This window comes from Netta rufina (assembly GCF_964035555.1).
Source record: "Netta rufina genome assembly, chromosome: 1".
NCBI lineage: Eukaryota > Metazoa > Chordata > Aves > Anseriformes > Anatidae > Netta > Netta rufina.
Genome location: NC_140123.1, coordinates 143915593 through 144125559, shown reverse-complemented (window position 1 = coordinate 144125559; position 209967 = coordinate 143915593). Strand labels below are relative to the sequence as shown.

The following is a 209967-nucleotide window of genomic DNA, read 5'->3' as shown; positions in this document are numbered from 1 at the left end:
ACTCCAAATCTCTGCAGCTGTGCTGGTGTAGCTACTACTCACCTCTTAACACCCCCCCTGGTCTTACTTATCAGACCAGTGCTCATGGATATGTGCACAATAACATAAGCACATAGCCTGTGTGGTAAATCCTTCCACCATGTAAAACAATGATTTGTTGAGGACAGCTACGGTTAGCTGTGGGAGGCTGTCAAACTTTTGTTTATTATGTTAAAATTACAACTCTGAAAGATACTGCTCAACCGTCACTACCTCTAAACATTTCTAAACTCAGACAGGCATTATTTATGGTTAAGGCAGAGTCCCCCCTATCCCCTCTTTTCTTCTTCTTAGGGCTTTGGAAATTTGTGAAGTAGACAAGAGAGATAATGTAACAGCTTTGTACAGCACAGTTTGTTCTGAGAAAGGAAAAACAAAAGGTGTTTTTGATTGTTTACTAAGGCACACAGTGAGCATAGTGCAAAAGGTATATATATATTCTCTTAATGAACCATTGTTTTATAGATTAAGTTTTTAATGAACTTTGGACAGGAATAAATTCACAACCTATTCACTGACCCCAGAACGAGAATACATGCCATGCATGAGTACTATCTGCCACATCTAGAAAACACCATGTATGTTATCAGAAAAGTGTATCTTGAAGGATGTTGCAGAAAAAAAGGAGCTACCTGTTGGAAATCAGCCGACCACTGTACAAAAGTTGCATAACTTTTGAACATGAATAATTGTATAAAAACCTACTGAAACAGAATGCTCTTTCAATTATGTGCAGGGCTACAACAAAATTAGCTGTATGTGGGTGCCATTGTTTTGGAACCAGTTATGCAGCATGAATCACTCTGGCATTCATTAATGCTTCATTTGCAAGTAACGCCTTGCTGTAATTAACAAAAACAAACCACAAAAGTTTGTGTAGGATCTAGTATCCTGCTCTTGAGGCCCTGCTGCAATGTGGGTACAACACTGGGTTATGATACATTGGGATTGTTGTCTAGCTCCACAATGGATCAAAATATTCTCTTACAGCACCAGTTCTGATCTCTTCTGTTTTGCCTAAAAATCCTTCAGAATCATGACTTGTCTTCTAAACGAAATGCAGCTATTATTTTGGAAACCAGGTTTTAATTAAATACAGTTGATCTCACACACATCTCTGAGAGGAGGAGGGAAGCTTGGTAACTGTTGATAATTGACAAAAACAAACAAACAAACAACTACGGAGGTCCTCATTGTCACAGGGAAGAAAGGAAAACCAAACAACGTGACTGCCAAGTTCAATTTATTCAGCAGACCAAGTGATGGGTAGGCTGTGCTGAGGAAAGCTTCTCACTCACACACACGCACAAACACATCCCCATTTACCTGCCCCATCCACCACTTTAACCAGATGGTGCAGTCGAGCTCTGGGGACCTGACACTTGTTCTGTCCAACCTGGCTCGGTGTCAGGCTCTTGGGCAGCAGCTTTGTCTGGCGTGTACCCAGACATTACCTTGCACCTTCTGCCTCCTAACAGTGTCAGACATCCCGCTAAGGATCTCTACTGCTAAGGGGTTTTGTACCCTGATATCAGCACAGGCTGCCAGCCAGTATACTGTGATAGACTTTTCCAGCAGTTTCAGGTGCTGCTCTGTAAGAGGAAATTTAAAGGCAGCAGGAGGTCACAGACTCATGGTATGGGAACTAACGCACTGAGATTGTACACTAACCTGACTGTCAACCCAGAACAAATATAGAGAATTTGTGTGATCATAAAATAACTGAGTCACAGACTTAGCATAAATGGATTGTTGATTTAGCAAAAATAAATCCAATATTTGGCAAGCTATATGGTAAATAATGTATCGGTTAAGTCAGCTGCATGGTAAGGGAGACAGTATTGGATACAAAGGGATTGGCTATCTCCAGATTAGTTTCACAGACTCACCATAGAACATCGCTCTGAGGGGGAAAAAAAAAAAAAAAAAAAAAAAAAAAAAAAAAAAAAAAGACAGAAGATGACAGGTCAGAGATTCAAGGGGATAAAAAGTAAATTCACAAACTATGGGGTGGCAGCTGCAGAAGAAAAATAGCATTGAAGACTTCAGTATGTTAGGACCAACTGCAGTGGAAGCAGATATCATGTCATATAGCAAACCGTGGATCTGCTCTGCAATAGACATGGACCCCATGGGCAACACTGGGGGTCCTGCATACCTTAATAGCTTAGGAGAACCTGAGAATTTGTCATAATTATATGTTGCTACACTTTGAATATTTTATAGTAATTAAATTTTCTAAAGCTGTTGCTATTAAAGGATCATGCCATACATGTCTGCATATTCACGGCCATTATTCTTCTGTGGGTAATACTGTTTTACATTGGAGGAGGTATAAGGTACTTTTCAGATCTCAATAAAAGTCAGCTCATGGGTATAGATAATTAAATGTCGTGTATTGAATATTTAGGAAACAAGAATAATGGGGCAATGTTATGTCTCTTCTGATACTGGGACACCAAATGCATGTCAGCTCTGGACAGACCTCTTCAAGGTGACCATTGCACACTGTGCAGAATTGCCAGCTATGATGAGGTTCAGTGTGCCTCACCACTTGCACTGCTTTTAAAAGCTTTTTCCTCAAAAAAACAACCACTGACTTGTCCAAAGAATGCAAAATGTCCATGAAGGACAGATGCATGTGTCAAAACTTCAGACAGGACCATATGTACAACCTCTTGTAACATCTTCAAGCTTGTTTAACAGAACATAAATTGGGGCATGGCCCAAAGCAGCTTGGGGCATTCAGCACGCACTTAGGCAGAGTGGGATACTCAGCAGATACTAAGCATGAACAACAGGTAGGAAGGCACACTTGTAGCTGCATGTACCTCAGGATCTCTAACTCCTCACTCCAACATCTTCTGATGTGGTTCCCACTACACACTCATATATTTTGTTCCTGCTAACATTCTCCTGTCAGTTGTCATCCCAGGGCCACTCAGTTCTTGTTGCATGGTCCTGTTTGTCATGACTTGCCTCTCTCAGCCCGTTTTTATATTGTACTCAACTCTTGGTCAAGATTAGGCTATAGTACTCCTTTTATTAACTTAAAAGCTCCAGGCCTTCCCACTACTATGGTGTCAGCTGGCAAGATGGGCTAGGTGGGACCCGTACACAGAGTTCAAAATAAAAACTGGGACTGCTGAAATGGATTGCTAGATGTGGTCTTGCTCTTCAACAGACTGGTTTAAAAAAGTATATTTATGCATATATGTTCCAGCATGAATTCTGGAAACTTGTTCCTTGCCTACTTAACTCTCTGTCATGTCACTGAGCAATAACAAGATTTAAGACCATTGCTAATAAAATTTAATAGCCACAACATCTTCATTGGAAAGTACAGCTAGAAGTGGCAGTCAATAGTGGTGCAGCAGTTTCTGAGCTCTTGCTTCTAGATGTTCTGGGATCTTCTGGAATCATTGCCAAATGACCTCTGGGAACATTTTTGGGAAGTGTTTTAGATGCTTGATGGTGCCTGCTACTGTTGGGAACAGATAGGTGGAGGAGGCCTTGGTTTCTATCAAGATGTAGCAAGGCTGAAGAGCTCTGTCAGCTGTCTTTGATCGTAGGGTTCTTGGACCCTTTGTTCCAGCTGATGATGATCAGGGAGGGTCTGACACCCTTTCAGCCACTCCTTGGGAAAGGTCTATATATAAGAGCTGGGCCTAAAAGGGAGGTTTTAGGGTGCAGTGAGCTGGTAGAAAGGTTGATGTAGGAGATGCTAGTGCCTTTTCTAGTAGTAGTGCATACTTCATTAATGGTGGGGATGTGCTGCAGGGCACTGATCTTAGCAGACATTGGAAAAATTTCTACTGTAATGTTAGAAGCTTCAACTCAGATGGAGCTTCAGAAGGAGGATATTGGTTGGGGGCAGTGATACTTGTCTTCTCTTAAAGGCTAGTAGGAAATCCTTTCAGTTGAAGGAGGTATGCATTTTTTTTAAGGAGTTATATGGACTGGATTCTGTGATACTATAGCTTCCAGAGCCCCTGGAGGTATGTGCTAAGGGAAAAAACAGGCTGAATTTGCCTATTTAGGTGGAAAAAAGATGGCAAAGGTTAGAAGCTGCAGACTTCTGGCACTAAGAGTTTATGCTCTGACTGAAGTCTTACAACTACAGAATAGCTTCAGTGCCTTAAAGAGAAGAGGCTGGATGCTCTGTCAAATGAAACCTTTGAGCTGGTTTTGATGGAGCTTCACAGGAGCACCATTGGAAGTTAGTGAAGGGTGACTCTTCTGCTATAGGGAACGGGCTTATCTGCTGGCCTGTTGCCTTTATTGTTTGCAAAGGACTTGCTCTTCAGACATTATGGAGAGCCTGCAAGTTTTCACGGCTCTCAGGTTATTGTCACTACGCTGATTTTTTTTTTTTAATGGGGCATCAGTGGTATTGCCAGAGGAAACCTGGAAAGTATGAAGTGTCACACACTTGGTTCTAAGCTGATGGTTAAGGATGTAAGGGTCCATGTAATGTTTACTCAGTTCTGGTAGTCATTAACAGGGTTTTGGTTTGTGTGATTGTGGCATATTCTTTAAGGACTGAATACTGCTTGACAGACATGGGATCAACTGTGCCAAGTTTAGGTTGGGGGGGGAAGAAGCCAACAAGATGGCCAATCTCATAAGAGCTTTTAACTAAGAGTGATAGCGGAAAAAATGACAATCAGGTGAGAAATTCTAAATCAGATTAGCAAGCAAATAATGTTGTTTGATGTGAACCAAGGGGAGTCTAATCAATAAAACAGGGCTCAAGTGGTGTTAACCCAAATACATGCATGTAATGCTGTCCTGTTGACCCTTGTTTGTAGGGGAAGGCCTTACCCTCTTTGTAGGAAATCAGTATGATTGGGTGCCTCTCTGAAGCATCTGTACACTTAATGCATGCATCATGGGGAACAAACAGAACCAATGAGAGTCCTGTGAACCACTGTGGGGCTACAGTATCACTCCAATAATGGAGACAAGGTGGGATATTTCATCAAATTGGAGTATTACAGTGAATGGATACAGGCTTTTTAAGGACAGGTTAGGAAGGTAAGCAGGGCAAGTTCTCTCATGTGAGAGGGTAGTGGGGACTGCATGGAGTTCTGACTAGGGGCAGACGGTTTGATAAGAGCTTATGGCTCAGGATTAGTGGGTAGACCAACACTGGTAATGGTTTGGTGTGTGTCTGCTACAGCTTGTGTTTTTAGGATGGAGTTCTAGATGAGGTTTTCAGGCACCTAGAAGCCCCGTGTTTGCATGCTCTAGTCTCAGAGAAGTCTTCAGCTCCCCCAATGTCCCCTGCAAGGTCAATGGTGCAGGGCACAAGCAATCCAGGATAGTTCTGTAGTGCCCTGACAAGTTTTTGTCACATAAATCTGAGGAATTGATCCTTGCCTCCAAGATAGAACTGGGAGGCATAGGTCAGGGCAGCCTTGGCAGCAGTTGTAATGAGATGGAGTTCAGGATCATGAAAGGAGGAAATGAGGTGAAAAGCAGGGTCATAGCTCTGGACTTCAAGAGGTCAGTCTTTGTCCTGTTCATGTGTCTACTTGGATGAATCCCATGTGATATTCCAAAGAGAAGAGATACAGGAAAGCTGGTTAACTTTTTCCTTTTTTTCCAAGGACAACCTCCTCCGTGATAGTGTCTATCTGAACATGCAGGGAATTTCACAAAGGTGGCAGAGGGGCTTGTATGGGTGACCTAGGAGCTTCTGGCTATAGTCAAACATGAAAGGAAGCATACAAGAGGAGGAAGCATGAACAAGTAGCCCAGAAATCACAGAGGTGCTGTTGAGTGTGAAGGGTTAGGCTAGGGATTGGGCTCAGTTGGATCTTGTGAAGGATGTGGAGGGCAATGAGAAGGGCTTCTGTAAGTACATTGGTGACAGAAGAAAAGCTAAAGAATGTGGACTGAAGCCTGAATGGGACTGGAAACCAGAAGGAAAAAGTATTCAGTGAGTTAACACAAGGCATTATGAAGAATGACTTCAGGCAAAACCTAGGTGGAGTTCAACTGTAGGTTTTGTGTGTAGACACTTGTATTTTAGCATGAGTGACTGCTAAATAACCTGAGCACATAGTGTGATGACAGTGCGTGCTGTTTCTTAACACAACCTGTATGTACTGTTTGCGAGAGCTTGATCCCATGGAATGTGTGAAAGCGTAACACTCTTGGCAAACTTCAGTGTACCATCTAGAACACTGAGTATTGTGTAAGTAAAAGACTGATAACTCTATCCAAAAGAATACTAGTAAGATGTGAAGAGCAGTGAAGTCATTGAACCTTATTGCAAAATGCGGTTCTGCACTGAATGCTGTGGGTCTACCAGAGAGGACCATCTAATGCTGTATCTTTGCATGACTTCCAGCAGTATAAGGGATGTGTAAGAGCTCCTGAGAACTCCTAACAGGCTTTTTCTCTTAAACATCCTGTGCTTTTTGCCCTGAGATTCAAAAGAACCAGCACTTCACACTGCAAGACAGATATGAAGGCTGAGGTCCTCAGTGCTTTTTTCACCTTGGTCTTTACTGGTAAGACCTGCATTCAGGATTCCCAGGTCCCTGAGATGAAGGGGGAATGTTGGGGTAATTAGGTGGTAAGGTACACTAGAAGCAGCCAACTGTCAGGTTATAAGGGTTGTAATCAGCAGCACAAATAAAAGATGCAGGCCAGTCCCTTGAGGTTAATACCAGGGTCATACCATTTAAATCTTCAGCAGTGACTGGCAATGTGTCAGAGTGCATACTCACTTTCTTCCAGATCTGCAGCTGGGAACAGTGGTTAACCTCTCAGAGTAGAGACAGCTGACAGTCTGGAGGAATGGGCAAAGTGGAACTTCATGAAGTTCAGCAAAGGGAAGTGCTGCCTGCTGCACCTGAGAAGTAAAAAAAAAAAAAAAAAAAAAGCATGCACTGATACAGGCTGGGGCCCAACTTAATAATAGCATCTTTGCAGAATTTGTTCTTGTGCACTTCTTGAATCACATTACAGCCTGGTGGGAAATTGTGCTGGTAAAATACCATGTTTAGTCTGATGTGACTGAAGCTCTTTCTGCAGCTGCCTGTGGTTGAATCTGGTTAAGATCAGCATGTGTAACTGCTGAGGTACCCTGGTGCCAGTTTCGGTTTGACATACAGTGCTGCTCTGTGAATCTTGGTAGACCATGAGCTGCTTCAGAAGTAGCTCCTGAGGATGTTAGCCTCATTGAAGCAAACTGTGACCTGAATCTCTTGAAAAAGACCAAGAAAAATAGCTGTTTGTAAACCAAGGGTATTTGTTCACTAGGTATCACAGGCACACAGTTTGTTGTAACACAGTGAGAGCACTGGTTTGGGAACAAGTAGCTAGTGGCAGGGGTGCTTTTAATCTGATTTAAATTAGCATTGTCAGAGATGGTGCCTGAAAGCTCTTGCTGCCCATGAGTCTGCTGGACTTCTTAGCCTTGCTCCTTGAGCGGCAGCCTACCATGATTATGCTGTATTTCCCGTGTAAAAGGTATGACATGGGAGGCCTGCTGGTACCTGTGGCCTGGGAGTTTCTGCCCTCAAGGCTGAAATAAATTCTAAAATGTATTTACTCAACTGTCCTAAAAATAACAACAGCAAAACTTAAGTCCATAAAAGGTTTTGATGCAACTGAACAAAAAGCCATAGTCTACATGCACTTCATGAAATGTTTTTCCTCTTGTCCTCTTCAGAGACATCACATTTTGCTTTTACCTGCAGCCATGTTGTGCCTTGCTGGCCCTCCAAGCTGCCAGGCACAGGAGAAGGCGCAGCTCTCTCCTGTGCTCCCTGACACGAACACCCCTTCCTTCACAGCAGCTAAAGCTGAAGGACTCCTGTGGCCTCCCTGGAGCTAGGGCCTCTCTGCTCCTTGGAGGTGTCCCGTACTGTTACGGGGAGTGTTATAAGTTTGAACAAAAGAGGCAACTGAGATGCAGAAGAAAAGAAGGGGAGGGGGTTCTCTTTTTTGTTACATTAAGCAAAAGAATTTTCATAGTGTCTAGCCAAGTATTATACAGCTCCTTACTTCAGCAGGGAGTTTTCGCAACTCCCACTCCTCAAACGGAACTCCTTGTTTTTATAATACAAAGGACAATGAACAAACATTTATTGTGTATTACAGGGGGGACCAAGAACAGCCCCTTTGAGCTTGCTCTGATGGTTTCATGTGCTTCCTGTCTATGCAGGCAGAAATGTAATAAGGCAGGGGAAAAAAAGACTGTGAGACATGGGATTAGAAATTAGAGGGTGATTGATTAAGAATGGATATGTAGACAACACTCATTGCTTGATGTGTGTTATGTTTGTGATGTACTCTGCTTGTGCTGCGCTTGCAGAAGACATGATGTATGTGCGAAGACAGCATGAAATAATGCCAAACTTGCAAGGCCTCAAAGGAACAGGAGCCCCTCGGACCCCAAGAACCAGATCAAACTAACCTTATGGTTCACACTGTGACCAAGGGCTCAGAGATAAGGGGGACTGTTTGTAAAAGGACAGGATGAGGGATGCCGAAGTTGCAAGACCTTGAGATAACAGGAGCCCCTGGGGCCCCGAGAACCAGATCAAACCAACCTTATGTTCTGGACTGTGACCTAGGGCTCAGAGAGCATGCACAAGGAGATGAGGTGAAAAATTCAGCTCTGATGAAGATGTCTTACTTCATCCCGATGACCACCAGAAAGTACTATGCAAGTGCAGCAGAAGGACTGGTAAGATAATTAGCGTATGAAGTGGGGCTAGGCAGAGCAAGGAAATGAATATGCATAGATGTGCTGTGAAACTTAATGCATATGTAATATTTAGGGGATAAAAGAATGCGATTGAGTGAATTGTGTGTGCCTTTGGGAGCTATCCCACATGCGCCTAGCGCCGAAATAAACCACATACCTACTTTATAACTCATTTGCTTTGAGTTGTAGAGTTCTTCCGCGAATCACCTGCAGCTACAAGGATTCTGCAGGTCAGTGAGGGTTAGGAATGCTGTTGCTGTGTTTCAGTGCCATGACTTCACCAAGCGTAAAAATGAGGGAAATGTGTTTGTAAAGAACGCGGTTACAAAAGCTGTGACACCTCGCCCAAAGCCTTCTAACCTACCCAAGGTCCCCCATACTTCATGTAGGCTGGGGAAAACACTGCGTGCTTAAAAATTAAACGCTCCCCTCGCTGTTTGGGGGTTTTCACAGTCTCTCAGCCGGCTCCGTGTGGCGAAGCCGAGCCGCCCGCAGCGGGACTACATCTCCCATCATGCCCGCCTCCCCCAGGCAGCCGCCGCCATTTCGGCACCGTTCCCCGGAGCCGCTGGGCCGCCGCGGCTCCCCGTGCCCCGCCGCCGCCATGAGCCGCCTCAGCGGCGGCTGGGACGGTGCCGGCGGGGACGTCCAGCTCCTCCTGGACCTGTGAGTGCCGGGGGAGGCCGGCGGGACGAGGACCGGTCCTCTGGCCGCTGCCCTCCCTCGGGGCGGGCGTGGAGATAAAGGGGTGACAGGGCTCTTGGCAAGGCTCTGGGGGCTGGGAGGTGGGCAGGGAGGGTGACTGGCAGGAGGTGAGGAAGAGGTGACAGGCAGGATGGTCCTACACAAGTCTGTGTGTGGAGGGCTGGCAGAGCACCCCTGCGCTCTGCTGAGACCCCTGCACGGTGGTTTGCTTTGGGTTTTTGTTCCATCAGGCTCCTTGGTGTTGAGGAGGGAGTTAGAGAAAGGATGGGGCTCAAATGCTTGGTTTGACAGATGAAGCAAATAGATAGTAAATGAGAGACTTACTCTTCTTTAAGGACACTGGAGATAAGATTATAATTGCCCTGGTATAGCCAGTAAATGATTTATGGTATCATGCAGGGTGCAACAATAGTGAAAACATAACATAAATGGTTCATTCTTTATGTTTCAAATCAGTAATGCACTCTGAAAACATCTGCCATTTTTTTAAATAAGAATGCAATTAATATGCTTTTCACTCAAGTTGAACTTCAAACTCAGTGGCAAGAGACAGTTAAAAGTAATTGGAGGTTTGACATAGCTCGATTTCCATATATGTACATTGGTTTTGGAGTATTTTCTGCAAATTTGAAGTAAGTAGTCAGTCTAAAATTGCAGGTCCCTATTCAAATGCAGCTGGGTTAGTCCCTTAACATGCACAAGGGACACAAAAATTAAGCTTGTATTTTCTTTTTAGATGCAATTATTTCTATGTACTACAATATACGGTCACAGTGTGCTTCCATCTGGATGACTCTAGCTTTCCAGAAATTGTTCGTTTACTCTGTGGCTAAAATGTACATGTAGTATGATAAGTATGTGTTTAGCACATACCAGATGTGCACTTTGTGACAAAGGACTGCTTGCCCATTCTTTTATGCAACTCAATTGACAGCCATCACAAGAAAAGGGCTGTTAGCATGGTAGGTGCACACACAGCTCAGTAGAAAGACTCAGGAAGGTTATTTGACTCACCCTAGCCAAAGGTAGGGTGCTGTTTTGCACCAAGGAGGTGCCGGTTCTTTTGAGATCTCAGTAGGTGTGGACACTCAAGTCTAGTTAACTGGTTTATTGTTTAAAGTAGTAGAAGACAAGATAGTAACCCTACAAGCTGTGAGGTGCTGGGAACACTGGCTGCTGTCACAGTGTCAGACAAGCCCCTTCACATTGATCAGCATGCTGCACAGACCACATCAGTGGTGAGGTTCACAGTTGTTGTGGTCTTTTGAGCTTTGATAAGATTTTCTAAGAAGCAAGCAGCTATTCATTGTATCTGCTGATAAGTAAAGGAATGTTGCATTGAGTCGGATTTTCGTTCAGATCAGTTGCTGAACAGCTTGCTGTGCAACTGTGGGTTTTAGAGTCAGCATGAGGAAGGCACAGTTAAAGGTTGGATGGACAAGAGGGCTGGGGTTAGACTTTTCACCTGCTGTTTGGACTTCACATTCTGTTTGAGTGATGTGTAATAATAGCTGATCTGCTGATAAAAATCAGTTATCTTACTTGTTTCAAAGCTTGAACAGCCACAGTTCTCTTGTTCCTTATTCTTTGTATAATGTATTACATTACATGCTTATGTTCTCGTGATTAGCTTTGTACCTTAGACCTAGTAATTTCTCTTTACAGGTACTGTGAAGCTTGATACTCTCAACGATTTCTACTTCTGACTGGATACTAACCTTTTTTTATGCTCCTTTATTAGTAGTGCTGTAGCAATTTCCTCTATTAATATTACAACTATTATACCAGTAAGATCAGTACTTGAAACTAATACACAGATTTGTTTTTAAAAATGTAATTAATTTTAGTGTATTGTTTAGTGTCTTACACTAATGAGGTGATGGCTATCTTCACTTTAAGCTTCTTGCTTTAAGGCTAACCTTTAAGCTTGTTGTTTTAACTAGCAGAAACGAAGAACTGAAACAGACCTGTGTGTGGTAGTCCTTTCAATAAGGGCATTATTGTTAACATCTCCAAACCTGAAAGTGCACTTACACAGGTGTTTCTTCTGATTCTTGGTACCTGCTGCTTGCTGCCCTATTCCACCCACCCCAAAAGAGCATTTAGGACTCCAGAGCTCACTTGCACAAGGGGAAATACTTAGAAACTTTTTTCTTGCCCCTCAAGTTATAGTAGCTTCTATAGTAGCTTCTGCTTTTTGGAGTTACTGTTCCCAAGGTGAGAAATGCCCGGCTAACATGTGCGCTCCTAGCCGATGCAGTCTAAAGGCCGGCACATTGATGTGAACCAAAATTGTGGTCGGTGTACGTGGTTATGCTTGGCTGAAAACTGACAGCGTAGGAGTTTCAGGGCCTGGCAAGGAGGGAGGATGCCTGGCAGCAACAACGCTTACAAGAGAAGTGAAGGCAGCTGGGGCAGATAACAGCTCTGGTTCTCATACTTCTAGGAGGATGTTACAAGGCTCTCAGAGCCCTGGCAGGTGTTAAGAGATGACTTGTTAATGCCCAGACATGAACTCAGAACCAAGAGAGTTTCTACAATCAAAAACGAGCCTCAGAGCAATGCAGATCAAACAACAGATTTAAAGGTGTTTTAATTAAGATTGTCACTGCGTGATAAAGAAGTGCTCTGCACATGAAGTTAAGTACTGCTCAGATGTGACTGTTTCCCTGTGTCATTTGTAGATAGCTCCTGTGTAACAGATGTCAGTAGCAGGTGGCCAGCCTATTGCAGGTTAGTGCTTTGCCCAACCTGTCAGGGGTTTTGAAGATTAAGACCTGAAGGAAGGTATCGGAACAGTTGCAGCTGGGTACAGCTGCGTGAATGAAAACTGAGTGCAGGAGCAGAGCTTCAGTTTCAGAATAAAGCTTGCTTTATGGTCTTGCTACGTATATAAATTACCTGATCCAAAACAGTGCAGGACAGATACATCTATTTTGTCATCTATTTTAGTGTCCATTCTCCTGGTTTGTTTCTTCTGATGCATCCCACTTCTGTCATCAATTCTGCTATTCTTTTCCGTATGATATAACTTAGTGTAAGGTGTACCTTGATGTAAGCTAAACTGTTTGTAGAATAATTAGCTATAAAGATTGAATTTCTGTTTTATATATTGGAAATACACATTTACCCCGGTAAGTTTAAAGTTCATGGACCTTTTCTGTTTTGCACCCCTTGACGTTTTTGGAAAAATATGTTTTTGACACTTTGTACACAAGTTGCCTTTTATGGGGTCATTGCAGGAGTAATGCACTGCTCAGTTCTCCTTGCCCATGGAAAACAGGATCAATGGTTTTTGGTTTTACTTTTAATTCAGACTGGGAACAGTCTGTCTGCCAGGTGAATATGTTATACTATTTACTTACCGATCTTTGTTGTTGCTGCTTGCACCCAGGTGACAAAGCCCAGGCTGAGAGAGTTTCTGTGCAGTTACAGGAGCTGCTCCACATTGCTCCAAGTAAGGGGGGGTTAATAGGAAAGTGCTCATTCTACAAACGCAGAACAGTTTGTAGGGCAGTAATGTTTCCTTTCAAAATTTGTGCATTGGATTTAAAAATAAAAGTCAGGGTAGGGAATTTAATTCAGGTATCTATCATCAGTAGATAACAGAACTGTCAATTCAAAGCACACCATTGCTTATGTGGACTAATGTTTCGAAGCAACAGGGCATGGTGGGGTGCTGGCCTTCCTCAATTTTCATTTTGCTCTCCTGTAATGCTTTTTAAAGTCTTGGCACTACCAAGTCAAAATGTTACCTTTCCCTTTCTCTCTGGATGTTGGTTAGATTCATGCTAGTTTATGTTCCTCACTTACCTAGGGACTTTGGTTTTGAAAATAAACTCTTCCTTCAGAGAGCTGTGATTGCTTCTCTAAGGACTAGCAGTTGTTTTGGAGCATACAAGTGAGTGGTGATGGTTCTAAGTGCTTAGAAGCATTCATAAGCTCTTCCCGGGATTGTCTCCGGTGTTTCAGTGAGCCTGTGATTGTCATTTGCAGTCCCAGAACTTGGGACACTACCATTTTATGTATCCTATGATACATGACAGTGCCTTAGGAGTCTTAAAAAGACAGGATTGTGTGATTGGTGTCCCTCTGTAGTACTCAGTGTTGTGTAAGAGATTACACCTCTGTGTATCGGACCTTGAAAATCATTATTTCAGATGTGCCACATAGGTGCTGTTCCATGCATATCTGGATAATACTGGGCTCTGTTTTATTACGCCTAAGTGAAGTTCTCCATGTTTTCTCCAAAAAGCTCTGTTCCAGATGGAGTCTCTTAATATTGTATAGTGACTGAAACGATCCCTTTTGCATTCACGCAGATAAAGTTCTAGGGGCAGTAGAGGATTTCAAACCGAATCTTAAAGCATTATCCAGCATTCTGCAGAGCTAGTAGGCCAGTTAAAACATTTTTCTATTCAGTCTTTCTGTTTCAGGTAAGTGCTTCAGCCCTGTGTGTCTTTGAGATTAGTTTGCAATGTCTGATGGAGCAGTATGTCCTGGTGGAAACTTTGTGTAAGTTTTGGTATATGGCCAGGGGCCATATGATTGCTCAGAACAGAGAAATAGTTGGGGCCCTTGAGTGCAAAAAGTGCAGGCAGAGCAGGATGTCATGGGTACAGAAAGTGCAGATGGAGGAGTGTGTATTGTTACTTTTTGTTCAAAATCTTTAGCCTGGTGAGCATGATTCAGGTTGATAAATCATTCTGAAGAACAAGCATATTGGAGGAGGGGGAAAGAGGCCAAAAAAAAAGAGGCTGTACTGAGTCAAACCAACTAATCTTTCTGATTGCAATAGGATTTCAACCAGCTGTTCCTCTGTGCAAGAACCTTCCTTCTCATCCCAGGGCAGCTTAGTTTCTTAAAGAAATGTTGCTGAGGCTTTTTGAATGCCTTGTAAAACTCCTTGTGGATTCATTTTCCCCTATACATTATATTTTCTGTGTGCCCACTAGGTTTTTATCTGACTAACCCACTTTGTAGACCACAGGCTCGTTGATCTGTAACTTTCTGGCCCCTACGAAGACTGAAAAATGCATGCCTCAGGTGACAGTTTCCAGTCCTCTGCTGTCAGATTTAGTTTTAAGCAGAAGGTTAGAAGGGTTAAGCATTGGGCTACACAGCACCATTCATGTTAAGAGATTACTGTGAACTAGGGTGAACAAAATATTACAGCTGAGAATGTAATCTCCTTAATCTTTGCTTTTGTAACTGAGGTGAAAGATGTCCCTTCCCTGGAAGCAGCTCTATGAACTAAAGCTTTTATTGCCCCCTCTCTGGAGGTTCACCTGGTGAAAGGACTTTTCTTAGGGCTCACAAATGTGCTACCAGCAAACTCGTTTTGGTGAGCATTGTTGGTGAGGGAAGCGAATGAGGCTGAATTTTGCCTGCAGTTGTTTGGGAGCGGAGCACTTGGGTGGAAGGACGAGCTGCTTGACCCAAAAGGGCAATAACTGAATTGGTGGTAGCAGGGAACAGCTCGACCTGATAAGGTTTGGAAGCAGCACAGTTGGATGCAAAATTCGACATATTAAGGCTTGATTGCTATAATATGTAATGCCTTGTCTGACTGTACTGTATCTTTCCTTTATTTCAGGTGCATTCAGTGTTTGACAAAGAACGTTTCCAGATACATTGCAGATATCAAGCCGTTGCCACCCAACATAAAAGATAAACTAATTAAATTAATGAGCATGCAAGGGCAAATAACAGATTCAAATATCGTCGAGGTAAGAATCCATTCAGAACTGTAGTCTGGTAGTAAATACATGAGGATAAACTAAATACAATTCTTTATGTGAGGCAATGGATAAATTCAGGGCTCCTTACACTGTCCATATCTTCACCTTTTCTGTTCCTTTTTCCTACACCCTGTAATGCTAATAGTTCTGTATTAGAAATAATGATTTTAGTGACAAGTAAATGCAAAACGTTCTCCCACCCTCCAGTAAGAGGTAACTGACTTCTGTGTAATCAGCAAACTTACGTCACCCCTGTTTAGTACTAGAAACTAGACTGTTGTAAACCAGTTTGTTATTGAGAATAGTATGTTTCAAAAAGCCAGTGCGTAATTTTATAATTAAAGGATTTCAGGAAGTTGTTAGGGTTCTGTTACGTTCTTGACATTAAGCACGTGATCTCAATATAATTTATTTAAATCTTGATTCTTTGAAATAAAATTGTGCTAGGGCTAGAAATAAATGGTTCACATTCTCTCATTCCTTTTGCTCACTGATGTCTGTCAGTGTTTCAAAATGAAACTAGTTAATGACTTTTCTTCAGCTGTAAATTGAGGGACACATCTGTTGTGGTATCTGTCTTGTTATCTCGTTTAGTTTCATAGGGAGTTGTGAGAAATGAGGCGAGCTAAAGGTTGACCTTGGTGAAAAAGGAAATGAACAACTCCCTGTTCATTCCTGCATTTACCCGTAACCTGTAAGCAGCAAACAGTATCAGTTTCTCAGAGTCAAAATAGTGAAACCGAGATTGGACAGAATCTTAAGTAGTGTGGGAAAACTTGCAACAAAACATTGTATCTTTAGGATGCACCATTTTTAATTGGGGGGGGGGGGGGGGGGGGGAAAAGCAAGTTCTTCAACAGAGTCATTGCATTCTTTATCATATTTTGTCAAGTTTGTGTTGACAAAATTTGATTGTGGCTACATTTTTAGCAAGTTTTCCTTTCTAAGCATCCTAAGATATGCGTATAATTATAACCATATGACTGTGTATACATACACAAAAAAAGTTAAACCATCCAGTTATTTCCCAGACTGAGGATATCTTAAGTTACTTTTTTTTTTTTTTTGTCTGGCTCTGCAAAATCTCATCTGTCTTTGTCTTCATTTAGCTGTTGATCACTGCCTTCTCTAGGAACCCTATTTTCCATCTGCTACTTGGATATTCTATTTTGGTTCTTTTTCTCATATGTTTTTCCTTTCTCTGTTCCTGCAGTTTCCTGCAATTCTCTCCTCTCCTTACCTGTAATAACTTTTCTTGAACACGGCATATACTAGCCTTCTTTCCTAACAGTTTCCAGGTTTATTTTTCTCATTTGGACTCTTCTTTAAATGCTAGCCACCTTTATGATTCTGATTTCCTACTGTTTTTCCACACTGTTTTGTTCTTCAGCTTTCCTGTTCTTTCATCTTGCAGATATTGTTCTTGTTCAGTGTAGCAAAACCACCCTATGTTTAGCTCTTACTGTTCCTTGCTTGCATCATACATAACCTAGGCATTTCATGTTCTGTACATTTGCAACGTCACAATTTGGCCTCCATATGGATAAGGAATGTTCTGTTTCTGCTACTGCTTTTCTCCTGCACTTTTGTTTTATAATTTCCACAGTATTATGGATAGATCTGTTCTCTTGGATTTTTCCAAGCTATGTTGTCTCATTTCCTTTACATGCATCCTTTCTTTTGTGTTGTCCAGCATTTTATTTAAGGTTTAAACTTCTTGCAGTTGAAATTCTGTTCGCCTGCACTTATTTATAAGGTTCTGTTCATCTCTTACCTTGCTGCTCTTGCACAGTTTGGTGCTATCATCTTTTTTTTCTTCACTCTGCTTTTTGCTTGCAGCAGCTTTCCATGGCGTGTATGCTTAAACTCCTTATTACAGCTCAATTTTACCATAAAGATACATAAAACACTTCAGCATTTGTCCACGAGAAGTGTCTGTACTTTAATCTCCTGTGCATCAAAGCAATCCTTAACTCTATCTTAATTCCACCTCTTTGGGACAAATTAGATTTTAGTATATGTGTTCAATGAATATGAATCTGTGCATAACAAAAGTAAGCAAACCTTTAAGTAATAACTGAACATGTGAAAAATCATTGGATAGGGAAACTCATACTCTAGCTACTCTAAAAAGACGATGTTAGAGTAATGTTGCTTTTCATTTAGAATTTAGAATTGATCTAATGGTTCTTTTTCCCCTTTTGCAGTCTTAATCTCTTACAAGATTTCTCACATGAGAACCAGTGGTTTGCTTACTTTTATTGTGTCTTAGGCAATTTGGAACTGTGAAAGAAAGCCAACAGTCAGAGAAAGTACCTTGAATAAATTTTTGGGATCACTTAGGCTTCAAGCACGTCTTTTCTGGTTTTGGCTGTATTTGTTCATTAAATACAAATCCAGAAAAATGAATGAGATAGGAATTGTTACTCTTGTGAAAACTACTCAGAAGCCTATTATGGGATATGTGGGAGGTTTTATGGCATAAAGAAACATGTTTGGGGCTTCTGGCATTTGAGGAAAAAAGTTGTCAACCCTCCCTTATGTCTGCCTTTCATTTTGCAATTACAGTGTACTGAAAGTTTTTTGCTTTTTTCAGCAGGCTTGCTTGACTTTAGCACCTTGTATATTTGTACAACAGAAGAGCAGTATTCCTTATAATATCTTTGTAGTATCTGTTCAGAATGGTGAAGCTGAGAAAGGAGTAGGCCTTTAGCAAGCTAGTCAGCTGTGCTCTTACCTTTCCTTGCATATGGAGATTTACCATATGCTTTTATCTTTGTGAGATAAGGAAGGGAATGACAAGCTGAAGGGAGTAACACAAGGTGATGTCAAAACTTGACCTAACATTTACCTTTAGGTCAGAAAAGATACAGACTGTTTGCACGGTGACACGTGGCATGGAAAAGGGGGGCTGTTAATATTATGTAATAAAAAAATAGTGAGAATCCTCAAAACTGAAATTAAAGGTAAGATATGTGGCTATTACTAAAATCTGAAGGCTTCCATCACTTCAGGTGTAAGCTCTATAAATGCACTCTTGGGGAAGAGAAGAAGACCTGTGGTCTTGTGGGATTTGAAGAGCCTATTTTATGAGTATTTGAAACATCCTCATGGTATCGTAACGAGTTTGCTTGTTTATAAGAAAGAGTGTGTGTGTAGTTGAGAAAAATACTCTGGAGTAAAATAGCTTTGAAGCTTGCCCTTATCTCTTAGGCAGATTTAAGATTTGATTGCAATTAGTATTTACACTTCAGTTTTCTGCCATCAGAGTTCTGCTAGTAAGTCTGAGGATATTATCTTTGGTAAACGTATCTGTGCTGGCTGAAGTACCAATGTTAACAATTGTACCATCAGAATAGTACTTAACGCTGCTTAAATAGTTGTGTTAGTGGGTCCCTACTCTAGATGTGATCACAAGCTGAACATTCATACTGTTGTGGCAAATGTAGCATATTTTCTCTAGAGATTTAGTTGTCAGGACTGGTAACCCCATGCTCTAGTGAGTATTTTAAGAGTTCTGTGTGATGTCTAACAGTACAGCTATTTCAGCTTTAAAATATGCATGGTGTATGACACAGCAGAATTTGACTGAAATGGTAGGTTTCTGTTCCAGGTACTGCATCCTGCTGTGGAGTCCCTAGACCTCCGAGACTGTGATATTTCAGATAACGCATTGTTGCAGCTTTATAACTGCAAGCAATTGAAAAAAATCAACTTAAATTCTTGCAAAGAAAACAGATTGGGAATCACTTCAGAAGGTATGTTATCTCTGCCAGATAAGTGGGATCCTGTTTCTGTTTTATTTTTCTTGTTAGATTGGAGAAAATTGCAGAAACGTCTAGGGTAAATATTGCTTTAAGAACTCCCCAATGTCACACCAATACTAATTAAAAGTACCTTCAACTGTGTAAATTATAGGCCTCGAGCACGGATTATTTTACAAAAGAGAGCTATCAGGTTACTGCAACTCTGGTTTTCTGATAAAAACTATGTGCTTTGGATCATATTTGCCGCTTCATCTTAATTATTCCTTCCTCAAAATTTGTTCCAGAGCCCTTCCAGTACCACTGGGGTTGAAGTTTCAGGCTTGTGAATTCCTAGATTACTTTTTTCCCCCACGTTAATTAAATATATTTGTTCTTTAGTAAGCAAGCTTACAGCATCTCCCCTGACGTGAAAGACTGAACTTGCTTTAAGATTTGGGATTTCAGTCTGAAGTTGTGTCAGGAGCTATTGGCTTGAAAGAATACAGTTTGCTGAGTTTTATTTCCCACAAGTTTAGTTCTGTCTTTTCATTATACTTACTCTTTTGTTCCATCATTAACTGAACCTTATTGAAAATAGAAGCAAAGTATTAATTTATTTTTGAGTTAATATATTCCTTGCTTTAGATCAGCCTTGTCTGTATTTTCTTACCACTGCATGCTGATATGCTTATCTTTCTACTTAAATATTAGGTTAAACTTTTTTTTTTAGTTAATTTTGTTGACTGAATTTAATGTCACCTCATTGTTAATGCTTTTTGACCATGAAGATATAGTTTGTGATGGTCTTCCAACCATGCTTTCATCTGTCTGCTGCTACCTAGTAAATTTCTTAAGGTACCAGCTAAGCATAGAGCTCTTTGTGTGTGTTTTTCCTCTATTTGGAGATTCCTGATTACTTTGTAAATAATACTGGGAAGACTAGTTCTTTATTCACAAGCTTCTAGTCCATTCAACTTTACCAACTTTCCTGCTTACAAACTGAGCTCTTTCTTAACTGCAAATCAGAGTTACAAAGATTTTAATTTAAGCTGAAACAATTCTTATTCAAATGTGCATGCAAACAGTTTAAAGTGTTACCTCTTAATAATTTGGTAACTTTTTTTTCTTAAGAAACCTGTCTACCACATCCATGAATATCTGAGCACTGTCGTTACTAGCAAACATTTGCTCTGTAGGTTGCATGTGGAGCATGTTTCTTTTAATATAGTATTCACTAGTTCTTGTTTCTCTATCTAAATTCATCTCCCCTTACTGTCTTTTCTACCATTCTCTGCAAAGTAATTCTGACTCAAATACTATTTCATCCGCCTTTTTTTAAAGTTATGCAGTAAAATATCTTAATCGTGTTCAACTTTAATTTCTATCCAGAAATTAGGTAATTTTTTTGTAGAGCTGGAATCATCATGTTTCCATGATCTCTGAAATAAATTCCTTTCATGAATTGCATCTGTATTTCATGTATTTTTATGTTGTTGGCTACCTCCTGACACTTCTGTGTAAATGTTCTGTGTGTTGCCAGCCCTCAGGCTCCTGAGGGCACCAACAGACCTTAGTGGCCATGCCCAGTCTCAGCTGCAACAACCAGCTGCCCATGGGCCCTCAGTCCTGGCCAGAGCTCTGCCGTAGGTGTACATGGTTCCTGTCCTGCTTCTCAACTATTGTTTGGATTTCTTAAAATCGCCTTGGACATGACCTGTTACCTTGCTTTTTCTGCCTAATGCTTGCTGGACTGTCAGTGAGACGAAGTACTACCATCAGTCTGCTCTGCTCGCTCAGCTCAGGTGCTGTTGTGCTGTGCCCTGTGGGGCAGTCACTCTACAGTGCACAGTTCTGTTTTTTTTTTTTTGTCTGATGCAGCGCCCCCAGTTATTCAAGCAGATTCCGTTTAAGTTAAAACACTTTACTGATGAATGTGTCCCAGCGTCCAGACCTTCCAGAAAGTAGAGTCCTTCAGGAGCCAGCAGAGTATCACCTCAGTTCCCCTGAGTCTGTGCACCTTTCTGTGTCTGCCACCAGTCTGGCGTAGTTGTCTGTGATTTTTCCCAGTAAGGATTTAGTAGTTATGTTCATCCCAGCTTGACCAGTGATTTTTTCCCTCCTACCTGTAAGAGTTGTTTTCTTCTTAGCATCTTAGTTGTTTTCTTCTCTGCGTCTTAGTTTCTTACCTCGTTACAGACTGTATATCATATCGTGTTCTGGATTTGCTCTCGTGGCCATATGCCATATTTTTAGTACTTCTTATCAAGGACTTTCCATGCACATAGACCTGCCAAAATATTTCAGAAAAAGTCCAAAAATATCTATCCTTTTTTTCTGCTTCATCTATAAAATTATCCTTTTTTTTTTTTTTTTTTTACAGTTTATTCTACTTTCTTGTTCTTCCTCAGTTTTCCTAATCTCAACCCATCCTATTGTCTCCTTTCTCTTCTAAAGCAGTTTACTCCACCACCATCCTAGCTGTCCCAACATGCTACTCGATCTCCTGTTTCTGCAAGCTTCATGTGCTCATTTTCCAGCACAGCATAATGTTCTTTAACTTGATTTTTTCCCCGTCTTCTAGCCTTTCTGTGACTTGCCTTTATGATCACATGCTTCCATTCATCATGTTGGACCTACTGCCTGTGGAACCATACTGACCAGGTGACTGAAATACTTCGGTTGTATGCAGGGACGTTGTTCCTCGAAAGACCTGCCGTATCATCAGAACTATGATGCAACTGCACCATCATTTCCAGAGGCATCTCAAACCTGTGGCTTTTTTTCATGTGCTCGCTGAGATAATACTTCCTGTATATAAATAACATCCCTCAGGCATCCTTCTGCACTATGCAAGGGAATTCAGCATTTAGAAATCTCCATCAGCTTTGGCATTCTTCTGCAGTGCCACTTAGCAGGTCTCCACTTATGTTTGGTATTATTTTCTTTCTCCTTGTACGGAATTTTGCTGGCATGGCATGAGATGAAAGTTGAGCAGTCAGTGACCAGAGGACAGTACATTGATTTCAGCAAGGTAATTATGCTTTAAAAAAAAATAAAAAAAATTTAAAAAGACTAATTCTTTAAATTGCTATTCCTTTGATAGGTATCATAGCTCTGGCCTTATCCTGTCCCTACCTGCGTGAAGCGTCTTTCAAAAGGTGCTGCGACATAACTGACAGTGGAGTTCTCGCTCTTGCACTCAACTGCCAGTTCTTACAAATAGTGAATTTGGGCAGCTGCTCAGGCATCATGGACGCTTCTCTGCAGGCACTAGGAGAAAACTGCAAGTTTCTACACAGTGTGGATTTCTCATCTACTCAGGTAACTATGGGGACGGTTGGCTGGTTAACTTTTGTTTTTTTTATTTATTTATGGTAAACTTGAAACAGGATCTTTTTAGATCTATTCCTAAGAAGGTTTAAGACCACAGTTCGTTTCCACTTTCCTCCTCTTAAAGAAAAAGACAGATGCATTTTGCATGTCAGTAACCAGAAAAATACCACCTTTCGGTATTACAGTATATAATGTGAGCTAACCATACGTATGTTTTATTAGAATCCACTGCATACTGGAGACTTTTCTTCTGTGTCTTTATTTATTACAATCATTGTGTTCAAATTATAAAATACTTCTTAAAAAGAAAGTAAAACCTTGGAAAAATTATCATCATCTTTTAGGTAAGACAAACTGACCTGAATAATAATAATAATGTAGAATATTGAGTAATATAACCCCGGAGTAGGAGTAAAGACTCCATAACTAGTTCTGGCTCAGGAGCAACTCTGCTTTCTGAATGGCTTGTCAGAGTTATGTTATGGAGTCAACAGGGAAAGAATGACATTAAAAATGTTGGAAAGGACAGATAAGAGGATTTAACAGCAGTTAGTATTTAGCATGAGAAGGAAGGAATCAGCTGCAACAGCAATACTAATACGGGCTTTATAATTATCGTCAGATAATGAAGTGGATGAAAGGAATTGTTGAGATAATGGAGTGTAGCGTGCAGTTGGCTGTGGTAGTGAGTGATTACTTGAATGTGAGTCATACATGGAGCATTCCTAATGAAGTGCAGATTTGGAAAATACGGAACAGGTTCATATTTTAGAGGCTATTCTTCTCCTTTAAGTTTTTCCAGAGGTAGGACATCAAAAGTCTTTTTTTTCCTATTCATTGGTAATATTTATTAGTATCATTTAACTCTCTTCAAACTTATTTGATGGCTTTTGTTCCCTTTCCTACCTCCTCAGTTCCTTTACATGAAATAGAGAAGTTTCCCAGTATATGTTTTACTTGAGATGAAAGGTTCTTGAATAACTAGATGTTTCAGCATCTTTTGTTCCTTCCTGATCATCAGTGATAAAACACTATAATACTGAATTTCATTTTACTGAAATATGTGAAACAAATATCGATGAAGTAAGCTTAAAATATTTCCCTGTGATATTGCTTGTTACAGATAAGCAGCCTGAGGGGGAGAACCTGGGTGACTCATGCCTGTAGAAATTCCAAGACCTCACCATATTCTTGTGTTTGAGTGCCAGAAGGAACAGTAAAAATAAGTGGAACTGGCAAACCTGCGTGAAACAGTAAAGCAGTGAGAAAGTTGGAAGTAAATGAGCAGTCAAAGAAGGGCACAACTCACTACAAGCTTAAGGAAACAGATGTAAGCTAGACTACAAAGGGGCCAAATGCCACAGAGTGGTGTAACTATTCCTAAAAGTAGTTGTCTGATGACTGCAGAGAGATGAAACACAATAAGCAGAAGTTACAAGGACTGGTACAAAAATAACACGACATAGGGTGGGAAAGGCAAGGGAAAGATTGAATTTAGGAGGAGGTGTAGCTCTGTATCCCCTGCATATGAACAAGGTATAAATGGAAGCTTGGCCTGAAGAATTCTGCTACTCTAGCCTGGGACTGCATAAAGAATCTGTTTATGCTTATGTGTAAGTGTGCTTGTTACCATTCTGATGAGTTAGGGTTTTTACACAAGCCTTGTGCCTTCCACTGTACTCCTACTCTGCTCCAAATCCCAGAAGTGTTAACAGGTAGGAATACAGGCTCAAAAGCCCAATCCCTGCGCTAATTAAGCAGTACATTTCCTCTGTAAAGTTCATTGATTCAGTATATGGCAAACAATTGCAGAAAGAATCTTACCTGAAGGTGCTGTGCAAACTACAATTCTGTGCAAGATTGTTTAATTCTCTGCAAAATGTGTTGGCAAAAGCAGGAATGTTGCTGGCTAGCTATTTTACCTGTCCAGACATTTCTCATATAGAACACAACTGGGTTGCTTATATTCTTAACTGCTGGTACCTGAATATGTAAGCCATTGTTAGTTGTGCAGGAGGTTGGTGACAACTGGTCTGTACCAAGAAGCTGATGTATTTGTGGCTTGATACTAACTGTAAGTGGTTTATCCTCAGTATGGGATGAGGATGGGTAGTTGTAGGATTGCAGACAATTCAGCTGGATGCTGTCATAGTGTAGGAATCAGTACTGCAACGCCGCAGGAGTAGTAGAGCACTGCTTAATTCCCTTTACAGGGAAGTGAGGGGACTTTGTTTTTAATGAGAAGTGGTTTGATGCCCTCATGCTGTCATAACCATATACTCAAAGTCATCAAGAGAGCATTCAGATGATCTGTCCAGTGTTCAGGCACCAACCACTAAGTGTGGTCAAGGTTTGTTTTGATGTTGAGGAGAAGGGATACAGGCTATCAAAGCTTCATCACTTAACTCAAGTTGCTCTTAAGCTGGTGAGGATGTGCTGGTTTTGGATGTGCCATTTTATAGCCTTTAAGAAATGACAGGGATTAGTCTCTCCATTCTGTCCCACATATGGGATTTATTAGAATTTACTCATTTACTGTGCGTTGTGCCCTGGTGTGGGTGTCTTGAGAAGCTAAATGTGCTGTCACCTTGATGACCTGCTAAGCTACTGACAATACCTGCTATTCTTACAGCCCTTTGTGTACCTTCACACTAGGATGTTCCTGTTCATTCTCCACTTGCACTGGTTTGACCCCTGCTATTACAGTTCTGTACAGCAGACTTGCAATAGGTGGCCAGTAGGCAGGGAGACAATTTGTGCAATGGAAGTACTGAAGTCTTAAACAGAAATGGAGCTCATGCTCTCTGGATTCTAGCTGTCAAATTTGGCCAAGCCTCACTATGTATATTTGATGACTGTTATTCCAGTCATCTAATACAAGGTTTGTGGGAAATGGGGAGCAAGTTTAATGAATTTGGAAGAGAACATGTAAACTGTTCTTTCCGAGGAAAAGAAAGTCTGTTGTGTTTCTCTTCTCTCTTGCAGGTAATTGCCGTTTTGTGACTTTCAGTAGCCAATCACTTCAATAAACCTTTCAGTGCAAGCGTATGATGAGTGCTTTAAGACTGCTTGTTTGAGGGAATTTTGTCTTAAATAGCTGGTTTGATTCAGGTTGAGTAAAAGTAAGACTGCAGATAAAAGGCTGCTGTGATTACTTTTGTTTTCCTAAAGGAGGAACTTCTTTCAAGAACATTTCTAACAGTCATGAAAACCGCAGGGAAATTGGTCTAGCAGAAGAGCAGAAGTGCCTTATAAATAAAAATGTCATGGCCAGACCATAGTAGTACACCCACTGTTAAATGAGCCAGTGAAGCTAAAAAATAATTACACAGTTGGAAACATCCCAATAGAAAAGCTGGGGTGGATCACATGGCAGTATAATGCGAGTACTTAATAGACAAGAAAAAGCATACTTGGATAATTTTCTCCACAAACTTAGTTGGGAAGAAAATAGTAATGTTAAATGTATCCAGTGACTTCAGGGAGTGAATAAATTAATATACAAACGTTTCCCAAATTGCCATGTTTGAAAAATTGAGCTTTAATCCATTGTGTTAATCACTTTTTTCTAGGTAACAGATGATGGTGTTATAGCACTAGTGAGTGGAGTGTGTTCAAAGAATTTAAAGGTAAGCTATTTAACCAAACAAGGAAATTAAAAAAGCAAATACTTGCATTTCTACTATTAGTAGCATTATTATTATTATTATTTCTTCTGACGTAAGTTTGTTATTCAGTTTTAACCTTTGTGTACACACTTGCCCTGGTTTTGATTATGAATTAAATACTCATTTTCTGTCTCTTTGATACCACTGCCTCAGATCAGTTTTTTGATAACCACAGTTTCTTTTCAAGATGAGTTATCTTCTACTAAATGTAGTTTGCTTATTTTAACTGGTGGTGTTTTTAGAGTTTTTAATTATTTTCTAACAACATTAGTGCAATTGCTCTGTCAGTATTCCCTTAACACTTCTGTAATACTACTGTACAAAATTTACAGAGAATTATATTCTTATGTATAAGCCCTTTTTCTTCAAACAACAGAAAATCAGTTCACATTGTACTTTTCATTAAAATTGCCAAGTTATGAAATGTGGCCTCTGGTATTTCCTGCTCATGTTGCTGTTGCTACTATTTCTTTGAAAGCGTACAGGTTTTCTTTCAGATGTGGTGTGCATGGATGCCTGTGGAAGCAGTACTAGATCAAAAAGAATAACTTAGGTAGCTTATATAAGACATGCTTCATCTATAAGTATTAAAAAAAGGTTGAGGTGGCGGGCACAAATAAGTCCAGAAGCTTCTAGGAACTCCAGGGATGGGGAAAATACTTCTAATGCATGCAGAAGGGAGGAGAGAGAGAGAAGACATGATAGAAAATAGAGCTAAAGAGTTTGAGACAATCCCTCAGACTATTAAGGTCTTTAAACCTTCCCAGTGGAGAAGACAGCTGCATGACAAACTTAAAGCCTTTTGGCATTAAGTTTGCATATCTTAGTCACCTTTCCTAGAAATTCCGAAGTATTCCCTGGACTGCCATGAATCTGTAACTTGGCAGATTGGCAAAGAGAAGCAATGCTGAGGTAAAGAAGGTAAAAGATCTTATACAATCAATCATCGAATGGCTTGGGTTGGAAGGGACCTTAAATATCATCTAGTTGCAACTCCTCTGCCAGGGGCAGGGACACCTCCCACCAGCCCAGGTTGCCCAGGGCCTCATCCAACCTGGCCTTGAGCACCTCCAGGGATGGGGCAGCCACAGCCTCTCTGGGCAGCCTGTGCCAGTGCTTCACCACCCTCATAGGAAAGAATTTCCTCCTAACATCTAGTCTAAATCTCCCATCTTTTAGTTTAAAACCATAGCAGAACTTTGGAAGAGAAAGTATTTTAAAATGAAAAGCGTCTGATTATCATGTTTACTATCGAGACATAAAGTGAGATCATAAATAGAACTAATAATGTGAAAACTCTCAGTTTGTCTAATAAAATTGTTTACATCTGCTAGAGCCTAAGGATTCTTGCATCAATTGTTCTACCTTTGATTTCTAACTTAAATGAGGCTTTGTTAAAAAGTGGCTAATTGTACAGCCCTTACAAGTGTGTTTGTACAAAAAATACACTTTCTTGTCCCTTATTGTATAATGATACAGTTCCATAATGCTGGCTTTGAAATTTTCCATTAGTTCTTCTGAAATCAGTCATGCCATTTTGTCTCTTGACAAAACTTCCCTGTATGTAAGACTGGGATGTACCTGCTCGATGACATTTTTAAAAGTCCTTTAGGATAGACATGATACAGAGGGAGATAGACTTAACAAAGAATATTATCTCTGATATTCCCTTTTTTGCATTTCTTCTTGAATGTTGTCTTTAGGAATCCATAAAGTAGTCTAAAGAACAACCATTTTAACAAGACCAAGAAAATGATAATAACCTCTTAAAGCCATACGGGTAAACACTACCAGAAAGGAGGATGACTTCAGATACGGAGACTGCCAAAGAGTGATTGCTGCAAATGTGATGCTGGAAGAAAACGTTCTCTCAAAGGAGAGAGAATGATAACAAAGGGAATGAGTGTCTAGCCTTAGAAGAAGCACTTTTAGGAACTTTTTACTGTATAGAACTTTTTCCAGTGGAGACTGAATCGTGCCTGTTCTGGGAAAACCCAGAAATCAGTCTGGAATCTGTTCTCCTGGGCAGGAAATTGGCAGGAGAATGTGTGTCATAGGAAAACTAATGAATCTCTAACTCTGTAGAATCTCATTGAAGAGTTTTTTCAGTTGTCTTGAATGATATATACATTTGACATATATTGAGATATATGTGGAGAAAAATCAGCTTTATGTTTTTCGTTTTGACACTTGATAGAAAAGCTGTCATAATTTTCTTGAGCATCTCCTGGTCTCTACAGGACCATATAAGGGTTCAATGCACTGAGGAACAGGAGGTCATAATTTCTTCTGGGTGGGGATCTCAGAAGATGTTTGGGCAGATGAAAGCTCTACCTCCAAAACTAAGGGTTCTCTGATAGTGTTTGTTTTTTTTTTAAACTGTCTTCATAATAGGAGATCCACATGGAGCGCTGCGTAAATCTGACTGATGTTGCTGTGGAAGCAGTCCTGACTTGTTGTCCAAAGATACACATTTTTCTCTTCCATGGATGTCCACTAATAACAGGTGGGTCAAATCATGCAGGGAGTGGGAAGAGTAACGACTTCCTAACAGTATATTCTCTGGGAAATCATACTATGCTTTGCAAATTATGCAATACATCTAATAACTTGCTAGATAACATAGTAAATGCACACTGAAGTTTTCAAAGCAAAATGAGAGTTTTTGCTTTGAAACCTGACAGCCTCCAGAGAGGGAGTTTTCCTGTTGCTGTTCTTTTCCTCTCAGCATGGTGATGCGGTCCCAAAGTGGATGAGAAGACTTCAGGAAAATATTTTACCATATTTAAAAATTACAACCTAATATATCTTTACTATTATCTTAGACTGTGCTCACGTTTTTGTCACTAACATAGTGTCATTACAGCGCTATTAGGAAAGACTGATCAATTGCAGATCCAGGTGCAGAATGGCTTTTTCTGAAGGTTCCTGGCTGCTCTCTCTTCCATCCTTAGTTTTCCAAATATGTTACATACTTTCCCATTCTTTCTTGCCTGACAACAGACGTCATAGATTGATAAATACTCTATATGAAACTAATTTTTTTACTTTCATATCAAACATTTTGTATCAAAACAATCTAAAACAAAGTCCTATGAAGTCATAAAAAGATTAAGCTATTGGCATTACACACTGTTAAATATGCTCAAGAAAGTTGAAATAAAACCATAGTTTTTCTTTTCCTGAGTCTTATGTGATTGAAATGGTTGGTTTTAAATTTTAATTTACATTAATGCAACAGTTGTGTATTTATTGAAACTTGTACAAAGAGTAAGCCACTTAAGCAGATATGAATAAGAAATGCTTTCTTTGCTGTCTTGTGTGGTTTTGCTGTCTAGCTAACTGAAGTTTCCTCTACTTTAACCCTCTGAAAGATGTATTGCTTCTATGAAACCTACTAAATGTAGCACAGCAGAAAAGCAGGACACAGAAGTTAATCACACTTGAGTGTATTCATTAAATTCTAAAAGGAAAAAAGAGACTTTACTCTCCCAATACCAATCTACATTTTTTATGTTTGGCTGTTTGGTGATGCTTTACAGTTACTTGAGTGGAGAAAGAGCAGAATGGTTTGAAATTACTACTGCTATACATCAAGTGTAATTGTGATCGAACCATCAATATATTTTCTGAATAAATAACAAGAAATTCCTTTTTTCTTTTGTAGATCGTTCCCGAGATGTTTTAGAGCAGCTAGTCATATCAAACAAAATCAAGCAAGTGACGTGGACCATTTACTGATTATTTTTTGTCTGTGTATGTATGAGTGTAAAGTTTACAGATGGAAGAGCTGCTTCAGAAAACAAGCACCTCCAGAGAAATAGCTGGTGACTTTTGTACTTCCAGATTGCTTCTCTCCTTCTTCCCACCAGAGGTCTCCGTCACTATTCCTGTCCTTGCATGTGAGCCTGGACTCTGCTAAGAGTCCTGCCTTTGCATCACTGGTCATACACCATTAAGAGGAAAGTTAAAATGATAATCAGTATTACACTGTCATCTTTCAGCCTCTTTGAATGATCAGATTTGGCCACTGTTTAGCATCTTTCAGCATCTTAGCTACCTACATGAATCCAGTATTAATAAGTATCTGTTCCGAGTTTGTAATCTGAGAGGGTAGTTGCAATTAAAAATACCAAGCCCACACATAATACTAATACTTACACAGAAGTGTCTGCAAAGTTGGGACTTCCCTTTGACAAAAGTCAGCAGAGAGAACTGGTAAATGGAAGTGTCATTAATAGCAGTGCAAATATATGTTATATAATAACAATCTCCTTTTACTGTGTAGTACTTTTTCTCAGCCTGGAGGGAAAACTGTAGGTGCTTTTCTTTTGATGTTACTCATGCTAAAGCTTTCTGTCTTTATTTACTATCAAATGTTTACAGAAGCTTTACACATCCAAAAATACAGTCTGTAAACATAAAGTAGCTTTGAAATTATTGTGGTGATTTAACACATTTCAGAACAGTGCTTATGACCAATAAAATAATCTTGTACATGGGCAAATACTCATTTGCTCTGGCTCTATGTGAAAATCACTAGAAGGAACAAAATGTCAGTCCTCATAAGCCTATCTGTGACTGAAGTGGGATCAGACAGTGTCTGAGTACATGAATCTCAGGATGGCAGAGTTCAACAAAGTTTATGTTCTGGTGTATGCAGTTCATTACACTTCCAGCAGCCTCCAGAAGATGAAAATATGTTTGTTTATGTGTTGTGCAATTGTAGTCATTTTTAAATTAAATTTTAGAAATGTAGAATGAGTTTATTATTACATGAGGGAGCAGTGTTCTTATCACAATTATAAGTTATGCTCATTGGCTTTGTTGAAGCAGTAGAATTTCTAGTGAGACCTGTATGATTTCAGCATTAAACTTTCTAAAACACTAGTAATTCTAGCCATGCAGAGAGCAGACAGCATGCTGTGTTGCTATTCTGTATTTGGACATAGCAGGGTTTAGCTAGGGAGGTCTCACAGATCTGATGACGCTTTCAAACCCATGAGTTTAGGCAAGCAGAAGGACTATGTTTATAACTTAATACTTGTTATAGCCAACGTTTATTTAAGATGTTATAGAAATAAAACGGTCTTCTAGTCTATTTCAAGTTCTGGTCAAATTGCATGAAAGATAATATATGTTGCATCCAGTAATGTTAAAAGATATAATATCTGACAATCATCTCTGTTCTTCTCTTGATTATATGGCTTGTGGAAGAGCAGATCCATTTAGAAATCTTGTTCATGTGTAGTTGAAAGAGTAATTCTCATATTTAGGTGCCTAAAACCCTAATGCCTGTATGCAGTAATTTATCTGCTTGGCCACGAAGCGTGCCACAAAAAGATGAAGTAGAATCATAAGCTAGCTCAAGTGGGAAGGGACCCCAGGAAGTTTCCAGCCTAGCCTCTTGCCCAAAGCAGTGTCAGCTCTGACCAGCTTAATCAGGACTTTACCTGGCAAGTCTTGAAAAGCTGAAGAGGAGAAAGCCTTCACAAGCTCAGATAACTTGTTCCTCTGTTTAACTGCTCTTGTAATGGGGGAAAAAAAATATCCTTCTATCCTGTTTGGCCCTATTCTGTTTCATCCTGTGGCCTTTCTCTCTTGGAAGAGCCTGGCTGTCTTCCTGGTAGCCCCCTAATAGGTATGGGCAGGCTGCTGCTAGATGCCCTGGAGCCTTCACTTCCCCAAGCTGAACAAGCCTGTTCCCCCTGTCTCTTACTGCAGGACATGTAACAGTGTGCAGAGATGGTTGCCAGACTCATTTCAAGTGCTGCATCAAAAAGAAAATTGTACATGGGGACATGTAAAGCAGCTAAATGGGGAAGACCGCTGAAGCCTGTAACGGTAAAGGGTACTTAAACAGTGCTGACCCCACTGGCAAAGCTGTTGCCTTGTTAATGTAACCCTGGATTTGTCATGTCAGTGGCAAATGCAGCTTACATTGTCCCCAAACATGCGTGCAGATTTACTGTCTTCTCCTGTTAATCTCTTCTAGATGTGTAACTTAGTGCTGTATCCTTACCTTGTGCTTTAAAAAAAAACAAACTTCAAACACTGCAATATGTAACACTACATTCTTAGATTTGAAAGTTTAATGTGTATGTCTTGCTAAATCTTTCACTTCCAGAGCTTAAGACTGCTGTCTTACGGGTTTGTTACTAGCATAATTCTACTGGAATTGGTTTCGATTCAGGTTAAGTCAGTTGTTTTTAATAAATGTTTAAGAGTGCTGGGGTGAAGTGGGAGATAAACATCATGTATGCACTTACCACTTCATATTCTATATTGTACTTGGGTGTTGTAAATTCTTGGGTGAACATGCAGAATATTTATGTATTGTTTTGAATATTGAGGTTTGTAAGTCTTCTGTTTGGATATTTCTGAAAACTTGTTAAATTATATTTTATAACAGCTGAATGTTATGTACAGATGATTGTTCATTAACTTCCTATTTTATAAACATTGGTTTTATGAGTGAGAGCTACATACTTCTTCAGTTAAAAGCTTTTACCCTTGTCATCTGGTATTTGGATAGTTGTAGGGGCATTGCGATCCATTCTTTGGTTTTTAGTTCCGCATCACTGCTTATTAAGTAGTAAACTGCTAAAAATTATAGTTCCTGCAAGGCTGCTCTGAAAACATTGGTTTTTGCTTCACGTTGCTAAACTTAGAGTCTCTCGCAGCCTCTAGGTGTCCCTGCTTGAGAAGGGGGTTGGACCAGACAGCCTCCAGAGGTCTCTTCCAACCTCCAGCATTCTGTGGTTCTGTTCAGAAAAATGGCAGAAGGAAAGACAACTTCGACCCCCATCCTTTTCCCCTCGTGATAAGTGTCTTTTTTTACCCTTGCGAAGTTAGGGAATGTAGCCATTTGAATGTTCTCTCTAAAGGAGAACATATATCCTATGGCTATATAATCATGCCAGGTATTTAGAAATTTTACTGTGGCTATAAGTCAAGAAACATGTTTTAGGCTCCTAAATAACCACTCCAACAGCTTCAAGGAATAGATTTATTTTAGAGGGAAGGGGGAGACACAAATTAGTTACTTGGACATTCAGAAGAGATATCCAGAAACAGAGCAAGGCACTTAGAATTGAGTATACTGTAAGCTAATAGTCTAGCAGAGAGTTATACAAAGGACAACAACCAATTTTTCTGTAAAGTGTGTTAAAGCAGTGCAGTAATCTTTCAGCTGCCATCTTCCTCTCTCCCCACAGTGGTATACTGAACACCTAAAACATTGCACAGTAGTGTCAAGGAGTGAGATTACCACATGAATTAGACAAAAAACATCAAGCATGCAAACTCTGAAGTGCAATCTCTTTGGATTTGCACTTCAGCAGGTCTCACTGAAGAAAGTTTGCATGTAGCTGTTACCTCAGATAGATCCAAAGCCTCAGTGAACATGACTGAAATCACTACAGTGAAGGAACAGCAACCTACTTGGCATTAACAGGTATGTTCCATGTTTAATTTCCATTTCTGTTTTATATAGTTACAAAAAAAAAAAATAGCCACCCAAGTGAGACAACATTGATTAGGAAGCCAGCTTTAACAGCTTTCTAAGCTATTTGATGAGGGCTGATAACTCCAGACGATACTTGATGTTAATCCATGGTTTTCCTGTCTGGTATACTCAGGAAGGGAATATTCTATCACTTTGTGGAGCTGGTTGTGAATGCTGTGGCTTAAAAACTGATACCTGCCAGGGTCACCAATCAGCACTTCAGTTTGATGCATCCTGATGCACTTCCTCAGCCAGCGATGGAGACCGTCAGCAAGTTGTTCATCATAAAACATATCGCCCAGAACAATGAGGTCCCACTTGCCAGCGTCCGAGTTAATGATATTCTTAATGGCGATGGGGAAGGGATCCAGGTGGTTCAGTTCACAGTTCAACCTCATTGCCATGCCTGCAACTGAAGAAAAGTCACAGAGTAAAAAAAAGTTTTAGGATTCTGCCGTTCAGCCCCCTTGCAAATTTCGTTGATGTATTTTTCAATTTAATCTCTTAAATATTTTTGTTTATCCAATTGAAGGACTTCCACAGCTTTCATTATGGGTCAAAATCTAGCACGAAGTGATAAAATTTTATCACCACACTACAACCTAGGGAAGTACTATCCATACTGGAAACCAAGGGCAGTCCAGGGATCAAACTACATGTAGAAGAGCCCTCTTGTCTCAACCTACGAATATACTTCCTCCCTAATCGATGAGTAATCAAGCTATGAACAAACTGAATTCACAAGTCAGTTAAGGGAAAACAAAACCTGGAGGGAAAGAAAGGCAAAATTCAGGCCCTAACATATGAAACTGCAGGAAAAATGCTACGGTCCTACAGAGAAAGCAGCTTGCCACCTACACTTGGGATTCTCTTCCAAAACAGCTGTGATGGTGTATAGCACATGTTTGACAGAGACTTTGTTCACTGCTATGCAGACACTTGGTGCAACCCAGCTTCTAACACTGGCAAAATCCATTCATCTTTCTAGCGCTCACAGAACTCTGTTTGGAAACTGAATTTCTGCCAAGTGAATCAAAGAAAAGTCAGTGTTAAACATGCTTTAATAAAAACAATAAAGGTCTTTACAGAGAGGTGGGAAAAGAAGGCCTTACTAGGGTCGATGTCATTAGCAAGGACTTGGGATGCACCACTCATCACAGCAGCTATCGCTGTTGCTCCACATCCACTTCCAAGATCCAAAACTGATCGCCCTTTAACAACGCGTGGATTATCTAGAATGTACCTGGATTTAAAAGGAAGGCTGTTAGTGCAATACACAAGTTACGCAGGTTACTCGGGTTTGCATTATGCTGCACAAGAGTTTACTTCATACAGGTAATGAAGCGTGGTATCTTAAAGGATGCTTGTCCCACATACACCTTGTGGTACAGAGCTCCTTATTTGCCTCTGCTGATAGAAAAATCAAGTACCACTGCCCTTCGTTACCCCTCTCCCCACAACAGCTCAGTGCTTGAGCTGGGGATATGAGACCAGTGAGTGAAACTGATTTCGTTTTAAGGAAAATAACCTCCTGCTAGGTCTGACATACAGCTTTGTCACTCTGTTCCCACAGCTTTGCCCCGTTATTTGCTACTTTTCAAATGTTCTCTGTTTATGAGGGCACCCAGGAAAGACCTTTGTGCAGAGAGGCTCAGCAGTCTGGCAACTGCCCCCCGCCACATAATCCCTCCTCCTCCTCTGCGACCAGCCGATAGTTTGCAAACAGGGCAAAGGACGGGGTGGGACCTCCATGGAAGCCCTGTTTCCTTTGTCTAGGGGCTGTGCTTGGATTTGCAGTGATGTTCCTGCAGTAATGTGCACAGCACGGGCTGGCCCAAGCACGACAAGTGCTGTGTTTCCAGCTGAGGGCTTCTCAGGTTTCCCCTAATGACCACAGTGACTTAGGGCATGCGTCCCCTGGCAGGGACACGCCACGGCCGTGCTGGGATAATGAGGCATCTTACGATACAGAGAGGAGTAGCTCGGAACAGGAGACTTCTGGTGTGGAAACGCCAACTGTGAAACAAGCACGGTTAAAGAAAAAGCACATTTTCAGGTTCCCGGTTTTGTTTTACTTTTTCAGATTACATGGCTGATTTCTGACATGCCCAATGCATCAAGACAAGGGCATAAACAGTACGACAATCAAGTGGTGAAATGCCAGACCATTAGTATTGCTACCCAAATATCAGGGCACATAAATCGTATAGTAAAAAGATAGAGATTACCTTATATTATTCAATCTTGCACTGTTTAGAAGCATCCTAATTCGTCTAAATGGCAGGCTAATCAGCAATTTAACTGCACAACCCATCTTTTTCCTGGCTGAAAGTGCCTTCCTATTTACACTTCCCGGGAGAAAAACAGCAAAGCCCCAGTCCAGATCCTCCCATTTCATCTACGTAAGAATGCCTGACAGTTACTTTATTATAATTATTATTTTTTTTTCTGCTATTCAAAGACATTTCATTTTACAGAAGAACAGAACTCTAACTAGTTCCTGGGCATCAGGAATAGCAACAACATTCAAACACGTTTCTACAGTAGGTGGCAAAAATAAAAGTGTGGCTTCTGATGTGACTGGAAGGCAGTCAGTAAGGCTTGATAAAAAGGCTGCTGAAATCCTAAAGGAAGAGACTGACTCAGGCTAGCCAGCATTCCAAGAGCATCAGCACAAACCTACTTTTCTCAGCTGACTAGACACACATCCACTGCCTGTCTGTCTCCAACAACAGCAGCAAGAGCAACGTGTCACCACAAAACAGCCATCCTTCTGTTAGGAGTGACAATGGGTGATGGAACTAACCGCCCTGCGAGGTTTTGATGGCAAATGCACAGCTCTTCCACAGATCCAAATTCAGCCCTGTGGTCAATGCATGCAACTCCACAGAAGACAACAGATTTCAAAGAGCTCTTAGCTACTCTACATATAGCAGGTGCTGAAGTTTCACAGCCAACCAGAAGAGATTGCTTCTACCCTGTATAAGCAGAAAGGAGCATGGATGATGTGCTCTCATACAAGGCAACTACATGTCACCATAAATCACTACAGCCAGAGCCAGACCTGACCTCCTGGCCAGCAGCAGACTGGACTGAGCGTTTTCAGTGATGTGTGCTGCATACCTGGACAGGGCTTGGCCTCCTGGCCAGTAAATTGCCCAGAATGGGTCCCCGTAAGGCCACAGGTCAGGCTTTTCCCTCCAGAACCTGCAGCGAGGGGTGAGGAGGCGTAGTCGTATCTCTGGCGTGAGGTGCCCGCTGCTGGTGACCTCCGTGTTCTCCTCCAAAAATGCCCTCACCTCAGGGTCCAAAGTCCTGCCAGCGCTCCAGTGGCGGCAGCGCTTCCAGCGCAGAGAGGGAGCTCCTCTCCTGCTCCTCCAAGCCCTGGCCAGGGCGTTCTGCCTGCCCAGCAGGAGCCGCCTCCAGCCGCGGAAGGCCATCTCTCCCCAGGACAGCTTGGAGCACGGCTTATCTGAGACGGGCGACGAGGCGGCTGGAAGGAAACTCACAGGATGCTGTTTTTCATAGTGACAGATGATGATTCCTGAAAGGGAAATAACACTATGTAAGCGATTTTTCTGTGACTGCAGGGCTAAGCACCACCAGGGCTTTAGGGAGCAGAGGTTCCTGTGCTGTTGTATTGTCACGATCGTGTGTCTTGCCCCTGTCCCAGACAGCCTTCGAAGCCTGCAGGAAGTGGTACGTACGAAGGAGCTGTCACAAGACCCACTGGGAAGAATGCTATCAACATATTTAATGAGAATAAACCAGTTAGGGGGAAAGCCAACAGCAAAAAATTAAACGAATAAATTAACCCGAGCTAATGCAAGAAAAACAGAACCAGCACATTCCCCAAAACTGTCTTTAGAAGATGAAGTGTTCAGGCTGGACGAGCTCACACTTGGGGGCCTGCTGACTGCTCAAGGCTGGTTTTCGAGGCACAAGCAGAGAGGCAAAGGAGCAGAAGCACGGCCTCTGCTAGCAAACAGGGCCATAGGCAGAGGCTGAGCGGGTGAAGAGCACTTTGTGTTTCAGGGCTTCACTTGTCCTTTCCTTGTCCACATCTTCAGCAGAAGCTCCTGTGTTTTCTGCTGTGCGAGCACGGCCTTTGCTTTAGTGTTAGTCTGACTGCTTGCTGACACCCAACACCTGCTATTTAGGATGCCAGCCCAGTCAAACCCTGGCTTTAATCGCTGGCTGAAGGCTCCGTATTTTCATTACAAACAAACCCCTGTGACAACGCTTTGCTCCTCCACGCCTGAGAACGCCACTGGGCAGAGCCCAGGCAATTACCGCGGGTAATTAACCCACGCGACATTCCCCGGCCAGGCCGAGCCGCGTAATCCCCCGCTAATTGCTGCACGTTAATTTGATGTACGGCACGCTGCCGCGCCCGACAGGCCGAGGTTCAGTCGCGACAGGGCCGCGACAGGGCCGCCCCCCCGCGGCGGGGCGAGGCGGGGCCGGGGCCTGTCGCGGGGCGCTGCCGGCCGCCACCTACCTGCTGCCGCCGCGCCGCGCCGCGCCGCTCTGCCCCGCTGCGCCGCGCCGGGGCCGGGCCGGGCCGTGCTGGGCTGTGCTGTGCTGTGCCGCCCGTCCTTAAAGCGGCAGCACGGGGAGAGGGCTCGGCGCTGGGGGACTCGGCTCTAGGGATGCCGGTGTCCTGTGTCGCGATACGTGCCGACACGAGCAGCCGCTGTCCCTCAAGTCGGCAACATGGCTGCTGCGCTGAGGGCGCCCTCGCTTCTCTTCCACCCCAAACGCCACAGCAGGGGCGTGAGGGAGGGCGGCTTAAATCGCTCCTGTCCCAGTGCCCGAGCACCCTCTGGGTGCAGAACCTTTCCCTAACCCCCAGCCTGACCCTCCCCTGTCCCAGCTCCATGCCGTTCCCTCGGGTCCTGTCGCTGTCCCCAGAGAGCAGAGCTCAGCGCCTGACCCTCCGCTCCCCTCCTGAGGGAGCTGCAGGTGCCGTGAGGCCTCCCCTCAGCCTGCTCTGCTCTGGACAAGCACCCGATAACTTATGAATGGTTCTGTTTCCTTCATTCCCTTATATATATATATATATATTTATTTAGGCAATAAAGCGTGTTTTCACCAGGCAGTGACTACAGCATGCAATCAAACCCTCACATCTCATCTTTCTCCTCCTTCCCCAGTCACATTCCCCTACACACCAGGAGAATTTCTGGGTTCCCCACGGGGTGGTTGGGTGCCACAACACCACAAAAGCCTTCCCACAGGGGCTGCCTTTGCTTCGTTGATGTCCTGGCTGGATCCAGCTAAGGGACACAAGAGGCCACAGTGGGGAATAGAAGCAGCTTCTGACAAGAACAGCAAACAAGGCTTTCCCTAGCTTCCCCGTGGCACAAAGCGTCCCAAAATTCACATGCTGCGTTCTGTAAAAGGCTCCTGATCCGTGCCTGAGGTGATGCCGCCAGCCCTGCAGCTCTGCAGGTGCCAGGTTCAGAGCAGATCACACAGGCAAAACCTGGATCTGCCCGATCGCCTGGGTTACGAGGCCATCTAGTGACCTGCTGGCTCCATACACATGAAATGTGCTCTCCAGGGTGCAAAGCAAGGCCTTAAAATTATTTTGTCTTCCATGAGTGCCTAAGGAAGGTGGCCCCACCGTGCTGGGCTGCCAAGAGGCCAGGATGCAGCCAGAGAAGGCCAGGGCCCAGCCAGAGGCTGGTGTCTGCTCACCACATGAAGGGGGCTGAAGTCCACCAGCGTGTTGAGCTGTAGGAATATTTGCGTGTCTTTTACTTGTCTGCATGTGGCTGTAAAGCACGAGTCACCCCTCATCTTCTTAGGCTTTGATATCAAAGTGTGGCCTAGGTGCAGGAAGGACATTATTTCTTGGAGGCCTTAGGGTGAACTGTGAGATTTCAAAGGTATTGAATCTTTCAGCAGCTTTTGCTGGTCCACCCCAGGGAGGGAAATACTGAAAGCACTCGTGATACCCAAAGCTGTGCAGAAAATGTACAATTCAGGACAGGTCCTTGTGCCCTCTAGGCACTCACCACTATGCTAGAAATAAAGAGCTCAGTACTGTAATAGAAGAATCACTACCAACATCAGCTCAGGATGCCTTATTAAGGTGCGATAATGACTTTATCACATAATACACCTATGCCTTGTACGTTTTATTTTATGGCTGAGGAGAGACTTGCAAAATACTGCTGATGCTCTCAGAAGGTTCTCAGAGAAACCTCACAGGAAAAAGCCTGTTCACTTTGATCTTCTGTCTCCAGGCATTTTAAGAAGTAACTTCTCAGGCCTAGTTCTTCTGAACTCCCAGTACATGGTATTGCTCAGTAGCTATTTGAACCTCAGTGAGGTCACTGCTCTCTAATACAGAGCAGCACCCCACCGAGGCAGTTAAAAAAACCCTTACAGACTCCAAGCGTGACATTAAAAGGCTCTGATACCGATGATAGCTGCCAGCCCTCTTGCAAAAGTCTGGGTAAACCACTTAGACTTTCAGGACGTGCTCGTGTTGATTATGTCAGGAAAGGATCACCACCCATCCCTGTGAGAAAAAAAGTGTTTCATTCCCTAAAGCTTTTTGCTTTAGTTTAGATAGTAGCATCTTGAGAATTTCTGCTGATCAAACGCATGATGCAGTTTGCAGCCAGCTAACATAACTGCGCTGGAATTTGCTCTGAGGACAAGGACAACTTTAATCACAACAAAACATTGATCTTATAGATGGTGGAGGAGCGCAACTCGTTCAAAGAGGCAGTTGTAGCATAACACAAAAGGGACTCCTGTGCGTCCAAGGGAATTAGTGGATTACTGGCTGATGATAAAACTGCCTAGGACCCTGGGGAAATCTTGTCTGAACCAATCAACAACAAAAACAAGTGGAACTGTCTGAGAATGGGGAAAAAGGGAAGACAGAGAAGAGCTGCCTTCATGTTAAGGAACCCATGACTCATGAGACGTTGTAGATACAAAGGTTAAACCCAAGGGAAGAAAGACCTGCAGGGCAGCAGCCAGTAGATAACCTCACCTTATTCCTTCTCTCCTACCTTTTAAAACTGAATCTACAGCTCCATTTCCCAGAGCTCTTCCTGCAAGGCCAACTGCTATCGTTCACTTCAACAGAAGGACCTCAGTGGAAATTCACAGAATATGGATTCATTTGGAGTGCTGTTGATTTATAAAAAGCCTCCCAACAACTCAATATCAACAGTCAGGGGTTTTGCACATCAGGATCAATTTGTGGTTAGCTAGAGGCTGCAGAAACAAGTCATTATCAAAATACAGCTGGCACATTAGCTAGTGGCTAAGGGAAAATTGAAGTTGAGAGCACTAGCAAGGTAAGGGAGAGGCAATTCAATTATTCTGTTGTGCCTTCAGGTACAATCCACACCTACTCATTTCAGAATCACTGCATCTTTTGCATTTGAGAAATAGCTAACCTGACAAAACAAATCATACATTATATGCAGTATGTCCTGAAAGCATTGTGTGTTTTTCATAGGTTTACTTGTCCCTATACCTTCCAGCTGCATTGGGTTAGGAGAAGAAACGAGCAACAGCTGGCAAAGATAAAGGTATCAGGTGCAGCCTGGCATAGGATGGAAGCAGGGGAGCATGCAAGGTATAGTTTTCTATGGGGTGAAATAAGCAAAAGCTAAATTAATCTGTCTCTCATGCTTATGTAGGCTTAGTCTTTCTGAGATGAAGTGTTCTTGCAAGAGTCACAGAGGTAAGACCAAGAAGATGAAAACTCTCATTTCTAACATCACCCCTAGTTTTGTCTTTGCCCGTATACACAGTTAAAATGCAATTGGTCTCAGTTGTTTGCTCATGTTCATGCACAGCCAAGCATGGGAGTGTTTATGTAGCATAGGCAAAGCCTCAAAAGACACATGGAGTCAGAGGGTTTCTGCTTTTCTTTGTGTTCACTGCTCTTCAGAGAGTGCTGTACCTTGCCGATGCAGCTGTGTGCTGGTCCAGATTTGGCTAACTGCTCATGCAAGAGTGTTGTGGGGCTACTTATTTTGATATTAAAACTAGAGGATGCATATTTTTAAGGGTGCTTATGCTCTGTTTTTTAACAGCTGAAGTCTCCTTGAAATACTGAGACCTTGACTCAGGTGGGGTATCTTGTGACAATCGGCTAGCCCGAGTGAAACCTCACTGTGTGGGAAACTTGGGCAGAAACCAGCTGAACCTGATGAGCATATCTGCAGTTAATGAATGTGTCCAGAGCTGTGTTGTGTACACACAAGTGTGCTGGTGGTTCTGGTTGCACAGCAAGAAGGTTTCCACACAGGCAGCATCTAAGAAGGAGCTACCATGATGCTGGCACAGCCATTTGGGGGTGACTATGTTAGTACTCCCAAAGAATGGCTGGTGGGGGATAGTTAGCAGTGGGTTTCTTCACAGCTCCCTTTTGTCATCCACTCACTGAATGGTCCCCGTTGTACTTCTTGCACCGCTGTGATGCTACTATGTAAAATCTGTAAAAGCTTTTTGGATGCCTGTGCTATCTCTTGGGTGGTTAGAGCTTTAGTGTTACAGCAATCTACTGGAAGCTGTTGGGTATCTCAACTTGGGAGCTGGGTATCTCATCTCTGGAGCTAGCCTATGGTGGGACAGAGCTCCTGGAGGAAGAAGGAAGGGCTGCAAGTGGAGCTGATGAATGGCTGACTGCTGTCACATCATTTATCTGTTTGTTTATTTGTTTTCTTTTTTCTTTTCTTTTTTTTTTTCTTTTTTTTTTTTCTGTACCATCACATCAGTCTGCACTTCCCTGCAAAGCCCTGAGAGAGGAAGGAGATGACAGCTGAGAAGGGGCTGCTTGTGCGCTAGGGAGCCTCTCCAGCTGGTCTCAAGGCAATCTGTATTTGTCTAAGCCTGCCTGGGTGAAATGAAGATGTTTTCCATGTCCTCATCCTTCCTGACTTCCTGCAACAGGAAAATCCATCCTGCCTGCCTCTTCCTTGGGGCTCTGCCTCGCATCCCCTCAATATTTAATGTTCCACGGGTGATCTGTAGGTCTCATGGTTTCAGACCTTAGCTTTCCCCAAAGATGCCAAACGACAGTGCTAAGCCAACATCTCATCTGGAGCAAGAGAACACAACTGCAGCCTGGATCGTAATGCAGCCAATGTTTCCTAAGCTTAGCTCTCCTTCTTGTCAGGTGGGCTCTGTTCAGTAGTGTGTTCAAACCCACGGCTAATTCCTTCTCTCTTCTCCAGGCAGTGCTCCAGCATGCTCCAGAAATCAACCAGAAATCAAAATCAAATGTAGAAGTACATTTGATTGTCTGATTTTTAAGGACCCTGCTAACAGGGATAAGGTAAGGTAAACAAAGATTTCAAGGAGCTGCATCAGTTCCCGGGAGTCGGTTGATTCAGTATTTCCCCAGTGCCGGAGAACTTCACAGAATATTTTAGTTTCCCACTGGTGTTAGAGCCTGGCATCAGCTGAACTCTTCCTTTCACCTTCCACACGGTAGTCTGCCAAACATTTGGATTCTCGCAGGGATCTGGGGACAGAGGAAGTGATGGAGGTCTGAAGCAGATGCAAGACAGCTAGCATTTATTCACTAGAGAGTTCCTAGGGGAAACTGCTCACGTTCGATATGCCTCCTCTTCTGGTTGATGCTTGCTATAATGTTTTGGGGGAGTTTCAGGTTCCTGAAGCAACTTAGCTGTGAGTCAGGGTCAAGCTGTGTCAGGACCTCTGCTCTTTGGTGTTTTGCACTGGTGTCTAAAGTGTCTAAACAAATGACCCCACTGCGGGGATGCCCAGAGGAATGGAAATACAGCTGCCCTGCAGCCCCAACCAGCTCATTCTCATGATGAATATGTTGGAGCTTAAGTTCAACATGACCAAGTAGAGAAGAGCTACTACTTGTGCACATGGAGGTATCGGAAGGTCTCGAGGGATTGGAAAAGGTCTCAGCATTTGGACCTGTTGTCAATTTTCAGTGATACCCTACAAAGAGTTACTTCCCCTGGCTTTCCCCTCCATGCTTACTCATGCAGGGTTAACCTCCAAAATGTGTTTTACACCCTTCTCCTTAGAATAAAGGCAGTTGTCATTTTTGTATCGGCAGGTTTGAAATGCACACCAGGCCAGATCCATGGAGGTGGTTTTTTTTGTTTGTTTGTTTGTTTGTTTGTTTTTTTACAGAATAGTTTAAACTGACTTTACTGACATTAGTCTGTATAAAATGGCATTGTGCTTCAGACCTCTCCGGGCTGACTCAGGCAACATGCTGCAGCTTCCTTCATAGAGTAATAGAATGGTTTTGTTTGGAAGGGACATTAAAGACCACCCAGTGCCATCCTCTGCCATGGGCAGAGACACCTCCCAGCACCCCAGGCTGCCCAAAGCCCCGTCCAGCCTGGCGTTGAGCACCTCCAGGGATGGGGCATCCACAGCTTCTCTGGGCAGCCTGTGCCAGGGCCTCACCACCCTCTGAGGGAAGAATTTATTCTGAATATCTAATCTAAATCTCCTCTCTTTTAGCTTAAAGCCATTCCCCTTTGTCCTATCACTACACTCCCTGACCAAGAGTCCCTCCCCAGCTTTCCTGCAGGCCCCTTTAGGCACCGGCAGGCCGCTGTAAGGTCTCCCCAGAGCCTTCCCTTTTCCAGGCTGAACATCCCCAGCTCCCCCAGCCTGTTTCCAGATGAGATGTGCTCCAGCCCTTGATCAGCCTCGTGGCCTCCTCTGGACCCTCCAACAGGTTGATGTCCTTGTGCTGGGGGCCCAGAGCTGAACGCAGGGCTCCGGTGGCGGGGTCTTATGAGATACCTTTGTGGCAGCAGAGGACACTGTGCAGAGATGCCTGGATGGGCTTAGGGACTGGCTCCCAGCAGGGCTGGACTCGCCAGCTACACGCAGAACTGCTCAACTGCCTCCTGTCACAGCACACCCAGCCTGGGATCCCCCTGTCTTGCTCTGCCTCATCTCACAGCTCTGTTTCTAACAGGTGAAGAGTCAGGTCTCGTGCAAGCAGCTGCACCCAGCTCTGATGGAAGCAGCAGTGTTGCTGTGACTGTGCCTGGCACCAAAGACTGCTGCTGCTGTCTTGCTCTCACCCCTGCCAGGCAATGCTGAGCACTGGGAAGCCAATGCCTCTGGTTTAGCTTGGGAAAAACTCCTGGGATTGCCCCCTAAGTCTTGCATTTTGGCCTGCAGGGAGGCACTGAGCCTACTGCCACATCAGAGGGTGTTAAATGCTCCCACCCGCAAAGGATGTGCCTGACAGGAACTGCTGGAATTGCTCAGCATGGATCCGGTTTTCAGTATGTTGTGGCTATTGGCTTGCAAGGAAGTCACCCAGAAACATGATCCTCAAGGAGAAGCAAACTGCTTTGATCTCTCTCCTGCTGTTAGATGTGAGCTCAGAGCTGCACTCCAGTGTTTCTGAGCAAAAGCATGAGTGTTGTAAGGCAGAACGGCAGAGCTGTCATTGGTAGAAAGAATCCTAAGCAGCAAAGTACTTCCAGGCAAAATATTGTTATCTGCCATGAAGAACAAGTGGTGGAGAGATGGCTGAACCTATGGGTAGCAGAAGTCTAAACATTTATAAAAACACAGGCTGTAATAGGAAGATTGAAACAGCCCCTTCCGTGCTTTGATTTGCAAGAACTGCTTTTAGATTGATAACATAACATCACTCCAACGACATAAATGTTTATTATAACTGCACGCAGCAAAGCAGCAGTCCTTGCTAAACGGTGAAACAATTCAAAATGCATATTCATTCAAGGAAATACTTTTCATCTGCCCTTGATCTCATGTTGTATATTGGCTATGGATTCAGTGGATTTGGATTTCTTTAGCACGCCCTTGGGCTTTCAAGTGTGCTAGGATGCATTGTAATGTAGATGTGGGGTGTCTGGCACTTCTTGCTGAATAGGGCTTCAAAGGGAAGTTGGGAAATTGAAATCAGGGAAGTTGAAATCAGACTCTAATTACATTTGTACGGGGGCCAAAGGCAATTTGACAAAGAGCTTACATGCTCTCTGTGAACAGATTTTTGTCAGGAGTGCATGAAAATACACGGTTGGTTCACACTCCCCCTGATAGCAGCAGACGTGGGACTGGAAGCAAAGATAAAGGAAAAGCCACGATGTTGGCCAGGTGTATGTGATAGCCTGAATGCCTCTGCTCTGCAAGCTTTCACAGCGCTTCCCATGGGCAGAAACTCACGTGGGTACATTTAGTGGCAAGACTCCTTGCCCAAGCAAACGCGTGCTGAGGTCCTGGGGCGCTGATATCAGGGGAATACGAGTTTAGAGCCGGGAAAACAACTCCCCAGCGGAAAGCAACCCTGAGCCCAAAACACGCGGCCCCTTCCCAAACAAAGAGCAGAGCTTTGCTCCGCACGCCCGGCTCAGGGCTGCAGGAAAGGCATCTGCCAGCACAGCGCGGCACGGCGCTGGGACGCCGGGGCTGCCCACAGGTGCATCCCCCAGCAGGGCCGCCCTGGGGAACAACGGGGCTTTGTCCTGGCAGATGTTAGGGCAGGGGAGAAGCAGCGTTTGCTCTATGCTCCTGGGGGCTGTTGAAGCTGGGGAGCTCACTGACCCGATTACTGGGAGCTGGTGCTTCTCAGCGGCTACAGGGATTTGGCCAAGGTCAAGCGGCGAGGGAGTGATGCTGGGATGGAAAGCTGCGTGGGGGCTTTAGCTGGACGCTTACAGCACAACGCCTCCATTAGCGCGTGACGTGCCAGTGATTGATGCAAGCAGCGTACTTTGCTGATTGGGTTTGATCTCGGCGTGTGCGTCTTGAGTGAGCAAAGAGCAGCAGGCGTACCTCGCAGGGCAAAGCGCGGTCTTTGACCTCTGGGTCTTGGCACTGAATCATCCGAATTGCAGCGGCTGCACGTGAGCCTGCTCCTGACTTGATCAGGGGGGATAAGGGAAGGCCGCCTAATCGGGTGCTTGGCAGGAGGAGGTGCCTCTTGCAATCTCAGTGCAAAAATCAAAGGAAAAGAAGTGGAGCAAAACGGCAGGCAGGAATCATGGATTTTCACCATTCTGGCACAAAACGTGTGTGGAGGAAAAGGAGGTCCCAAACCGGGGAGCCCTGCCCAGCCCAGAAAGGAGGTGCCCCTTTGGCAGAGGGCTGAGTTGTGAAGCCAGGCTTGCAGAATGAAGACAGGCTGCGTATCCCCATCATTGCCTGTGCTGTAGGATCAGCTTTCTGAAATCGGGCTAGGTGCACTTGCCAAGGAGTTGGAAAATACTGCGGGTTTTTTGAGAAGAAAGCACGTAGGGCCAGTAGTGGGATGGAGGGAGAGAGAAGGTGCAATCAGGTATTAAATCATTTTGGTTGTCTTGTGAAACCTCTCCCTCGGGGATCCTCTCCAAAAGCAAATAAGAGTGGAATGTATCTAGATGTGTTTGCAGTGGAAGGGCACGTGTGATGGATGTACGTAAAATGAACAAAATGGAATCGGCTACAACAGAGAATTAAAGATTTAAGATCTTTAAGTTGTAAATCACAGGAGCTTCGGAGTTCCTGTGGCAGAGATGCAGGGAAGTCGTCATCTTTTCCTTCGTTATCTATAATTCTGCTATATGAATAATAATTACGCAGTGTGACAGAGGAAAGCCGTGTGCTTTTATTCCGGCTTAATCTTTACAGATATGAGGCCAGTATAGAAGACGAGCTACTTGCTTTAATGGTATTATAATTTGATTTAATATTAGAATATGTGCCTGCAGTATCTGCTCTCTGAGCAACAACAAATTGTGCTGGAGGAAATGTTCTTTGCTCTGTGTCTTCTGGCTAGTGATCTGGTGTGTTTGGTTTTGAAGCCTCAGGCAGCAAATACCTTTCCAAGGTTTTAAGCAGTCTTCTTGCATAAGCTAAAAGAATAAAAACTGCTTTATGAACCTCGCTGTAAGATCTGCTGCTGCTGCTGTTGTTTTTCTCCCTGCTTCTGCTGTGTGCTCTTGTCTGCTTTGAGCCTAGGATGGTTTTAGTGTCAGTCTTAAAGTCCATTCTTATAAGCTGCCTGTCAGCTAACTATTTGCACTCTGCTTCTTGTGAGGTAGCTCACAGTGCTGCAAACAGCTCAAATCAAAGTCAGCCAAAAGTAGAAAACTGTTCTTCTGAGCATCGCAAACATTCGTTTTCATCTAATTTGTTTTCCCTCTCTTCCACCCTACCAGATCTCGTGACTGCATAGCTATTAGAGGAAAATAAGAAAGGCTTTCAATGGAAAATCAATGTGGCTTGGCAGCTGGTAAGGGATCGTATGCAGGAAGCTGTAGAGCTGCCTTAAGTAGTTGAGCAATCCATCATCAGCAAGCGCGATTTTCATTTCATTGAAGAATGCTGAAGAAAATAAAATGTGAAGCAAGAGTCCCAGCAAGGAGAAGTGATACAGCCTTCAAATAGCAGGGTTTGCCACCTCTCCGAAACGTTGGGCATTGCTTCCTTGCAGAAGTAGGACAAGGAGCTTGACAGACCTGCAGTCTGATCTTTTCTGGCAGATCCTAAGGGCAGGGGGGGCTGACACGCTTGTTAGCATTTGACCCAGTTTAAACTAACAGATCCTGAAAAACAAAGACTTGCTGAGAGATTAAGGAGCAGGAGGGCTGAAACAACTTGATACTGGGAGAAATCTTCCCTCCAGCTGAAGACACAAGTACCAAAGGAGGAAGAACAAACCCCCCAAGACAAAAATCTCCCCCTGCTGACACGCTGCTGGTGATGGAACGAAGCTGTTGCCACGGGAGAGCAGATTAAAGTAAAAAGGTCCTGGGCAGGTCTGGTCTATGCTATGAAGTTTTTTATGTTCACCCCAACCTGCACTTCAGTCCTACTGTATCCTTTCCCCATCTGCTCTGGCACTGCTCTGTATTCTGCAGTCCCAGGGACAAGCCCCATCTCCCCAGTATTATTGTCAACGTGCTTTGAAAAGGGGACATCCAGCCCACCCATTGTCCCTTGCAGAGAGCCAACTCCCTTTGCTGCTGAAAGGAAAAAAATCCTCATAATCCCACTGTTAGCTCCGATCATCCCAGATGTGCCTCACAGCACAGCCCTACCAGTCACCGCCTCTTCCCTGGCTGCAGAAAAGCTTCTCCACGGCATGTGCCTGACTGGTGAGCGTACACCACAGATTTTGATGCTTTGGGGCCTCATTCCCATTATCCACTCTCTCTACAAGAAGTTCCACAGCCCTTTTGTGAACCTGCCTGTGGCTGCTGTGAAATGTAGGTAGTCAGTGTGGCAAATACAGAGGAGGTGTTTGGCTGGTCTCTGAAGCAGGGCAGCCCCTCTAGAGAGGCCTTGGTGACCTGCGCAGGGTGGGTTCGGATAGAAAAAGACTAGATTCTGGGAAAATAGTGCAAAAAAAAAAAAATCTAATTAAAGAGGAAAGGGAATTGTGGACCTGGAGGGAAGACCTGTGTGCTTTCCTGTGCTGTACAATGTAAGGCACTGTGCATCAGGCAGTGGCGTGTTACGTGCAGGTGCCAGTGCATTTTGCTCACATGCCCTGTGTGAGCAGGGCCTTTTAAGAAAAAACCCTGCATGGCACAGCTGAGCACGGGGTGGGCACAAAGCGTGGGGTAGGGTAGGTGCTACGAGCCAAGGAAGCAGCCTGAAAGAAAACAAATGGAAAAAGTAGCTGTAAATGGGTGTCCAGTCTGCCTCCTGCAATGGAGGAGAGCAGTGCCACTGGGCAGGAAGGCAGAGGGCCCTCATGTAACTAAGGTTGTGCGGGTGAGTTCTGAAATTTTAATATTGTCCGAAGAGACTACTGTCAAGCTTACTTTAATTGTTAAAATCTCTTAAAAGTTACCAATTCTTTGAGATGAGAGCCAGGGTAAAAGGAAAAAAAATAAGATGAAAGTGAAGAAGGGGAGCTACCCAAAAGTGGTATGTGGCATCTGAGGCTAGGCTGGCTTGGAGGGTAACACTGAACAGCTCAGATGGAAGGGTTGAGATGACAAAAATCCAGGCCCAGGGACATAAAGTGGTGCACCACAGGTAGGAATATTTGGTGCTGCCATGTCTGCTGGCACTGAGAAGGAGCTGGGTGGCCTCATTGGGATGACATGCCCAGAAGATCCATCTTATAAGAAGAAATCATCATTGCCCGTGTGAAACTCCTGCAAGAGCGTCTGTGGGAGCTGTGTATATAGGAGCAGGAGCTGAACGTTACAGCTGCTCCAGGAAGAGGAGCGGATTTTTGGACCCCGTTTGTTGGATTTTAAACCTGTAACCTCACATGCTGTAGTTCATGCCCATGTTTAATGCTGTATGTGTCATTGATGTTTGGGATTAAAATATCTACTCAACTATTTGAACCAAAAAATGTTGTCCCGTGCAGAAGACAGCTAAACAAAGCCATCTAGAACCAGCTGCTGCCCAAGAACAGGTCAGGATTGTTGTGTTAAATGTTGGGTTACTCTTAGAGGGTGTCCTAACTCGTACATCTTTTACAGAGGCTGGTGAAGCCACTTTTCTTGGACTTCCCGGAGACACCCATGCAGTCAGGCCTCCAAAGAGACACCTACAGCACGAACGAAAGCAATTAGGCTTGAATGAGAGTCAGAGACCGACTGAGCTCTTATCCTCTGACCTACAGCCAACTGAGCAGGCACATACAAGTTAATAAACAAACCAAATTAAATAAAATAACCCGGCTCTCAGTGCAAAGTCGAGAAAATGACTGGACTCACGGAAAACTCCTGCGTGGATCCAGCAGCGTCTAGCTTGTTTCACTGAGCACTGCAGCCACCAGAGGCTGTGACGTGACAGAGGGCTCCGATCTTCTTTTTCCTTGGATATTTTAGTGGGGAAATTGGTTGAGTCCTTGTCTGCTTTCAGTAGGCAGGAAGGTGAGATGTGAAAGGGCATCTAACATGTTGGTTCAAGGGGAAGGAGACCGTGAGAGATGCTGCTGAGGGTTGCCAGCGGGTGGGAGGGAGCAGTTCTTCCCCCTGCCTCTGCGTTATGGCCTGTGTTGAAGGTAAAATAATGAGTTCTGTGCAGGCATTTCCTACACCAACAGCATCCTCAAAGGGGTTTGTTGAACAAGGACAATATAGATGAGAGCGTGTGGCTCATGGTGCTGAGAGGTAACTGAGGGAGATCCTAAGAGTCCATGCTAAGCAAGGGATGGGGCTGAATATTGCACTCTGCATATACCAAGGGTAGTACGTGAATTTAGGGAAGAATGAAACTGCACATTGAGTGATTTTGTGATTCACAACCCTACCCTTTTAAAAACAGATCAGCTAGTGCTTCAGCGTGGGGTGACGATAACCAGAGGGCTCACAGGAACGGGGCTAAAATCACGCCGATTCCTTCCTGGATATGCCAGAAGGGCTGTCAAACCCCAGTCCGTCAGGCCATGAAGAGATGCTTTAGGACCCCCTCACACCCCCGGAGCCCCTCAGCTCCCCTCGGGGCCGGGCAGCAGCAGCAGGGGGGGGCCGGGCAGGCTTTAAAAGCCCCGCGGGGGCGGTGCGCCCGCTCCTCCCGCCCCCCTCAGCTGACGGCGGGGCCGGGGCCGCTCGGTGCCCGCCCGCCGCGGCCTGCGAGCCGCCGGGGACGGGGATTTGGGGACGGGGACAGGGACGGGGGGCTCCGTGAGCGCTGCGGCACCCACACGGAGCCGCCACCCCCGGTGGGATGAGCGGGAGCGGCGCCCCCGGGCCCGGCGCGGCGCCCTGCCGCTTCGCCCACTACTTCGTGCTCTGCGGCATCGACGCGGAGAGCGGGCTGGAGCCCGACGAGCTGGCAGGTGAGGGGGGCTGCGGGGCTCTTTGGGGTCGGGGGGCTGCTGCAAAATGTCCCTGCACTACCCCCCCCCCCCCCCCCCCCAAAGCCGGCACCGCCCCGGGGGGAGGCAGCCGGGGGGGCTCCGCGCCGCAGCGCGGCCGGGAGACGGCGTCTTCGGCCCTGGTTCGGGTATGGGGGGAGCTGAGGAAATGAATGGGATCGCGTCTTTTTGCTTTTTTTTTTTTTAATTTTATTGCGTTTGGTGGTTAGCTGTTCAAAAATAGCCGGCCTCCGCCCCCGGAGGTGTCACGGAGCCAAGGCAAATTGTGGCGATGGGGTCGTGGCGGTGCTAACTCATCCGCTCGGATGGTCATTGCCCACCGCCGGATTTGGGCAGGCTTGTGCGGGGAGAAGGCGGCATCCCCCCCCCAGACGGCGCTGTGCTCAGAAGGAAGCGTTTAAGCCATTTTTTTTTTTTTTTAACAGGTAAAATCAGATTGACGAGAAGCTCGGTAACGGGACTTCAGTGCTTGGATGCTAAACGCTTCCTCCTGGAGTCGGGATTTGCGCTTTGCTGCCCATTTGTACCCATGCTGTGGGTATGGGGGGCACCCCACAGCCGTGCCCACCCGAGGGTCCCGGCGAGGCGTGCGCTGGGCTGCGGCAGGAGCGCGGCGCCTCCCGGTTGTGTAAGAGCAGGAGTCGCCATCTGCGTCGCCCATCAGTGCGCCCCGGTTGAAGTTCATCTGTCTGTGGGCTGCAAAAGGGGGGCAGATCAGGGCACCCGACTTCCTCGGACCCGTAGCCTTCCCCACGGTCTTTGCATGGAGCATGCGTTCGAGGGAGTCGGGGTCTCAGACTTGATGCCTGAGCCAAGTGGTCTTTGAGCCGTGTGGTTTTTAACATGTGCCCGTGACTGCGATCACGGTTTGGCTTTAGTGCTCTTAATAGAGATCTCCTGGCTCATGAGCCTTCTCCCAGCTGATGGCACGCAGGGTTGGATTTGCATAACACGACCTATTGGGGTTTCAGGAACTTGAATTTTGAGTCATCTCTAACTCGTTGTTCTGAAAAGAGGCTATTTTTAAAGCAGTGGTGGCTAGCAGGCTGTGCCTTCCCTGGTGACTACCTGTATTTTTAAAAACCTGTCTTTTGCTCATTTCTGCTCCGTTTCACAGTAGGGTAAACCAACGTGCTCTTGGGGAGCACTGTTCAAGGGCAGATGAACGCTTTTGGTCCATACAGTGTCATGGCTCTGTGTCTTCCACGGCAATTTAGGAGGTTTAGCCAAACTTCCAGCAACGCGTATCTGATTTTAAAGCTAAAGATATGGTTTAAGCATGCAAAAACTTTTGGGTAATGCCAATTTTGGAGGCATCTTCAGTGCTTAAGGAGGTTGGGATATGGTAGAGGAAGAACTGGAGTAACAGGAACAATGGTGGGACTTCATATTACCACTGAGCAGTGTTATATTTTTAGGGACTCGTGACAAGAGCTCTCTGCTATCAGCTGGGAGCTCAGCACTTGAAACGTCGGAGAAGAACAGGCAGTGCTGGGAGCCACAAATATAATGCAGCCATGGAGAAATTAACTCTGGTTTTAGATGCAGCTGAGAAGACATTTCTGTTAAACCTTGGGGAGTATTAATGCCACCATAGGCAGGCACCAGCGAGATCTCATCTGTCTGTTACAGGTTTCAAAAATTGAGCTACCAGGATTGAAATCATAATCGGAATATGCAGGGAGAGAGATGCTTGAGGAACAGAAAGGCTGTTGTGTCACAGGACACCCACAAATGAGGCTGTTGCTTTCTAAAAATGCTTTTACAATGCTTTCTGGAAAGAAACAAGCCTGTTATCTTGGTGTTGAATTATGTAGCTGTGATAGCTTTCCATCTTACTAGCCTTGTGCTTAAAGAAGCTGTTGAGGGAAGTCATGCCTTTGGTGAAGAGCTGCCATCGCTTAAGCCGTCACGCAGATCATCCCTAATTTAGCAAAAAAGTAATTAAGAACCTGCTTATCTCAAACCGTGCAAGTCCCTTAGCAGCCGCAGTACACAAAGCACCTTGCTGGAATAAGGCTCGAGCACATCGAACCGCGCCAGACCTGAGCACTGAGCAGAGGAGCGAGACGAGACGGAGTCCCCGGGGCCTGTTCTGTGAGCGGAGAAGCAGAAGTTACAAAATCCTCATGGGGTTTTTGGTTTCCAGATGGACTGGCTGCTGATCAGCAAAGGCGCGGAGGAGCTGCGGGTGAGGCAGCCCTGGTGTCAGCTGGAGCTGCCTGACCTGTGCTGGGGGCAGCTCGAGGTGCACAGGAAGGCTTTCCTTGCCCGACGATTTAAACCCAAATTCTCCCTTCGCACAAAGACTTCGCAGTTAAAAAAATAATAGAAACACATCTGTAAATTTATGCGTCAGGTGTGAAGCAAAATGTTCGACATCTCTCTTGGAGGCAGCACAAATAACTGCCCTTGTGAGGCTTTCAAATTCTTTTTGTAGGGTTGCTATGTTTAATCACAAAATGAAGTACAATCAAGGTTTTAAAGGTTGACAAGGTCTCTACATGCTTTTAGGGAAGAGCGACTTGCTCTATAGGTGCTCCTGCAGATGCTAAGTGCTTAATATACATTTGGTAGATGAGAATTTTCCACCATGCAAATGATTCATTTTGCTTAGATTTTTTTCTCACTTTTGCATGTGTATTATTTTGCGGTGTAGTTTGTTTTCTTTTTTAATATAGGAAACTACTCCACAGCTGACTTTTCAAATGACGTCATTTTGGTTTTCAGGTCAGTTTGTTTGAAAGCTTTCCACCTATTGCTTGACTTGGTGGTATATCCAGGCATGCAGCACAGTAGCGTATGGGTTATAATGCTGGCAAACACTTGTGGCACTAGCACAGAGCTCTCGGTCAAGGATGGAAGAAAAAAATCTAGGGACTTGAGGGAAGAAAGGAAACTATCTAAGGATTTCTTGGCACTTAATATTTGGAGAGGTCGGGAAAGAAAAGCAGTTTATTTGACATGAAATATCTTGAAAAGCATGAAAATTTCAGTGTTAGTTTCTGCTTCCTGTTGAGCTCCACTAAAATAGGATGAAGGAAGTTTCTCTCTTGTGTTCAGGGCTGATGGAAAATATGTTTCAGTTTGCTTTCATATTCATACCTCCTTCTCCAGGTAAAGTCATCTTGAGACCATCAACGCTGGAATTGCATGTGCTTAAACAAACGCATTGTAGTAAATATTTTGTTGCCTCAAAGAAAAGCAGTTTATTAAAAGAAAAACAGTTTATTAATAGTTTGTCATATTATATAAAATTTAAGCACGTGTGCAAGGCATAAGATTTTTCTGCCTGTAGCCGCCATTATGTTTTGCTTTGATAACATATTAAACTTTGTAGTACCTTGTTAAAGAGTCGCATACAAATTCTAAATACTGTAACGTAGGGAAAAAATCCCAAGTACTTGAGAGTCAGTTAAAGACAATGAGATGTCTTTTAGTGAGGGAAATAATTTCGGGTTCTGGAAGAAAGTAGAGAGGCAATTACAGGTGGGTATTTTGTTCCCAATTAGAGGAAGAGGTCTGAGCTCTGCAGAGGATGCTACGGAGTGGATGCTAATGGAGCAGTTTGGAGGGAGAGAAGATGTGGTTAAAGGTGAGGGTGTAGTAAGCCAGCATAGAAGTGAGGCCTGAAGGGCTGCGTTGGATGATGTCTTCTGTGTTTAGGAATGTGAATATTGCTGAAGTTGTAGTAGCTGTGTAAAATGTGATGTTTTGTAGCTTTTTCCATGCGTAAACCTCAAGCATGGAGCATGGTATCGAGGTAATACTTTGTAATTAGGAGAATTTCGAGTTATTGTACCTTGTCTAGCACTATACTTCGCATTGTCTAGTTTTGGATTCAGTGTCGTAGCATCCTGGGTCAATTTATACTATAAAGCTGTAGGGAGCTTCACTGTTTTTAAGACCAGCTATTTATTTTCTTGCTGTGACCAGCCAAGCAGTTGCTGGGAGGGCTCACTGGCCCTGCTAACGGGGCATGTCGAGTGTCTTGGGGAAAATAAACAATACTTCTGCCTCTTGCTATAAATATCCAGACGTTGATAATTAATTTCCTCCATCAGTGAAACATTATCTGAGCCCATAATGATGAAAAACAAACAGTGTGCCTTGCAGTCTGGCTAACTGTGCTTCTTGTCTAGCAGGCTCTTATTTTTAGAAAGGTAAAAGCCTTTTTATTTCTTGTGTGCACTTGGCACCTGCATGCTCCTGCGGTGCACAGCCTGACGCAGCTCGCGCGGCTCTCCCTCCATCTGACTTCCTTCGTGCCAGGTCACAGCGGAGTGCCAGGCTTCGAAGGGGAAAATGTAGTGGCGTTGCTTCAGTGATGCAACTTCTCGTGTACGTGACCTTTCTCAAAATAAGTGATTGGGTTTTTTCCTAGTTTACTGGAAATACAGATAAATTTCCCTTGACCAAGGAATGTCTAAACAGTTGCAGTTCCTGTTCATGACTTACTTGGTTGTGACAAATGAAAAGCAGGCTACGGGAGTTTTGCTTTTCATTTTTTAAGTACAGTCCAGAGTGATGTAAAACACGCATTGTCCTGGTTAAGTAACCTGGATAAGGATGAAACTAGTACTGGTTGAGGAGAAGATGTCTCATGTACAACTAAACATACCTGAACAGGCACCTCAGAAGCAATTGTAGTAGGTTGCTCAGGATTTCTGATCATTACAGTGCTGGTGGATGCGATGGAAATCTAGTGTTCCTCCCACCCCACTTCTCTAAGAGGAGATGCTCAGATGCAGCACTACATCTTCTGGCTTTGTGGCTGGAACATGAAACTTCTGTGGATGAGGGATTGGATGGAGTAGCTGGCTTATCAAACTAACTTTCTTGGTAGTTTGTAAGAATAAATGAGGAAACACAGGCAGTACATTTAGGAAACCTGTTTGATAGAAAACTAAGTTGTGTTAGTATTTTGTTAACATAAAATCAAATATTTTGATTTTGATCTGCGTAAGAAAACTGTTGTTGTTCTAGTTAAAGGGAGTGTGGAGATAGCTCTGCTGCTACACAGCCTTGGCTCAGCTCAGAAATTAATGTTTCTGCTCTCTTCTGCATCTTCAGAGAATTTTTTGGATTTGGGTTGGGTTTGGATTGGATTTTTTGCTACTGGGGAAAAACAGAATTCCGTTGTAACACCACATACTGATTTCTATAGATTTCTGAATTATACAATGCAGACTTAACTACTGTAGGATAATTTCTGCAGCCAAAGGAAACAGTGTCCTTATAAAGAGTTGCCGATATTATTGACAAGCATCACTGCCAGTTACAGTAACCTTCAACAAGGAGTGACTCTCCTGTTTCGTCGGATAACAGACCATTTGTGGAATTGCTAACGGCTGTGATGTGTTAATATGCTTTAGTAATAAAGCCTTCATTCTCTATCTTCATATATGCCAGAGAGACACTGGATTTAAGTGCTTCTCTCCCCATGGTGTAACCCTTCTATTATACGTTTGCTGTCTTTGAGTTTTTATCTTGTATTCCTTCGAAAATAAGGAGCCAACAAATTGATTGGGTTGGAAAAGTATCTGTATTGATAGCACCAACTCACTAATGCTAAACCAAAAAGAGTTTCGTGTTCTTCCCTTGCCCGATAAGCTGCTGTTTTAATTTCCACTTCAGCTAAGCTCTCTCGTACTCTCAGAAGGCTTTTTCACTGCCAGGGGCTGCCGCAGTAGCACAGTAGAAGGTATGCCACTGTAAGTGAGGGTGTTTTTTTTTGTGCAAAGTGAAAACTGTAGTAACAGGTCTGTTAATATTGCGGCATGGAGCCTTTTTCCTTCACATAGTGTAAACCGCAGTGCCACCAAAGTGCTTACAGGCGCAGCATTTGAGCTGCTGTCCCTTAAAGGAATGGCCTGAATCCAGTCGGTATCATGTCATGTCGTGCTTGGGGTCACCCATCCCCACCCTGGCAGCTCTGCAGGGTGTCACTTGGTGAGGGCTGGTGTCCCTGGGGCTGGCAGAGCCCAGGACCTGCCCCAGGAGAAGAGTGTGGAAAGGCGATGGTGCTGGCACCCGACTGGGCCTTGCGGGGCCTCGTTGCAGTTGGATGTTGGTGGGATGTGGGGAAAGATGGTGTTTTCAAGCCTGTGCAGGAGTTAAAGGTGCCTTTGGCAGTAGAGAAGGCTCCTGGGTTAATGTCCACCTCCGTGGTGCTCCTCACAGTGCCCGAGGGTGGTGGCACCTGAGGAAAGCGACATACGCCTCTCTGACGGCGAGGCCTGCTGGAGCAGAGACAGGGCATACACCAGAACTGCTAAGGGCGGTGCGTGACTGTAGTATTGATTTCTTTGCTCAGCTGTTTGCCCGAGAAGCCTTTCTGTACTCGCCAGCGACGCGCCAGTGCTGCAGGAGCCGTGCCAGCGCCCTGACATCGTGCCCAGGCCTCTGCTGTGCAGGCGCAGAGCTCGCCGCAGAAACGCCTCCGAAACAACTGGCACCGGGAAATGTGGTGGTGCACGCAAGCCAGTAACGTGAGGATGTTGCAGCTCTCTTGCCTGCCGTTTTTCACCTGTTTGTCATGGACTAATCAAGCTGTCCTGAATGCCAGCTAGTCCCCGGAGCTTGCTGGCAAACGTGTGGCTCTTGCAGGTGATGCTGGATGCACAGCTGGCACGCTGCTCCCTGCTGCAGCTGCTGGTCTGGTGCAACGAGCACTGGAGTGAAGGAGAAATGTGAACGGAAGAACAAATAAACACCGTCTGCACTTTGATCCAGTTAATGCTATGGCACTTCTTGCTATTTGTGGTCATGTATGACCACTTAGATATGTGGAAAGGTGATTTTAAGTAGCTTGTTCAGCCAGATCTCCTGTGTATGGAGAAGAACAGTAGCAGTTAAAATAAATAAAGCTCGTGGGTGTTAATAGCATTCAATTCCTACTCTCTCCCTCTTTCCCCCCCTTCATTATCTACCTCTTGACCAGAGAACAGCAAAAAAATTCTTATGGTAGGAAAAGCTACATGGAGGAAAAACAATTTTGGTCAGGAAAGAGTGGGTCTTAGTCACATTAGCCGTATAGATAATCTCAGAAATAATTAGGGAAGAAATGGTGATGGGTCATCACAATAAGACATACTTGGGAGATGACTAATGTGCCTCAGACTGCTGAGGTGTCAGATATTGGGATGCCTGGAAGAAGCTTCTGTTACATTACCAGTATGAAAATATAAACAGCTTAATTGATGCTCTGTGTTTGGAGTCAAACAGTTTTGCTCAGCTGTCTGATCAATGTATCTAAACGGGGAGCTTTTTTGTTGGGGTATACTAGGCTTGATGAACATGTCTTGCTGGAAGTGTCAAGCCATGTTCCTTCAGGGTGTGGGGTTTTGCTTCTTCCTCATTTCTCTACATAGCAACCAAATCCATTAAAAATAACTCAAAACATCAAAACAGATGCTTAAAGAGTGAAATGGAAATTGCCTTGGTAATACGTATGTTCTGTAGAGTAGGCTGAAGGGTTTTGCTAGACGTCCGTGGCCTGCTTTGAGTGACAGTGCAAGAATTAACTCTTGGCAAAATAGAATACGGGGCGGGGGGGGGAGTTATGTTTGGGTTTTGTGGATCTGCATCAAAAACTTTTTCTGAGTGAAGAATAAACGTAAATTACATACAAAACCATCATCAATTCTTGTTTTGTGTTCGGGGCAACATCACTCTTGGAGAATGAGCTTGTTCTCCCTTCTCAGAGCATGAACTTGGCTTTGCTTTACAGTAATATTATTCATCAAATTGCAATAGTTCTTGGAGCTGGTAGCGATTTTTTGTTGTTGTTTAAACAAGCTGTATGTCAAATGGGGCTTTGAAGCTGTGTGAGCGGTAGGTTGCACAGCATGAAGGCCAGAATCCTTTTTCCACCCCCTCCTTGGTATTCTCTTGTCATGTTAAAGACTAACATGTGGAAGGGTGAGGGGGCCTAATCCGAAATACCATTCTGTGTAAACAATGACAGGGTTTTAAAAAAATGAAATAAAAAGCTCAACTGTTGTGGGTGTGTAGTGGCTGCAGCTTTTCATGGATGGTTGAAATTATTTGTATAAATTTGCATTTTTTTTCTTTAGCTTCTATATATATGCTCATTTCTATGCACAGCTATCTTCATGTGCAAAGTGATAGGCATGCAGTGCAATGTTACCGGTATTAGCAGTAACTATAGTTACAAGGTACAAGCAAGTGTCACTGGATGCTTCTTACATTGGGCTGCCCAGGTGCAAAATGCGCTTCTGATGCCTTGTGACTGAAAGACAAGAGGGCAGAGCTGTTTGTAATGACACGATGAAACCAAGCGCTCACTGAACTTGTAATTTTTCAGTGAAACGGTCATCAAATGGGCTGAGCAGCCTGCTTTTGACTGACTGGTGTCCTGGATGTGGCTGGAGCCTGCTGGGAGAGGAAGACACTGCCACGGTCCAAATATGTATTGCTTATGCTGGTGGGAGATGCCTGGCAGGATCCAGAGGCCAGGTTCTTGCTGCCCTGGAGGCTGATGCCCCAGCCCTGGTGCAGGATCCCACCTCCCTGGCTTTGTGTCCAGGTTGCTGCTGAGAGGAATCTGTTCCAATGGTGTGAATACCTTCTGTGCCCTCTGCACTCCCGTGAGACATTCTGGAAAGAGAAAAGAGAAAGCTTTTGTTTATTTATTTATTTATTTAATTCAAACTATGAAGTATTTGAGTAAAGAATGCAATATACAATTGGGTAAATATTTGGCTTTTCATTGAGGGAGGGGATGCTTTGTTGATTAGTTAGTTATTCACACAGTACTGTTTTTCCATCAGTATTCCCACTTGATATTCTTGTTTGCTTTATGCTAAGCAATACTCTGACATGAATTTGAAATTAAGTATAATTTTATGCTGAAAGACAAAGCAACAGCTCTGTTAACGTAGACCTTGACACCGCTGTGATTCTGTCTGGTGTAGGAGAGCGAGAGGGCCGTGTCACAGGTTCTTGGATGGGACCTCTTGTCATGTGGATGTTGTGCATTCTCATGTGGTTTATTCTTCCAGTTTAATAATTTGTAGGTACACTGCACGGAGTATTTGGGGCAGAATCCTCACATTCCATTAACAAATAAATAAATAAATAAATAAAGAGAGAGAGAGAGAAAAGAAAACCACCACCTTTGTGTAATAAATGAATATGAGATGCCAGGTCATGACTTACAATGCTTAAGAGCTGTCAGGTTCTTTGTAAAACTACTGATCACGGATGTATGCCTCGTTGCAGAGCTTTGAATGGTGCATTCTCCTGTACATTTTGCCTTGTAAACACTTCAAGAATGTCAAAGCTCAGAAGAATGGTATTAAAGCATCTTCAGTGCACCCCTTTGCAGGTTGTCAACCTTTGTCTCTAATGACTACTGCTATGAATCTGCCAAGGGAGAATATTTTCTCTGGAAATCAACATAGCAGCTCTTCAGCACAGATGGATCACGTGTCTAGCCTTTTCCCAAGATGATGCTACTCTGGGTAGGCTTGTCTTACTAGCATTTGCAAATATGTTGACTCTTTCTGGCTTTAGCAAGTGTGATAACAGATGTTGTTTGACTGTCATAATTCAAGCAGGGATATGTGGTCTAATGTTGCTATCTTAAATTGAGGACTGACTAAGAACTAAAGAATCCCAGTGTAAGGAATTAAGCAAGCATTTTTTCCTGTATGAATATGAACATCTGCATAGGGTGAGGCAGCTGTAGCTGTCGTTTTATGTCATCCTTAGAGAAAGGGGAATGAACGGTGGTGCAAGATGTTAACTTTAACAATAGCCGTTCTGGTTAATAACTTCTATAGTTCCTATGCCTGTGTCTTTGTTTCCTTTCTTCTTGGAGCTGCCTGCAGGGTTGGGAGTTGGGAGAGGAAAGAAAGAGCTCAGTCTAACACACTGCTTTAAAAAAAAAAAAATCACCACCAACAAAAAAAAAAAAAAAACTCTAGCTTAATGCTTGCTGAACTTTCCATGAAAACCATGCCTTAATGAGCACAGACCCCTCAGCCATGCTTTGTCCCGGTCAGCAGGTGAGGAAGAGCCGAGGTCCCTGGCGCGCCTGCCCTGGCTGTGACCCGGGGCTCAGGGCCCCTGTTAGTTCAGCTCCTGTGCTTTCGGCAGGAATAAGAATGAGCAAACGTCTTGTCTTGTGGCCGGGATGCATTCATGCTCCTTGCCTGCAGGTCTGTGCTAGTGTTGTAAGGCATCTGTCCAGGTGCTGGGGAGAAAATGCACAAATTCAGGTCTTGTCTAGAGCTGAGAATGAATTACTCGCAGCAACTGCTGCAGTGGAGTGCCCAAGATCTATTGTATTTGATAGCGTTTTAGATCTGAAAACTATTTGCAATTCAAAACCCGTCTTGGGTTTCAGTCATCGGCTAATATTTTGTCAGCACTTCATGACAATGACTTCTGTCCTAGCACTTGCTTGCAGTGTACTGAATAGCTAAAAAGGGAAGTTTACACTCGGCAGCAGACCATCTGTGTTGGTGATGTTGTGGTAGTCTCACACTCAAAACTAAGGCTTGTGTGATTGATAATGTGATCACACTAGCCTGTTTTTTGTTTTGTTTTGTTTTGTTTTCTTCTTTAATACAGAAACCACAAAGCCCCAAAGAAATCTGTATCCTTATCTACCAGTTACTGAACCCACATTTTAACTTTGTCAGAGGTAAAATTGAAATGAGAGGGAGATTTTTGATTTATTTTTGGGCTAATGGCAGCCACATAGTCAGGCCCCGAGCACAGGGTATGTGTGTTGCCCCCTGCCCGTCTGCTGGCCTTGGGGTCCGGAACCACTCAAGGTATGGAAAGGGAAGCAGGAGCAAGATGAGGTAACAGGCTGGTGTGAATAAAAGGAGCTAATGGTAAATGGTAAGAGGACCCAAATTTCTGCCCTGGCGTACACTTAGTGCCTTCACCCAGATCTGTGAAAACATGCTGCTGCGTGTAATGCCCTCTTTCTTGGTCTTTCCCTCTCAGTCCCACTGCTCATGTGGGTTTGTTAGGGGAGCAACACAGCACCTACAGCGTGATAATGGGCAGTGGGAGCAAAGCCAAGTTTGCCAACTAATGGCAGTGCGAGGGTGGTTGTCTGCTGGGTCCGAGGCCTTCCCCAAATTCAGTGAAAAGTTGTAGGTACTCGGCTCTGTTGGTGCTATTGCATCCAATAAATATGTCTATGGAAAACTGTTTTTTTTTTTCTCAAAATGCAGTGGAAGGGAGATACAGAAGCAGAAAGTGCTGGGGAAGAGGGCTCTGTACTTTTTTAACTTCCCAATCTTCCTTCTTCCCACATTTGAAAACAAACCAGCTCTTCCTTACGCTTTGCTGTTGTTTAAAAAAACCTATTGTGTCCCCTCTGATAATATTGTTAACTACCAAGATCTGAATTCTTAGTGATGCGTAAGGGGTCATAAAACCGTGTTGAGTACATTGAGTTTTGAGTGCGTAACTCCAGTAAAAGGCAGTGCAAGACGTACGGCTAATTGCTCCACGTTTATGAGTTGTCTTTGAACTAAATGTCCGTATTCAGCTGAGGCCGGCCACTGAAGCGGCCTGAAAGGACGTAGCGCTGCTCTGCAGTGCGGCGGGCGGCTGGCAGGCCGCGCCTGATTAACCTGCTCATCCCAAAGTGGCACCGCTCCACGCACTCAGCAGGCTTTTAATAGGTGAGTGCCGGCAGCTGAGGGTGCCTCTGGGTTGCTGCAGAGCCAGGGCTAACATAGGGACTTGGTTTGAAAACCATAGCTTGGGCCTGTTAGGTGTCTCCTGAAAATACCTTATCGCTGAGCCTCCTGGTAGCAGAGTGAGGAAATAGCTGTAGGGTTTCTGGCAGAGCAGGCCGGGGTTGCATTGGTAGTGTCCGTGTGGAAAGGATAAACGTGGCTGACTCGGTTTCTTTCTTATATTACCTTCATATATTTTTTTCTAAGTAATCACTTAAGTGATTCCCTGCTAAAGTGAGCACTTTAAAACACATCTCCACATCACTCATAGCAGCAGAACTGTTCTGTGTGGGCTATTTAAGTCTTCAGGTTTTGTTGCCCTGAACTCTCTCCATCTGAAAAACTTTGTGAACCTCATCAGCTGTGAGGGGCTGACTCTTGGTTACTCGCTGCTAGACTGTGTTGAGTCTTAGTTTCTCTGAGGGCTGGTGTGGCCAAACCTCCCTCAGGGAGACGAGTGGTCTGCCGAGTATTTGGCTCTTTTTTCGTGGGTTCAGTTAAGTGCTTGGTAAAAGCACACAGAAGTCTCTGAGAGTCAACAATAATTTGTGGTCCAGAAAGTTTGAAAATTATCCCAGCCTTCAGAGAAACCCTATCAGAAGGCTACTTAGAGACAAGCAGCCCTGGAAAAGCTTACTGTCATTTCCTAAATATGTTTAATAAGAAGGGGATTCTAGCTGAATTTAAGCAAGCTCCTGCAGTCACGACTTAAATTTGTTTTGCTTTTTTTTTTTTTTTTTTTTTTTTGTAGTGGCTTACTGATAATTGTCCTTCCTACACATTTAAATTCTACTCCTTAAAAATGTATTATCTGGTTTATTTTGGATGAGGTCATGGGTTTCACAATATTGCATAAAACCGAAACCAAATCCTCCTGTCTGCAGCTGCAGTGTTAAATAGAGCATCATTGTCATGGGGTGAGCATGGCTGTCAAAACACTTCGGGCAAAGTGGGTAACATGAACAGTTCTTGTATGTTAAATATTTATAGAAGAAAATGCAAACTCAGAAGAATGCTGCCAGCAGACAGACTGCTTAAACGCATCGCTGTGTTGGTCATGGCACGCATCTTCACACGAACTTTAGGAAGGGTGCAGCGAGTCGTTTATGCTCATGCAGAGGCTCGGTGGCATACCTTTTCTCCACATAAAACACAAAAAGGAACTGGAAGTTTAAAACTTAAGAAAAATAACAGCTTTACATGAATAATCTGCGCACCAGCTGCCCCCGAAGCAGCCCCTCCTCATGGCTCAGTGGTGTTCTGCTGGAGCAGTCACAGCACAAGCACCAGCCTCCAGGGCCAGCACATCTTTGGTTCAGGTCCTCTGGTGCAAACAGGTGGCAAACCACAAGCAGAAAGATACCAAGGAGAAAACCGTGTCATTAGCTCTGGCACTGTAGGATAATAAATCTCAGCTGCATTCTTTAGCTTTCTAGGCGTCTTCCAAGCAATGCACAATGGCTGTGATTAATATGACTGTTGTATTGTCTTAAAGAATAAGCTTGAGCCCGCAGATAGATGACATAATTTAGCTGTAATGAGCATCAGCTTCATGTGTTTGATCTCAGCACTTTGAATTTCGGCGTCATTGTTGCCATGTCCTTGAGAGATTGTTTTATGCCCAAGAAAACTGGTAAAGGGGGGTGGGGGGCAATTTCTATGAGTGTGTGAAAAATCCAACCGATGAGTTGCCCTGAGGACACTGCCTTTTTTGTTGTATCTTGTTTTTAAATATGCAGGATGAAAGCAGCTGGATCATTTGTAATCCGCACCCACTGTTTTTCAGCAAGATTTTCTCTTTGACAGAAGTATTTCTTGCTGGGAGGTGTCTGCCCATGGTGCCGGCGATGGGTATTTCCCTTTGTGCATCAAGCTGTACCAAAAACCCACAGCGAGGCAAAGGCTTTTCTCTCCTTTACCAACCATCGCCCCGTCCGTCACCTCCTCAGCAGGCTTCTGCCTCGTTTCCTCCCTCAACTGAAGGCAGCATCTCCTTTGATATGCGCTCCTGTCACTTCACATTTTCCTTTCCATTGCCTGGGCTCAGCTGACGCAGGAGAAACGGGAGAGAAACAGTTGTGTTCTCTTCCCTGCAGCTACCTGTAAAGGGCTCTTCCCGTCTGTGTGCTTTGGCAGCACTGGAAAGGGAGGGCTGGGAAACTACAAAGCACCTCAGCCCTAATTATTCACCTACTGTAAGGGCCTTGCTTTCCTGCTCTGGATATTCACTCTTGACTGTGTGGGTAGTTGGGCTGGCGGAGGCTGCTGACTTCAAAGCCATTGCATTGAGCTGCATAAATGCTTCAAACCCAAACCCGTCCTCCTCAGAGCTGCCTGGCCCAAACGGGGGCACTGCCCCTCAGTGAAGGGGCGGCAGGGGCTCTCCCCAGTGGCATTACTTCTGTGGGGAGGAGGGGGAAAGGGATTTAAAATCCTTCACCCCTTCCTATTAAGTCTGACTCATTTTTGTCTGGTTTAGCATTGTGGTAGAAAGAAACACAATGGATTTGTTAGGGTCAGTGCTTCACAATGCGGTGGTTGACTTTGATGGGCAATAGGGCCTAGTTTGCCACTCCAGACAAAGGATTTGTAGGTCTTGCAGGCTGCCATCTGTTTCTAAAAGCAAGGTTTTTTGTAAAGAAGTGATGCAGCTTGCATGCTGAAAAAGTTGTGTGTGTTTTTTTTTTTTTATTATTTTTTATTTCTAGAGAACTGCTGACCCTTTGTGTTTGAGCTTGTAATTTCAAACAGAAGCAGTTTATTAATAGCAGGACTCCCCTTCCCCCCTCCCCTGTGCAAGCTGGACATCCAAATCTCATTAGTGACTGGCTGATGTCTTCTGAACTACTTGTGTTTTAGAGTGCATGTATTCATCCCCCAATTGTTCTCTTCTTCTGTCCACCCCCCACCCAAGCTATCTGAAATGCCAAGTCTGACTGCAGTCAAGTGGTTTGCATTTATTTTATCGTGTAAGCGTGTAAGGGACAGATGGGAGAAGAAATAACGCTCAGCAGTCATCAGTCTTTTCACTCAGGATGAAGTTGCACCTTGTGCTCTCAGTACAGAAAACTGTTGGTCACCCTCTGCCCTTTAACCCAAACTAGAAAGTCTTATTTTCCTGCAATGATTCCACTGCAGAGTCTCTTAAATAAAGGGCAGGCCTACCTGTAGGGCTTAAGCATGCTGCTAAATACAATCTATTTATGTACCATGCATTACCCTGCCTGTTAGCTGATTGTTTCTATGTATAGCAACTGGGGGGGGCACCGCGCTGTGCAATCCAGGTCTGGAGGGCAGGAAACCTGCTGCAGGACTTAGCAAAAATAATGAGCAGAGCCTCTGTGGTTTTCCTCTTTCCAGCTGCAGACAAACGGGGCCGTGAGCATTGATGAAGAGGCCCTGGCTCCCAACCTGCTCGACTCATTCATTGAGCTGCTTGCTCTCCTGATGCAATGGCACGGCCAAGGGCTGGCTTCAGTGCCTGTTCCTCTGCAGTGCTGCCAGGTCACTTTGGGACAGGGAGAAGCTCAGCTGCAGCAGTGCACAGTGTAACTGCAGCTTAATGGGAGTCCAGCTACGTGGGAGAGGGAGAGCAGGGCAACTTTTCCTGCCCCTAGGCTAACAGCTGGAAAAAGTTCTCCTGTTCCTTCCTTCGAATTAGTGCTTTCCCCTTCTGTTTCTTGGCTGACGCTCTTACTGCCCCTCTGCACAGGGTGAAACACTGCTGAGCCACACAGGGGCTGCCCCTTGCTCTGCTGCGAGATGGGAGCGTGCCCCGGGGTAGGAGGCAGCTTGTGGAGGAAAACACTGCAGGAGCAAAGGGGCAGTGAGAATGGGGGGTTGTTCCAGTCCTTAACGCTGTTTGGATGCGCTTTTCTGTTTTTTGGAGGAGTGCACTCAATATACATGTGTGTTATACACGCACATTGCTGAAAACAGGGCAGGCAGTGCAGTGCTCCTCTCCTTGTGGCAATTAATACGCTGTTGATGAATGTCACACTAAGACTGGTGACAGCCAAAAGAAGCCAGCACCTTCCGCTCACCCCAGACACAAAATCCCATGTGCTGTGCCAGTTACACCCCCTGTATGGCCATCCTGGGCACTTGGGCACCCGCCTGCACGACGCTGCTTGCCACTGAGCAAGCTTCTTTGTTCCTGCCGGCTGCCAGCCGCTAGCAGGAGGCTGGCAAGCTGTGCAGGGGCTCTTGTCCTCGTTGCCAAAGTGCTGTATGTCTGGCCATTCCTTCAGTCACCTTTTCTTTGTCCCACAAGTAGGGTGCAGGATTGCCTGCCCTGCCTCCGGCCCGCTGTTGGCTGGCGAGCAGCATGACAAGCTCCAATTCCCTGCCCTGGCTCTCCTCAGAGCTCTGCGCTGAGCCTCCACTGCTGCTTGTGCGAGGAGGGCTTTTCTTTTGTGTAGGCAGCTGATGAATAGAGGAAGATTATTTTTTTTTTCCTCTTTGAGAAAACTAAATGAATAAAATGACTGCCTCTGATGTAGTGGCCTGGTTCTCTCTGCCAAATGTTGCCTTAAGGCTTCTGAGAAGTAGCCCCTGGCAGCTCGGGGAAGTCAGGCCAGTTCTTATGTCTCTTCCTAGCCTCCATGCTCATTCCCCTCCACATTTATTCTCCAAAAGTGGCTTCATCTTGAGAGGTGAAGAGTGCATCCATAGCCCTTGGAGGTCCCATCCTCAATAGTATTAGGAAATCTTTTTTGTCAGGGTGATTTTTGAGCCAATTTGTGGTGCCTGTGCTGAGGGAAGGCCACCTTCAGTAGCAGTCCGTATCTCACATCTGAGGAGCTGAGATCTTCCAAACCCAAGGAGCACGACAAGCCTGGAGACATTCCAGGTAGATACCCAAGGCCTGGAGAAACAGCATTCCTGGTCAGTGGGGTCAGCTTAAATGAGAGAACAAGTCCTACGAGGAGCGGCTGAGGGAGCTGGGCTTGTTCAGCCTGGAGAAAAGGAGGCTCAGGGGCGACCTTATCGCTCTCTACAGGTACCTCAAAGGAGGCTGTAGCGAGGTGGGGGTTGGTCTGTTCTCCCACGTGCCTTGTGACAGGATGAGGGGGAATGGGCTAAAGTTGCGCCAGGGGAGTTTTAGGTTAGATGTTAGGAAGAACTTCTTCACTGAAAGGGTTGTGAGGCACTGGAACAGGCTGCCCAGGGAAGTGGTGGAGTCACCATCCCTGGAAGTCTTCAAAAGACGTTTAGATGTAGAGCTTAGGGATATGGTTTAGTGGGGACTGTTAGCGTTAGGTCAGAGGTTGGACTCGATGATCTTGAGGTCTCTTCCAACCCAGAAATTCTGTGATTCTGTGAGAGAGTACCCAGCTCTTACGTAAAGACCAGAGCTCGTATGTAGTAAGCAGTCTGATTGCAGGCTACTTCTACTAATACAAGCCAGGTGTGTGTCTCAGAAATCAGCCCACTCGTCTCCCCCCAACTCCTTTCAAGCAGCAGGAAAACCTCCTGTCTCCTTTCAGGTGTGAGAGTGCCCTGGTGTGAAGTCCTAACACCTACATGGCACCCCTGGAAATATGCTTGAGGAAGCCCCCCATATTCAGGCAGTTAACTTTAAAGTACCAAAGCTGAGAGTCTTTGTTCTTTTCTACTAAAATACATGGTGACACAAGCTCCACAGAAGTGTCTTTGTTAGCATAACAGGAGCAGAAGAAAATTGAAAGGGCTTCCTTTAAGGAAAAAAAAAATCAGAATGGGATACAGTAGTCAGTGGTGGTGCATCAAGTACTTCCTGGTGGTTGTTTTATCACCGGATTTAAAATGAGTGTTTAGTTTAAGAGCCAATGTGCTATTTATCATCTGTTTGTGGTCTCCAGGCTTCTGGCAAAGTGTTTGTATGCAGCTCCTTGGGAGCCATCGAACTTGCTGCAGTGGTAGCTGTATGATCCTCTGCGTGTTTTCTTTCTGTGTGGTCATTTTACCTTCTACAACATGTACTTAAAAATAAAAAAAATAAATAAATAAAAAGGGACAAAAATGCTGGAAACATCATTCTTAGAAACAAAACTTGATTTAGTTGGTTTAGGGGAAAAAAAAAAAAAAAAAGCTTTTCCACTGTCAGAGGAAAACTTCTCTGCTTTGCTTAATTGAATTTGCCAAACTGGAATGAGCCCTGGCATAGCAGTTTGAAGCCCTGCTCCGCTAGTCAGCAGCGTTCAAAGCTGCAGAGAGGTGAAGGAAAACGCTGAGCAAATGCTGTGTGAACTGGGGAGTCAGCACTGGGCTGCCTCCTTGACCTGGCGGTGCCGGTGGGTCATTTCCTTCTTCTGAGTCAGTTTGGGATGTTTGGGCAGCTGTCCAATGCACAAAAGAGAGCCGCAGGGATTTTCTCCCTCGTGGAGGGCTGTGCTTGTGCTCAGTGCCGCCCCGCCGGGTGCCTGCACCAGCTGCCCTCCAGAGTGCATCTGATCTGATGCAAGCCTTCATGGAGAAGGAAAACCAAGATCCATCAGGGGAAGCCAAGAGTGTTCCCAGCCAGTTTCATAGGAGAGTTACTTGTGTCAGGAGGAATAAGTGTACAGTAGGGGAGTCTAAATGCGGGATTTTAATCCTGAGGTGCCGTTGACTTTAGGTCTCGGGGAGCTTTATGTTCAGTCTCTCCAGCAGTGCAGTCTACTAGAAAAACTGTGTTATTTTTGTACAGGGCATTGAAGGCGTTTGCTGTGAAAGCCATAGTTATGTGCACATACGGTGGGATGGTTCTGAATTATTTCAGTGCTGAAATTTCAGCTGTCCTAGCAGGGTGGCAGGGGACTAACATCCTACCAACTTGGTTATTGTTTTAATTGGGAAGGGGAGGAGCGGTGCCTAAATGAATGCCTTCCATCTGAGCTCATTTGGAGTGGTGGATGCTGTTTTTGCTTGATAAACTTGATAAAGCTAATCTGCTGTAACAGTGATTTCAATTGAAGGAAGATAAATTGAGGTGGAGAAGGAAATTTGAGGGCACCGACTCAAGTCTGAGCAGGAAGGCTGTTTTAATAGCCATGTAAAATGCATGTAGCTTTTGTTTGGGGTGAATGCCAGCTCTGCAAAGTTTTCAAACTAAATAAAAAGGCAGAGATCTCAAGTTGTTTAGGTCTACCTTAATATAGTATTGGAATATGTTTGAGATGCCTCTGAGAAGCCAAATTTCAACCAACACACCGAGACAGAAGTAACTTCCTTGTGGAAAGAGGCAAGCTCTCCACTGAAATAGTGCATGTGTTCTCAGCCCTACAGTTAGAGCTTTCTCTTTTTGGTGTCCAAAATCCTGATTAGTCAGATGTGCTGACACAAAGGAGGAATTTAATATAGGCATGAGAAGAGTGATGGCATCTAGTGTATCTGCAGGCATAGGTGTGCCTGCGTGGGTGTGAGATTCCTGCCCTGGATTAAAGTAGATTGTGTGTGCTTCTCTGGGACAGAAAGGAAATGTCTTTAAGTGCAGGCAGTGGTATTTGGGGGATGAAGAATAGGGCATTGTACACAGGTGTACTTCTAACTTAAGGTTATCTTTGGGCTTTGGCTTTTGTTTGATACATCGCATTAAAATAGCCCAGATGTACAGCTCGAGGTTAAAAAGCGCCCTAAAGCTGGAATACAGACTGCTGCTTGCCAAAGGAAATTCGTGGATAGGGGTGTCTGTACCCTAAGGAATAGGCTAAACAAATGAGAGACCAGATAATGTTGTCGAGTTATAAGGGAAAAGCTGATCAAACAGAAGTGATAAAATACTCTTGGTGATGCCGAGAGTCAAATAGTATTACAAAGCTCTTAAAGAAGACACCTGAAGTCTGGGGGGCTGAGGGGTGGTGATAGCAGTTCTTTGCCCAGGTCAGCAGGGAAGTTGGGTGTTTGTGTGTACGTGTGCAAATTGTGTTCCTGTTCCCCCTCTAGCTGGGAATTCAGAGGAGTTTTCTGATGGTCCTAAATCAGAGACAGGTGACCTTGATGGACAACAGACACTGCTTCAGGAAGAATTATGGGAACTTAATGGCTGCTTATGTGTGTTTTTCCTGCAGTGGATCTGCAAATTAAATAACTGTAATGATCTCTGCATGGGTGATCCATCAGTAATTACTGAGAGCAAAGAAACCTCCTGCACTTGGTTCCAGGGCCCTTGTGAAAGAAAACAGTGCAGTAGCTTTTTATGGTACGTGGCAAGTGATCCTAATGCTTGTTCAAGAGCCTCTTAAACATAATTCACTGGGAGCGATCCTCTAAATGTCTACAAATTTTTTAAATTTACGTTAAGGGTAAAAGTTTTGACTAGTTCACTCATTCTGTCCCTCAGTTCACTATCAGAACGTTGTAGGAACATGGAATAAGAAATCAGGTGGTGGTGGTGTGTGTGTGCATGTTGATGGTAAGCCAAGGTAATGTTTTTAGCTTCCTTAGGACTCTGAATATAAAATCCATATTTTGAAATCCATGGGATAAGAAGTAAAAATATGTGTGTGGGAGTGCTTTTGATAAATGTATCTAAGAGGATTTTTTTGAGATAGGTATAGGGATTACCTAATGTATGTGTGCTAGAAGATAAACCCTATCAGACCAAATCACAGTATGTCTTGAATAGATAAAGAAGTGTTTCTGATGCAGACTCATTTAACACCAACTAATCCAGAAAGTTTGTTTTTTGCTGGGATTGGACAAGCTAAATTACATCCATGTTCACCAAAATGTTCAGCGGTCTTAAAAGCAATTAATTCCTGACAACTATTTTTTCCCTTTCTTTTTGAAGTTATCAGGCAACGTAGCATCACCGAAAGTTGTGTTTTCAAGGCTGCACGGTCTTTGTCCGTGCAGTGCAGGTACCACATCACTCGGCAAAGCGTTGGGTGGCTGCAGAAATTGTCTTGCTGTTATAGCAGTCGCTGAGGAACGAGCCAGCTGCTTCAGGATTGTGATGGTGGTTACTGCCACCCTGGCAAAGCAGTGATCAGATGAAGAGGAAAATTGCAACCATTCACGATTAATTTTAGGGAGAGAAAGGTGTGACTTGATCCAGACCAGTCAGTTTGGTGGTATGTAGCTGCACAAAAAGAATTAGCTGAACTATCAAAATAAAAATCTTCTAGGTTGGAGCATTGAATTAATTTTGACAATTTTCAAAGAATGAAGTCAATTTACTGATACCTGACCTTTCAAAAAAACAATGTTCAGAAGTTTTCTTATTCTTTAATCTTTGACAATTGTAATGAATAAAGCTAATCTGTTGTAACAGATTAACTAAAAAGGATTCTCTGCTTTACAAGCTTCATCTTTCTTGACAATATTTATTCTATTTAGTAGGCAAAAGGTCTCTGAAAACTCTGTGCCTTGTCTTACCTCACTGTGTCTAAAGAATAGCTTCCTTTTTGAAACATAGCTGTGTAATGTAAGATGGCCAGTAGTAGTTGTTGCCATATCAGTAGGCTATATTTAGTTGGAAGGCTGAATTAGAAATTAGGTTGTCTCATTTAGGCAATCCCATGTGTTACTAAATACCTTGAGCTGCGTATGCTGCTGCATGCTGTGTATCAGCATCTGCATTGATCGCTGAACGGCCATCCTAACACCAAAGAGGATTCAAAGTCCTTCCCATTAACTGGTAAAGGGGGTTGACTCTTACAGCAATGGGATTTTGTCTTGCTGTCTCCTATGTACCCAGAACTCATTTCTTCATGAGCATCCCCAGCCAGTGAGATAATTTGGGTGCTGCGGGTATAACTTTGTTCAACGCTCATTGGATGGAATTTATCCCCGTTACTGTACTGCATTTCTATTGCAAATTTAACCTGGTTTTGGAAGCATTTTAATTTGAGGGTGGTAGTGGTGGGTCTAAAAGCTTGTTAAGACATGATGGTATTTCTGGAAGTGAGGGAGAGGAGGATGTAGCAGTTTGGATTGGTTCATTAAGGCTGTCAGGTTGACTTTCATAAGGCTGTACTAATAAAGGCACAATTGCCCTTTTTGAAGAATATGCTCTTTTACACAATACTAGGAAACTCTTCCAGCTCAGAAATGTGCTGGGCCCCTCCCTTTGTCTAAGAAACTGCAGCAGCAGTGTGTATTTTTTCTGAATGGGAGCCAGTGCATCCTACTGTTTTGGAACCCTGTCTCAAATGGTAAAGTAGCCTCTCAGGGCACAGGTGCTCATGCTCAGCAAGCCGTAGTCCTTCAAACAGAGCCAAAAATATGAAGAAATAAAATATTAAGCAGATTGAAGTTCAATGTAATCACTGCGTTAATCAAAACTGCCTTACTATTTAGAACAAAACCAGTTGAAACAGTAATGGACTCATCAATATGGATTTCATTCATTTGCAAATGATTCCATCAATACTTTGCTATGTGTTCATTTTGTCCAGTTCATTTGTTCTGTAGCTGACACTACTCACCAGCTTCAACCCTCCACAACTCACTGTGACAATATTTAATATATCAGCACGCTTTTTCAGTATGGTTGATATGTGGGTAGTTGTTTATGGGCCTTAAGTTTGAGCTTGCCTGTAGAAGATTCCCAGGAAAGCCTCAGAATCCCTCTAGAAAGAGCGAAAGTGAGTTTTCTGTGTCCCTTTTTAATATGGGTTTTTATGTTCTGTCTGGCTTAGGATTCAGCAGACATGAACATCTGACACACCTGGGAACCAGTGGCCCAGGAGGAAAGAAGTGACACGAGGGGTGCTCCCCTCCTTCCCTGCTGTTCTCTTCTTCCCCTCCTTCTAGACAGTATCTCTGAGCTGTCCCTCAAGAGGAGGGGTGATATTAAAACCTTGTCTTCTGATGAGAATGGATATACAGCACCTGTGGGGTTGAGAAAGAAAAAGGTTATCTTGCTAAAACACTCCTGACAAAGGGGTAAGTGCTTGTCTGTTCAAGGAGAGCCTAAAGTCACGCTGTTTGTCATGGTAGCCTACAATGAACCTTTTTTGTAAGAAAAGAAAGGGGAAAAAAAAAAAAGACTTCTGAAACTTGTGGGAACGCATGGCATGCGTAGGACTGCGTGCCGTGTGGCTTCTGAGTAGCTGCTCCTCAACTAGTCATTGGTGAGAAGATGAAATATCCTTGTGGTATAAAACTTGTGTCAATGGTTTTATAAAATGTGATATTCCAAGGTCCTACCACAGTTTTCAAGACCTTTTGGTTGTATTGTAAGGCTAGTAGCAGCTCCACCAGACCATCTGGAGGAGTGCATTTTCCTAGGACAGAATACAGGTCACTGGTTTGCTGTGTCCTGGAGAGCCTGGCTGAATAAAAAGCTTTGGCAGGTTGCATAACCTATTTGGTACAGCACGACACTAGTTAATGCAGCGCATTGTGAAATATTGATGTAGGACTTAAAATCTTGCTGTAAAAAATGCTTCTTAAATTTTAATTAAAACAAGCATGGTTTAGACACCTCATTAAAATATTAGAGCTTGATGTTCTATGTGTGAGTTCAAGCAGATTATTCTGAAATATACATGCGAATAGGGCTTCCCCTGCTCTTCTCCTCCTTCAGAAGAGTAGGGAGGAGGCATCAGAAAGAAACAGCATTAACAGCACCAGTTACAGGGATCTGCATAGATTTAAGTCACTAGGTTCACATCCATAAAGCAGCTTGTCCTGAGAAGTAAAAAGCAATTGCTCATCACCTGCTTATTGGGGCCATAAACCTCACTGACCTGGTGAAAACTGCAGAGCACAAGGGAAGCTCTGATTCAGCAATGCAGTTAGGAGACTCAGCGTGAGTGAGGAGATCCTTGTCCCTGCTCCCAGGATTTGTCCCTGGGCTTTATCCCACCAAAGACAGGTCAGACATCTCACCATACAGCACTGAGCTCATCCATGTCAGAGCAGAGGTCTCACCAGGGAAATACAGAGTTATGTTCCACTTACAAGTCCTGACTGTGGCTGTTTCGCATACTTCTGGCTTAGCCAGGCACAATGGTTTTCCTTTACCCAAGTACTATCAATGGCATGGCAACCCTGAAGTAATGCATAATCCCTAGTGTAGGCTCTGAGGAGCTGTGTGAGGTGACTGCACAACACTTTGGAGCACCCCATTTGCAACCAGGTGGTCCGTGCCTCTGACACGGATTTCACTCACACGCTTTTGTGTGCGTCTACAAGGCTGCATGGGTTTGCTCTTGGTTAGTTGGGTAATTCCTCAACAACGCAGGCAGCAGCAGTTACAGGTCAGTGGCTCTACAGCGCCAGTAGTCCTCTACGTTCAACCCTACAAGCTACTAATTAGAAATAATAATAATCATTTAAAAATAAAACTTAAAAAAAAAGAACAGCTTATTGCAGGGATGAATATTCCAAAGCAGCGAAGAGCCTCGGGCTGTTCAGGTGCAGGCTCCTCGCTGCAGTAGTTGCCTTGGTGTAAATTATAAATGTGGTGATGTCAAATAGCAGCGTGTTATTGGGCTGCCTTGCAGTACCTCGTGGGGAGAGAGTGGGAGGGTGGGCACAAATTAGCACTATCCTAAGAGGAAGTTGCTGGCTAAATGTTTGGAAAAATCCGTGATTACCCCTTTGTAAGCCACTTTTTGATAAGGTAGCTATGGGAACCTCCTTTAAAAAGAGGTAATTAAATATTTTACATCATCCTACATCAGTGGGCACTGGGTAGTTTTAATGTGTTTCATTTTCCTTTCTTCTGAGTGCTAACATTTTGCTTTTGGAAGTTTAGGTTCTCAAATGCTAGAGAGACTTTTTTTACTGAATCAGACCTTAAAGTCTTCTGAATAGTGGAATTTTTTATTTAAAGGAAATTTTAAAACTCTTTTGCCTTTGACACCAGAAGCAGTTTCTCTGTACTGTTTCAAACTAGTGCCGTTTGCTTCTTTTCCTCTGTATCCTCCACATCATCTAGGTGCTATTTTAACAGAAAAGACTGAAACCCTTTTTGAAGCATCACTAGCCTACCATGCAATGCAGTGGAGCTTGTGACTTTAATATTGTAATTAACTTGCAGATGTTTAACATGAAAATTTTATATGTGGGTCTGAATGAAACATCATTTACCATCTGTAAATAAAACAAGGACACGGCTTTGCAATGATAATGAGGCTTATCAGTCAAAATAAATGTGAACGTCTCAAGCAGAGGAGTCAAAGATCCCTTTGTGGGACTATTAGCAAAATAAATCAGCTCAGCTGTACAGATGCTGAAAACAAGACAGAAGAAATAGAAAACTGAAGTTTCTCTTTAAAATAAAGCCAAAATAACTTCCAAGCACAGCTGGAGGATGCCTGTTTCTGGCCACTACAAACCTTGCTGGTAGAGCACCTGCAGACTCCTACCAGTAACGGTGCAGTTGCTGTAAATCCCGCTGGCTCAGGTGGGATGTGCAGCGCTCAAAGTAACACAAGCCTACATTGTCTTCAGTTTCTCAATTACAAAGAGTGTAATCCTGAAGCTCTGATGGCAACTCCAAGACAATTAAAGGTGACGTTATACAAAACATAAAAGAACTTGAGTTTGTCTGCATTCCTTACCACATCAGCTGTCCTTTTGTGGGGAACTCTGGGGTCCTGAGCACCCCTGAAAAACTGATTACTACAGGCAAAGCAGATACTGGTCTGTGGTGATAAAGCCTCAGCATTAGTTAAAAGTGAATATGAGTAAAACAGACAAGACGGTGTTCAAGCAGGAGGAACAGGCAGAAAATTATAAATAGCCCAGAGAAACAATGATTAAAGTTATAGGAAAAAGAACATGGATGTGTCTGATCCTTGCTGAGTGCGTGACAAGTGGTCCTGAGGCAGCCAGGAGAACAGAAAATTCATCTCTTCCTTCCTCCGCCCCAGCCAGAGCCTGTGGAGAAGCGACAGGGATGAGAAATTAAGCAGAGGATTGCAGCCACTTTAAGGGCAGCAAATCCTGTTCCCTGAAACAAATGTATTTAAACGGTTCCTGGAGCTTCATTTTATATCCTGCTTGATCTCTGATGATTGCCTCGCAGAGATGGTGTAATTTTTGTAAGGGCTTGAAATATTTCAGCTCTCCTGAAGGGATAGTAAATTGTACAGATAACTACCAAAAGATTATGTACTTTTTCTTTAGATTGTGTACATGTAAAATCGGAAATAATTGCTTAAAATTTACCATATTCCCTTATTTATTTAAAAGAGGGGAAAGGGGGAGCACTATGATTTCCTGTTACAAGCATGCCTATCCCTTGTAACTAATGCAACATGAACATGTTCCCATCTTTTGCGTCCAGTTGTTTATTGTAGAACAGCGTTTCTAAACACTGTTACTGAATAATTGAACGCGTCTCCAAATAGGCTTTCAGATGAGTCTTACTGCTAATGTGTGAGAAGTAACAGATGCTTTAGGGGAGCTATTCCCTTGAAGTTATTTAGAAGAAATGTGTAATTCCACCGGTACGGTGTGCCTAGGTAGCATTTTTTGATCCATGATTTTTCATTTTAAGTGCTCCCTTTAACATTGATAGTCTGCTTGAGCCATACATTGGTTGGCCAACTCTATTGCTGTGACTACATTTCTTTTAAGATCGATGACTTGTGTTCCTTCCTATTTCTTTGAGGAAGCATGATGATCCAGAATGGAATAATTTTACACTTTGATGGATTAAGTAAAACACGGGTTATTAAATTTGCCACTTGGGTGGATGTTGCAGTGAAGTTGTCATGTTACGGAGGACCTTTGCTGTTCATTCAGCCTCCGTTGTGCGCTGTTAAACAAAATGTCAGCTAGCGGAAACATATGGTCTCACGTTTTAGTGGCACAGTATGCTAGGCAATTCATGATTTGTGTTCTTAACCTGTTTATTGAGCCCGGATTTAGCAAGCTCCATCAATAGGCCTTGTTTGTTCTTGGGTGCCTCGTGTCAGGCTTCCCCTTGCCAATTCATTTGCCGGGCACCGTGTCTGTTTACTCCACAGATGTCTGTCTCCTACAATGCAGTCGTACAGTTCCCATTCAGATGAAGCTTTTTTTAGAGCGGTTTGAATGTTTTTAATATTCAAGCCCACTGCAGTCTCATAACTTAACCTACCAGCTGAAGCGCACGCTTTTCAATGAGACTCTTCACTGCGGTTTCCATGGTTACACTGGAAAAGAAACCTGCTAAATACGAGCCAGAAGGGCACGGAAGATCCTCTAGTAACAGCCGCCGTCATTATTGCAACTTTACAATTTCCAATTTATTCTTCCATTTCCTTTGCAATATTTTCTCTCCAAGTGGAAGCGTGTATTTCTGAAGGTTAGCGGCTGCTATAGAAAACAGCAGTTATAAAAGATGGCAAAGACAGACACCTCCTTTAAAATAGGTTTTTGTTCTGCTTGCAAATGTGTTTTTTTTCTTTTCCTTTTATTAGAGTTAACTTAAATTGCAAAGCGCTCTTTATGTGCAATTGTTAAGACATGGTTCATGAGGGCTGTAAGGGGTTGGCTGTAGGTGACTTGCATGCAAACTATGAACCAGCTTCAACGTACACATTCCTATCAGAATAATAGGAGTAATAAGCGGTGTGTTAACTGCTATTGTGGGGAAATAATACATATTTAAAGCAAACAACCAGCAGTTGCTTGAGCACTGGAACTAATGGAGCCTGGGTCTCCTGTGGATTTGCCTTGTGCATGATTGATTTTTACCATTGGAGAATGAGCGCAAGACTTTCCCCGCAGCTGCAGGCAGCATTTATGGTGTTCCCCTTGCGTTGTGTCTCTGGGGTAAGCTCTCGCAGCAGTGCTGGTAGAAGTGCTGGTGTCCTTCTCTGTCTTTCATCCCTGCCCAATGCTCACCTCTGCGATGGACAGAGAGGTTTTCACATCTGCCCAGCTTGGCTGCTCTAGTGGCATCTGCTCACGCTGGGTCTGCATCGAGCTGCCTGTCCCCAAGAGCCCCATTCCTCTGCCCAGCTTTTGTTGGGTAGCAGATTGAGGTGTTGCACATTTTAAGCAAGCCAAATAGTGACTGCACAAAGGCATGTCATTGGCTTTGGGAAATGACCTCCTGTTGCCCCTTCTGGTTCCTGTATAAAAGCATTATCTCTGCTAAAACATTGTCAAACCTTGTGGCATAAGAGCAGCCAAAGCCAGCTTTTGTACTGCAAAAAGCCCAGGGTAATTAGTCATCTATATAAATAACACTTCAGGACACATTAAAATGGAAGAATATTTATTTCAGCTGCTGTCTGGATACTTGAAATTGCCCTGCTTTTTAAATTCTTTTAAGGGCTAGATAGAAAATAATCACAAAAGAGGAGCAAAGAAAATCAGATTACAACCACATCATGCAAGCTTTCCTTCTCTTTATTAATAATAGTGTTTGCAACTCAAGTGACAAAGAAAAGAAACAAAAAAATAGAGTAATGAAATACAGCATTGTAACAGAGATGGTTTGGGAGGGACAGAAGGGAAAGGGATGGGACTACAAACTGTAAATTAGGGGTCTGCTTCTCACTGTGAATTACTTGAAGCTGTATTACACAGTATGGAGCAATCCCTGCTTGCATCTCAGTGGTAAAGTGTCAAGAATCCCTGGTGTCAGTAGGGTTAGAAAGAGCAATAAGCTGTTGGGGCACAGGGAAGGAAAGCAGCAAAGCAACAGACCACAGCAATATTTTTCAGTCATGGCTTGTGATGAACTAAGTGCTTTTGGTGGAAGACCCTTCCCACAGAGCCAGCGGCCTGGCTGTGGCCTGTCACACACAGCCTGGGAGCTGCACCTCAGCACCACAGCATTTCCGTCAGGATCGGTGACCAGGGATGAGCAGAAAACAGGGCTTATGGTTCCCTGGACTACCCTTTGGCTGTCCCCCCTGCTTTGGAGATCCTTGAGCACCCCTGATTTCCCCCATAGCTAGTCAGCTGCAGGCTGGTCTGGTGCTTGCCTAGGCCCTGCGTGCCAATGGGCCAATGTCAAATCACTAGAGTTTTCCATATGAACCTGATAAATCTGTATGGTGGACAGCGACGCACCTTGCATGCTGTGAAGTTTTGCTTGAGACCAGCAGTGAGGGTGCTCAGTCACTTGGGGTGATAGACATGCTGCTTGTCCTGAGATGTCTGTGAAACCTCATCTGCAGTCATGTTTTAGAAGAGGTGAGTTTCCAGCCGTAGTGCAGTAAATAACTCTGCCATGGTAAATTTACAGAACCAATTAGTGAGGGTTCCTGACTCCTGAGAGTCTGGCCTTTCTGCCCACTCTGCTACTTCCAGGGAAATAAAATTTTGTTCCAGAAGCTAGTGGTTTATCAGTGTTCATTTTGAGAAGCCTAAAATCTCCTTCAGTCTTTGGTATGGTTACGTTTAGATAAACACAGTAAGTCTTCAAAATAAATTGGGGAATTTCAGAAAAGCTATTAACTGCATGAATAAATTCGGAATTTAAATTAGTTACATTTCTGTATTGTCATAGATGTAATAGTTGACTTTGTGCTCCCACCTCCCATGTGCTGTGTCTGTATTTGTCTCTTAACACAGTACCATTTCTCTTCTCAGCATCATCAGTAAGACTGTTTTGTTGTGTTTTTTTTTTCTCTTTTCCCTGTGTGTAAAAGCTGTTTGTTGAATAGCCGATGAGAGAAAGGTGTGACTTTGTTGTGACTTTGTTGTGGCTTTTTCAAGTTGTGACTTGAAGCCAATTTCTGCTAGGCCAGGTCGTTCTGCACCAAGTTGCCCCAACAACTTTGGAGCAAAAGGACTTTGCATTTATGTGTACACACCGAAGTAGTAAGAAATATCAATTCTTCCTGGCTTTGTACTGAGCAAGTTGTAAGTGAGCCAGCCAAGAGTTGAGTTAAATTCCTTCTTTTGGCAGGATTTCACTGAGAGTTGCTTGCTGGGATGATGAACTAGCAGCTAGTAGCTCTGGGAACCTTTTCATGGCACTGAGAACCTGCTTTGTCCTGCAAGGGGTGAGATGCCTTCTTGCTTTGTAGGTACCCAGATGATGGGAGGATGCCTTAAGACAGCTGCCAAAGTCCTTCAGGCATGTGTTTTATTTGTAGCAAAGTGGAAGAAGGCACCACTTTTTTAGTCAAGGTGCTACAGTTGTCCTAAAACTTGGGTGCCATACCAAAGTGGAAGGGAGGGATGTCTTTTTAAAATAAACAGATGTAAGGATGCAAGAAAATAGATTGGTTGATCTTTGTGTTTGACTCATTTATGTTTAGGTTATGTGAAGCAGGAGATCTGTAGCCATTAATAAGAGAGATTAAAACTAATAAGAAAGGTTAATAGAGGCATTTTCCTTTTAATTCTTTCAAAGACACAATTTCCATTCCCCAGCCTTCACCCTTCTTCTAGTGATCTTGAACAAAATGAGCTGAAAAGATGAATCTTTTATTTCCTTGCTCATTCTGCTGTTTAAGAATTTACGGGACCCAAATTCTGTTAACAGGGAAAAAATTATTTTTTACAATGGACTTTATAATTATGATGGCCTATTGCTCTGTTGGAGTGTTGTAGGTGATGTGAAGTAAGCCTGAAAGAAGGAATATCTTTCTCTAGTTGCTGGGGTCTCCTTGCTCCATGTTGTCTAGACACACGTCTTGGGAGATAACCACCCGCGCCTGTTCCACAGCTGTCTGGGTGCCAGTCCCTCCTGTCAAGCTGTTACTTAAGCCTGAAGGGCCAAAGGATGAATTTCTTAATGAATCCGTAAACCCCAGTCAGTGACCAGCCAACTCAGCAAGTGCCAAAAGCCAGGCTTCTCATATAGATATAGAAGAAAAACTTCATGGTGCTGAATCCACTTTGGGATATGTGTTTAAAGTTTTTCCAAAGGCCAGGGAGCTCAGCAGTGTGACTTTTCCATTAAGTGCATTTTAAAGGAGTCTGAGCAATACCAGCCCTGCTGAAGATAAGCTTGTGAACACAGTGCACGTGCAAGCATTGACTCTGTATGTGCGCTGCCTCTCGGCGGATGATGGATTCTGTAATTCATGTCAAGAGGTTTGTGCATCATTCTGCAAATGGAGGTGATGTTTCAGATCAAATCAATAGATCGCTCCTGAGTGGTAAATCTTCCAAACAGGATACCCTCTGCATTTTAAAAGCAAACATTACAGCTAAAGCTGGTATACAGGTACTTACTGACAGCATACTGAAAAAGGCATCTTATTTTAGAAACTTTGGCAGCTTTGTAAGAGTATCTCCGAGATTGGTGAGTGTCTTCTACATGAGAAGAGTAAGGCCATAGTAGCCCAAGGCTCTCCCCAAAGAGGGGAAAGTGGAACCTTAATGCTTAAGTGATGACAGAAACCTCCTTTCAGACTGTTGTTGAACATCATCAAACACCAGGCATGGCCTTAACCTCTTGATACCCAGGCAGTTTTCACAGCTAAGAATAATGCAGATTTAGACAAATGAGAGAATAGGTAGATGAAAATATAAGCACCTTGTCAAAAAATGACTTGGTTGCTTCTCTTCAGAAATCTCTCTCAGCTGTTCTTCCTTTCCTTATTTCCAAACCTAGAGCAGCAATCATTTAAGTCTTTACTTATGCTTCTTCTCTCAGTCTCGATGCATCCTAATTTTAGTGAAGTTCTGTGAACTGAACAGTATGTTGTCAAACTGAAGGGTTTTGCACCTGAAGATGGTCCATCCTCAAGTACATACCAAAATGACTTTGAGTAATGACATTATATTGAGCTTTTCATTGGAAACAGTCTGGAGATGTCCGTGTGCTTGATAAGCTGTATGTTGCTCCGCAACATCATAATATAAGCACCTTAAGTTAGCTGGATAAATGCAGATTGATCCCCCTCTTTCATCACAGGAGAAAATCAGAGTAGGAGGAAGAAGCAGTAGTGACAGCATGGCCTGCCTCTGCCTTAAAGTCTTTGGCAGGGCTTGTAGGCTGGAGGCTCCTTACTTCCTAGAGCTGGAGGGGTAGGGAGAGAAGAAGAGGTAGGGGGAAACATGTTCCGAGCAAAGTACGCGCCCTGTCACTCAGGCTCTGAAAAATTAGGGCATTCTGCTTGTTGTTCCCTTGCCTCCCAGTCATCTTTTTTAAAAACTCTGGCTTTACCTAGGCTGGGAGTATGCTTTACACAAAGCTTATACTTCCCCTATGGCTTGTTTGAGCCTGGGCGCTGTGGCCTGACAGTCCCATCTCGCACCTTCAGAGCAGGTTGGCATCGCTGGCTTCTAGGATTTGCTCTGTCCTTCTGTCTCATGCTGGGCTAATTTAGCCTCATCTTGGTAAACAAGAAAACGGTTCTTATTCAACAGATTTGAGCTGGAGTGACTGCAGCTGTCGTCTGGCCTGTGCACAAACCAATTTTGTTCATTCCCTTGCCTGGCAGGAAGCCTGCACCAGAATTGTGTCGGGACTAATCAGCATTAAACCGATGTCAGGAGGGCTGCCCTGTAGCAAGGCAAGAGTGGCAAGGCTGTTCAGGAGGATTAGCCTAAGTCCTGCCTGGGATGCAGCTGTGCGAGGAAAGGCACAGAGACTGGACACAGTATTTTTGGGAGGGCCTTGTGGTTGTGGGAGTCCCTAGCCACCTGACAAAAAGGTAGCTTCACAGCAAGTGCTGTCCTGAGGAATCGGCCTGATGTGCTGCACGCGACCACAAACAGGAAGGTGAGGGATGGCGTGGTGTCCCTCGAGCTGTAGGAATACCTGTGGTACCTCTGAGTGTGCTGGGATTTCTTCCCCTGGAGAGGCAAGGCAGGCAGAATGACTAAGTTCAGTGTGTGCTTTCCAGCCAAAAGGTGATGTCGCTGCTGGCTTTGTCATCCAGTAACAGATGAGTTAGTGCTAAACAGCACAAAGACTGGGAGATGTGAATATTTCTGACAGAAGACCTGAGGCTTGGCAAGGGCTGATTCATAGCTCTGATGCCTCAGTCTTTGCGCTCCTGCCTGCTATTTGCACTGTAGGTACATGAGTGCCTCCTGGCTTGCGCTGAAAGCATTAAATCAGAGATCCCAGGTTGTGCTTTTGCTCTAACTATGCTGAAATGTTGAAGCCTTACGTTGCACTCCCCTCCCTACAGCTATTGAATTGTCTTGGCAGTTTTTCATCTCAAAATTGATTTCGGTCTCAATCCTAAGCAAGAGAATTTGGCTCTGAAGTCAACACTGCTTTGAACAGGAGCTTGGACCGGGTGACCTCTGGAGGTCCTTTCTGGCCTGGTTCTTCTGGTGACCTCAGGCCTGGTCCCCTGCTATTACACGTACATGTGTTGTATAATGCTATGGCTAAAATTCTCCAGCTTCCTCTCGCGGTCTGTTAGGGGTCTGTCTGTCTGTCTGTCAGCTCAGCATTTGCCATCCCTTCTCTGGCTGTTCATTGTAGAACCACATAAACCTGATGCACTCTTGTATTGTCCGGAGCGGGTGCAGGCATGCTGTAAATGCCTTTGAGTCCTCCTACACTGCTAGGTAAATCTGCATCTGGCTAAATTTACATGTCAGAAATGTTTTCTAGCACAAAGCTAAGCCCGAATGAACTTTTGAACCTTGTCCCTGACACATTAAGCACGTGGTCGCTGAAGCTCACTTGGATGGAGCGAGGAGACCTCCTGGCCTAAGAAGCCCCAATTAATTATAAGCTACTCAGCATAAGAAACCCTGCTTCTTAGGGAAAAATTGTCAACAAACCTGCCTCAGATGGACAGAAAAAGACCAAGGTAAACAGCAGTTTTCTGAGCACTGTCGTCACTGAAAAAATCTTTCAGGCCTTACTGAAGAAGAGCCCAAAGTCCCCAGTCTTGTGCATAGTGGTACACGAGATGGCAGCGATGGGGGTCATAGCAAGGCCGTGTTTGCTGTGGGTGTGAGGGCATGCAATGCTGTGATACCGATGCTCACCTAAAGCCTGAACTCCAGCATCCACCTAGGCATCCTAGGCACAAAGCTAGGCATGAAGAGATGGCTGGACTTCCAAAGGAGCACACGATGTGCACCTTTGAGTAATTAATGAGTAATTGATAGTCTTCACATGTGTGTAAGGAAAATATAAATGAGCCTCTCAAATTCTGGTATCTCTGATTTTTGTTCTTGTGGTATTTTGCCAATCCCAGGTGAGAGGAAGCCTGGCCTGGTGCAGGAGCTCTGCAGACCAGTGGGCAGACACCGGGACTGAGAAGGGTCTGGTCCCTCCCCACTCCCATCTCCCACGCTGCAGAGCAAACCTGGCTGTGCTGAGCAGAACATACCTCCTCTCTCTTAGTCCTTTGTTTTCCTCTTTCCTTGACATCTTCTAGCAACGTTTTACCTGTGGTGTTCATACTAATCGTATTTAATTTTTTCCTCCAGACAAAAATGATGGAAACTAGCTGCTTAAGAGGGAGGGCCAGTAACAGAAATTCCATTTTTTCCTTCTATCCATTCTTTAAGGCTGGTGTTTTTTCTAAACGAATCACCACTTTTTCCACAGTCACTTTAGTAGTCTCTGGACCTTCAAAAATTTCCCAAATTTCCCAAAATTTCTTGTTACCATTGGACTCTGGGAGCCTGTTTCTCATGTTTAATCATATGCCATCTGCTCTGCTGGCGGCCACTAACTTCAGGCTGCTACCCTGAAATCGCCACCCTTTGCCACTTCTGATGCAGGCCTGCCCTTTTGCTTTTTAATTCAAGCCATTTGACAAGTTTGAGACCCCTTCCTGTGGGAGCACAGATGGCAGCTGAAGGGATGCTGGAACAAATTCACTCCTGCCTCGGTGGTACAGGCTGGGTTTCAGGAGGGAGCCATGAGGCTCTCTGCAGATCTGTTTGAACAGGTCCTGTGTTGCTGATGAGCATGGAAGGGATTCACAATTTCTGATGCTCTTTTGGACCTTGCACGTGTAATGTTAGACAAATTCCTTCTTGGTTTGGTGAGTGGTTGTTTTTCTCTATATATCCTTTTATTTTTTCCTCCCCTTGTATAAACCCCTCAATGTCACAATTGTCTACTGAAGTGGGATTTTTGCATTTGGTGACCTTTTTGAGACTGTGAGAGGATTGGAGAGGAAGCAACAAATGGTGTTTTGAAGACAGGAAAATGTCTGCCATATAAACTAGAAAGGCGCACTGATGTCCTAGAGCTGAGGCTGTGTAGGATGCACTAGGTAAAAGAAGGCTGAAATGCTGTTGAGCCCATCTGCATGACATCCCGGCTGGAAAGCCCTTTTTCCACTAGCACAGATCACCCTGCAGGCACTCCCAGGCTGGTCCTGCAGGAGCTGAGACAGCACGCTGCCTGGTCTGCATCAAGGCACCCTGCACAAAGTGCAGGGCTGCTCCAGCTGTCAGGGAAGTGCCAATTTATCTTTGAGAAGAAGGGTTTTTTTGGAAACTTTGACCCAGTTCCACTCCCTTCTGCATCTTAAGGACCATGCTAGGATTTCAGGCTTTGTATGTACACAACCTACAGGTGTTGCACTAAGTACTTTTACTTCTACAGATTGAACATGCATTTAATCACAACCTTGTGTCAAAGCAAAATCCCCAAGGGGTTGGGAAACATCAGTTGTTGTAGGCAATGTCGGTTGCATGGCATCCTCGGCATGCCCTGACAGTTCAGGGAGTTGAAGCACTTGTCATTTGCCTAAGTGCAAACCTCTGTCACAGTGTCAGCTGGGTAACTGCTACAGAGCCATATCAGTCTGTGCTTTATCATTTGGGTATATATTTGGAAGGAGAACCACACTTCAATCCAGACCAGAGGAGGAGCTGGGCCTGTGTGGGGCTTGGTTCTGCTGCCATGGAGTCAGCTGCCCTGTGGGCTGTGCCAGAAGCCGTCACCTCTGTAGAGAAAGCAATGAGACAGGTGGGCAGGCGATGTGGGATGGTGCCACTGTAGGGTTTCCATGAGGGCCCCTCTGCGCTTGCTGTGCCAGGGGAAGCATTAGTGACCTGGAGGAAGCCAGCCTAAGCACTAGCCTTTGGTCTGGCAGAAGGAGTTGGAAAGCAGAGGGCTATGGCAGTGCCTGGACACAGGCACCAGACAGCCCAGGGCTCTGGGGCAGGCAGCAAAAGGACATTTTCTTGCCTTTGGGGAAGGTTTAGTTTGGGAAGGGGTTAACCAGAAGCCCCACCAGAACTGCTACTGTGCTGATTTTATAGCTGACTTAAAATATCTGATCCCTCAGGCTGTTTATAGATGGATTCTCTGATGCCACAAAATACAGATTCGGGTTGAAGTTACGTATTTCTGGCTGTCATACCAGTATAAAATGCATATTCAGGCTGTCATATCAGTATAAATACAGACTAAACCTTGCAAAACCCAGGATGGAGTCCTACTTTAACAAAGCAGCCTTTTTCAGAGACAAGAGTATATTTCTGATGCTTTGTTGTTTTGGCTTATGAATAACCTTAGCTAGAAAGGTGGATGTTCTGTAATTCTTTCATGACCTTTGAATTTGTCTCTGTAAGAGGTATGTAAGTGCTCAGATTCCTTTAATCTTGTATACATGGGTACTGCTTTTGGTTTGGGAGGGGAATTCTGTTCCCCACCTGCGCCACCTCTTTTTGTGACAACTTGGAGAACCGCCCCGCTGGACTGATTCTCCGTATGTATGTGAAGTCCTTAAAATATTCATTGCAGCCCGTGGTAATCCAATATTAGTGAATCATCTTACAGCCCTTTTCAAGAAGGTGTTTCTTCAGGCTGATAGTAACAGCGCAAGCTCTCTATAAACAAATATGCAGGAATACTTGTGGCTCAGCTACCCTCACAGCTGTGTCACTGCTGAGATCTGCATCACTCTCTGTCACAAATATTTATAGGTTGGGCCTTTACCCTTGTGTGTGCTTCGTATGTAAGTATCCCCCCCCTCCAACCCCAAAGAGAGTTATTTCCTTAATGTAAATATTTAATCCAGTGCACACATGCCTGATAACCTTTGTGTGGAGGAGGTACCCGTCAGGGATGGTTTTGGTATATTTGCGTGTTGCAGAATTAATCACCAGAAACCTGTCAGACCCTGGAGAGATATGCAAATGCCTGCGTCTCTTTAATCTGTTGTGTGCGTATTTGAAATGGGAGCTCCAGCCCCGTGGGAGCGATGCAGGAGCTCATGATGCTCTGAAGAATTGCAAGGCAGCTGGGTCCAGGCTTTAGGACCCTCTCTGCCATTGCTCAGGCTGTTCTGTGGAGATGGGAAGAGCACAGGGTTAGCCTTTGAACCTGTAACAGAGCATTCCTGCCAGCCCTCTCTCGGGGAGGGAGGGAGCGTGCCCAAGCCCGTGGCTGTGAATACATTATAGGTAGAGTGATGCTCTTCAGTTGGCAGGCATACGTGTTACAGGGAGAGTGAGTGGGGGGACTCTTGCAACCCATCCTTGTGCACCGTAAACAGCTCTCTCCTGCTTCGATCAAAGGAATAACAGCATCTTCCTCTATGTGAAATGATTATGCTCCTGTTTTCTGTAACTGGACGCTCAGGTTTACCTGTCCCACGTTGTCACACCAGGGAGTGCCACCGTTGTTTTCAGAGTCACGTTGCTGTACCCGTACGTTTGGTTAATTTGGTTTTCTTCTGTATGCACTTCCCTGTGTTTGTGGGACACCTCCCAGACATCAGTACCCTCACAGAGACCGTGGTCACTGGGATGTTCTCAGCCCTGATGCAGTCCATGCCTAATCCAGTCCTGATCTGCTCGTATGAAATACTCCATCCCTAATGTGTGCTGAAACAGTTACTGAGCCCTCCAACACAGCACGGCATGGCTCGCTGCATTACACAAAGCATTCTATTTAATGCCACAAAATTCTCCTTTATGCGAGAGGAAAGTGTAAAATATTGGAGCATGACTCCTATTGTTTCTGCGTGAAATGTGTGCAGTGGCCAGGAGGGCTCTGGCGTCTGCCTGCAGTGGCTCTGCATGCTTTGGTTTTGAATCAGCCTCTCTCGAGTTGCTGATGGCTCACACTCTTTAAAAAATGAGAGGGCAGCAGTTACATGCCTTCCGCCTGTGTGCTTTTAGTGTGCCGATCAACCTGGAACCCAGGCACTAAAAGGTCAGTGGTAAAGAGGAAATCCTTGCTTAATGCCAGGTAAATTTAGGATTACTTAGATCTCTGTTCTCTGCTGCTTCAATCTGGGAAAGCACTAAAATAGCAGGCACAACATGCTCATAGTTGAAACTGGACCTCTCTTTCTTACTCTCCTTTTTGTGCATCTCTCCGGCTCCTCTTTCAGAGCCCCACTGGTGCTTTTCAACCCTTTTTTAGGCCGGGAAATGTTCTCTGTTCCCTTTTGTGGCTCTCCATGGTTGTTTTACCTTCATAAAGGTAAAAAGTAGAAAATTCTCGGAAATGTGGGCTGGTTTTACATTGGTGTCTACTGTTCTACAGAGGCATTTACACTGAAGTTGCAGTGGATATCTGAGGGGGGAGGGGGACACTATTTTTCATCATTGGGCTTCAGCAAAGGAGAGATATTGTTATAGTATAGTGGCATTTGCATGGACTCCTTTGCCTCTCTACTCTACCTTCATGCCTTAAGAGGCTTTCCTGATGATAATGGAAGGTTTAAAGTTTAAAGCTGTGTTTTGGGGAAAGCAAGCTACCCCAAAACATACTGGAGATCAAATTGGCTAGAAGCCTTGAAGCAGTATTTTGGGGCATGAAGGTTAGGAACGAACCTACAGTCACCTCCAGGTATTCCAGGTGTCTGGGAGAAGGGGTGGGACAAGGTAAGAAAGGGTCTGAGGTGTAGGGGCTTTTGTGAGGTGAACCCATAGACAATTTTTCTTTTGTCCTTCTCAGAGGAGATCCAGCTTTACAAGGATGCTTTGGCATCTATTTGGCATCTATGCCTCCCAAGGCATTAAGGAGGGCAAAGGATTTGGTTTCTGAGCATCTCTTTGTCGGGGCATGAACTAAATCTATAGGCATAGTAGAAAAATGGCAGTGCTTTGAGTTTCCCATGTGGTGTCTAGTTTGGATCCAGAAACTAACAATATTTGCCCATACCTGTGGATGTGAATCCTGACACCATTTTTTTTGTTTGTTTGTTTGTTTGTTTTGTTTTGTTTTTGATTGAGTCCTGATTTCAGCTTTCTGTGTTTTCAGCGAGGTTGGAACCTGGCCACAAAGTGGTCAGCAGTTATAAGGCATGAAGCCGATTGTTTGTGCTTTGTCTGAAACAGAGAGTTCAGGGTGGGGTGGGGGAATCTGCACCTAACTAGACATGGTTTACTTAAGGCACAGAATATTTTTCATGTGGCTTAGATGTGGGATTCCTGTGCACCGATAGCTTTTTAATGATCCCTTTTGTGTAAACTCCCTGGCAGCAGCCTGATCTTCAAACAGTTTCCAAGTGCAGGTGGTTTTGACCAAGACATGTAGGGTCTTGCAAAGATGTCTGTGGCAGAAGACACATTTAAACTACATAGTTGCAAGGATTTATCTTTAATAGTTGTAAGGACTTATCTCTCTTTCAGACTGATTTATTTGTTCCTCTTAACAGTGTTTTAACATTTTTAGTTGACGGAACTCCACTGTTGCTTTTTCTAGGAGATGATAAGAACTGTGTCACGCAGCATCTTGTTAGAAATATTTTGTGCCTTCGCTGGCAGTTTTGCTCACAGTGGAAGCATCTGCAGCAATACGCTCATCTCCAATTACTGTAATACAGCTGAGAGCATTCTCCAAATTGTGATAGCTTTTGGGGCAGCTCTTAAATAGAAGTATCAGCTGCAAAAGACCCGTATGGCTGCATGGGCAGCAGATCCTCGTCTGCCCACATCTTCATTCCTGCTCACCACTCCTCCATCCAAGAGCTCTGATAACTTCATGCCTTGCCTGCGGGTGCTTGTGACTTTTCAGGATGTGGAAAGTCTTTGTCTCTTTCTAAAAAGATTTAGTTGTTGAGAACTGATGGAGGACAGGCTCTAGGAAACTGGTGTAAGGACAATTATCTATTGGCAGCAGCTTAAACAGCAGTTTCTCAAAACCCCTAAACAAGGCCGGTTTGTGCTACACAAGGGAGTGTTTCTACTTCGTGCCAGTGAAAGAGCTGTCCTGATTACAAGAAGCAAAGATATTTCTCTGCCGGACCCCTTTCCCATCAAAAACACACATAACTAAGCTTTCCTAAAGCTTGGTAGCTGTGGCCTTTGACAGACAAGCATTGCCTTGCTGCAACCTGTTGCTTGTAAAGGCCATAAAGAAAAGTAACTCAGCATACCAAGAAAGCATGGATGGACCTTCAGAGACACCTCCAGGTGTCTCAGATGTATGGGAGAAAGGAACAAACTGAAGCAGACTAATCCTGTCCAGAAGACAGGGGTAACTTCCTTCTGACCACCACAGGCTGCACTGCAGGGATGGATGTGAAAGCCCGGATTTCACAGGCTGGGTTCTGCGTGGCCAACTGGAAAAAATAAGATAAGGAACCATGTGCTTTGGGTCTTTTTTTTGTGGCTTAGCACGTCAAGGGATGGCTTTGGGTGACATCAGAAGATAAAGACTTCCTTTAAAACAGCAGTGATGTTTCCCAGTGTAACGGTGCTATGGCCAGAAAACCAAGGCCTCGTGCTGTGTGAGATGGAAAAAAAGAAAGATGGAAAGAAGATGAGATGGAGGTGAGAAAGAAAGAAGGTGAGATGGAAAAAAAGAAAGATGGGAAGAAGAAAGGTGCTGAAAAGCAAAAACCCAACTAGTGCAGAGCTAGAGCTGACTGTAGGAGCCGCAGGACGGGCATCACGGTGCTCTGCTTCTGTCAATGTCAATTAGTGCTGAAAGCAGTGCACGACAAATTAAGCTTCTTTCTTTTCTTGTACTGATTTGCAAGCCGAGCTTAATTACTGTGGCAGAAGGTGTTATTGTGCAGGTATTTGCCCTCTGCTGCTGTGTAAATACAGCTTTTGTGAAACTGCTGCTGATTTCAGGTGAGAAATCACCTGAAATTTGTACCCTGCTGGGTAATTGGGGGACAAATACTGGTGGGTGATCGTGTAATTTTAAAAGAAAATCTTAAACCTCTCTTAATACAGCCTGATTTAGAAGTTAATCCAGTGTGCTGTAATTAAAAATAAGATAAAACAAACATGACTTGTACTAAAAAATCCCCAAAGCAAAATTTACTGGAAAATTCCCCTTCTTTTCCCAAATTCTTGCACACAAACCTCAACAGTACTGGTAGAGGGATTTTTAAGATGACAAATTTGAGTTGTGTTTTTCCCTTTTCTTGTCTCCAGAAATACCAAGTGAAACAAAGCAGACCTTGAGCCAAGGCCCTGTGCTGCCTCTGTCCCGGTGGAGTGGAGGACAAAATCTGCTTTTAGATTCTTTCCAACTGAAAGTGGATTTTGTGCATTTGTGCTTCCTAAACCAATCTGACAATGCGTTGTCGTGTTTTACACAGAAATTGGTTATGTTCGAACTTGATCCTGCCCTTGTAAATGAGAGGAAGGTGCAAGCACGAAGAGAGGCCTGTGTAAAAGGCGTGACTGGTTTCCTCACCCTGTATTCAGTCCATGGAGAGAAGCAAACATGTGAAATGAGGAGTGGGAAATGAGAGTCGTGCTGAGCAGGGGGTTACCCAAACTTCTCAGAGGATGTGATGGCATCTGAAATGCCTTTTCCTTGGCCCAAGCCAGTGGGCAGATGCTTCTGTGCCTGCAAAGCTAGGAATCCCCTCACAGGCCTGGCTTTGACATCCTCTTGTGTTTAGAGACCCGAGCTGGTCTCTTGCTCTTGCTTGAGCATCTTTTGCCCATCATGAGCATTCTCCTGGAAGTGAGGGATGCATTGCAGGAGCTGGACTCAATGGTCCTTGTGGGTCCCTTCCAATGCAGGCTGTTCTGTGAAACCCTTTGGTTTCCTATGGTTGTGTGCATTACTTACTTGCTCTGTAACTAACCAAAAAGCTCGCAGGCATTTTAAGATTGATGATGTGTGAAACTTAAATGAACTTGAAATTATTGCTCAGATTGCTTTCTTGATCAGTACAAATGGCTGTTCGCTCCATATCAAGTATTTAAAATGAACAGCCAATTTGAGCATAAAAATGAAAAAAAAAAAAAAAAAAAGTAAATCTGCCTCTAGCTGTATATAAACAGGATAGACAAAGAGGATCTAAAATAAAGGCCTGAGACTTAGCTAACTGTATTTAGGAGTATAGGTCCAATGTTATACCTGGGTCTGCTGTTTTCTGCTAATCAGCTCCAGCTATTGGGAGCAGACACTGAGGTAATTGTGTAGGAGCGCTGTGCCCCCACATGTTTATTTAACTGCACCCCAAAATCCCCCCAGCTGACATAATATAAACTGTGACATTTTGGATTTGACAGATTATGATGCAATTTTCTGCAAACTGTAATTCATGCAAAATGTGTAATTCTCCCCGTTCTCTGGTGTTGCGGGATGTCTCTGCTCTGCTGGCAGCTGGGGCCGGGGCTATTTTAAGAAGCCGACAGCCTGGTGCTGTCTAATGTTACTCTGTAGGCAGATAGTAAGGATCTTAATCAAGGCCAGACCAAAGGGATGGTGGCAAACTAAACTGCTGCTGGGTATTACCCTTTTTTCTCTTTATTTAGGTTTGTGCAATGACTCTTAGATGAAGAGATCTCCTTTTCAAAAAAAGTCACTGAAATATTAAGCCTATTCAAAGTGTAACTGTTTTGTGGCAATAGTCATGCTCCATTTTGCTTCTGGTTGTATAAATAATGAGACTGTGCAGTGGTGTCTGTAGCCCTGTGCTTTGGCTTTGGGCTGTTAACCGGAAGAGCTTGGAGTCTTGCTCATGGCAGAAACTGATTTGTGACCCTGTGTCAAAAACTAGATGTGCTTCTTGTGCTTTCTGTGCCAAGGTCCTAAAAACATGCTCTGACAGTGTGTTTCCAGAAAATCAGTAGGCAATTGCTGGTTTTATTTCCTTTAATTTAAATATTTATGTAACTTTTTGGTCCAAACAGCTCAAAAGTGGAACAGAATAGCTTAAGACACCTGGAGTGGAAAAACATCATCCTGCAGGTGTGAATGTGGGTTATCTTCAGGTGTCTCCTAAAGAAACAAAAAAAAATCCTGAAATACAAATCTATTTAATGATTTTTTAATTTATTTTTTTCCTATGCCCTCTGCAGAGGGCTATCTTTCCAGAAAATACAGGCTTGACAGAGTTATCTGGGTCCTTTGAACTTGTGCCTGGATTAACAGCTCAAGTGTGAGGCAGCAGCGGAAGTCACTCTGAATTTACACCTAGAAATGGAATGAGCAGAGAGGTCAATGGTATTGCAGCTTTAATATATGCTCCAGGATTATAAAAAAAAAATAAATTTAAGTTGAGGAGGATTGCATATTGCCTCTGTGCAGTCTAGGAATGGGACTTTGCTTGACGAAGGAACGCTATGGTATCTGTGAAAAGATTCTTGTTTTTCTGCAGAAGATGAGCAAAATGGTTGTGAGAAACCTGCATTAGATGTGATAGAAGGGCAGTTTTCCATTTATCATTATGAGCACTTTTTGGTGGATCTGTTACTGGAAGAGATTAAAATTGTTCATCCAAGTTATAAACGTAGAGCTCACTTCTTCAAAGCTTCACCTAAAAACCACCCTAATAGTTCTATTCATCATTTCTGTCTTGTAATAAGTAACTTTAAAAAGTCCTGAAAGTAACATCCAGTACAGCATTGAAGATGCAACAACATAGCTAACAGTATTATACTAACAAAAGCTTCTTGATTTTAGTTCAGCGATGGTTAAATAACATTTTTTCCCAGGCTCTGGAATGGCTTAATATATGAACAAAGCAGATTTTGTAATAGGAAAACTATATGGCAGCATGCTGTTTGAAGTACTTAGAATTTAATCTTGTTACTAATTTTGACAAGCATTTCTACAATGTCTGTCAATGTGTTCAACAGTTCGTTTCACCTTTTTTTCCCCCCTCCCTTTCCCCAGTACATTTGTATATCTTTTCATGTTGTTCATACGTGCTTTCTTTATTTCTGTTTCTTATGTTGTGTAGTCTTGTACAAATGGCTAGAAGCAGATCTCCATGGCAAGAGCTCAGATACTGCAAACAAAGCCTCAGGTAAACAGGGGTTAAGGACAAATCAATAATCAGGCCCTCTGTGTCTCTTTATTTCCATCTTCCAGTTCCCCTTGAATCAAATTAAGGGTCAGAGTTTAGAAACCAAAGCCTTGGATTTTTTCACTCTTCTACCTCACTTAAATCAATATCTGGTAAATTTTATTCTTTTCCTTGAAGCTCTCTTGGCAGATGTACTTCCCTTCTCCAAGGAAACGCCACTGGTGGTGTCAGGTATATTAGTGGATATACAATAGGCTAGATCTTGTGGGTGCTTGATAAAGACCAAAAAATCTTGTGTGAGGCTGTATTAGAGGATACCTAGCAAGAAATCCAGCTAGACTTAGTTGTCTACATTTGTAGACAAAGGACACTGGAAGGTCTAGATCCACCAATTTCTGCTACAGGGACTCAGAGGTTCCTGAATCCTGAAGGAAGCATCTTTTGGATTCTTGAGATAAATACCAGTGTTAGAGAGGTCTGTACAAATACAAACAGCTTTGCAGATAGAGGACACAACCTACTATGCCTTCAAGCTTAAATATCAGTCAATTCCTCTAAATACTGACATGCAGGAGTTTTACTAGGTAGGTTAGTCCCTGCTCACACCATAACTCCAAAATAGATAGGTAAAGCCACCACCATCTTACAGACAACATTTTACTGCTGAATAAACTCAGACTTCAAAATTTTGGAACAAAAACTGTTTATTCTGCCCTGTCCCAGTCCCCCTCTTCATATCATTTCCCTCTTCCACCATAAGATTATGAGAATATGTGGTAGGAGATGATGCCTTTGAGTTCATGTCCTTGAATACTGAGTAGCTAACTACTGCTGCTTTGGCGTAAAGGTGCAGCAGAGCTCAATTTGTGTGCTGCTCCAAGTAACCAGTTCCTGAACCCAACAATCAACAGCCAGGCATTATTCCTGTCTCTGTGTTGTCCCCACTTGCATGCTGTATATTTCTAGCTTCTCATGCAGGCTCACACAGTTATCCAATAAGCTTAACAAAGTTCAGCCTGCAGGGAAATAACATAGCTGGATGTGCTGAACACTTTTAATTAGAAATAGCTATCAAAGAGGTTGTGACCATGATCCACAGAACTGTGCACATTCGTGTTCCCAGTATGTTCCTCTAAAGGAATAAAAGATATTTTTATTTTGGTAGTCACAAACATTCCTGTCTACGTTCCAGAGCCTGTAAGGACCGGCCGATAGCTGGCATTCCCTGGACCAGAGGGTGTGGGTAGAGGATGCCTTTGCCTATTTAGTATGTATTTTTGTATGCCTCTGTAGCTGTGATAATTAATACAGATCTATTTGAAACCTTAACATCACTAAATTTTTAAATATGATCACTCATATGAAAGCTATCATGACTGACAACCTCACAACTGCAGCTGCATTTCCCTAGTAATTTCATCCTTCACCCGAAACATAAAGATGCTTATTTTCTAATTTTGAGAAATCTTCTCACTTTGAAATGACATTAGCATCCATTGCTTCAGCATTTACTTTTATTTTGAAACTAAATGCCCTATAGAAATGAGTGCCTTTAAGGGAAAGCACAAGCTTTCTTAAAGTACCATTGCATAAGATGTGGTATCCACTTGAAACTGAACTTAAGCCTGACACATTTTACACAATTTTGAAAAATACTTGAATGTTTTTTTTTTTTTGAAAATACACAGAAATTAAAAGGATTTGACTCAAAGCCAACTTTTTAACTTGCCTTCGGAAGGGAGCTTACCCTATGAGATGTGCTGTTCACATGAATGTGTCCCACACATCAAATACGGTGTTACTGTCAGTACTCACAGTACTGTTATCTGGCCATTAATATTTTAGAATATGGATTCAATTTACATTTGATACTTGCTTCATTTTTAATGTACCTTGCTAATCCTCTTTTGGAAGCTAGCAAGCATGCATTTAAGAGTGTAGTAGATGTAATGAAAATTCACTGTTTGCCTACAGTAGCAGCTAAAAAAAAAAAAAAGTTATTTGCTACATGTGCCTCCTAAGTTCAGAACTGAGCAAGGTGACAGTAGATCCTATAATGTACCCTTCAGTCCAGGTCCCTTCCATGTTTGCCAAGAAGGTTTTCCTCCCTGTGGGTCTCCTCCAGCCCCTTGTCAGTGTGGTCCACGCCTCTCATCTCGTGTGGGTGAGAGCCGGGTGCTGTCTGGTGGTCTGGCCACACGACGGCACTTCACTCTGACATGCAGGCTGCTTTCTGTCAAACCCTTCTACTGTTTCTGTCCAAAATTATCTGTCTCCTTCGAAAGTTTACCCTGTCTCGCTTCCTGGGAGCAGCTTTGTATGGAGGGTGCAGTGTCGTGTCCCTTCGAACTAATAACCGATTGATTCCCTCTGGTGTGCTCTGTTGGCTCTTCTCTTCTGGCTTGTGTTCAATGATTGAGAAAATCGTTCCTTGTGTGTATTTGATCATTTATTTAAATTAAAAAAAAAATAATCTCTAGTAGCAAAATGCAAACCCTGAGACTCTACAAAGGTAAGTTATTTGTGCCATTTACTTTGCTGGGTAAAATGAATCCAAGTTGTCAGCCTACTAGAAGACTGTTACTGCTGGTTTTGGAAAGCCAGATTTTTAAAAATAACGTTTATGCTTCACAAACAGAATGTTTTAGACATGTCTGACATCTAAACAATGATACAAGTATTTGCAGTAGCATATAAATTATTGGTTATCTCCAAAACCTGATTGAAACCCTCAGTTTATCACATTTACCATGGTTTACTGGCAAATGCAACTTATTCTTTTCCAATTGCTCCAGGTGACACTAGAGTACTGCCTGTCAAATAAGCAGGGAGGTTTATAGGGAAAATGAGACAAAGGATGTTCAATAACAAGAACAGAAAAAGGTCAAGGGCTTCCCCACTCTCAGTTCCCCGGTGATGTAATTTTTGGTCTAATGTGGAAATAAGTACAGCTTTATCTGGTGGGATTGGTCAATGAGTCACCGGACTGGGAGAGGAGAGTGTTTTCTAGTGCAGGAGCCTTCCAGATTTACCCTGCAAAGCTCTCTGAGCAATCTGATGTGCTTCCACAGCCCATCAGTGCTGCTCTCCTGTCAGAGGACACTTAAATGTGAGGTGGCATCAGGCACCATGCAGCAGCTGCCCTCTCCTCCAACACAAACCTCATTGCCCAACTTGTAGAGACCCACCAAACCAAGTGCCCAGTGCTCTGTTCCTGTGCACATATGGAACCCATTTAGGTGACAGCCAGGTGGTTTGGTGTCACACTGGGTCTCAGGGCACAGAGCTGTGTCCCCAAGGTGTCACACGACGTTGGTGTGCTGGAAGCAGGGCCCTCCTGAGTGTGCCCCACAAGCAGGGAGCCCAGGCAGAGCCTGCCCCAATTTCTGTGGTGCCTCTGTATGAGACCAAGTGATAGAAACAGTAAGTGATGTCCTTACTGTGCAATGCTACTGGACTTCCATTTGCAGGCATGTGCTAATAATTGATTAATTGTCCAGCTGGTTCTTGACTGTGGCTTGTTTTTCAAGCAAAAGGTGTTTTTGTAACACCTGTACAATTGTGTACCCACCGAGAACCTGCAATGGGTTCAGCCTGTGAACTGTCTCTGAACCTCACAGGTTGTGTAAATAGCATCAGTTAGTTAGGTTACTTCACTAACATTTTTAGTCATCAGAAGGGGAACCTTTAAAGAAACGTGGACTGCAGTGGTCACTTTCTGTTAACAGCGGAGATCTTGACCAAGTTGTCTATGTGCTCTTCAAAGTTCGAGCAGAAGCACCCAAATGAATTTAGCATCAAATGCCTGCCTTGCTGCTAATTCACAGCTGTAAGATAAACAGCATCAGATGCGAGGAAGATTGAAGATCTAATTAGGAAATAACCTCATGCATATTTATTTGGATAAGCAAGCACTTTAATTACTCTTTGATAGTATGAAGAAAAATGTTGCCAAATATGTTTAGGTGCATAACTGGACACAGAATTTTTGCTGGCTTTCCTTGTTGGGGTTTTTATCTATGCAACTTCAGAAATCGGTGGATAGCATTGTATCTTTTACTTTAGTGCCTCAGCAAAGAACTTCTGGACCAAAATAAGAGGTTATTCTACTGACATATAATGGAGAAATACTCTGTTTTTTGTCTAGTTGATTCATATGGCCTTGTAACAGCAGGAACAGGATCTTTGCAAAGTTTATGCTCTAGAAAGCCACAGAAGCTAGCAGCAAGCCTTGTCCTGCTTGAAAAATGTGATGAACTAGTGAGCTAAACACTGACGTGTTTTTCTGATATGACCCAGTTTAGCTGAAACCTCCAGTTTTCTTCATTTTTATGATGCATGCACTTTTGCTGGATTTTTGGGGTTGCCTTGAGCAATTTGAGAAGCAGGCTGGACTCTCCTGCAAGAGCTCCTCACATCTTTCCATTTGCAGTTTCTCCTGCCCCAGGAAACACACAGCACCGCATCATCTTGGAGCTTTTCTCCTCCCAGGCACTAAATATCCTTGTAGAAGCTTATTTTTTCCCCTACATTTATCCACCAAAATAAAGTGAAACAACGCTAGAAAAAAATAAAAATGCAGGAACATGCCCTAAGTCACATTAAAAATGAGCAATGTATAAAAATACCCGTATCCTTAAAATCATAAAGAGGTCTTGGGAAGGGAAAGATTTGAAACCCATTATTTGCATGCGGTGAAGCCGAGCTGGAGACAGAGCTAGCTCTGGAGCTCACCTGGCAGGGCAGCTTTTACAGCAGGGCAAGGTGTAGCCCCAGCACAGCTGAGTCACACATCTTGAGGAGTTTCTGCCCGACCACATGTGACCCAGCAGAAGGCTGGTTTTGGTGCAAGAAATCCCCGACCTTTGCCTCCTCTTCCTCCACCTGGCTGCATGCAAATAATGCTGCTGTGGCAGGGCAGCAAAGAGAATGTGCCACTGCATTGTGGGCTCTGCCTTCTGTATTCAGGATGTGCTAAAGGTTTCTATGCACTCATTAATCTCATTAACCATTTTTATTTCCCCCCTCTGGAAAAAAAAAATAAATCCATGTAGTGTTTTTTTTTTAATTTTTTTTTTTATTTTTTAATTTTTTTAAGGCAGTATTTTATGCAGCAACTGGTTTACAACCCTCCTAAAACTTTGCTGGGATAATTATTGCCTTGTGAATTGCAACTGTGTATTTCTCTCACATGTTCCCTTCAATTACTTGCAGATCCTAAGCTCTGCAAGGGAAAGCCTGAGAAACTCTGTTTGCAAGTATCAGTTTGTACAGAAATTTCCATGTACTAATACTGATTCATAGGTTTCCTGTATAAAAAGTAATAAAATAGTCCACTGTGAGCCAAATGATTGTGTAGCCTGTGATTTGCAACGAGCAAAGGGCATGTGTTAAATGCCTGGGGCCTCAGTAACCTTAGGGTAACTGCTCAGCTATGAATTTTGCAACATCATTTAGAGGCTGTTAGCTGTGTAAATGTTGTGTTGTCATATGGAGCTCAACAGGCACAAATTACACTCCCACAGTCCACTTTGCCTTGAGAGAAAGGTTAGTGAGGTTAGGGACTCGTTTCTGCAGGAACAGGGGCTTGCTTTTACAGCTTGCCAAGTAATCAAATGGTTTTTCATCCAAAATAATTTCTCCTCTAAGAAAACATATTTCTCTTTATACTTTTTAAAAAAAAGAGATTAAAATATTTATATTTTTAAAGAAATGATATTCTATTTCAGTAGCAATATATTTTTAAAGTATCTAAGTAACACTAAGAAGTCTCAAAGGCAGCCTCTGAGTGCAGGGTAAGCTTTGGACATCTTTAACATTTTGAACTTAGGGCCTTCATCCCTTTCTCCTCTCATATGAAAAAGGAACTGAAGAGGAAAGTCCCACCTGTTAGTCTTTAAAGCAAGAAGCCTTAAATTAGTAAGCTACTACATGGGCGAGGAAGGCAGTATATTTTAGTAAAATTCACCAATTTTTAAGTACTTCCTCTTTTGATCACTGTGTTGCATACCATAGAATTTCCAATGATAGAAACTCCACTGGCAATATCCCTTTGAAATACACTCGTTGTATGCTGATAACTGGATGTGTTTCTGCTTGAAGTCTAATTTCATTTTTCTCTGCGTGGAAAACATCTGTCCTTGAAATCTGACATAGGAAAAATAAAAGTTTAATCTTTGTGCAGAACTTGGGATATAAAACATAATCTGTAATGAATCCTTAAATAATTTGTAATAACTGAGAGGTGCTTGTACTTTTTATTGACCATTTCATACAAACTTGAGATAGAGAGCTCTTTCAGCATCTAAGTAAAGCCCTATCTCACTATTGAAACTACAGAGAAATATGGAGATTATGGAGATCCGGTTGATTACAGGGTCTTTTTCCATAAAACTCCATCAGTATTTTTTGTCTTAATGATAAATTTTCATGCAGAAGATACTCAGCTTGAAGCTGCATTGCAACTGTGCTAAGATTTTAAGGGAAGAAGGTTAAGGTTAGGCTGAGTGTGCATCTTTGATTCTCTTTCAGAAGCGGTACATCTGTTGGGAAAATGCATGTCAGATTTCACCTAAATAAATAAATAAAGAATGAAGTGAATGAAAGCTGCCCAGGCCAGCTCTCTCAGAAGGCTCACTGTTGTGACGTTATTTTTTCACTTGTTGCAGGAGAGAATTTTGACCAGAGTCCCTTAAGAAGAACCTTCAAGTCCAAGGTTTTGGCCCATTATCCTCAGAACATTGAGTGGAACCCCTTTGACCAGGATGCAGTCAACATGGTAGGTAGAGAAATTCCCTTCTTGAGCTGTTGTTTCCTGCCAACTTCAAGTCGAAAATGATTCCTGGGTTGTTTACAACCTGTGCTTGTGATATGGTGCACAGGGAGCTTTTGCTGGGACTAAATGCAGCAAATATGCATGCTGGTTGAACTGCTGCAGAGGAGGAGATATTGTGAAAATACACAGTGCTTTCAAGCAAAACAAAAATAAGATGCTGTATTTACCTGACTACTTCTAATTAAATATGCTATGTGATGAAACAAGTCTAACCACTGTCTCAGTGGCTGACTGAGGAGGTCACAGTCACCCAGGATACACATCAGGTGGGAAGGAGGCAAATCCAAGAATTCCTGAGAGACTAATATTTATGTGAAATTTTTGAGTACAACAAAAATCTTGATGCTGCGCGTCACAAGGTCTCTTTACTCAGAAGGTTGAACTTGCCTAAACCACAGCTTTTGTTAGGTGATCACTTTTAATGGTACCTCTACAACAATGCGTCCTCTGTATCTCTCTTTCTTCTCAGCTGAATTTGCAAGTCTGACGATGTGGCTAAGTCTCATGACTGGGCAAGGGAGGAGAAAACAGCTTCTGGAAATTTATACAGGGGCATTGAGAATTAAAAGACCACTGGAAACTTTCCCAAAAAGTTGATATTCACAGGATGTTGCCAAAATCACCAGAGTGTTTATTATTATTCTTGACAAAGACAACAGACTATTGTTGTTTAAGATACGCTTTCTAGCATAGAAAAAGCTATTTGTTTTGTGATTTAAAAGTAAACAATTGTAATAATATCATTAAAGCAGTATTACCAATTCTAGCTATCTTCAAAACTGCCTACTGGGTCTAACTCAAAATTAGAAAATTAAGGAGCCCCTTCCCCCTAATCTAGTTCAAATGTGCCTTACACTTGAGGAAGGTAGGACTGCATACGAGCTATTGCAAATCAGAACTAACCTCTGCTTATGATGCAGAGATGAGATCAGGAGAATCTCATGGCCCTCAGGCTGATGGAGACATGGGGAACACATTAAAAATAAATAAATAAATAAATAAATGGCTTTTGAAAATACAGCCTGAATTACATTTAGTTCACAGTTTGAAATTTTCCTGCAATCGTGAAGGTCTGGAAATCTCCAAAGATCATCTCCCTTACTGCTGAATTTATCTTATTTTTTATTTTTTAGCATTGTGCCAAATATTCAACATGAAAACACAGGAGCTGGAGGTAGCAATGACACTGAGAGCTGACAGTGTGGCACTGCAGTCACGCACAGAAAGGCAGAGATGAGCCTGATGCCAGTATCAGTCACTCTGCCCGCTGACAGCTGGGAATTTCTGTTCTCTGCTTCCAAATGTGCACTGATGGAGATGGTGCAATATTTGGGTTGGTCTCCACATTACTTTGTGTATATAATAGGCACAAAAGAATCAGAACAATGCTTGACAAGCACAGTTAAGATGATAATAACTCAACTGCAGAGTCTGCTTCTGCTTTTTAGTTCTGCCTCTGAATTAGGGGTGTTCAGAATAGGTGGAGTGATGGGGGTGTGCGGCAGGAATATGGCAGAAAGAGGCAATAACTGGAATTGCTGCATTATCTGTCCCCCACATTACGTTTGAAAACATCTAGTATTCATGAATTGTGATCATATTATCAGACAAAAATGGAATACCCAAACCAGCAAGAGACCTATTAAAATAAAATAATTGAACGAGCTGCATTCAGCTGAAATCAAATAGCTGAAGAACACATCTTTCATTTGTAATGTCTTTGGAGGAAAGAAAAAAAAAAAAAAGCATTTACTAACAGCAGCAGTATTTAATGGTCTTTTAAATCATCTTTTGGAAAACTTCTTTATTGTTTTGATCTGAAACATCATTTAAAGTAATATCCACCTCCACAGAGTCCCTTGAGGCAATTATTGGCCTTTCTGATCTTGCCTTGCCATATTAGTTCTGCCTATGTGTTTGCTTTATGTGAGTTTCCAGAAGCAATTTTCCTCAGAGAAGAAAATGCATAAATCCTTGAAGGTTAACTTGTGAGAACTCAGCACTGTTGGATGCCTAGGGAATTTCAATTGCCTTCTGAAACCATCCTGTCGCTTTAAAAGTAACCCCCTGAAGTCCTGAGAAATCACTCTGCCTACAAGTCATGTTTTCTCTCCCTTTCAAAGTATGCAGAGTTCTGTTTAATAGGGAAATATTTCTTCCCCCCACTGCTTTCAGTGATTGTCCCTGCCTAATGTCACATACTATCTTCTGTAGCCATTCTGCAAGTCATCTGTCATACCAAGCTGAATGTCTCTGTAGAGGAAAGTGATCTTTTTTTTTAGGAAATAATACTCCCAATTTTAGTCCTCTGGTTCATCAAGGTATGTAAATAATTGCATATATTCCTAGAGTCCAAGGAAGTATCATCCATTTAGGATTTCACATACTGAAATAAAATAAAGGCTACTCAGCATAATTTGAAGGAGCAGGTTTTAAAAAAGAAAAGCATCCCTCACCCACATAGCAGTAAGCATAGATGCAATACTTACTGCCATAGCACGCTGTGAGAGTGAAAAATATAGAGGGGCTCAAAACATGAAATAGAGAATCTAAGGAAGAATATGTGAACCCACGCTGATGGCAGTGGACCAGGGGGAGCCTTTGGTTTAGAAACATCTGAATCTGGTGAAGGCCGGCTGGAGGGAGGGATTACAGTGTATGTGTCCTGCACCTGTGTTTGGGGAAAAAAGAAAAAGAAAAAAAGCATTTCCTCATCACTTCTAGAGATGGGGGTATTGATTAATTGACGTCTTTTTGTCCTGCTTTGTGCAGCTTCCTTTTGTTTTTACAAACCATGTTGATTATAAGCCTTATTGCAAGTATGATTTAATTCCACATTTTCCCACTGGTAGATATGTTTAAATATTCTTGTAAATAGTAAAGTGCTCTGAAAACCAAGGTCTTATCCTTTGATCAGTAATCTTGGATAGTTTTCTGTGGCTGTACGCAGATGCAGAAAAGATGACTGACTGCCTTTTTAGTACCCATCAGCCAGCTTTACCAGGACACAGAGCTTTCAAACCCCCAGCACCTCCAAAGTTAGCTTTTCCCCAACGCTCTCCTGTGGTCCATGTAGCAAATACAGACGTGATGGAGTCACTGATGTCCAAGGCACTAAGATGAAAGTTTTCATGCATTAACTGCAAACATGAAGCTCACTGCATCACTTGAAAATGATCATTGGCCCTTCCCATTGATCTTAGCAGCTTAAGAGGCTCTTGGTCATTTCCCTGCTGCAGTGCTCTCACATCTTGTTTTTTCCTCTGCCTTTTCCTATGCATTGTTGGAGGTCGAACCCAGCAGTCTCTTTGCCAGGGTTTGCAGCCAGGGACTTAAAATATTGATATTCTGCACATGCTGGGCTACAGTGGAAACTTAATAGATGGGTCCCTTTGTGACTATGCAGTGGGCATATAAGGGAGGAGGGAATAATATTTAAGACTCAAAGAAAATTTATTTAACCCAGCCATCCGAAATTGTTTCAGTTAGTGTGAACTTTCCTGGTGCTTATCAATTCTGCAACGCACCCGTACATATAATTTGCTTACCCAAGTATTTTACTTTTTTTTTGTAAAGCGAAGAAAATTTGCCTGCTAGAGCTGCGATCAAAACCTGTGATTTCAGACACATCAGATTTGATAAGGCTATAGACACTGCTGGAAGTCCACGTTCTAGAAATAGAATTTTATTAAGCAAGTCTGCCGAAAAATGGAGTTGAGATATTTATTGTGCAGAATAAATAAAGTGTAAAACAAAGGGTTTTTACTTCTTTATTGAAGGATTTTGGTACTGCTGTTAACGCCTCAGTAAAAACTATAAGCTTTTTGTATGAAAATGTGGACGTTGTTAAAAGTGGTTCAAGCTGCAATTACATATGTCAGCAAAGCCATCAATTGAATTAAATCCTACCAACCCCAGGCCACTTACTACCCTTTACATTAACTTTTAGGACAATACATGGGAGCTGTCCTAGATAACTTAAGGGTTTGCTAGCATGCTGTGAAGTGGGTCTGGACCACCTGTCTGAATGCCAGCTGGGCTGGTAGCAGCTTTATCAGGCTGTTGAGTGGTCTGTGCAAGGTGCACAGGTGAAGTTCAGGGTGGGATGTGGTAGAACACACGTTATTACTTCTCTTGACATTTTCTGCCATCAGAAGAAATTACTCCTGGTCAGGATAAGACATTAGGGGAGGCACTCAGTTGAGTGGAAGAGCAAGTTGGAACAGCAGGAGCTCTTTGAAGGGTCTCCCTATTGCCTCTCCTTTTTTTTTTTTTTTTTTTTCTTTTTCTTTCCTTCAGATAGAAGACACAAAGAAAGCTTTTATTCTTTGTTTGTAATCACACTGGTTTGGTCAGAATATGAGGAGTTTCATGCTGATGTACAAACATGTTTTGCTGGATACATGTTATTTTGTATTAGATGGCTGATAGAATTCCTGAGGAATGCCTGGAAAAATGCCTCAAGTTATCACCAAGGCTATGTCCCAAAGAAACACCCACAAGTGTTACAATCACTGCAAAATATTTTGCTGAGTGATAAATCAAAATTTATTTTTTTTTCATAGATGTTTTTTTCAGGATTGTGTGTAATGGCAAACAGCTTGTTATGATGCAATGGAAAACAAGAATGTACCCGTAAAGCAAAAGTAACAAAATAAAATCATAGCTTAGATAACCTTATCTGTTTCTTTTCTCTTTTCCTCAGCTGTGTATGCCCAAAGGGCTGTCTTTCAGGACGCAGGCCGATAACAGAGATCCGCAGCTGCATTCATTCATAATCACTAGAGAAGATGGCTCTCGTACGTACGGGTTTGTGCTCACGTTCTACGAGGAGGTCACAAGCAAGCAGATCTGCACAGCCATGCAGACGCTGTACCAGATGCACAATGCAGAGCAATACAGCAGCGTCTGCGCCTCGTCCTCCTGCAGCATGGACTCCCTGGCCAGCAGCATCGACGAGGGTGATGCCACTTCCCTCGCCAAGCTCCAGCGGTACAACTCCTATGACATCAGCAGGGACACACTGTACGTCTCCAAATGCATATGCCTCATCACCCCTCTGCCCTTCATGCAAGCCTGCAAGAAGTTCCTGGTCCAGCTCTACAAGGCGGTCACCTCCCAGCAGCCGCCGCCGCTGCCCCTGGAGAGCTACATCCACAACATCCTGTACGAGGTGCCCCTGCCTCCCCCGGGCAGGTCGCTGAAGTTTTATGGGGTTTACGAGCCCATCATTTGCCAACGACCTGGGCCCAACGAGCTGCCGCTCTCCGACTACCCGCTGCGGGAGGTCTTCGAGCTGCTGGGTCTGGAGAACCTGGTCCAGGTTTTCACCTGTGTGCTACTGGAGATGCAGATCCTCCTGTACTCGCAAGGTGGGCACTCGTCCGGTGACACACGGGGGTCTGCCCCCACCATGAGAGTTAATATGAAGCTGCTCATTTTCAGCAGATTTGTTAAACACAAGTACATAATGAAAAAAAATGCGAGAGAAATGAGTCTGTCCTAATGAAAGCACTAAATAATTGTTTCCTCCAGGCAGTCTAGGTGCCGCTTGTTTAATTATGCATCGTATTTATCACTTGCGACAGCTAGCAATAGAATTCACTTAATTATCATCCTTACATAGCCCTTGATCATGCTGCAAGACAGCATGAAACTAATCCTATCTTCTGCAAAAATACCATCAGAAAGCAATACATCTTGCAGAAAACACTCATGCTGCTCTCGTTTTGAACTTTTAGCAGCATATGGAAATTTAGTGAGCTTTTCTTTTTCCCCTGTGTGATGAGGTATGTTCTGGTTTAAGCACTGATAGCTTTTTAGCACTTAAAAGCTCGAGGTTTAATGCTGGGTTGGAACTGAGTGGAGATAGAGGCATCCCTTCACAGTCCTGCTGGAAATATTTTCTGACAAGGGTGCTGGTGCTTCTTTTCAAGACACTTAAGACTACAGTTGGCAAAGGGTAGCTGTGCTGGCAGAAGTTCCTTGCACAATGCCTGTCCACACTGAAGTATGCCAGCACGCTTTGGAAAATCTGGCTTTTCTTTCTGTGATATTCTGCTACAAATTTTGGGAAGCTTTAGTTAGTGCTGGGCATGCTCTGAGGTTTTACCCCCCTACTACTGTTTCCTGTATGGTGGTTGTGAGTCTGGCCCAAGAGCTAAAACTTATGCACTGCGACTGTTGCAATGCACCAGAGTGCATAACAAAGCAACTTCCAGTTTCCTGATGACTTTCAAGGGGTTGTCCAGGCTTTTTTGAGGTTCCTCTAAGTTTTACTGGATGCTTGCCCAAATTATTTGGGTTCCCAAGTTGTTTCTGTAATGCTAAAATAGTAAAACATGTTTCAGAGAAAAACATTTGGCTGGGGAGAGGAGAAGTGTTTGGTCCAACTAAGATGAGCCATATGAAGCCAAGAGGTATGCATAATTTCAAACAAAAAGGAGAAAAGATGCTGAATACCTAGACTTCTCAAGAGATATGGTTCAAGCAACATCTCAAGAACCAGAGAGCTTGAAATTGAAAAGAATGTAGGATGGGTAGTTGCCTAAAATAAGTATGGATAATGAACCTCAGGCTCCAGAAGTGAATGCTCGGGTTTGTCGTATAAATGAAAAGGTCAGTAAGCGTGTAATAGCAATACCAATGAATAAAGGACTGAGAATGGAAAAATGTTGGGGGAGGCGGAAGGAGGCTAGTTCTGCTGCAAGTGGCTGAATTCAAAGGGCTGTCAGTTCTTTGTGGAGCACTTCTCCACACAGACTCCAGGGGTTTGCTTTCAAGAACCAGAAATGAAGGGCTTTAGCTGCTCTTGGTTTGAAGTGTGAGCAGAAATCCTGCTGTTAGTTTTGATTAGGCTGCTTCTCCCCTCCCTTCTGCTTCTGTGCGTGGATGCTTACCCCTTTCTTCCTCCGTTTGATTTGTGCTGCCTCTGCTACCTGACGACGGGGTTCAATATGAAACAGCTGCACTTCTGAAATGCCTCCCCATCCCTGCTCATCATTCCCACCCAGGTCCTTGGTCGTGGACTCACTGAAAACTGGAAGTTTTTATTGTAAGCTAGTAGTATGGGCCAAAAAAATAAAATATATAGTTTATCAGATTGTGTTTAAGTAATATTCTGTGCAGGTGGATAGCAGCTGAGTGTGCAGTACGTTTGTAATAGTCCTTGAGACAGATACAGAATATCCACTGACTTGAGTCAAAAACATGTTTTTGACTCAATTTTCAGAGTGCCCCCTGAAGTTAGATAAATGAGTGTTGTTGTCTTCCAATCATTTGGTATAATGTAAGGGTTTACTTGTTTTTGTTTTCACTGGGGATTGTTTTGCTGTTTTTTTTTTGTTGTTTTTTTTTAAAGGGTAAATGAGATAGTGAGCATTAATCCTCTCCACCCTCCAAAATCTGGATCTTTTATCCTCTCCCTCTACTGGCAAGCTGAGAGCTATCCTTGACACGACCTTTACCTCCCTATCCAATACAGACACATCTTGATGGAGCACAGGGAAAAGCAGCCAGGGAGTTGTGTTAGGGAAACACTGTGATTATGTAAATAGCATTGTAATGCTGGTTCCCAGAGGTGAGGCATGAGGAGTGGAGGTCAAGTGCAAAGCTGCAGTTTTGGCATAGCTTGATAGCTGAGTGCTTGGCTCGTGCACTGCAACTTCTTTCAAATGTCATTCTTGCGATTCCTGAAAGAGAAAGCAAAACAGCTCTTCCTTTTTGTGATATGACTAGCCTAGATATTACTGAAATCTATTCTTTAAGCTTTCAGGTGCATCAGGGAGAAACGCTTTCTTAACCCCAAGTTCTTTCAAGGCAGAAGATGAAAAGAAGTTTTTGGCTTCTGCATCTCTCTTTTCAAAATAATGAATGAGATAAAATTGCAAATTTGTCCTCTTTACCCTTTCTGATTTAAAGAGGATGTACTTGCTGGGCTGTGTTGCCAGTGGTCTGGGCTTTGCTGCAGCCTTCCCAAATTCAACAAGAGATTAGTAGAAGATAGTTGTGTGTCCACGGGGTGCAATTTCAAGCAAGATAGCATTATTAACCCAAAGTCAGAGTGCGCTGAAGTGCTGCAGTACAACACTCAAGGCATCAGAGCAGTGGCCCAAAGCCTGCTGCAGCTCAGCAAGCTATTTCAGTGAGGGAGCTGCTAACAACATATGTAGAAAAAGTAAAATTACTTTCTTGTAGTTCCCCTAGCCTTGTTGGAAGGAAGCTTTTCATTCAAGCTTGCCAAGAAATGTGGTCTTTTTTTCAAGAATAAAGACTGTTTTTTAGAAAGTTTAGTGCAAATGCAAATTGTTACGCAGCCCTGACTGTCGAATAAGCCTGCTGGCTGTCTGCTGAGACCCTTAAACTCCTCACTAAACATCTGCCTTCTAATGGCTGATTACATTTCAAGGCCAGGAAAGAGAGAGCTATGAAAACTGCAAATAGTGGGAGCAAAATGACCAAAGCTCCAAGCTCTGGTGGCTTTAACTCCAGGCTTTATAAGCAGGCATGGGCAGTGGTCTCCCTGTGGAAAGGGTGGTAGCAAAGCAGAGGTGCTCCTGTTTGCTGACAGAGATGGTGGTAACAATAGCAAAGGGCTAGCAGGAAGGTTATGTGGAAATGGTACTGGCTGCTCTGGAGTGTTTTTGTTTGGTTGGTTGGTTGTTTTTTTGTTTGTTTGTTTGTTTGTTTTCCCAAGTGGATTAGGAGTTAATGATGAAAAAGTTTATTTTGAACCATGTAGCTGAGCAATACTATTTCCAGCAGCCTGAACAAAGGCATCCAACTAAATGAGGAGGTGAGGGTGTTGGATGACTTTCCCCAGCTTGTCCAGGACACATTCCCAGCACAATGTGACAGCATGCAGCCCAGCTCTGCAGTGGGGACAGGACCAATTGGTAACTATATGTACTGTGGCTGCTGCAGTCAGCTTTTGGTATCTATTTGATCTGTTTGTGGTATTTTGTGGGTATATGACCTGGATCCCATCCCTTGTGCAAAAGAAGGGATTGCAGTGAGCTGTAATTTCCCTTTGCAGCTGTGGCAGTGGAGCAGAAGGGTGGAGAGATTACCATTAGGGAATGATGGGCTCATTCTCTTAAGCTCCTTGGTTCCCAAACTTTCTGGACTGCAGGCAGCTACCTTAATCCTCAATTTGTCTTGGGCTTGTGGTTTAAACTTGGAAGCAGTCTGGTGCTGCAGAGCTCTTGCTGTGGCTTTACAAACCACAGTTTGGGAACTACTGGCGTGGATGATTGTGCCTTCTACAGCAAAAGCCACTACGGCCCAAGTATTTCAGTCTGAAGATGTGAAATGTCTGTGCAGCTTGTGAACAGGGTGCTGGGCTGTGGCAGTGTCAGGGCAAAACTCGAACAAAGAGAGGCCAGCTGGTAATTAACAGAGACCTGTGCTTGTCCCCTCAATGGCAGGACTGAAGAAATGGGTCCTTACTTCTCCTGGAGACAGCGTAGGGTTCCAGGGGCTTAATCAAAGTTATTTTTGGTAGGTAGATGTAACAAATGTCTGGAAGTGCCAGATTTGGCCTGCACAGGTGATGCAGAGAGCTGTACCTGAATGCACTGGGAGGAGAACTCCTGTGGCCTCAGGCTACAGCTGCTTGGATGTGGAAAATAGTTTTAAGTTTAAATAGTGCCAGATTTTAACATCAGGCCTTTAAAAACCAAGGGGAGGGATTAGGTATTTTTCTCCACAGTTCTTCAGGGTGCAGTCTTTGTATTGCAGTCCTATAAACCTCATCCTCTAAAACGTAAAGCCTGGATTATGATGCATTCCTATGACTTTCAAGAGACCTCAAGATTCTCAATAAAATGGGGAAAGCTGATACAAAGAGTCATACTTATTACTAAACAAGGCACATGGTGTAGCACACAGTTAATATTGTATAAGCTTGGGGCTTACAGACGTTTGTGGAACAGAATTGCTGTTGTAGTTTTATTGTAGTTTATTCAATCTTAAAAATTAATACTCTTGCAAGTGCCCTTTATTTCATTCAGAGCACAGCTTTCCCATGCGACTGTGGCGATGTAATGGTATTGTGAATGTCCAGGCTTCCAGCAGTGTCCAAGTTAATAACACTCGGTGATAGCTGCTCCAATTTCCCAAGGATCAGTAACAAAATGCTACTGGCGTGAGATGTCTGCTGGAGAGAGATGAATTAAATCGCAGGCTCTGCGACAACCTCGGCAATCTGTTCTTTATGCCTGCCTTTCTAGGGATTTAAACACGAGAGGGAACACGGATGAGACAAAGATAAACTTCTTACAGCTTAGGCTGTTTCTGGCATTATAATTTTGAGTATTTCCCAAGTTGTTTTTCAAAGGGTTTGAGTAATTGCTCCTCAAAGATTGAAGCATTCTTTGCATTACTTTTTTTAATCTTAGGCATTATAATACGAATGGCTTATATATATGCTTCTGTATAGTCGTGCCCTAGAAAAAGATTGTGTCTGAAAGATCATTCTAATGAAGTCTGTTTTGGGAGAGACTTTTTGAAATGAATACATGCATGATGTGTTTGCCTGTTAAAGCATTGTTACACCAAATAATTATGCAGAAAATCTTTGTTCTCCACTGTTCCTCATTTAAGCAGTTGCACTCCACACTGACATTCTTCAAAACGTATTGAAACCCACTGCAGATCTAATGCTAAACAATTTACGTGGGGAAATTTATGTGGATCGGTTATAATCCACATTTAGGACCTCAACAGCACCACAGTCATGGGAGACTGAAGTGCTTGCTGCCCCAGAAAGGAGATGAGTAATTGCATCCAAAGAACTAAACACCCTCTTGGCTTTTACGTTTGGTGAAAAGGCAAAAACATTTTTCAATTTCAGGTTAACTCAGGTTTATTAGTGAAGTCGATGCTGCCTGAAAAGTCAAAATTTTTAAAGCAGCTGGAAGCAAGGTGAGCCAGCTAGTACAGGTCTGTACTGCAGCCCCACTCTTGTTCGTGTTAATGACGAAGTGCAGAGGAAGATAGGTGGCTGCCTTTGTCACTGCACACACACACACTCCATCACTTGGCCACTTATTAAATTTGATCTTTATATTTCCCATTATATTTCCATTTTGGAGGCTTGACTATGCCAGTAACCAGAGCAGATTCAAGTTTTTTCTGTGAAATAATTCTTAAGCTGATCATAAACAAATTTATTCTGAACCACTAGTGGCTGGCTCTGACACAGATCAGCAGTATAAAGGGAAGTTTATTGAAGTGGAGGTGATTGTTTTCCTATTAAGTTCTTGCCAGTGAGGGAAAAATGGGAAGAGTTGGCCTCGGCAAATGTTGGCCTTAGGTCGTTCCCCCTCAGGGCAATGCTGACCCACAGTCTGAGAGGCTAATTCGTAGTTCAGGCAATTAGATGCAGACTTGTCTGGATCATCCTGTTTAAGAAAATAACGTGTTTTCAGATTTGCATAAATTGCTACTCTGCTTTTATCTGGTAACTCGTGTACCGTGTCACCCCTGCCTGCCTGGGGCGAGAGGCACCCATAGGCCCTGGTCCTTTACCCAAGACTCTGCTGCCTACAGCCCCGTGTCTGCAGCCTGCTGAAGTTCCCTGAAGGCAGCGCTGCTGCACAGTGCTTCCTATGGTGAATAAACACTTCCTGAAGCGAATGTGACATCTCCTGAAAGTCACCCAGCCTGACTTGTCACTCATTCCCGCTGCCAGTGCACAAGTCAGGTCTGAGATGGAAGCTTCCAGGGTGCTTTGAAGTCTCATATGCATTGCTCCAGAGGATCTGTTGAGCTCAGGTTTGAAAAACTTTGCTTTCATAAACAATTTTTATCTCAGATGTGAATTTCAGATTTCCTTTTCATCTGCGGTGTGCTATATATAAGCCTCACAGATCTGAGGGCAGCAAGCCACCAGGCAGGTCTCATGATTGTTGGCTGGGATGTTGTGCGTCGGTCCTGCCTTATGCTCAGAGCTCAAAACAAAGTATTCTTTTCTATTTCCCGGTTTCTCCAGTGTACCTGACTCAGTTAATCCACATTTCATTACAAAAAGTAACTGTTGAATTGCAATTACTTATAGTACTTTGACTGAAGAGGTAGTGTATGGAAAAGTTGTTAATCATAGAGTCACAGAATGGTTTGGGTTGGAAGGGACCTGAAAAACCATCAAGCCCCACCCCTCTGCCATGGGCAGGGACACCTCCCACCAGCTTTGTTTTTTTCCTTTCGGAAAAGCACTCTTCGTGGATGATTGGACTATCATCTTCCAGGATACGTATGATGACACGGATTTGCAGAGTCACAGTTATGCTTGTTGTATGTTCAAAAAGCTGTAGAGAAAAGGAAGTGGTGTCCAGATAACCCATCCTTTCAAATATTTCCAAGTACTTGCAAATTTTATACAAAAAAGGATGTAAAAAGGAAAAGAAGGAGGAAGCATGGCCTTTCCCCCCACCCTCCTTTTTTTTTTTTTTATTTAAAGCATTGCACTGGATTTAGAAGTTCCATGCTGAGGCTCCAGCTATGCTGTAGGTTTTCTGTGCTACCCCTGGATGGTTACTGCAAGACATAGGTGGAAAGCTACCAAATTGTTTTTTCGTTAGGCAGGCAGATGAAATTAAACTGAAATAACGGTTTACTGATGACAGCAAGAATACAGGTCCTGGTGTGCATGAGTGTGAGCGCTCTTGCACATGCTTTATAATCAAAAATCCTGTGGTTGGGCATTTGCTGAGAAGGCCCCTCCAGGTGGAAATCTCTTCTGTTTATGACTAAAGATTTGAACCTGTTTTGAGGAAGCGCCTGAATAAGGGAGGTCTCTGCTGTTCTGAACAGAGACATTGATGTCTCTTTCCCTTCTCAAATATTTGTTTTGCTTTGCTGCAGCATGGGAAGGATTTTGAGATATCAGACTGCTTTGTACAGTGGGAAAAGCAATTGTTATGTTGAGCTTTGTGAATTGCTTAGCATCTCAGAGTTTCTATACCCAATCTGTAAAATGAAAGGAGCAGGATTACTTTTGTTTTGTTTTCTCAGTTGCTGCTTGTGTTTGGACTGTGAGCTCTCTGGGACAGATATTTTGATGTGCACAGTATCTATTATAATATCATTCTGCTTGGTTGCTGTCCTGTTATTATATTATGAAGAATTAGCAACAACACCAAAATATTTGCCAAATTTTGCCCTCCATCGGAAAAACATTTAGTGTGAGTCGATGTTCAAAAGCTGAAACCATTTCCATCCCTAGCACCAAACAGTGATTCATAATGGCACAGGAATCCTTCAAGGCTTGCACTTTAAGCATCGAACTGTATCCTGTCATCCCTGTGAGTATTTCCACAACTTCACAAAGCGTGGCTGTAGCATGGCACTCGCACGGCAGAGCTGCCGGCCCATGGTGGAGCAGGCGTGCATCGCAGTTACTTTTCCTGCGCAGGGAAGTAAGATGTAGAGACTTGGCCAAGGGCCCCTGGCAGATGCTGCCAGGGGAAGGGGTTGAATCCAGGCTCTTTGAACTCAGCTCTGTTGCCCTCTTCTTCACTTAGGGGGGAAGGTTAAGTGTGAGAGAACGACCCGTGCCAAATCCAGCCGAGCGGCAGTTCAGAGGCAGCTCTTGCAATAGATGCCACAGGGGCTGCTTTGCCCTGGGATTATCCTCCTTGAGCAGTTTCTGTTGGAAGACATCCTGTTTATAAATGAGAGATTTAACTCTGAATATGAAGAACTTGCTGTAGGCACTGTGCTTGCCAGTGTTCCCTGTGCTGGGGAAAGTATCCCAAGAAGGCAGGGCGAGGGAAGCAGGTATGGCCACCAAGCAAAATCAGTCCCGTGGTATAAGCTGTTGTCACTCTGGGGGCAGGGAGAAATGAAAGCTGCAAGGAAGAGAGAAATAGCAATGGAAGTAGGAAAAGAAGAGGAAGGAAATTTATTCTCACGTCTCAGGAAGTTGCCTTGATTTGAGCCTTTCATCGCTGAGTTTGTGACCTTTAGTGGGTAACACCCAGACAGTGTTTTTACTTTTTGTATCTTTTGTGGATGTTTCCTGATGTCAAACAGATGGGGAATGGGGCTGTAGTGTGCACACTCTGCTCATCAAACGGGCTTCTCCAAACACACTTCCCTATGCTGGCAAATGCTATCTAATCCCCTGTTGCAGCTCCAAAGACTGGAGCAGGATCAGAGAATATCTTTCCTACCTGGGCTGTCGTTCATCAATCACAAGCAAAACCTGGCTTGCAGTTGGAGATTGCTATTGAAGTCTGACAGTGGTGGTGGGATAGGATCAGGAAGGTCTTCTCTTGACACAAACACACACCATTTATACATACCCTGATTTTTCCTCCCACTTTCATTCTTTCCCTCCTTCCTTTTCTTCTATTCTGCCTCCCTTTTTCTGTTTCTGGTTTGGGGAAATGGGTGAATCCTTTGTTTCCAGGTTGCCCTCAGTAAACACACAAGCTTCTCTCAAATGCTGACAGGTGCAAGAATTTCTGTCAAAAAAGACCTTGTGCTTTACAGGGAAACTTAAGAGTAGGTGCCTAATCTTGTTCAGGCTTGAAAATAAGCACAAAGTACTTACTTCATTAAAAAAATATCAACAGAACCATTTCCTTTTTTTTTTTTTTTCCTTAAATCATTATTTTTCTGGGAATTTCCTTCTCTTCAGTGAAAATTGCTGGGTATGTAAATGTTTTTATCTCTGCTAATCACTAACAAGCATTGCTAAACGGTAACAAATAGCCTAATAATTTTGTCATCTCATTTTTTTGAAAACAACTTTCCTCGTAGCAAATCAGTTACAAAATGCGCTAGTGAACATGTTAAATATTGTCAGTACTATTAAAAAAAAAAAAAAAGAAAAGAGAGTGAGCATGCATTTCCAGAGTTGAACACCCTTATGCAAAAAAAAATGCTTGCAACCCTGCCATGAAGATCTGTCCTTTCACATGACCATGTAAATCAGAACAGCCTTTGAAGTCATCTTGTGCATACTAAGATATGCTATTTTCTGTATTTGATTTTTTTTTTTTTAACTTTTAAAGCTTGAGGAGTTATGTTTACATAATATCTTAATTCCTTTGATGCCCAAGCTTCACCAGTAGATTCTGTAAGTTGATTTTGTGTAAATGTTCCTCAACAAGACAGCCAATAGACATGTATAATTGCAGACCATTTCAAAGGGAGAGATTCGTAAATGGCTGATGTGTAGTTAGGAGTGGTTTTGAGGTGTAACCTTGAGACTGACTTGTGTTTTGGAAAATCAGTTTGAAGACTGAGTGACTAGGTATTAGCAGGACAAGATGAAAAATGTTTTTGCCCTGCCAGCTGACCTCCTGTAGATTGAGGCAGGTTTTCCACAGAGAGCTGCTAGCAAGAATGAGAAAGGGTTATGCAATTTGTTGTTTTAATTTACATATTTATTCAAGTGCATCTTCCCAGTGACCTCCTAAAAGCCGAGCAGTGTCAGATGACGGCACTTTGGCTGTCACTGATGTCTGCCAGGATGTCAGGCTGGCTTGTTCAGGAGCAGGAGGAGCCCGGCTGGGATGCTATCCACATGAAAGCAGTTGTGGGCCTACAGGAGGACAGGCTTCTTGCCTGATGCAAAGCCAGAGTGTTGCTACATATCTCTGTCACTTCACAGAGCGGGGCACAGGGACTAGGAGAGGTGGGAAACAACCCAGGTCTTAGCTAGGATCTTCATCTAGCCTTGGAGAGGGTGGAAACCTTTTACTTGCCGAAGCCAAAGCTGGTGAGAACATGATGGCTGTCACTGAGCCCTGCTGCTGTAGGCAGCCCTAGTGACATCCCTTCAGTCATGCTTGCCAGCTGCTGGTGAGGTGCCTGTGCACTGGGGCTGAGGGGAACAGCTCTCTGGGAATACCAAAGAGCAGCAGAAGTCACAGACCCCCAGAATGGTCTTTTCTTGGGGGGCCAAATAACTCCCTTCCTGGCTGTGCAGTGCACCTCGTGCAAAACTGAAGCCATCTTAAAACATTCACTTTGGTACTCTTGTTGTTAGCCACTGATGTTAAATGAGATACGCTGCTTCTTCACAATAAGTTAAGGCTCCTAAGGAGCTAGGTCTTAAGTACTTTTTTGCTCTTTAAAATTTAGGGGGAGCTGCCATAAATGCAGCAGCAGCTATAATACAGAAGAAATCACCTGGTTTCACGGTCTTTAACAGCTTGCAAGCTGTATATTTGAAAAATAATTTGCTCTTATCCAAAATCTGAAATATGAAATATTTTTGTGGCCCAGCTGGATCAAATTAAATTTCAGTTTAAAAGGTAACGCACAAAATGTTTACTTGAACCACAATATTACAAAGCAATAAACTAGTGAATTAAATAGAAATTTAGGAAAACAATGCAATATAAAAACGCTAGCTATACAGACTATTTTAAGAACTGAATCTCCATTAGGCTTCTGTTTGGATTTTATGTTAAAACAGTCCTTTTTTATACTTGGGGATGATGAATTTCTGCTAGTGTGTAAGCAAGGTGAGTCTCTTGGAAAATACACTCAGCCTTAGAAGTAGTAGTGACTTAAACATAGACAGGAAGCAAGTGAGAAAGCCTCACCACAATGTTTCTTTGAAGTTCACTTCCTTTATTCCCCTTTTTCCTCGTAAAAAAATGTATGCTTTTTATAGAATCATAGTATTATTATCCTGTACTTTAGAGATAATTTTTGGTATCTTTTTAATAAATGAATTTAATGATAGAATAGATCTAGATAAGATATGAATATTTATGCTCAGCAGTTTATTCCTGGGGGTAATGAGTTTTAATGAATTAAGTAATGCTTTTGGCTTTTAAATATTGTCTTATTTTCAAAAAAGCATCTTACCATGTAACACTGTCTCTGATTTATGTTGTCACTGCTGTTCCGGTGAACCAGATTCCAGAAGTGAAGCACAGGAAGATAATTCAATGTCTCTCCTGTTCTCTCCCTATGTAGATTACCAGCGCCTGATGACGGTGGCAGAGGGGATCACGACGCTGCTGTTCCCATTTCAGTGGCAGCACGTGTATGTCCCCATCCTTCCCGCCTCCCTCCTGCATTTTCTGGACGCTCCTGTTCCCTACCTGATGGGGCTGCAGTCCAAGGAGGGAACCGACCGCTCCAAGCTGGAGCTGCCTCAGGAGGTAAGCGTCTGCCCTTGGTGCTGTTCCTCTGAAGCACATTACTGGCATTGGCGTGAATCCCTGCTGGAAAACGACATTGCGTGCTAGGAGGTGTCTCTGGCACCATGAAAACCGTTTTCACAGATACCCTGTTTTCCAGCAGGGGAGAGGTAGCAGGAGAAATCTCTGCAGTCCTTCTTGGTGTACTTCTGAATTTAGCAAGTGTAGCTAGTTGTACTCACTTCTAAGTTCTACTACTACCTGCTGTGATGCTTAGTTTCTCTGCTTTTCCTATGTCACATGCATCACCATGTTTCACTCTTTGTCAGTGTCACAGTCCTATTGCAAAGGGCTAAGGAGCATTTAATTTGGGGATGGTCTTTGTGAAACTGGATGTCAGGTACAGTAGCTAGATGGTTTAAAATTGTCCCTGTCACCCTGTTGCCTGACGAGAAGTGTGCTTCATCCTGTCAGCCTCATCATACCCACAAGTAAAGACCTGCATTCCTGTCTAGGTCAAGGTCTACCACTAGACCAGCATCCTGGCTTCAAATCAGCCAGAGCTGCATTAATATATGGCCTGTGAACCACTTAGAAACTCACTCCAGTGGTGATCTTTCACACTGAAGATTGCCTGTCCCATGTGCAATGGGACACGAAGACTTTGCCCTGTCTATCATTCTTTCCCCTGAGAAAATAAGGTCATCCACTGATTCTTGGTGTTGAAGTCACCAGTGGTGGAGAGTGAAATAGAGATTTTTTCCTATGTGGAATTTGACCACAGTGTTTAAAACCGCTTCTTGTTTTCATCTAGCCACTGATCACTTTCCACACTGCCAAGTCTTCGGGATATTGCTAGTCTGCTCTGCTTCCTGATGTTGACTGCTTTAGGGCCCATTTCTTGAGCAATCTGGGTATATTAACTTGGGTTTCTCCTTAAAATGGGTGTTTTCATAAGAATAGCTGTGGCACTACAATACCTGCTGTCCCTGCAGGGACCTCTCCTGGGGACAGAGGCTTGCAAACATGCCCTCTTACTGAGCAGGCAGTGAGAGCAGCAGTGGAGAAGAACATGCAATAAGGAGAGTTTATATGTGGAAGTGGAGGGATAAACACAGGGCAAGGATAATGTGGTTTTTAATAAAGATTTATTTCAGGTGCTAGGTGGAGGTGACTGGTTCTGAGCTTGGGTAGCAGGTAGCATTGCAAATCAAATCTTACCTCCTGGATACAATGGTCCAATCACATGAAATTTGCAGTGGTGTGGAAATGAAGCTGTTATCTAATAATGCTTTTCAGTAAAACCATATTAATGTTACATAATTACTGTGGTGTTTTTTTTTAAAGTTATTAGTCATATGCTTTTAGTTAGCAGATTAAGCTGTCATTTTCATTAAATTAAAATTTTAATGTGATGGGTTTGCAGTATCACTGGGATAACAAATTGAATATTTCCAATGAGGGAACAGTAATTGTGGGAGTGAAAAAACACCCTGTTAAAATGTTTAGCAATTGGGTAAAAAATAACAGCCCAGCATTTAGGAGCACCACAGGTCCCATAACTGTGGGAGAGGGAAAGAAGGGGCATTGACCTGGGAAGATCTTGAATCTCAAATTCCTCTAGACAACCAAAAAAATAAAATAACGTCCTTCAACATGCAAGCAGTGAGGAAGCACTGTTCACTTTAGCATTCCTTTCTTGTTCAGGCCAGGGGCTGGCTTGTCAGGCTTTTAGTCTAAATATAAACCATTTGTACGTTAGAGATAAAAATTCTAACAACTGGCCATCATGCTGTCTTAAGGTTACTAATCCCTCTGCATTAACTTTAATCATCGGGTGTTTTTGAAGAGAGAAGTGAGACCAATTCCCCAAGGGTGTTCTGAATCCAAATCTCATTTTTCAAATTTTGCAAATGATATGCAGAGCTGAAATTAAAAAGCCTTTGAAATGAAATATTGATAGATAAGAAGACAGTCCCTGAGCTAAGAAACCATACCAACGCATCCATAACTCTTTAGTAGCTACATAGTTAGCTAAAGCAAGTTGTTTTGTATGAAGAAATGCGTTGTACAGTCCAATTTACTATGAAAAAGTAAGTTGAAGGGGTACTTCTACCAAATGGCTACTAATACCCTTAGTCTGCAGCATTTTGTGAGAAGCAAAGAGCAGTCAATGCGCCTTAGAAAAGCTGGAGGAGCTGTGGCAGTGGCCGAGTCAGACTAACACAGACCTGCTCCTGCTGTCTTGTGGTGTATTCAGCTTTTAATGCCAAGGTGAAACCATTCAGAGCTCAGCACCTGGAGAATCTGTCCTCTTTTAAGATTTTATTCAGCATGGTGCACTCACTGAATTTCAGCTGTAAGCCACAGTTCAGAACACCAGTTACTGTTTTTCACTCTACTATTATTCCCGAGGGTGCACTTGCAATGTAATTAATTTTTATGTAGGGTGCTTCCCTCCCCCCATTGACTGCTAGTGTCTGCTCTGCTAGATTCATGTCTCCACTTAGTGTTAATCTTCTGGGCTGAGATCCATCTCCATGCACAGAAAAGCTGTCTGAGAGCAATCTGTATCTCAGGCAGAGCAGTTTCCAAGATGAAAAGACAGAAGCAGGGGAATGGGGAAAGTGGGGAAACAGTATATCCTATGGACAAGATATACTCAGGCATGATCACAAAGGATTTTCATAGGACCCTCTTTTGTAGCTTTGCCCCTGCATCATCTTTGTAAGTGACATCCTTGTTTGTTGGTAGCACAACTACAGATGCCCCTAGTAAAATAAAACACAGCCTGGAGATGTGGTGATTTATGCTGCTAGTGTTTACAGGGGCTGAGAAATGGTGCTGCACATCCCACTTGCTGCTGCCTCCCCAGCTGTGCTGGGAGGGAATATCAAGGCTTTGCAATAGGATCAACAAGTTTAGGATCTGCAAGTCCCAGGAGAACAAACTGGGGAGTCTTTATTAATTTATTAAATCAGTGACGTCCACCTGGCCCTCAGCATTACTGAAGTCATGCTTAAAAGTAATTCTCTTGCAAATGTGTGCTCTTATCCTTTTGTCTGGAAACGTTCTGGGAAAATCGGGCTACTTAGCACAGTAGTCCCCTCAATGCTGAGTGTCCATTTTGAAACTTTTCTTCATCTTTCAGGCAAACTTGTGCTTTGTGGACATTGACAACCATTTCATTGAACTGCCAGAGGAATTTCCCCAGTTCCCCAACAAACTGGAGTTCATCCAGGAGATCTCCGAGGTCCTCCTGCAGTTTGGGATCCCACCGGAGGGCAATCTGCACTGCAGCGACAGCGCCACCAAACTCAAGAACCTGGTGCTTAGTGACTTGGTGAATGACAAAAAGAATGGGAACATCCCTGGCAATGCCCTCAATATGTACGAGCTGCTGAAAGGCAATGAAACCATTGCCCGCCTGCAAGCTCTCGCCAAGAGAACAGGCGTGACGATGGAGAAGATGACCATCACAGCTCCCCTGGTGGAAAAAGAGAAGGATGTGAAATTGCAGTGTGAAGAGGTGGAGCTGAGGGACTACAAACTGAACGTGCAGCTCCGGGAGGTGTTTGCCAACCGCTTCACGCAAATGTTTGCAGACTATGAGGCGTTCGTCATTCAGGCTGCCCCCGATCTGGAATCGTGGCTGACCAACAGGGAACAAATGCAGAACTTCGACAAAGTAAAGATAGCTGTGTATTTATTTTTCCACCTAAAAGTGCTCTAGGAGGTGGGGGTGACTATCTGTGTCATGTATATGTAGCCTAGGTACTCTTCAATCCTCCCTTCTTCATCTGCCATTTTGATTACACGGGGCCAGGTCATCTGGCAAGGTAAATTGGTGTGGATCTGCTGAGCCACTCAGAGCTGTCCTGGCATGTAGCAGCCCTGCAGACAGACTGATGGGGGCTTTCCTGTGGGTTTTCTGGAAGGGCAGCAATAGAAAGTGACTTTTTTTCTTTTCTTTTCCTTTGCTGAAAGGAGAGGTGTGCACACAAGACAAAAAGCGGATCCACTTTTTCATGTTTTTTATTTCCTAATCTCACAGTAGGGCTTTTTGTTAACATGTAGTCTTGTTCTGTAGAAGGTTATCATGTCATTATGTCAGAAGAGTACTGTTATGGCTCCATTGTAGTGTGTACACAAGAGTGAATAGGAAGCTGAGATTAGAAATGGGGAAATAAGTAGAGTGGAGGTTAGCAAGAGGAATGAGAAATGTCTGGAAGCTTGCACAATTATTATTTCTGAATGACTTCTCAAAGTAGATAATGCTCTTAGCCATCAGCTTTTATAGACACAAGTCCTACTCTGAGGAGAATGTCAGAGGGATAAATAGTAAAGAACAGACTAAATATTGATTTCAGTCAGTTTTTTATCACACACACAAAAACAAACAAACAAAAAATCACTACCATGCCTTTTATTGTTTTTGTTTGTACTTATGTGTTGAACAGTAGCAGCTTTCAGAAGTCAGGGTTTGTTTATGCAGTCTCTGCTAGTACTTACACAATAAAATGGGCTTTTAAGGTGGGGGTTTTCAGAGCTCAGTTAGAGATTTAAGCACATGCTCAATTTAATTGGAATCTCAAGATCAATTGCCCTGCTTAACTTCACTGAGGAATATTAGCTGAGGAGCATTGTGCATCCCTAACTAAACACGACACCTCAGTAAGCGACCTGGTCCTAAGCAGGGGTGTGTGGACCAGAGGTCCCACATGGGCGCACACAGGTTACACACAGCTGGTGCCTGCAGGCAGTAGCCACTAGACTGCTTTGAAAGACATGGCAGTGCAGATGGAGCTTCAGGAGCTCCATTTTCCCTTTACTCGAGCTGTCACAAAGCCTCCCAAGCTCCTTATTTCTCACGGTTGTGACCAGAAAGGTGACCCATGAGCCAGACCCCTCAGTAGCTGGATCCCATCCTCTCTGAGGGGTGTTTTTGTGGTGGCGAAGCCTTGCCCAAGCCTTCCTGGTGGCTGCTGCATCAGTTCTCTGCTGTAGGACAGTTTGTCATGTTGGAGCACAGCAGGAGCGTGGCACTAATGCCCTGCTCTGTATTTCAGGCTTCCTTCCTCTCGGACCAACCTGAGCCTTACCTCCCATTCCTGTCACACTTCATCGAAACACAGATGTTTGCAACCTTCATAGACAACAAAATAATCTCCCAGTGGGAAGAGAAGGATCCTTTCCTGCGAGTTTTTGACTCCCGAATCGAGAAAATAAGGCTGTATAATGTAAGGGCCCCTGCACTGCGGACATCCAACTATCAGAAATGCAGCACTCTGAAGGAAGCAGGTACGTTTGGATGGGCTAATAAAATATTCAGAAGTACAGTGTCAGCCACAAGGAGGTACAGGTCTTTAGTCATGGGAATGCTGCAACCAGTGAGGAAGCCTGAGTTACCTGTGCAGCACTCTGCAGTGTCTGTGGTTCCTTAGGCAAAAACTTCAGCGATATTTTAAAAGCTCTAAATATCAGGAGCCTCTACTTTTCTTCAAGCCCACTGGTTTGTTCAACAAACCCAAGCTGAAATCTGGGCTGCAGGCAGGGGCTCACTGCATCCCCTTCCAGGCAGCTCCTGTCCCACCACCAGCAGAGCCTCCCCTCGCTGTGTCGGTAGGACCAGCGCCAGCCACACCAAGGAGCCGAGCCCCAGTACCTGGGACACTCACCTCATCTACCCCTTCCCATAAAAAGGAAGGGGTTTGGGCTCACACTGTTTGGCTAGAGCTGTGGGGACATAATTCTGTGTGGCACATTTGGTAGCTTCAGCAGGAGATGTGCAGTGTTAGCGAACAACACGCTGTGTGCTTCAGATCTGGATGGTTTTATCACTATAGTCACAGGACATATTTTCAAATTACACTTGAGTTTCTTACTGTGCAAGTATTTATTTAATTTCCAAGTAATATAGGGAAATTATACTCTTCAGTTCGTTGGGATACAAATTAATGAACTGAGGCAAGCACATTTCTTGTGTTTTGTTGTTGTTGTTTTTAGTTTTCTAATTGCTTGAGAGCATTTTGCTTGTTACAAGTGTGACAGAAATAGAAAGAAATCCTATATCTGCTTAACTCTTTCTGTTTAAAAACAATTCTAATTTACAGGTCGCCTGTCTATTCAACGTCTAGTTTTGGTAGATATTGTGGCACCGGAACCTCATTTTCTGTGTCTTGAAAAGCAGCAAACTGATAGTAATACCAACTTTTTTTCATATTTGCCACTCACACACCTGGGCCCAGCACCACTCCAACACTTGTTTGTTTAACCCACTGTTTTCAAAACCCTTCAAACCTTCTGTCCCTATACTACCCAGCCATTAGCTCCAAAATAAAACCTCCAAAGGGATTTATTTTTTTTTTAGGGGGGAAAAATACTGAAGTTGCATACTGAATTTGTTAATTCAATGCTGCTCTCGCCCCACCGCCCCCTCTCCCCTCTGGTTCACAGCACATCTGACTCAGTGGTGAGAGGCTGACAGGTTTCATTTGTGTTCTTCTGGAGAGCTGAGGTGAAACCCCTGTACCACATCATGACCAAACTTCACATCTCCATACCACATCATGACCAAACTACACTGGTATCAGTGGCACCAGGGATTTTAGCCCTCTCCACTCCAAGAGTAGAGCCCTCTCCACTCTTGTTCTAGCCTCTGCCATGTCTAAATGTCTGCTTGTTGCCCTCAAGGCCGTGCTGGCTACCTGTGCTTTTTGATGGCCTGTCAGCCAGCACTAGCATGTCTACCATCAGGAGGAGCATCACACAGGTGGCAGACATTTGCAAAACTTGGATATCGCCCTGCTGCATCTGCCCAATGAAATGTCTCTGGGGCAAAGCAAAGTGCCCAGCCCTCACAGGGAGCTGCTCCAGGCCCAGCAGGCCCCAGGTGTTTTAACAGAAGGAGCACTGAGGTCAAACACCGAGCTGCAGGGGAAGCTTGCACTGCCCTTATCAACTTGTAACCCATCCTGCCCCTCAAGTACCAGCTTGCCTAACAGCTAACATGTTTGTCCCAACACTATTGTGCCCAGATAATGCCAAATAACAAAATAACAGCACAGGTGTTTTCTCCCTTAAGTGTTGAATTTCAGGGAGTAAGGTGCATTTTTAACTTCTTAGAGACTTACTCGGGATCAGAGCATGACTGCTTGTTGTAGCACACGTAGCTCGCTGACAGGGTTGCTGACGTGTGGGTATAACTTGCAGCCCAGTCCATCGAGCAGCGGCTGATGAAGATTGATCACACAGCCATCCACCCGCATTTACTTGATATGAAGATTGGTCAAGGGAAATACGAACAAGGATTTTTCCCAAAGTTGCAATCAGACGTCTTAGCAACAGGACCTACCAACAACAAGTAAGCATATTTTTTAATTTTCTGGAATTGAAAGGAGGTTTCTCTAATGAAAGATCCACATCAATGGACAGCAGTCTCAGTTTTGGATGGTTTCTAGCCAGAGTAAATAAACCAAAGCAACTCCTTCCTTTTCTGGTTTCTACCAGCTGATTCTGAAGGTATAGCCATAGTTTGGGTTACACTAGAAAGTGTTATTTCTGATTTTGTGAAGGTTCCTCAGAATTTTCTATTCTAGTGATGAGTACCATGTTTCCGCATACATATTTTTAGTTTTATCATTGTCATAATAAATTTAAAATTAGTTTCCTGTTTTGCACTAAATAGGATAATTTGGAAACCCAAGCCAAAATTCAGATTCTGAAATAAATTCTGGTATTGAAGCCTCTACATCACCATGCAGAAAGGAATTAGTGCCCTCTCTGTTCCTCTCTTTCCTTTAGCTATTATTGTGTGCCCCAAAGATTTTTGTAGCTTTTTCAGTTTCCAGATTGGAGTAACCTGGAATAACAACTCAGTGAGGTTGGAGAGTATGTGGTTCTTTTTTGGAAACTCTTCTGATTCCAGTTAGGCTCTGTACTGTGCTTTGATGTGAAGGTAGGGGTACCTATAGCTGTGGAATTGAGCATATCATTATGTAGTTAATTTGCCTAATGTAAAATGAGATCCTGTAGCAAGTAATTAACATGATTTCTATATCAATATAATGGGAAGTAAGAGCTGTAGGTTACATTTTTCCTTCCCCCAAAACCCAGAAAAGAGATTATTTCCCCTCTTTCCTTAAAAAATGGAATGATTTGAGCATCAATGATGATGGCTTACAAAATGATTAGCTCATACCCTAACTTTCAATTTCAGTGATAGGTCAAGGTAGAGCACAGATAAATGTGAGAGTCCAAATTTTGAAAGCTAGCTTTTCCTTCAGAAAATGGCATGCACACATGCTGCTCTAGGCTCCTCTGTGAGGTGCCCACACAATTCTATTTATACACCTTTTGTGCCCCCCAGTGCTAGCTAATCCTATTTTAATAACCCACTATGCAAAAGACTTGCAACTGTTAAAATAAGATATCCATAAGCGTTGAATGTTTAAAGAATTGCAATTAGTTTTTGAGTTAACACCCACAAAAATAAAAGGAGGAATGCTTATTTCAAAGTTCTTTGTAGTCATCTTGCAAGAGACAACAGAAGTTTAAAGGTAATGTTTCCTTGAGAAACAGAGGATTTCTTCAACTTCTGGGAGATGTGTTTAGCAGTCTGTCTTTTATCCTTACACCAAGTTTCAGTTTTATAGTGTCAGCAACAGAGTGAGCAGGCTCAGCCTGCTCCAAGTTACTTACACATTCAGGCTCTGTCACAGGATCTTACCAAGTCTATGAATAAGCATTAAACTAAAAACAGTTTTCTTTGTGCCTTCAAAGATACTTCTGTTAGATTTGTGCCCATTTAAATGTGACTTTAACTCCTGGAGTGGTAATTTTTGATGTGGCTGGTTCTGGTCCTCAAACTGCAGCATGTTTCAGAATTTGTAAATACAAAAATCCCATTACTTACTGCGAAGTGATGTCAAAGTGACAAATGTTTGGAATTCCTCCAGTTGTGTATTGCCAAAAAGGTTTGTAATTGGAAAATCTCAAGACCATCTGTTTATATCTTTCTGATTCCTGGCATTTTATGCGAGCAGCTGAGAGGACTCTCTTTCTCTCCCATTTAAGATATGTGATTCTGCTGAATTTACACCCACAGATACAATAGATAGCCTTTTCATGCTCTCTGCAAGAACAGTATAATTCTTTTGACCACAAAATCGATTGAACTGTAGCCTTCCAAAATTAATTTGAATTTCCCAGTATATGCTTCTTGGGGATATGTTGTATTTGCACACAGGCCCTAGCCTTTGAGTATGGGCATGTGGGAAGAGAACATTTCATCTTCATTCTCAGGCACTTTGGATGTAGTGTGTGTGTGTACATATGCTCATGTGTTGATGAAACTAATGCAAAAGATATTAATTAATATGTAGATCAGATTTAATTTTGCAGACTTCAGTTTTATATAGTGAATTTTGTATCCTGAATGTTGTAAGAAAGTGTATTTTCAGGAGAGAAAAATCATTTCCATGCTCCACTCAGTTGTTTTTGGACTGTAGCAAATAGACCACTTCAAAGCTATTTTAATGGAAATCTGTCCTCACTGGCTAGCAATCAGATTTTTATTGTTTCCCTTTCTGAACAAATAAGCTAACAAACGTATAACCAGAGCTCATAATGTTAGCTAGCTATTCCTTTCCTCCAATGAGACAGAGTGGTGAAGGTACCTCTGTCACAGTCACTGGGCCATTGTAAGTATCATATCTAGGTCAGGAATATAATGTCAAGAATGAATATTTTCAGTTTGTTCAGTCCTAGGTCCTTTGTGTGATTCCAGACAATCACGTTGCTTGGACAGGCGGAAATTGTGTTTGGAAGAGGAGGTGACTGGCTCTTGCTTGCTAGCCACAGCAAGCAGGTCTTGGGGACAGAGGAAGGGCTGACGGTCACGTTGGATCACTTCCACCTAAACGCAGCTGGGAACAAACGCTGGTCACGTTACCATGTATAAGTGTTAAAACACCGAGGTCTGTCATAAAGCGAAGCCTAATAATGTTTCATCTGTCAGCCCACAGCCATGCTCGGCAGCCTGCTCTGCCCTACTTCTGTCACTCTGCTGCCTCCTCCCTGTGCCCCCAAGGTGTCCTTTAGGAGGCTGGACGGGAGGGTGGACCTGTGCTCCTCTGGCCCTAGCCAGCATTACGCTTTTTGCTGCTTTCACTCATCTGCTTGCTCAGTGTAAGTTGGGAAGACAGCCCCTTTTACATGAGCTCCTCTTCTGGCCAGCTCATTCAGGCTGCAGGTGCCTGCTTGGTGTTGTCGGGGCTGATCTGTACCTTCTCCCCCGGGGTGGTCAGGGAATATTGACTTGCTCAGCTAAGCAAAAACCTCCCTGACAGTAACTCCAAATTTAATTTTTCATTTCTTTTCAGTAAGGTTAAAAAAATAAATCAGGCAGCCATGTCCTGCTTGGGATACTCAGTCTGCACTCACCCCCTTTGATACATCCTCCACTTCAAAGGAAAACTTTTTGAATCTGCAGACAGCAGCTGCAGCTTCCTCTGAGTTCAAAAATGTCCTGTCCTGTAACCTCCTAAAACAATGGTTTCTGCAAAAGTCCTCCTAGAAATTATCCCAGGAGGAAACGGGCTGCAGTCACTTAGGCAGTGTGTCTACCAGCCTGGAAAAGAGCATTGGTTTCCAGAGTTGTCCTTTCCTTTTTCAAACACCAGCACCACATCGTGGTTTCTACATATTTTCCTCTTCTTTCCCATGTTTTTTTTTTTTTTTTTTTTTTGCCAGGCTCTTAAAATTTTATCTGGGATTCCACTGGCTGATACGTTTTGCAACAATTCAGGAAAGGAATTTGAATGACAAAAAGGCAAGCTACATAAACACTTCATGCTTTGTGATTAGCTAATTGTTAAATGACGGTGAATATGCTTACAGTGCAGAATTAGAACAATGAAGCAAGCTGTGTTTTCAATCTAATTGATTACCTTGTAACTTAATTTGTTCTAAGAAGCTTGATAAATGAGATTAAATATTGCAAAGGAAAACACTGATTGCACATCAAGCATGGGAATATATTAGCACTCTGGCAATTTGTAGTGCTGCCCACAAAGAGCAACTGATTTTTTTATTTTATTTTATCTTTTGAGGGAAGGTTTTGCTTTGTTACACAGTTACAGAAAGGCTTATATTATTATTTTTTTTTAACCTTATCTTTTCTTTTTTTTTTAACCTTCCTCTTCATTTAGCTCTGTTTTTTTTTTTTTTTTTTTTTTTCTTTTCCGCATTCTTTATCTGTGCCCTGCTTTCCCCCTTTCTTTCTTTCCTGACCTGTGCATTTCCCCTTTTCTGGCCACTTCTCTCTTCTGAGTCCTTTCATATTCTGGCATCCTGTGAACTTGGTGCTTTTGTCTGTCCTCTGTGTGCTGCATTACCTGCAGTCACCCTCAGAAGAGGACACAGTGCAAGTCTTCCAGCACAGATCCCTCTGTAGTTGGCCTCTTAAACTCAGGGTTTAGCTAAGTGAAGCGTTTTTCTTACCTGTAAAGCAGATTTCAAAAATATTTGCTTGCTTTCTGTAGGTTTTTGTCCCTGTGCTGCATTTTGCTGACCTCACCACTATGTCAGTATTTATTTGTAAAAATTATGTATTAGGAATGTATGAGATTGGTTCATCTTTGTGATGGGCACAGCCTTGTGGCCTCTACCACGCCCTACTTGCTGGGACCTGCCCAGGTTTTATCTGCCCGTTGGTTCTCCTAATTTTTAAATAGAACTCCTGCTTGTTTATTCAGTAAAGTTAATGTGTCTTAACATTTTTAAAGAAAATATGATTTATATTATGCAAACTGGTATCCTTTTGTTGAATCTCTACATGATGGTAGAGTTCATTCTGGCTTTAACTAAGTTATTTTTTGTGTGACAAATGATCTGTCTCTCCTCTAATGGGTACTTCATACTACATGTGCTCTTTCTACCTCCTGACATGTTGGGTACTGTTTTAAGGCTGTCAGGCTTCACTGAAGTTTTTTTGTTTCTTAAATCAAGCCAGATAATTGCACTTTGAAGTGGTAGAGAGTAACATCTCTGCAGTGCATCTGAACAAGACATGAGTCAGCACTGAGCCATCCACACACAACACTGATGTTATTTAAACATCGTGTGTAGTGAAAGCTCACCTTTTAAGTATGAAAATCTGAAATAAGTGGTTACTCTGCAGTAGGTAACCTGACGGAGCAAGCCACTGATAGGTGCAGTGGAAATGTTAACTCTTTGTGTTCAAATGCATTCATTTTTGAGAATATAATGTGACTGACTTCGACAACAAGTGCTTTACAGCATTTTCTGAACTAGGAATTACGTGTTATGGGAATTTGGAACTGGATGGGTGAGCCCTCTGTGTGCTGATCCTTGGCTCAATCAGTGCAAGGCAGTAAAAGGGTAATTAACTTATATCAGTTAATTTATCATTTTATAATAACTATGCAGAATTGAAGTTCACAGGGAAATATGACCTTCCTTTTAACTTGTTTGGTCCAACATGGGTTTGACTTGCCATCTCTGTGTAGTCCCACATGAACTGCTCCTTAGCCTGAGCAGATTACACGTGCAGCTTGTGTTTAATGCCTGCAGACTGCGTGCCTGCTTTTAGGGTTGTTGGAGGCATGGTACATCTGTGTGCTGAGCTGCAAATACAGAAACATAGTCAGACAATTCCTGTGGTGGAGGTATGTGTGTAAAAGCTGTATTGCCGTGATTTGCAGACCTAAATAGCAGTCTGCCTCAGGAGATGGTCTCTATGAGGAGATTTAGCTTCTGTCCTGTAGACGAGTGCATTCATTTCCTTCCACCTCTCTCTTTGTTATCAGCGTGAATTGATTCTAAATTACAGTAGTGATTTTCATGGCAATGGCTATATTAGTTAAATCAGTGTGTGACTGAAGCTGTCTTTCAGATGCCTCTCACGTTCTTGTTCTCTGGCAGCGTGTTACACCTCCTGCAATGTATATCCTGCCCTTTGCACCTGTGTCTGGCTTGGGTGGGCTTCATTTCTTCATGCCTTCATGGAGCTTTGAAATGAGGGGGAGGAAGGAGAGGCAGGGGGAGAGAGAGATGAACACATGGTTGCAGTACAGCACGTCCAGGCTGCTGTTCTGCTAGACTGGTTTCTGACAGTTCAGTTTTGATGTTGACTGTATTTCCATTTTTATTACAGAAATCAAGCATCACAGGTTAAGTGTTGTGTTTTAGAAGTGCCACCTTGATAGTTCCTCCACCCCCTGCAAACTAACTCCTGTGCTTGCTGCATCTAATGTGGTATCAAACGATACTGATTTTGTTGTTGACCTTACAGTCTTGATGTTGAAGACACTTCCAGTGAAGAGCCTTTTGTTTATTTTCTCTATATTGAGCAGCACACGGTCTTCCCTGGTCCCTGCTCTGAAATATCACTGCTTTTTCGCAGTCCCTGAGGGGGAAGAGCATTTGTCTTTGGGCACGGGCATCAGAAGATGAGGACAGACTACCAAAAAGAGTTTTTTTGTGCTGCTCCACATAGGCAGCGTGTCCCTGGGCGCTCTGCACCACAGCACCTGAGCTGCGGCTGCTTTACCCCCAGAGACCTGGTGCTTGGAGCAACGCCTCTGCTGTGGGGAGTACATGAAACAAGCCAGTAGTCTGTGCTTAGGGCTCTGCAGGTGAAATAAGAACAAAATTTATTAAAAAAAAAAAAAGGGGAGAGGGTGATTTCTTGGGGTCAGGGCATAGTTGGGCAACATCTAGGCTGGGCCAGCCAGGTGGGCTTCATCTTCTCTGGCAGCCACTCCACAGGGATGGGGGCACTCAGGGTGACCAGGAGGTTCAGTGGAAAAGCCCAAGGGTCAGGGCTCAAAACAAGCACACATTTGCCTGTGTAAGCACAGCCTTCCTCTCTTGGTCAGCAGCGGCAGCCAAGGTGTGAATGAGGCAGCCGGCCTGTGGCAGGGCCAGGAGACCAGCTCCAGACACCCAAACGGGATTTCAGCAACCCCGGAGGAGGTGGGGAGGGCCTTTACCCCCTTTCAGAATCATTTGGAGTGGCTGAAGGGCAAGGAGGAATAATTGAAAATGTGATCTCTGCTGATGAGGGGCTGAGGGAATGGTTATAGTGATATTTAAGCATTATCCTATGCAGCCCAGTAAGGAAAAGGCTTTAAAAGATTTAACTGCTTAATGCTGTCTATCTGCTGTTAGATCTTCACCAAATCTCCCAGAGAGATTCAGAGCAGCATCCGAATGCACAGACCTCACCCAGCACTCGGTAGCTTCTCCTCCCTAGCCTGGCGGCTGGGGAAGAGGGGCCGCGTGGCTTGCTGCACGTGTAATTGCTCCAGCTAATGAACAGCAATTTCTTCCTTCAGAAGTGGCTAATGATCTTTACGGTTGTATGCTGAAAGTGTTCAAATAGTTCTGATTAATAATCTGGAGAATGGTCTGTGCTGCCTCCCAGTTGGCTGGAATTGAGTGAGAATGCTCTAATGACGGTGTATTACCTGTAATTATTCTGTGGGTTTTGTTCCACTTTCACCTTCAGTGGGATGTGTTCTCTCAAAGGACGCCTGTAGTCATTCTTAAACCTTCCAGTAACTGCACAAATGCAAGTGGAAAGGGATCAGACCTTTGTCTCGAATTTAGAATATATAATATGAATTACAGCAGAAAAATATGATAAAGACAATGTATGATTTATAACTTAAATTTAGGTGTATTACTGGCATTCTGTTGTGTGAAAAGTAAGCTTGGTATTAACTTGGAATAAATGGGGGGTCTCTAGAGCCAAAAGTCAATTCCTAAAGTCAATTCCAATTCTGCTATCCTCTATTTCAAGGGGTTGGGTTTTTACTCTATTTCAACCTTCTGAGATTATCAAAATGCCGTTTTCTTCCCCTCTCAGTCATCTGATGAGGCGTTGGGTGTTGCTTTTGCAAGGAATGTGATGATTTATTAAAGTCACAGGTTGTATATTTTTAAGGTTTCTGAGGAGGTGCAGAGACACTTATGTCAGTAATGCGTCCCTCTGAGAAGGTACAAATGCTTCCTGCTCAGACACCTATTGGGCTGTTTCATTTACTTACAACAGGCTTGAGGCTACGGGTTTTTATAAATAAACTTTGTGTCATATCGGATGGTGAAGTGCTGAACCATAATTAGGTGCAGACCCAGGTGTTTGTTTCTTACTTCGCACTTGTTTTCTTGATGTTATTTGGAAGGTGGGAAGAGACGTCAGTTCTGACCATAAAAACTTCAGTTCCCATGACTTTTTTTTAACCTTTTGGACCCAGACAGCCAAAATTTCGTCTTTGATTGCCTCACTAGAGAAATTGGTGGAGACAGTTAAGTACATGTCTTGCTTTCTGGAAACTGGAGGGCTCAGACAACCAGGGTCACATCCCTGCACTGCTCATGGGCCTCCTGCACCTCCCCAGTGTCTCGTCAGCCATTTCACGACCCAAGTCCAGCTCCATGCAGGCTCCTCCTCGAGACTTGCACCCACCTACACGCTGCCAGCCCAAAATCCTTGCCCAAGTAGCTCAGATCCCAGATCCTGTTTGTATATGCTCCTGTTTGGGACACACGTGGAAATGGATGGGTGTGGGTCTGATGACTTCTGTTCCTGCAGATACCTGTCGGTATGGAGAGGCTCACCCTGAGCACACCCTGCTGCATTTTGCTCTTTAACTTCTGTGTGCAAGCGAGAGGCAGAGGGGACTTCATGAAGACACTGAAGGACTTACAGGCTTTTTTATTATTATTTTCACTGTGTTTGATTTTTTTATTTTAATACGCACAACCACAGTAATTTATATCATTCTGAAGATGTAGCCTTCATGTGCGTTTAGATACTTCTTTTTAATGCTTGATAGATTGTTTTCTGCACAGTTATTTTAGCTTTCTGCTATAAATAATGTATTAACTTATTTATTCCCTGCACCAGTTGAACATTTTTGTTTTCAGGGATTTGACAGAATGCTATGTTATTATTAGAAACCCTGCAATCACTTGAGATTCTGAATTCGCTGGCACCGAGTTATCTCATGTTCTGTTACAGTATTTGGCACAAAGAAGCTGGGACATTTGGGAGTCGGGGGGTTGCTCACTTTCAAACCTGGCTACCTTGCTCCTGCTTTTGGGCAGCAGCTTCAGATGAGAAAAATATTGAGTTGGACATCAACTAAGATGTAGTAAAAATAGAATATTTGTTATTTAGAATTCAGAATTATTTAGAATTTTTGCTATTTAGAAATACGATGGGGAAAAAATAATAATAAAAAAAAACATGGTGAAGACAGCAACACGATTAATCCCAGGAATGTCAGTACTGTCAATATCCTTTGGACATAGGTGCTCCCAGTATCACAGTAGTTCTGTCACGGTGGCGACGTTCCCTGTGGTACTTCCACTGCAGGAATTATTTCAGAAACCTCACAAAAGAGGAAATTTTTTAGAAGTTGTTACTCAAAACATACCCTTTGTTTGTTTGTTTGCTTATACAGCCACCATTTCTATCAAATGTCAGGAAATTGTCAAGCAGGGGCATTGCTGCGTGCCTACACATAGCGATGTCCCTCGTGGTGGCACCAGTGCTGTGACTCCTCACTCAGGCAGGCAGCAGGCAGGTCTCCACCAGGTCCCTTGGGTGCCTGGTGGCCGGTCACCTGCCCTGCAGGTCTGTTGGGTGTCCTCCAGCTCTGCATACAGGCTCTCCCTTCCAACCTTTTTCACTCATGTGTGTTTTCTCTCTCCCTCCGACTTTGCAGCCGTTGGGCCAGTCGCAGTGCCACCACGCAGCGGAGGAAAGACCGCCTCCGGCAGCACTCAGAGCACATTGGGCTGGACAATGATCTGAGGGAGGTAGGTGGCATCTGTGGGCAGTGCGACCTGTCTGTCCCCGAGGTGAGGCTTGGAAAAAATACCACATTGCTGCTTCGGGCAGTCCTCTTGCTACCCTAAGGTTTATGTAGGTTCTCCAGCCATTTAAACTCTGCCCTTCACAGATGTTTGTACATGCCTTAACACACACAATGAAAATAATTCTGTTATTTTGGAATAAGACAGTCCCTTTGTCATCAGGGAAACAGCTTATTTGCTGACAGCCCCCTGTCTTGTAATGGCACGTGGAGAGCAGAGCCCTGGTTCCTGCCTGGGTGCAGTGGTGGAGCTCTGCCCAGCGTGAAGGTCTCTGGAAAAGCCAGTTCCTTGAATAAATGTCAGCTCTGTAGAGGCAAATGAGGCAGGACTTTTTCTTTTTTAAAAAGGATTTTTTTTTGCCTTACATGGTTACTGACATGAGTAAGCCCGTTTGAAAGGTTAAGACATCGAGGTCTTTTTGTGCCTGAAGCTTGAGAACTCCCACACATCTTGTAAATGTCAGTCACGTGCATGCATTTCTTTCCCATCTTTTCAGTTTCTTTCATTAAGTATTTTCTGCCATATTTTTCCATCGATCTCCATGTGCTTCTTTTGTATGTCACTAGCAAAACTAAAACATTCGTGCTGTTTTGCAGTACGTCTTGCTGGATAACATTGACCAGTGTTGACACTTGCAATTAAAAAGCTCAGAGGAATCAGTGGACTCCTGAACCTCAGCTTCCAATGGTGTTTCGTGGAAACACAGCAAAACAGCTCTTGTGAATGTTTGTTGTTGTTTCTGCTAGGATGACTTTGCAAGTATATTTTAAACTGTGCCTTGCGCGTTTATCTCAGCAGAGCCGTTTCAATACTTTGTCATGTATTTACTTTCTTCTTTTTGGCTGTGGATCATATGCATGCTTCTCTTGCTTTGTTTCTCTTTCTGGCTGTTCTGCCATCGGGGCATCTGCCTCCTCTTAGCCCTCGGAGGAGCTTTTGCTTCGCCAGAACTCAATGGCCTTCTGGGAGTGGGACCAGGGGCCACCCCCTCCTGCACGGCCTCCTAAAAAATCCTTCTCTGAATGCTGCCTGGTATGTTTTAGTTTTTCTTGTTGAAAGCTGCTTTTGAGGTCTTAGTGTAAGGAACCACTGTCTTCACTGCCTCCCAAACCTCTCCCTTTCTCGTAGAGTACGAGCACGTCCCCGTAGTGCTTGGAAGTGTGGTTATAATCAGAAAAGTAGCTGGAAACCAGCTCCTGGCTTCCATGCCAGCTCCCTGGCAAACATGACAGTTGTGAGACTGAAAGACAAGAATTTTGTTTTGCTTCCTTTTTCCCATGTTGGTTGGCTGGCAATTCAGCTTAGGGTGTCAAATCCAAAAAAGCATTGCTTTGACTGCTGGATCTTTGCATCCCAGCATAGAGGAGGGTGGTGGTGTGTGGACACTGACATACAGGCAGAGAGCATTCAGTTGGTCCTATCATCCCACACTCATTCTCCTCTTGAACACTAAAAGTTCAAAAAAGTAAATTAATAGCAAGACATGCAATCAATAAAATAAGATTATCTTTTTTTTTTTTGCACTCTTCAGGCTATAACCACATTTTATTTATACTTTTGCCTTCAAAAAGAAGTATTAGATTTCCTATTTACAAATTGTCTGTATTACTTTTTCACTGTTCTCACTGCTAATTTTCGCACCAAATTAGATGGAAGTCACTTTTGCTATTGCTTGCTGAACAATGTGCTTTCATCAGCTGTGATTTTTATTCCCATATGCAGTAGTTTTTCGACTATTTCTAAGTTCTTACAGCACCAGTGAAACTGTAATTACCTAGCTGAGTACTTACTGACTAGATGAACACGGCTTTCTGTGGCAGAACCATACTTTCTTGTCTGACCCATTGGACTAATGCGAAGTGGTTGTAGGGTGCCCTGTCACTGTGTGCTGCTCAGCACCCCCAAGGCCCAGCCAGCAGCAGTGCCAAGTCGCTGGAGGAGCATGGTCTGGTCCTCTTGGGGGACGAGCAGTCATTGTCATGTTCCATCCATCTCCCCCAGAGAGGCAGCATTAAAACATAAAAACATACATTTAGAAATTCACAGGTCTTGCACAAAAATGTAGCATTCCAACATCAGGCTCTGAGCACGCTGTCTCAAGACTGTTTTATTTGGCCATGTCCTATTATTTAACTGTTATTAACACAAACTTCATGAATATTGTTTGGGCAACTTTTTGATTGGCTTCCCATTTGCACACCCAAATGTGGCCAACTTCTTAGCTTTGCTGAGCATGTAGCCCTCACACAGGTGTTAGGGCAGGTGACACTTCTTGATGGGCTTGAGTTTTTTGCTTAAAAACAAACAAGCAAACAAAACCCAACCCACAGTGAAGCGAGGAGGTTTAAAAGTCTTTTCTCATAGCTTGGATCTCTTTTTAAAAAGCATGCCAGTTGTACATTCTTCTCAATTAGCACCCCTACAGGACAAACAAGAATGATCCTAAGTGAAATGAGCTTCACTTGTAATTAAGAAGTTAATTGAGAATAAAATCAAGTCTGTTTTTTTCCCACATGAACTATTCAGACGCAAAGTAATGGGTGAAATCTTTCTCCTTCACCAGATGTATTTCTGCTTCTTGCAATTTCTTTTCAAAGATTTTTTTTTTTTTTTCCATTCATGAATGGTTTGGTCAATAAACTAGACAAACGGCTTTTTACTTATTAGTGAAAGTCAAATAACAATGGAAAGAAACTTTCCTTGGTATTTTGACTTTGTTGCTGAATGAAGGTTTCACGCTTTTATGCACTTGGTGTGGCTAACTTCGTGCTAGTGGCTAACAGCACAGTTTACTAGATAGTGTTGACTGCTCTGGTACCACACAGGAAAATATCTGGCTTTTTGTGTTGTCATAAGGGAGCATTCCACTTCTTCAGCCTGACACTTAAGCATCAGACAAATCATGTTGTTGTTACTAGCTTAACAATAGCTCATTCCGTTTCACCAGCATCTGCTTGCCTAGGATTAGGATGAGGAGAACCCCTCTGACTTGCAATTATTCTAAAATTATTCTGTTTATTTTTAGAAATATATGCAGGAGGCAAGGAGTCTAGGAAAAAATTTAAGGCAGCCCAAACTCTCAGACCTCTCTCCAGCTGTGATTGCACAGACCAACAGTAAATTTGTGGAAGGATTGCTGAAGGAATGTCGCATGAAGGTAAGTCCTCCCTCATCCCTCTGCATCCCTCCTATTGCTTATGCTGAACATAAATAGCATCTGCATCTTGTATCCTGAAAGTCCTTCACAGCAGGAACAATGTTGGTCTGGTGGTGTACTGGGCTATTTACAGGATGGATATCCCTCTGTGTTATATTTTTCAACTGCTAAGAAAAGAAGAAAGTGTATTATCACTCTTCTGTTTATGCAGTCAAAGTTGGCGGGAAGAGTAAAAAGGGCAGGAAGGAGAATCAGGATGATCTCAGATATTTTAAGGAGGATTTCCTTTAGTTGTTCAGATTTAAAGGTAACCTAAACATAACGGGATCGAGACCCTCAGTCAGAAAAGGAAGCGTTTAGCATGTGCAACTTGGGCGTGCTGTTTATGCAGAGCTAATGAAGTATAGCAGTTTCTATAAATAAAAATAATAACATAAAATAAATAAATAAATAAAAAGCTAAGAAGCTTTTATTTTCATTGAAGAATAGTTTCTTTATATAATGATAATTTTGTAACAAAAATCTATCTAGCTCTGTATTCTGTCTGATACCAGTCAATAATAAATCAGCAGTGTAGGAACAGGACAATAGAAGAAGGGTGTAGAAACAGGACAGTGTGGTTTAATAATACAAATTTGCATATTTTAATGTTTCTCAGGCCAAGCTACTAGCAATGGTCTCTAGATTATCATCCCCAACCATGTCTTAGTAAATTCATCTATAAATTCTGTCCTTTTTGAGATAACCTTTTTTAGAAACCTTTTGGATTTTTTTTCTACTTTTTTTTTTTTATTATTATTATTAGACTAAACGTATGTTGGTAGAGAAGATGGGCCACGAAGCAGTCGAGTTGGGACATGGAGAAGCCAACATAACAGGTCTGGAGGAAAATACGTTGATTGCTAGTCTCTGTGATCTGCTGGAAAGAATCTGGAGTCATGGTCTGCAGGTCAAGCAGGTTGGTAACTGGAAACTTGGGACTTTGTATGTACAGTGCTCTGTCAAATGCTGAATGCCCCCATACCTTCCAAGCTGCTGCTCAGTAGCATCATTCCAACATAAAGCAGGGGAGGTATCTTTGGGCTCAGATTCACTGGTTCATATCTTGTGAGGGTTTCTTTTTTTGCAAGGCAGCTCTGGAAATTGCAGTGATGTTGTCAAACTGGTGTTTGGATTCTCCTCTTTCAACCTTCAGAAGCAAAACCAGGGAGAGAACAAAGAAAGCAAGTGGTCCCACTGCTAGATCACTGGGAGCATGCTGTCCTTTTCTGAGGTCTTGTGGCCCAAGAGAAGTGAAATCATACTCACTACTGAAATTCTGTCCCACTGAAGTGCCATCCCATTATTTTGCTGCATCTTTTCCATTGGCTGATTTATTTAAAGCTACTTCATATTCAATTTTTCAGGGGAAATCTGCTTTGTGGTCCCATTTACTTCAGTACCAGGAGAGAGAAGAGAAGCAAGAGCATAGTGCAGAGTCCCCAGGTGAGTACTCAGCAGTTCACTCCCTGGGGGGGTCCATCACAGCAGGTGAACTCAGGCCTGTGAGGAACAGTGCAGCCATGTGAAATCCATGTAGGAATTTCAGAGTATTTGCTTGCTAATATCATGTCTACATTCTGAGGCCTTTCATAATCATTATGAAGCTGCCTTGATGTCTGGACAAAATAGCTTGACGTTATTGGAGAGAAATGAGGCTGCTTACTATCCCTGTCTGGAAATCACTCAATGTCTGTTCGCTACCTTCATTCCCTTCTAGTCATCACTGACTAAGGTGTGAGAAGCTGTGCTTCTGTAGGAGACTATTTGTGAAGCAGCTGAAGGCTTGGAGCCATGGCTAAGACAGCTGACATTTTTCTTCCACTGATCATAATCTGTCTCCCAAATCACAATGTGAATATCTCTACGTTCAATAAATCTTTATACTGCTGGACAGTACAGTTCAGACGTTGTGTAATGAATCTCCATCCATCAGTCTAGGCACCCAGGTTATGCTTTGGTTTGGCCTTTTACAATCACTAAATTACTTCTGTGTTGTAAGAGAGGTTGGTTTTCTGATGACCTTGAGATCTCCCTGTGCCATGGTGGCTTTAGTGAAGGTCTCTGTGGGTCATCTTTCAAGGACTCTGGAAATCTTCACGTTCTGCAGAGGGCAACTTCATGATTGGTCCTCAAGGATGCATCGATGGATGAACTAGTCCCACTCATCAAAAGAGTTTTTAGTAAACTTCACTGAGTAATGTGCTAAGCAATCTGGCTGGCAGGCACAAATTCCTGAGAACAAAATGTGTCACCACAAAGCAGTTTGATCAGAGGAGTACAGAAATGCATGGCATTCTTTGCATCTTATGTGCTACTGTAGCTTAATTTTATCACATCCTTCTCAGTTGTGAGTTTCCCATATAACGTACTACTAATAAAACTCAACTCACCACTGTATAGATTTATATTAATTTATTTCACATATGAAAAAGAAAGTTTTTTAAATCCCCAAGTTAATTGCTGAGTTAAGAAATAGGTAATGTAATAAGTATTTTTTCTTTTGTCTGCTTCCACATTTCCAGGATAGTGATAATGCTAATGAACAGAGATGTTGCAGTTACCAGTGACTTAAGATTGTTTTCAGCATTACGTAAAACAAACACATTGCAGACCACTACTATAATTTTGTATTAACTTCATGTATTTTCTCCACTGTAGTTGCTGTTGGACCAGAAAGACGGAAGTCTGATACAGGAATTACTTTGCCTACTTTGAGGGTTTCCCTGATACAAGATATGAGGTATATAATTTGATTCCTAAAGCATTCATTGTGGTTTTAATTGGGTAGCATAATGTAAAGATCCTCACTAGCTTTGGGTTTACAAAGGTTAAGTAGAATTAAAGCTTCTCCTCAGCCTGCATTGAAATCGAGACCATTACCTTTTTCTGTTACAAAACTTTTTGCATGTTTACTTATTTTAGGTAAAAGACAATGAAAAATGCACCAAGTTCTACTTGGGTTTTGTTTTTTTCTTCTCCAGGGGGTCTCTTCTAGCAGTAGAGCCAGTTTCTACAAACGAGAGATATGTTGAATATTGAATCCCTTGGTACATTGAGTTTGTTTCTTTTTGTTTGCTTTAAGTTATTGACCAAGTAAATATGGTTGATACGTGAAACAAAGGGACATAAAAATCTGCTTGCAGTGTCTGAGCAATGTTCCCTTTTTCAATTAGCGTTTTATGACCAGTAGTAATAAATGTACAAATGTAGAAATGTACATGAGCCTAGTATTTAGGCGAGTCTAAGCTGGAACATGAAGTAAGGGCAGGTGCTCTGTAGGAGACCTGGCTTTGGAGAGCGTTTCATGAAGCATTTTTGGGGAACCTGAAGGATTACAGAATAAGAAGGGGTGGAAGCTGATGTGACAGCACCAGACAGTTGTTCCTGAGGGCATCTCCATGATCAAGCCAGGTCACGTTACTGCTTTGACACTTCACTTGCTACAACCAAGCACTTCAGTGGGGTAGAAGTGCCATAGAAAAGAGGGCAGAAATAATGCAATAACGCTCCTCTGTAAAGAGCTGCAAGCAATTTAAAGTGGGAGGGAATGTGAGCATTGTTTCTTGTAATGCCACATCCTTCTTCCATGTAAAAAGAAGGCATAATTAAGATTAATCAATGTTTTTGTGAGCTATCTATGATTACAGTGATGTGATTTTACCGTGTGTGTTATTACCGATCGTTTTGTTCTGATGTGGGATCACATAGATTAGTCAGTTTTTTCTGAAAGAGAATGACTGTTCTTCCCACCTGCGGGGTGCAACTATCTTGTTTTACATTATCTGGTTTAAGGATCTTGCACTCTGTGTTTGAAGAATACAACGTGCCATGTAGGGCTGAAACGATGCACCATTACAAGGGAACAGGAGGAAGAATGCATGCAGTGTAATTAGGAGTATAATGTCAGAGGGGCTTTTTGAACATGTGTCTGCCATTTTAGCATCCTTCTCATGGGACATGGCAGCTATTTACTTAACCATGTCCTGTGGGGCTGATGGCTTGTAGCAGGTCAGTGGCAGGAAAGGGTGAAGGAGGAGCTGGAGCGGAAACTTGCACACTGGGAGATTCCCAGTAGTGCTCACCAGTGCGTGCATTTCATCTTCCATGCACTTGCTAAGCTCCCTAATGGAAGTCCAGCACGAACCTGAGCTCTGCTGCTTGAGTCACTGGATTGCTTCCACTGCTTTTCAAAGTACAGAGGCAGAATACTACTTTTTGTGGTATCTTGGGTATTCATGGTTGTACACAAACATGTCTGGTCACACAAAACACCAGGCAGATGGTGAGTTGAATTTGTCATGCATATTCTCGTGGCATCCTTTCTCCTGCTTGGAAGGAATGCTGGCTAATATTTGTTTGCACACACACACATTTATGCTGAAGCTGGAAGGATGGGTAATTGTTAAATTGCCGGGGTTGTGGTGCTAACTGAATGAATGGTGAGAGGATTAAACGTTGCCTTAAGCACAGCTTGTTTTTGATGGCTCATGCAAGGTTGTGTAAACAACTTAAACAGCAGGGCTGAATCACAGTCACGCTCTTGGATCTGTGATAAGCCTGTGCTGTAGGTAATGCTGTGTGTCCTCTGCCTCCCTCACAAAACCATGCATCTTAGATGTGGTACAGAAAATGCTCAAGACGTTTATTTTGCTTCTTGCATGGACCCAACATCTTTGGTCCAGCTGGGCTCTGGTTTTGAGTCCTTCCCTTCAGGCAAGCCCTTCCTTGTGACCAGCTTTTGGGTCTGGCCGTGCCACCCCTCCCACAAGCAGGGTCCAGCCTGGGGTGCGAGCCCTGGGTGCTGCACCCACAGAAGTGCTTCGTAACCTGCTGCAGTCGGAACAGGCTGGGTTATCAAAGTCCTGAACGGTACCAGCTAAATACAGCTCTCTTCTGGCTGCATGGGGATCGGGAGCATTCGCACTGTCCTCGGTGGCGTGGTGATGCTGAGCAGCTGTAACCTCTCCTGGCAGCACAGCTATTTGCAGAGGCAATGTCTCGCCGTACCCCAGGCTCACATCCAGCAGGGAAAGTAGATTTTTCTTTATTGCTAATGGGATTAGAAAGCAAGTCCCAACCCGGGGAATTGCACTGAAATTGCCGTTCAGGACTCTGACAAAAAAGAGTTTGCTGTGCAGCGGTGAGCACACAGGGCTTACACTGAGGTCACTGATAAAAATAGAGCTGTTCTGACTGTCACCAGTGAGAACGAAATAAATCTGCGTTCCTGAATGTTCTGTTCTGCCACACGCTGCTTCTGCTGACACCAAGATGGATCACTGAATCTTCTTAATGCTTCTGCCAAGCTGCATGGTTGCAGATCCTGATCTGTCCCAAATGCGTGATTTATGCCAATCTGGTCTCAAGCAGAAACAGGTAATAAAGGGGGATAGAGCATGCATGGAATACAGTTGAGTCCATCTGTGTGTGAATCCACTCACAGTAAAATAACATATTCTACTTAGTGTTTCGTATTAGGTGTAATTTAAGCCAAGTCAGGGAGAGTGGAGAGGGAGAGAGATGTTCAGTGCTTTGATCTTCCCATCCCAAAAGGCAAGAAATGTCTGAAGAGAGCATCTCAGCACTGTGTAGTTGAGTGAAGTGCACGTCCTGCTTCTCAAGGACTCCTGACCACGTGCCCAGCTGTCTGCGCTGCAAGGTCTAGTGCTGGCTGCCATGCTCAGAGCCAAGAAGGGGGATGTTTCACAAAGGGCTTGCCAGTGCCAGGAGCGAGGGTCTCTGTGGTGATTCAGCTGGTAGGCATCTCTGCTAAAAGAGGGAGACTCGTGAGCTTGCTTACAAAGGGCAAGGACTTGTATGTGAGCATATTGTACCCTTCTGCTTTTGTTTTACAGGGCACTGAGAGTTCGTGCTCCTCACCTGTCCATCAAAGAGCAGGCCTCTGACACATCCATCCATGTGTCACGTTAGGAAACGGGAGGAAGCTTCTTTTATTGGAAAATAAGAATAATAATAAATCTGTTTTTTAAAGGAATTTGCACTAAACTAGGTTTTTCGTGATGCAGACACCTCTGCTTGGATTGTAAAGGTCCGTCTGTGTTTTGAGGTGTGGGGCAGGTTAGCCTAGCAGAGAGCAGTGCCGAGGGCTGATGAGCTATGTCTGGCATCCTCCTCACTTGTTCAGAGCAAACAAGTATTTCTGGACAGCACTAGGTTGTGCTTTGCAAATTTGCTCCTAAGGCCCTAGTCCTATTACGCTTGAAGCTCTATAAACAAGAGAGTGTTTTTCTCAAATAATGCAGGGTCTAAATATAACGCAAAGCACGTGTTTGGGTATAGCAGATGGGGAAAAACACGAGACAGTGAGACCATACTAGTCAACACAGAAAGCATCAGTCACAGCATGACTTTGCTGGATTTTCTTTGGAGTAAATATTGCCACATTCCCTAACACGCAGCGATGCGCAGGGGGCTGTAAAAGATGATGGCAACAAAGATCAGCTCAAACTCAGCCGATGCTACATGGAGCCTGCCACAAAGGTTTGGAGGGCTGAATTGCCTGTGCACTTAATATGCAAGCTGCGTGAAAATTAAGAAATTGCAGCCCTTTCTTTCCCCTGCTGGGAACTGTTAGTCATTTTTCTTGCGTTTTATTTAACTAAGTGGGGGGTTTGGGGAAGTGGCTTCAATCTGCCATGGCAGTTCTCTTCCTCTTCTAAAGCTCCTGGTGCTCTCAAACTGGAGCTTCTGGCACTCTCCAAACTGAAATATAGGAAGTTTTTGTTTTGTTTTGGTTTTGTTTTTGTTTTGTTTTTTAAAAAAAGGCAAAACCACAGAAAAAAAGCCCCAATATTACAGTTTTGCTTTCCTACAGACTTTGCTCATGGCATTCAGATTACCACTTACATGAGGACCTCTTACATCCCTGAAAATGTGATTCTGCCTGTCACTGTTTTCTCTAATAATCCTCTTTTATTTTTTTTTTTCTCAGATTTCCTATTGCTGCTGCCATTAATGGGTTTGTTAGTGCTGTCTTCAGACTAGACTGTGGTTTGGAGAGACTCTTAAGACGTGTACTGTCCGCTGCCCTCCCAGCCATACCTGTTTGTGTCAGCAGCTTTAGGGAGCTACTGTAGTATAAATGGGTCTCATAGGTGGCTGGTTTGGTTTGGTTTTCTTCCTACATCATAAGCAATGTCTGTAGGGACATCTACCCCGGGCAGTGTGGGGATGTGCAGGTCTACCCCTGCTCACCTTGGCTAAGCAAGTGTTGGGATGCAGAGCAGCTGATGTGCTCTGTAGAGTGCTTGCAACACAACCTGCTGTGCCCAGGAGGGGCTGCCCCTGTCCCCAGGCCAGCCTGGGGTTGACAGAGGTCTCTGTGCCATGCTGGAGGGTGTGGGGCTCTGTAGGGCCATGTTGGAGGCTCTTTCTCTTGGTTTTCAGACAGGTTTTTGTGCTTACGTGTAAGTAATCACATGAACTTCTGTTGCACTTGTCACATGCAGGGGAGCGGATGGGATTTGGCTCTGTTTACCCTGCAGCATCTAATATCAAGAGACAGTTTCCAGTCCAGCTGCTGCCTCACACTGGATGCTGCTATTTGAAGCTTGTAGGATTTTTATGATTCACTTATTTTTATTATTATTTTTTCCCATCCATTTCAGGCATGTTCAGAACATGAGTGAGATAAAGACAGATGTGGGGCGAGCCCGAGCCTGGATAAGGCTTTCTCTGGAGAAGAAGCTTTTGTCTCAGCACCTGAAGCAGCTGCTTTCCAACCAGCCACTTGCCAAGTAAGTTGGCTCTTGTTCTCAAAGCTTCACTTTCACATCTGCCTCATTGGTGTGCCAAAGGGGCTCTGCAGGCTCAGGGCACAGCCAGGTGCCTCGTCTGGGTTCAGTGGCTTCCAGCCAGAAGGGACTGAAGGGCTGGTGGAGGAGCTACTGCCCACCCAGCAGGGCAGGAGTCGCTCATCCGCCTGGAAAACTAATTTTCAGGAAGGAAACATTAGGTTTTGGGTCAGTGCATTGATCCAAGCCACTTCACAGCCCCACAATCCTTATAACTTGTGCAAATGAAGCAGCAGTGTTGTTTTTTTTTTACAGTGGTCCTGTGTTAACATTGACTTCAGCTGAATGCAGGCGCACGTCCTGACTGCAGCTGAGCTGGGCTGGAGGCCAGCCCTCCCAGCCACTTAGCAGCTCCCCCCAGCGCTGCCTCCTTTTGCAAGCACAGGCACTTAGGGATCGGCCTCTGTAGATGTTTCCTGACTGTTCTCTCAAAGAGATGTTTAGGAGAAAAAAAAAAAAACTTACAAAGAGAAAACATCCAAGCTATTGCATGGAGTTTTTGGCAGAACTGGCTCTGTGATGAGCTATGCGCATGATTATGCTGGAAACTAATAAATACCCAAATATGCTAATGAGAAGAAAGAGGAGACAGTAGCCTCTTGGGTGATCAGCCAAAGATATGGTGGCAGACCTGCCTTTCCCTGAAGTTTCATTTACCTCTGTCTGTGTTAGCAGTTTACTGGGAGACTGCTGCCTGCAGGCAGTGCCACAAGCAGCATGCTTTCTCTGAGTGGTGCCAGGTTAATTCCTGGTGTGCCTTTGCACTGCTCTGGGCAACTGGTGATGTACACTGGGTTTGGAGAACTCAGAGTGGCAGCGAAGTTGCTGTTGCTGCTTGGTTAAATAGTCTGATGCCTCCTGTTTAGTTTTCTCTGCTGGATTATGGATCATTGATTAGCCTTCATTAGGCAAGGCTATTCAATGGTGGGAAGATACATCCCATGGAAGATAATGGTGGGAAAGCCTGAGCAGACTTAAATGGGGTTGCTGTGTGTTGGCACAGATCTGCTGTTATGAGTGGCTCTAGTTTACATCTGTGCTTTGCAGCAAAACGAAAACTGATCCTTTAATGAAATGAGCTCAGTAGCCTTGCTATGGCACCATGGAGCTCAGAGAGGTCTCTAAAATACGTGTAGCACCAGGAGTAAATGCCCTCGATGGTTTTCTAACAGCTTGTATCAGCTGGGGAATCTCACTTTTCACACATCCCGTGAAGATCGCTTAACTTGGTGCTTTTTCGACAAGACAGCAATGTGTTTGTTTCTACTAGGAAACTTTACAAGCGTTATGCTTTCCTGCGCTGTGAGGAAGAACGGGAGCAGTTTCTATACCACCTTCTCTCACTGAATGCTGTGGATTACTTTTGCTTCACAAGCGTCTTCACCACAATCGGTGAGTTGGAGAATCATTTTTTTTCCCTCTGAATAAAAAATTGTTGCTGTCAGGATTTGCGAGAGGGGCTGCTGCTGTTGCCAGTGTCTGAGTAACTGAGTCCTTATCTGGAAACCTTAGTGCTGGATGTTGCTGTGGGAAACCAGCTGGAGAGCAAGGTTGTGGGGGAGTGTTCAGGATAAGAGCACTGCACAAAGGAGAGTAATCAGCAGAGTGCTGCTGCACTTGGTTTTCCTCTCTGAGTTGTATAGTCTCTTTCATCTTCCCTCCCAGGCAAGTCCTCTCCATCCTACTGCTTCTTTCTGGCATTCACTAAATGTACACCCCCAACCTCCTCTCTGCAGACTGTGAAAATGATGGAGGTCTCGGAGGATGAAATACAAAGCACTTTGTGCTCTGCTGTATATTTTATATTTCTTCCTTTCTTTCCTTAAATGCCCAAAGATTCCCCCTCCCTTCCCTTCCTGTAAGAATGAGAGCAGAGATTGGATCAAAACCCCAAAATGAATCTTTCTCTCTAGCACTGAGCAACGCCAAGAAAAGCTGCCCCCCATGGGATGACCTGATTATTTGGATTCACCTTAGCAGCCTTTAGCTTTCATTTAGTGTGAAGTGAACCGAGTTTTACATGCCTTTCTCGTTCACTCGTTCTACTTTTTCTCCTGTTAAAGAAATAAATCCCCACACGAAGGGATTTACTCATCCTTGATTACCTTGCTTCCCCAGGGAATTCAGCCTGGCAGCTGGGGCAAGCGCTAGGAATGCGGGGTGTTTTGCTTTGGGTTTTTGAGCGTGATATCATTGTTTTCCACACTAAAAGTGAAAAGGCTGGCTTGGCTCCTAGAGACAAAAAGGCAGCTTGGGAAACACGGAAAGAGAGCCCTGTAGTGTTAGTGTGGAATAACCGAGCCCTATCGAAATGAGGTCGGTGTCTGAAGTACGTATGGGTGGCACATGGTTAAGAACATTATAGCAGTAGTAGGAATAACGATAATAACGCTGGGGGGATGTTCACAGAGATCTGAGACCCCGGCCATGCCGTCAGCACTTGGGGCTCCCCCTAAAAATCCCCTCAGCGCCCCCGGGCCTGGCGGGCTGCTGGCTGAGCGGGCCTGCAGCACCCCCGCGCGGCCCCGCCATGTCCCGCCATGTGGCGCCATGCCGCCAGGCCGCGCTCTGCCTTCGGGCACCTCCCGGCGGAGGCAGGGAGCTTTCAGGAGCCGCTGCCGAGGGCTGCCCTCCCAGATCGGCTACAACAAGGAATTAATGCCGGGGGAAACCGCCCCAGAGGGGCGCTGCGAGGCAGCTTTCCCAGCCTGGGGGCTGCCGTGCCCCTCCTGGCACGCCTTCTGTGGGGAGCAGGGAGGGGGTACCTGCCCCTCGCCGTGCTGCTGGCACCTGCAGCAAGGTCATGCCTTCGAGGGAGCACCGTGATTTACCCCAGAAATTGCGTACTTTGAGGGGAAAAAGAGGTCACGACTAACTTATTTTTTCCTCCCTCCCCGTTCTCAGTGATCCCGTATAGGTCAGTGATAATCCCCATCAAAAAACTGAGCAATGCAATAACCACATCAAACCCGTGGATCTGTGTTTCGGGAGAGCTGGGAGACACAGGCGTAATGCAGATTCCTAAAAACCTCCTAGAAATGACATTTGAGGTAAGTGCACACCCATGCCATTTTATCTGCCAATTTGAAACATACTCCCCCAAAAACTTGGTGAGGTTTTATTGTCTTGAGAACACCGTATTTCAGGTTTTCAAGGTAGTTATAAACTCAAAATCGGGAAAACAGTGCTGCCTGTCCACCCTGTGCTCAAAGAAAGTTTCCCTCAAGCACTTACCACTTTTAATCACAGGCTTCACTGCTGTCCCTGCCCCAGCCCAGGGCTCCTCTTCTCACCGTTAATCTATCGCTACATCTCATTCCCTTCCAAATCTCCTTGCCATCAATCCTAATTTTCCTTTTCTGGGCTCGCTTCTGACTCCACACTTACTTTTTTATTTTTTTTTTATTTATTTTTTACCTTCTTTCAAACTGTCTTCCCACTTAACACCACCCTGGTCCTTTCAGACAGTTTCGGCTTTGGCCAGTCCCAAATTTCCTCTCCTCCCACACCTTGTCTGACATTGCTGCATTCCTTCCAACCAGCCAGTCTAAGCCCTGTGCTTTTCAACTTCCCAGCCACAGGTGCTACCACCAGCAAACTGTAGAGTTCCCATCCCCATTGGGCACATTTCTGTCTGCTTACTGTGGTTTTCTCTTGGCATTTGACTTACCAGTGCTTCCCTCTGCCTTCCTGCCCATCAATTACAAGTTGGCTTGGTGCCACCCCAAAGCAGCTGGTGGCTGCAGGGAAAGCCCCGTTGGGCTCCTGTAGTTCCAGGCTTTACCATATCCACTAAGGAGTGATTACATAGGAATAACACTAAAATTGAAGTTGCGCCTATTGTGCCTGTGCAGTCTCACCTTAAGCAACAATTGTGCGTTTAAAAATAAAAATAAATAGTCCTTTGCCCAAATATAAGTGAATTTTATTAGACAAGCTATTTTCCTAATACGGTGCACGCCTCTCATTCAGACATCAGTATTTTGTAGAAAAGCTCTCCAGGCTTCTAACAAGCAAAACAGCGGACATTTCTCAGGACTATAGTAATACAGTTCTGGAATACTCTTCTGACTGAAGTTTTCCTAAAATATCAGCTTGGGTAGCCACCCACTATGGAAAATGTCAGCCCAAGCTGCTTGTTTGGCAGAAGCAATGAAAACCAAGGTCTTGTAAGGGAAGTGCTTAGGTGACATTAATAGATGTTGCTGCCAGCCCCACCTACAATTACACATTGCACTGGCATTCACAGTCCCTTGTTTTCCTTGTTCTGTTTCTTTGTGATCTTAAGCATCTCATGCAAGTGATTTTTGTCTTGCTCAACAATGAGCAAGTTGATTTTCGAAAATAACAGAAGATCTAGGGGCTGCTTCATAGTGTGGAGCAGTTCCACTAAAGCAAAGGTCAGTGTGCTCAAAATGCAATTTTGGGAGGCTGTTTGCTCTGAAGGTCTATTTCTTCTACAAAGGTACATCTTTTTATCACCATAGCTCAGAAATTTCTAATTAACACTTCTCAGAATTATTCAGAGCGAGTTCTCACAAGAAAGAACATAGTCTCTTCATAAGCTTTTAATGATTTTTATTTCAAGATATTTCTTTTCTCCCATTTTACTCTGAAACAATAATTATTCTGCTTTTCAAAACATTTCTCATGTTTGGTTGAAAATACTTGCTACATAAGTCAAAGGAAATTGAATAAAAACATATATTTGAGACCACATGTGTCGGGGGGAGGGTTGCCTTTTTTGTTTGTTTGTTTTGTTTTAAATTAATTTAAAACTGTTGTTTGTTTCAGTGCCAGAATTTAGGAAAGCTGACAACGGTTCAGATTGGTCATGACAACTCAGGGCTGCTAGCCAAGTGGCTGGTTGATTGTGTCATGGTCAGAAATGAAATAACAGGACACACATACAAGTAAGCAACAAGTTTTAATTGTCGTCATCTGAAATGTCTACTGATTAATCTAGAAAAAGCAAGGTGTTCATCTCCTCAACTGGGCAAAACTACGATGGAGCAGTGCGGGTAGATTTGGGTACCAGATAGGGTTGGGTAGGTCTCCCCACCCCCGGATCTCTCATTTCAGAAGCTCTAGATTAAGCCAAAAAATCTGATAAATATTAAATGAGGCTTGAATGTAGGATTTTCTTTACATCTCTCTAAAACAGGACGGACAGTATGGATGCTTTTGAAGTGGTTCAAATGTTTATGTCTAATAATTAAATCTCTTCATTCAAAGCAGCATGGTAAAATTGTGCACAAGTGAAGTCTTTAAACCCCGTGAGCTGGAATGACAGATTAGGGCAGATCTTTAGGTTTTTTTGCTTTTCTTGTTGTTTTGTTTTGTTTATAAAGCATTTGAATGTCATAAGTCATATAACAAATGTACAGAAACTTCAATTACAATTAAATAAAAGGTTACAATGATTACTTAATCCGTTGAGTACATACCTCCTGTATAGAAAAAATCTCCTAACTCATACTTGTTTTTTGCAAACCATCTGGCTAAGCAAACTTAATTCTTTTCCTGACTGTGGACTTTGAAAATTATAACTCAGAGAGGTGAGCTCCACAGCTCAGGGTTGGGCACAGAGTATGGAGAGAAGTGGGCAGACGTATACAAAAGCTGGTAGTATGGACACGTGCACGAAGTTTATCAGGACTGAGGATGGGGTCAAAAGTATAGGAACAGCAGCTGGGGTTTGGGTATGAGGAAAAGTCACAGCTTCAGTTGGGTGGAAACTGCGTGAGGATGTAATTGTTGATCATCATAATATTTTTAAAGACTGGGTATCAGGTGTGGGTGCAACTGAAAAATAACCCCGCAGAAATCTACATGTGGCCAGTTAAATAAGCGTATAGCACTTTCTGTTGTCCTGTGCTTTCATGCTAGCTTTGCATATTTTCCTTCTCCCTAAGGATGAAGGTGAATGTAGTTTTCTGCTTTGGTCTTTTGAGTTGCGGTGCAGTGGAGGCTGCCTGCTGAACTCTACATTGGGAAGAGTTTTTGGCTGCTACTTCCTGTCTGTTGGCAGTGTGTATGGGTGCTGACTGTAGCTTTGAGATGAAGCCAGCTGTGTGACTGACCTGTGCTTGTGCTGGGTGCCTGGCAGGTTTCCCTGCGGGCGATGGCTGGGAAAGGGCGTTGACGACGGCAGCTTGGAGCGAATACTTATTGGAGAGCTGGTGTCCTCCACGTCCGACGAAGAGCTGGGAAAGCAGTGCCGTACCCCGCCCCAGCAGAAGTCTCCTACCACAGCTCGGCGGCTGAGCATCACTTCTCTCACAGGAAAGAACACCAGTAAGTCCGTTCCTTCATCCCCGGGGCTCTAGAGAAGGGGGCAGAGGCAGAAATAAAGCTTCTGTGAACAGGAGAGCTCCTTCTGAAGCAAGGCTTGGTGCAGAGGAACAGCCCCAAGCTTACGAGTTTTATCTGCCCCTGTTCCTGTGTCTGCAGCTCGCTCGGTGGTGGTGAATGTTGCCTCTTTCAATGTCCCTGTTTGCCAGTTGAGAGAGGATAACCTCTGTCCTTGGAGCATTGAGATACAGGATGGGGGAGGAGACAGCAGCAGAATTTACAGGAGCTGATGCTGCTCAGCTTCCTGGCCCTCTCTGCAGTCAAGGAGTAGACAGGCTTCTCAGGAGGGCAGTTCAGAGCTTGATGTGGGTGCTGAGACCTGCTTTCTGGAGGAGTCTGTCTCCAGAGGGAGCCACGGGGACATCAGATTCATGTCCCTCACATTAGCTGTTGTGAGTAAAGGCACCTGGCTACAACAGGGCACAGGGCTGTAAAGGCCGTGTGAGGCATTCTCCTCTCCTGCATACAGGTGAGCACAGAGTGGATCACATTCATAAATCTGTCTAACTCCGGTAAAATTAGAGGACATGACTGCTGAAATGTCAAGCAAGGAAACATTAGCCTCCAATAGAAAGGCAGCAATTTAAAATTGTCATGGGACCCCTGCAGCTCTTCACCAGAGCTACTTCCAGAGCATTTCCTTGGGTCTGAGAACACTAGGGCCCAAAAATCCATTTATGTGTTGAGCTACAGAAGACTCTGGTTTAGACCTGCCAAAGACTGGAGGTCATCAAGTGTTAAAATAATTCTGAGTTACTCTATGCTTCCAAAATAGCAATCGTAGGACAAGTTCATGGCTATATATATACATATAAATATATATATGTGTATGTGTATGTATATGTATATGTATATGTATATGTATACGTATATATATATATGTATGAAAAATTAGAAAGGACTAATAGAAGAATAATACAAATGTCTGGAAAATAATACAAAAAGTCTGGAAAATATCTGCTTACAATGAGCTTTTAAAAGTTCAATCTGTTTTAATCAGAAAATGAGTGAGGGACTAGATCACTTTCTTGTAGGTACCTGCATAGTAAGATGAAAAGGTAGCAGGTGGAAGCATGGCATGCTTCAGCAGCAGAAGTGTACAGCTAAACAGATTCAGAGCAGGAACAGGGCATACATTTTTAACACTGAAATGACTTTCGGAAGCATCTGTTTCTTCACAGTGTTACAATGACTAGACGTGGGCCTAGAACAGATACTTGTGGCTCAAAAATACCTTGTGGGTGCAAGTAAGGAATTCATGGGTGCACGGTTTTCTGGCCTGAGTTGCACAGAAGTGAGTCAAATGACTTGTCTACAATCCTTCATTGTCTCTTCACCAGAGGGTTGTTGTACTCTGTGATGGGCAAGATGTGATTAACTCAAATAAAATATTTATCAAGCCAGCTCCTTGGGTTGTGCATTTTTAAGTAGGGCAATTTATTTGACTATTCCAGGATTGCTCGTCAGTTGCTTATAATTAAGGCTCACGTTTACTCAAGAGAAATGACTCCCTGAACTCTTCCCTGTTAAAGATACCGAATAATTCCTGTAGTTCAAGCTCTGTCATTGTGAGGATTTGATGAATGTTTTAAAGTTGGTATCTTCAGCTAGTGTGCTTTCTGCCGTTTCACAGAGCCTAATGCAGGGCAGATCCAAGAGGGAATTGGAGAAGCCGTGAACAATATCGTGAAACATTTTCACAAGCCAGAGAAAGAGGTACTTCCTATTTACCTGCCTGGTGTCTGCAATGCATGTCAATATGTTTATAAACAGAAATTGTGTAGTGGAGACTGTTAACCTTTAGATTTGAAGCCTGGTGGCATATGAACAAGACGAGGTGTTCTTACAGACTCCCTCTTTCCCACAGAGAGGGAGCCTTACCATTCTGTTGTGTGGGGAGAACGGTCTGGTCGCGGCACTGGAGCAGGTCTTCCACCATGGGTTCAAATCCGCTCGCATTTTTCATAAGAACGTCTTCATCTGGGATTTCATAGGTAAGCTGGTGTGTGAATTGGAGGCCAAAGGAGAAGAAAGATGAGGGTGAAATGGCTACTTATGCACAGGCCTGGGATTCTTTTCAGCTAGGGTGTCAGTTTTTTCCTCCCTTGCACCTGCTGCAGGTTGCTTAAAGTGAATGAGAAACAGGATGGAAGATGACAGCGTGACCAGCAGGGCTAGGGAGGTGATCGTCCCCCTGTACTCAGCTCTGGTGAGGCCGCACCTCGAGTACTGTGTTCAGTTTTGGGCCCCTCGCTACAAGAAGGACATCGAGGTGCTTGAGCGGGTGCAGAGAAGGGCGACGAAGCTGGTGAGGGGCCTGGAGAACAAGTCCTACGAGGAGCGGCTGAGGGAGCTGGGCTTGTTCAGCCTGGAGAAGAGGAGGCTCAGGGGTGACCTTATCGCTCTCTATAGGTACCTCAAGGGAGGCTGTAGCGAGGTGGGGGTTGGCCTGTTCTCCCACGTGCCTGGTGACAGGACAAGGGGGAATGGGCTTAAGTTGAGCCAGGGGAGTTTTAGGTTAGATGTTAGGAAGAACTTCTTCACTGAAAGGGTTGTAAGGCACTGGAACAGGCTGCCCAGGGAAGTGGTGGAGTCACCATCCCTGGAAGTCTTCAAAAGACGTTTAGATGTAGAGCTTAGGGATATGGTTTAGTGGAGGGCTGTTAGCGTTAGGTTGGAGGTTGGACTCGATGACCTTGAGGTCTCTTCCAACCTAGAAATTCTGTGATTCTGTGATCCTGTATGAGAAATATGGAACTCCACATAAAGTAGAATCTGTGCAGAATTTAAGAGCATTTCAAATTCTAGTCATGTATTTATAGATGAAGGTTCAAACAACTGTTTTCCTGCCCGGAAGGATGTAGAGTGGCAGCTGATGCTGGGAGGAAAGTAAGTAAAGGGCAGGGAGTGAAAGGGTTAGGTTTCCAGTTGTTTGAGGACTATCCTAAGCACTGCACTGGTTGGTCTTCTGGTGATGTGTATTTGTAGGCAGTTGTTGCAGTAGTTTAAGGCTTACTTCTTCCCTTAAAACATGTTCACAAGTTGAGATTCTTAGCCTTAAGTCTAAGTACTTACTCAGAAAATGTGAAAAATGAAAGCTGATGGTATCACTACAATGAAGCCATTGACAGACACTCCGGGGGGGCTCCTTGATTTAGCTGTGTGCATTGTATATCAGCCTGTCTGCTGACCAGGCCCTGCAGCAGAGGGGGAGATCATCACCTACCTATTGTCTCCAGAGAGAGGAATCTACATACAAACTGTGCGATATCTCCTGCCAGGTTGCTTAAGGACTCCCTTTTGTAATTCTGAGTTACGCTGAAGCACTTCTGCTCACAAGGTTCCGACTGACTTTTCTCCCCACTACAGAGAAAGCTGTTGCCTATTTTGAAACCAGTGACCAGATTGGAGACAACGAGGAGGCCCTTTTGCTTCAGAGATCTTCATGCAAAACCTTCTGCCATTATGTGAATGCCATCAATACAGCTCCAAGGAACATTGGAAAGGATGGCAAATTCCAAATTCTGGTTTGCCTGGGGACAAGGTACCTACCTGCTCCTCATGCCTTACATTACATTACATTACATTACATTACATTACATTACATGCCTTCATTACATGCCTTACGTTACATTACATGCCTTCTCTTGTGCTAGACATTTCACGCTGTTACTACCACCCTTATTTTTCCATTTTAAGACATCTCATACCTTCTATATCCAGCACCTCTGTTAGGCGGCCTTAATAGTAGACAAAAAATTGCAGCAAAGAAGCACTAATAATACATGGCTAGTGTCTAAACCTCTAAGAATGTTTTTAGCTTTTTTAATAGCTGTTAGCTTGACAGTCATATGTATGAAATCTGTCTTGAAGCTGTATCTTTGATGAAGTGCAGGCTTTGGGAACGCAGAGTTTCTTTACAAGAGTTGGCACATTTCTAAATCCTCATTGAATCACTTTGCCTATGAAAAGGGGGTGTCTATTATAATTTTAGCAAAGCTGTTCTAGATGAATCTTTCTTTCCACACAGGCTGCCTCCTGTCTTGCACTTGTGGAGAGGAGGGGGACTTGGTTTATTTTAGGGGGGAGTTGGAAATAAATACCTGGATACACTGAGAACCAACTGGAAAAGCATCTGCTGTTGTGTTGTTTGGGTTTTTTTTCTGAGTTTTATTTTTCCTTTTCCTGATCTGAAAATGTTACTGAATTCTTTCAAAGCCAATTGTCCAGTTTTCCACTTATCTTTCTATTTGCATTCCTACAGTACAGACAGGTACTTACATTTTACTAATAAAGTGGACAGTTATTACACAGGAAGCTTTTATGAGGATTATTGTTACACAGGAAGCTTTTACGTGCCAACAACATGCATCACCCCAAAAAGAGACCACATATTCTGGGTTCTGTTCTTGGATAAGAATTTCAGCTTGAGATCTGTTGTACTTAGTGCTACACTAACTCCTTTCACCCCTTTGCAGGGACCACTTGCTGCCTCAGTGGATCCCCTTACTGGCAGAGTGCCCGCCCATCACGAGGATGTACGAGGAGAACGCTCTCCTGCGGGACCGCATGACTGTCAACTCCCTTATCCGAGTCCTACAGACATTGCAAGATTTCAACATCGTCCTAGAAGGATCTCTCATTAAAGGAGTGGATGTTTAGCATGGCTTTGCTGAGAACTTCATTATTCCTTTCCCGAGCAAGCAAACCACAATTGGAGACCTGTCAGGACTTGAACGCGACGGCAGCGCACCACTGCGAGGCAGAGCTGCCGGGAGAAGCGGGAGTGGGAAGCCCGGTTTGTGCCCCACTGGGACTGTCTTCTAAAGCTGCAGAGAGCTCAGATGCAGTATTGTAGTTTATTTGAAACAGAAATTTAGTATAAAATAGAGTATTTTCATGTGTCTAGATGTGTGTAAATATGCTATCTTCTTTAAGAAATTATATTACTCTAAGAAAATTTTCTTAGACTGAATGTTCTTGTTCTGACTGTGAGTAGCTGAAACCCAGGGGAAGGGCTGGGGGAGGGAAGGACCGAGGTGGGAAGGGACGCCGCTACTTGCTTGCAAGGAAGAAGCCAATCAACGTGTAAATACAGCGCAAACTCAGCAGGGCTTTTTTCAGGTATCGCAAACGAATACAGCAAATATCCTTATGTAGCCATTGTGATCGTCTCACTCTTGGAAATGTTGTACGTGTACGCTGTTTACCCTCCTGTACGTGGTCTCCCTTTGTTTTTTGTTTGTTCAGAGCCCCAGCCCTTTCCATGCGCAGAAGTTGTCGTCTTTATTTTTTTTGTATTTTTTTTTCATAGTCTTTTGTGTCACTTCTGTTGACCTCCAGAAGGGGAGACAGGAGCTGAAATGCTTAAACACTGGAGAGGCAGGCTGCTGAGCCCCGGAGCCTGGGACCTGTTTGAGTGCTGCTGCTGTGGCCGGAGATGGGGAGCGATGGCTTGCTTGGTTTGCTCACTGTGTCCTCGCCTGTCTGTAGTAGTTTGGTGATTCCCCTCACCCCCTGCCTGTTTGTGTTGTGGATTGCTTATTACTTCCCTCCTGCCCCCCATCGTTTTGAGGAATTTGGCTTGTACCAAATTCTTGCTGTACTTGAGAAGAATCATTGCTGTAGAGCCACAAACACCGACGTTGCTGTGCTACTGAACTATCTCAGCTGGTCTCGAAGTGCTGTCAGGTCACTAGTCTTCCTTTATCCCGCAGAATGAGCATTCCGAGAAGTACAGGATCTCTGAGTTTTACTTTTCTTTTTAACTATCCAGGTACAAAAAAGGGAATGAAGCAAAAGGAGAAAAAAGCTGGTATTTTGAGGATCCTCCTACATTCTTTCCAGTTAAGGCGTTAGTAATACCGTCTGCGTGTATAGCTATGGGTCTTGAGGAACTGGGAGCAACTGAAATCCTCTGTGCTCAAAATTTAACAAGATTACATTAAAATAGTCGTGTCGCTACCACGCAGCTAATACAGAGGGCATTTTCCTTTCTCGTAGATGGGAGTTGTAAGTGTCTGAGGGCATAGTAAACTTCATCTGTTTTTAGTTCTTGCAGGCTACTTTAAATACAGGTGTCTGCTCTAACATGTTCGTTCCCTTTGATCTCGGCCGTTTCGTCAGTGGATTTCTGTGGCTGTCTCACAGCGAGAGCCCTCAGCTGTGGCTTGGGAAGGGCCCCGCCTGGCACTGCGAGTGCACGGCACCCCGTGTGTCAGGAGAGGCTGCGGAACGACGGGCTGTGGCGTGCCAGGTCTTGGCATGGTGTGCACGTGGTGGAGGAGTGAGGGTGGAGAGAGGGAAAAGGAAAAGGAAAGAGAATGAAAATCAGGTTTGCTGTATCGCCTGACCCCTGTCAAACTTCTCTACTTTCCTGTGGTCCTTCTGCTGTCCAGTTCTTGGAGCAGTGCTCATTTTGGTGTTGAAGTTTCACATCATATTCCTGGCCAGAAGAAAACTCTCCGTGTGACTCCATTTCAATGGAAGGGAGAGTGTTATGTTATAGAAGGGTGAGGGTAGCTTTTTGTTTGTTTGTTTTGTGGGTATTTTATTTTATTTTATTTTATTTTATTTTATTTTATTTTATTTTATCTTTAAGACGTTAAAGAAGTCAGGGAGTTGTTGACTTTAATGGGAGTTTCAGCTTTTAATAACTGTTCCTCCCTCCTGTGCTTGTACTTCCTTAAACTGACTAAACTCATCCCAAATACTGTAGGCAGCGTTGCTGTGACACTTCTGTGGGTGGTGAGTAACTAACATTAGGGCTGTGAATGGTGTCATGAGTTAGTACCCAGAGCCCACGGCTGTGTGACATCTCTCTTACGTTTCCAGAATGGTGAAATTTGGGGTGTTGAGGTTTTCTGAGTGGCCAGACGAGCCTGCTTGAAGTCTGCAGAAGATGCATGATAACCCTTAAGCAGGAATTGAAAATGTTTCCCTGCTACTTAACTTTATCAACAAATTATACATTTAGCACCAGAAGCCATGTGGCAGCATTGTTTGGTAATGACTGCTTGGGCGATGTTTTGATTTCTATTACAACTCAGGCATTTTATGTCTAATAACTGCTGTACATAATTTTTTCACGCCCAGCCTAAGTGGCTTTCATTTTGCTGAAATAACAGCCTCTTTAGTCCCTGGATTTCGTTGCAGCAGCATCTGCGTTCTTTAGCTGGATACTTCTCCAAATTTACTGCTGCACGGTTTGCAAAGCAGTATTCATGACTTCAGCAGTCACAGCATTCACCCAACACGGCACGGGTTAAGTGCGAGCAGGATAAAGCAGAAACATGGGCACCTCTAAAGGTCATCCATGGATGAATAAACCATGCACGCTGATGAGGGCAATAAGTACACGAATTCTTTCTTAAGTTAAAATGAGTCAAAACCTGAGAAAATTGAAAATTCAAAACAGGGACTTCCCCTATTTCAAACTACATTAAGGAGCGTTTAGCACTTACCTTGGACACGATTTCACGTCAGCTTTTTTAGCAAGTGTTGACTTGTTTGTTTTTTGTCAGGTTTTGCATCAGATTTACAATAATACGATAAAAATGATGTATGTCTAATATTTCTGTGTAGGCAATAAAGCACCCCAAGATACATCTAAAGGGGCACAGCCGAGTGCCTCTGGTTCCTAGAAGACTAGGTATTTGACAACCTTGGGAGTACGGATCTTTATAGTGAATTTTTATTCTTTCACGTAAGTTTTTTTTTTTCCCGTAGAATACTTTTGTTTATTGGAAACTGTGAGGCTTTTTCTGTAAGGTTTACAGAAGTCATTCTGCCTACTCGAATGGTGAGAAACCCATCTAAGCTAACACAGTTTATACTTCAGTGTTAAAGCACCTTCATTGGTTGAGAAAGGGAATCTGGGGAAAGACCAAAGCTCCCTGGCATCTGCTCTTAAAAAAAACTATAGCCTACAATCCTACTCAGTACCTGTTTGCAAATGTCAGAGTTTGCCTCGTTCTGTTCCACTAACATCCAGCACGGTGACTGGAAGGAGTCAGAGAACCCAACGCCTCGCTGTGTACAAAACCTGTATTTACAATTCTCGGAAGCGAATGCGATTCTGTTTAGTGCAAAATCTACTCACGTTTATTCTGGGTTGGCATGTGTAATTAGATATCATTGTTCAAAATTGTCTTTTTAGAATAGTTGTGTGAAGGTGTAGCTGAGAAAATTCCTTCTTTCAATCAAATGAAGGTGCGCATCTTCTGGGGAAGTATTTTGTGTTTCACTTGAAATGTACAAATGTGCCCTGTATAGCTTCAAATGACCCTTAAATGTCTCCATTAAGTATATTTTGTCTTTACATTATTACTAACTGAATAAGAACTGGATTATTTTCAAGACGACATTAGTAAAAGTATTGTTCTATCAAGCACTTTAACATACATATCACGAACTGACATGGGTTTTTCAGGTTTTGAAGTACATTGAAATACAGCTTTTCATGCTATGTCCTTTACAAATAAAACTGTGAGAATAACGGTTGGTGTCGCTTTCTCCTTGCAGGGGAACTGAAAGAGCTGAGTTACAAGCTGAGGGCTGGTCTGAACCTTTCCTCTCTGCGCCTGGGTTGCTCTGGTACTTGCAGGCAGGGTCAAGAAGCTGGAGTGAAACTCCTGCCCCCAGTCCTTGGGTTAGCATATACCATGGTGAGAGATGCTGAGAGAGAAGAGGTTGATGGGATGGGTGCTGCTGGTGAGATGCCCTGCTCCGTAATGAAAGGCTTTTAGAAGTTAGGCTGGGTTTTCAGAAACTCCCCCTGCCCAGTGCCTCCCAGCCCTGACTGCTGGATTTGGCAAAAATAAGAGAATTTTGGGAAAACTGCTCAGCTGAAACGTAGTTACCTGCAGGTGTGTGTGCGCTGTGCGTGCGTCAGGTGGGGAATGTTGGCTGACTCATTTTAACTCTTGGTTTTGAAAAAGCAAGCAATCTCAGGACTGAAAATCTCAGAGCCTGAGACTATATATGTAAAAAAAAAAAAACTCAAATGCATCATTCAGCGATTCCACTGTTTATCAATAGCAGCTTACCAAAATTACAGGATCCCATCAATGTGAAGACAATCCATAGAGCTGCTTGTCAAGATTCAGTAGAAGGACCTAATACACTTCCTTGCTACGTGTGTTAGGCTTGTGTGTGAAAATCGGACGTAGTGGGGTCTGACTTCTTAAAGGTAAAAGTAAATATTTGAAGTGCAGCACAAGTGAGCTTGTGAGGAGGAGGAGGAAGTGCAAACAGCTTCCTTCCTGCTCACTGCCCGTGGGGCGTCTGGGAGCACCGCAATGTTTTCTGCAAAGGGTAAGGGGAATAAAAATGTAAGAGAAAACTCGCGTGGGTAGGAGTCAAAGCAGCTCACTGATCTTGTCTGCTCCTTTCCAGCACTTCAGGTAAGCTCACAGGGACAAATTGTGCTCAAGTTAGGAGCAAAGTCACTTCCCTGTCTGCCACCCCAGCAGCTCAGAGACCGAACTCCTGTCACTGCCGTCAGGGAGCACGGCATCGCTGGCGTTTGTGTTTTCCCTTCAGCTCCTCCGTCAGATGCATCGTTATAAGGTGGTTTGAGCTCAGCGCAGGATGTGAAGGGACTGGGAAAAATTTCTGTGCAGGCCTGCCGTGCAGTGCCTGCTTAAAGTAAAGTCTCTGCCTGAGCCACCGTGGAGCTGATTTGTCACTGGCAAGAGGCTCTGCAGGGAGGGTTGACGCTTTAATGGGCCCATCTGTATTCACAGACCTTGCAGGGCATCTCAGCTCCTCGGAAAATCTTCTGTCAGAAGGTGATGTGACCAATCAAACAATTTTATTATTTAACCAAGAACACATTTGTATCAAAGGGAGGGGAAAAAGAAGAAAAGGCAGCCCCCTACCTCCCCAATATCCACAGTATATTTTTCCAAACATCATTGCTGTAAAGCCCCTCATTGCTGAGTAATCAAATGGCGACCTTGGTATCATTCAATAATTGATTCAGTGGGATCCACACATGTAAAATAATTGCGGTTTATGTCAGAGAAGCTCAAGTATTCACACCATTTACTCTCATATAAGTAATCAAGCCATCTGTAAGATAGTGTTCCTCCTGTTCCAGCACTAGATTCTCCCCTGCACCCATAGCCAGCTGATACAAGCCTAACCTAAAATTAAACTCCTCCCTCAGTAGCAGCCAGATGCAGGATTTGGTGCTGTGCAACCCTGGCATCCTCCTGCTTTCAACAAGAGGTTTCCTCAAAGGCTGCTTCGAGCCGAGGGAAGGAGTTTTCCTTACGCTGCCTCTGCAGCCAGAGGGAAGAGAAGGGCTCCTTCTGTTGGCCTTAGGTGGGAAAACCTACCTTAATGTGATTAAATGCTACAGAAGTGGATATAAGTACTCACCTGGCTGTTTTCTGAAGATGTCAACAGATTCCCTACCAAAAGGCTGGGAGGAACAGATGCTTTGCAAGAGCTTTTCATTACAAGCCCAAAGCTCTTCTTGGAGGCACAGCCATGGCTCATTCTACTCCAGAAACTGTGGCTGCTGGGACAGGCTGAACTGTCCAGACCAAGAAGTAGTTATGCTTGTGTGGAGGTGATGGGGATGCCTGCAAGCTTAAGCTTCTTTGGTCTAGCTCAAAGTAGGAGAATGATACGGGAGACCTCCTTGTGTAGCTATGTGGAGTTCATGCTGTCCCCTCTCTGCCCCACAGCTTGTCCCTCCTCGTTGCAAGACCAAATAGCTCATCGACAACGCCAGACAAAGCGTGGTGGAAGACATCCCCAGTGCTAGCAAGAGACTTCCAGCAGCAGTCAGAAATGGTCAGTAAAACTGAGATTTGTCATGGTCAGATTGTTTTTATTTTTATTTCCTAAAAGGCATGGAACTAATTCCAAATGAATAGGGATGCCAGCTCAAAGACAGTGCTCCTGTACTTGAAGTAGCTGAGAACTCCTGGATAACCTCTTTAGTCCCTTTCTCCTGACCAGGGGTCTCACCTGAATTAACTTCACCTGCTTGCACCCTCGCAACCTTTTAACTGTCATTACCCAGTGAGGGAAACAGGACGTGCTCTAAATGAGACCATGTAGCATGAACCCACCAGCCTGGAATTAGTGAGGCCATTGGCTTCTCTGAGCCCTAAACCTCTTGCAGATGGCCTGTGGTTCCTGCCTGTATAAATAGCATGAAGCTGGCTGAAAGTGGGTGTGGTGCGCAGGACATTCCCCCCCTGCCTATGTAAAAATTACTTTTAACAAAACTGGGAACTTAAGTGGAAACACCACCCACTGGCTCTACCAGCTTTTGTGTTCTTAAAGCTGTGGAAGAAGATTTCCATTCATGGTAACAGGAACACGAGGGAACTAGGAAAAAACCTGCAAACCAGAGAAACTGATGGATTCATCCCCTGAATAGGAGCTGTTAGAATTTCAGCTGTCAGCATGAATTTGTGCTAGACGGGGGTACTGTGTGTAGCTGTGATGGGTGAGGGATAGCTGCTCCAGGCTTAGTCACATGCATTTAACTGACGCAGTGCCGAGATGGGAGGAATGAAAAAGAACAGAAGAAGCATGAACTTGTTGGTCTGTAACTCAAATGTGTGTCCTAGGAGGTGCAAATACGAGGTGATCCACCACGGCTGTTTTATCTTGGCCTTGCTGAAGGCAGTGGGAGTTCCTAAAGCCGACGAGTTTAGAAAGGCATTCACGAGCACTGTAGTCTGCTGACCTGTTTATTACTTTGTGCCCAGAAGAGAAGCAACTCTCTTGGGAAAATAGTAAAAAGACTCTTGTTGCTGCTTTCAAGACATGATGTTTACGAAGCCAGTCCCACTCATGCGTAAGTTTGCTTCTAGATGAGCTCATCTCTGTGTGAAGGGCCAGGCTCGTGGTAATTAAGGTATTTAAAAGCCTTGTGTTCACCTCTTTGGTTGCAATAGGCTGTAAGAGAGTAGTGGCAGTACCTGGTGTCTGGCAGGCGGGAGATGGGCAGTGATGGACTTCTGCAGTCTTGGCTCTGGGCAGCGAGCAGTGTGCATGGTATTACCGCTAGCTGCAGGATGCCCTGGGTAGATCCCACCCAGCCCAGTATCCCAGAGCACTGGAAGGCATTGGAGGTTCAACCTGCTTGCAACAGGACCAGCTCCTGCACACATTCAGAGTGCAGGGAAGTTGTGATCCCAAAATGATGCCAGGCTGCTAGCAAGTTTTCCCAAGCACTGCAAGCTTAATGCCTTGCCCCACTCGACCACCATTGAAGCTGGCCACGTTGGTGGCAATGCCCTGGGCTGAGGTTCCTCCTCCAGTCACCCTGAGATGCCCTCTTCCCCTTGGACCTCGTTTCTGTCAGGTTTCATTAGCAGGGGCACTCTGAGTGATGCTGACTGCTGTGCAGAGCAAGAGGGTTGGGAAGACAAGGAGAAGGAAGCTGCGCTTTGCAGCAGGAGGATGGAGAAGGAAGGAGCCTGTAGTTCACTGAAATAGCTCCCAGCAGGCAGCGTCTCCATACAAGAACCTCCCTGATTCCAGAGCATTGCCCAGGGGAGGATGGCAGGAGGGCTCGCACTCCCTTCACACTTCCCAAATCTGGAAGAGCCTCTCTGCCTCAGGCTTAGGCAATTAATCAGGTACAGAAAAACTATCGAGTACTGCAGGCTCAACACACACGGTAACATCTTCATCAATTTCCCCCCTTCCCATCTTTCAAAAAATGCTCGTCTCCAAGAGCCTGAGCTATTTTTTCCTTGTTTTAGCTCTGTTGGCACACGAGCCATGGGTAAGAAGCTGGGAGATGATGGCAGCAGCTCTGTTTGTGGCTGTATAATCACTCATGGCTCTCTTACTCAGCTAATTAAAACCAAACCCCTCTAGCTACCCTGAAAAATGTAAATAACATTTATTAAAACATGGTTCTGTGGGATAACCAGCACTCAACTTACAGAAGGGCTGTTATGAAACAGGATTTTGCTTGTGAAGAAGTGGATAGCTGTAAACCGAGCAAATGCCATGCTTTCTTCATGAAAGCACCGGGCTGTGGACAAACAGAAGTGTGCACAATTAAAAATGCATGAAATGCACAAAGACAAACAGCTGGCAGGGACCAAAGCTGTCTGAACACCTACCTACCATGCTTTGCCTGGCTTTGGGGTTAGCACTGATACAAGGGTGAGGTATGTACAGCAAAAGGAGAGTTTTCCAAGGGTGTTCCTAGCGCAAGCAGCAAAGAAACAGAAATGCAAAACACATTAAAACAAGAGAAAAAAAATATTGATAAGACAGAAGAGTGTTTGTTCTCTCTCAAATCTCTAAGTAAATTCACAACATGTGTTCAATAGCAGATTGTCATAAAATAAAATAAAGAGACAAAATGCGAAAGGGATGCCAAGAACAAGGTCGAGCCCAACGTAAGGACACAGAGCTCCAGTGTGTTCGTATTTATAACAAAAACTAAGCTTGTTTTGTAGAAGTACAAAATGAACCCCTGGGGCAAAACCAAGAAAATGAAGTATCTTGGTTGTTCCCTGCACCTGATAAAGGCATTACAGAACGGGCCTGACGTAGCTCTCCTCAAGCTGTGGCAACGTAAGACTGGCTTGAAAGGACTCTATCCAACTTCTGAGCATGCCAATCTGAGTCAATAAAACCTTCAGAAGTGACTTAACGATGACTAAATGATGTGGAATTACATGAGTGTGTAAAGCCAAGTGCATGCTTTAGCCTTGCTGAGCTGAACGGCATATTATGGCAGTCCTAAACTCCTCCATGCCTGCACTGGAAAGGCTGGGGAAATTTGTAGAGGTTGTTCTGCTTTTAAGCAGATCCATACAGGTAAGTGCAGCTCACCAACAGGGCTAGGTATTAACTATGCTGCCTTGTTCTTTGTTGGGATCTTAGGTTTGCAGCTTCTAACTTTGACTCAGCATGGGCAATGCCAAACTCTCAGACCTGGGAAGAGCCCAGATTTATATTTTAACATTCGCAAGCAATCCAGCAGTGCTAGGGAAGATTAACTTTTCTGCTCTTCATCCTCTGCCAAGACGCAGCCCTGTGCATAAAGTAAGGGCTGGCTGTCCTGTGCCTCCTGGAGCTACAGCGTTCTGCATCTGCACCTGCAGCAGCCCTGGCCGATCCCAGCAGCTCCCCTAAGCAGGAACCCAGGCAGAGATGAGGAAGGGGGGCAAGATAAGCGGAAGTACTGAGTGATTATTGAAGATGTCAAATACATTTTTCAAAAATAATGAAAAGAAGGTGGGAAGCCAGTGCAGGCGCAAAATAAACAGTAAGAGAAGGAGAGCTGAGGAAGGCAGGGTGAGGGAGGGCCCTGCTGCCCGCAGAGAAGAGGCAGACTCAGCGGGCAGCAGCTGCAGGGCTGCGAACAAAACGGCAACTGGAGCATGAAGAATTCCCCTCCTCTTCCTCGGCTGCCACGTCGCAGGCCCGGCGTGCTCCACCGACCCACCCCAGCTAGTGCCCTGAGGCAGCCGACGGACCTGTGGAGATTTTAGCGGGCTGCTGACACGGGGATTTGTGGATAACGGGGGAAAGCAGAGCCGTAACCCCTTCAGGGGGTCACAGGCTCCAAACTGCGAGCATTGCCCCTGCCTGCGGGGAGGAGGAGCGGGAGGCCGCCAGGACCTGCACCGACCTGCTCAGGCACGCAGCGCTGAGGAGGCTGCCAGCCAAATGCCCTGTCGAGCTGAAGTAAAACCCTTCCCATCCCATAGCAGGGCCTGCCATCTCGCTTCGAGGTGGGGTGCTCGAGCAGGCGGATGGAGGTGGCTGTGGAGTCGGTGGGGATGACTGCCTTTTTGTTTCTTTCCTGATGGATCTGCGGTGCTGCAGTGAGCGAAGCCTTTGAAATGCAAAGATAAAAGTGGATTTGAAAGCTTGCCTAGGTGCTGGGTGACTAAGCAGGAATCTTGTGTGCTTTGGCTGTTGGGGAGTCCAGGTGTGTAGCTCACCCTGAGAGCAACCATGAGCTCAGCCCGCAGCAAAGAAACGTGCAGGCTGAGCCAGAAAGGTTATTCTGCCCCCCACAGATGCCACTCTATATTTGAAATAACTAAGCCTGCACCAGAGCCTGCATAATTTCACACCTAAGCTGACCTAAGGGCATAGGAAGATGAGGAGTCCCCAGTGCAGGGAGTCTCCTGGCCCCTTTAGCTCCTTGCTTTCATTCTGCCCGCCACAGCACAAGGTCTGCTGTGAGGCAATGGATAGCATAGCCCAGATTTGTTCTCTGCTGGAAGCCCAGTGCCAAAACTCCTCAGTACAGAAAGCTCCCGCAAAGACTTTCTCTTTTAAATAGTCATCGCGTCTGCTGCCAGGGAGGGAGGTGCTGCTCTAACACCTGCTACCAGGTGGGAGGCGAGAGAGGACTGGCAGCCCTCCAGGTGTGGGCTTTTCCGTTCAGGCTTCCGTTGTTGTTCTCGGGGGTGAACTCGACTTTGTGTCATTCATTTTGAATAGGAAGCATTTATCCGCCCAAAGCCCTGAATTCTCCAACAGACAGCTAGCACCAGCCTCTCTGGTGTTGACGAGCATTAAGCCTACCTGCTTATTTAAGATGCAATTTCTGCTCTCTTTTTCGAACAGTCTTGCAGAATTTGTGTGGGCAGATAAGTATTGAGCCTATGTACTGCCATGGTTGGCAAGCTTTTGGAAGCAGATCATTCATAAAGGGTTTGGGAAAGTTAAAGGTGAGAAACCATGCTTTAAAATTTATTTTCATTGAGTCATCTAGGAGTTCATCACATTGCATGCCCCCTGTTTAAGTTACTTATTCCAAAGTATCAGAAACACAGGCACAAATATAACGGCTTGTAACCTTTGCCATCTTACAAGCAGACTGGGGCCAAAGATATTATTGTACTCCTTCAACAAATCAAGAATCACAGCTTCTGTCTTGTTTTAATGCTGGAAGACAACACTGTGTTTAATGAAAAACTTTGGTCCAAGATGTTTTTTGAACTGAATCCAGCCACATCCAGTGCTCAGAATTTGTGCTGCAGACATGAATTCCTGCAGAGCAAGCTACTCATGGAGCTACAAGCTGTGGAGACCAGAAGCAATACCACGTAATAGTTGTCAGCTGGTTATGCTCTTTCCTATCACTTTAGCTTTCTGTTACAACCTGACCATCCTGTGTTGATGAACAACGTGGGGTGTTAGAGCTGGCAAGTTTTATGCCTTTCTTACTAAGCTACACCTGATACAATCTAGACCAGGTGTTTTTCAGCAAGTCAGAGTAATCCCCAGCTCCTTAGCAGAGAATAACGAGCATGCTGAGCTTGCTCTGCAGCAGAACCCATCTGCACAGGTACAGCTTTCTTCCATCTTCAAAGGCTTCAAACCCTGTTGGCTTTAGCCAACGTGTGGCCATGCTGAGACACCTCACAGTCTTAGAGCAAGAGGTGGTCTCTGTGCCAGCTACAGCTCAGTGATAGGACACCAGGTGTTGTTGCTGGACACAATGATGCAGTTCATTTCCCTGGGACAGCAGATTCTCCATTCTGCTTTAGATGCTACATTCCTATAGCTCTTTAAACTGTGTGGAGTGGATGCTGTAACTTGCTTGAAGAATGCTTTAGAAGGTAAGCATTTTGTTGTAAGGTCACTTTGTAGCGCATATACTGTGCAATTGGGTAGCTTTGAGTACTATTTCTAGTTTTCTTTGATTGGTATTTCCATGGGCATTATCACTGAGAGAGTAGCAGCAGTTTTGCAGGAGATTATTGACTGATCTCAGAGAAGTTGGGTACTTCTATTTCTTTCATGTAGAGTGAACCACCTGCTTTCTTAGGACCACACACAGCATATAGGTAAGTTTTAGGTACCCTTAAGGCCAACAGAACCGCTAGTGAAGGGAATGTGTCATGTTTCTTCAAGAGGTTTATAAATGTTTGCAACCCAACAGCTTTTACCCCACCACTTCAGGCCAACCACCTATTAAATGGAAAATGAATAACTCTTACTATCATAATAGTTGCTCTGTAAAAGGCTCACTTACACTGGGGCTTGCCTGAGTGCATGTACCTGTTGGAGGGGAGCCTGTGCCTTTCTCTGTGTGTTTAAAGCATTACGAATACTTGCAGTGGGAAGTGGTGACAGTGGTGGATTATATAAGCCTCGCGGGCAGGTGTGCTGCTGCAGAGCAGAGGCCAGCCAGCACGAGGACACGTCAGAACATCTCAGGCAAAAGGCTGTGGAGGCATTGCTGAGCCCCGAGGTGGGGTGGGCGTAAAACCATCACGGGAGTGCCACAGCTGTAAGGGAAAGGGCAGAGAGAGCCTGGGGGCACGGGATTGGGAGGGGACTGTCATGGCACAGAGGTCACAAAGCAGCATGGCATTTACCAGAGCTGTACAGGCCCCTGTTAAGGACAGAGGGACCTACGCAGAGGCCTTGAAGGAAAGCGGACTGTGGCACTGAGCTATTTCAGAGTCTGTCCCCAAGACGCTGAGTCTCTGTCACGCTGTGCCAGGTCACACCCAGCATCCTGGTCTGTTTGGGGACAGATAGAAAGGTGCCACTGATTTCATCTGGCCTCTAGAGTTTAGCAGTTGGTGTTTGTCCCCCCTAAAAGCCTGCCAGCACACCCTCCAAATGTTGTTTCCAGTGCCCCAGCCAGCATCTACGTGCTGACTCAGGGTAAGGAGCACGCTGGGAGCCCCTTTGCCACAGCTTATAAAAGAGGCTTTAAAGGGCTGCTGCTGCCTTCAAGAATGGCACACACAAACCCCCTCCTGTTTTGCAGGCCTCCTATGAATGGCTACTTATTCTGATTTACAGCAGGATGTGTTTTATAGGGGGTTAAACTTGGCCCAAACATTCAAGCAAGAAGCACGTGCGCACTTCTCCACACACACAAGGGGGAAAGGCCTGAGCCTCGCCGCACGCCTCTACATGCTGGGCACCCACATAGCCCTGCACCTGAGGGCTCCGTGCCCAAGTGTCTTGGGCCTCTCTGGAAATAATTTGAGGATCCAGGAGCAGAGGAAACACCAGGCTGGTCAGAGCTGAAATCCTGGGGCTGTCCGGGACCATGGCTGGTGCTGGATGCCATGGAGGAAGGGGTCTGAAGCCTAGTAATCGGCCTACACAGGAGGGTCTTAACCCTTTCTCAAACTTCTGTTTTGATTACATGAGTTGAATCAGATGTCCATGGTTTCCCAATAACTGCTCAACTCTGACTCTAAATACGTGGCTTTGGCATTCCCAGAGCAAATAAGGACCAGTTTAAGATGTCACTCATAGCCAGCCATCCCACCTCCATCCCACAGGCAGTGCAAACCAACCAGTAACCATTGCTCTTGGTTTTGAAGCCTTGCATTAGGACTGGTTCAGTCACTGCTAAGGGCAGTTGTCCTGACAAGAAGAGTCACTTAGGTCAGCCATGGACAGAGATTTGTTTTGACAGCATGCTGAAAATAACACCTCACAAACCACACTGCTAGCTGGCCTTAGAAAGGCCAGTTTTTGGAGTGTCTCTGACTGGCCATGCTGTAAATAGCAATCCCTTTGTTTAGCTGTTTTTTGAAATGTGTCCGTGCCTGAAGGGCGATGCCATCCCGGGGCACCTCCTGCAGGTTGCTCTCGTTCAGCTTCTCCAGGAGCCCCTGGGGGCTCGTGAAAGGGGCAGGGATGTAGTTGGGGTGCCACCACTCCAGTAACCCTATGGGCGCTCACCAGCCTTCCCTGTGAGCCCAGGTGCCCCCCACATCCCGCACTGCAGCTTGGCTGGGACCCCAACCTGACCAAACGAGCTCAGTCCCATGGGATTGTCCCTTCCCATGGCACGTCATCAGCCTTAGCCCTTCCCAAACAACCCCAGTCACCCAGTCCATGTGAGAAAGAGCACAGCTCAGATGGGAGGCCTCATACATCTTCCATAGAGAGGTAGATAAGCTGCAGAACACCACCTCTGCCTTCACAGGGTCAGTACCCCATTGCATCCCTTCTCTCCCATGCCCATGCGGTACTGGTGCTAGCTTCCTTGCTGGTCTCTGCACCACAGGATCAGTGAAGACAGAGGAATTTTCCCACTGGCCCTGAGATGTCTGTCAGATCACCCCATGCCTACGGAGCACACAGTTCATGCTGCGTACAAGCTCTGATGTGCCCTGGAGGCAACATCTGGGTCCCTGGGCTTCTTGGCATGCTGTAATTTGCAATATGAGCAGAGAGTCAGCCTTGCGGGAAGTCACTAAGGTTAGATGCGTGTCCGGGTTTGTTTATTTAAGTCTTTCATCTCTCTAATCCCTGACCACGAACACCCATTATGGCACCCAACTTTTGGACATTTCTGTGAACAACATCAAATTTGCCCATCCTTCTTCTGCCCTTCCCTTCTCTACATGGGTTTGTGAGTGAAGGCTTTCTCTTGGAAAGTCTTTCACCTTTCCTTATCTTTTCATTTTCTCAGTGGCACGCCTCTGTCCTGCAGAGGGGGGTGGCTCTTACATTCTTCTCACTGCCTCCTCCTTTGATGCTGCTTTCTCCCCGCCTGTCCTTTTTCTCTGTCTGCCCTTGGCTTGGCTTTTAGAGGATGTTAAATGTCAAATTTGGTTGATTTGTTGCAGACCAATTAGCTGATTCAATCCAATTAAGCTATCTGAAGTTATCTGTGTAATGTGGTGGCTTTGTTAGCCAGCTCCATTCCCTTTTACCCTTACGAAAATTTTTGCCTCCAGCTCCTCCTTCCAGATTTCAGTGCTAGATTTCCACTTCGTTCTTGGCTGCTTGTTCAAAGCTCATGATCAGGGCTTCGGCTTCTGCAGATTTACTTCAGGGACCATCTCCTCCCGCCCTCCTCCTTTCCCTGGTTAGCCCAGGCTGCCCACAGTTCTTCCTCCTTGCCAGGTGACTTGTAAGCACTCTGTTATCTTTGGCAGCTTGGCAATAAGGCCAGCGAGGTGCTAGCTCCTCATGACACTAGTCACCTGTAGCTGAGCTTGGTGAGGTTTGTATCACTATCCTCTGCCTTGCTTTGGCTGGTTAAAAACTCTGCCCACAGAGAAATGTTTTCCCTACAGTTCTGTGGCTCCCTGCAGCCAAACTCTGCCACATCCTCGACATGCCTTTTTGTTTCCCTGACTATCTCTGTGCTATGTTGATCTCATTCTTCAGCTAGCTGCTCCTTGATCTGGAAACAGTTTTTTTGTTGTTGGTGGTGGTAGTGGTGGTTCTTCTTTCTTCTCTTGAAAAATAATTTTATGGACCTTTGTTCTGTCTGCTGGTACTGTTGTCCAAAAGCAGGGTCACTGGGAACAGACCTGTAGGCTAGGAAGGCTCCACAGAGACCCTTGGTGGTGGGTGAAGACTTTTACCTGGAAAGATACAGCCTCAGGTTGCTTGTGGTTATTTAGCAGAGATCAGGGTAAGAGTTTGGAGCATCTACACCTGTAAGAAAATCCCAAGTTCTGTCCCCTAAGTGATCCCACTTGAGACCAGGCCTACACAATACTCTCCAAAGCAGTTCACAACTTTCTTGCCCCTAAAGCTTACTCCAAAGTTGTCCACGTGAAATCTGGAACTTCTCCCCATGCTGCTGGGAAAGACAGGCCACTCAATTCAGAGCAAAGAGCTCTGTTGGGTTTCCAAATGTTAGTCTCCGTTTTCAGAAGTGCCTCAAACGACAGAATAAGGGGGCATAACTTTCTTGACAGGAAACAGCCTGGCAGGCGGACAGGGCTGATCTGCTTAATGGCATCTTCAAATCGCCTTATGATAAATCCTCATCGAATGGTCTTATTGGCTTTAGCAGGGATGAAAGAAAGCACTGCAAAGAAATGAGGGGCTCTTGTGAAGCTGCACGAAAGGTTTTTAAACAGTAATAGAAAAGGATCTTTTTTATTTTGCTATAGAATTTGAGCAATCCTTAAGAATTTAAGAGAATTATGTTCCTCTGAAGGAATTTGAAATGTCAATTAAAAACTCATCGGAGAGGTTATTATTCTCTGTTAAACCCTGACTGCTTCCTTCCTTAGGCTGGGATATAAGTGCTCTGCCTTGTTCCTAGGCGAGAACCAGTTCGGGGTGCTGGTCTTACTGATCCATGCAGCACTGGTGATCCACTGGGCACTTCACCCTGGTGCTGGGAACATTGTGTCACCTATTTTTGTCATCATCAAACTTTGCTGTCACTGTTCATTTGGAGCCATCTGTCATTTGGCCTCAACCGGGGCATAGAGAGCGACCATATTTCTTTATTAATGCATTTGCTTTAAACTATCAGTCCTGTGAGCATTTATGCCTTCAGAAAATTCATTTGCTGTTACTCACATGGACAACCAGTGCAAGTGGGTGCTGATCTGTGGATGATGGCTCCCTCTTAAATTTTACTCTGTGGCAAAATCTTAATTAGAATTGTATGTCAATCAACACTTTTTTTTTTTTTCCCCCTGAAAGAACTTCTGGTATTTTTTTTAAATCCCTTGGCCAGGCATTTAGCCAATGAAGCAAGTTTTCAAATGACTTAAGTTGTAAAAAGTGTTTTGTAGTGAAATCTCAAAGCAGGAGCAGCTGCCTGGGTTTGGTTTTGACAGCTGTTCTTCACCTACCAACAAGCAGCCTATTTGTGTTTGTTTATTCATTAATACTGAAAAATAACACAATGGGATCAGATGTCTCAGCTGACTAATGTCCTACTTTTCCTCTGCATTAGTGCCTGTGTCTCAGCACTCATAATATATGTATGTTTTCTATATAAAAAGCCCTTGTGGTTAGCTTTTTTATTACATCACTGACATATTTCACCTTCCCAGCTGAAATAATTAAGACCCCGTCCAGGAAAGGTACAAGCTTAACTGGAGTACAGCCACAGTCCCATTAGTTTTCTAAAGACCACGTGTGTCCTTAAAGGTAAATATTTCTAAGAGCTCTCCTGGATGAGAGCAACTCCTCTGTCTAAAGCTCGTATTTCAGGTCACCCGTGATCTCTATGATCCCATATTCCTCTTTTACCAAGGTGCTTTATTTTTTACAACAGCAGCACCGCTAAGAGCCTTGCCAAATGAGGCTTTACCTGTAGTGCTGGCACCCTTAAGAAACAGAAGCATGCACTGTTTCAGGTGGCTGCACTTCCCTTAAATTAAACTCCTAAGGCTAGCTCCAGTGTGGGGCTATTTTTGATCCCCAGCTCTCTATGTGGCGCAGTCAGACAAAGCGTCCCGCTGATGCTGTGGGGAGTGCAAGTGGCTGGCTGGAGGGGCAGGGGCTAGAGGAACCCTGGAGAAAGCTCATTAGCTATAGAAGTGCCTTTTATTTACTGGTAGATGGCTGCCAGCCAAAACTGAGATCTCAAATCACTGCCAAGTTATAGGGTAGCCCCCGCAATGCCATCAGTGAAGGCTTCAAGGAAACCGGAGACGTTCCAGAAATGAAAGTTTTGGACCATGCTCTTCTTTACGCATCGCTCTTTGGACTTCAGCGGCTAGAAATGGTTTTCCTTTGAGAGGGCAGGGATGGCCAAGCTGTTCACAGGCCAGGGCAGGCTGCTGTTTGGAAACCGAAATCCTCCACGGGTTACAGCATCAGCTGTTCTTGTTATTGCGAGTTACAAGCCTGTGAGTTGCACTGTGCTGTGGAGTCTGTGTGGGACATAAAGCTGGCAAATAAATACCTGACCAGGCTCCCTGACCCTGGCTTGGAGGCAATTAAAGCCTCCTGGGGGCCAGCAGGGTAAAGGCACGTAGCCATCCGTGGGGACCACGGGATCGGTTTGGTTCAGATGCAGCACGTTGCTCCTTGAAAACGCCATCTCGTTCCCATGTGGAAATTTAAATGCTGTACTAAGTGGCACTGGGCTGGAAGGAATGTCACAGAGGGGTCTCCGGAAGCGTAGAGAAGGGAAACAAAATGGGAAAACGCTGTAAAAGTCTGAGAGAATCACTCCCTCAACTCAAAAAAAGAAAGGCAGATAAAAGCAGACACCTTACACGCAAAGGAAAGTTGCTGAAAGAGCTGGTAGAGTTCCCTCGGCTAGTTAAAACCAGTAGGAACGCTATCTGCGTACTCTGGGAGCCCGTTCAGCACCAGCCACGCTTGTGCCCCGCAGGCTGAATGAAAGCTCGGGTTTGGCTGCGTCTGGAGGGGAGCACAGGTAACGAAGCAGGCGGAGGGGGATGGTTTGAAAGCACGCAGAAGCACAGCACGCCAACCAGGGACCCCGCTCCTGCCCTGTGCTGCCCTAAAGGGACCCCGGCTCCAGCCCCCGCGCCCCTGCCCCGGCTCCCGGCGCGCCGGCGGGAAAGCGGCCGGGGAGGCCCCGCCCCCGCGGCGGGAGGCAGGTGCGGGCCGGCCCCTCGCGCGTGAGGTCACCGCCGGCGTCACAATGGGCGCCGCCTCCCCCCAGCCCCCCCCCCCTCCTCCGTAGGCTTCCCGCGCGGCCTTTCTGCCTTAAAAGGACAATGGGGCGCGCGGCGCGTGCAGGGCTCGATTGAGGAGAATGGGGCCGTGGGAACGGCGCGTGCGCAGAGCGGCGGGAGGGGAGGGGCGGGGCGGGGAGGGAAGGGCGGGACGGGGATGGGAGGGGCGGGCGCGGGAAAGGAGGGGAGGGGGCGCGGGGGCGAGCGCGGCCGCCCGGGCTGGCAGGCGGGGCGGGAGGCAGGGCAGGGCAGAGCAGGCAGCACCGCACGGCACGGCAAGGCACGGCACAACACAGCGCAGCACAGCACGCTGCCCCTCCGCCAGCACGCTTGGAGCGGTGAGTGCCTTCTCCTCCCCTTCTTTTTCCCTTCTTCTCCCCTTCTTTCCTCTCTCTCTGCTCAGTGCGGAGCAGAAAGTGCAGCGGCTTGGGGCTGGGGGCTCGCCCCTTCCCCGTGCGCGTTCCCATTGCTGCTTGGCGCTGCTGCCACTGCCTGGTCTCCCCGGGGCGGCGTGACACGCGTGGCTGCCGTGCGCCCTGCCCTGCGCTGCCTCCCCTCGCCCCCCGAGTTGCGGAGGAGCCGCTCCGGGGCCGCCTCTCCGCAGCCCCGGCCGGGGGGACCCGCGGCTCCTTCCCCCTCGCTCAGCCCCGCAGCGGGACCGCGTGGAGGGGCTGCGGGCGCCCTGCCCGAGCCGTGCCCCTTTCCCCAGCCCGGAGCGCGGCGGCTGGCGCAGGTGCGGCCCCGCAGCGCACACCTGTAGCGCCCGGGCGGGGATCCTGGGGGGCGATGCGAAGCCGCAGGGGTCCGGGCAGCCGCTGCTACACGTGGGGCCGGGGCCTGCCCGGCCATGGCGGCGGCGGCGGGGGGAAGCGGCGGCCGGCCCCGGGGTGGCCGGCAGCGGGGAGCCGGGGCTCGGCAGGGAGCCCGTGTAGGGCACGGCGGCGAGCCTGGCTTTGGGGGGGGGGGGGGGGGGGGAAACAAAGGGCTGGCGTGTGCCGCGGCCCCGCACCGCCCCGGGGCGATGCGCGGGGGGAGCCCAAACTTTGCGCCACGCGGTGCCGAGCGGCGAGCGGCAGGGCGGGTTGTTTGGTTGGGTTTTAAAATAATTTTGGCTAACTCCGTGCGGCCCGACGCCCCGCCGGGGGGTGGCTGTGGGGGTGGCGGGGTGGGGGCTCTTTGTTCCCGGCCCTAACGGGCCGGGGCGCGGCGCTGCCCCCGCGCCACGCGGTGCCGGGCGGGAAGCTGCCGGGACGCGGCTCCTCGGGGCCGGCCTCGGCTCCCTTCCCCCTGCACCCAAAGGGCTGCAAGGGACCTGCCGGACCTGCCGGCGGCTCGGTCCCGGCGAGCGAGGGCCGATCCTGCCGCCCCCGGCCCCCCCAAGCGGCTCCCACCGCCGGCAGCGGCCGCCCCGCAGGCAGCCGGGCCCCGCCGGGGCTTGCTGCTCCTCCCCGCTCGCTGCCAGTCCTCGGGACCCGAATCGCTTCGCTAATTATTATAATTGCCACCAAGTTTTTGGAGCTGCGCCCTGCTGCCGCTGGAGCGCGGCTCCAGCTCAGGATGCTGCCACCGGGCTCCTGTCGCCATCCCCATGTGCTTGCTGTGGGGGAGAAGTGTCCGCAGCCAGCCCTGAGGAGCTTTCTGTCTGCTGACAGCCACCGAGACGGCTCCGTGCACGCTTGAGCAGGCGAAGTAGTAGCGTGGTGCTTCCCCGGCAAAACCCCTTCGCTGCCATGTGCTTCCTTCCCAAGGTGGGACTGCTCCGGCAGCAGGGCACGTGCTGTGGAAACCCCCGTCTCCCCCGTCTGCACGTGGCCGGGCTCGCTGTGCAGTTCGGTTTTCGTAGAGGGGAAAAAAATAAGATTACAAGAACCCCATAGTGCAGGGGCAGGTGCTGGGCTGGCTGTCTTCCCGCTGACACCAGCGGACGCGGCTGCTTTGGCACTTGAGTGAGTTGCAGCTTTGCAGAGATGTGCAGCCCATGGCAGTGAATCAGTGAGGAGCGAGTCCTGGGGCGTGCAGACACACCGGAGGTAGGTGGGATTGAGTTCAGAGCCTCTAGGAGAAATTCCTCCTCGCTTCTCTCCTAGCCAGAGGATCCTCAGAGAGGAGCTAACTGCATGTGTTCAGTCCTCCCTTTTGCAAGGAAACACCCCGGCTGCTTGGGAGAAGGGAATGCTGAGTGCTGATAAATTCAGCTAGCTTAAAAATGACCAAACAGCGTTAGAACTGCGCTGGTTTGTTGCCTTGCCCCTGCTGAACAGCTCTTTCTGTGTCACCCAACTGGCTGCTTTGCATTCGCTCTCAGCACTTGGTGGCTTGTACCAGCGCTTTCACAGTGGGATGAGGGACGTGCACGGTCCCACTTCACAGCCAACTTCTGCTTCAGACTTGCACCTCTTGTGGCACTTGCTTCTTAGCAGAAAGAAGAAGCCGGGCCTGGAGACTGAGTGGTTAGGCAGAATGCAGGGGCGGGACTCCATTTCGTGAGTCAGGCTCGTGAATTTCTGTAGCATGTGCTCGGTCCAAAGTCCGAGTGAAATGACCACTACTGTTACTTAAAGACATGGAAACGAGTCCTTCTTAGTGAAGTCACTTCAGCTATTTTGCCAAATAACTACCGCTTCCATTGCAGCCCCATCAGGTACATTACTACCTCTCTCTACATGAAATAATAAAATATCTGTTCGGTGTCTTGTGATCTCACGTGTCCATGATGCTTTTTCAGCAGCAGGTGGTTGCAGACAGCATGGTACCAGCTGCAGTGGCTGTGCTCAGATAAGCATCACAGACTGAACTCCCTGCAGCTTGCTTGAGAACATCTCAGGTTTTCCTTGCAGGGCTCCTGATTGGGCCGAGTGAGGTTTTAGTTATGCAACAGGAGTTTCAGAGGGGAAGTCCTCTTTCAAGGTGGAATGTCTGCAGGTGGGACAGGTTTGGGATTTCTTTTCTTCCCTATGCAAATCTTACTGATTACTGTTTTCATGCTTTGGCCTATCCCTTCTGGAGCACTAACCGCATAGAAGTTTGCAGGAACGCCCAAGTGGCTTAGCCTTTAGCTTTTCTCCTTTGTCTGAAGGGGTTAGGTTCTTATTTCTCACTGAAGATGAGTAGGGCTGGAGGCTCCCTTGCAGCTTGACAACTGCAGATTTCACTCAGGACAGCTTGTGGCCCAGACAGAAAGTGGTCTGGTCTTAAGGGAAGGAAACTTTCCCTTCTGACTTTGCTGCATGGTCTGGTAGCTGCTGCTGGCTGCATCTGGTATGTGAAGATTTCACTGCAGCACTGAGTGCACAACAGTAGTTGCAGACAACTAGCAAAACAGTTAGCTTACTTATTTTGGCAGAGGAAAGATTCCTGAAGATGTAGTTTGACCTTTTACTGTTCTCACTCAGCTCATCGAGCGAAAAACTCCCTGGGATGCTATTTCATTCTGATGTGCTTGGACTGTAGCAGTGGCCAAACACAACTTTCCTCCAAATATTTTTTTTTTATGAGAAGAGAAAAGGGTCATGAGGAATGTGCAGTACATGAAATTGTACAGTTGTGGTTGCTGGAAGGTAGTCACTGAGCTGTAAGGACAGGTGTCAACTGAAAGAAGTCTGATCGTTGAAGTTACACTTTCAAATTCTATCAGCTTGACCCCTTCCTTGGAACAGTTTCTTTATGCATGTTAAAATATGTTTCTGTGATCCAATTTTAACTCTATTACAAAGTTTCTTTTTGGACCATGTAAACTGAGGGGGAGGTATGTTTATACTGAGTCCCTGATACAGCTCCTCTGCTGATGTACAGTGCTCTGTCCTACAGGTGATTTCTGGTGGAGGGATTGCAGTTTCTTTCAGCAGAGGGACAGGCCTGGGAGTTCATGAGCTAGACAGGCAGCTCTACTTCTGGCTCTCTAAACAGCTCTAGAAGCACTGTGTGCATGTGTCTGGGTATGTGAACTTGCAAGTGTAAGAGCCAGAACACTTACAGTCTTTCTGTATTTCAAGGTATTTATTTCTTCCCCTTTAAAATAATAATAAAAAACTTTGGCTGTGTTTCTCGTTTCTAATTAAATGCTACAGCGATGAGCATTGTGAAATTGTCCTGACCAGAACTGTCTGCGTTGCTGTATGTAGACTAGATGCTAGTTTTCTGTAGTTCAACTTCAGGGAGGCTGTGCCAAGGCTGTTATGTACACGGAAGAGGGAAATGAAATTAATTGCAGGTGTTTTTTTCTGACAGTACACTGGAAGGTTGCAGGAAAAAGAGAAAGATCCAGGCCAGAGTGAGGAGATGGGAAGAGAGCGAGGCATTGAGTAGCAGGATTGGCATCCCTTTGCTCTCCTGTAACCTGGGGGAATGTTTCTCTTTCAGCTTCGCAAGAAGCAGGTGAACATGTGCCTTCTGACCGGCCTGATAATTGTGTTACAAAGGGAGATGTGCCTGCCCTCCAGGAACTCCTTCCTTTTCTATTACAAGATTTATCGTTCTTCTTGGGCGAATCATAAAGAATAGAGAAGGAATCTGGAAAGGCAAACGAAAGTGGCTCGGCTTTTCTTAATAATCAGAAGAGTTCAGAAGTTCTTCCCTAACTTGAAAACTTAATGAGCATCTGAAGCAATACCTTTTAATTTAGATCATCAAATTAAATTTTGCAAAGAAAACTTGAGTCCTGATTTCTAGTCCTGACAGGCAACGAAAGCATGAAACAATTCTCACACGCATATGATACGTGCTGCCTTGTAGCAGCTTTTCACAAATGCATTAAGCAGGGTGTGTTTTTTTCTTCCTCACCTACTCTGCTGTTCTCTGCTTGACTCAGAGTTCGCCACTTTTCCAAAAGTGAGAGGGCAGAAGTATGGAGAGAACTTGTTGTTTCCATTCAAGTTGCTAAAGCAGTTGTTTAAAGCAGGGCTTGGGGCATCAGCAGCTTCTCCTTTTACAGGTAGACCAGGGAAGAGGAGCCCTTTCTCCCTGACTTAAGGGAATAGTGCTCCCTACATGTACGTAAATCTCCATTTCTGCAGAATGACAAACATGCTTCGCTAGGACTTGGTTTGTTTTTCTTTTTTTTTTTTGCTTGTAATTGGTCCCTTTAACTTCTGTGCAGCTGTTGATTTAAAAGGCTTCATATATTTAAAATAACTTGGTTAAATTTGGCAAGACTATCTTGTGCAATGCTTTTAACTTCTGTGGAGCTGCATTCCTACCCACCAGCTTTTTATCTGCCCCAAATTTTCCATGGTTAAGCTTCCACAGCTCAGATTCAGGCGTTGCAGTGGTAGGCAAGCTATGCTGTGTTACAGCAGCTGGCAGATCTAACTCCCTAGTTTTAATTTGAGATCTAAATTGCAAATCTTTCAGGTGAAACCTTTGAAATGGCCCAGTCACATGTACTTCTAACTATGCTGAAGTCTATAGAAAAGTAGTGCCAGCTTGAGCACTAGACACAATTATGGTTTAGAATGGAAGCTGAGGCTGCTTTAAGTTCAGCAGCACCTCTAGACTCAAATACAGTCTGCATTAGTTATTAAACTTTCCAGAATATTTAGTGTATAATGGTCAAATGGCAACTGTTCAGGGTTAAATGTGTAACTGGACGGACGCCTTCCATTTATAACTGCACTTAGATGCAGTTGTCAGAGAAATCTGTTTTACTTGTGGTTTTGCTACTAACTTTTCCCCATTCAGGCATGATATATGGTAATACCGTTGCTGACCATTCATCAAGTGGGAAACAGATGGCACTAGTTTCCCTTCTATTGAAAGATCGTGTTGAAAGGCTGCTCCTGTGAGAATGGCAGCAACGATGCAAAACAAAATATTTTCAGAGTGTGCGTGTCTGATGCCAGCCTTTGCCAGAACATTAATTGTAAAATACGCGTCTTGCTCTGCTGTGGTATAAATAGCAGCTGGTGACAGAGATCCTCTCATTGGTGTCCACGTTTCTGCTAGAAACTGGGTTAAAAATTTAATCAAATTGTTGAGCTCAATTTTACGTCTTGCCCTGTAGCAGTCAAGGTGTTCTTGCTGCTTAAGTTTTGTAGCTCTGAACATCATGCCCGCAGTCAGTCCTTGGGTTTTTAAAGAAGAGCAGCAGACCACAGACTAAGGTAGTCAAGCAATCTAAAATCGCTGGTAGCTGGAAACTCCCAGATGAGCACACTGTTGGATCTCAGGAGGCTTGTTAAACACAGTATCTGCAAGATACACTCCCCTTTGAAGGGGTACTCTGGATGCTAAGAAACAAAATGCATATTCTAGGTGTACGCCTAGACACTCCTTTGTTTATTTGTCTTGACAGTCCGGGGATATGAACCTGATTCAGCGGAGCATTCATAATAAGTGCTCCTGAAAACATCCAAGCAGAGTAGTGTCTAACCTTCCCTCAGCAAACTCATTCAGCATGCCTCTAGCCTGACACCTTCTTTGGCTTACTGCAGCTGCTTCTGGCCTCCAGGCCACTGCTGTGCTAATAGAGGCAGCAGCAAGTAGGAAGCCTGGCAGCATTTGGGGTGATGCTGCTGGAGATGGGTGCAAGTGAGCCTTGGGAGAACCTGGCTCTAGGTGAGCTTGTGCTGTGAATGGGCACAAAGAAGAAGAGTATAAGTGCTTCAAATCTGTGGCAAAAAGGAAAGGGAAGACTTGTCCCCTCTTCCACCTGTCTCTTAAGCCTGGAGGATCTCTTCCACCATTCTCTTCCACCTGTCTCTTAAGCCTGGAGGATCTCTTCAGCATTCAGCTTGTGTGAGCCCCTTGCCTTCAACACGCTTTGCACAAGTTGTCTGGGAGTGACTCCTGTCTTTATATGTGTTTGTGCAGCAGTAATTGCAAGGAGACAACCTCAGTGGGACCCAGTGGTATTGTGTTATGAGATGTAAACACGTATGCTTTCAGCTAAGTTGGGGTTCCTTGTCGTAGTGGATTTTGTGTGAGACTATTGACCAGTAGTACTAGATAAAACATTGAATTTTGTTTTTCTTTGGAGCCTGGGAACCTCGGGTGTTTGTCTTGCAGTGCCACCGTGTTCTGATTTTCTCCTGCGGGGCAGGGGTGTTGCTGGGAGTAATTCCACCTCCGTGCAGAGGACTGTGTCCAGGCCTGGGTGGTTTATTAATTGGTGCTGCGATCCTGTAAAAATGCAGAGGAACTCTTTCCCCATGCATAACCTCTGTCAGCAATGTAAGCGTAACACTAGGCATGGTTGTTCTGTGAAAGTGAGTTTTCAACGTCAGCTGGCCCTGCTTTTCAGATTTTTGTGTTGCTGTAACAATGAGGCAAGTCTGAGTGCTGCAGACTGGAGATTTTGGGTTAATTTTCTCCATCTCTGTCCCTCCCTTGCCTTTCTGCAGGTGAAGATGTGGGGGCGGACCCTTGTGCACATGCATTCACCAGTAAGACAAGTTGGTTTTACTGGGGCATGGCAGAGGTGGCTCAGTTGATGTCTGTGATAGGGAGAGGTTGGGATTTTTGTTAGCTTCTACAAGACTTGACTGTTTTGTTAGGGGAAGGGGGAAAGCTGTGTGCTATTTGCATGGCTCCATCTTCCAGTGTTTAAAAGCAGAAGTTCTCAGCTTCCTGTCACCAGTGGGCTGTCTGAAGCACCCGCTTCACTCAGTTTTGCTTGTCAGAGTGCTTTGGGAGCTCTGTGCCACTCAGTTCTGTTTCCTGAAACACTTTAGGAGCTCCGTGCTGCCTTCAAACTGGGCCTGAAGGGAGTCTGCACCCGGGGCAACTGGGCCTGAGGAGCAATGGTGGCAGGGAGGCCTCTCCTCACTCTGGCAGCAGGGTGCCCTTCATGGAGGGTGTGTGGAGCCGGGAGGCAGCCAGGCCGCTTGCCTGTGCCTGGCTGTGGAGAAGCAGTGCCGGGTGCCATGCTCCAGCTCCAGACACAGCTGCTGCGGGCGAGGTGGGACTCCACCCTGCCGCTTCCAGAGCGGCTTTTCAGGTATGTCTGCCCCACAGCCTAGAGGTATGGCTGCAGCTCGTTTGAAGCAACTCCTCCTCACTTTCAGCAAGGCTTGGCAGGCAGGCGGGGGCTCCAGCGGAGGTGATGACAGCCCCATTGCTGTGACACCCGGGGTTCAGCCGCTGCTGTGCACCCAGGGGCCTGGGCAGGTTGGCACGGCTCAGCCTGCTGCCCGCTGTGCCGCAGGTACGGGTACGGCTTCCCTGAGCCACGCCGGCTGCATTCATGCCTCTGGGTTGTGCTGTTGTAGAGGTGCCCTTGGAGGAGAAATGCATAGTCGGTGCCCTTGTCGTGAGTCCTGGCTGGGTAGTGCTTGATATTCCAGCTGTTGTTCACATTCAGGAAATAAGAAAGTGTATTTAGGTCCATCTGCTGTTCTGAGGCAATGCACGAGAGCAGTCGCGTAATCTGTTGGTTTCCCATCCCAAATTACAGCCTAATGTTGGTTTGCCCGGTGAATTGTGCAGGTTTTTCTCTCAGTATCTAGAATTGATATGTAACAGCAGTTCCTGTTTGTTTCCACAGGCTACAGCTGGGAGGAAAAGATGTTTGGCTTTCATAAACCGAAGATGTATCGGAGTATAGAGGGCTGCTGTATTTGCAGAGCTAAATCTTCCAGTTCCCGTTTCACTGACAGTAAACGCTACGAAAAGGATTTTCAGAACTGTTTCGGGTAAGATTCTTCATCTAGTCACCACTGCAGCCAGTCAGGGTGCTGGTCTCCAAGCAGTCTCTGACGCGCAGTAGATGACAGCAGTGACAGGTCTGGCTGATGCCTCCTCCCTTGCAGCATGTGCAGTGATCTAGTCATCTTCCTTAAGTCCCTGCACAAGGCGGAAGGCAGCACAGATCCGTGGAGGTTTTCACTCATTCTGGAGACTTGAGCATGTTAGACAAAACTTGTACCTTGTTTCAGGGATTGGTGCTGTTGTTCAAATAGTGCCTATTGATATGTTATTAAAACTCCTAATTGAAAACTCCTTCTGATGAGAAGTAAGCATCAACTAACCAACTTTCCAGCTAGGTGAAGTTGCACATAATGATGCTTGAAAGCACTGATAAGCAAAACTGTAAATATCAGTGATTTCTTATATGAGCTGCTGTGATCTCTCTAACTTTTTCAAACATTGGTGTTTCGTCTAAATCTGTGTCACTGAATTGTCAACAAGGCAAATTCTTCTGTGATAGCTTGTAATTATTTTTTTACTTTGTTTATTTTGAAATTTTTGTAGGGCAATAAAAAAAAATTCTGCTGTTTATGTGGTAGTTTTCCATGAAGTTTTTCTCCCAGGAAGAATGTCTGTTGTTGACATTTTCTACTTTTCTCCTTCCAGTCTTGTTGGATTAACTCATCAAAATCTTAGGCCAAAGTGGAACTTAAGTACATCATATTTTAAAAAAAGAAAAAAGTGTATCACGATTGCTGCTCCTGTCTTCAGTGTTTAGCTTTACATGTGTAAACCTTTGCATCCTTGAGTCTTCAGCTCCTTTCTTGTTTTCTCTTTTCCCTACAACCTCTTTCTAGAAACACCTCTTTCACACAGTTTTATAGTGCTTTGTATTGACCATGGGTTTTTGTTCATAAATCTGATGCTGACAGTTTTTGTTGTCATATTTCTTAGCTGCTGTCCTTGGCAGTGGAAAGACTGTGTGAAGGTCCATTGCATTTTTTTTTTTTTTATAAACCACAATAAAGAAGCTTACAATATACCGGGACTTTTGGTCTTGTGCTATCTGAAATATGTTTGCCAAGGTAAAAATGCAGTCTTAACACTGAGCAAATAAGGGCTTATCTGAGCCTGCCCCATTCATCTACAAATGCTTCAAAGTCCTCTAATTTAAATGGCTGGAAAACTTTGCCATGTATCCCCTTTATATTTCTTCTGCAGGTTAGCTGTAGAGATGATTTCTGAAGAAAGCTTGTTAGAAGAGAGCAAGTATTGCTGTTGTTCCAGAGACTACTGTTTCTGAAACTTTATCCTACACGTATGCAGCAGTGTGTTAGATGTATTTGTTACTCATCCTTGAAAGCTCTGTGAGAAAGCTAAGAGCTGAATAAGCTTTTGTCAGACCTGAGTTCTGTTCCCCAATGTACATTCAAGGAATATAATTATTCTCCCTCCCTCTCCAATCAAATCAATCCAACCACTGAAGCTGTTGTTTAAAACAAAACAAAAAAAATAGAAGTTAATGGGGCTGGGTTTTAGCACCCCTCTGGAAGCAGATTACAATGCATTTTCTTTCTACGTGGAAGTATGTTTTCTGAAAGGGAGACCTGGTCTTCAGGTGGAAAGGTTGAGCCCCCAGATTAACTGTCATGCCTGAAAAACAGAACTTGAGAACTCTTTCTTATGCTTTTTGCTCTGTTATCAAATGATTATCTTTATTATTAACTGTTACCAAGTAACTTTTGTGTTTGTGTTTTTGTTTTTCTTTTTTTTTTTTGCCAGGCTCCACGAGGCCCGCTCAGGAGATATTTGCAATGCATGTGTGCTTTTGGTGAAAAGGTGGAAAAAATTGCCAGCAGGATCCAAAAAAAACTGGAATCATGTTAGTTGACTATCTATTTCTGCCCTACTCCAAAGCTAACTTGACTTCTGCCTTAGTCCTTCCTGGGGGTGGGAAGGTGGGGGAGTGGGGCACTGGCAAGGTTTGGGGGATTGCTGTTTCACCCACACTCTCTGCCCAACCTCAGCATCTCTAAAACCTGACTGGGATATTTCCTGTTACATGATTTTTGTATGTCTTTGGTTAGCATATGTGCAAATTGCAATTGTGTAAGCCCTGGATGGAGCCACAGACTAACCTACCTTGTAATTCCTTGTTTTCACAAGCTCATAACTTTGTCCAGAAGTCTCTTATGACACTCAAAACGTTTCAGAATTGGCCTCTGTCCAAAACTGGTCTCTCTTTTTTCTTTTAATAGTTTGAACAAGCAAGGTGACTTGCTCAAGCAACACATAAATCAATGTGGTTTAGTCAGATAATTAAAGACTAATATCTCACAGCTATTCCTACTCATATATTCTGTTTTGATACATCTAATTTGGTTTGGGCCTAGGGCTGAGAAGATGATCGGAATTCTTTGTGTATGTTATAATATTTATTCAGGAAGCCTTGGTGATAATGGCAGCCAGAGCTATGGTTATTACTAGCGTTAGCTTTTTATTCAGAAGTTAAATTTATGATTTAAAAACAAAAAAATCCAGGGCAAAGCTGGCAGTCGCTCTTTTAACTGAATCTCTGTTGGCTTAAACAACCATTGCCTACTAAACCGAATCTGTCAAAATAGGAAGAAGGAATAAGTTGAACTGAATGTGCTCTTTAAACTGTTTTTGCCTTCTTATCCTATAGGCGCATGTCTTAGAAACCAGATACAAGTGAAACATGAGAGTGTCAGTGCACAAAATTGCCCCAGTTTAGCTAAACTGTTTCTGATCACCTTCAGCGTCTGGGCCTGGTGCAGAAGTATTATGTGTGTGTTTTCTGTCTTATAGGTCGTAGATGCTAGGGCTGGACCCAGTCTGAAAACAACACTGAAACCAAAGAAAATGAAAACTCTCTCTGGAAGCAGGATAAAGAGCAATCAAATCAGCAAGCTGCAAAAGGAATTCAAGCGGCACAGTAAGTAAATCCAAACAGATTTGGATAATAAAGCTGAGGCCTCCCCTAAAATAGCTTCCTGTGAACTGGCCAAGCAGAGTCGCTTTCTGGATTCAGTTATGCTCTCACATTTAGGTGCTCTCTGTTTCCATGAGCTCTCAATCTCTGTGTGCCTGGAGAGAGGGGGAAGTGAAGTGGGGGAGAGCTTGTGTGTGGGGTGGGTGCCTGACAGAGCTGGGTTGTGTTGGGTGGCAAGGGGAGCTTAGAGGCAGTGGGAAGCAGGGAGCTCGGCTGGGAGGTGTAGCTTACATCCCATGCCTATACACCGCATTTCCAGGAAAAACTTTGCTCTCACTATTAAACTTTGGCTGTCTTCAGCTCTCCCCAAGAGAGGCTGATCTGCTGATACCACCCACTATCAGTCTTTTTCTTCCATGTAGGCTTTAAACCTAGGCATTCTATTTAGCCTACATTTCCTCCCACCTATAAATTCTTGCCATGTTTCCTCTGTACAGTTTCCTCACACCTTCCTCTGCCAGTCTTGGTGATTTCTTTCCACTAGCACTTAGGCTCTTCAAATAGATCTGAATTCCTAGCTTCCTAACAAAGCCATCTGCCAGTAATGCTCTAAATATGTCTGTAACTTAGCTTTTTTCCTCTAAAGCAAGCATTCCACCTTAACTGTTGCTGCATTGGTCTTCTCTGTTTTGATTATCCTACCTGACCTGAAGGAAGAGTTCTCTTTAATAGAGGCCCAGGCCCAAAGATCTTGTATCTCCTTATGCAATGCAATGAGAATTAACTACATCACTCTAGGTGCAAGGGGAGTGGGTGGCGGGAGGGAAGCTAGGGTAGTAGCACTTTATTTAGGTGTGCATCTGTATACCAAAACTCCATAGCTCATAGTCTTGATCCAGCTAGAACTTAACACTACCTAATCCATTGCACTAATGGGAAGAGCTTTGCAGAACTTTAATAGAAAGGGGAAGAAAGGATCTTGAAATGGGCAGGGGCAAGTGGGAGAAGTGTCAATGACAAAAGCCTTTCTCTCTGGTCCCAATCTGTATGTTAACTTCCAAAAGTGAGGGAAGGGATAAGTTTCTGAGTGCATGTTCTGATTGTTGCATTTATTCCCCCTTGCTACAGACTCTGATGCCCACAGCACCACTTCAAGTGCCTCCCCAGCTCAGTCACCCTGCTACAGTAACCAGTCTGATGAGGGCTCTGACATGGAGATGAGTGCTGGGTCCAGCAGAACACCAGTTTTCTCCTTTCTAGATCTCACGTACTGGAAAAGGTAAAATGCAACAGAACGTGTACTTTGTGCAGACAGCAATTTGTTTCACATTCAGTGCTCGAGTCTGCTTCCTTGCAGAGTGCTGCTGCTGACCTTGTTTCAGTGGTATCGTTGAAGTCACTGAGTGTTACAGAATGTGTGTCTTTTATTGGAAATGAATGCTGTGTGTTCATGGCATTTTTTCCTATCTCCCCCCCAGTTCCCTAAATACTAATAAGCTTGCTGGAGAAATGTTTTTCCGTTTCTGGGAGTAACAGATAAAATTGCTGATTTTAGTTATCTTGTCTTAAAACTCTGTAGATGAGATGTTATTACATACATAGGTGCTCTTAGCAAATCCTGACCTGTGATGGTAGTTAGAAAATTGGGAGGAAAACCACAAGGGTTTCTGGGAGCTGACAGGTTTATCTTTTATTGCTTGTTGTGACACGCTAATCCCTTGTTTAGCTAATTGCTGTATTGAAATTGTTGTGACTTTGCTGCCTCCTCTCAAATAGTGTTTGTAAGTGCATTCTCGTCAAGGTTAGTTCAGATAGCTGTGTGTCTGAAATTTCTCTGGGAAGTGAAGCGGGAGACTTAGTTTTGTTCCAGGCATGGTTTATTGTTTTTGTTTTCTTCCCCAAAGTGGTGTTGTGGATTTAGACACAGACTTGTTTTTTCCTTTCTGAGCAGCCTTGTCCCTTCTATCGTAGCCAAACAATGCTGGAGGCTCAAAGTAGTTTCTTGAGCCAAACTGATTTTTTTTTCTTGCATTTCTGTAACTTCTCTATGTTCTAAACATATAAATGATCTGCATCTCTCCTTGCTGTTTCTTCCAGGCAAAAGGTCTGCTGTGGAATTATTTACAAAGGGCGTTTTGGGGAAGTCCTCATAGACACTCATCTCTTCAAACCTTGCTGTAGCAATAAAAAGTCTGTCACTGAGAAGCCAGAACAAGAAGGACCACAATCACCAGCAATCTCCACCCAAGAGGAGTGGTGACTTCTTCGGAGAGCTGGGGAAGGTTATACAGACCCTCTTATTCTCTGGAAAAAATACTAGAAAAGTGATTGTTCACATTGGACACCTGCTATGCTGCCAAAAGACTATTCCCTAGAACTGTTTTGGGTTTTACTGCTACAATTCCGCAAACTCTGAAGCCAGTTTGTATCCTTTCAGAAAGACTGTACATAATATTTAAGATGCTATGGAACACTTAGCAAAGCTGAATGCTGCTGCAAGGTTGTCCCTCTAATCCTCCCCCCCCCCACCCCCTTGACAAATGAACCTGAGGATGGGGTTTTGTATATTAAAGTATATGTAGTTCATCTTTCTGTACTGAAAGAAGCAGTGGTTGTAAGGCATTTGTTTAAGGTTGGTTGGTAACCTCCCTTGAATTCCGAATAAAATATTTCATTCTTAGACATGTATGAGTCAATAAGATAAACTAATGCATAGAGATGTTATAAGTCACCTCTCTAGTTATATAAATATATATTTTTAAAGGTGTGGAGATCTCACCCTGTACTACTGACATTGTAACAGAGACAAATATTTCCTCCCTCCTACATGACACAGACTGTTAGCTGCAGACATCTCTGCTGTAAGTGACAGTTATCTGAGAAAGCCTCCCAGCACAAGATCCTTTCAGGAAGGGGTAGGAGTGCTCCCTTCCGTAGCTCAGGAGGAAGATTTGCCTAAGAATCGAACACGGTGAAATGGGAGGCTGTTTTTGTTTTAACCTAGCAGCAGACAGTCGACTTCATGCAGTAACTGACTGGTAATTAGAGGTGGACCAAGAGAACAACCCGATGCCCAAGTTAGGTATAGGTGATGGCCAAGACCGAATAACTGCTTTCTGTAGGCTCAGCGCAGCTGAAATGTGACCACAAACCAGACTTCTTGCTGGTTTCAGACCTGACACAGAACCAAGCCCCTTGCTAAGCTAAAGTCAGGCTCTGGTTCAGGGACACAATTGGATTCCAGCCTGGGGCTTGGATTCACAATGCCTGTTTCGGAGCTCTTCCCCTGCAGCACTTTGTTGTTGTTAAGTGACCAGCAGATCGAGGCTTTTATGAATACTGGACTTATGCAAATATGAAGACTTCTGTTAGGAATGGTGCTGTGCTGAATAGAGGCAGCTGTTTGCATACGTGATCAAAAGATAATATTTTCTAATATTTTCTACCCAGATTCTCAGTTAAAGTTGTGTGCAAACCGTTGCAACGCTCCTTCAAACTCCACTTTGCCTTTAGGGTGAAAGCAGCTTCCTTGGAAGAGTGTGCTGCAGTTGTAGCTCCCAGTTGATTCATGTTCCTTTTATGAAGGTTTAAGTTGTTTAACTTGGGAATTATGCTTTTTTTTTGTTTGTTTGTTGGGGGGGAGGGAGGGATGGGATTTTCTTGTTATTACTCTCTTGGGATATTCTGCAATGGACTGCTACAAGCTTTCCTTTTTCTGTGAGTCATCAGCATAATACTTTGGTGGGTAGGGCTTAGGACTGGATTTCCATGTAATCTCACTTCCTGAAATGGGAATGGTTAGCAAGTGAAAATATAGTTAGGGAAAGATATGCAGGTTTTAAGAGGAGCCTCCACCCTCAAAACTGCTTTATTTTTTTTCTTTTTCTGCATTCTCTTGGATAGGCCAACCTCTGGGGAGAACATCAGAGGAAGGCTTTAACTTATCACAGCCTTACAGCTTTCAGCTTTCATTGATTTTACTTTGTTTTTCCTAAACTCTGAGATTCTGCAGGGAGGACAAAGCTAAGTACCTTGCTTTCATCTGCAACCAAATAAATGGATTCTTGCTTGTATAACTGCTTAACTAGGTTGGTCATGTCTCATAAGGGCTTAAGCAAGAGTCCTAGCTATTTTTGCAGACACCTGCTTCTATTGGAGTTTGTGTTTTCAGCATCAGTAATTCTGTACACCTAAGGCTGCAGTATTGGTGGTAGGATGTGCTCTGAAATGGATCATCTCTTCTGTATTTATTTATTTATTGCTAGATTTCAACCGCCAACTGCTTCCCCTACTCCCTCCCACCTCTTCCATTCCCAGTAGTAATGCAAAATGAACTGTATGTAGTCATGCACTTTGTATTAATGTATTAGAAATCTATGGAACCTGTTTTGTACTTTTATACTGTTCAGACACTTGTAATCCAGACTTTTTTACTAGGGTAATAAATAAATTTAGAGTTATTTAGAAAATAAACATCTGTTTCAGCTGTCCATTTAATAAGGCTTAGTGTTTGAACCAGCTCATGCAATCTGTGTTCCTGTTTGAACAAGACTTCAAGACTTTATTTTTTGGAGGAGGAGGATGGAAGCAAAATAATTCTCTTCTTTGAAAAACAAGTTCTTTGCTATTTAATTTGGGAAGAGGAGCAGAGCAAGGGGAGGATACAGTGCTTATTGTGGCAGACAACAGTCTCAGGGCAGAATTCTCCAGCTTTCCCTTGGCGCTGCGTGTGTAATGGCCATTCCTTTACTGGAACGGGTGGTGCTGAAATTTGGTATTCCTGGGGCGTTTGATGTCTGATAGCTCACCAGCATCCAGCAAAGGCCAAATGAAGAAACAGCATTAAAAATTTGGTGCTGACAGCATGTGGAAACATCTCTTTCCAGATCCAGCTGAGGCAGTGGATGAGATAAGTGCTCCTGTACCGAGCTGCAGCTTGGAGAGTTTCTTCCCACGACAGGCGTAGTCAGCTGGGATCTGCTCCAGCAGGCTGGTGGGAACGAGGTCTCTGGCAGGAGATGGCGGTAACTGCGTTTGGAAGATGAGGCTATTCCCTGACAGTGGGGAAAACCTTAAGCATAGTGGTATACTGCAATACTGCAAGAGACTATTTCAGACTTGAGTGGAGAACTTGATTTATTCCTGCTGAAATACTGGCCTTTTACTTTAAATTGAGCAAAACAATATCTGGAGCTTCATGTAGAAACAAACAAATTGAGTGAAAGTTCTGCGTAGACTGCACAACAACAGTAATGCGACTTTAGCATGACAGGATCTACTTTGCTCATATATTATCTTCTGCAGACACGTGAAAGGAGCGTGTATCCCACTACTTGCAATGCTCATCATTTTTCTAATGATTTTTTTCTCTTTTCCATTGCCACTCCACTCTTGGGGCTGATGAGGTGTCTTGGCTAACCCTAGTGTGTTGAAAACACCGGTTTCAATAGAGGGAGTACTCTGTGTGAAGCAGATAACCTCATGGAAGACTACACCTGTGGATGGGAAAGCTGTTCCTGTGGGAACAATGGGGAGAAAAGACTCCTTGAGAGCAATGTGGGGAGTGAGAACAGAAGGCAAAATCCTGGCTCAAGCCCTCCTGTGCTTCACCTGGATCAGCTGTCTCAGTGACAACTGTGGCATCTGCCAAGCATCTGCTAAAATACTGGCCTACTGCAAAGATGCTTTACAGAGGATTGTATCATGCCTACTTGAAAGACGAGGAAAAGGAGGCATGTGTGACCAGAAAGTATCTTGCTGGAAGTCACCAATGAACCAGCAGCAGACCCCAGATTTCCAAAGCCTCAGTTCAGTGCTCTGTACTGCTGGTAAAGCACCGTGGCAGATCGTTTTTGCATGGTACTATATAGAGACTAATTTTATTTTGATGTGTACAATGTGACCATTTCTTTTCCTGTTTACTTCTGCAACAGAGTCTGTAACCTCCATTCTGAGTAGATTGGGTGGCATCCACCCCAGTCAATAAACAGTTGCAACTCTTCTAACCTGAAGTTGTACAAAAAATTAGTTTCAATGTAATATAAGAAAAAGGTAAGGCCCTACTAAATAACACTAAACAGTGCATAATGACATTATTTAGGCTGCGTAGGTGAGGTCTAAGAGCAGAACCACTGTGTATTCTGCAGACTTGGCCCATGATTGCCCATACCACAGAGACGGGTCACTTTTGGCTCTTGTTTTCCAATTCTTTCCCATGGAAATCTGGCCACAGGAGGCAAGGGAGCATGTGTCCAGGTCTCCTCTTTCAGGCTCAGCTGGGCCACTGGAAGTGACACCTGGAAAAACCTCCTGGCTTCCTTCCAAAACCTATATTCCCTTGCAGGATAACTATATGTAGGATTAGCAAAGTTGTTGGGGAATCTATTTCCTCATGGTGGCTTTGTGTTCTGTGGGGGCAGGAAAGGCAAGTTGTACCGATAGGGGCCTGGGGAGGAGAGAAGTGACATTGTGGGGAAAAAGTGGCACGTAGAACTTCAGAACTAATAAATTCTGAATGTATCCGAAGGGACTGTGACACTAAGACTTCACACTGTTTGTGACAAGGAATTTTGGGTTTGTTTTTCTCTTATTAGAATTGTTTGGATGATATTTCCTGGGGTGATGTTGTTGCTACAGGTGTGGGTGCGCTGAGCTTTCAGGCAGGCCCTCGAGCCTTGATCACGCTCGCACCTTGCACCCACAACTGTTTGTAAGCTTTTATGGTCTGCTGAAGCTATTTCGAGGTGTCTTGGCCGCGATGTGCCTCAAAATCATGTCCTTTCATGCCACGAACAATTTCCTCCTGGCCAAGACGCCAGCGGGCACCACCCTGGGCATCACCCATCCCTCCCACACCGGGTAAGTGCCCGAAGGCCGCTTGGATCGCACCGGGAGCACCACCGCGATGGAGATCGCCCCCGGGCTGAGGGGCAGTGAGAGAACGGGACCGTGAAGGAGTGTAGGGGCGGTGTAGGGGCCATGAAGGGGCGGTGAAGGGGGCGCCTCCCGCCGCCAGGGGCCGCAGCGCGGCGGGGCGAGGCCGCGCCCTCACCGGCCCCACCCGGAGCTGGCGCCGTGAGATGGCGGCACGGCCCTGGCTGCTTGCTCTCAGGACGTGGGGTTTTCTGTGGAAAGCAGAAATGTGTGGCTTCCCGCTTCGACAGGCAGACACCACACGGTGCTTAATGCATAACGCTTCTTCCCCCGGCATCTTTTGGAAGTGTCCTTCCAGGGGCAAGCTTTTAGTTGTGCCTTCTAGGTCTCGCCTCATTTGCCCTTCTGGCTCTGGCAACAGCCAAGTCACCTGCTGGTGACTCTTCGTGCCCCATGGTCCATCCAGCTCTGCTCCTGAGCTGCACAATGTGTGGGGCACCTCAGCCCCGGCACCCTGAGCATGAACCGGGTGGAGGGTGCAGGCGGGCAGCCCTTCAGGGAGCCCCTCCACCAAGCATCTGGGTCGTGGGCAAGCAGGTGCTGGTGCTGTCCATCCTAATCATGTGTCACTGAAGAAAGAAATAAGAAAATTATGTGTATTTTACTGGGAAAGCTCAATTTCCTGGGTAGGCTTGTAATCACGTAATGAATCATACCTGTTGTGGGGCATTGAGCACCTGATGGTAGTTAGAAGCCAGCCAGGAAAGTCACCTGCCAGCTGGGGCTGGTAGTTAAAGAAATAAGAGATTTGTTGCTGGTAGCTCTTTTTGACTGATCAAGTGAAGTAAGGTATGCAAGGGTAAAAAGAAAGACCGTGTGCCAAACCCCGAAGAAGAGAGGTGGGGAAACAGAGGCAGAACATCTTGTAGGCACCAGCAGCTCCTATTTTGCTTGGATCAGTGTGCCTCAGCAAAGCATTTTATCTGTTGCAGTAACCTCTTGCCTGTTGAGAATAGCCACTTGGTGTGCTTAAACCCAGGGGAGTTTGGGGGGAATATGGGATCTGGGGCCTGTGGAAGGTGAGGCTGTTTCTGAGGTGGGGAGGCCAGACAGACACAAAGCAAGAGGTGGCATTTGAGTCTGGCCAGGTGGACTCTCGGAGCACCTGTGCATCCAAGAGTACCAGCCTGGCTCGCAAAGGCTCAATTGTGGCATTAGGTGCTGTCACATGTACACCTGTGACTGCTATTAAGCAGCTCTGACAACAGCTTCAAAGCTATGGGGAAATGCTTCTTTGTCACCTTAGAAATTTTATGTGATATTGGCAGAATAGAGTGGCTGTTCACATTCAATGTTTGTATTCTTTTAAATGGTGTGTTGCTCTTTATGTGGCTTTTATTGTGAGCATCATCGTGGCTCCAAGCAACTTGACAAGAGGTGAGGAGGGAGCAGAAAGCATGATGAGTTTAGCTAGTGCTCAGCACAGATGAAGGACTGTTCCCAGTTAGCCAGCAGGACTTTGGACACCACAAGGTGCTGACCAGTGAGTCAGTATCCTCTGACTAATCTGCATGCGGGTGCATGGAGTAGAAGGGCACTGTGCCTCCTCAAGCATGTTCTATATTACTGTTTTATAGGGAAATGGAGATGTCTGTCATTAGATTCCTGCCTTCAGGAATTTGTGTTCAGTGGCAGGTTGTTTCTCCCGTATGGAGAGTAAAATTCCAAACTTCACACCTTCCCTGACCCTTTGCTCAGGTGTTGTTTGTTGTCCTTTAAATAACGATTTAGGAAGCAAGATAGGCAAAACAGCTGAAAATCTCCAAGTAACGTTCCCTATGTCCTCCCCTCCCTGCTAGGCACAAGCACTCCTACTCCTTTGGATCCAAAGTCTGCTTCCATTTTTGATTCCTCTGTCATTTGGGGTCTATCTCTGCCAGGCTGTTACCCTTTTCTGGGTAGCCTCCTCCTTCCCCTAAGCACAATTCCCTGTAAACTGAACAAGAGGCTGGTGCTCAGTGTAGCACTCTGTCCTATAGCTACGATCTAGTTTCTAATGTTTATGTGACAACAGATAAAAGAAGAAATGCTAAGATTTTTTTCCCCCTGAAATTTGAGGGACCAGAGGAACTATTAAAAATAATTAAAACTCCCATATTTTTAAGGATCATTATCTAAAATGCCTGAACTGTAGCAAGCCTTCTCCCTTGGTGCCTTTACATCTAATTAGAAGGGAGGTAAAAAGTAAGAAGCATTAGCATTATTATAGCAGTGCCTGGTAACAACACTTTCATTAAGGACTTTGCAAATGTTTTTCTGTATACTCTCATTTTCAGACTATAAAACTCAGCCATGTAGTTCGCCTCCTTGCTGATCCCATGCACTTAAGGTCTCAGATCCAGCACTCCAGTCAATCAAATCTCTGGTTAAATCAGAATCCTAAAAAAAATCTCCTAAATTTGAATTTATTTATTTTTTATTTTTTTTTTAAGTCCCTGTGCTTTAAAGTACACAGAGTGGTTGAGTGAAATTATTTGTAATGTGCACACTCTACAGGTTTGCAAATTAAATGCAAATGAAATAGCCTGTATATTTGATTTGGTACCTTAAATTTTTCTTTTTGCCTTAAGGCAAATCTGATCCTGGAGGTTGATGAGGACACACAGCTGCTTTCTTTGAAGATGGTCAGAAAGCCTCTTTAGTAGGGGAAGAGACTGAATATGGGACAGAACAGTAAGGGCAAGCACCAAAAAGCCATTGAGCAGCCATGAAACAAAAATTTCTCTAACAAGAAGAATGGGATAATGTTTGCAGCCAGGTGAAAATCCATTCCCAAGGCCGGGCTCACATGCATGTTCATAGCTAGAGATAAACCTTTACTGGGAGCAAGTATTTCTACTTGCATCCCTCAGAAGCTCACATAGTGAGGTATCTGCAGTATCCCAGATCAACAAGGGTCATGTTCAACATGTTTCGTTGCACTGCAAATGAACTAAGAATTAAATCAGTTTGTCTAAAGGCGGAGCTCTTTTGCTTCTGGGAGGCAAAAGATTCATCCGTCAGCAGACAGGAGCCAGGAGTTTCGCCTCATCTGTGTTACGAGCTCTCCATGCGAGACAGGCCATTTGCTGGGCAGGCACTTTTTCCCCTTTGCAAACCAGCTAGTAAAGAGCCCATCCCCTCTGTGTCGCCTCCGATGGTTTATACAAGCTAACCCACGGCTATTGTCCGTGCCTACATGAGCAGTGCAGCAGGGACATGACAGTCAACTTTGTCCCTTTCACCTTAGCTCTTTGTTGCTTCCTACAACACTTGAATTAGGTTAAAAGCAGCAAAGTCTGCAAGCTGTGAGCCACAGGGTAGATTTCTCTTAATTTTACAGCTTGCAGATTATGTACCTTTGTGTTGGCCAAAATAAGCGGGCTGTGTTTGTACGAGGGATTATGCTTTCTGGTTGCCTGTGGCTGCGGGGGCCCGGCTGGGTGACCCAGGAATCCCCTCCCAGCTCTGTGTTCTGTCATGGGAATGGAGATGGGACTTCAAGCTGTACAAACTGCAGCCTGCCTCCCTGTTTAGGGTGGTTTGGCCATCTCCTGCCAAGCTACTAACTAATTTTGTGAGAAGAGAGCTCAAAATTTAGGTGGTCGCCTCTGCTTTTGTCTAAGCTGGAACAAAATGCAGATTGCTTCTTTCTGTTACATATTTTTCTCTTCATGTTACAGTCTTTGAAGATGAGTAGCTGTTTGAAAAGTTAAGAAAGACCCAAAATCTGATTTCTGTTTACACTCAGGTTACAACACCCTGTACTGACAGCTCAAATGGGCTTTGTAGTGGCTGTAAATGTGCATATAAAATTTAGAGATAGTAAATCAGTATTTACTTACATGATTATACACTGTTGAAATGCAGCAATAGTGTAATTTATGCACATATATATATGCATGAAGGGGAGTTCGCCCAGAGCCCCTGATAACTAAAAAGCTCTGTCCCCCACTCAGACTCAAGACTTTTTCTTCTCTTTTCTCATCAGCTCCTCTGCCTTTGATTGCATCTATGCCTGAAAGCATGAGTTGTTCAAGGGTTAGGATAATACATCTAAAAATATGATAGAGTTATAAGAACACCACATTTCCCACTGAAAGGACATTCTTACTGTGTTACAAGAATTATTTCAGCTTTTCTTTACTTCCATAAGCAGCATCCACACAAAGTCCACAAAAACATAGAAAGCAGATACTTAGTGGGATGGATCAGGCTACACACCTACACAGACCTTTAAAATATGTATGGAGATGTCTTAAAATCAACATAAGTAAAATCAACTAAGTAAAATGCCTTAATAAGGGCTTGTTGCAGTAGTGTGAAGTAGTAAATATAATAAAATAGTAAAGCACTATCCAATAATTGAGAGATCCTATGGAAACCCTAGCTTTATTTATTAGTATTATTATTTTAATTTCAGTTTTTCTAAAAGTTTATTTTGGTTTTAATTTTAATAAATATATAAATTAAGTGAGGCTTAAATTATATTAGCTGATCACTACAGCATACCTTCAACTATGGTCCTTACAAATACTTTGTAACTTCAACTATAGCCCTTCCAAACCACCAAGAGGAAAACATAGATTTCTGGTTTTGTGGACTGTCTTCCTGCTATCTGTTATAAGCTGTAAATTCATTTAAGTTTTCAAATTACTTGAAAACTCCTGCCCAACAGAACAAATAAATTGTTTGGCTTATTCAATAACACATTTATCATCACTTCTACCTTCCTTAGAATCCAGATAGCAGTAAAAGTAGAAAAATGACTCAGTCTTCAGCACATTCATTTAACAATTATAATCATTCACTGGGCTAAAAGCATTTAAAGGAAATTAAATGTGCAAGTAATAAGCCTCATGACTATGCAACAAAGTAAGAAATTTTCACATCACAGTTCTACAGCATGTGTGTTAGCTCACTGCTCTCTATTATCTATTTAGAAATCACTGTCACAACTCTCCTATTAACATGCGGTAGAAAATAAGAGTGTAATAATTTCAATCAACTTAATAATTTTTAAGACATTGCTTTTATGCTCTTTATTATCATATGCAAAATGTCAAAGTCAGTTCCACTTAATTTATTTCATATGCTATTCCATCAGCATCACAAATAGTTCATTGCTACAGATCTTGCCAAATAACGAGTTCAAGACATCCTTTCCTCAGCAGTGCTTCATCTGCATGTTACGCACTTCATATTGTGTAATTGTCTGATGAAGAAGGGAAGCAGGTAGCCCGGGGCTATTAAAAACAAGAAGCGTCAATGAAAAAAAATGTTTGACACAGGTGTTACCCCCTAAGGAAAATGGAATATTTGGAGGACAAACAGAAGAGGAAGCAAGATGAAACTAATCAAGTGATGATTTAAAAAACAAACAACAAAACTAGTTTAACTTCCTTCCCTTGTCAGGATGCTAAGCATCACCACAAGCACTCTCTCCTAGTGTGGGAAACTTGCTGACAACCACAAGGTTCCCATGAAAGGTGCCGGATAAAGCTAGTGAAACTCGTGCCCGTGGAATCCTGCACTTACAGGATTTGCTGGAAAAGAGATTAACCCAGGTCCAACAAACTGCCTCTTAGCTAACCGAAATACTTTTTGAAAGGCTAAAGAAATCTAAAAATTCACTACAAAGGTACTAAGCATGTGTTTAAAATTAAATTGGAGTCGATTGGATTTCTTGTGCACTTAAGCATGTACTTCGGTGACTGGCAACAGTGCAATCCCATAAAATGCATCTGCTCAGGAATGCCCCCCTATTTCTTCTCAACCCACCAGTCAAGCAAACCTCACTGCCCCCCTGCAGCCCACACACCCCACATGCAGTGAGGCGTGTGTTCATTTTCTGGGGCAGGCTGCCTGGGAGGCTGAGAAGGCATCTGGCCAACGTGCTACACTTCAACATGCTGCTTTACGTATTTTTTTCATCCTTGACACCAATTTTCAAGGGAAGTTCCCATTTAAAATGTTGTTTAGCTGTGGCTGTAGGGCTGAGTGGTGTTCCTAATTACAACGGTAACTTCAGCGAAATATATATATATATATATAAAAGGTTTGAAACATTTTGTAGCCCATTAAACTGCTATAATTTTTCTAAGTGAAGATCAAGCCAGTACACAGAAGCTCAGAGTACATCATTATATCTTGGTTAGCTGTGAGAAGGATCATTTGCTAGTGGGGGGGAAGCTTCATGAGAATATATTTTCTTTAAGTTATGATGAAAAATGAATCCGCTAATTTAGGCTCTGCTTTGAGAGTCATTTGCATTCATTGGGGTTTGCGTGTTGTTCTCTGCTCACCCTGTGAGGCAAAGAGCAGAAGAGGAGCGGAGCAGCATTGTATTGCCCTGTGTGGAGCCCTCTTATACTTGGGGATGTGCCAGGCCTGTGGAGCCTCTGTGTCACTGGAAAAAAAAAAAAAAAAAACAAAAACAAAACCACAGCTATTAAGTAAGGGAGTCTGAGAGTCAGCCTGTGTGCCACTGAAATAAGACTTTAAAAAAAAAATCAGTTATAAATCACATTGGCATTTCATATCTGAGTAATTTCTTTATAAAATCAAGGTGCTGCAGTTTGTAATGGATTTTTTAAGAACCTGTGAGATTTCACTGTATGTTTTTCCCACCGTGTTTCTCTGCAGAGAGCAGAAATACCTACCTAACTTCAGCTAGCCAGCTTCAGGGAGCTTTCTGCAGCAGTACAACGCACCAGAACTATGCAGGAAACTGCTTTTGGCTGGAACAAGCTAAGGTGTACAGCTGAAACTAGTAAACCTTTGGCAGTGTGAACCTAACAGCAGTACTGTGAGTGGGTGTTACTGCAGTGTAATAGGGAATGTGGATGTTTTCAATTCAAAAACTCTCTCATAAATTTTGTCTCATTATTCAAGTGGGAGTGAGGGGCACAACACTGACCCCTGGGAAGCCCGTGGCAGTATTGGCAATGCTTTCAGTGAAGGCAGGATTCTGCCTTGCAGGATAACTCATGTACCTAGAGATAAACCTGCGAATAAATATTTGCAGCCCCAGAGGCTTGTGGCTTTATTTTCAGAGCAGCTGAACATTTCCCTGACATCAGGGAGAGGCTAGTGCCCACCAGCTCGTGCCTCTACCTGAAATACAGAGTAATTCGCATGCTTCCAAGGAATTCTGAGGCATGTGAACAGGGGCTGCCATCCAGGCATCAGCTCGGCTCAGGATTTTGTGCTCTTGACGTGCTGGTAGCAAGGGCTATGGAGCCATAACCTAGACCTGCAAGACAGAGCAGTGTTCGAAAGGTGGTTTTTTTTTTTTAATATATATATATATTTATTTATTTATTATTTTCAGTCTGTAGTACTGATCCTTGTATAGCTTGACTGCTGAGTCAGTCTAGGTCACTTAGTGAAATGAGTGCATATTTATCAATGAAAAGTGAAGATAACCACGTCTGTCCATGCTGAATTTCAGCCTTACTGCAAGAGAAGATTTCAAGGCTGTGTTTTTGTTTGTCTTGTATAGGTTTCTTTCAAAGCTGTGGGATGGTCACTAAATCTCTCTCCCGGACTCACCCCTGCCCTTTGTTTTCTCACCAGCAGTGGCAGTGGTGCAGGAGCATGGTACTGGTCTGCTCTTGGAGGAGCTGCAAACGCCGCGGCCAGTAACTCGACTGGGGACTGAAGATTCTCATTATTTCACAGCTTTGAGTCTTTGATTGTGCTGGTGTACAGCTGGTTGGAAAACGTGTAAATTGTGAACAATTTAGAGAAACAGTTGTCCTATATTGTGGCAGGCTTCAGAGCTGTTTTTGTTTTGTTTTGTTTTGTTGTTTCTTGTTGTTGTTTGTAACTAGAAATTGTTCTTCATATTCCATCAGCTTTAGGAGGTATAACAACAGTGCGTACTTTTGACATTAATCATATTTTTTTTAATAACTGTACATTTCTGCCTATTCAAAGTGCTGCAGAAACACTAATTCTTTTCTTTTCTTTTCTTTTCTTTTCTTTTCTTTTCTTTTCTTTTCTTTTCTTTTCTTTTCTTTTCTTTTCTTTATCAGCTTCTTTGGAGTGAACACTGCTCATTATATTTTTTAAACATAATAATACACATGTACCTTAACTCTATGAATAAACCAGAGAGTGAACACTTATGCATAAACACCTTAAGTAAATTTATTTCATGTCACTTTCCCATTAGCATACAAATACTGTGCTGGAAAGCTGTCAGGATTTTATCTCGACAAAGTACTGACTGCTCCTTTCTGAGAAAGAACTGTCCCATTAAGATCACAGCTCTTGTGAGCAGGAAAAACATCAAATGCAAAACAAACAATAATTACTTTTCAATATGAATTTATAATAAAAATGAAATTAATAGAGTACGTTATCTTAATGAAGTCTGTGGGATTACTCAAATGCTTAAAGTTAAACATGGGTAATTGTCAAATTTCTCTTATTTCAGATATAGTGAATTTCTATGTTTGTACAGTTATTGATAAATTTATGAGCAACTTATTTGCTAGCTTAAGAAACTCATGATTGCAATAAAAATGTACGATCTTCTTAGAATACAAGTTAGTAATCAGCCTGAATTTTATTTAAAGGTGGGAAAATCAAGGATTATGATCAAAATTGTTTTTCATGCTTTTAATACTGCAAGGAGTCCTTGGAGGTCTTCAAGAAACAGAGGTCCTATCCAATAAATATTTATACTTGTGTTTATTTGCATTCATGTCATCAGTATTTTTATTTATTTATTTCCTGGGACAATAAGCAGCATAAAATTAAGTACATAGATGGACATTTTTAGAAATAACCTATCCACTTTATTAAAGCTACTAGAGGGCGGCTTGATTCTATCTCCAACCCCCCCAGTCATTTCTTACTTATCACACATAAAATCTTGCTTATGAAATTACTCAGAACTTGGAGAAGAAAAAGCAATTAAGCTAGAGGAACAGAGTCCTGAGCTCAGGTCACAGACAGATTTCAGGAATGTCGAGTTGTCTACCGCTCATCCTTTCTTTTTAATGAGATAGGTCAGCGAGCAGGGCCAAGTTTTTCTTTCTTCTCTCACAATACATAGCAATGATACAGAGAAAGGTACCATATGACAGAGATGGTCCACAGTGGTCTGAAATCAGACTTTAAAGTGGAGCTTAACTGAGTCCCAGAAGGGAGCTGTGACATCAGTTAGATTCAAAGGGAAACATGAGTGAAGATATTCTCTACAGGTCCACCTGAAAAGCCTGAGATCACAGGCATTTAGGTGGCAATAAGAAATGAATAAATGTGTCATTAGTATTTCCCTAGGAGTAATAAAAATCCATTAGTTTCTCTGGAAGAGTTATGGTTATTGTTATAGGATGAAAGGCATGAAAGCTTCTAATCTGTCCATATCATTAATCATGCCCATATCATAGCTGGAATAATTTCCATACTCATGGGAAAAAGAAAACTAGGAAGCCCAGCTGTTTTAAGACCTCTTTGTCTTGAACATTTTTGAGCTATGCACCACGGTCCCTTGGGTACAGACAGCCCAAGATGTGAGATGCCACGAGCTCTTCTACAACACAGCGACTGGGGACATTAAGGGTCCTGCAGCTGAGGTGGTGGAACAAGCCAGCGAATCAAATCCTGTCAGAAGAAAAGATGCTCAAATAAGAACTCAGAAATCTGAAGAAGGACCACAGATGTTTGAGGAAAAAAAAAAAAAAAAGGTATTAAGAAATTATTGGGAGGTCACTTTAATGGAGATAAAGTCCATAGCAAATAAGCGCTCTAACAAAGAAATACAACGTAGGAGACCAATTCCAGCTGTGGGAAAGAAGAGCTCTTGGATAAGGAGCCCTTTTTGAGGGAGACAAACACAGAGGAATCTGGAAAGAAGAAAATTTTACTGAAATATGGAATTAACATACAAGAGATTTGTACTGTAGAGAGAAAACCTGGAAGGACATGGTGGCAGGAAACCTGCATACGAGAGAGGGACCTGGGCAGGGAAGTTGGAGGAGCACGGAGAACATGGAGACTGTAGAGGTTAACAAAATCTACAAAATCAGAGGAAAATAAAAGAAACAATAACTGTGGTGTGCCACAGGTAAGAACAGAGAAGCATAAGGAGAATTCAGAAGTAATGGTTGCATTACCTTGCCATCAAAGAGGAGGATGGCAAGGGAGAAATTCTAGAGAAAAAGGTGACTGCCCCAAGGGGCTTCCCTCAGTCAGTGGAGGAGCAATGGAATTGCAGAGCACTAGCAGCATAGGTCTGATGTTGTTACAAAGGACTAAAAGATAGGAAAGCAGCACAAACAGGGCATGCTTTTCACCTCTTATTCTCAGGTTCCTTGGTTTTGTCTGAGCGTGTGCAGTGTTAGAGTTCCTGTTCATAACAATCTCTTTCAGTCTCAGAGCTCTCCTTTACCATTAGGAACAAGAAAACATTTTCCACAGGCTACCAAAACTAGATAATAAAGGTCTGTTTTGGAAACAAATTGAGTTTGTTTGGTTGGTTGGTTGGTTTGGTTTGGTTTGTTTTCCATGAGAAAATAAACATAGCAGTTCACCCCTCCTTTCAACATCTAGTGCCTATTTTCCTGGAATGGTATGACTGCCAAAGAAGGCACTCTGAAATTAGGCAATGCCAGGAATATGTCTGCTTTTTAAATCCAATTCCTAAATGTGTCAGTGTGTAGAAATGATAAAGTCCAATGCTGATGTTACTACCATGCTGCATTTCCACAGGACTTCTGCAATGCATGGGCTGGGCAGCGCTCACTGAGGGGCTATTAATTATTTTCATATTTACTCTCCACCACGTGACCCTCTTCATTATTTAGAGCATACAGTTCCAGCTCAGCTCTGAATCCCAAAGGCAGTCATTCTTCCACATGCTGTTTGCTCCACAACATCCCACATTTACTTCACCGAAGTTATCTTTGTTTTTATCAGCATACCTGTGAAAGGCGGAGGTGGGGTAATTCCCCTTTTCTACAGGTAAAAATCGTCAAAGCTTGGAGTGTGTAGTTGGAAACACTTAATGTCTCATTCTCCAGAACACAAAGGACCATATTCTGCCCAAAGCATCTCCCCTGCTTATCTTAGTTGCAGCCACTGATGCTCATCTTGCAGCCAGACCCTAAGCCAGCTACAAAATGGGGATCATGTCCATGTAAAGTTCTCCAAAGGTCTGTAGTAGAAATGGGAATAAATGTAGCCTAAATTCAGTTGCAATATCCATAAAGCCATCTTTTCCTGCAATTATCTTGTTTATTCACTGTAAGTCTTCTAAATTCAGCAAAAATTAGGCACGAATCCTGCACTCAGCAACTGTTTTAATGCACAATCGGTTTTGTTGTAAGGCCACATCCATACCAGGTGCAGAACAAAACAGAAGGAAGGGATGGGTTTCATGCACAAAATAACACTATAAATGTTTGTGTTTTATTATTATGATTATTAATTATTTATGTTATTTTTTGATAAATCTTAAGGATTCTACAATTTTCTAGTCTTTAAGTCCCTAATTTTACATCCTTGCTGATATTTAAATTTCAAATTTACAAGGTTCCCCCAGCAGTCTAGTGCTCAAACTACTTTTCTGTCCCATGTATTATCTTCCTCCCTTTTATCTCCTGTGCACCTGGGTTAAGCATCTTCTTGCCCATATGCCCATTGGCAGAAACACAGAAAACACAGGCGTAAGGTTCCTGTCCTGAAAATGAAGGTGGTCCTCACAACAGAGTGCAGCAGCCTTTCAAAGCTTTACAGTCTGCATGGTTCCTGCACATGACCTCTGGAGACGGTTTAGCTGGAAAACTAACAAGCACAGGTGTGAGCTGCAGCCTGCAAGGCTTATGAGTAGGCAAAAGTTTTTCATCAGGTCAACGAAAGCAATGCTGCTGACACAAGTGGCAAGTCCACTTCCATTTGCCAGTCCCTATTGCTAAGCATTTATGGGCAGATGTTTCCTTTAATCTCATCCTTGGAAATAACAATTTTTCTTTGAAATTTTTATATATGCACCCACAAGGAAATGCAGTACGAGTGCCTGCTCTTTTGCAGCTGAGACTTGAAGTCTTGAGTTAAGACTTCAAATTTGAGTTGAGACTGCCAAACTATCAGGAACAGGCATTGCTGTTCACCACGTGAATCACAACCTCTTTCTCCTCAGCTAGCCCCTTCTGTTACCAAGGTTGTCCAGAACTTCCCATTTTATTATTATTATTTTTTGAATTTGTTTTAACTTCAGCAGCTTTTTTTTTCAGTTCAAAACGAAATGTTCCAGTCCAGGTGTTTGCCTCAAACTGAGCTGAGACCCCTGGGGTTGGCTGTTCTCAGGAAGGAGACAGAAACAGCAGAGTTCACAGGGGCCTTTCTGCACTTTCACTGAAATTCCAGAAACCTGCGGCCTGGGAACAGGAATTTCAGCTTGGTTTTCAAGGAGTGGCTTTTGTGCAATATGCTTACACGCAGGCACATATTCCACAGAGAGTTTATTCAGCTGAGCTTGTAAATTCTCCAAAGATGCTTCTGCCAGTGAGCATACCTCCGCCGCCTTACAGATCTTATACATGTTAACATGGGTTTTAATTAACCATACCCTGTTTGTCCTGGAGCTACGGAGGGAGAATTTGACTAAGCTTGTAATGGCTGCTCCCAGGCAGGAGAATGATTTCTGCTTACTTTCAGAGCTCCTTTTCCTCTTTCCTTTAAACATTACAGAAGAATGAAATGTCTGATGAAAATGCAGAAAGCGGAAGAAAAAAAAATGAAGGGAATGCAAAAGAATCAACAAAATCAATAATTCTGGCGAGGTTAGGACTGAGTGATGTTAAAACTGGCTGGGAATTGGAAAGGGTGCCCTGGCACCGGCTGCACAAGAACAGCAGGGATGTGAATCGGTTTCCTAGGCAGGACTGAACACAGAGGTAAAAAAGGAAGGAGAAAAAGGCTTTACCCAAGGAACCTGAACCTAGGATCCTGTGAAGAAAAGACAAGGAGACGAGGAGCTGGAGTGTGAAGGGTATGAAGGGAGGATCAGGCTGAGAAAAGACAGAACTGTGTCTTTAGGAAACATTTGCAAAAGTTAGTTTGAAATCACTGGGGAGTGCAGCAGCTCATGTGATGCAACACTGGACACCAAGTGAAGCATCCTTTCACCATGCTCCTTGGCTTTGACTTCTGAAAAGCAGACAGGTAGCCACAAGGTGTGCATGGAAAAACCGCTTGCAGCATGGCATAGACTTGCAGCAACACATTTCCTAAGATCCTCCAGGTTCTTCCAATAAACGGGGTGTAATTCTGACTCATATTGCTCTTTGTCAGATCCTACTGATTTATCCCTTGTTGGTTCTAAAATCCTTTGGTCTACCTTTCTGAGTGACATTTTGAGACTGAAACAGGTTTCTCTAGTCCATTGCAGTGTAATCTTTGCAACATATTTACTGTATGGCTTTCCTAAAGTTAGCCAGCAGCTGATCCTATTCTACATACCCGTTTACTTTCTGGGGCCTCACAATACACTAATAAAAAGGATGGTAGTGAATGAAATTGGGAGCCTGGTCTCAGTCTCCACCATGGCCATATGGGTGCTGGCTCACTGGCTCTGGAGAGAGGCAGATTGGGTCTGGAAGCCAGGACACATGGTGAGCAGGAAGGGTTGTGGCAGCTAAGGAAAACTGGTGATGGTTGGGCAAATGGTTGGAATCATATTGTTTAATTTTTAGGTAGTGCTGTGTGGAGCCAGAAGTTGGATTCAATGATCCTTGTGGGTCCCTTTCAACTCTGTATTTTCTGATTCTGTGTGTGTGAAGGACATACTGCTTCACACAGGAGCCTTTTATGCGGGCAACATGCAGACCTGGGCAGAAAGACTGAGCCTGGGGTACACGAGTGGAAATAGGAAGGCAAGAAAAATGCAAGTGGGATAAACCACTGGGACTTGGAGAAAAATAGGGCAGCCCTGGTTGGAGGGGATGAGCAGAATCAGTTGAACATAAAAAAGATCAAACTGTGGTGTTTTTTTTTTCAGCCACTAAAGAGCAATCCCCTTCAGATGCTGGAGCAAAACACACAAATCCCAGAGTTGGGAATACTGGAAGCCTAGGACAGTGAGATCTATTTGATCTGTATGTGGCTAGACTGTGATACTATATGATCATCTACTTAGACATGATCTCAGAATGGCTCTGCAAAACGGAGTTTCATTAATGTAGGCTGCTCTTAATCCTGGCATTTCCTAGCTTTGATGTTCTTGACCTTGGACCATTAATAACTCTCTTTAGGGCATTCTGGAGATTACATATGTATACTGTACATGTACAAATAGCATCAGCTTCAAGTAGTTGTTTTGTATTTGTTTTAAAATGAAGTTCAAATATCCTTTGCTTTTAAATATGGATTTGACTGTATGAATCCTCCTTTCATTTTTTCCCTATTTTATAGAATTTCCAAATTGTAAAAATGCACTATACAGCAGTTTGCCAGCTGTAATTATGATTTATAGAATAGTCCCAGGTGCCTGCACATTAATTACGACTTGTTATTAATACATGCATTAATTGGTCATTCATTTTATAATTACTTTGCAAGGATCTAGCCCATCAGTGCTAGCTTTGAACAGAACCACACAAAGAACAGAAATATATCTGAAGGACTTTCACTGGACGTTGTTGATCCTGGGAAAGCAAGCGAGCCTCGCCTTGTCAGGTACTCTGACTGCTCCCGTTCAAGTCAATGGCACGAAGTCAAGCAGGAGTGCGAACTTCTGTAAGAACAAAAATATTTGGTAACATCTGCTGCTGGCATTGCACCAGAAGAAGGTTGACTTTCAAAATGCTTGAGTTAGCATCCTCCTCAATAGTGAAGTTATGTACACGTTGAGATCTTTTTACAAGCTGTCTTAGTCACTGGCATTCTTCACAGTCACGCAAACTAGACTTACAATGACCTTTTTCTAGGAGTTAGGACTTGAAGAAAAATAAAGTTTTTTGTTTGTTTGT

The 209967-nt window shown here is 44.0% G+C and overlaps 4 protein-coding genes across 4 annotated transcripts; 3 read left to right on the top strand and 1 right to left on the bottom strand.

Annotated features, from left to right (window-relative positions):
- Positions 1–9311: 9311 nt before the first annotated feature.
- AMN1 (antagonist of mitotic exit network 1 homolog) lies at positions 9312–32400 on the top strand. Its single transcript, XM_084282799.1, has 7 exons — positions 9312–9433; positions 15069–15201; positions 18827–18971; positions 22063–22280; positions 25865–25921; positions 28355–28466; positions 29628–32400. The coding sequence occupies exons 1-7, from the start codon at positions 9372–9374 to the stop codon at positions 29699–29701; spliced, it is 801 nt and encodes a 266-aa protein (XP_084138925.1). The 5' UTR covers positions 9312–9371; the 3' UTR covers positions 29702–32400.
- A 1111-nt stretch (positions 32401–33511) lies between these two features.
- ETFBKMT (electron transfer flavoprotein subunit beta lysine methyltransferase) lies at positions 33512–36907 on the bottom strand (the record flags this gene model as incomplete). The annotated part of the gene is made up of 3 exons (XM_084306431.1): positions 33512–33879; positions 34580–34710; positions 36591–36907. 3 exons carry the CDS (start codon positions 36905–36907, stop codon positions 33512–33514), a joined length of 816 nt encoding a protein of 271 aa, XP_084162557.1.
- Positions 36908–51050: 14143 nt separating this feature from the next.
- Positions 51051–161604, top strand: DENND5B (DENN domain containing 5B). Its single transcript, XM_084306619.1, has 21 exons — positions 51051–51216; positions 101596–101705; positions 106468–107134; positions 118704–118891; positions 122022–122558; positions 123940–124171; positions 126083–126233; positions 135628–135721; positions 138804–138935; positions 139741–139893; positions 140342–140420; positions 141636–141717; positions 146606–146734; positions 148062–148183; positions 149696–149841; positions 151586–151704; positions 152901–153088; positions 154779–154861; positions 155013–155139; positions 156515–156689; positions 157624–161604. The coding sequence occupies exons 1-21, from the start codon at positions 51105–51107 to the stop codon at positions 157805–157807; spliced, it is 3810 nt and encodes a 1269-aa protein (XP_084162745.1). The 5' UTR covers positions 51051–51104; the 3' UTR covers positions 157808–161604.
- Positions 161605–176720: 15116 nt separating this feature from the next.
- On the top strand, positions 176721–190585 carry SINHCAF (SIN3-HDAC complex associated factor). Its single transcript, XM_084306259.1, has 6 exons — positions 176721–176834; positions 184976–185123; positions 186901–187000; positions 187948–188074; positions 189200–189350; positions 190169–190585. Exons 2-6 carry the CDS (start codon positions 184996–184998, stop codon positions 190329–190331), a joined length of 669 nt encoding a protein of 222 aa, XP_084162385.1. The 5' UTR covers positions 176721–176834; positions 184976–184995; the 3' UTR covers positions 190332–190585.
- The last annotated feature ends 19382 nt before the right edge of the window (positions 190586–209967 follow it).

What these genes read in the sequence shown, in the direction of transcription:
- AMN1 (XM_084282799.1), top strand. Translation starts at nt 9,372, where the DNA reads ATGAGCCGCCTCAGCGGCGGCTGGGACGGTGCCGGCGGGGACGTCCAG. An exon ending in CAGATTCAAATATCGTCGAG is followed by an intron (nt 15,202 to 18,826) that starts GTAAGAATCCAT and finishes TTTCTGTTCCAG; the next exon opens with GTACTGCATCCTGCTGTGGA. An exon ending in ATTGGGAATCACTTCAGAAG is followed by an intron (nt 18,972 to 22,062) that starts GTATGTTATCTC and finishes TTCCTTTGATAG; the next exon opens with GTATCATAGCTCTGGCCTTA.
- DENND5B (XM_084306619.1), top strand. Translation starts at nt 51,105, where the DNA reads ATGAGCGGGAGCGGCGCCCCCGGGCCCGGCGCGGCGCCCTGCCGCTTC. An exon ending in TCCAACCAGCCACTTGCCAA is followed by an intron (nt 146,735 to 148,061) that starts GTAAGTTGGCTC and finishes TGTTTCTACTAG; the next exon opens with GAAACTTTACAAGCGTTATG. An exon ending in TCTCACAGGAAAGAACACCA is followed by an intron (nt 153,089 to 154,778) that starts GTAAGTCCGTTC and finishes GCCGTTTCACAG; the next exon opens with AGCCTAATGCAGGGCAGATC.
- SINHCAF (XM_084306259.1), top strand. Translation starts at nt 184,996, where the DNA reads ATGTTTGGCTTTCATAAACCGAAGATGTATCGGAGTATAGAGGGCTGC. An exon ending in CCAAAAAAAACTGGAATCAT is followed by an intron (nt 187,001 to 187,947) that starts GTTAGTTGACTA and finishes TCTGTCTTATAG; the next exon opens with GTCGTAGATGCTAGGGCTGG. An exon ending in GATCTCACGTACTGGAAAAG is followed by an intron (nt 189,351 to 190,168) that starts GTAAAATGCAAC and finishes TGTTTCTTCCAG; the next exon opens with GCAAAAGGTCTGCTGTGGAA.